At 44.8% G+C, this 244,495-nt stretch overlaps 2 protein-coding genes across 3 annotated transcripts; both read right to left on the reverse strand.

The window, feature by feature from the left end:
* Positions 1 to 17,528: 17,528 nt before the first annotated feature.
* Positions 17,529 to 21,586, reverse strand: LOC125757161 (uncharacterized). 2 transcript variants are annotated; one of them, XM_049412421.1, is made up of 5 exons: positions 21,304 to 21,586; positions 20,480 to 20,546; positions 19,956 to 20,106; positions 18,505 to 18,632; positions 17,529 to 17,684 (listed from the first exon to the last, which is right to left on the reverse strand). In XM_049412421.1, the coding sequence occupies exons 1-5, from the start codon at positions 21,580 to 21,582 to the stop codon at positions 17,629 to 17,631; spliced, it is 681 nt and encodes a 226-aa protein (XP_049268378.1). In that variant the 5' UTR covers positions 21,583 to 21,586; the 3' UTR covers positions 17,529 to 17,628. The 2 variants fall into 2 exon arrangements, with proteins under 2 accessions (XP_049268378.1, XP_049268377.1); XM_049412420.1 differs by having other exon boundaries at positions 17,529 to 17,687.
* A 196-nt stretch (positions 21,587 to 21,782) lies between these two features.
* Positions 21,783 to 147,732, reverse strand: LOC119381640 (Down syndrome cell adhesion molecule-like protein Dscam2). The gene is given in 23 exon segments (XM_049412850.1): positions 21,783 to 22,260; positions 22,762 to 23,055; positions 24,173 to 24,361; positions 26,173 to 26,271; positions 27,061 to 27,310; positions 27,773 to 27,843; positions 28,598 to 28,765; positions 30,034 to 30,165; positions 32,524 to 32,672; positions 33,461 to 33,608; positions 34,108 to 34,281; positions 34,816 to 34,935; positions 35,402 to 35,701; positions 38,035 to 38,196; positions 39,263 to 39,524; positions 42,127 to 42,272; positions 43,489 to 43,812; positions 54,407 to 54,709; positions 56,869 to 57,024; positions 58,699 to 58,860; positions 140,094 to 140,285; positions 140,288 to 140,431; positions 147,723 to 147,732. Coding segments are annotated over 23 exon segments (4,212 nt in total). The 3' UTR covers positions 21,783 to 22,003.
* Between the last annotated feature and the right edge of the window lie 96,763 nt (positions 147,733 to 244,495).

The raw sequence follows: 244,495 nt of genomic DNA on the forward strand, positions 1-244,495 counted from the left end.
AGCGGCAAAGCGCATTCATTATGGTTATTTTGCAATACCCCTTTTAACTAGCTTGGAGTGGCCCGAAGAAAACGGCAGAAGCGGCTTATTGGCCCTAGGCTCGTACGACCAGCGACCTGGTCTCGCTCAAAGAACATTCGTAAGTCAAGAAAACGCAAGGCGTTGTTTTGCGGCATTTCATGCGTGACTGCGAGCGGTTGCAGGAAACGCGTGAACAGATCAAGTACGTTTGAAGAATCATTGCCAAATTCGCCTGGACTTGATTCTAGAAAGACAACGTAGTCGTCTACATATCTAAACACCTTCTTTACATTTGTGCCTGTTACTAGAAACTAGAAACAGAGCTAACAGGCACAAATGGCACAAACAACGGCACAAACAACGCACAAACAGGCACAAACAACGCCAACGTAAGAGTCGTCCTTTCAGCACCAAACAAGCTTTATAATCTGTGCAAGGCCTCCTACAGTGGTTCTGAAAAACCCAGGTGCCAAAAAAAGCACAAAGAAAGCTTTGTTAAATGTGAGAACAACATCGTTTATGAGTTACTGCTGTCCTGTGGCAAGAAATACATAGGGCAGATGGGACGGTGTGCCAATGACAGGCTGCGTGAGCACGCAAATAACGTGCGAACTGGAGGTGTGGGACATGTGGCTTTCCACTGCCGGAAGTGTGGGTGCGATCACATGTATTCGCAGTGCACTGCGACAGGAAGGAGCCAGGCACAAACAACACGCGAGATAATTGAAGCGGCGAAGATTGCAAGTTTGGGAGACATGTGCATTAGTGCACCTTCAATTGACCTATCCAAAAAGAACTAGACTTTCTAAGCAAGGCCCACAGGGTGACTAGACGATAGTGGTAGTCAGGAATGACCGCTTGATCTCTTAAAGAAGAAAAAAATCCGGTATCAGGTTGTTTGATTGCTTATCATGCATACTTATTTGTGGTTTTACATGAAGCCTTCCTGTACAATGCACCTGCGTGCGTTGCTTTTTGTTGTCTATATATATATATGTACCACTGTAGAAAATAAAGCATATGTTGGAAGTCAGCGCTGTGTCCGCGTCGTTTTTCGTCCCTGTTCTTTTGCGCGCTCAAAAATGTCAAACACACACACACACACACACGCAGATATATATATATATATATATATATATATAAAATGCTTAACAATTGTGGTGACGTGGCTAAGGACTACGCATTATTCGCAGGATGTTGTGCCTATAGTTTAGGTGCTTACTGATAAAACAGTAGGTTGTCATTACAATGTGAACATGTATGAAATGGCATGAAGTGTTTAAAACCGATTCAAAGAATAATTTTACGAATCGCAGAAATTTCAGTTGTGTTATAGGATGAAGGCATGCAGATGTGAAAGAGAAGACACAGACAAACCAAACGCTAGCGTTTGAGCTGTCCGCATCTCTTCTGTTTCCGTGTTGCATGGCTTACTTTCTTCTAGAATCAACATTTTTTGTTGTTTTACGCGAGCGGAATTGTTCCGAGACTCATCTATATAAACTTCGAGTAGCATTTTATTTCCCCCAGAGGAATCGAATGCAGCACTGTAAAGTTGCTACAAAAACTTGTTGCGGCTGTCATGCATCCACCACAGTGTTCCTGTTTGAGTAAACCCGGTGGAAGTGCCTTGTTGAGTAACAAGAGGTAGCGGCACCAACTTTCGTCGATTGTCAGATAAAAACCCTAATGGTGTTCGCTCTGATTTGAAGTTCTTTTGAAATTCTTGATCAATCTCTATAAAACTTGTTTAGTTTATGTGTAATTTGTACGCTGATTTTGAAAATGCAAATATTTTTCTACTATTATATGTCGTGTTAAGTATATCAAACATTTCATGTGCCATGTTAGGCCTGCACGAGTTACAAAGTAAGCATATCACAATAATATGAAATGGGAACTGTATGCAACATAACCAGAATGCATGTCCTAAACCCACTTAACAATAGTCATAGTATGCTGAACATTGACCAGTAAGTTGTATGTCTAGCTGGTGATTCGCTCACGAGAGTCAATATTACGTAACTTTTAACTCAAATGGGTTTAAAACGCAAGTTCGTATGTGGGCTAGTGGGTTCATGAACATTATGCCAGAACAGCGCAGTAAACTCCTTTGCCAGAACAGCGCAGTAACTCCTTAAAACTATTGCATACAGTTTTTATCCCCTAACATAGCGATATGTCGATTTACTTTGTAACTCCAATTTTGGAAAGGCTTGCTCATCAAGACACATGAAATTTTTATGTGTAAAAACTGCGTTTTCTTCCCGATAATTGCATATTTGAAATCGCCACATAAGTAAACCTAAACTCAGCAAGTTTCATCAATATCGACCAAGAAGAAAAATAAACGCATTATTTGTTGCAGAGTGTCTCATTGAGTACCACGAAGTAGTCACACTGACTCTTGCCAGGGGAGTCATGTACACCACTGTCCTTAAGGACAACGGAGTCAAAGGAACGCTCCAGTGGGGGTCAGCGTTACCATGGCAAAGGGGTCGCCCTGACTACCTAGAGGTACTAGCGGGAAATAAAAGGTAGTCATGTAGACTCCTGCGTTGGGAGTAACGTAGACTCTCTGCTTGTGAAGAAGGGAGTCGTTGGTCTGAAGAACGAAGGGAGTCGTTTGACACCCCAAATTGTGAAGAAGGGAGTCGTTGGTCTGAAGAACGAAGGGAGTCGTTTGACACCCCAAAAGGTCATCATATGTGTAGCGAGGCGATTACCACCCAAAGGTAGTCAGTACAGACACCCTTTTTTTAAGAGTGTAGACCAACATCAGTGGATGGTGTTTGTCATATTCGTAGACCACCTGGGCGTATGTGGCCTACGTAGCCTAGTCTACAAATGGCTGTCAATCAATCTGACATTATCCTCGGTCAGCATGAAGCCATTGCATGCCCAGCGTCTTAAGGAATGAAGAGGACACTTCGTCGTTCTGGTGGACGAAGTGCACTTTACGATGCGGTGATGTGGATATCATATGTAACTTTCGTTAATGTATTCCTTCGGGGTCGAGCAATGCTTCAATATAGCTTGCTGAATGATAGGAATACAAACGTAATGTTTATTAGACTGCTATAAAAGCGGAGCCAACACTGGAACTACAGACGTCAATCTGATATGACGCCCGTATTGTAGGAGCACACATCGTAGGAGTATCATGTAGTGTTTATTGCTTTCTTGTAAAATTAGATAGCCAGCACCACAACCACAATTGACGCTGCACCGAATTACGCCTGCGTAGGCTGTTTTTCCAAACCAATTTATAGACCTGGCGTGGGTCAGTGGTAGAATACCTGATTGCCACGCAGAATGCTTGGGTTCGATTCCTGCTGGGATCCTGATTTTCATTCTTTCCATTCGCCCGGTCAACGCTGCCGGTGTTGGTTTTTCTTAAACGCTCTCGCATTTGGACTACCAATGTCTGTTCTCGCCGTTCCTGGGTAGATATAAATGTCAATCACCTGTGGCGCATACCCGTAAATCGCGGCCCGTGGTAAACGGGTATGTGCCACACGTGTCCAGTGGAAAGGGCTTGACGACGTACGCGACAGGATTTTCACGTTATCAATGTTATGACCCGACAGTCATATTCGTCAAATCCTCTTACCCTCCCATGCAAATTTTGGTCTACACCAAGTTAAGGAGGCGATTATGAGAGCACCCAGACGTAGGCGGCTAGATAGATAGATAGATAGATAGATACGTAGATAGAAACGCTCAAAGTGCCAGAGGTTCGCTAAGAAATGCTTCGCATTTAAAATCGGAACAGTAGCGAAAAAAAAATCACATGGACGGCGACAGGTAAAGACGCGACACAGCGCGATTGGGCTACTTTTCCGAGTTATGCACTACCAACTAGGCCATCAGTCTGTCCTTTTGTTTTCATTTTGCACCGAAGAGCCTTTTCTGTAAATAAACCGACGCACAATGTGCCCTTGTCTGATTCGTGCCTTCGCTAAGCTGCATTAGCGGGAAATACGATTTGCGAATGGGCTGTTTGTCTCGAGCCTGTATACAAACCGAATACTTAAGCTAACTTTCAGATAACTTAAAAGTTAATTGTTTATACCAAATACGTTATATTCATTTTCATACTGTGTTCCTTGACAATGACAGTGAAATACAGTACTCCAAGGCATAAAAGCGGCCGTGAGGTACCTCGGATTCACGATGCTCGAGAGCGACAAATATCAGTCGATCACTTCTGCACCATTTTCCCCGCAAGCCTTGAGCAACTTACCGATTCAGCACTGCTCCTTTCGAGAGACTCGGTTTCACTTTCCTCTTCTCTTTAACACCCTCTCTCGTCGTTATGAGGGCGACGGCCCCGATCAGACCAAATAAGCCCCAGCACTTCCCATTCGAAACTGCTAAAATTGTAAAGATGGCGACCGGTACTTAGTGTTCTTTACGCGCACTTTGCCCTCACGTCCGAATCATACTTTTGCGCGTTTTGTGCCTTAAAATTAAATGCATAGGTAAATGAAGCCCGATAGAGGGGGATGCACACAGGCTGAAGAGAGCGCCACAGGGTGTAATTATGTAAATCAGCGTTAATTACCACATTCAAATCTCTCTGTTCGCCCATCACTATGGATCGCTGTAGTGTGTCCATTTGTTCGTTATGTTTTGCCCCCTTTTCCTCCATTCTTTGTCTTTTAACAGTAACAGCTAAAGAGCCCCGCCCTAATTATTTTCTGCCTCATTACTGCTGTTCGTCTCGCACGCTGGTTGTGTTCCGACGCGGTGCTGAGCTTTTCGGTACTATTGATTCGTTTCAAGTGCAATTGCGGAACGCTCGAGCAGGTGTACAGACAGTAGGATTCTGCACTCTGGGCCCCTATTCTCAAAAGGCGACAATCGCAAAAGTATCGCCTTTGGTGCGCGCTGATTGGCTATTGAGCAAACCGGAAAAGTTAAGGCGCCGTCTGGTAATTCCGCCGAGGTCAATTTTGCGTCATGGTGCTCGACGGTGCTCTCGACATATTTGCAATAAACGAAGGCACCGTTAATCGTCGGTTCGTGGTGAAGTCTAGCATTTCATTGACGTAGGCGGTAGCTTCTAGTATTCAATCCTCGGTGGATATACGCAGCATTTTTTACGCTGAAGCTTTCATCGAGCATTACCTTGGGGTGTTATAAGCACTCGCTCTTTGCCAGCACGTGTTTTTTCGTGGTTTGAACGTCCCAGGAACATGAACCGTGCGTTGCTCGCGTGGCTTATCGCGAGCCGGCAACATGTTGAGATCTTGAGACGATGTCGCTGCGGCGGCACGCTACAGCTGAACTCTCCGAGTACGCCGTGTTAAACTCTCAACGAAAATACGTTTCACGCAAAGTTTCATTCTTTAAATATTATACTGTGCATTAAATAATCGAACAAAAAAACGTTGAAAGCACTTTCAACACGTCTTATACTTCAAGTAGCCACGGCCAAGCCGGCCAAGCCTGGCCACTGCGTAGAAGCAGCAGCACACGCTCGAAAACGCCGCACTCGGGTTGCTCTGCGCTCGTAGGTGCGCTCACTCCTGTGTTGTGAGACATTCGTAATACCAACGGCCAGTTGCAACAATGACGTCACAGGCAAGTGTTTTTTTTTTTTACTTACTGAACGCATCAATTTCTACGTCACCAAACGCGATACTATCGCCAGGCCTCGGAAAGTCTCAAGTTCCAGCCATCGCCGAAGGGGGGCGAAAAAATCGACCCCGTCGCAGCTAAAAAACAAACCATAGTGGCTCCGTTCAAATCTGCCCCCGGCTACGCCAAAAAATCCGCCAGAGGCGCCGTAATAAAAGCAATATTTAAGAGCAATACAGCTATCATTGCCGCATAAAAGTGTTTTTTCTTGTGTAACTGAAAATAATGTTTGAATGGTGAGTAAATTTGTTGTTTAGTGATTGAAAACATCTCTGCCTTGTCGCTCACCGCTGACGGCCGGCGCGCAGTAGCGAGCAAGCAGACCGTCGCTGTGACCAGTGACGAAGCGCAAAAAGTGCGCCGCTGCGTCTCGGGTGCCGCAGATAACGCGCAGAATATGCGCAGTTATCGTCCGATGGTTGGCAGCTGGTTTGTTGCTCCCCGTTTTCTTGCGAATTCTATCGGTAATGTTGTCTAATATACGCATGAAAGTTTTTTTAATTCACCGATGTAATCATATTGCAATTATGGTGGGCAGTCGCTGTGCTACTGTATGGTGCCGCACGAGCTGCGATACCAGCGAAGACGTCAGTTTCCACAGGTTCCTCGACGATGGCAGGTACACGTACTTTCAAGCTCAGCGTTTTTCTTTCTGCTTTATGACCTCGTTAACATATCACACTTCACTGTTCTCGCTTTTGAGTTGTATGCTAACACGTGTGGACAAAGCTGCTATTTCACTTGTACTTGCAAGGTCTGGTGGGCTCAAATGAACGAGTGAATTATGCGATGGCATGAGCACGACTTGGCCAGACTGTTGATGAAGCCTACTTTCCAGTGGCGATGTCACAATAAGAGAATGACCGGGATAGAAAATCATTTCTCCCTTCTCTGTATTTCTGCACCTCTTTGAGGCCTTGCATATATCCCATTTATGGGCTGTTTCATCGGTATCACGTGTTAAAATGCTCACATTTTCTGCCATTCTGTAGGCATCCACCAGAATGTGATTTCTTTGCGTGAACCTGCTTGGTATTCTCAACCTGACCGCAATATGTTGTAATAACAACAAACCCGGGGGTCTTCAGGCGTGCTCGTTGAAAGCAAGTACTGAAACTGTAGAAAAAAAAAATGCTGATGCTTTACGCCTGTCCTACAATACAAGTTGGTTATTGTGAGCGCTAGCTGACGGTGGAAACGGGCAACAAACGTCATCTAATTTGTTTGTCTCTTTGGAGTACCGCGAAGGCTAGTCGTTTACGAGCTCACAATGTCTGAAGAAGGGCCTTTTACCGGTTGCTCACTGTCAATAAAGATTATCGTTCTTTTTACTCACCCGTGAATTGTTCTTACCGGTGCCAGTTGCCAATGTATGCCTTTCGGTTCCATGCATGTAACCTCCGTACGCACAGGTACTGCGTTCCGAAGGGCGCTTTGGCGTGCTGCTGGGCGTATCGACGCGCTCAAAACAAGCGGGTGAAAGATAACGAGACCTCCGTAGCCCTACGCGAGTCCCGGCCTATTTCGTCCACTTATGTTTAAAAAGGATAGAATAAAAAACCAGCCGAGGCACCCGCGTATGCGCATACGCACCCGGTACGGAATAAAAAAGGCAGCCATTTGCTTTTTTCTACCTAAAAAAACAATAAATTTTGTTTTCCGCTTCCTGTTTACGCAGCGCCATCGCTTGGGTGCCTTCGGTAGTTCCATGCGCTACCGCTGCTTATCTTTCCTACCGTTGTCAAGGCTACAGTTTCCCTTCTCTAAACTGGTTCTTTATTCTATGCTATCGCCTTTTGCGATCGTTTGAGAATACGGGCCCTGCACGCGGTCTCTTACAAAGACCGTCCGGTGCTTTACCATACGATTCTTGCCTTTCTTCCTACCCCTCTTCCTCCTTTAAAGGGACACTAAAGGCAAATAACAATTTATGTCAGAGTGAAAGCTCAATGTATGACAACTTCTAAAACAGCAATATTATCAACAGCACTTACTGAGAACAACAGCCTACTTACTGAGAAATTAAGCTAAATGTATCACATGATGAGCGCCACGAGTGGGACATTTTCGAAATGATCCCAGTGACGTATGAGAGTCTGCTTACAATAAATCATTAGTAATCAAACTAGCACAATAAAAAAGAACCCTCCGTGCATCAAAATACGTAATACAATGCTATTTGTTCGTTTCCGTTTGATTCATGGAAAAAAGAACCTCTGTGGCGTTGCCATGGGGAACGGCGCGCGTGGTTCAAAGGTTCCGTTTTCGCCGAACTGCGCTTCGCCTGGCGCCCTGCTTCGCTGACGCGGTCGCGTCTCAGTGGTAGTTTCGGGATCGTGTACTGCTGCGTGTGTTTTGCGCGCTCTGAAAGTCGCAGGTCCGCCACAGATTCGTCGCCCGACACCGCACTTCTGGTTTCCTCGCTGCTTCCGGGCTCGGGCTCGGGAGAGTCGCGGCCGAGGCTGCTATCGTAGTACGCAACGACGCCGGCACTACGAGCCCTCAGCAGCATACACGTTCATCGGGGCTCAAGTCGCTGAATTGGAGCCCAGTGTCGCGAGCCAATGTCTCGTTGTCAAGTTCTCCGCACACATCCATTGCGGCGATTACGGCAAGGTTCGATGGCTTCGATGGCCGTTGTTGCTGCTGTGGGTCACGCTACTTTGGCTCTGCTGCTACTAGTGTCGGCGGCCGCGCAGTAAAGGTGGGCAATGTTGGGCACGGCAGCAGTGACGTATGAAAGTCTGATTTCAGGCGGGTGATTTGAAGTGCGCTAACGCGAATGCGGACCACTAAAACGTGATTTTATTTTAAAATAAGCACCTTCCTTGGCATAAAAGTAGCACTACGAGGTTTCTGGGCCGCTATTTCAACAACCAACGTCGACTTAATATATGCCTTTAGTGTCCCTTTAAGAACACACACAAAATGTTTACAGGCGATGCATTAGATTAAGACCATAGTTACTGTGGGTAAAGAGTGAGAGCAGAGTTGATAATGAGGAAGAGTGACGCGTGACTGGAATGAGCCTTACATTATACTACACCAACGGGCTGTAGAACAAAAAATAAATTATAGCTGATGTTTAGCTGTCGTGTGGAATGAGCATGTACGCATTATTTTCTCTATATTCAGTTTGATGTTTTCTATTTTCAGCTTTCTCTATTTAGTTTTCTCTATTTTCAGCTCTATTTTCAGTTTGATGGATCACTAGCTGCCGGTAGCTTTCAGTAGGCACAGCCTCCAGCCAAAATACATCGCAAAGTGAGGCGCACCAACGCGAAGAAGGGTGCGCTAGGAAATACCAAACATCAGTAAGTATGATCGATGAGGGCGCTGGCCCGGTAATGTTTTCAACCTATAAACTGAACGAAGCACCACGAGTGCACGTGCGCGACATGTCACGTCATTGAAATGATAATGCACCCCAGTCAATATCATTCTTGAGGGCCAACCAGTGACCATGACAAAGTAAAGTTTGAATAACAAATACTGTGTACTGCTTCAGCGCTATTCTGAGCAGAAACGGGCTGATAATTCATGCGCGCCGCGTAACTCATCATTTGGCAATTCCAGACAGATAAGATAGCAAGAGATAGCGCTGAAAGTAATGAATCCTCAAATTGTCCTCGCGCAAATATTGAAGAGTAGAATTTCCCTTGAATGTGCATAACGGTGTAAATTTATGTTATTTTAATAGGTAACCTGAACCTCACAAAGCTATAAGTCAGAGAGTGTTTAACGCAACCTCGTTTACCTGATTTCCTACAGCACCTAAAATGATTACAGCAGCCATTGATTTAAATGTGATTCAAAAGTATGGATAACACGAAATGTTATGACCCCCTACACCCCGCAATAAAAGAAAGCGATCCAAATAATCTTACTCATAACAGAACACTTATTGCTAACAACCAAAACGTGCGTCGCGTGAAATACGACCCGAAATTTTGGCTACCGTAGAAAACATAAAATATTCTAAAAGGACAGCTGCATAAATGTTGGACCCGCATGTTGGCGATTCGTAAAGGAATTGCTGTTCGGAGCTCCATCCCCGAGAGGACGTTTTCTAAATGTTCACGCAGCGTATAATCTCTTCACGGCCTATCGCACACTCGGTGTTCCAAAGGGCACAAGGGAAAGCAAAGATCTAGTCGCCTTGAACATTACCATTTGCGATGAGGGAGATATAGACAAAGTAAGTAATATAACCACTGATGAAAACGTTGAAACACAGACCCCACTATGAAACTGAGTCCTGTCCGTGCGTTGTGGCAACTTTCAATGTCTCTGATCATGGATGATAGTACAAGAACTCACGGCACTACGGTCACCTGCCACAGCAGCACTTGCAGTTATTCTTGTTCTTGCTTTTGAATTTTACTTTACTTTCGATGCTGCGGTGTTCGCCATCTCACGTTTACTATTATTATCGCCTTACTGTCTCCCCTCGAAGGCAGCTTTGTCAGCAGGAGTACATTGCGGAGATTGGTTGTTTCATTTGCTGGCATCGCTGTCTAGCTTGAAGAGCAATGCTTTCATGTCTAGTTAAGAAAATAACGTTGATGCCTTTACAAGAGCGGTTAAAACAGTCATTCCAGAACGGTGCTGTGAAGCGCTCACGTAATCCGCGAGAGAAAACAGAAAAGATGATATCTTTTTTTTTTCGATATGACGCGTCGATACGACGTCGATATGACACGACCTTTATCGTGCAGGAATTAGCGTATACGCGCATTAATAGCCCTAAATTGACGCGTTTCCTTCCGGGAACACCGTACATAAATATGCATTTTTTATAAACATTTAGACTTATCGTTTTTTATCTCTCTACGCTGCAACTATTCGAGTTTGTTAGTGCAATAGCGAGACAGGATTTCATCCAAAAGTAACATTGTGGGAGGCCGCAAGAAAATAAGTACGAAGAAGTGCATTTCAGTCATCTTTTATTCGGCGAAAAAATAAAGTATACGAGCCTACATTATCTAGCCTGGAACACAACATTGGCGTCATATCCGTCATCAGCAACGACATGTCCGCCCCCAAGGCGCTATAGGCGTTGCCTGTCTTCTCACTTCCCGCCTTTCTTTCTACTTCCATCCTGATTTCCATGCCATCCCCGGTGTGACCGTCTCACATCTCCCTAGGGCCACACAAGGCTCGACGACTGTGCCGGAAGCAAAGCAAAGCAAGCTAAAAAGGAAATCGGTAAACTAGACGAGTGAGCCAGACGATGTCAAATACTGCCGTGTAAGCGCCAGAGGCGCATGATCAGTGAAAGGCGCCACGAAGAAGAAACGAAAATAAAATGGCGTATGAATAAGGTTATCTCGGCTCCCTTCAATCTCCGCTTGTTTACGAAGAGGGAGCCAAGAGTACCGGAAGCCCGTAGTTCCCCGTTCTACTCTTTCTTTACAATATCTCCGTGTCACCACTCTTGGACAGAGCGTGCTTAGCTTTGCGATATCAGAACTAACGTGGTTATGTTTACTGAGATGCGCACCGTGTTTGTCAGAATGAAGTGACGGACGCAGTAAAATGCCAGTACAATGTCTCGCCAGAGCACTTCAGTTTTGTCGATAACATCTTTATGCCATATTGCTGGGATACTACCTCGACCATCGTGTTTCTTGGTTGCAAGAGAATCCTATAGATGTACGACTTGCACTGACTACATCTACATAGGATTGACAAAATATAATCAATACTCGAAACACGTCGCCTAAGCACACTCAATTATAGATACGAGATTCATGGTAGAATGCGGATATAAGTTGTTTGTCAAAGCATGGTCTATCGATAATCTTAGAACGTCCGTTCATTGATTGTCTACTACCATCTGTGTGGTTGAACTTTTCCTTTTAGTCTGTAGAAAAAAAAAGTCACAGTTTCGCCGCAAGGGCCAAGCAATGAATGCGATAGCAAGAAACTAAGGCTATACGAAGTGAGGCTCTCCAATGGATACTCTCAGTTTGAACAGCGCTCCTGTTGCAAAGGCGCCCGAAGCAGCGAAGGAAACTAGCGTGCTTCAGGTGTCGAGCTGTGAAACTTGATAGTTCGCGCTCATCTTCTGTTTGTTCGTTTAGCGGCGTCCCTTGAGCTCGAGTGACTTTCGTACGCTCCGTAACATGAGCGCGGACATCACGGTGAAAGCTTGAAACATTACTCTTCCCCTCACCACGAGAAAACCGCGCGAGCAGGCAGCGGAAGGGCAAGGTTCTCCCTGCGCAAGTATAAGAAGGGAGCGAGCTCGCCGACGACTTTATATGCGCCCGTCGCGCTCCTAGCGCCATCTCGCTGGTAATGAAGAAACACTTATAAGCGCCTGCCGTCTCTGAGTCCGTCCAGCGGTAAAGGGTGTGTATGTAACGCTCGTCGTTAGCCACGTGGAGGATCTGCGTTTCGTGGCGTAGTGGTTAGCGCCACTTGCTGCGCAACAAGAGGTCCCTGGTTTGATTTCGCGCTTCGGAAGCATTTTTCTGAATTATTTTTCTTTGGGGCTTTTATATATATATATATATATATATATATATATATATATATATATATATATATATATATATATATATATATATATATACATACTTATACATATACGGTGCATGACCGCGGCGACGGCAAAATTCAGCTGAGACTGTCCATATAATTGCTATCGCAATAAAAAATTACACCATCTCCCGCTAAAGGGGACCATGAGGTGATGCGAAGCCGGAGCACTTGCACGATCGCGTTCCGCTGGCGTTCGCTGGGCATGCTACCGACCTCGCGTCTTGGAACGCGTAAGAGGGACACTACGCGCGTCGTGTCTTCCCTCTAGCCTGGCCGTTAATTCTCACAGGGCGTGCGGGGAACGTCGACAGGCGCGCGAGAGAGCGGCAGCGTAGGGGAGGAGAGAGAGGAGGGGACGCGCATGCGCTGGCCCTCATCGCGGCGCTGCGCAGGAGAGAATTTCGGCATGTCGAGCCCGCATTTCAGAGGAGCCAATCGAGGGAAGCGCTGGACTGAACGCGCGCAGCGCTCTCCACTTGAAGGAGAAGAGACTAGATGAGGAGAGTAGCGTATGCACCGTGAGACCAGAAGCGAGAACGCAGGAGAAGCGCAAGCAGGTGCTGGTAGAGAAGTGGAGAGAACAACGCGCAGCTGTTGGAGAGAGGGAAGGAGGAGAGTTGCGCATGCGTAGTGTGAGTGCGGACTACCCGGCCGACGCCGAGGGACATACCCCCGAGCAAGAGATGCTCCGCATCTAAAAAAAAAAGAAATGAGCCTCACATAGTACCATTATTGGCTGCTAAGACAAGGTAAACTGCGATGACCTGTATTAACGAAATCAAATGTTTGTTCAAGAGACGCGCGAAATGAGCATTCCGGTTTGCCACAGCAATCGTCCTTATGAGAAGGACGTCAGTACTTCTATTTGATATTCATGCTCAGGCCCACATTAGCCAGCCCAGACATGAAGCACCGTCGCTATTTTTAGTCGCATATAACGCGCTATTTGTTTCAGGCTCGGCTTGATTGTTTATGCTATAATATATGATATTGCAGGCTTGCGTGACGATACGCCTACACCGAACGTATCTTTCATGCTGGTCATGTTAGAAGAACTTAGGTTAATATCGTATTCGATAGATAGATAGATAGATAGATAGATAGATAGATAGATAGATAGATAGATAGATAGATAGATAGATAGATAGATAGATAGATAGATAGATAGATAGATAGATAGATAGATAGATAGATAGATAGATAGATAGATAGATAGATGATGATGATGATGATAGATAGATAGATAGATAGATAGATAGATAGATAGATAGATAGATAGATAGAACGCTCAAAATGCCTGGTGTTCGCTAAGAAATGCTTCGCATTTAAAAAAGAAGACCAACACGATCTAGTACAGAATATTGCTTATGGACGAGCGTGCGCCATAAAAAAAATCAAAACAAAACGGCAGGAACCCTATTTACCGTTTTCAGCTTGCGTAAAAAGATTCTCATTGCCCTAGACTTCTCATCTAAATTTCCCCAGGCATCCTTATGTAGAAGTTCGCCATCCTGGTCGACGCCACGTTGCGAAATACGGTTAGTACCCACCTTTACGGCGGCAATAGCAGAAATGCTCCACGAAGCTCTGAGCTTCGACCTTTAAGACAAGTACCTCCTCAGGCCTGGCTTTTCCCGAAGCTCGGTCTGCTGAATAAAACATTTTCTCTGAAAAATACATGAAACTGCGCTGCCTGCGTTCTATTCTGGTGGATGCTGTGGTTCTCTTCGCGGCAGCACTCAGTGTAAACATGCCTACGGAAAAACATTTTTTCTTTACATTACAATTTAATGTTCATATTTCTACTTCGGTGTTCTTTCTTCCTGTTTTGATCATGCTAGCAGCAGCTTACATAATCATGTGTTCTCTTTCTAGCACACATGTAACCGAATGTAGTTAACGCGCCACAACTGCGTGCACTCACAATACTGCCACGGCAGTTTACGACTCCACAAATGAAGTATACAAAACAACGGCGATTGGCTTATGCTTCCTTCCTTCAAGAATTGTTCCTATCTTCATATATTTGAGCCCCACTTCGTCGCTAGGTATCCTTCAGGAACGTACGCCACTGCAAAATTCTGAGAGCAGGTATAAGTCATCACCTCATTTCGCCGACAAAAATAGTTGCGTGCACAGCGACGAATAAAGACAAGGAAGAGGAGTCGGCTGCTAGCGTGTATGTAGGATAATCCACACGGACCCAATCCATTGGCTTTATTTAGCGTTTTTGCGCAGGAACCACTAGAGCGATATCTCTTTTTTGGGGGGTTATTCAAGTACGTTCTGCGCTTAAATCTTACACGTTTAGAATCGTCAAACATTAACATCTGATTTCGGTTTTGCTACAGACCACCGAACGGCCCCGGCTTTTGTTTCGGGTTTTTGCTTACGGCGTACATGACAACATGCTTGCATAAGACACAAATTTTTGGCAACATTTTCTGTATAATTCCATTTTGTTTTGCTCTCGCCATGTTTCAATTGCATTTTTTATCCTCATGAGGTGACTTCGCTATTTGGAACACGTTTGCCTTATCTGATTTATTTCTTTTCCTTACACGTGATGTACCGCCTGAACTACGTAAGCTTTAACAGACGTACTTTTTTAAAGAATTATGTGCGCCAGGCCCGTAGCCAGGATTGTTTTTCGGGGGGGTGGGGGGAGGGGGCACTTGCTGAAAACCTTGTCTTTTGAGAAAAACACCTATTTTTATTATTTATTTTTGACTAAAACACCTACTTAATCAAAAATTTTGGGGGGTTGGGGGCCGGGCCCCTAGCCCCCCTCACCCCCCCCCCCTGGCTACGGGCCTGCTGTACGCCTCGCTCCAATAACACAGCCGAATGATATTGATTCCATCTAGTCGTGCGTCGGGTTTGACCTACAAATACGTTTAAACGTGGAGCGGTCATGGCAGTTCTCCGCATGATAAATTACAGGGTTTCACGTGCCAAATACACAACATAATCATGTATTGAACTTACAGTGCTGATATACAGAAGGGGAATGATCGATGACATAGAGCGGCTAAAAGCAGGCATCGAACACGTTGTACGCAGCGGTCGGTGTGGCTGTCTAAGAATAAGAACGACATTTGATTTCAAGCGCCATTAATGCTGCTTGAAATCAAGCAGCAGTGAGCACGGCGTGTTGCATGGACAGCTGCTTGTGTGGCGATGTTAACGCGCAATAAATGTCCAACCGATCATTTAGCGATCAAAAGTAACGAAAAAATTGATCGGAATGGATGCTAGAGCGCCTCTCATGTTAATTTTAAATGCAGAGCACTTTAGGGGACCGGGTTATCGTCCATCTATCTCATGTGATCACGCTCACAGCAAAACGCTCAATACAGGCCACAACAACTCGGCTTAAAATCAATGAACAAGGTCTAAAATAACATAATTAACAAAAGCAGCCGAGAAGTTGTCGCATCAATTATCTTCAAATCGCTGAAACGTTTCGGAAACATGGGGCAGACTCTAGCAGGCTGCAAGAGAGGGCGCCACCGCCTCGCCGAGAGAGCGAATGCCACTCCCCCTGCGCCGCCTCGGCGTCGGCGCTGCGCCGCTACGCGACCCAGCGCCGACGCAGAGGGGGGAAACAACCCGACGGAACTCGCTGCAGATGACGCGTATCTCAACTGCCGTAAGAAGCAGGAAGTCGATACATCTTAGCAAAAAGTAGCGCGCATGTCGCACACCGAGTTTGTGAATCCGCCTATCAAGATTCTACTCGTGTCGAGGAAACCTTATATGCTCTTCTCAAACATTGGCGTCATTGACGCTATGGTAAACGGAGCAGCAGTAATTCTACGAACGGGAATCGCTGGGTACACGTGCGACGCCCTTCCACATATTTCAGAGTGGTGGACCGCCGTACGTTTTCCTTCTACATTTCAGTACTGGCCTAGGAGCCTTTCTGAAAAACCTTTTCTCACAGCGTTATGCATAAAATGTTGAACCATATAACTCCCGATTCCAGCCTTACGAGAAATGGCTCTAAAGCAAGCTTCATAACATACTGAATACTCGAAGCGCGCCAAAAGACATACACAGTACAGGCTTAACAACTATAACCATTGGAAACAAGATAGTAAAGGCGCATCAGAAAAGACAGAGACATGAGGCGAAGTCGCATGTGCTTTTTTTATTTTAAATCTATTCCGCATAATCTCATTATATACAAATATATCTACTACCTGCTGCATTCTCTGGCAGTTTTACACAGCACTTCGCTCGCACTGAGCGCTGGGGTTAGGTGTTTCTCAATGAACTGAAACTCTAGAAGAATGAAAAAAAAAACCATGACACATCCCACCTTAACACATGGTACTTTCAAAGCCCAGAAAACGAAATATGGGATTTTGCTCTTTCCGCACAACGGAAATATCTTTGCAACAACTACGATATGCCTCAGCCACTCTGTAACTCAGCAAGAATGATTTCTTTTATTCAACTTCTTGCCATAGGTGCGTAATCGTTCCTCATTTATTTCTATAGAATGTTCGTTACTGTACAAAACATTAGTCGCCTTTGCCAGACATTTCCTGTATGCGCTGTGTGCTCCTGCAATCCAGGAACCACGGTCTCTATTTACATGTGCTTGTACACTCACCACATAGTGCACACATTGTTGATACGCTCCGTCTGTGCCGAAAGAGTACAGGCCACTGCGCTTGCACACCGTCTTCTGGCAATACCATTGCGCTGTCCTGGTTGCATGAATGCTGAATAAATGCGAGATGTTAAGTAACAGTTACTGCCTAATTGCATATGACGCACAAATAAGGAAGAAGAAATGAGGCAGTACAAATGCGCGTGTTTGTATTTCTCGTCGTTTTGCTTACGAAATTGCTTACCTCGAACCCATTCGTTCCCACGTGGGGAGTGAGGGGGTGGCTATTGTCTAGGTGGCGTCCGTATGTAGAAACCGAATACAGACAAACAAAAATAATGAAAAATATGTAGACAGTGCAACTGTAAGAGTGCGCTGGAAATCTGTCTCCATATAAATACGGCGGCCCTACGATTATCATTTATTGTTCTGCCATCTACAGCTATGCTATTTTATCAAACATGCAAAGTATTACGTCGTATGATGTACTAGCGCACTCGCTTTCCAAAGCAGTGCTTGACATTTGCGCGTACACTTCGGGAAGATATGGGCGAAATTTTGCACTCAGTGGCTTGTACTCTGACGACAAAACAAAAGCGCAGTATTTGTACAAGTATGCAGTTATCGAACGGCAATATGTCGCAGTATAAATATGTGTATTTCTTCTGCGGGTGGGCAGCATTTCTTTAGCTTGATTATCTCTCTGGTGTCAAGGCAATGGAGAAGTCACGTTGATATGAAAAAAACATTGAGGCCCCGTCGGTGGTCTTCCTGTTCATTTCGCTGCTTTTCTATTGGACAGATGCGTACAAGCTGTGCCGTTGGAGCGACGAACGATATTTCATCTCTGCTGTGGAAAGAAAAGAAACAGACAGCGGTAAGAACGTAACAATCAGCAGACAGAATAACTGATGCTTCATTCGTATCCATGGTCTTACAAAAATACAGCGTACAATTTTGACAATATTTCCTTTCTGAACACGTCAAACCGAGAAAGTGGGACAAATAAATATATACAATAATGCAACTTATGAAATCTTTTCTTTTCTTACTGCACGCGCTTACTGCACGTACTTACTGCCTTACTGCACATGATTCCCGACCCTTGGTTTCAAGGGCTCGAATGAGGCATTAGCGCTGCTTGTAAATAACCTACCTAGACTTACGAAGTAGACTTACCTTAATTATCACCTCTTGTATTTTAATGTTATAGGTACCCTCACTTAGCATTGGCATAATTTTAGTACATTCTTAACTTTTACATGCTTAGACGATCTATTTTAGGCCTCTATACAGCCTTTTACACCAACGAGCCATCTCATTGACAACTCATTCCCACTTTGTGTCTGGCAGTCTTTGGTCAAAAGTGGCCCTTGTGCCAAAAAAAAAACCTATTAATAATAAACATCATCGTTACTTAAATCGCCATCTCGTGCTACCAGGAGAAGGCGAACAGCCAGTGCGTGAAGGACACAATTATCTTTACTCGAAAAAGCATGACGTAGTTATTAACGTTAAGGTCTTGCTCTTCTTTTGTTGTTGTTACGTACGCATAACGTTCCTAAGGAGATAAAAAAGATGAATAATGCCTCTTTATTTCCCAATCAGCAAGTGTCGTCCACAATCCAGAAGTAGTGCCAAGTACAAGTTGCGCGTCATGTACCCACCCTGCTCAAGTCGCTCCAGGTCCCTGTCACACTCGGTGTCCGACATTTCATTAAACTCAGGCAAATTTCCTCCAGTACAAGGCGTGTGAAATGCGCTCAAGTGCAAGTCCCGTTCACTTAAACACCACCTGACGAAAAAGGGAAAAATAAATACAGCAATAATTTAAGCGAGAGAAAAAGTAGCATCAGGGAAGAGTACACTCTGCAAATAGATTGAACTGTACAGCAATACCACGTAGAAACGCGCGTGCTTTCGAATCCGCGTTCAGCAACTGCTGACGCACTTCTGCATCACTAACACAGGATGCATGATTCGTGCACGCGCACGGCGTGTGTGAATTGGCGCAGCACGAAAAACAGTGCAAAACGAATTAGGAATAAAGAAAAGTAAACATTACTGAATAAGCTGCTCATTGCACTTGAACAAATGGGACACCTGAGTTACTGTTTTGGCCGGTTGGTGTACACTGTGCATATGCATAGTCGTCTTACAAACACAGGCCGGTTCACGGGGATTGACCGCATGAGTTGTGCTTCAGAGAGATCTAAATGCTAATGGATGAGGCCGCAATGTACCCATCCCATCAAAGAAGTCCCGCATTTCTGAAGCGTGTCTTTTCCGTTTTCATCCCTGTTTATCAATGTATTTGCATGCTATTGAAATAAAAAAAAACGGGTAGAAAGCCGCAGCGCCAATATATGTCGCTATCACGTCTCGCCGAACGCTGTGCACGCTAACAGCAGCTATGAACTCAGACAACGAAGGACTTTTAGGAATATCGCACAAGATCTTGGAGTTGACGGTCGCATTGTTTTGCACTACAGGCCGGCTGAAAATTGCAGTATGTTATTACCCATTATTTTTAATGTGAGTTAAGGAACGGCCTTACAGAACTACCGCGATGCGCTGCAACGGTCAATTCGCCAATTGTCGATCATTATAATGTATCTAGATGTAGCTTCATGTCATCGGCAAAATATAATAATTCGCGTTAAGAAATCGATCAGAAACAAAGTTTCACCATAGCGAGCCGCGTATGTCCATCTCTTGAGTGAGCTTTTTTATAACGATAAAAAAAGCACTAACAACAAAGAGGTATCTATTGTACTCCTCAAGACTGCATTATACCCAATAGAGCTACGAATACAGCACTCGCGAAGTATTTCACAAATCTTTTTGTCAATCCTTTCGTCATAATCTTTAGTACTTTTACGTTTCTAGTCGTATATTTTATCACATTACCAAGATACAATCAACACACGACAGTGCGTACGTCAAGTCCACGCTGGAGACAACAGTCGCTCAGGAAATGCATGCAGCACAGCTGAGTGTTTGGTGAAAGCAGGAAAAAACGTGCCAGGGGACATCGATGGAGTGAAAGAGGAGGAGAAAGAGAACATGAGGGTTGGCAGACCTACCTAGCGGGGTCTACAGGAGGGCGGGTATTTACCTGTCCGGCCGGTCGGACTCGCCGGGCTCGGACCAGCGATAAGCGGTGCCCGACGAGTGATTGATGGGTTCTTGACAGCCGCTATAACCGTACGCCGACGGGCGCCCTTTACCAGCGAGCCGCTGATAGTACTGCTCCTTTTTGCACATTTCTGCAAGAAAGTGAGGAATGTGTGTTACACAACTATTCGCTATTGAAACGGCATATGCTATGACGGGTTGAAATTATTCACGCATCATAGTGGTATCTCTTTTGTGAAGTAAGGAATGCAGCCAAAATACCTTTGAAGTTATAGCTTTCGTATTTGTACTTATGATCCACATATCATCCCACTAGGAAGGCAAAACGCTTCTTATCTACACGTAAGTTCGAGAAAGCTAGCTTACTATCCACACCTATGTTAATTCTTAAATAACAGCATCAAAAATAAAACTTCAGTCTTTGTATAAAGGCTTCTGTTATTGCATTAGCATTCGCGGATATGCCACTTTCAATGCCAATCACACAGGAAGCATGGTACTCACCTATGTGGTTTTGGAGCTTGTCGTTACATAACGAGTGCTTAAGTTCGCTTTTGAATGCATGTGATTTCTGAAAAAAAAAAAAAAGACCGAATGGATGAATACATGAATTGGTCATGCACTGGCATTCTTTTTTTGTCATGTCACACCATGTTTGATTCTCCCTCTGAGGCGCGCTGCTAATTTTAATAGCGAGAAATGCTTTGTCATTGAGCGCGCATAAAGCGCTCATCTCTTGTTACAATCTTCAGCATGTCCTTCAAAGAGGTAATTATTCAATTGCCGCCGTGAGAACAAACCTAACTTCTGAAGTGCCATTTAGTATAATGTACTGGCGTCATACTGGTGCTGCGAGACAATGCTCTTGTATTTTATTAGGCCTGGTAGCATTACAACAACCAACTTATCTAAGAGTCAAGGATATCTAATGCCAATCCATATTTCTTAAGTTTTACGTATTGAGGTAAATAGTCTGGATGAATATTTTTATCATCGTCCACCGGCCAAGTCAAAGCGTCCCAGTATGTCGCCATCGCATTCATTGCTGCATTTCAAGTCTCCGCCAACCCGGTATCACGTAAAGATAATATGTTCACTGATAAGATCACTACGAACAACGTGGGGTTAGGCGTGTTGGTATTCCATTTCAGCATATATCACAGGAAACAAGGACAGACTAAAATACGATGAAGACAGGCGCTAGAGGACAATACGTAAACTCACTGTCCTTTCTTCGTCGCATTTCACTATGTCCTTGTGTAGTGCCCTGGTATATATGCTAAAATGATAAGTCATTCAATCCCCTCCTAGTTTACAAGAACCCTTACCGAGCCGTCCCGCGGGTGCTGAGGCACGTCGTACGTGTGCTCGACCATCCTAGCCGAGGCGTACGGTGACATGGAGACTCCAGCAGCGGCCATGGCGCGGGGGCAAGGCTCGTCACCGTCGTCGCCTTCGCTGCCACGTCGAGAGATGTCGGGCAGCTTAGAGGATGCGTACGGCGACGGGTAGTACTCGCGGCTGCCTGCGTCACCACCACCGCAACCTCCGTGAGGCTTTTCTAGTTCGGACATGATGAGCGAGTCCATCTTCAGGTCCTCACACATGCGCACACCTGTTGACAAAGGGAATACAAAGGAACGATCGCCGCACATTCTTTTGATATAAAACATCCGTATTAAAAGCCATAGGTTAGCGCATACAAGATGATTAGACAGTTTGCCAGTGCATGTATGCAATTATCCCGGTTCTTTCGCGTCTCAAACCAGGAATGCCTTATTTGATCCGAATTACATTCACAATAAATATATTCTATTGTTTGCGCTTGTTAAATTTTGTTCTGTCGTTTCGGTCACCGCCGTTGTCAACACATTTATTATTAAGATAGTTTTCATTTTATGTATTCTGATGGGTTCGCATTCGCATGCGTTTGGGTCCTACTTTAAAGTACAGTGAATAACTACACTTTACAACTACTACGCTGCATGCTAACCAGTTAATTATTTTAGATATGAACCATCTGGTACATCACTGTTTTCTAGCGTTTTTATGCGCGTATACGAAACGATGAACAGAACAGTAAATATGCATGCCTTCATAAGTGCTGATGGCTGATGGAGGGGTCCCAGAAGACCTCCTTCTGCAAACAAGCACCATGATGGCCACAGTGACGGCCATAAGGACAATGATGGAGCAGCAGATCGGCACGATGATGGACAAGCTGCGATACCGCGGACTGCCGCTGTCCCGTCCAGCCTCAGATATTTTGTCCGGCTCCAAGGGATCTGCAAAACATGCGCAGAAAAGGTACAACGTGTGGTTAACAAGAAGAGCGCGGATGATTTGCGCTATTTTGAACAGGCTACTACGTCTATTTCGGTCGTTTCGAATTCACATTTAACGAATAGTCTTGTTCTCATTGTCCGGGCTACCTCAGGGGCTGAAAGATCTTTAGTAACTGGCATCGCTGACTAACTTCTCTAAACGCAGAAAAGAGTACGAGACAAGATAAACTGATCTGTAAACTCAGTTGTACTCCTTGTGTAGAGTAGGCATATTAGGGCTTGCTGACCTAATACGATGATGTATATTACTTATAAATCTACCTTATTTGGGTGACCGAAGCGTCACGTACAATGCGACAATTTGTAAGGAACACCCGTCACTCTGCATTCGCATTCAACGAGGCACACTGTGACACTTGCAGCAGAGTAACATGTATTCCTAGCAACAACAACAACAAAAAATCGATATCAAGAGGAAGTGATGTGGCGCGTTCCACTCACTTCCTGCAAGCGTCAGCGTGGCGACGGTGTACTCGGCTTTGGTGGAGCCTGCGCTGTTGTAGGCGACCACGAGGACCTGGTACCAAGTTCCAGGCGCCAAGTCACCGAGGATCACAACGTCTCGGTCGGGGAGCACTCGCGACGACAGCAGCGTCCAGTCTAGTTCGTCACGTGGCCGGTACTGAACGAGGAAGTGGCTAATGGGGCAACCACCATCACGCCAGGCGGCCAGCACCAAGCCAAGACTGGTCACGTTGGGTAGTACGGCCGCCTTTGGTGAGGGAGCCTGGGGTGCTACAGGGAACGCAAGCGAGTCATACCGTAGCCGGGCACGCTGTACAGGTGCTTTGAAAGGCGTTTGTTACCACTCTTTCTGTCACTAATAAATCAACGAGATAACATATTTCGACAGCCTTTGTAAACTGTGACCATATCAAGCGTTTTCAGAATCTCGAACAGGCCTGTAGCAATGCCTCAACTTCAACGACGTGCAATCCGTTTAATTATTGGCAACATAGAGCACCAGTGCACGCCGCAGCCGCGCAGTGACTATGGCACCATGTACCGTACGTCAGACTGTCAAATAAGAGCGCTCGTAGCGTAAGCTGATGATGTAACGTGATTATGTAAATGATTTAACAGACAACGCCAGAGAAGGCAGTAATGTAAGTGTACCGCATATGCCATCTTGCAATAGAGGAGATAAATAGAGTCGCTGCATTCTCTTTGAACACTTCGACCGTAAGAATACGTTCGTTGAACAATCTGCTTTTAATAAAGAGCTTGATCACTCTCTTTCGATGACATTGCTGCCATAGCGCTCAATAAAACATCAGAATTAATAGTAATAAAAAAAGATTTGAAGATATAGCCTCAGCGAGAAGCCACAATAAAAATACTTCAATTTAAAACTCTTGCAAGGTTAACCACCTATACATTTTTATCCAACATGTCAGCGACATTTAGAAAGGAATCTAGGTATAATTCCTGTCAGCAGGCATTGAATACTTGCGCACGTGGAGCCCGACCAATAAGTATGTTGATTTTTAATATTTGCGTAAAAAATATAATTCATACAATTTCGGCGTTTAAGATGGCAAACGTTTCGCTCAAAAAATGTGTGCTTGTCTGAGATCACGTGCCACGTAATCGTTTGATACAGGCTGCACGTAAATTTGTGCGCGTACATGGATGTGCACGTACGAAACGCTTTTGCATCCTTGACAGATATTTCGCAATGGCTAGTGCAGGGTTGAAATTGCCAGGGGCTGACATAGCTCCTCAACGAGGGTGACAGCGATATGATCCATCATACCCGTACAGAATACTACACGCATCATTTTCTATGAGCGTGCAGCCAGACAGTCGCTCGAATGAGCCGCGTGAAACACTCTACTTATTTGTGACTTACCTGTTCCCTCCGTTTTGACTTGCAGCAACTCTTCGGGTTCGCTGCGTCCGTTGCGGTTGAAGCTGAGCACAGACAGTGAATAGGTGCTGCCACACTGCAAGCCTTCAAAGAGGTAGCTGCCCTTGTCGGGAGTTATAGAAACTTCGCTCCACTCGAGTCCTTCCTGTGTGCGGTAGCGGGCAACGTAGCCTGCGCAGCCACGCGAAACAAAACGTAGGTGATGCTTACGTAATAAGATATGCGACAGGTAGTGAACGTAGTTATACGAGATTTGAATTAGCACGCGCTCGCTCGGTGCATACATTAATCGCAGGGCAGATAACTAACATCTAGTAGCAGTGAAGTATATAACCTCAAAAGCTAAAATGACCCTTGTGACTTTTAGAATGTGGGTTAGCACCATTTTCTAAATATCTAACGAACCCGTTACTATATTTTCCCGTTAATCGCCGTTCGGCGACAAAGAAATCGCAGGAGTTGTATGTTCATTTTCTCTTCATCCATAACTCAATACCTCATACGGGCTGTATGACCTTAGGTCTTGTTTTTTGCGCACGTTTAGAATTGAAATCTTGAACCTATTAAACATGGAAACAAGGCTGCACCAGGCATGGATATAAATCTTCACAAAACGCATTTAGATAGCATTGTGGGGAATTACATGAAATGGAGAGATAATTAGGTAGTTTGCAAGAATTAACATATGTAGAGGCAGCAGCAGCATAAAGAGCGATTGTTTATTCTACACGCAGTCGGTCAGCCAGATCACTGCTATCCCTAGAGCTATGCTTTGTTATACGCTCCCAGACAAACCTTGGTAATTCTGTATTAACTTTTTGAAGTCAGCATTTGCCTTCTTTATTATTTTTTCTCTTCATGCAAGTGCTATTGTCTTTGGATCTATGCTTAATAACGTCGTCCTCGAATATCTGGCTACGCGGCGAACTTCCACAAACTAGTACATCGGAAGAATAGGCGTGCGTGTTTTAGCCGTGCGGCATCCAGGAATGTCTGAGCGCAGGTGCAGCACGCCCTACTGAAGGAGTCTAACGCGGAGCAACCGCTCGATATTTTCGACGCTGCGAAAACAAGGCAGCAGCGACACACACTCTGGCACCCAGCGCGTCGTATACGATGAGAAGGTTTTGACGACGCGACTCGTAGGCGAGTGTATAGTGCATAGGCTTGTTAGCCAGATGCCCCCCGCAGTTTTCGCGCTTCCAGACTTTCACTCGCCTAGGCATAATGTTTATGATATCTCGAGTAAACCGATTCAATGGGCTAAAACAACACTTCAGAGCTCTTCTATTTGCTCCGCGTAATCCCTTAAATATGTACAAATAGAAATATTTTGCGTGTTCTTTATGTGGGTGGTTCTTTTAATGGGAATACTCTCAAGATATAACGAGAGACTGCGCAATATTTCTTCAGTGGCTTACAACTGAAAGAAAAGAAAAAAAAAAGGCTCCATCTAGTGAGCTGTTGCATTGACGCTGTACCACACGATTGTCAGCGACCGCGCGCGGAATAATAGATTCTATTAGGTTTCGTTGAATGCACTAATAGGTTGCCCTCTTATGCTAAATAAATGAAACACGGAAATTCAGCACGTGAGAGCTGTATAATTAAGTATACAACATGCCAAGCTCAACTTCTGCCATGCATATATATTGTTTATTTGCCTTCATTGCTTCACTTACTGAGTCTTTTGCGCGCCTTTTAATAGAATTTGAACATTTGTGACGATACATTAAACCAAACAAATTTTGTTTGAAGTTTGGCTACATGAAGCTCTGCGGTGCAGCGAACGATTCAGGCTGAACTAATATTCAAATGAGCACATCATTACACGCTGAAAAAAACCCGAATCTTGTGTCTGAAGGATATAAATGCAAACCTCTTAAACTCAATTTTTTCCTAACTTGTCGAGTTCCAATAACTCGTGATTTTACTGTAATGCATTAGGTGCGATGTTCATCAAGCGAGTTAGCCAGACTAACCTTCGACGACTTCTTTTCCCTCGTCTTGTGGCGTCCAGGAAAGTTCGATTGAATCTTTCGATCTAGACGTCACGGTCACAAGGGGCGGTGGGGGTGGATCTGTATAAAACGATCATGTTTACCGCTCTTTTAGCAATAAGAAGAAGTTGCACGAATAGGTCTTTTAGATATTTTAAGGATTGTGAGACACCAGCCGTGATTCCGTAAATCTACAAGCACTAACGCTGTGACAGTACTTAATCGGTCATCAGCAGCAGCACTTTGAAATGTGTCGTTTTATAAATGGTAATTTTTAAACAGGAATTGTACATTAAAAACAAAAAAAAAACTCAAATTATGTGCTTCTTTATATATCTGTATTATATTTCATCGAAGAAGAAAATATATGACAAGCCATAAGTCGTTTATGTTGTGTCTTCGTTTACCTTGTTTAGCTAACTATATCGATTAGCTCTGGTAAAATATTTATTTAATCTTATGAAACAGCGTTACCGCGCTTTCGTCGATTCCATTTATCGGCTGTTACAGCAAATATTACTTGCACAACCATAGGACACACAGTCACCTACAGAATGAACGCGGGGTGAGAATATTGCGTAAGGCATGTATTTCACCAAATACATCGAAATATTACCGATAAAAATACGTCTAAACTACTGCCATGCAGTTCTGCAGGCAGTGCTTTGCGTAGCTCGGCTGACTGTATTACGCAACCATTTAGAAGATAATTCCGAACAGGACCAAAGTTAATTGAAAATATTGCGTGAAATGTGTGTCGGAACAATATACAGTGTGCATTTGAAAGTAAATAAGCGTGCGCCTAAAATACAGGAGTTACTAAAGCACAATAAATGCGTCTCTTCATCCCCTTAAAGAAGATACACTAACCTTGCTCGTGCGTCTGCACCATGATCTCGTCGGAGAGAGGACCCGCTCCTTTGTCGTTGTAGGCTTGCACCACCACGGCGTAGGCAGTGGCCCGCTGTAGGTTATCCACAACACATCGCGTGAACGGGTTGCCAGGCGAAGATGAAGATCCTGTGACAGTCTTGAAGACGTACGGCTCGGTGGAACCGTGCACACGGTAGCCCACATAATATCCTTGGATTTCACCATACTGCAGGTGCACTGGCGGCGGCTGTGGCACGTTGATTCGCAGATTGAAAAGAAGAACGAAGCGTGCGGGATTCAAAAGAAGGAATTCATTAATTGCACACTTGCTGCTTTCCTGATCAGTATATTGCCTGTCACGCGTGTTAGTGCATTTGATTAATTCTACAGACAACGTAGTTTCAACAAAATCACTAGGGTAGCACATTGAATTTCCGCACTTTCGACAAACATCGAAACAGTCAATACGGATTGCCGCGAAATGCGCAGTTACACCAAAGCAAGCGAATTATTTCTTATAATGTATATTCTCATATTTGTGGAGATGTCCTCGCGAATACACCCGGTATTTTGACATTGGAGAGCTTTACAATACTGGATACTTGTGAAGCAACAAGCAACTACGTTATTCTTGAAGGGAAGCTCCCTGTCCCTGCAATAAATTATTCTCAATGGTCCCGCGTTACATTTAGCACTCCTAGTACCTCACCTTCCATGAAACTTCTACTTTTCTTGAGCTGACTGCGGTCACCTTCACGCTTTGTGGAGGAGTTGCAGGTACTGCAAGATAGAAAGGAACACCGAAGAGGCTTTTTTTTTTATTCAGAGTTAATACGAGAATACAAGTAAATATCGGAGAAGTGTAGATGAAACAGTAAAAAAACAGAGGATATACAGACCACGACAGTGTACGTGAACATCCACACTATTTAGATTTTTAGAAACTAATGGCAAGAATCTTCCTTTTATTATCTTTTTGTCCTTAGAGTAGCACTCTGTGCATCCTACTCGCGCACCAGCTTATTTAGCGCCCATAATTATTCACGTTAACACTGAATTAGATTTACCCCTGGCTAATAGAAACTCTATTTTTTTTCTTCTGCAAATAGTTCTCAGACCTTTCGACGTTCCGTGCTTCTGCTTCGCTGAAGTCCTTGCTTTCTTGAACCACTCTCATTCTGCCAATGACTGTCTATTTCTTTGTATTTTCAACACTTATCACACTATTTTGACGCATTGTTATATTTCTAACTATGAAGTGGCAATGTAGTCCATGACTTGGTATACATGTAAGGTGGCGTTCCTGTCGTTCACCAGTATAATACTGTAACTTCCACGACCTGACGTGCCTGCTTTATAACAACTACGTAAATATAGCAGGGAAGGAATACGCCTGAAAGCTAAATTGACCTTCCAGAGGTTAGTGCTGTATTTGTGTTGTACGTCATAAAAGCGCTCCACTGAACCACCTAAAGTGATAACACGGATGTCACTAGGCGCTCCAACAGCGGATGTAACCTGCGCAGGCGCTCACCTTCTCCATCGGTGATGACGGTCAACGCCTCACTTGGTGGCCCGATACCGATGACGTTCTCAGCGAGTACTCGAAAGTTGTATTCGGTGAGTGGATGCAGATCTTGCACAGTCACCTGGCTCTGGTCTGCCTCGGCAACCATTTCGCTGAGTTGCTTCTCCCATGACTCTGTGGCAATAAATAACGAGCACGAACCATATACAGCGCGTCGCGTTGACGCTAGTGCTTGTTGTTACGCTCTTTTACCTAGAGCCAATTTGTGATTAAAGAAGTACTGTATGCAAGAGTACTCAAGTGATGTCAAATGTTCCGAAATACTGTATAATCTTTTCGGAGTCTTCGTAACATTGAAAAGAGCAAATTGCGCGAACGAGTGGCGATGAAGCGCGGTGTTTTATGTCTCTAACTGAACAAAACGGAACAACGAGTGACCCGAAAGAGTGTACCGAACTTCGTGCTATGTTTCCGGCCGTACAAAAGTAGTGCTACAAAAGAAATCAATATATGAGAAAGACAAACAATTGTGCAAGTGTATATACTTTGGAATTCTCAATTAGACCTCGCAAGAAAAATCATTAGAGAAATACGTCTAACACTATTCTGATTTATATCGATTATTCAAGTTGAGAGGAAAGCACCCGCAGGAAACAAGGACGAAAGCACGTCCTGTCACTACGTGTCACCGCCTTAGTCATTTTGCACTGGTTGTTCCCCTACCACAAGAAATGCCCCACGAGTAAAGGACGGCATTCTTTTTTCTTGCGAACAGTCACAAAGAGAAGTACAGCCACTTGACAGCTCATTGCATTTCTTTATTCCGCCTCATCACTTCCCTGCGCGGGTCCATTTACTTGCAAATTTCTCGCAACCCATTTTAAATTGAGACATAGCATTCGATGGAACAAAAAAAAAAAAACTTTCGCTTTCGCTCTCTTTTATATTGCGTCGCTCCGATGTTTAAAACGAAATGGCAGAAATCGCAAAATCTTTTTCCCGCTGCCTAAAGTCATTTAGACTTCATTCTTTTAATATCTCTCCTAGCTGATAAGCTGCTCTCGTTAACTGTTAAGTCAGTATCATTCATTTTCATCGTAAGGACATGTTTCATGTTCTGACGCCGAACTTATGGCGAATCTTCCAACGAAATTGAGGCATAGTACACAGGCACACGTCAAGCATTCAACAAGAACATGCTCTTTATTTAAAAAAAAACCCAAAGGATCGAGTTGTCCAAAAATGGTTCCAAGAGTTAATGATGTTCATAGCTCCAACGCCATAGTTCTGGCAAAGTGATAATAATAATAATAATAATAATAATAATAATAATAATAATAATAATAATAATAATAATAATAATAATAATAATAATAATAATAATAATAACAACAACAATAATAATAATAATAATAATAATAATAATAATAATAAGGACGCACCAATGCTCCTCTTGTACTGCACGATGTACTTGGTGATGGGCGAGTTCCCGTCATTAGGACTTTTCCACAAGATAGTCACAGACCGGCTGAGCACGTTCAGCGCTTCCGGTCGGGGGGGCTCATCGGGCCTGTCTTGGAGGAAAATACAAACATGACAGCTTGGTTCACAAGTCTACAGCATATGCATGTGCTGAAATTTCTTTTCTTATTACGCATAAAAAATCGTAGGGCTGCGCAATAAAATAAAAAAATTACAACACATATAAATGCGTCCAGGAAAAGGTGACACGGCAGTACATCCCAAACTTTTCAATTTAATGTGAGAAATAATTATTAGATTCCGCTCGCCTTGCATAGTAACGAGCTACTCGGCCGTAATATTTGCCCTTCTCCCCTTGACTAGGCCTTTAAATGCATCTCCGCGCCTTCCTCCTCCTACGCATCGCAGCTGGTACACTTCACAAATCAATGCACCTACAGATAAAATGCATGCAGAGGAAAACAAGCCTCGCATGTCGTCTTCAAATAGTGGAAAAGAGAGTTCGCTGTTTTCGGCGTTTAGCAACGTTCTCTTCGAGCTTCTGCCGATATCATTCAATCTCTCTCGTCAGCACCGTTACCCGCTTATCCTGCATAGCATTGTCACGTATCTTCGAATACTAACCAATCACATTCTTACTCTACTCGAAAAATGCGCAACTAACCGTTAACTATAGCTGGTTGCTTATTTGAATCAAGTACTCAAAAACTTGTCCTCCGGTGGTGCACAGCCCTCAGGCGTGTTCTTCCTATACCCCAAAGTGCTCCTCATGTGTATACAGGGACACACTCTCTTGACGTCTGGTGGGGCCGCCCCTTGCACCATTTATCACCTGAACAGCGGCGGAGCTACATTTGAAATGCACTGTGTCCAAACTGCCGCAACTACGTGTCTGTCGCGGACACCCGCCATTTATTCTGGATGTACCCTGGGAGAAAGACTACCCGCGAATTTCTGCTTAGAGGCTTCAAGTTTACAAGTGACTGACCTGAATGCTATGAACGACGGCTCACAAACAATTCGCTTTAGAAGTCGCCTTTTCAGGAACTGCACCAAACGGGCCTTCAAGTCTACACTTCACTTTATCATAAAGTTATGCTGCGATGCATGATTATCTTGCACGAGAAAAATATATGCATTTTGTTGATGCGGAGCTCCTACGTACGGTCTGTAAACGTGAACACTTCTGTAATGTAGTCAGGGTCTACGTGTGTTGCTAAATCGGTAAAAATGCAGTATTCCAGCACATACGCCTACAACCTTCTGTCTACTGGTATAAGGTATAACGGAGTTTTTCTGCTTTACAAGAAAGAAATTATTCATAAAGTGAAGCCTTATATGGGATTCTGGCAACGAAATTAACAGTGAGCAAGTTTAGCAACAGATGGCTTTTGCGATAGCGGTGGTGACTCCTGATGTGGATGAGTGAGCAGTATTAAAGTTCACAGCAAAAAAGGGGAAAATTCTATCCAATGGTAAAATAAATAACAAAAGATAACCCACGGTAAAGAAATATATAAATAGTCAATAAAGAAGTACACAATGCACGTAATGCAGCAGAAAGGTCTCCCGCAGGGCTGCCTACAATTGTCGCTGTTCCTTAAAAATTGTCACTAGCAGCACTTTGCTTTTCGAAATGCTAAGCTGAAAATATGTAAGCGTATTCCTGGTCTTAGTCTTGCTGTCTCCACCAGGCGTAGTTTTTCAAGCACCTTGCGACAGACAACGCGCGCCATTATGCACGTGCCATTCGTGAGAGACTCTGACGAAGAGCGGAGACGAAGAACCGGAACGCAGTGGAAACCCGGAGACCACGTGAACCACGGCAGGAAAGGCGAGGATCAGAGGAGGTGAAGAGCGGTAGGACTAAATGGAGACCGATCGATATACAGTTTCTTCACGTCGTGGCACGCAACTATCTGGATAGGCAGGAACGGCGAACTCTAACCTCCTAAAAAAGTGTGCAGTGGAGGCGCGGCCGTCCTGACCTCACCTCGGCTCCAAACTACTTTTTGGCTGCAGTTTTGTCAATCATGCTTGTCACTTTATTATGCGAAAGGCAGCGTAAGCTTTTCAGTCACGTAGACAATGCTCTCTCAAAGCTCATTAGGGTTTGAGCTCTAATTTTGCAATCATGCCCTATAAGTGTCTATATGCTCAAGAGCACTACAGTGAAGAGCCTTCCTCTGTTGCTGCGTATAGTAGCATTTTTAGAGAAACGTTACTGGAGCACACTATTTTGTTGAAGGAAAGCGCGCACTCCTCTTAGTTCACTGTCGCAGACGAGGTAAATGTTGCAGTGAAGATGTTTCTTCACTTACACGTCGCTGACAGGTCAGGAAGACCAGCCTCTATTCTTACAACTAAGGTGGGCATAATTTATTGCGCAGAAAAGAAAAAGAATAGCAACTCCGCACGTGGAAAAGAAACGATATTATGATGAGGCCTACCTTGTATGGAGAGGTGGGTCACCTGCTCGTCGTGTCCGTAGGCGTTTGACACCTCGCATTTGACGGTGCCTGTGTCGTTCTTCTCGGCGAGCAGTATCATCAGCTCGGACCAGGGAGACTCCTCGCGGGAGTGGTCTTTGATAGTGTACCTGCAGCCGGGACAACCCGATTGGGCACGCCATCGTACACCCGTGCTTCCAATGTATAGATGGACGATGGCCGAACGTGGACGTGGTCAGGGGGCGAGTACGCGATAACGTCGCCTCGCGAGCGATGACCGCGCCCCCAACTTTTGATCTTTTCAAATCACTTAGAGAATGACACCTTACGAAAGCCAATAGAGAGCAGCCGGCGTGTTTAGAGCGGGCTGAATGGGCTTCGACCGAGCTCTACGAGTAGGCTGCATGCGACGACGTACCCCATGGGAGTGTCATGTTATTTCAGCTCTCTAGGGTTAGTGACTGAATTATGAAACGAGACTCATTAGTACTGCACGTACATTAAGCCAGTACTGGCTTCAATATAAAAACTTGATTGCATAGTTTGGTCACTTATGTAACTTTCAAAATGCTAATTAAATGAGCCAAGGCATATGATTATGAGTTGACATAATTAAGAATGTTCTGTTCGAAGTTATTCACCAAAATATTTAATTCAAACTTCTCTGGAAGCATAGTCACCAATCCTAATGGGAGAAAAGGCGCTCAGGTTGTGCATGCGTAGTTCCTTTGCACGCATAAACGGTAAAACAAACTCCCTTGCGTTGCCTCAAGTTCGCGCTTTATTTCGTAAGAACGCAGGTGCTAAATAATACATGGCAGATTCTAATGTCACTGTATCGCATATGTCTTGGCAATAGGCAAACAGAAAACTAAAACTGCTTTAAGGTAACCAGTGAAGTAAGCCCAACAGTACGGTGACATATTCGTGTTCGTACCTGGGATTGGAGAAGGCCTTGATCGGTTTGTTGTCCTTTGACCAAAAAAAGCTGATGGGCTCATCTCCCGTGGCTTCGCAGCGCAGCTTCACCACTTGTCCTCGTCCAGCCATGTGGGACATGAAACGTTGCCTTACTTTGGCTGGGGCTGCAGGCAGATCAAAAAAAAGGAAAGCAAAAATAAGTGAACAGCAACCTAGGTGCTTCATTGAATTAAAGCAAAGACTTCTAAACATACAAACTAAGAAAAAGCTGAGAGTGGAAACGGTGTTCCCCTTGCCCATTGCTTTTCTGTGCAAATCTTTGAAGAAAACTGGCTAAGGCATCCTTTAAGTTACCATGCCGTAAGGCACAGCCGTACAAGGAGTCGTATGATCATTGGAATTACTTACATTATGAATATATTCATTTTTTATTGGCGAACTACTCTCGGGATACAAGTTACTTACGATAGCGTATCCAATTAAAGCGACAGCCATCCTGATGGTAATACTATGCTCCTTAGATACCTCGATTTTTCTCATGAAAAGCCCTTTATTTCCAATGATGGCTCATATAGGCTTTTTCTTTACATTACAGACCGCCAGCCTACTTAAACGGACTTTAATAACATTATTGTTTGTTAATTATTTTACCGGAATGCTTACCATGTACGTTAACCTGCACGACCGTGTAGAGGGGCAGGCCAACGCCGTTCGAGGCTTCGCACATATAGCCGCCTGCATCCGAGGTCTCCACTTCTTGTATCACAAGGGATCCGTTCACCAGTGCTTGCATGCGAGAGCTGCTGATAACGGTGCGGAATTCTGTGCTCTGAGGTCCTGCAAAAGGCAAGGACAGTGCGCATATGCCACGTGAAACGCAGATAAAGACGTCAAGCTTCAGAAAATAGGCATCATTAGAACAATACTAAAGTAGTTCGTAGTTCGTTCATTCGCGTTTGTACAGATGTACTCAAACTGCCTATTTTGCTGTTCCTGCTGTAATAAACCGTGTTCAATGATGGAACGATCTTAAAGTGAAGTTGTAACGTTCATGAGCGATGATTAGGAAATTTGTCTTAGCGGCATAACACGATGCTGATACTCACTCTGCCAATAAGAAGGAAAAAAAAAGAGAGCTATACACGAAGTGTGGCTCTTCAGCACACGTTTATGTACTTAGTAGACGAGTGATGAATAGGACGGACTACCAGGTGTGTTAAAGCCTGTGAAAGATGTAATCAACAGCAAATTAGGCCGGAGCGTTTGCTAAAGGTAATCGTTAACTCGGACTTGTTACTTCAGAACCAGCCATGAAACGCTCTCTAGGCAGCCGAGTGGCAAAAGAGTGGTGCGAGAGGGAAACCTTCAAACCTGCCGACTTCTTCCAACGAACCCTGGGTTCCGGGGTACCGTCGGCCTGGCAGTCCAGGATCACTCGCTCACCGGTTGTCACAGTCGTGTCCGCGGGCTCCAGTCGCCATCTTGGTGGTGCTGCCACAGAACGAGCGAGTATCGAGAGATAAAACATTAATTTAGTACTGTATGATTTGTTAAAAAGTCTATCGATATTTCAAAGAAGTGTGAAGCGTAATTGCCAGTGGTTATAGCGGCATTTAACGTCAGTAGGCTTGGCAGTCTCAAAGTTTTCCTTGTTTAGCAGTAGTCTATTGAACACAAACATCAGTTTACGAATATTCCGTACGCGAATAAATAAATACAAATGTATATAGGTATTCTGCGCGTTATATATTACGTGAATAAATCCCTTCAACTGAAAATTTGTGAAGACATTGTTTTTTTTTCCTTTTTACGGGTACACTAATATAGACGATCATTTGCAAAATGTTAGTCGCATCAAGGCGTTTGAATTACTGTTGTTGCATGCACTACTTTGAGTGGTACATTGTTTTGTATTATTTAAGCGTTACCTAAAAGGCGCTGTCCGGTTTACTCTCACCGTATACGACAAGCGGCGCAGAGTAGTTTACTGCGGCGGCTTCGTTCGCCGCCAGGCAGGTGTACACGGCCGTGTGCTCTTCGCGTAGGGATTTGAACACAAGTGTGGAGATGAAGTCGTCCACGTGACCGAAGGAGACGCCTTCCCTTCCGGTAGACGGGGACGAGTCCAAAGGCACGCCGTCGCGAAGCCACGACAGACGTATGGGTGGGTCGCCGTCGGGAACGCTGCATGTAACGCTGGCGCGGGAACCCAGCTGAGGTTTCTCCGGAAAGGAGAAGGGCGTGATCGACGGTGGAACTGTAGGAAATTTCATGCGTCGGGAGAGGAAGAAAAGGGAAAAAAAAAGGTCGATCCCTCCACTCATAGGAATCGGAATAACACGAAAGTAAAGCGTGCCCTTACAGAAGAAACTGAATGTTTACTGTACATTGATATAAGAGAGTTTGCACAATGTATATCGATGTCTGGCAGCTATAGCACCGTTTAACAGTGGATGTACCCACTTTGATGATTGGTGGTACATCTCCATCCCAATCTACTAACGTCCATGTTAAATAATTAAACAAACCCTTGTGGTAGCTGTAGTAGTTAACGGTGAAAGCGTAATCAGAGAACGAGGTGTGATAGCCAGAAGAGCTTCACATATTGGACGCAGAACTTGGTCGCCATCCGCGGCCTGTTAAAATGTGATTGAACACCACTGCCGGACTAGAGGAAAACGCTAAGCGCGTCGTGCCAGCCCCGGTAGCCCGGCCGCGGTTTTTGTCGGGGCGAGCGCGTGAGCGGGGAACGAGGCAGGCGCGCGTCGCAGAGCTATTTTTAGTTGTGATTAGCGTGATGCTATGAGCGAGGCCGACGCTTTTACGACGCTTGGACTAAGGTCGCCACCTCGCGGTTTGTTAAGGCATTGACAAAATTGAACTTCTATTTAAAATGCGACGAATGGGACGGACGTGTAACGCGTTGCAGGTGCTAATCGCGGAGGCCACAGTAATGACGAATTACTTTAATCTGCCGCTGCCAGAGGGCAACACTACCCCGCCGACCGGGAGAGTGGCTAGATATAAAAGGCGCGTTTGTAAAGCATCTAGAGTCTGTGACCGTGGCGCAGTGGATAGCGTGCCCGGCATGTGTTGTTGCGGACCGAGCGGTCGTGGGTTCAACTGCCCGTTGACGGAACTTGGTTTTCTTTGCCATCTCATCGTGTAAACTTTTTCGACGTCATTTCCATGACGGAAATACGTCGCTGAAGTCTTGGTGGACCCCGGCACGAAACACTTTCGTGTTAAAAAAAAGCAGAAAGGAGGAATGTTTCGTGCGGCGGAGGGTACAACATGTTGTACTGGTGTTCTGAATTGAGCTATTGGTTCAGGAAATGTTTGAAGACAGTAACGCAAACGATATGGCTGACAAGGGGCAGAGCAATACACAAGGTGCTCACCAAGGAGTAAACGTTTAAAAAGAACTGGGCTTTTTTTTTTAATTCTCCTTGGTGCTCACACTACTCATCGCGTGCGCTTGGCGCTCGCACATGTCATTTTGCGTGCTGTTGCGGTCAAACAAAACAGACGCAAGCACACGTACACGCACACGCCCACATACACGTACGCACACCCACATCAGTGGGACCTAGCGCAAGGAACAGAACAAGATAACTCAGGCAAGAAAACAGGTAGACGTTGTGAGGCTTGTATCATCTCTTAGATAAACAGTGATTGCACCGTAGATAACGTGTGCGTTCAATACTTAGGACTCTCAAATTCTTCCGGAATCGACTGTATAATTTGTCTAAGAAGACATGCTCTCGTAAGAGGAAGACACTTTAGGCTGAATTCCCGAAGCTTTCTCCTTCGTAAGCATTGTTTGCAATTGGGCTACTTACTACTTATATGTTTAGCGAGAGGATTGTCTTCTATACGCCTTCACTTTGATTTTATAAAACTGCGTAATCCCCCCGCTTTATATTTAGCAATAAGATGATGACACCTGTGCCTGTTCCAGGACAATCCTTCAGCCGCGATATTCTCTTCCATCAAGGACCCATTTCACATAGGGTACATGACATGCAATCCGAAGCAACTAACCATAGTTCAAAGTTTCAACTTTTTCCTTACGCGCACAAATTGTCCACAAACATTTTATGGAAGCACTGGTTCTGGCAGAGGAAACACTAAAATGAAGAGAATTAAACACCACATATTATAAGCCACAATAATGCGACCCGCGCTTGACATTCGTATTTATCAAACGACAAAATTAGCAAGTCTGTCTAACATAAGCGACAAATGTAAAAGACATCTAGAGGAGATGATGCTGTGAAGTGAGGAGGAATCACTGAATAGAAAATATCGCTGCAGGCAACTTTTCGACGAGTCGACTTGTCTGAAGACAAGCCCTCTTCTAGCACCAAATACGTGTGATGCTAATTACGGTAAGTGACTGCGCGATTGAGCACTTGTGTTTATTGTATTTCATTTTCACGGGGGAGTTGGGGGGGGAGGGGAGGGGAGACAGAGCTTAAATATTTGGAAAAGCGAATTTATGCAGTGTCACGCGTAATGAGCGGCGTACTCCTGAACCTAGATGCTTGAAGGTGAATCGATTGAAATGAATGCGACGTGCATACTCACCGAGAACCCTAAGGTAGAGGTGGTTCCGGGCTTCGCTGCCGTGTTCGTTTCGCACGGTGCAGGAGTAGTGGCCCTCGTCGTCCTTGCGGCTCACCGTCTCCAGAATGAGGGATCCGTTCTGATATGGCATCACGCGTTTGCTGCTGGGCAAGCTTTTGCCGTCTGCGGTATTACACAAGACGGAAAACTGCTTCTCCCGCGAACGATGTACTACAATATGCACGTTAAGAAAAGCAGACAGGGAATCACGCAGAATGCTCTCCCGTACACTGGATGCGTTTCGAGGTAGAAGATTGTCTATCGTCATAATCTCGCTGCTAATATCTTATGTTGGGTTACGTTTGCTATCGGAATGACATAACTTCGGCAGTGGCCACCGTAAGCTAACCAGCTCACGTGTAGCCTGAGTATACCTGTTTGCTTGTAAATGGCGATGAACCCAGGGACGCTAGGATAGTGAAGGCGTCATCGCAGTGTGAATTTATAAGGTAGCCATAATGTATATCGCGCCAATGTCAAGTAGCGCTTTTTTTACCTCGACCCTTTTAACCGCTGCACTGAAATGGAGAAGGTGGTTAGAAATATGGCACGTAAAAACAAGCAGTAGACCATGCAAACGATGAAAAGAAAACTTCCGTTCATTTTTGTCTTTTTGCGGTATCACTGGGCTATGCTTTATCTTGTGTTTAGAAGGATTCAGCATTAAGCTCGGATGTAATGTACTCCTGTTAGGATGAAATAAAAGCCCCTTATATTAGGCCGACTAGGTGTTCTGATACTTTGGCCAAATGTGGAGTCCTCTTCAACAATTTTCCTTGCACCGCTACTAGCACTGCATACGCAGCATACGTCATTTCCTTTCTTTTATTGCACACCGCGCGTACCATTGCTACTTGCTCGTTCATTGAATATATAACTCACATTCTATGTGCATCGTCACTCCTGGCGGTTTCATCGAACGACGCTAATGATCACGTCGGGCCGATCACGTCGGGCCGAAATCGGTACATCGCTTTCGTTGCGCGCTGACTGGCTGGTTCAGAAAAGGCGGGCTTGCAATCGATTCACTCATTGAACAAGCGTTATTCTATGTCACTCAAAGCGGCCTTGTTTGCGAATGTGATCGCCTCAGAATAATGACCGTGGTCACAAGAGTATTAGACCCCCATTTATATTTCTATCACATTTCCTATAGCGTTCTACCTTTTGCGCAGTTTCATGTACTCACCTTTACGCCAGATTACTCTCGTCACTGGAAATCCAGAGTAGGGGCAATGTAGCATCGCCCTCCTTCCCGCCACAACGGTGCGGTTGGGCATTGTGTGCACCGCCGGCGGACCGAGCACGTTCAGGCGACCGGAGTGCGCGTCCGAGCCGTGTTCGTTGGACGCCTCGCAGCGGTAGGCGCCGCCATCTTCGGGCCTTACCCTGGTGATATTTACGAAGCTGATCACGGACCCATCACGGCTCACGTAGTCACCGACACGGACCTGCGAAGCGCCGCCAACACCGAAGCCGAAAAGCGGTCTTGTCACGTCCATCCTTCACGTGTATTTATATACCGAGGAAACATACGCGGCGTTCTCAGCGGTATCAGCTTTTCATGCGCCGGCTTATATTCGTGCCCTCTTTTTTGACCTTATGTGTTTTCTTGCCGATTTAGTAATTGAGAACTACTCATATACAGCAGCTCGAGTACCAAATCATTCCATAGGCCCACCTAGGGCTTCACGGTCGTATTTGTTGATTGGTGTGTACCAATACTTCTTGACCGTATTTTAACAAACAACGTTTAAACAACGTTTCAATCTGAATAGACTGAGATGCTTCTATTATCTCAGAATACTTAAGAATATGTGAATGACGGCGTCCTCGATAAACAGCAGTTCATAATGTTTTTTTTTTCTTAATTTATCCATTACTACTATTTCAGTTCGCATGTGACGCAAAAGAGATAAAAACATATGAAGACTACATTGGTTTAAGGTAACTTCACTCATTGGCATGCTATGTGCTTTTATGGAGAACTTCGTGCAAAGTCAGCAATTCAGCTCTCCCAGTGGCGCTTCAAACACAACCGACAATGCATGACTCGTCGTATTTTGATGCGTCAGACCAATCGAAAGCGCTGTTTCTTCAATGAACTAAGCTTACAAAGTTCGCGCACTTTGTGACGTTCTTCGGTTTCCACAGTTTGCCAGACATGCCAGCTTTTCGGAACTGACGTAAAATTCCTAATACAGCACGATAAATTTATTTGATATTGGAAGACTGCGCCATGCTTCTCATTTCAAGACGTCATTATTATAACCAAACTTCGCTCATTAAATCAAGTATCTGTCGGTCGCAAGTCGGGCATATACTTGGATTAGGAGAGACGTTTGGGGTAATCACCATATTTTGGGCAGCAGATGCTGTTCTGCCGAATTTAAGCGTCACCCATCACTCATACTTTAAATACTGGCTGACTTTCAAAGAAAAGCAATATTTCTGCTACAATCCCGCACTAATGAATACCCGTCTCGCCCGCAATTAGCGTTATGATATTTCGAAACTACGTAGGAGCTACTTCAGGACGCTGCGTGACAGTTAAGCAAGCAGATTGCGCAGTATAAACGAGAGAACAGCCTGACATTTAAAGTACAGAAAGGTCATAGTATGGGGCAGTGACGGCGGCTGCCCTTGTAAGTGCTTCGTTAATTATCTGTGGAATTCACGTTTGTGTGCTATATTTGAGTTCAGTGATGAGAGCCGACTACGTGATACTGTTCGGTATTTAATTCTTCTTTTTCTTGGCCGCGCTTCTGGGTTCGAATCGATGCTTTCATGTATAAGAAATTGGCTCTCGCACGCCCGATTTTTAAGCAATGCCATTGCGCAGACGTGCAAGTGACAACGAATTCTCGATATTAAGCAAATGCAAAAGTACAGCCAATTCTTAGTATTAGGATATCTGTAATTCAACGAGGGTACATTCAGTTGCGAAAATAAAAGACTGGTTCCGCTCAACCTCGCATGCCTTTTGTTTTTGTTTCGTTTTGTTTTTCGTTTCTTTTCCTAACTTGCACACCACGCTTCAATGGTAAACAATGCGAGCTCACGCAAACATCTCGCTTTCCATACCTTCACTTGAGCTCTCGTGATTTACAGGGCACCAATCTTTCGGAAGCGGTGGCCGGTGCAGTACGTTGGGCCGTGTCCCTCTGCCCGGTGAATCACGACACGGCAAAAGAACGTTCGGAAAAAGCGAAGCTCGCACGCTCGCACGCGTGTATTTTCGTATACTTGTCACGTGGTTGAATAAACTCAAACTCAACCTCAAACTCTACTCCGACAACTCTTTAGTAATATCTACTACTCCCCGGAATCTTGTAATATATCAAGCTGATACTTGCCTCGATTCTGCCTTCCTGCCGAATAAGTTATGCAACCAGTAGTCGCTCTTAGAAAACGTTTGTTTTACATCACTATCTGCTTCTTGTAAAGTTCGTTCCCACAAGGTTCAATAGCTACGTAACCACAACTCAAAGCTTGCCCGCTTTACAAAGTGCTCGTGAGTATACAGGCAGAAGAATGCGTCACGAATGTGTTCCGCGATTGGGACCAAATGTTGCGTACTTGTTCAAAATTTTGGCATCTATGCATCGAGACAATGTACGCCTTTCAGTATAGAATAAATACTGCACGTTCTGTCATGCTTATGACAGTTTCATCCGCTGTGGACTGTGACAACGAGGTATGAGGGCATTTATTGAAACAGGCTATTTGATTATTTCATTGTCATGACGTTACATGCTCAGGCGTCATGCCAGGCAACGCACCAATCTTCTGACGGGATAACGTGTCATAAACAAAAGGGGCCATTAGAATGGTTCCACGTCGAGCTTGAATGGTTCTATGTAACAAATCTACTTGTCATCAACACGATCCACTACCTCAATCAAAACCCTTACGTTTATGCATTCCTCCCATAAGGAACAGATCAATGCCATTTTTTGCTCGGGCCGTTCTGTCGTAAATCTGTCATTTTATTCTGGGTAAGTGACAAGAAGCTTCCGTAAACACTGCAGCAATAAGGGAGAGGATACTTACTCGACTGGAGTCCTGCACTTGTACGTCATAAATGGACCACGTTATCTGGGGCAGCGGTGTTCCTGTGGCGGCGCATCGGAGGGACACCGGCTCGTCTCGTCGCACAACGTTATCGTCGAAGTGTGAGACCAGCACTGGTGGTTCCGCTACACAGAGCAAACGCGCATTGAAAAAAAAAAAAGGTTGTTTACGTTTTTTCATATCGCTGTCATCGAACAAATGTCTAGTTCCATATTTAATGTCATTAGTGAGTACTCAATCCAATTGATAAGCAGGCCAAGGGGCGTTTCAGCGCTTCGCTGAATAAAGAGCAAGAAACTCGGGATAGGACTGTCAACGATTACCAGGCACCGCACTGTCTCGCAGAAAATAAAAGCATTCGTATTCAGTCATTAAGCAGGGTGGAAAACGCAGTAATGAGAGCTAGAGGCGCTGGGCGGGGCGGTACCCTACATTTAGCGCAAATGATGTGGCTGTTCATTTCTCACGGCTATCTGGTGGAAAACCTACACCCATATATTACAGGTGCGGAAGCTATCTGCAGTGGGCGTCTATGGTGTTTTCTTTTTTATGGATGTTAACAGTGCATTCACATTATGAAGAAATAGACAACTGCCAAATTCGCAGTAACCCTGAATGTTGGCCAGCTATCATATAGGCTTAGATCAGACACTGCAGACATTGCTAGAGTTCCGGCGTGTACTACATAATGTGTAGACTCGGTGCGTTCTTTCCGGCCTTACCAGAAAAAGAAGCGTTACTTTGCTTTTGCAAGTAAGGTATAATTTACTAAGCTATGTTTTTAATACTGCATTTTACTATTTTTCGTCGTTACAGCATGCAGGCATCCTTTAAATGTTGTCACCATGTCACCGCTTATTTTGTAGAGCAGAAGCCAACAGCTCTCTTTTCTACGCTTGCTGTCGGTGATGCGTTCACTTTTGCGCAACGTGAAGCCTTCGGCAACACTCTACAGAAGCGACAGGCATCCAAGTGCATCGTGACGTGAGCAGCGCGAAAACCGCTAAGACAAAAGGAGAACGCAGTACGAACACAGCACTTACCCTATTCCTTCGTCTTAGTAGTTTTCGGGCTGGCCACGTGAAAATGCATTACCAACTCGCCCAGGAACCCATCTTTTTTGTTTTAGTGCAATTAAAGCAGACACAAGTACGTTCAAGAAATATGTCTTTTAGAGATGCTTTGATCGTATATGGCACCATCGTTCATTCATGTTTCATTAGGTAATCAGGGTTGTCCGATGGGAACATCGCAGAGATTGACCAAAAGGCAAGTCACCCTTACGTTGAAGCATTGAGGCTATTAAACAGTTGATATAAAACGTGTAAGACCCTCACGTACACTTGACATGGACGTAGGCATGCGCCTGCGCAGAGTCCCTCTCGTTCGCAGCGTGGCACTGGTATACGCCCGAGTCGTCGCTCTGTGCTGCCTGAATCCTCAACGCGTACCGGTTCAGCATTAGCACGCGCCGTGACAGTGCCGAAGTACTGCCGCTGCCTGCCGATGTCGATGAACCCGCGGCTGAGGGACCTACGATTGGCCGTCCATCCTTGGACCACGTGACCGACCGGACAGGAAATCCCGACACGCTGCAGTTCAGGGTGACCGAGTCGCCGGAGCGCACCTCTCGGGTTCTGGGCCACATTTGAACTTCGAGAGGTTCTGTGAGAACAGCAGGAGCAGGAGTGGGAACCAAAAAACACGCATGAATTGCACCACTGATAATGTTCAAGACGGGTCAAGGCGATTCTAGGTTTTATTGCGATGTCCTTTTTGATTTTTTTATCTTTAGTTCCACCGCGGCATATTCTTCAGAAATAGCCTTCCTATTCGTCTCGAGATCGGGCTACAGGTGGCAGCACTGTCGCCGCGCTAGTGAGGATGGGCGGTTGTCGGCGCGTATACAAACGCACACAACAGCGCTTCGTTGTGAGCGATTTGACCGGATTTTCGGCAAACAAAATGCGTTAACTGCAGCTTTCTGGTAATATGCGCGCTCTTCATTCCAGAATGAATGCACGAAGCACGCCGAACGTTACTATTACTTGTGAGAGAAGCGCATCCTGCCAAGGAGCGGATTGCTCGCCTTCGGCAACAGTCGGCTTTTTCGCAATGGATGACGTTTTCTTGTTGTTTTATTTGTACATGTTTGGCTTGTGTTCCACTTACTGCGCACTGCCGTAGTGCGACTGAATTAAATATTGACTTGTTCATCTGGATACCCCCCAACAAGAAGAAAGCCCGTATTCCTACACGATGAGTTCAAATAGCACTTTGTGCACTGCGTGCTGAAATATTCATCCTCACTGCTTGTTCAGTTCTCCATGAAATGTAGGACAGTTGATAACTTTACTGAGGAAAGCTACGTGGCTGACAGCGCTTTAGCGCCGCGGAGACGTTTAACACGCACACGTTCGTTTTTATTCCAGTAACAGTACACAAAGGTAACTGCACAGCACGGAACTTTTTTCGATTGATTACTTGCACGACAGAAGTGGAACAAAGGCCCGGTTATTTCACGGGACCAAAGTAGATTTTTGCATGCGAATGTCCGCTGCCTTCCGTCAATCTATAACAACCCAACACAAACACTCAAGGTAATGCAACGGAAAAAAGATGTGGCTTCGCGTGAAATAACTACGACATAAATGTGAAGTACGCCATGTGGATTAATTTTGACCGCCAGGGCTCTTTAACGCGTAAGTACACGGGTGTTTTTGTATAAATTTTTCCACAAGTTAAATTGCGCAAGTTTTACGATTTCCGTGTCATTCCATTTTCTGTTCTTTTTAGGGGACATTGTAAGTACCGAAGTGTCAGACGTCACTTGACAAATATTTCTCTGTAGTGGGACCAGGACCGTACACAACTAAAGCTCGTCGCGTAACCTATAAACGACAGTCCCGAAGTTATACAGCTAACCACAACGCGCAAGTGCGTTTTTTTTACGACCTTTTTTTTTTACGACCGAGCCGCTAAAAGGCTATGTTCACACGAGATCTAATACTTCTCATCTTTAGGACAACGCCAAGTGCACTTTGCAATGCGCTTGCACCACAGAGGAGCACCTACACTCGTGAACGGAGGGTACGACAACCACACGCAGCCCTCTCGCAAAGTGCATTCACTGATCATATTACAGTACATATAAAGCCGGTCAAGGCCAAATGCTTCTTTACATAGTGTTAGGCACACGTGCGTGCGGTTAAAGTTGCACTGACGCAACGAAAAAAACCGCATACAGTGAAACCTCGGTGATACGAATCTCACGGGACCAGCAAAAACATTCCTATCATCAGAAATTCGTATCACCAGAAAGCATGGAAAAATAGCATTCGACAAAAGGAAGTTGGCGTACTTCTTCATTTATTGTTTTTCAGGGCCGCAGCAACGTCAGGAAGAATCCTGAATGATTGTCAGTTAAATTTTTAGATGTCAGCAATCACACCAGCACTAGTAAATATACGGCCCGTACGCGCGTATTTAATTAATGAACCTGGTTCGTTGTGACCCGCGACAGCAGTAGCCCCTCCCAAATTTTAGTATGTTTTTTTTTTCATAACACCGGAGTACTGCAGCGAAAGTAACAAAAGCGCTTTGACGAAATGGATCAACGCCACAAAATTACAGAACCACGGTCCTGTGTTATGATTTTGTTGTCTCGGAGGGGTTGGGGATGTTTTTTGGGAGATTTACGGCCGTGCTCGCCCAAGTGCGACCTCAAAGGTCGCACATGTTGACATTGTGAGACCTGACTCCTTCGCCAAGACCGTCCTCGCCTTCTTTCAGTCCTCGTCCACCTTTCATAGGTTGTCTGCTGCACAAGGCTGCCACGTGTAAACACAGTAGAACGACAGCAGGCCGCATTGACGCGTTAGAAAAAAAATCATGGTGCTAATGTCATCTGTAATGGAAACGCGAAGGAAAACGGACGCTCATAAGAGCCTCAGAGATTCACGCACACAATATCGGAGGCTGAGAAGCGTCTTTGAAGGTTTATCACCCTAGAAAAGTGTTTTTCTTACACCGTGATTTTGATTATTTGGCGGTGCGGCGCGTATGCCCACGCTTGCGTTCCCGCGCTCGCACGTGCTTGGCGCGTCTTCCGCGACAGCGCGGACAGCACCTCTTCGTACCTGGTCGGTAGCGCACGTTCGTATCAAACGTCGCTGGGTGAAAATCGGTTCGCAACAACCGTACTCTATTACACTGCAAGCCAATGGGCCTTGGCCGGGACCAACGAAAAATTCGTCTCACCCCGAAATTCGTATGAGCTGTGATCGTATCACCGAGGTTTCACTGTATTGCGGACGTGCATGACGTACGCGCACATGCAAACACAGCGTCGATAGCAGACGACGCATGGAGCAATCCACACTAGGCGCGGTTCAGCCAGAAGCCGCCATGCGGTGACTATGCTTGATCTCGTGGCCAATAGACGCTTCTACGAGAACAATACATAGAAAGTATAAAGCAGGTAGCACGTCGCAAGATACTCGACAACATAGCGAAGAAAAGAATTGTAGCACTAGTTATTGGCTTTTCGGAGGAAACTTATAATATATGATCAGAAAGCCGCGGAAAACGTGCGCGTAATGTTGCTAAGTTATCATCTTAATAATAATAATAATAATAATAATAATAATAATAATAATAATAATAATAATAATAATAATAATAATAATAATAATAATAATAATAATAATAATAATAATAATATCTGGGGTTTAACGTCCGAAAACCACGATATGATTATTAGAGACGCCGTAGTGGAGGGTAAAGGTGTGCAAGGGCTCCGGGTAGCCCGGAAGCCCGAGCCCGACCCGGCCCGCGGGCCGGGCTCGGGCGGGCCGACGTATTTTCACCTCGGGCCCGGGCCGGGCTCGGGCTACTTGGAGTTTTATCGGGCCGGGCTCGGGCCCGGCGCAAAGCCCGACTCAAGCCCGAAATATAAAGAATGAGCGGGAATTGTTTTGCAGCACGCACGCAGAGCCTTTTCCGCGACCGCCCTTTACCGCTTTTCCTTTCCATTCGCTACAATTAACAAAAGGGGAGCAGGTAAAGCACTGCCTCTGTTGCACTCCGACAAATAGAGAAGCAACACTAACTGAGCTAGCATGGCGCCACGCGACTGTTCGCGTTAGATTTAAGGCCAAATCCCATATGAGTAAAAACGCACGCGACAGCGACGAGCGACCCGACGTAGATCGCATTCGTGCAAGCTGACGCTTGCATGGGCATACCCCATACACGTGACGGCTTTGGCGAGCGAACTCCATTGTTGCTGGCATGAGGCCGTCTACTTGTATAGCAAAAGTACCGCGAACGATCTCTATTAGAGACTGTTCGTCGTGTGTCGTTTGATCATATTTGATATGCTCAATAAAATGCCAAATTGCCGGAAAACGATGTTTCGTTTTTGCAGCGAACCTTCAAAAAGCCGGGCCGGGCCGGGCCCGGGATTGCGTTTTCGTACGTCGGGCCGGGCCGGGCGGGCTCGCAGCCCTTTGCCGTCGGGCTCGGGCGGGCCTTCGACAAAGACAGCGGGCCCGGGCCGGGCACGGGCTCGGAAATACGCCCGGTGCACAGCTCTGGTGGAGGGCTCCGGAAATTTGACCTCGTGGGATTCTTTAACGTGCACCTAAATCTAAGCACAGAGGCCTCAAACATTTTCGCCTCCATCGAAAATGCAGCCGCCGCGGCCGCGATTCGATCCCGCGACCTTCGTGTCAGCAGTCGAGCGCCATAACCACTAGACCACCGCGCCGGGGCTAAATTATCATCTGCCTCTCGTTCAACACAGCTATAAACACCGCAGCAGAGACCCAATAGAAGTGTTGTTAATTCTGGTGGTAATTGTGATACCCTCGAAAATGCTCAGGCCCAGGATCTTAGCGTTTGACTTGGATTGACGCGATGGTAGTCAACACCCGAGACCATCGCAATTACAAACGACTACCCAGCCAAGGTGCATATTATGACGGAAGTGTGATATTGCGACGAAAGCACACGTTATACACCTTGTTTGCGCTCGTGCTCATCACTTAGCGTCACGGTCAGAAGAACGGCCACTTGCCTCTTTTGTAAGGTGATCCTGTCTCATTGTGCGTACCTGCCATCAGGATACAATCCTTAGTTACAACGCCCCCCTGGTGCTTGAGTCATCCACAAGGTAGACTTGCGGTACCAGATCAGTTTACAGTGGCTCTCTATGCACTCTGTTATAATGTGAAATTATCATGTCAATGTAACTGCTCAATCTGCCCAGCAAGACGGTGTACAAGACTATCCCGTTCACATGAATAGATGTGGCAATCATGAAACGTCAGCGCGCAAGTGAAGCCATAAAATCCTATTGGAATACACCAAGTTTACGGCACATACGACTGCACCGACAAGACCCGCCTCTTCAACTTCGGCCCCAGTCCCGATTCCCTCGACTCTAGACAACGGTGCTTTGCCAACTGTGACTCGGTGTCGCTTGCACCGACTCTTTTGCCTGCCGAATCAGCATGGATAACAGTACTGCTTGCCATAAATATACGGAAGCGATGAAATTACAGAACGCGTTCTATGTCGCTGGCCACGCTACAGCGCGCACAAGATGCCGCTAGTGGCCGTATTGGTCCGCATTGACAACATGCTATTGTCGGAAGAGACAGTATTTGAACGCGGATGTAAAGTGTCGCCCCTCTGGAAATCCTTAAAGTTTTATTGAATCCTTGCGTGGCAGTGGATGGACCTATTGGATGGAGTATAACACCACCGCTCCTCAACTTTATGTTTTTTCTGCTTCTTTTTTCCTCCACCTTTTCTCTCCGCTCTACTTTCCGTCTCTCTTTCCCTTCTCGCTCGTGTAGGGTAGAAAACTAGATGTATCAATTTTGAGTAACGTCCCTGCCTTCCCTCACTTGTTTCTATCCATCACTCGCTCTCTTTCTGTCTTGATAATTTTGCTTGTTTATGTCAGGCGGTTTCATTATGTAAACAGGTAAAATTTCTTCGGGGTATCAGAAATGGAGAGTTGCACGTTACGCAGATATTTATTCAATTCGTCTCCCCCACAGCAGAATAGAAGTAGCAATGATTACATTCTAATTACTACTTATTAACATTTAGGTCAGTGGAGGAAGCTAATTAAAAAGCTTCCTCGGTATGTATTTTGTGTAATTCTTTCTTTAGCCTTCATTCGGTGGTCGGATCTATCCAGCGGGTGATATTTCTTCCCGTTAAAAATAAAGTCAACTCTGTGTTCCAGCCATTAATTTTCAACGCGACAAAATTAATTAAAACAGTCGTCGTTGTTTGCCCGCTAGCGCAGCCGCTGCCGTCAGGGCCACATCAATTTTCTCTCGAAGCCCATCGGCGCACAGCCAATTTGCAAAAAGGGCACGGTTTCTCGGTGCCTGTTTTAGAAAATGTTGCACAGTTCCGATCACCTTTACTCTGTCCAATGCTTTCACTCGGAATCCATTTCTGTCCAAACCAGGACGAACCACTTGGTCCAGAAGGTTATGTTAGAGACACGTTTTACTAAGAACGAAAGAAGAAAAACAGGCTAGGTGAATCCGAAGATAGCGTGCGCTGTAAATTTTCAGCTGGCAGAAATGGCAAACATCTCATTTTCATAAATCGAGTAGGCTTATTCTTGCCCAGTTTGCAGATAACTTTGTGATTTGGGCAACAGCATGAATCACTTGAAATCGGAAGCCTAGACCTTCGAGTGACGTAAATTTATATAGTTGGGCACTCACGCTGATCATGTAAGGACTGAATAAGCTTGAGTCGTTTGCAAAGTGCACACCTGTCTAAGATGTAATAATTCTCCACACGCGCACGCCTTGATATCAGATATAAGAGTGGCTTTGAACCTTGATACTAAATTTTGTTGAAGCGAAAAAAAAAAATTGGAGGTGACCCTCGTATTTGTCTTAGGTGTCTATTAGTGGCATTCGCACTTCAGTGATTGTGTGCCCTGGTGTAATAATTGAATTTGTGTTTTGTCATGATGACTCATTAACGAGAAAGTGTTCGTTATGTGCAAATGCGTAGCAATACCACGAGCAGAACTGTTCTCAAGCTTTCTTTCTTTCTTCGATTACCCGCCATCTATGTCTATGAACACTGTCGCAGAGTCTGTGGCGCCAGCTGCCCATTCCTATTGCCAAAATTTGACAGGAACTTCCGCCGATATGTTTGGTACTTTCTCTCTTAAAAACAAACATATTGAGACAAGTACTGAAACAAATAGAGTACAGAAATACTGCGAAGAAAAAAAAACAATAAAGAACGTTGTTTTTCTTTCTTCAATAGCCGCGTAGACGGGAAATTGAAGCTGTATCATTGTTACGTCTTGATGGGTCGCTGAGGCAGAACAAAAAAAACAAACACTGAACACATTACTGGCTTCCTCACCGCTATTCCCCCAGTATGAAGAAATAACAGAAGCCATAAAAGATAAACAAAGGCAACAAACAATTGCTTTAAGCAAATGTCTATGCACGTGTATTTTTTGTTCTAAGCTGGACATTTTTGTTTTTTGACAATCCTTACTTTCCAGCATGGCTAGAGCGTGAAATTACGAGGATATAAAGACGTTATGGGAGATATGGATGCGATGAGCGAACATAAGGCTGAATCGTCGATGTAAAGTTTGAGAGGCCATCTAAATATATACACGCGTGTATAGCCGACACCGGCTCCGTTATACGTGACGATGGGTTGTAAGCTACTTTCTCATTCCTAGACACTGCGAGTTAAAAAAAGAGAGCTCTCGTAAGGAGGCATGTTAAAGACAGAAAGTATAACAGACGTATAAACATTGCCGCGCGCACGTGCTACGGCTATCCATTATGACTTGAAAGCTGGCGAGGAAGTCTTACGAAATTGGGTTAGAAAAAATAAGGAGTTCTCACATGCGCGGTTAAACAGAATGTTGGCGTCGAATGTGTACACGGTAAACCTGAAGGAATTGTAAAAATGCATTCATATACATTGCGAGACAGGTGATAGTTAATATTGCGCTGCTCTGCATATATATATATATATATATATATATATATATATATATATATATATGTATATATATATATATATATATATATATATATATATATATATATATGTATATATATGTATATATATATATGAAGGCCCACATAGACCCAGATTCTTCATTGCTTACTTTTTTCATCGATCACGTGCCTTTGCGACGAAGGAGTTAGTCATACTATTTTAGTGATGAAATTAAATATTTGGTACCAGGTCGTGTAAACAAACGTCACAACTGAGTGAAGGGAGAAAAATGAAGCGATAAAGCTAAGAAAGAAACCAATGCGGCCTAACGCCACGCGTTTGGCTGAAGTCAGGTGGTTTTGTGGTACTAGCTGAAATTCTACGAACGTTTAGAAAAGTAGGCACCATAACCAGCAGTGGTACTATCGATTTGTTACAGTGACCGGTGGTAAAGGCAAAAGGATAAAGAGCAAACCAACACGAGAAGATAAATTGCGTACACAATTTACTTGGTAGCATGCAGTGTTGCGAAATTCTGCCATTTATTTGTTGTTGTTCACCTAATATGCCCTCAGAGTCAGAGATATTACAGAAGGCAATGGTTAAATGAGCCCAAAAGTAACCAGCAGCAGTAATATTTATTTATTTATTTATTTATTTATTTATTTATTTATTTATTTATTATTTATTTATTTATTTATTTATTTATTTATTTACGAGTGCCATACAAGGCCCTCGCGGGGCATTGGGTAAGGGGGGCAATACAGATTGTACAAAATAGGGATAAATATAGATAGGTGAAATATTGATTAGTATAGAAGGTGTAAGTGAACACACGAACGTAATAAGCGCAAAATATACTAAAAAAGCGAGGTATAGTGTGCGAAGGTGTTATACACAAGATAATATAAAAGTAACTATAGTTAAGCAGTAACAGTTAAACAAAATATAAAAACAGACGTAAGAGTTTTCGCGAATAAATGTGCACAAATGGGGAAAAGGTGAAAAAAAGAATAAAATAATGCCGGTAACAGTACTATATAAGCCCGGATGAATGTGATAATGCCGTACATGAGATTTCTGTCACATTTTTTTTTAAAGATTAGTCAAGAACTTCGCGTGGTCTCGTTCTGATGCGAGATCATCTGGTAGATCATTACGCAAGAGAAACACTCGTGAGAGAACCGATAGGTTGAAAGCGTCAGTTTCACCGTACATGCGTGTACGTCATATACGGACAAAATGCTGCGTATCTCTTGAGTGGCGAGTGTGCATGCAGTCATTGAGAAATTGGCCTTGCCACATAAGTAATATATAACAATTGTAGGTGAATATAAAACCGTAGCTACCAAAAAAAAAGCATGGTAAGACAGAGAAACAAGAAAAACGTTTAATAAAACGAGCCAGTTAAATCCCTGTACAGTATAAGCGGCTATGTTTCACAATATTAGCTAAATATTTATTTAAGATATCATTATTTATAACGCAAGCAACGCGCGCAGTCTACACTTGCAATGTGAAAAATTATTTTCGTATGGCGGAACGCCAATCTAGTTACGACAGTTCGGCCACAGTGATACGCCACAGGGAGGTAGTGTGTTCATCAGAAAAGATAGGATGTTGAAGCGTGTGGAATTGCCACAGACGAGAGACCAGTTGCGGTAAGGATGGCATGAAAGTGTGAAGTTAGATTTCGTTCATTCACAGTGACATTTAGATACTCAGTATAAAGCGGGTCGCACAGTTCTCTACAATATCTCAAGATGTTTTTTCATTGTCCATGGATATGAATCGCACACTTCTGCGGTGTACACGAATTGAAGTCGTGCTGATTTATGTAAGGCAGACTCTTTAGTGTTGAACGCGCGTGTGGGAAGTTTTGGGGAGTACGTCTGAGCGTTCGTCGAGCGTTGCTAGTTAAGTACGTAATGAGAACGTTCCCGGTGAGGTTATTTATCATGTGAACTTAGAGCAATTTTCAACGAAGAATTCGTTCTCAAGGAGTGCTCCTGGCAGCAATAAGCTTCCAACTCATGGGTGGAGCTGGTCAGACAGAGGCATAATTATTAAAGGCATTTATTAAAGGAATATTTTCATGCCCTACCTCTTGCACAAGTTCGCACTTGCGCTAAAGTACGTTTGATGATTATCCGCGTTGTTACAGTCAGATCTTTTGCAAATACAGCCATCAACGAATACGTGCGTTTGAGATGAAATGCAGTTCAAATACACGTCGTTCACATAGATGGGGTAAAGAAGCGTGCCAAGAACGGATCCTCGCATCAGGTCGGAATGGAGGGCTTAATTAGTTGTTAACGTCGCTAGAAAAAAAAATCATTTTGGACCGTTGGCGCCATAATAAAACAGCTTCACTAACGTGAAACCTGTGGAGGGGCTAAGCATGCAGTAAACGCCGGTGTTTCCCACAACAAAATCACTGCTAATGGGCAATGAGAAACAGAGTAAGGAGTAGACAAAGAAATCCGCAGTACGCTTTTAGTTAACGCGCACACTGCGAATCATTATTATTCAACTACGCACAAGAGAAATATCCAATCGACACTACATTACAGGTCAAGATGCAGTGCCTATATACACGGGGTGGCCAGTGAAGGGTTGTGCAGCGCGAGCAATCGGTTTTCTCAATCAAGAAACTCGCTCACAGACGGTGCCTGCGTCGGCATTGTCTCTCGCCGGGCGAGGGCCCGTTCTTATCCCTTGCGAGCTGGTGGTATAGCGTTCATCGCAGAAAAAGCGTTTCCATATCAACACGCGCCGTTCGCTCTCTGTCGCCACACGCCGAGCGCTGAGGCGGTGGCGCCCTTTCTTGCGCTGAAGCAAATGGACAAGACACGACGATACACACGGCGACAGGACAAGACGATGCCCGCCGACATCTTAATGTGCTTCGGCCCTCAAATAAGATGGTTATGTAGTACTTAAGAACTTAGAAACTTGAAATGCGCAGGTTTAACTCAATAAACGCTAGCCTAGGATGTTTTAATTTGATGGCAAAAAAAGAGACTCGCTGAAACCATATTTCCTCTCTGGTCCCTTAAGCAGCCCCTTGCGGTTGTGCGTCTTTCGTACTGATATGATATAAGGAGGCGCTAGAGCATGAATAAGGCACCGGCTACATCTTGGATCTTCTGCGTCTTCTTTAAGTCTGAGCGCACCAGTAATGCGTAAAACAAGATCATTCGAACGGATGCCGTCATTGTAGTGAACAGTGGTCACTCACCAGTGATGAGGACTTGTATCTCGTTCTTCTCCTCGGAACCTGCTCCGTTGCTGACTACGCACACATACGTGGCGCTGTCCTGGACCGACGCCCGACGGAACACGAGGGTGCCACCTACGAGCACGATGCCCGGATCGGTGAGAGGCAGCAGCGGTCGCAGTCTGGCACCGTACTGACGGTACCAGCGATACGAAGGCTGCGGGTGGCCCTGGGCTTCGCACGGCACGAACAGCGCTGACCCTTGCGGTCCTTCTACCTGTCGGCTCCCGTGGATAACCTTGGCAGGAATGCTGGAGTGAGGCTCTGCCGAAACACAAAGTGGGAGTCCATTGCGAACTCGCACTTGGGAGGACAGCGCGACAGTAACGTAGACAATTGCGATGGAAAACTTGTGTTACACACGTCGGTGAGTCATAATGATCTGGCGGTGGCAGTGCAGATTAGAAAAAATAAGCCAGATATACATGCCAGTATTGGCCCATTTTTCTTCATTCACCTGTTGGGAATTGTGATGTGATACATTATACTCCGTAAAATCGCAGTATAACCCACTCTTCTTTGTGTAAAGGACAACGGCGGTAAAAATATATTGGATGCAAAGTTCGACTGCAATTACCACTTAGGGAGGCCTCCTTCGACGTCAAAACAGTAAATGGAGGGCTTCTCAAACTGGTATACAGCTCTGTATATTCGCTACCGCGAAAGTGTACGCACATATATTAACTTACTGCTTATGTGATTATGCAATGCCCCATATTTTCTTCTACTACATGTGCACGTGACCTACAGAACTTTGTATTATATTCTCTTGAATCACGCACTACATGATACAAAGCTTTGGTCCATATTGGCGTCATTGCTTCATGTCCCTGCGTGGGATAAATCTAGTGCTTTGCCTAGCGCTACGCGGCCACGAGGCGATGCAGGCATGAGTCACCGTAGGCCGGACGCTGGTGCGACGCAGGAAGCGTGGCGCTATATCTCGAAAGAGACGACAAAAACCGCGCCAAAGTTGTTTTCACTGCTTGCCGGAATGTTCTCGTTGTGTTCTCGCAAAGGTGCTCGGATGCAGTAGTTTGAATGCCCGGATTTTTGGCTCAAGTCACTTGAAGATCGCCGGCAACGGGAGCTAACAGCATTTCATGCTTAAAGGGGTTTCATGAACACCCCTTAAAGGGCTTGTTGAAAAAACGACATCCTGCGGAAAGGTGACACGGCTATGAACAGCTCAGCCAAATATTGCAGTCGAGCGCGCCGCGTAAAGGCTGCAAGCGGAGCGCGAAGTTGGTATTTTCTCAGGAGCCCTCTCTTCAAACTCAGGCCGGTTCTCACTTTCGTCGGTGGGCGGAGCGCTTGCCAGTTGACGTCGCGTATCTGCTTCTCCGCGTCACAAAAGACCGTCATTGGCCGATAGCCGACATAAATCGAGAGCGGCGTTCTGATCAGCAATACGTTTTGTTGGGCTAGTTGGTTCATGACTTCTGAAGGAAAAAATTGTAGCGCAAAGCAACACACGGACAGACAGAGAGGTAGCGCCAGTCCCGTCCTCTCTGTCTGTCCGTGTGTTGCTTTGCGCTACAATTTTTCGTTCTGATCAGATGCGCTTCTTGCCACGAGGTGCCGCCACTTGCCGGTGCCGCACTCCTCAATCTGCTAAATTTACACGGTAGCCACACTCGCGCGCGCGAATCACAGCGCAGGAGAGCGATCGCGTTTCACGACACGCGCTGACGTAACTTCTTTCCCCCATGCCATGCCTCACTGTGTAGCTTCCAGTGCGCCCGTCGGGACGAGAAAAGAGTAAAAGAGCTGAGAGCGTGCGCCAAAACCCCGTCACTCCACCGTTCTTGACGGATTCGAGAAATTTTTGCGGAAATCGATTCGGGAGGCAGTCAACTCCGATAGGGAAGTCATTACATCATTACTTAGAAAAGTGCGTCATGACCCCTTTAAAGGTGCACTAAAGAAAGAAACAATTTTTCGCGTATTAGTAAATTTGTCTTTCCTAATACTGTAATCACTACCCTTGCCGCGAGTGGACGCTTGGTAAGTGAGAAAACGCGCAAAACGAAAATGCGGTTGGCAACGCCACCTCAAAATTTCCGCACCAATAGCCGTGATGTCATATATTTTGGCGGTGTCTACTGGGGCCTACATAGTTGCTAGCCGGCAAAGAAGTTGTACACTGTTCTCTGAGCAGGCCAGAGACTTAAAATACCAAGTTTCAGGATATTTCGTTAAACCATTGTTTCCAAAATATGAAAAGAGCTTTTTGAAATTCGCGATGTCAAGTGCGGAGATTTCGGCGCGATATTTAAAAATGAAAGCTTTGACCTTGAATATATATTCTATGAATAAAGCTATGGTGGTGAAATTAAGGACACTAGAGTTTTCGGAGCATAATTTATCAGTCCAAACAGAAATGTTTAAAAACTTTGCTGTAAGAGAACGCCCGCTCGTACCAGTTATCACAAGTTTTCCGGCCGTGATGCTGCTGACCACGGCACCGGTGAGCGTGTCCTTGGTCTGGCACTGGAACGAGTGGTGGCTGTCTTCAGGCCCTGCACGACGAACGTGCAGCTCGCCCGTCGTGAACGCCACGTACTTCGAATTTTCATCTGCACCGTCGCACACAAAACAAAGAGAGACACATGTTGAACAAACGTGCTGGCAAATATGACCAGTAATTGCTGCAATCAAAACAAAAAGGATTCGCATGTCACCATGCATCGTTAACGTGTACGAGCTTCGCGAGGACTAGGCCGTTTGCTACGTCAAACTAAGTATCCATTTTATGTTCCCAGAACACACCTTCCATCAACAATAACTAAAGCGGAGCAGGCTGCCTCTCTCACGCTGTTAGCCCAGCACAAAATTGATTCCAAGCATTTCACGCATTTTGTTCAAAAAGGCCACATAAAAGCTACGGTGCTTCTCTTTATTCCTTGCAAAGCAATTACAGAAATCAACTCTTACGCTTCTTCATCGAAGTGAAAACAAAGTTGCGAGTACTAGCCAAAATTGATGGGCATGAAAGCAAGCGTTGGCTAAACTCAAGCAGCTGCTCTCCTAAACGCCGCAGATAATTGTGAGGCGTCGTTCTCTGTATCCACTCGTAAGCTGCCTAGACAAATTTTAGGTGACTGTGTTTTGTTTGGAAGGCCCAGAAGAGTGCTTAGTATACCATTAATGATGTGAATTTCCCGTTTATAATATAGCAGGGGCCATAAAACGTACAAATAAGGAGAAAAGCTACTATAAAGCCTACTCTATAAGTATTGTTGCACACCGTTTCCGACTCTTTGGTAAGTTTTGAACTTTAGGGACACATTCTTATCCTGGTCAAATGATATTGCCCTAATATCGCCCAAAATTAGACAGAAACGTCATTCTTATTCCTTAATCGGCTACTCTCTTTTTTTTCTTCGTGCGTTATTTCGCGCTCGTCATTGCTTTTACAGAAAGCCTCACAGTTGCTGACCTCCGAAATATGCCGTGTGACGCAAACAGTTGCACACAAAGGTATAATTGCAGAGTAATTATCCCTCCAACTAAGCTACCTAAATATCAACTCCACTTTATGTTGCTTTAAACATTTCTTCCTGCTCCTCGCATAGGTATGAAGCGGGAAAGAAGAAATCGGACTTGAAAATGCTCGTTTTGGTTACAGCGATGCTTTAAGGCTACAATACTGGGCAACAGGTGTCCAATCGAGGAAATTGTGCAATGGTATTGACTTCTGGCATTTTTACTGCAGGTGTATGTCAGAAAAGTTACTTTCCCTGTTTCCTTATTTTTTTCTTGGTTCCCTGCATATTCACTCTGTTAGTGGAGAACTTTATGCTGGCACTAAGAAATAGGAAGTCATGGTTTGCAATCTGAAATTTATATTGAATATATTGTGTTTCGGCTCCTATTTACTGATTAAGCTTGTAAGAAATGAAGCTTGGGCTCGAGGATTCACTAAGACGGTGTTAACAGCGCATAGACGATAAGGAGAAGGACAAGATAAGTTGCGGCAAAGCGTGCTCCTTGCCTCTACTTAACCTGTCCATTTTCCTTATCATCTATGCGCGGTTAATAACTTCCTAACTGATCCGTAACGACAATTCTGACGGAATCACTGAGCATCACAGCATACTGCAACACTAGCGACGATAAAATAACCTTGATGAGCGAGTTATTGACCAGAGAGCCGATTCGTAATGAAAGTGATCTTCTACATCTCAACTGAATAAAGTAAGTCGTCGCTTTAGATAAACACTAGCGTTTCATGAGCGTTTCGCGCTTACCTGGAATGGCTTGCACAGATATGATGAAGCCGTCGCTGCGGACCCACGACGTCACGACGACGTATTCTCGGACGTAGTTTGGAACGTGGCACCGAAGCACGCCGGTGTTCATGCGGATTACGAAGTCGTCGTAGACGCGAATCTCGTACTGCTGCTGCACCACTGCGAGAATCAAACGAATGACAGGACCACCATCATTATATAATGCATGACACTTTTCTCAAGTATCCTGACCGGTATACATTATACCTGCTCTTACCACGAAAATAAATCGATTCTGTGTAATTTACTTGAATACGCATAACGCATTGAATCGATACGAAGGTATTGATTATATCACACCTCTCTGTGTTCAGGTATACTATCATCATCATCATCATCATCATCATCATCATCAGCAGCAGCAGCAGCAGCAGCAGCAGCAGCAGCAGCAGCAGCAGCAGCAGCAGCAGCAGCAGCCTGTCTACACCCACTGCAGGGCAAAGGCCTCTCCCCTGTTCCGCCAATCAACCCGGTCCTGTGCTTTCTGCTGCGACGCTATACCTACAAACTTCTTAATCTCATTTACCCACCTAATTTTCTGTCTCCCCCTAACGCGTTTGCCATCTCTTGGAATCCAGTCAGTTACCCTTAATGACCACCGGTTATCCTGCCGACGTGCTACATGCCTGGTATACTATGGGTATACTATATACACTGTTTATTGGGAGAGCAATTCAATTTGACGACCGAAACATATCTTCAAAAAAAAATACATAAAGCGCTAGCACTTGAGTACGCGTGAGAAAGAGAGAGAGAGAAGATAACGAAAGGATGCTGATGCTGATTTAATGAATGCTGATGTTGTTTTTTGCTTTGTCATACGCCTAGTGCGCCATTCTAGAGGTTTCCAGAATGGAAACATTTACGCAAACCACAGCACACAAACATGCACAAGCACACGTAATAACAAGTAACTACATGACCGAAGTCGTTGTATTTGAGACATGGGCTATGGCGCTGGTAGCGTGTTGCAGGCAACCAAGGTACTGTTTAGCTTTCACAGTGCATCGCGACTTGCACAGAGTATAGCTCATTCTTTCAGTATTGAAGATGAAAATATATAAGTTCCTGTTTCATTCCGCCGTTATAGTAATTCATACAGTTGTACTTCTGCAGAACACTTTTCTGTCACATGAACGAATGATCAGACAGAAGATATAATACAGAAGGAAATGATTATTGCTCTAGCCTGAACTGAGGACTAGGACAAAGAGACACACCAAGACGAGCGCTACTTCCAACTAGGTTTAAGTTCACAAGTTAGGACAAAATACAGCGTATATCTTGGGCGGCGAGTTTGCATGCAAACAATGATAAATGTTTAGTAAGCGCTGTCCTGTCTCCTTCTTGTAGTGTGTGTTTTTTGGTGCGCTTCAACCATGTTTTCAAAAATGGTAAATGTGCCTGTCCACACAAGAAGAAAGCGTATGCTCCGTCGGACACGCATTGTGTATGGAAATTTGTTTGCAGTGGGAATACAGTCCGATGCATTTTCGAATAAATTGTAAACGTTTAAAGCTATTTCACTGGCGAACTTTGTTAAGTGTTCTAAAACAAGGCTGCACACGTGCATTCATCGACACAACCACAACAAAATAAATAACTAAATAAAGAACAAAGAAAGAAAGAAGGAGAGAGAGAGAGAAAAGAAAGAAAGAAAGAAAGAAAGAAAGAAAGGAAGAAAGAAAGAAAGAAAGAGAGAAAGAAAGAAATAAAGAAAGAAAGAAAGAAAGAAAGAAAGAAAGAAAGAAAGAAAGAAAGAAAGAAAGAAAGAAAGAAAGAAAGAAAGAAAGAAAGAAAGGCCAACAATAAATGCATTCCTGAATGCCTCTCCTACAAAAAAAAAAATAGAATGCAGGCTCAAAGCACACGATAAATAACTGTATAGGAACAAGTATAGGAAGTGGTTAAGTAGGGATATTTAACACTCCAGCATGATTCGCTCTCACGTCCACTAAGCTCACGCTGTCAACGAGACCTGCCTGAAAAGGGGGAGCTTCAAATCGCCGCCCGCGATGACGGGTTAAAAGCTCACGCCTGCACCATATAGAGGAGTGGGGTAGTCACCTTGGCAAAATGCAACCCAATTACGTGCGCAGAAAGATGTCGAAGTCCTTGAAGCCAAAAGTGCGAAGTCAGAATCAGGGTGTCGGAACGAAATGTTTTTCGTTTCGGTTTTAGTTTCGTTCCACCGCAAAAAGTTCCGTTCCGTTTCTGTTCCGGAACGAAAAAAAAAAATGTTCCGTAACGGTTCGTAACGGCTTTTTTTTGTATGCAAAAATTTGAAGTTAAGGTAATCATTAAAAAAAAACATTGGATTTGTGATGCAGTTACTTGCCCTCCTTTTTAGAAAGCGGGACAAGGGCGAAACATGTTGTTCAGAGGAGTGGAAGTAACTGTACCACGAATTCCTACCAACCAGCACAAACCATTATTAATTTCAAAGTCGTAGTATTTATTTTCTCAAAAGACGAACATGAATTTGTTTAGTGGGCTCAATGCTTTGTGTCAAGGGAGTGAGCACGATCTCAGAAGCAGCACGTCATTGAGAGTACTCTCTGATGTGCGAGACCGCTGTTCTGATAAAAAGATCGCCAGGCCGGCGCGGAACACGCATCTCAGTCACAGTGAAAGCTGGAAGAGCCGGACTTTGTAGAGCCCGTTGTAGAGTCTGTTGGGGCAACGAATACAAGTACACATGCAATGTACACACTACGCCATAAATCATCGCAATTTTTCTGAAGTAACGAAGTTCCCGCTAGGCCATTTTCCGTCATTCTTCGGAGAATCGTGGTAACCGCTACACATCTGTAAGACATTATGTGCACTTTGGGCTGTGGCTGATGATGATGAAGAATTATGGCTGAGCAATTTGCAGTGAGTGGGAAGCAGTGTTGCGGAATGGGCGCCTCCATTCCATTCCATTCCAATTCCATTCCGGGGAATTAGAACTTGCCGCAATTCCATTCCTTTCAATTCCTCGGAATGAAAAAACTTAGCCGATTCGGACTCTGGGAATGGAATGGAAGTTCAATTTCATTCCTGCAATTCCTCAACGTAGGAAATGCATCTTGATAGTTTTATCGAGTTAAGAATGAACGCCCCATAGAGCTGATGTCATCAGATGCATTAAGAACTGCAAAAGTACGCAAAACACGTTACCAAGGTCGAGGGATAGTATAGCTTGGCGGCATATCTCGTGCAGTACAACCATCCTACTAATTCCCATAGGGACAGTTCTCCCGCTACTTATAGTATTTGCATGATGAGCATGCTCGAACGAATGGTGGTGTTTTAATATTGTTTAAGCTTCAATGTGTTAATGCTAAAATGACGACATAGCGTATTTTTATGCTGACAAAAGTAGTATTCAAGAAGACTACGCAGTTTTGTCACACGTCTAGAGCGGTCGTGAATATGGAGAAACTAAGATTTGGTTAATGGGGAGCAAAACCCTGTAGATCTGCTGGTATTAGTTGGAACAGTGCACCGCTCGGGCACCTTGTGCCTTTGTATCGAATACGGAACACTGGGCCGCACTGCTCGTCAGCACTCACGCTTGTCAAGCGCGCCTCGCAAGCATGGATGGGGTGAGCCTGTGCGCAGGTATGCAATGCCTTCCTTGTAGCAAAGGCTATTTACGCGTGTGAGGTACTAAACTGCTCGTGAGATAAAGATCAGGCTGTGCATAGAGTATTCGCCACTTTCGTGTGGGGGTATCAATGGGAACCAGCGCGCAGGGGTAATTTGTTTCTCCCTTCGATATCTGCTGGGATAATGCATTTGTTTGTACACTAACTTATGCGTCGGTTTGCAGCAGGCGCGTTGCATATAAATGTACCGTGCTTGTAATCAGCCAAGCCATTTTAGCAATTCTGCTTTATGGTTAATTTCGAGGCTCTGACTTCCTAATGTTTGAAGATTCAAAAACAGCACGTAGACCAAAACGTGCTCTATTTTCGGGAAAAGACGTAATTCCATTCCCATTCCATTCCTTCAAGCGTTGTCCCCATTTCGTTCCGGGGTCGCGAAAAAGTGGAATGATCCCGGAGTCATTCCAATTCTGGTGGGACAACTCCGCAACACTGGCGGCAAGCATTCAACTACACACTCTTCGCGCTATTAGCATTGTGTGATGACTGGTTGTTATTTTACTCTTCTGCCACGTTATATTACATAAGTTAACACGATTCACTGCCCGACATGACACCTGTATATAGTATTTTTCCGAAGGAGTTACAAGCACCAGCGTGGCACTGTGGTGGAAGACCTGACTACCACGCAGAGGGCGCGAGTTAAACTCCCATCCGATCCTAGAAATTTCTTTCTCATTTAATTTTTTCTTATATCACGCGATACTGGTCACGGACACTGGCGGCGGCGGACAACTATGGCACCAAAATTAGCTGTTGTGGTCTCATAACAGCTTTAACTGTAACAAACTTCAGCGCCGACAACGCACTCTTCACTTTGGCCTGCGTGACAGGAGCGCAAAAGCCCACTTGCGTTAATATAAATATCTCTGGTTGCCACTGTTTTCGTTTTTCGCACGATTTGAACGTATATTTGCTTTGGAATTCCTGCCTGAGGTACGCACTAATACTGTATTCAGAGATATGCTCACATTGCATGTGGTTAGTTGTTCCGAATTGGGAAGTTTTCTCGTGAACCGAAAAACGATTGAAAAAATTTCGGTTTCGCTCTGGAACAAAATAATCGATAAAGTTTCGGTTACGTTTTCGTTCCGGTCAAAAATATCGTTTTTTTCGTTTTTCGTTTTCGGTTTTCGTTCCGTTCCGACATTCTGGTCAGAATAGCTCAACAGAAAGCTACAGAAGTCATTTACGAAGGTCACAAAAAAAAAAAATCAGCTTTTGCCATCGCTACCGCAACAACATGGTCAGCAATTCCTCTCGCCGTTAACACTTTCCTCACCGCGACCCTTGTCACCTAACTCGACGTGAAGGGATCTCGGAGGCGTGCTTTCTGCAGGGGTTAATGAAAAAGGGTTCTAGCCTATCGCAGAGTTATAACGTGCACACAAGAACAACGACACAAAATAGAGGGCCATGGAGGAAGCAGGCTCGTTGGGAGAAGTAGGCCCCGGTCATTTTTCAATCGAACAACCTTATTACACCAGGCTTTGGGCCCCAGGCGTTCGTTTCGTCGCCCATGGGCTTCCCGAAATGCGATCCCAGTAGCCAGGGCCGAAGCGTGCTCTGAATCCCGAAAGCAGCCAGACGTTTGCGCTGCGAGAAGACGTCTGCGTGTCACATGTGGACGACGCGGCTTCAATTAGATTGCCGCTCTGGATTGAAGGAGGCCGAGGAAAGAGTTCTGCCCGAGAAAGCACCCAGGCAGAACGAGCGATTGTATCTCCCGCATACGGCTGAGGAAGCAGATGGAAAGATTTATTCGTAGGTGACAAGCGGATAAAAAATAAATTGCGCCAATATACCGGAGTATACAAATCAATGGGAAATAGCTAGAGATAAGGACACTTCGTAATAAAATGAAAACTCTTCTACTGTGGTGGCAATACCTCGAAAGCACTCTCTAGTAAAGAGAGATGCATATCCAAGGGAAATACAAACAGAAAAGACATTAAATATGGATGCACTCGTGATTTCAAATATAGTCCTGTAGAATCTAAGTATTAATAATAAAATGTAATGCGTATGATACAAAATAAAAAAATGCCTTTGTTGAACGTGGCTAAACTAAGGTTGTAGAGCTCGTTTGCTTGCATTAGGTCAGGACGAAACCTTTGGTTTGCGGACATTCTAACATTAACGCGTGTCTCAGTTTAGGCAAAGACAAGACTTTGTTCTCCCGAAGTGCGGGATCCTGGCGACAAGCCTCCTGGGTTGAGCTGCAGCATGTCTCGCGCGCCGCTGCACGCTGTTCCTGCCTACGGCCATGCGCGCGAATGCGCTTTTCCTTCAGCGCGACTAAGGCGTTTCGCTGGAGCTCTTTGGCCTGCGTTACGACGACACGCGATGCACGTGTAACGAAGCGAGTGATCAACTCTCCCATACGCCGGAGAAACGTCGGCGCGAACTCATCAGCGAGAACTTTTTGCCATCTCCTGGGCGATGTGTAAAAAAATTCCCTGCGGTGCTGACGCAAGTCATAGACACTAGTGAGACCTTGGTTCAGCTTGAAGGTCAGAATCACTGAAAGAGGTGTTTTCTGCGTGTATACCTGGAGTAGTAGAGCTATCGCTCAAAAATAAATGATGAGCATGGTTTCGACTGCGAACTACGATTGCCCTACATGGCACCGCAATCAAGAGAGATAGAAAGGGAGATAGGGTGAGAAACATATCTAGCGAGAGAAAAATGATATGCGGAAGGCGGGCAGGTTAACCGGAATACAAATATTCAATCTGTTACCCTGCACAGGAGAAGGAGGAAAAAGAAGCAGAAATGAAAGAAGCCTATAGAGTGATAGAGGTGTAGGCTTACAACTAAAAACACACAAACAAAAAAATCATTGGAGTGCCATAGTCGTTCATCGGGAACAACCGCGAAAAGTATCCATAACATGCTTATGCTCTGGACAGATCGCCGTAAACAACCCATTTTCACCAGACCAGCCAACCTCCAAAAAAAGCCCAGTATCCTTACCACAGAGCTCGGCGTGCACGCTGGGTGTATTACACACTACAACGCCACATGCCCTTTGCTGTATTATAGTAGCACCAGTTTACCGTTGACTGCTTTTCCTCGTTATCAGGTCACGCTTCCTCACTCGCATTGGCGGTTTTTTGCAGCTGCAACTGCGCCGCCTCATTTTATGCATACGCCGTTGCGCTGTGCGCTAAAGTGGTAGCGTGCGGTGGTGGAATCGTCTGTCAGGCCACCGTAAAAGAAGTCCCATGCTTCGGTCAGCGCAAGCGTGCGCTGCAAACCAATTAGAAATCAGCCTTGACAAGCGGCGCGACGAACCGCTCTGCTGACCCAACACCATATTTTCTCGCCACGGCAGGTCAGCAATCGGGAGGTAACAAGAGCGCGAGCTAAGATAAGGACACTGAAAGAGGACCGGACGAGCGCTGACTGACAAATTTTTATTTGACGCTGAGCGTATGCATATATATTCTACCTTGGACACGCACATCGAAGAAAGTTACACATGCACAATTTTCTAGAAACTCAGCGCTCACCCCGGCCTCTTTCTGTGCACGTGTCTATGCTCGCGTTCTTGTTCCTTCCTGAACATGCACCGACACGCCCAGCTACAAATACTGCTAACGACCAGCAATCGCCAGCCCACATTCACCAGCCGCCCACAAGCTAAACGTGCCAGTAACAAAATGAAATGAGTAACGAGGTTTAAAAAAATTGCTATTTTTCATTAATAGAAAGGCTGGCATTAAAGAAAAATGCACCGAAGCGAGGTATTGCGCTAAAATCTAGGAGAAACGTAAGAAATAAAATTGGAGAGAACTCGTGCACACGAGGTTAGGGAATTCAGCAGTCACTTTGTCCGGGCGAGTTGGTGCGACATTTGCAAAATAGAACAGCACGAAGGAGGAGACGAAAGCCACATTAACCACACGCTGTGGTTAACGTGTTTTTCGCCTCGTCCTTAGTGCTGTTCTTTTTGGCAATTAAACACGACTGCTGTTAAGCTTGCATTATGGGAAGTAGTGGGGTGGGAATCAGGGTGGCAGCGAGGAGCTGCGGGAGGGAAACACCAGATTTTCGCTGCAGTCATCGCGAACTTGTCCGTCGTAACGATGGCTGCTCTACATATTCATTTCTATCACTGCTGAGCACGCCAACCTTATCCAAATCTTGCGCACGCCTAGGCGCTGTCGGTATGGACATAACGGGAATTCGTCGGCCGCACTACAAGCAGTGAGTGCCGCCATTTCAATACAAAAACGTGGAAAAGTGGCCCGCTTGCAAGTTATTCTCGCTCCTTCCAAATAATTTTCCCTGGAGGGAAGTACGTTAAAAAAAGTCATGACATCTCCAATTTATGCTTGGCGTCATAGATTCGGAAGACTTGCACTGTCAGATAAACATTGTCACGGGGCCATGTCAGAACACAGAAGCGCTTGCAATATTTATGGTGACACAGTGAGTCGGGCCACCACAATGAGTACGGCGAACCCAGAAACGCGTCTTTACAAATTGAACGGCTCATAAGAGTAATATATAATAAAGTTGCGAAACTTTGGGAGAAGCAAAACCATTTGAAAGTAAACCTTAGAGAGTAACTGAGCCTTTCAATTTTATAATACTAAAAAACGGCAGATATGATTAGCCGTGCAAAATGTCAAGAACAAAAAAATGGTGTGGAGCGAAGCGTGTAGGGAAGGATGTTTCAGCTCCACTAACATGAAATCTGGGGAGGGGCGAAGCGTGCAGTGTGCGCCGGTGTTTCCCACAGCAAAATCTTTGCTCTTTACTGCTTTACTCGCCACGGGACCACTAACACACCATCGCTTTGCAGATATGTTTCAAGGAATGGTGTTTCAAATAGGTCACTTTACCGTAGAGATGCACGTTTCTGTCTCTGGTTTTAGATAACAAACTTGAGCGCCTCGGTAAATTTCGTGGGGAATTCTGACGCCGCTGCTAAGCCAAACATAATATTTTAGGCAGTATACGACAAACCTTTACCTCATAGTTTGCATAGTATGGACCGGTGGCGAGTAGTGGGATTCACCCAATTCATTTTGTGGCGCACATGCAGATATGTTTCAAGAAGGGTTTTTTTTTAGTAGATGACTTTCCCGTAGAGCTGCACACTTGTGTGTCTGGTTTTAGATACGAAACTTGAGCGCCTCCGTAAATTTCGTCGGGGATTCTGACACCGGTGCTAAGCCAAACAATGTTTTAGGCAGTAACGACGAACCTTTCACTACTATACCGTACTATACGCACTAACCGTACTATTGTACAGTACTATACTGTACTGTACTGTACTGTACTATACTGTATTATACTGTACTAACTGAACTATACTATACCGTACTATACACTAACCGTACTATATGCATAGTACGGACCGGTGGCGAGTAATAGGATTTACCCAATTTTTGTGGCACATACCCGTTTATGATGGACAGTGAGGACGGCACGACACGACGACGTGACAACGACGTGACGACGACATGACACACCGACAAGGCGAGACCCTAAATAGCTTCGCCCCTAATAGGTAGGACACGCCAAACCTTGTCTTCTCTTGGCGGTGATCCTACATACTGCTTCCACAAACTTCATCGCAACTGTGGCTCACGCCTTCGGCAGAAGCCAATGGTCAACGCATAAGCAAGAAAACGCAATACAGTCCACGACGGACTGAGTTTATCCAGACTCTCGACTTTGCCCCCCCCCCCCCCTCCCCACGAGGCCATTACTCTTCATTGTTCACACCCGCGCTTGTCGGTTGTCGTATACGGGTAACGGAATGCCTTGAAGAAACCAGCCGGCACCTACACTGCAAGACACGCTTTCCGTTGACTGCCTTCGCCTCTCTCACGCAGCAAACCCTGTAGAGTCGTTGGAAGCCTCATACGTGTAGTTCCTATCCGAATCGCGAGCGTCAGTGGCAGCTGGTGGACGAGAGGGTCCGGAAAGGGAAACGGGTTTGCACGTCCCTGGTGTGCCATAGCTAGAAACAAGGCCGAACCGTCGATTCTTATACGTCCCTTACGTTCTGCCGCGGGGCTGTTTAGAATGGACTCGCTTTACGACGCAGTAAATCTCGGCGACATAGGCGAAAGCGCCGGAGGCGGCGGTGCTTGCCAGACGGGACAGCAGCACCGGACAGTTGCAATAGTAAGCACCTCGGGAGCGCAGAAGTTCGGTCATGTCGCCCGGACGAAAAAGGATTAAGTTTTTTTGATGTGGTCATGTAAAATATATCGTGTGAAGAGCACAAGGACACCAAGGAAAAAGGGGCTTGTAGGTGTGAGAGTTTGCGCGGAATCAAGGTAGCTAGCACTATGAAGCGAGCGCATCAAGACAAGCGAATGAGACGAAAAAGATGAAAGTTGGCTTTCGCTTTCGAGTTATCTCAGGAAAATGCGCGAGGGACCGTGTGAAGCGCTGAAACTTGAGCTTGTTGCTACATTTCATTGTTTGCACAGTGTGAATTTTGTTCCATGTGTTGCTACGTAGAAAGTATACAAAGACAAAACGCGCAATAAGTGGTCAGCAAAGGAATCTTACGATAGTTTTCTTCTTCATTTTTAGCGGGCCAGTAGTGAGTAGTGGTATTTACCCAATTTCTGTGGCGCATGCCCCTTTGTGATTATGATAGTTTTTTTGTAGAAGGGTGGGCAAGGGACGATTTGCTAAGCAGCTTTTCTGTTAGAAATGTCGCTCAGCAATGACTTTTGCCAAAGATGAATAGCCACATTGAAAGTGTACAAGCATGCGCATGTTTATGTGGGTCATTACAAATTATTAAGAGCCCTTACAAGAATAGGGAAAGAGACAGAACAAAATGAAGTGCACTACGCTGTTTGTTATTTCTCGTTTCCTATTCTTGTATGCGCTGTTAATACTTTTTAATGGAGTTCCGTTGAACTGCACCCTCGAAGAAACTATCCGTTAACAGCTCGAGAAAATGAGTGAAGGAAGAAAAAAGGCTAAGAGCCGAGAACGAAGGGCCGGTTAAAGTGTAGGGCGTGGTTGTGGACGTGCACTCTGTAATTAACGCGCGCGTCTTTGCTTAATCGCTTCTCGCGGCGCTGAGTCTATCAAGTCGAAAGTGCGTTTCCTTGTCGGCGACGATCGTGGCTCTGCGGTGGATCCAAATTACGAGCGCAACGAGGTCATTTACGCCTGTTCCATGTTGAACTTGTATACGTCTGCCATCGCGAAAGAGCTTTGAAAAAAAAAAAGAAGTTTTGTTTGCTGCCTGGCGGTCTTCAAAGTGTATATTGGACTGTCTCCTTGGTCTTCCTTCGGATACTCCCGTTGTCGTAAAGAAAGATTACCCAAAGCTAAAACTCATACTTTTCTTTACTATGAGGGTACCTCAGCTGTTAAAATTCCCATTTCATTTACACATAATGAATATTAAGACAACTCCATTTCTATTTTGCATCCTTTGTATCAAATACGCGTCATATCATAATAGCCGCACGGAAAAGTACTGCACCAGTGGTTGCGAGTTTTCAGTTTGTTGGGAGCGCCGGCTGCCGCATATAAGAAGCGAACCAGGACGAGTTGGCGTACTCGCGGCTCGCTCTCATGGGCCGCTGACGATCAGCCGCGACCGAGCCCCTGATTAGTGAAGGCGTGTAGCTCGGCGTCTCCGTGTCGTCCCTGGAGTGTTCTGGCCTGCTGCTGGACAGGACATCTACGTGTTAAACAATGAGTTACGAGCACGCTTTAGTGAAGTCTAGTGTTTCTGATACAGATGCCACTCAAGGTCCTATCAACCACCAAACTGCCTTGTATATCTATCTCTTCTTGCTCGGTCGTACTTAAACGTACTCGCTCTTCAATCTTAGCAAAACCAACATGATTAAGAACGCGCTTTCAGGATGCGTTGTAGTATGCTCGAAGACTCTGGAAACTACAGCAGGCTTAGCTAGATTTAAGGGTTAGTGTTAGGAAGACGTTAAGTGTGCAGGCAAGTACAAATGGGAGTAAAACGGCAAAAAGGACACCGACGATCAACTAAAAGGTGGTGCAGTAGTGGCACGCGAGAAGGACTTACAATTCATGTACGTATGCTCAAGAATAGAGCGCCACCAAATGACACCCGGGACCACGCGAAAAGTAAGCGTGTGAAGGGCTCTTATTAGCGCGATTCAACTTTACGTAAGATATAAAACTGGCGACTATAGCTGAAATTGCCTCTGTAGTTAAAATGCAAAGTAGCGAAATTAAGACCCGTTTAGCTTACGCGTTCTTATGTCTGAATAAAAAAAATTGATGACGCTTGAGCTTCGCCTTCAAGAGTAGAACGCGACAGCCTAATCGGACCGTGTTCGTATTGCCTTCCCAATAGCTAGCCTGGCCTCGCTTCTCGGTGGAGGCCTCAACCGTACCACAAGGAAAGCTAACGTGCGGACGCCCTCGGGCTCCGATATCCATGCATGCGGCTCAGCGAAACACGGCCACACGGCGCCATCTCGCGGGTGATAGTCAAGCCGCTGAAGAACCTCCGCTACGTGCCGCCGTTAGTATGCTCGAGGATGTATGCGTGGTGGCCGAGCGGCTAAACTCATTGCGCCACAGAGCGAGGGGTCGCATGTTCGAATCCCCGGTCCCACTCAAACGGAAGATTTTTTTTGCGATAGCAATTATATGGACAGTCTCGGCGGGAAAACGTCCGTCCCCGTCGCCGTCATTCACCGTATATGTATAAGTATGTATATATATAAAAAAGCCAGAAATAATTCAGAAATTCTTTCCGACGCGCGGAATCGAACGGGCGACCTCTCACTTTGCAGCCCGCCGCTTTAGACGTTAGGCCACGACAGCACCGTCTTGCAGCCTGCTAACGGCGATCTATTTATATACACCATGTAACTCAGCATGCTTTCTTAGTGGCCACATAGATGGCGCGACGTGCGCGCGTGTGGCGCGCTCTAAAGATCGTCGCCCCGCTAGTGCGAACGCCGTTGCTCTTCGCTCTACAGGGCGTGGTCGCTTTCGTGCACTTATCTCGAGGAAATAATGGGCCGCCGGCGGGATGCTTCGCTTCGCTCGCTGCAGAGGCCGCGTTTGCGAAAGGAGCGCGCTGTTCAAACAGAAATAAGTAACAACTGTGACAATTAGTTCGCGCTCGTGTACCTGTTCGTTCGTTTCGTGCGTCCTGATTTATGTTTGAGCAGTGCGCTTCAAGTGTCGAGCTGTGACGCATGATAGTTCGCGCTCGTCCCATGTGCGTTATTTTCGTGCGTCCTTTGGGCTCGAGCGACGCGCGGGCAATTTCGAGCTGCTTTCCGTTCTTCGCGTTACATTACAATTTATTTATTAAAACGGCTGCTTGGGCGAGTTGGTTCATGATCAAGATAGATTTACCAGCGCAAAATAGACAGGACAGTTAGGTGTGTGTGTGTGTCCTTCCTAACTGTCCTGTCTATTTTGCGCTGGTAAATCTATCTTAATTTATTTATTACATTTTTTTATTTGCATCTACCTTATTTTCGCTCACGGACAACGCGGATTTTTCGCTTGCAACCAAAAACACGGCCGCCGACCCCGACACGGAATTTCCACGAAATAAGCTCTTTAATACTGTCACGTTAAAATGCCATTTCAACTAGCTGCGACAATGCACATAGAGGTCAGACAGCGTTAACCTGGTGAAAGACTATTTATGCTGAATTAGTCTCCTATTTATAGCATTTCTTGTCTGCCGTAGAAAGAAGGGGCCACAGTTAAAGTGTACTTGATATGCGACCCGTTCGTGACACTCTGCAAATTTATCGCTCTATTTTGCACCGCACCTACTGGACGTCCTTTTTGCTGTTCACCTGTTCTTTTCGTGTATGCATGGCGGCGCACAAGTTTCGTAACTTGTTGTCGACCACAGGCAGGCAACGTTAAACCTATGTGTTCACCTTATATTGTAAAGTTCGTGTGACATGAAGCGAATGTAAAAAGAAAATACTCTAGATACTTCTAAAGGTGGCGATCGAATACTTCTTGCCTTTTGCCAACGATGCGTCACATACCACTGAAATCAAATAACTAGCGGTACGCGTTTCTAGCCACTCCACTTTATTTCCTTGCTCAATCTACTTAATACATTGCGCCCACGCGCTGATTCTAACCACTGCCAACACTACACCTGCATTTCGCTTGCGTCACTCAAAGGAACGACTCTCAGTGCACTGCAGACGAACTTTCTGGCAGTGGCTGTTTCGCCGCACTACATTTCCAGGAACAGTGCGCCCCAAGGGAAGCCAGCTTCGACTATTTGTCCAATAATTTGCCCAGTGGTTTTTTTTTTTTCGTGAAAACAGCCCAGCTTTTGATTGTCTGCTGGTGTTCTTTCTCCCTTTTTTTTCCTCATTTGAGCAGCGCTGCTTGCGTGTGTAGTCCAGCAAAACTAATTCTGTCTATAACAACGCCGAGCACAAACACACGGTGCCACAGTGTAATGATCCAATGCATTGTCAGAAGCACCAAAACAAACACTGCCAACGAAGATAACTTCGCGCGCATACTTCACAGCGGGTGAGGCAATTCGGTTTTATGTCCATGCGGTGTATCCCACTTTGTACTTTAACAGTGTTTGCAAATACTCTCGAACATGGACGGTGCGATGATTATTTGCATTTAGAACTAGATTTATGATCCTGCTATTCGCACAGGAGGCACGAACGAAACTTAGCTTTTCTTTGTTGAAAAGAGCCAATGCGAAAACTACACTGCGCTTTTTGGCACTAACGACTGAAACATGCGCTGCCGCGGCCTGCTAAAACAAGAAAGAGAAAGAATCAATGCGGGTATCTTTTTTTTTATCAAGATATGTGCTTGTTCGTTTGCTTGCAATGTATGTATCTGTGCTGAATATTCCTTAGGCAGAGGCTGTACCTTACTTGATGGCTTAGCTTAATTAAAGACATGGTATGCCCTAAATGAAAAATTATTGCGTTTCCGACAAAAGGAGCACTAAAAGGGTCACTGTAGAAAACATTTATGCTTTATGAGCCGGAAGACTAAATAATGTGCGCCTGACCCTATAGACGATTACAACCTAAACAAAAATACAAACTCCGCCTAGTGAATTGCCACACGGCTGATATTCATATGTGCAAGAGAATCGTGTTAGGTTGTTTCCCGTTTAACCGTAAGTACTTTTTCTCTGTTAACGTCACCACTAGGCTTATTACGAGTTAAAAGGCCGACATCTCTACTTAAAGTGTTACTTTTGGCTAAGCAGTGAGGTCGATATCTTTGCTTAAATTTGTCAGAACGCTCTAGCTTTCGGCATAAAGCCGAAAGGGGGCTCTCGCAGGGCTCTCGCTGAAGGCGCTTTCATTCATCATCAGCCTGTCTACGCCCACTGCAGGGCAAAGGCCTCTCCCATGTTCCGCCAATCAACTCGGTCCTGTGCTTTCTGCTGCCACGTTATACCTGCAAACTTCTTAATCTCATCTACCCACCTAATTTTTTGTCTCCCCCTCACGCGTTTGCCATCTCTTGGAATCCAGTCAGTTACCCTTAATGACCACCGGTTATCCTGCCGACGTGCTACGTGGCCGGCCCATATCCATTTCTTCTTCTTAATTTCAACTATGATATCCTTAACCCCCGTTTGTTCCCTGACCCACTCTGCTCTCTTCCTGTCTCTTAAGGTTACACCTATCATTTTCCTTTCCATCGCTCGCTGCGTCGTCCTCAATTTAAGTTGAACCCTCTTTGTAAGTCTCCAGGTTTCTGCTCCGTAGGTAAGTACCGGTAAGATGCAGCTGTTATATACCTTCCTCTTGAGAGATAGTGGTAGACTACCATTCATGATTTGATAGTGCTTGCCGAATGAGCCCCATCCCATCCTTATTCTCCTAGTTATTTCACTCTCATGGTTCGGCTCCGCGGTTACTACCTGTCCTAAGTAGACGTACTCCTTTACAACTTCCAGCGTCTCGCCACCTATCGCAAAGCGCTGTTCTCTGCCAAGATTGTTCCACATTACTTTAGTTTTATGCATATTAATTTTCAGACCTACTCTTCTACTTTCCGTATCCAGTTCAGTAATCATGAGCTGTAATTCGTCTCCCGCGTTACTCATCAATGCAACGTCATCAGCGAATCGCAGGTTACTGAGATACTCTCCATTAACTCTTATCCCTAATTCTTCCCAATCTAGGGCCCTGAAAACCTCCTGTAAACACGCGGTGAATAGCATTGGAGAGATCGTGTCTCCCTGTCGTACGCCCTTCTTTATTGGGATTCTGTCGCTTTCTTTATGAAGGACTATAGTGGCTGTGGATGCGCTGTAGATGTCTTCCATTATGTTTATATAGGCTTCGTCGATGCCCTGATTCCGCAGTGCTTGCATGACTGCTGATGTCTCGACCGAATCAAATGCCTTCTCGTAATCTATGAAGGCTATGTATAGGGGTTGGTTGTATTCCGCGCATTTCTCTATCACCTGATTGATAGTATGAATATGGTCTATTGTTGAGAAGCCTGTACGAAATCCTGCCTGGTCCCTTGGTTGATTAAACTCTAATGTCCTATTAATTCTGTTAGCAATTACTTTTGTGAATACCTTGTAGACAACGGACAGTAAGCTGATGGGCCTGTAATTTCTCAGGTCCTTGACGTCCCCTTTCTTATGGATCAAGATGATGTTGGCATTCCTCCAAGATTCTGGTATCCTCCCTGTCGAGAGACACTTCGTATACAGGGTGGCCAGTTTCTCTAACATAATCTCTCCACCGTCTTTCAGCAGGTCTGATGTTATCTGATCCTCACCAGCGGCTTTGCCTCTTTGCATTCCCTTTAGGGCTTTCTTTACTTCTCCTGTTAATACTGGTGGGATGTCAGATTCCTCTGGGATATTACTGCTTCTTACATTATCATCCTGACTGTCTCGGCTGCTGTACAGATCTCTGTAGAACTCTTCCGCTACCTCAACTATTCTATCCATATTGGTTGTGACCTTGCCATCCTTGTCCCTTAATGCATACATCTGATTTTTGCCTATGCACAGTTTTGTCTTCGTAGCTTTGAGGCTTCTTCCGTTCTTTAGGGCATGCTCAATTCTCTCCATATTATACTTTCTTATGTCGGCTACTTTACGCCTATTGATCAACTTCGAAAGCTCCGCCAGCTCTATTTTGTCTGTTGCATTTGAGGCTTTCATAGCTTGACGTTTCTTAATGAGGTTTTTCGTCTCTTGGGATAGCTTACCAGTGTCCTGTCTAACGACTGTACCCCCGACTTCCACTGCACACTCCTTAATGATACTAGTCAGATTATCATTCATTGCGTCAACGCTAAGGTCGGTTTCCTCGGTTAAAGCCGCGTACCTATTCTGAAGTGAAACTCTGAATTCTTGTACTTTCCCTCGCAGAGCTAGTTCATTAATCGGCTTCTTCTTGCGTATCAGTTTCTGCCGTTCCTTCCTCACGTCTAGTTGAATTCTAGATCTTACCATTCTATGGTCACTGCATCGGATCTTGTTAACTACTTCCACATCCTGTATAATGCCCGGGTGGTCGCACATTATGAAGTCTGTTTCATTTTTAGTTTCGCCATTAGGACTCCTCCACGTCCACTTACGAGTAGTCCGTTTTCTGTAGAAGGCGCTTGACGCCACCTAAATGACCGAGTGTAGTTGTATAGGATATCTGTGCAAATTCTCTCTGTGTGAGGCTCTCTCACGGTGGGAGGAGCATACATTTCTTCTTGGCTTGAAACTGATTATAGCTATCGTAGCCGTGTTCTCTCTATTTTATCCGGATAATATATTTCACGTTGTTCGCAAATTCCACAAAAATAGTGTATGCAAAGCGCCGCATAGGTATCAGTTGCTAAGGCACGTTCTGCATTGCGCTTTTTTTTATGTGACCAGCGATCTTGATGGTACATGCATAGCCTAACGGAGGTAATGAGTCACGCTAAAATTTCTGAATCTAGTTCTGAAGGGTCCCGAAACCTGGTCAGAACCTAGTTCGAAGCATTTTTATCGTCCAAGGCACTATGACTGTTTCTATCTATCTATCTATCTATCTATCTATCTATCTATCTATCTATCTATCTATCTATCTATCTATCTATCTATCTATCTATCTATCTATCTATCTATCTATCTATCTATCTATCTATCTATCTATCTATCTATCTATCTATCTATCTATCTATCTATCTATCTATCTATCTATCTATCTATCTATCTATCTATCTATCTATCTATCTATACGCAACACACAATCTACAGCTTATATCGACCCAGAAACGGCAAAGATATACTTTGGAAATGTTCACACGATAGCGTGAAAGAGCCCGTGTCGCAGAAATGCTCGATAGAAGCGAAGAATACAAAGCACGGCTCCAGCCGGAATCGAACCCAGGCGTTCCGCGTGGAAGTCAAGTATCCTTCAACAAACCACTCCAGTACAGAAACTGCTGCGGAAAGAAAGACCTCATACAGTAGTAATCTCGGGGAAACATCGAGTGCGTTACAGTGGTGGTGATAACAATGTAACAAACATAATATATCTACTTCCATGACGCAGCAAGCTATGCAAGATTTCATTTTTGATTCATGGACGCCGCCATCTTGGGCTGATAAGCGATTGTTTTACCGGTTTTCCACGTCGTAATATGAAATGATCATGGTCATGACACGTTGACTGTACCGGCCCAAGCGTTTTCGTGCGTGCGAGTTCACCGTAACACTGTTTGTTTATTTGATACGGATACAAAACTGCAACGTTATCAGTCCAAGATGGCGGCGCATGAGCGCGTCCGGAAAATTGTGTATAGTCAAGCTTTGATCGACCTGGAGGAATACGCCGAAGACCGCTATTCATGATACGCACCTCATCGCACCTTAGCGTGCACTTCGTTTCGATAAAATTAACGTATGCGCTTTAACATTTGCAGCGATCTTATATCGGATCATGAGCTACCCCCCTGGCGCCAGTGAACTCGACATGCCTGGTAAGCGCTCGATATGCCCACAACTACTCAATTTACACAAAGACGGTGATGTAGCTCGTAAATAAAGCCTGGCTTAAAGAAACTAAACATGGGACATAGGCAGCTACTCGCTGACTCTTTCGCAACAAAATCAATTCCCACAATGCGTGGGATCTATCAGAACTTCTTAATCAGTTTTTTGACCAGGAGCAGGATTGGTTGCGAATTTTCGTACGAGCATTTTTAGCGCGAGATCTTTTTGTGAACAAGTACCAGAGTGCACATTTTGTGGTTTTAATAAAGAAAATGTTTGCAGTGTTTATGTGACTTCAAGACCTTTGAAAATGCAATTATTGGCACGGGAGGCCGCCATCGGACCATATACACGCTTTTTCATCTAAACGCCTCATTATGTAAGAACGCTGTCAGGTGTTTTTCATGCAGAAATGTGACATATGGTAATGCAAGTCCATGTTACGTTAATAGCTTCACTTGCATCTATTTAGTGAACGAATAAATATTCGAGAATCGAACCGAAACGGTGAATCAATATGATTGTTGTGCAAGAATCGGGTTTGTGCCAAGCTTAGGACCAGATGAGGTGATCTACCGACCTACTAAACGTTTGGAGAGTAAACATACGATATTGATTGCCCTAGTCGATGCACACATGTGGCCGTGTCGCGAATCGAATGCAGTGTCCCAGAACCTGGAAATACTTAGAATCTATACGACGGCATCGACAACCGGCCTGAGGAGTAAGCTTTGTAAACAAATAAAGAAAATAACAAGGTAATAGAGTGTTCACAGTCAAGAGCTCACCTTGTAATATAGCAGTTGTTCTATGTATAATAATAATAATTGTTGGGGGCTAACGTCCCAAAACCATGATATGATTATGGGAGACGCCGAAGTGGAGGGATCCGGAAATTTCGGCCACCTGGGGTTTTTTAGAGTGCACCAAATCTATGTGCACGGGCGTCAAGCATTTCCGCCTCCATCGGAAACGCCGCGGCCGGCGTTCGATGCCGCCACCTGTTCTACGGATAGGTCGTTTGAGAGTGCCAAATGAAAGCTATAGTTACTATTTTAGATAGATTCACAAATAAAATTCTCAATAGAAGCAGAACTCCACGACCCATAGAGACGCTGCCTCGCAGGCTTTGACTGCATGCAGCGTACGCAAATAATTTGCTGCACAAGATGCACCAATTTATCTCACCTCAGTGCTGCTGTGGTTATACAAACGAGAATCTTGCTCGCATTCTTCTGGAATGAGTAAAGTACGGAAATGAAAAAAGAACGTCACTAATGTCCGTTTCAATGTGCAGTCACTGCTACGCACACCTTGTCGTTTTACTAGACGACAAACCTTTCATAATTGGAATATTTCACAGACTAATAACGTATGCGAGGAACGTCTTTTATAGTTCACTGGTGTTAAGATCTGGAATGTCATTCCTTTCGAAATAGAAATATCATCCAATTTACTTAATATACTTGAAAAACACTATTTAAAGCGTTAGCATATCTCTTAATGTAATGTAATGTTTAGTCTGACGACGTACCGGCATCTTTAGTGTGCATGTAGGTGTTTTTATTCTTTTTTGTTCTTTCCTGTGTTATAAAGTTTTTTGTGTGTGTGTGAGGTTATTTCATGCGCTGTATGTGTTCTTTACGGAATAGTTAGTTATTCGCTAGTCGACATTATACAACTTTGTTTAGTTCTACTTTTCCGAAGTGCCATTAGAAAACTGTTACCTTCTGTGTGGACACAGACTAGTCTATGGCTATTGATCCACACAGTGTTGGCAAACATTGTGTAAAAAAGGAATAAATAAAATTCAGTTGAATGCTATTCAAAAAGAAAGAGCTAGCAATTTTGGATAAACGCCTCTTTCCATAACAAAATTACTCATACGCCACCTTCTGCAAAATGTGAACGTCTTCATAAAGGACTTGTTTGTGGATACTGAACTAGATAAGCATTTGCGACGACCAGCCATCAGCAGTCATATATGAAGTGATGTGTTATCCCGTTTGCTCTGTGTAAAACATGGACATAAATGTGTGCATGTGAACGCTCTGTTACAAACGGAATTACATAACGTAGCCTCGACCATTCCCTACAGGGTGGCATTTTAGAGTTCTCTATCCACCATAATACAGCGGCCGGAAATGGTTGTGTGTTACCATCAAGACACCTAAAATCTATAAAAAAAGGATATGTGTAACTCTTTTCAATGAGTGCTGACCTGCCACGTGTAAGACTCCTTGAAAGAGACTCTTTAATTGTTTTTTGGCGATCCAGGATTCTTTGATAAAATCATAAACATCTCCAAAGGGAGTTCACACGCCTCTTTAAAGAGAGACATATACGTGGCAAGCCAGGAGTTAAAAAACGTAGTCAAAGGACTCCCCTTTTTTTTACTTAGAATGTACTCCCATAGTCAATGAAGCTGTTAAGGAGCTATTAAGGAGATGATAGAGTGTCCCAAGGTGACGAGGAAGGTGATGCGGAAGTATTGTTTTTAAGTCAACGCCACTCGTCAACAACATCCGGTGGCCCGAGACATTGGTTACATCCACCACATGGCCACTGTGTCTGGTCACACTGTCATGTTCCAGTGGACTCCCGGACACTGCGCCATATACGGAAATGAAAAGGCGGATCTAGCTGCACGTAGAGGTATATGCTTAAGGAAAATTCGGCGAACATACTTCACTAAATCAGATGTATCAGCAATGGCAAAGAAGAACGCCCACCGAGAGAGGGATCAGTTATGGAATCTTTCGCCTCAAGACCTCTTTCTCCGCTCCATAGACCCTGACGCCTAATGAATGTATTCTTTTTGCTATACCACTCTGATGGGCGAGTTATGCTGTTGACTCATACGCCTGCTGAGGCAATTTGTGAACCACGAAACTGAATAACACGGTAATCATTTATTGCAATATTTTGCAGGCGCATTTCAACGCGTTCGTTTTCCTGCACTTTCATATTTAGGAAAAAAACAAGCATAATTACTGTTGACCTGAGGGCGCGATGCGCCTGAATGATTGCGCGAGGATTAATCTTGCGGATCACGGTGCCACACGAATGCTGTTGCACAAAAAAAGCCTTCATTCATACTCTCGCCAGACATTCGCAACTCGTTCCTATCAGTGTTGCGGAGTTGGCCACTCCGGAATTGGAATGACTCCAGAATCATTCCCCATTTTCGCGACCCCGGAATGGAATGGGGACAATGCTTGGAGGAATGGAATGGGAATAGAATTAAGCGCCTTTTGCACGGAATGGAATGGGAATGGAATTAAGACTTTTTTAGAAGATAGAGCATGTTTTCATCTACATGCTGTTTTTCAAATCTTAAACATTGGTAAGGCAGAGCCTCGAATTTAGCAATAAAGCAGTATTTTTAAATGGGCTTGATTGATTACAAGCACAGTACATTTATAAGCAACGCGCCTACTACAAATCGAGGCATAAGGTAGTGTACAAACAAATGCATAATCGCAGCAGATATTGAACGGAGAAACAAATTACCCCGGCGCGTTGGTTCCCACTGATAACCCCACACGAAAGAGGCGAATACTCTATGCACAGCCTAATCTTTATCTCACGAGCAGTTTAGTACCTGACAGACGTAAATAACCTTTGCGACAAGGAAGACATTGCATACCTGCGCACTGGCGAACACAGAAAGTTTTCCTCACCCCATCCATTCTTGCGAGGCGCGCTTGACAAGTGTGAGTGTGACGAGCAATTCTGTCCAGTATTCCGTATTCGATGCAAAGGCACAAGGTGCCCGAGAGGTGCACTGTTCTCACTAATACCAGCAGATCTAGAGGGTTTTGTTCCCCATTAACTAAACCTTAGTTTCTCCATATTCACGACCGCTTAAGACGCGTGGCAAAACTGCGGAGTTTTCTTGAATACTAGTTTTGTCAGCATAAAAATACGCTATGTCGTCATTTTAGCATTAACACATTTAAGCTTAAACAATATTAAAACATCAACATTCGTTCAAACATGCTGACCATGCAAATACTGTAGGTAGCGGGAGAAACTGCCCCAGTAGGGTGGTTCTACTGCACGACATATGTCACCAAGCTACTATCTCTCGACCTTGGTAACGTGTTTTGCGTACTTTTGCAGTTCTTAATGCATCTCATGACATCAGCTTTATGGGACGTTCATTCCTAACTCGATAAAACTACCACGATGCCTTTCCTTCGCTGAGGAATTGCAGGAATGGAATCGAACTGCTCGGCCATTCCCGGAGTGGGAATGGGCTTACTTTTCTCATTCCGAGGAATTGAAAGGAATGGAATTGCGGCAAGTTTTAATTCCCCGGAATGAAACTGGAATAGAATGGAGGCGCCCATTCCGCAACACTGGTCCCTATCACTTGCTCGTAGCAATATAAAGGCGCCGCCAGGCACACTACTATTAAAAGATCGTCAACACAGGACCACAAAGCACACCCGTTCGCATAAAAGGATAAGCTTCGTGGTTCGTTCGAGCCCTATCACACTCTAATACTCCGTAGCTGATGCAGCTGTGGAATGTCTAATCTGCTGTGTTTCTATGGAAGCGGAGAGCCTGTACGTGAGCCGCACACCAGCGCTACGGTTTGCAGCGTCCGTATTGCGAGTTCATTAATAGAGTTATACCGAGTTCGCTAATTAGCCCCAGCGCCGTCCCGCGTTGTTTTCTGCGAGTTTCTGTCTCCGTTACTTGGGTGGGTTCTACAGCAAAGCGACAGGCCAATGGCAGTGCCAACTAAAATGCAAGGAATAAACGTGAAATTGCGGAGCCCGATCATTAGTGAATTGCGTTTATGGGTTTGCCTTTGCACCGATGTTCATCAAAGTATTTTAACGTAGGAAAATTGTTAACATATATGTAAAGCCAAGAGAAGAAAAAGAAGGAGATGTGTAATGAGGATCGACACTGAGAACAACGAGCACACCGCAACTCAAAATAAACTCGTTCCTTGTAATACAAAACGACTAACAAGAGCTAATTCATACCAGCGACGCTCGAGACCGAACCTTCTGTTAGCGTGACAGCTTTTCTGTTTGCTGCGTTGTAACTGACGCGTCTTCACGCTTTCCGCTATATATTTTTATTTTTGCATGGTCAATGGTTAGTTTTATTTGTGCTTGAATATTGCAGGCGTTGAGAAAGCCCAAGCCGGACGCTCTGTTCTAAACTCTGGATGTACGTTCCGTAGATGCAGAGTTTAGAACAGAGCGTCAAAAAAACAAAAGCAACAACAAGAAGAAAAAAACGGAACATTGTTCTGTAAAATATTGAGGCAAGCTAAACGGGAAAATATGTAACAAGCAATTTCAGTACCCGCAGGCACTTGTAAACAGAAATCTTGTTCTTTTTGTGTTCTCACATTATCTTTATAATAAAAAGGCTGTTGAATGAAGTGGAATTTTAAAGCATGCGCATCTCTGTTTACTTTGTATGCAGTAAGCGAATGAACGAGACTGTCTTAATGTGAAGCATTGCGCGAATCGTCGCAGCACAAGAAGACCAGCGACATGTGCCCAGCGTCAGGCGTGCAAGGCGACAGCCTCTTTTGAAGAAGGAGCTGGAGCTGATTTTGTCGTAGGGGACAGACAAGGTCTGTCGGAAGGGCAGAGACAGAGTTACCACACGTCTTTCTTGCAACACGAATCCGAACTTCTCGAGCCCCTTGACACGCGTTCATCTGTTCATTTCCGGTCACATCTGATCAGATCTGTTCAAAATGGTTAATTTCGCTAACGAGGTTCGCAATTTGTGGCCTTACCTTCGTATCATCAAGCGATGCGTTGTGGCGAACGTGGACAACCCGTTGTAATGTGATGAACGTCTATTTGGCGTTCCCTCGAGATTGGGCTAGTCAATGGGATAGTGCTTTACTGAACTGTACTTTACTGGTGAGACCGACTTTAAGGTGGCGTGCCAACCACAAAACTAATGAAAGGAGGTAGGTAGAGGTGCGACTTAATCAGTAAATTGTACTCATTATGACATATACGCATTCGTTGCATATAGGATATTCAAATTCGGTGCTACATTTTAGTGTGCCAACGTAAAGCGAAAAGACTATATCAAGCTGCTACATTAGCCGAAAAGACTGTTACGTGTATTAGGCATTTTATGGTGTACCAAATGTCCCCCAGGAGTGCTTCACACTCAAAGCACTCCTTCGTTAATATTCAGATTTCGCAATGGGGATGTTCGTATTTGCCGACGCTCTTTATTATTAGAATCCAGCGAAGAGAGAAGGAACTGAAACTGAAAAGTGTTTTTTTTTTTCATATTTGACAATTTATCCGTGTAAACAGGATGCGGAGAATGCAAGAAAATTTATATACCTTTTTGCCCACTGCTCTCTCTCCCTCTCTGTCGATGTATAGGACTGAGACCAATAAATAAAACCATTTTTAGAAAGAAACGTCTTGTTGGAAAGTCGACATATCCGCATCAATGCCGATTAGCGAGAGAAACGCAGAAGAACCAATCATCCATAAAACTTAAAACACGCTATAGAGAACTCAGGAATATCAATCACCGGGCACACATATCTCAATTTCGTGTGGACCCCGAAATGAGCTTCCGGAGGTGGAGTATTCTGATATTTCCTCGATGATGTGAACTTGCGCTTGTTTGCCTGAATAAATATGAACCGATAATGCTAGTCGACAAATGTTGATGCTAAATAAAAAAAAGTAAATACGCACTCACGCATTCTATGAAAAAAAAGCTGGAAAAACAAACATGTAACAAATAAAAGAAGCACGGAAGTGCGTTCCTCATTACTCAGAGGGGACTGACTCACATCGCAATTTTGCTGCGTTAGTCATCTTATTTTATATAGCGAATTAGGTGTGCTGGGCATATATGAGAGGAGAAAAATATGTTAAAACCACGGCCTGAAATGAGTGAACGAAGCACGTTCATGCTGCCTGCTATAGCAAAGCAAGCAGTTGACTGTGTAAAAGCGCGGTTTTTTTAAATGCGAAGCATTTCTCAGCGAACCTTTGGCACTTTGATCCTATCTATCTATCTATCTATCTATCTATCTATCTATCTATCTATCTATCTATCTATCTATCTATCTATCTATCTATCTATCTATCTATCAAATGCGAAGCATTTCTTGGCGAACCTCAGGCACTTTGGCCGTTCCTATCTATCTATCTATCTATCTATCTATCTATCTATCTATCTATCTATCTATCTATCTATCTAGCCGCCTACGTCTGGGCGCTCTCCTGGTCGTCTCCATAGGTTGTAATATAGCGAAATTGGCATAGCAGAGGATCAATGTATGAACAACACGATTCATTGGTCATGACATGAATAACGCAAAATACCTGTCGCGTACGTCATGAAACCCTTTCTCTCAGTCACGCGTGGCACATACCCGAATACCAGAGTTCATGTTATGCGGGTATGTGCGCCAGGTGATACAGTTTCTCAATCAACACAGTAATCGCGTACATACACATTGACACGCAAAGAAAGTGCTAACCAACTTTATCCAGTGTTTAACCAGTGAACGTGGACTGACATCACAAAGCACACGGGCCTTTAACACCTCTCCTCCATCGATATGCAACCGCCGCGGCCGGGATCGAACCCGCGACCTTCGGCTCATCAACCGAGCACCGTAACCGCTACACCACCACGGCGGACGCAATGAAATTGAGAGAGCTGAAGACAAAACAGCCCTGGAAGACGCTCGACTACCATCCACTCGTTCACGTGGTCCGCAACGTGGACCTCGTGGATTGCTCAAAAACCGGTGTCAGTGCTTCCTACAATAACTCCTACAACGCCTCCTTCTTACACTTCATCGAAGATGGCTTGGATGTGAACAGGCCATCACAAGACCTCGTTGCCATGTCCAGGACAGGAGGCATCATAGAGCATTTCTTCGTGAGAGGCATCCACGATTTCTACCAGCTGTATTATACCTTGCGCTTCACTACACTTAGGCCTCTCGTAGCTGCGATCCCGAACGGATTCGATAACAAGTTCTGTCCAGGTGCTGGTACTCACTGATCACGGTGATGATTACCTTGTTCAAGAACTGTCAAAAAACCCTTCCACACATGCACACGAGTTCGTGAAACGTGCGTGCGCTGTCCGTCATAGGGGCGTGCGTACGTTGTCTGTCATAAGCATTACAACTGAAACGTAACTGTAACAACTGCAACTGTGAGTGTAATGTATACGTGCAGGGCGCCTGCGCGTGCCAATCGGCTGTGTATATATCTAGAGAAATATTTCTGAAGAAAGCTTAGTTGCGCGTAGCGGCTGTCCTGTGCATCTGTGTTCGTTCTTTGTCCTGTTCGTGTCCGTGCCATCCGATATTGAAGAATATAAGCACTACATTTCAGCTTTCCGTGTCTAGTGTTGGTAACACCCATGTTGATGTTGGCATCATTGCGCGACTGTAAACAACTGGTGCGACTCTGGTGTAAACATGTGCGACTCTTCAACATATATGTGTGTGTATCCCATTTGCGCATTTCTCTAGCGTCATTCCGTCACGTTTTGCTCAATGTGCAAAATTACGCCACAGTCACTTTCCGGCGCATGCTTCGCATAACATTGATTCCCTCGATACGTGGGATCTGCCAAATTTTTTATCTATCTATCTATCTATCTATCTATCTACGTCTGGGTGCTCTCACGATCGCCTACTTAACTTGGTGTTGATCGCCTACTTAACTTGGTGTAGATCAAGAATGGCATATCGGATTTGGCAAATATGGCTGTCAGGTCATGACACGAATAACGAGAAAATCCTGTCGCGTACGTCACCAAACCCTTTCTTCCAGACACGTGTGGCACATACCCGCTTAACACAGGCTGCGGTAAGAGGATATGCGCCACAGGGAATTCAGACTTCATATCTACCCAGGAACGGCAAGAACAGATATCGGAGATTTAAATGCGAGAGCTTTCAGAAAAACCGAAACCGGCAGCATTGAGCCGGCGAATGGAAAAGATAAAATTAGGATCCCAGCAGGAATCGAACCCAAGCATTCTACGCCGCAATCAGGTATTCTACCATAAAGCCACGTGAGGTCTGTAAACTGGTTTGGAAAAACTGCCTATGCAGCCGTGATGTCGGTGCGACTTCAATTGTGGTGGTGATGCTGGCTATCTAATTTTACAAGAAAGCAATAAACACTACATATGTACTCCTACGATACAGGCTTCATATCAGGTTAACGTCCGCGGTTCCAGTGTTGCCTCCGCTTTTATAGCAGTCTAATAAATATTACATTTGTATTCCTATGATTCAGCAAGCTATAATCCTCCGCGGTCGAGCAATGCATTAACGAAAGTTACGTATGATATTCACGTGATTGCACCATAAAGTGCACCTAGTTTCGATAATACTGACTCATGTACTCTAACGTGAGGGCTGACGTTACGTCGCACCATAAGTTAACCTTTAAACTCCAGTGTTGTCGACGTGCCTGGTAAGCCCACGATGTGTACACAGCTACTACACTTAGAAAAACACATCGATCCATCCCGTAACGCTTGGCTCAAAGCCATAAAATACAGCATAGAAGTGCTCACTGACTGCTTCGCATGAAACCGATTCCCACAACGCGTGGGATATGACAAATTGTTTTCTTAGAAATTGCACTAGCTATAAAGACCGCCTACGCAAAGCTCGCTAGCGCATGAATCCGTAAGCGACTAAAATGGCGCGAAGTCATTTTTCCGCATCTTCCTTCGGTCATCCGACGAAGGTTTAAGTACTAAGGTACTTAAGAAAAACGAACTTGCCCTAGCGGCTGTGACAGATGTCAAGTACCACACAAGCGTGAAGGACTGTGACTGCCTGTGTGTGGTGTGTTATGTGCTATCTTTCTCTCTCTTTTCTCTCCATCTTTCAATCTAACCCATCCGATTCTCATGTGTAGTGTAGCAGACCAGTTCCCCAAGACTGGCTAACCTCCATGCGTTTCCTTCTCTACTTTTTCTCCTATACTATGAAGTTGCGAAGAATAATAGGCATTCGAGGCATTTGAGGTCTGCATGGAAGAAAATGCGAGTGCAACAGCTCATGCCGCCTTTGTAATTCCAAGGATATATAAATGTGAAAATGATGTACAAGATAATCTGCAAGCAGCAAATAGTTTATGAAGAGGCATGCATTAGTTTGGGCCTTCAGTAGTTTTGAGGGAGTATGGAGAAGAAATCTAACTTAGCGCGCGGTAATTAGTACACCAGACCACTTATCAGAAGCGGTAGATGAGCGTTTCTGACAGCAAAGTTTTCTAAACTCCACCGTCTAGAGAAAGTTTGCCAATCCTACATATGTGCTAAGTACCACGAGAACAATTACTTTCTTCCCACGTCCTCATGAAATACAAAGGATTGCATTTGCTTACACTGCAATGCGCAGTTACCTGGACAGGGCCTACAGTGACATTGATTTTAGGGCATATGCCGCAAGTCCCTAGGATGAGGTTGCTTCCGACAAACATTCTGCGTATATTTCGAAGAACCACTTCGAAGTTTCTCCGTAGCAAATGTACAAATGCACGAAAAAAAAGGCACGAATGAGGTGTTCAACCAAAAGAAAGAAACTGATCTTCCATAACCATGACAACCCTCATTTCTTTCTCCATGCACTTCTCGAAGAAGCACTCAAGTTTGATAAGACCTGCAAACTGTATTTTTTTCGCTGTCTATTTCACAGCACAGCCTGTTAGTGTACGGTGAGGCGAGACTACAACGGGAAGCAGTAGAGCGTACGGAAACGCTAAAATTTACATGAACAAACGAAGAAAAGTGAGAGAGACGCAGCTCCCTGAGAGTACAATGCGGCAACTCCATCGCTCGAGCGGCAATCTTTCTAAACCGGTTGACAGAGCCTCCGCTCTATCTAGATTTTCTTTCTCTATTTCGTTTTTTTTTCTTTCCCCCGGCGAGTCAGCGTTGGATACTGCCTTCGTGTTTCCTCGGTGCATACGAACTTAGTTGACTTCTTCCACCTCGCTCTATTTTTTACTTCTTCTTCATGCTAACATTTTTTTCTGTCCCTCTCGTTTGGTCATGCCTGCCGGGCATGAAGGTAATGATTATCCGTAGTCCGCTTCACTTTCTCTTATTCCCACTGCATTTACATTTTCGTTTTTTCAGCGTGAGGCAGTTTGTGCATTTATCTTTCTTTGCTGTAAGCACACAGCTATGCAGTTCGTCACGTTGGAGAGTTCATTTTTAAAAACGGATGCTCAGGCGTGATTGAAAGTTACAATATTAGGAAAGAAAAAAGGGAGTTAAAACCAAATGAGGAACGTTAAAAGCAAAGAGAACATAATAGTAGAAGTACAAAGTGCATAGCAAGGGGCTGCCATGAACATTCAGTATATACACGAAGTCCACAAGTACTGCACCATCAAGGGCAGTTTATACATACATCCATGTCCAAACGCTCGAGGCTGAATACACTTCAGAGAATATTAGAGACTACATAGATAAGCAAGGAACGACGACAAAAAAGCCAGTCTTCTCTGTATCTTTTCACCCTTCCTGCTTTGTTTGCTTTCGCTACGCGTTTTCGTTCCAGCTTTGCCTCAGGCAGAGAGTATCCTCGGAGTCATCGATACATTGAAGATTGCCTCATGCTGGGTTCCACTGTCTTATTCAGTGTGTGACGGTAGTAATACTTTGAATTCAAGTACAACTCGCGCTGTTTGAAAACTCTGTCTTGCATTGTGTGTTTTTAGCACCAGAACTGTTTAGCACCAGAACTGTTTAGGCACCCTAACTTGAGCGGCGCGGGAGTTAGCCGCATGTTTCCGAAGCGCTTTTAGCAATTTTATGTTAATTATTGCGATTAGTTTTTGGTTACTTCGGTTATTTATATAATTTCTGGCTTTGTTTTTCTATTTTAACCTCGTTTGAGCATTGCTAGCCTTGTTTTAGGCCTGTATTGACAACTTTATTTTCAGCGGGATTACGCCACATGATGTCCATGGATGGACGACTAGCCGGGCCCTTAAAGTGCACTCCCCCTAACAAAGTTTTCTGCGCTTATCGTCATTTTGCACCGCCTCGAGTATAGAGCCGGTCGATTATTATTATTTTTTTTTCAGTCTAAGGTGCTAACCCCGGAATCCTTCCGCCGCGATTGGCCGCTGCCTTCGGCAGTCCCCGACTCGGCGAAAAACTCGGGGCGTCCAGCAGGCCCGCTGGGCACCCGAGAGTCAGGACATCGACATCCACATACGGGAGACCTAACTCAGCGAAAGCTCTGCAGGACTATCAATAAAGTTGTTATCGATTAGTGAGCCAATATTCGTTCACCACTTTAGTCATTAATCGGTGAATATTTATCGACAAAATGTCATCTACGGTGGGCGCGTAAAAAAGTAATGTTTAACTTCTGGGGTTTTGCTTACCAACACCACGACATGATTATGAGGCACGCCGTAGTGAAGGATTGCAGAAATTTCAATCACCAGGGATTCTTTAATGTGCACCTATGTTTCAGCACGCGGGCCTCTAGCATTTTCGCCTCTGTCGAAAATGTGGCCGCCGCAGACGGCCTAGAACAAGGCCATGCGGGTGAGCAGCTGAACACTACAGCGCAAAAAAAAAAAAAGAGGCTGAGAGAGTTTTCAGTCATATTAGGTTTCTACAGTTCCACTTTCCAAACAAATAGAGTCCGGGATCTGTTTATTTTTATGGAAGATGAAGCAAAGACTAAAAACACGACTGCGTGACAGTTTTAGAAATCACATTTCCTTGGTTAAGTACTAAGTATAATTGGTGATAACAGCGATAAACAACATACGAATCATGTAACTCCAAACAAAACACGAATTCAGGAAATGATGGAGACTTCAAGTGTTGAAAAAACGACGAAGATAATTGGTGGTATATAGTAAGAATGTGAATGCTCCTATGAAATGTTATGTCTTGCTTATTAGTGTTATTTGTTTCGGCACAAAATTAATTTAAACAGCGAAGCTGTTTAGCAAATCGTCCCTTGTGAGTCTATCGCAGAAAACTATCATCTTAACGGGTATGTGTCATCACTGTGCCTCTAGCTCACAACAACTACAGAGAGAGAGAGAAAAAAACATGGCTGATCCCTCTGTCATAGGAATCGGTGTAACACGAAAGTAAAACGTGTCTTCACAGACGTAGTTCAGCGTTTATTGTGCATTGTTTCGCCCCGAGGGCGAAGGACTGAATGCTATAGCGACAAGTTGTAATGTCACGCGAAGAACGGCCAGCAGCTCGAAACTTGCAACGCGCTGCTCAAGCAGAAAGGACGCACGGAACGAGCATACACAGGATGAGCGCGAACTAACAACTCGACAGTTACACAACTCGACAGTTACAGCGTGCTGGTCAAATAGAAAGGAGGACGCACGAAACGAGCGCAGAAGGATACACAGGATGAGCGCGAACTGTCACAGTTGTAACTTATTTGTTTGTGAGCAGCGCCCTCCTTTCGCAAAAGCGGCCGCTGCAGTGACCTTCGTGCTCTCTGTAACTTGCCAAACTCAGAGCGTTAGGTGTGCTCAACTCCTACCAGGAGTTGCGGGAGGCCCACCTTGTCAATCAATACACGCGGCTCGTGCAGAAGGCCCCCGGGCGCCGCCTCCTAAACCGATTACAGATACAACACGTTCGCCCTGCAGAGGAGGCGGAGCGTATTCCAGAACTGTGGCGCCATATGCTTTCGGTCTCTCCGCTTCCCAGTAACATGGATACGCACACGCACGAAAGCAGACCACAAGCGCGGGCTCGGATACTTGAAAGACAACACGGCTCTCGACCTGGTGTATTCTACGTGGATATAGCAGGGCCTTCGCCCAAGGGATTTTACACGGCCTCTGTAATTCACCAGGAAAAACACGTCAATGGGCTCTCCTTCCGAGCACAAAATTCAGAGCGAGCTGAGGAAGTAGCGATAGCGCTTGCTTCTGCGGATCCCAATTCGAAAGTCATCATCACGGACTCCCGTAAAGCATGTGCTCACTACTTGGCAGGGGAGATATACCCCTTAGCCAGCCAAATTCTAAAACGGGCATTGATCCGACCCCGAAACGAATTATATGGGCTCCTGGCCATCAGGGCTTATGAGGTAATGAGGCCGCCGATGCGGCCGCCTGAGCGCTTACCCGCCGGGCTCCTCTCCCTGGCTCATATGACTCGGAGGCCAATACACCGTCCAAAGAAATATCGCATATTATCGCGACACTCACCGCCTTTTCCCGGCTCCTGCAAAGGGGCATGAGCGAACTCTAAGGCGCCTGCAGACAGGTACTCTACTCTGCCCTGCAATATTAAAGCACTACGATCCAAACACGGATGGGCGGTGCCCACACTGTGGGGAGACCTGTGATATCTTCCACATGGTGTGGGCATGTACTAAAAATGCCGATCTGCCCCCTTGCCCTACCCCTTCACGAGAGGCATGGGAGACTGCCCTCCTGAACTGCTCCTCACTGGAGTCGCAACGGGCTCTGGTGCGATGGGAGCGAGACGGGGCCTCGTCATGCGGTGTCCCGGACTAGGGACGCCGACCATGTACCGGGGTCATGCTTTGGCCCCCAAACTCTCTTACTTTTTCTTTTATAATAAATGTTTTTTCATCATCATCTGTAACTTCAACGCAAGCTTGCTGTGAGGGCGCAAGACGTACAAGATGAGCGCCGGCTCACGGCGCACGCTCATCTCAACGCGTTGGGCGACGACCTTTAAAGCGCGCCTTTCGAGCCATTCGCGCCATCTCGCTAGTGATAACGAAAACCCGCTGATGTACCCCGATCTCTGGTACCTTAAACACTTCGCAGCGCAGGAAAAACAGACACAAAGAAGAGTTAAGACGATCAACCAACAGGCCCAATTCGCCACAACTCTGAGTACCGCCACCGGCAAATGGTGTATGTAAATAGCACGCCGTTAGTATGACGAAAAATGTGCCGTCTGTGGCGGAGTCATTTCGCGCTGCACGCTGGTGATCAAGGGTTTGTAAGTTCGACTCCCGGTGACAGAATTTTTCTTCGTTTTTCCTTTGCCATATACTAAACTTTATATTTTACAATGTCATATCCGTGACGGAAATGCGTCGGTGGAGCCATGGGGGAACCCGGCATAAAACACTTTCGTGTTAAGAAGAAAAAAAGGGAGAAATAAACAGGGAGACGGAATGAAGGATATAAAAAGAGATCAAAATTATTGCTGAAATAAAATTGTTCATGAGGCGGGACTCGAACCCGCGTACGCTCGATCCGAAGGCATGCGTCCAAACGACTCGGCTATCTTGAGACTTTTCTTCCTTAATTTTATTTATTTAAATGAGTATTAGAAATTTCAATAAAGGGCACAAATAAAATGAAACAAAAGTACAATCTCACAGCGACATAAGCGCAGAAGCGTTACTAAGGGAACACTCGACGCATAACATAAAGTGCAGTAGAACAGCGAGGCACGTTAGCAGAGCATAGCATAGTCTTGTATATTATAGTGTTACAAGGGGGTAGCAAAAGAAATTTTGGAAACAAAATACGTCCCGACTAAAGATACGACTGCTATGCACTCATTAGAGTACGGATAGTAATAAGAGATATGTTAGCGAATATTGGTCAACGACCGCCTTAGGTTGAGCTATTACACCAGACCTAGGATTAGTTGCTGGTTTCGATGGTCGTACTGGATTGCCAGTCGTATTTTTATCTGGTGGTTCAACCTAGAATACCCCGGTCAGCAACTATTCTTCGAAAAAAGCGTAACACAGAATACTTACGCCAAGTTACTGTCTTCTGTTGACTGCCTCCCCCTTCCCTCTTTCATTATTTAAGTATACTCTGTTGAAATAAACTATTTGCGGGGCACTATTGGGCCAAATACTTTGCGAATGTCGAGTGCGTGCACACACACGCAGTCACGCACATATAAGCAGGCCCATATATAACAGCATATCATCTCTGCGAGAGCCTCTCGTAGAAGGAAGTATTCGTTCATGCAAGGACTGATTTATGCCTTTCGGAACACTTGCGGAACATATGTACACTGTAGCAGGCGGAAGAGGATAACGTGACTCTCGTACGAAGCACAAATGCCTCCAAGGGCACCAAGGGACCGTGAATAATCTTAACCCAATCAACGAGGACCTCACAAAGGACAGTGAAGTCACTGGACAGGCAAACTAAGGCGACAGAGAGGAGATAAAAAAAAGCAGACCAAGTAGTAACGGATACGGAGAAGCGCACGAGTAAAGAAGAGCGATACGTTTCTGGAAGGGGCAACTAGGGTTTATCGAATAATGGGCACTCGGCCGCAGTCCATCTTGAGCAGCGCCGAGAAACGCTTTTAGGACCTTTTATTTCGTATTTCGTTCTGTTCAACTCGAAAATATGTCCTTGCACGGACCATTAAAGACGCCCTCTGCGGCTGCCCGCTCACGAGCGAACTTCGTCATTTACCGAATATAACTTCCAGTGGCAAAAATAAAAGTCTGGAGATGCAATCTTTCGCTATTTTTGTTGCTGTCGCTTTTGCACGATAAGAGCGTACAGGCACCCCCGCTTGTGCTTAAAGTGCTTAAGCATACTGCTGCCATAAAAACAAAGTGAAATTCGTACTTTGATATTTGTTTTTAAGACTATTTTTTTTGAGCGAGCGTACGTCACCTGGCAAATAAGCCACGCAGTCTTCAGATCAGCATTCGAAGAATTATAGCAGATTATATGGTATTACTCTTTATTCGACTTGCAGTGCCGCCTCATCCACTCTATAGGCAAGAACATGACCTCTATAAAGCTCCATGTTAATGCACTCTAAGCCGGCAGGAAACTACTCGACGTGTGTGGCTACTGGACTTGATACACAACACTTAGCACTTGAATGAATGAATGTTGCGTAGATGTGTAACTAGTACACAGCATTTGTTTTTGCGATCTATCCACTTAATTACTGTAACGCTACGCGCATGAGTATCTAAAATAAATTTCGATGATTTGTATCGATTCCTGTATTACGAGTACATAGCTCGGCAATGACAAATCCTATCACCACCTTACCGTCTTCATAGTTATAGATGCAGCAATAAATGACACAAATAAAAGAACCACACATGGCCGTGTTTTGCAATCATTCATTTTTTTTTTTTCGTTCAAGTCAGGCAATGCTGGAGGCGTGGGGGAATCAGAAGCACCGGTGAAGGACGCTAAAAATGAACAGTAAAATGTATGGTTACAAAATACGTTTTTTTTTTTCAGACGCCATTCATCGTACTGAGACAGCCAAGTAATTGCAAAGCGGATGTGCTGTTCTATATAAAATAAAATTTGAGAGTTTTACTTGCGAACACAATGACGTCAAATTGAGCACTCTGAAGTATTTTAACCGGCTGGGGTTCAATAACATGCGCCTAAGTCTACGCAAACATGCGCTTGTACAATTTGTATTTACTGTAATGCGGTCACCTCTGCCGTGATCCAAGCCACCAGCTTGTGAGAACTCTGCAGTGCAAGGCCATTACGACTGGAGCTACCGCGATGTCCGCCGTCACAGTTCCAAAAAACAAACACGGTAAATGAACTCCTTATGACTAAGCCGTGTGGCCCACCTTGGGGTTGCTTGATCATAGGACCTCTCAAATTCGGGTCGATACCGAAGTACTCATGGAGAATAAATTGTATCTCAACAGTCATTCTATATATACAACGCAATGAAAAGTCATTATGCACAGATCATTCGAGATAACGGTTTTTGTAAGGGCGTGCAAGAATAGGACTGGATGCATCAAGTCACCACAATTGTTTTCAGATGTCGTAAGCGAAGGCTTCCTAAACAAGAGAAAAAAATGATTCGCAGACAACTAAGTCACCGGATTAATATAAAACGAAGACAATCTGCTGTGCCACAAATAATAGCCAACACAAGCCAATATTAGGAAACTCAAGCCAGCAATTATCATAAATATCGAACACCTGCTATCACTAGCCCTTATTTAGCAACGCCATCTGACATTTGTCGACAGTCAGCCAACATGAATCACATAGCCATATTCAGACAGCATTTTCTCGTAGTACGACAGTGAACACGGTAATTGAATTCCGTCAGAAATATTAGTCGTTCCCAGTTACAAAATGTTTGTCGGCGAAATGTAAAACTAAAATAAACTATGCACCGTCGGTGCATAAACAAAAGCCAGGAATGCACTTTTGCATTCTATAAACAGGGCACCACTATAGAGTCAGCCAAGCCAGGTGCTTTTGGCGAATTCTTTGCCGACACCTGATAAGTAGCTTCTCCTGCCTCAAGCTAATGTGTGCCATCTACTTTAAGCTACGCTCGTACAAGGAACAGAGTAGGGACCGCTTCATCGCAATTACTGGCGTCGTAATTGCCTCCTTAGCAATTAGGCAAAGCGATTAAGGTATAATAACAACAACGCCCATGATGGTTTCTTTCGGCGCTGTTTACTAAGGTCCTACCGTTAAGGCAAATCAAAATGAGATGAGCAAATCTTAATTAGCTAATCATTGGGTTCTGCGTTGACAGAGTCAACAAAGAAAGCGGTTTCCATTAGTAAACAAGCTGAGGGAAATCTTTCTGGTGAAAAAGGAAGAGGTAGAGTTCGGCATGCCATGTGACGAAAATGTATTGGAATTACATAATCGGTTAAAATCGCGGGTACGGGAGTACGCACAGTATAGTACAGCAGATATCAGTGTTCAGCTAAGATATGCGATGTTTCTGATGTGACCTCAGCTGGCGTCGCACAAAGGTAATTGTAGATTTATTGGGAGACATTTATCTGGCCGCGAAGGTAAAACAGGCTACCGATAATGCTGCTCATGCACTGGATAATGACGATGCAGTTTACTGGTTCTAATACAATGTGTACACTCGCTGACGACATTATACCCAAGATAAAGATAACAAAATGTCTGCAAATTGCATTTCAGGCCTTTCGGCAGCCTATGTTCTCATCAAGTAAGGCTCATTTACGATACAAGGTATTAGAATGCAAGGTGATTAGAAAGAAAATGCAAGGTGATTGTGTTTACATTTATAAATAGCCGAGGTATTTGCTCGCAAGAGTTATTCAAACCTGCCTGTCACTGTCAAATGAGGAGGAAGTTGCCCACACACTGCCCATTGCAGCAGCTGCTATTTGGATGTTTCATTTTATTTCTACAAAAGAGAAACGGGGAATTTATTCATTGAAAACATTCATGATAATTTGTCATACCTAATTTTGTACCTGGGATTTTCTTTTGATGCTCTATAAACCTATCATCATTTTTATGCCTAGTCACTGAACTGTACACGCATGCATACTAGCCGTTCCCGTGCGTGTCTAGAGGGGCACATTGCAGTCTGGGCACCAGTAAAGCAAGTCACGTGTCGGATCAACGAAAAATATCTTGGTAGTCAGCTGGACCCGATTTATCGCATTTGCTGTTCGGTTGCACCAACCACAGCACACCATTCACTTGTTCAGGGCTTTTCCCGGCTAACAACCCCGCGAAAACTTTGTCATGCCTTCTCGCTCATTCTTTTACCGCTTTACGCCCACGTGTAAGGAAGACACTAGGCAATGTATCAGTATAACCACTCTGCCTTTCCTTCATTTCCTCCATCCATCTCCTTCTTTGCGTGACTGGGCTACAGTAGTTGAGTTAAACTACTGTAGCCGTAGTTGGTTACCTTTGGATCCTTCCAAAGGTAACCACTTTTTATCAGAAAATGCACATATGCTCACTTAGTAAAGATTACGGAATGCCTGTTGTGGAGAGGTACGATCCTATTGGGCATGAGGCCACAAGCATCGATTGGGCTGCATGATATTTATTTATTTATTTATTTATTTATTTATTTATTTATTTATTTATTTATTTAAATGCAATTAGCCGTGTTTTCTGGGTGCCTTTGGGCACTGGATGCTCAGACTGATATGTGAAATTGTCCCCCCTTTTTTTCTTACCAATAAAGATTTCTCGACAGGCATCGCCTGTTGACATCAATGCGAAAGAATTGCTTTTAAGACTTCAGTGTACTGAGCGAGCTCCATGTAAACATGGCATTACTAAGGCTATCTTTCACGTTTGATGAGCCCTTAGATGCCTCATCAAACGCGGAAATTGACCGGCGTCCCACGTCGGCGTCGAGAGTTGGCGGCGTCATCACGAGTAATGCAAAAAAAGGTCAGCATCACGTGATGACGTCCCAGATGCCAGAATTTGAGACGTAATCGTGGCGTCACCGTGACATATATAACGGGACGTCTCATAGTGACGTCATCGCATGAAATCATTGCTTGGTCAAATGAGGGCCGATCCTGGAGGCAGTGAAAAACGAAGTGACATGCAGAAATCTTACAATGCGTCCGATCCTGGAGACATTGCCAAAACCTGGTAGGCATTGCAGAAAAGAAGTTGGCTTTCGCCTTCGAGTCGACAGAGGCGGATGCATAAGAGGACCCTGCGAGCTTTTAACACCAGACTCTTTGCTGCAGGTGGTTCAACACGGGATAAAATATCTCTAGTAGGTGGTGTTCGATGTGCAATGTGAAGATGCCCATGAAAGGGAAAAAATTGGGGGACACTTAAGCTTCGCCTTTAAGAGTTGAACGCGATAGCGATATCCTGCCCCTAGTGCGCACTTCGAACACTACGAGTGTTTAACAGAATGCGTGCACTAAGGTGTGTGCCTAAGGTGTGTGCCTTATGTATTGGGTAGCATGCTTTAAACCAGGAGCAATTATGCGCGAGAAACGTTTTCAAAGTGGCGATGCACCCACTACGTGGTCTTAAGGGAATACGCGCAGTAATGTGTGTGCCTTTTGTAATGAGTGGCTGCCTTTAAACCACCAAGTCGTTATGATATTGACATGGTGTGACGGCCGATGGCAATGTACGCTTGTACCACGTAATATTACTGCGGTATTACATCTCGTACTGTGACACCTTTATACAGGACGCGTATTTTTGGGAAGCATGAAAGTTACTTTCAGTGCAGCTGAAAGCAGAGGCGTGGCTGTTGAACAATCACTGTAGCATAGTTTTATACCTTTGAATATAGTGGAACCAATGTTAGCATGGTCTAGAAGAGAAAATAGAAAGGAATGACGAACCCGATCAAACGCCTTCGCTAAATCCACTTGTAATATTGCCAGTTGGTCATACGAGTGGGAAGAATGTTCCAATACCGTGCGGGCAATGTGTATGTTCGTTTGTATTGAACGACCTTTCAGGCCGCAAGTCTGGTGAGCGCCAATAAGAATTGACATTGCAAATTGTAGTCTGTTTGATAGTATTTTTGCAAAAATTTTATAGTCAACGTTACACAGTGTAATCGGTCTGTAGCCGTCAACATGACGAAGCTTTTCTCTATCTGAGTATTTCGGAATTAGGACGGTGTGGCTTCTTGTAAAAGATTGAGGAAGGGTCCCCAGATTCAAACTCTGCGTGAAAATGTCCAGCAGTACCGGGCACAGTAAGGATTTAAAGGTTTTGTAAAATTCGCCCGACATCCCGTCGGGTCCTGGCGTTTTCGACATCGGTAACTGGTCAACGGCGAGTTCTATTTCTTTTAAAGTGATAGGCCCACTAATAGACTCACACTCTTCGTCCGATAAAGGATTGTTCAACTCGTTTGATTGTTAATGGCCACCTGTCAAAACCTGTGTCGATTCACTCTTCTGTGAAGCAAGGCTGTCCGTTATCGCCACTGCTTTTTGCCCTCTATTTGGAACCATTGTGCTTAAGCGTGATTCAATCTTGCAATGTTCATGGTTTCAGTGTTTACGGAATTGAGGTGAAAGTATTAGCGTATGCGGATGACCTGGCGTTCTTTTGTACAGACATTTCCAGTATAAAAACAGTGGTGTCCACTATTCGGAATTCGGAACCATTTCTGGTGCACGAATGAACTTTGCTAAAAGTTTAGGACTGTGGTTCGGCCCGTGGGCTTATAAACCAACGAATTTCGAGGGTATTGCATGGTCTTGTGTGCCACCGAAATACCTTGGCGTTCCATTGGATGCATATAAGTCAAGCGCGCATTATTGGAAAGAACGTGTACCCAGCCTAAAGCGTTACGCCCAGACGTTTATTCCCCATAACCTCTCAATTTTTGGCAGAGCTAAAGCATGCAATCTATTCCTGGCAACAAAATTATTCTACGTACTGCAAATACTACATTGTTCCAGGGTTTACATTCAGAAGTTTCACCGAATCTTTGCTACCTTTATTTGGTCATCAAGTTACGAGCCGATGAGGCGTGACAATGTTTTTAGACCAGTTTGTGCAGGTGGTCTTGGGTTGGTGCATCTCTTTATTAGACAATTGGTATCCCGTTTTTTCTACTTTCGGGACTGCGATCATCCGCTGCTTCGAACATTTTTACAAGTGAATCTCGTCGATGTCTTACCAAGTTTAGTGGTATCTGCTAATTATGCCTCGCCTCCCTATTTGCAAGGATTCATGCGTGAAGTGTATGAATCAGTGCGGTTTTTGACAGTAAGATTCTCTAACGACTATTTATTCTCTAGTTCACGGAAAGATCTATATAATGCCATATTAGATATGTTGTTTCCTGCACCTTTGTACCGCTCACTATATGCTGGATTACCTGGACACGACGTGCTTGTGCGTGTGAAGAAAATGCCTATTTCACCAACATCCAAGACATTCTTCTACAAAGTGCATACACAGACGCTGCCTGTGAAGACCTGGTTAAGCAGCAAAGGCATCTTTGTATCTTCAGTTAACTGTCGCCTCTGTGAAGTTCCGGAAACTATAGAACATTGCTTCATCAGCTGTAAAGACGCCATACTCTTCTGGGACGTTCTACAAAGGGCTTTTAAAAAACAACTCGATTTAAATTCGTATAGCATACGTTATCTCATGCCACCCAAAAGCCATTCTATGCCTGTTGACATGCTATTACTAATGGGTATGCACAGTTTATGGAAAACTCGCATGTTAGACAGGCATGCGGAACCCATGGTATCATCGCGGTTGCATCTCATTCAAATGGCTCTTCAGCTAAAAGACTTTTACGAACAATTAGAGTTTCAACCGGACTGGTATCCACTCTTCATGAAATGTATAGCTTTAATACCCTTTTAGGACTTCTGTGTAACGCTTGTGCGCTGGTAGAGGCCGCCTTGAGTATTTTGTTCGCTATGTATGCTAATTACACACATTTGTAATAAATACCATGAAAGAAAAAAAAAAAAAAAAAAAAGCAGAGGCGTGGCTGTGTGGTAGAACACCTGCTTGCCACGCAGACGGCCTGGGTTCGATTCTCACTCGGACCCAACATTTTTATTATTTATTTTATTTGCTGCTTTTTCGATTTTTCAGTCACGGACAACATTACGATTTTTCGCTCACAACCAACGGTGCCGACGCCGACGGCGGAATTTCTGCGATACGAGCTCTTTAACGCTATTGCGTTAAAAAGTCGCGGCTTGGACAGGACGAACAGACAACGAAAGACATGGCATTGTATCTACCAGCACGAAGTAAACGAGCACACACAAACGCTGAACTTCAACTGACGCCTATGTGTGTCCGTTTATTTTATTTTTTTTTTTTGTGTGTCCTTCCGCCCGGTGTGCACTGCCATACGCTATAATGATCAACCAACTAGCCCACTACAACTTTTTTAAGCGGGAATCATTGTCTCTTTAATGTATTTGCTTGGGATTATGCTGTTTTGACTCCTCGGGTGATTCCGTGGAAAAGACACAGATTTCCTTCGCAAAAAGTCGGAGTGTCGAGACAGCCGGATAAAAAGATCCACTGACTGACTCATTTGCTATTCTCTTGAGCGCACATGTGTTTTTTGTTTTTTAATTTCAAGTCCTATAGCAGACAGGTCATATTGGCTGAGCAGAAATTGTTCGACTAGTTCGGTTCGGGAGGTTCGGGAGATATCTCATCACGCATTTTCATAAGCTTTCCGTATAACAGTTTCTTAAAAGCATGCAGCAAAAGCAGATCGAGATACAGGAGGGCTTGCTGCAGAGCTGGTTGGTTCATTATTTGAGGAAAAACGTATGGCACTAAAAGGACGGGGACGAAGTGAAGTTGTTCGTGTCTTCACTTCGTCCCCATCCCTTTAGCGCCATACCTATTTTTCTAAGGTCGAGATGATCTTAGGTCGAGATGATTTCAATGGAAAGATTTTGGGGGACGATGTCTCGAAAGCAGAGTTATAGACGTAAGATTTTACCTAAGTAAAATTCTGTTAGGTACTGTCGGCCGGCAAAGTTTGCGGGATCTGCAGCGCGTGGCGGAGCTGCGGAAAAATGCATTGCTGCGGCACCTACCGTCACACAACGTGGTGTTGAGGCTATCGGGCGCAGCCTCGGCGATTAGCCCCGCCAACGCACCTTTGCCGGAAATAATCGCGGAGGTCTTGTCCGATAGCCTCAACGCCACGCGGTGTGACGGTGGAGGGAGGGGGGCGGACAGCAATGCAGTCTTCTGTCGCTCCGCCACGCGCTGCAGACCCCGCAAGCTTTTATGGCCGAGAGTACCTCATGCAATATTTCAGTAAAAACATTACACCATCTCCCGCTAAAGGGAACCGTGAGGCGATGCGAAGCCAGAGCACTTGCACGATCGCGTTCCGTTGGCGTTCGTTAGGCATGCTACCGACCTCGGGCATGCTACCGACCTCGCGTCGTGGAACGCGAAGAGGAACACTACGCGCGTCGTGTCTTCCCTCTAGCCTGGCCGTTAATTCTCACAGGGCGAGCAGGTGAACGCGGTCGACAGGCGCGCGAGAGGGGAGGAGCGTAGGAGAGAGAGAGGGGGAGGGGACGCGCATGCGCTGGCCCTCATCGCGGCGCTGCGTAGGAGAGAATTTCGGCATGTCGAGCCCGCATTTCAGAGGAGTCAACCAAAGCAAGCGCTGGACTGAACGCGCGCAGCGGTCTACCACTTGAAGGAGGGGAGACAAGAGGAGGAGAGTAGCGCATGCGCCGCGAGAGCAAAAGCGAGAGCGCAGGAGAAGCGCAAGCAGGTGCTGGTAGAGAAGTGGAGAGAGTAATGCGCAGCTGTTGGAGAGAGGGAAGGAGGAGAGTTGCGCATGCGTAGTGTGAGTGCGGACTACCAGGCCGACGCCGAGGGACATACCCCCGAGCAAGAGATGCTTCGCATCTAAAAAAAAAGAAATGAGCCTCACATAGTACCATTATTGGCGGCTAAGACAAGGTAAACTGCGATGACCTGTATTAACGAAATCAAATGTTTGTTCAAGAGACACGCGAAATGAGCACTTCCGGTTTGCCACAGCAATCGTGCCTTATGAGAAGGACGTCAGTACTTCTATTTGATATTCATGCTCAGGCCCACATTAGCCAGCCCAGATATGAAGCACCGTCGCTATTTTTATTCGCATATAACGCACTCTTTGTTTCAGGCTCGGCTTGAATGTTTACGCTATAGTATATGATATTGCAGGCTTGCGTGACGATACGCCTACACGGAAGGTATCTTTCATGCTGGTCATGTTAGAAGAAGTTAGGTCAATATCGTAACGACCCCACAAAACATACACGCTAAATGGTCGAATCGTAAAAGAGAAATCTCAGCATGGTTTACCTATTATGATATTATCTATATATAGACAAGCGCCTGCATGTCAATATCCGTCTTTCTTCTCACGCGAAGCTTTCTCGATATGCTAGAAAATGCGAAGCTTGTAGGCTAGTATGTCTAAATGTCTAATGTTTACGCGTGAATCCTTATCACGCATGAAGCGGATTAATTTGTACTGCATAAGGCCGGCACTAGGAATCGTTTTGTATTTGTTGCCCTCATTCGACTGTATAGACCATATATATATATATATATATATATATATATATATATATATATATATATATATATATATATATATATAGCATGCCGTGTCTGGTTAGCATTAGCGAGTGCCTCGCAAACGTTACCAACCACTGCCCGCTTTTATCCACCTTTCAAAGAATTGCCGGTTAGAACTACGAGATCGTGAGACGTGAATAAGCTTTATTGATCTTCAAGAAAGCCCTGTTAGTAATAAAAGCACACGAGACAGAGTGCGTTTTAGGGCAGATCCGGATGGCCATAATTTTCAATACAACATGAGACGGTAATATAGATGATATGTAAAAGATTGGGCCATTGAGTAATTCCATCAAAAATAAAATAAAAAGAGAAGCTCGAATTACTGTACGTAAATTCAAATATCTAGAGAAATTTTGAACGCTTAGCCTGTCTCAAGAAGCAAATATATCTTCCGCAAAGTGCCAAGTGCAGTGCTGGGATCTTTAATAAAATCGCTGCTATTTTACCACCAACAGTTGAAAAGCTGAATTATTGCCTCAAGTGAAAATATTATAATAATGAAGACAATGGAAGCAATGGTAATATTCTACGTACCACTTTTCGTTACATTCTCTACTACAGCCTAGACTGAGTGCGTAAATGAATGTCATGGGCTGGCATACTGATTCGTGGGTGTTTACGCTAAGCGCACGATTCTGACCGTGGGAGGCCTAGTACTCGGATAAGACCCTTACAAAAACACAATTCAAAGTATCCACCCGACAAAATCAAATTTTCTACAAGAGAAAAACAAGAAAAAAGCAAGACTCAGACATATCAATGGAACGTTGTATACTAAAAATAAATCGACACCTGGCGTGCGACTATGAATGGTTCCTCCATGTGAATTCATTTGCTTCTTGAGTGCGAAGTACGTTGATGAATAAATAAAGGTAAACTAAATAACTAAAAACAAGGAGATGAAAGGAGAGGGCTGTTAATGGTTCATTTTTTATATTGTTGTCTGTTTTAAAACAGAAGTGGGGCGACAAGAGCCACAGTATGAGCCTGGGCTCACGAATTCTTGCATCTATTGCAATCTAGTGCCCTACTCTACTTTACATTCTATCTCTCTTTCTTGTGATGTATTCTTGTTTTTTAATTGCGACGCAGACTTGCCCTTAAGGCATAATATTTGTTTTGTGTATTTGTATTAAATGTGCGCGGCTATAGGCAGGTGTTGTGTATGAAGTGAAGAAGTGTCTTGTGGAGTGTTTGTGTCACTGTAGCGAAGACCAGCTTGCAGGAGATGACGGGAGGGTTCCTGTCACCACGATATACCATTAGTTCATTTCAGTCAACGGCATCTTGATTACGCGTGAATCGACGACAAGAACAATAAAGACTGCGGCGTTTCGCATATAGCAGCAACCGCAGATGCAGCCCAACAAAATGGAAGAGTAAGAAACATCTCGGCACATTTATTTCAATAAATAGACGCGCGAGCTGCTACTCTGATATTCTCAAAGGTGTGTGCCTCTGTCGCGAGGAGTTTCTTTCTTCTTTTTTTTTTTTTTTTGTAGGAGCAAGAGAAACTTGGGAGCAACTCCCTGCAGAGAGCGCCCAAGTTATCGATCGTCAAGGTAAAATCGGCGAGCTATGCTCGTCGCGCGAACTGCTTTCCTGCATATGCATGCGCCCATATAGATTCTGTTTCTCGGCATTTGCTCATTACTTATTTCTGTTGCCTAAAACTTGATTACGAACAATTTCACAGCAGGAAATGGAACGCCATTCGTATTCTTATCACGCGCGTTTTTGCATTGCGTGCTGTGCTCTGCTGTTTCCGAAGGAACGCTATTCTATTATACATCTTACTCTCCCGGTAATATCCGCAGAGAGATGTTCGATCGCATGGCCCGCAATAACTAAGGCGTCCGCGTAAAATTCTCGCAACGACATTCCAATTATGCAGCCTTTGCCTTCGAACGACGAGCTCTATTTTACGAAATATGCGCACCGTTCATCGCCTTGACTTAAGTGCAGCGCTGACCAGAATTTTCAAAAAGGCACGTGCAACGTTTTGGTAATTTTTTTTCCTTTGCGAACACGAAACGTGGCGTCACCGAGTCCGGCATTTGCGAGTTCCTATGCTTTAGTTCTCGCGCTAAATTGAATCGGTCCTTATTGCCTCCGGTACTTTTTACAGCGAAAGCTGTTATGTGATCATTTCACCGGCCGTTTTTGGCGCCGTAGTTGTCCGCGGCCGCCCCCGCCGCCGCCGCCGCCGGTGTCCGTAACCAGTATCGCTCGAAATAAGAAAAAAAAAAACGAAATAAGAAAAAATTTCCAGGATGGAACGAGGTTCGAACCTGGGCCCTCTGCGTGTGAGCCCAGTATTCAACCTCTGAGCCATGCCTCTGCTTGAAACTGCTTCGCAAGAAGGTCCTATACAGGGTTCATGTCGGGAAGGAACCACATTAGCATATGCAATATAGCGTGGTAGAAGAGTAAAATAAAAACCAAGCGTCGCACAACGCGAATTCTGTAACCAGGCGTCACACAATGCGAATTGCGCAACGAGCACGTTGTTGAATGCTTCCAACCCATTACAAAAGGCTCTGCCATATTTCTTCATCATCATCAGTCACAGCATCAAGAAAGTGCGCATTATGCCTTACATGCGTTTAGCAGGTACCACGGCTCTCCGTAGAATGACGAAAAATGGCGCAGTGCCTGCTGCCCTACTTCTCAAAAATTAGAATGATTTATAGCGTAGTGATTTCCTCGCAAGTGCACTTGTATTGGTTGCCAAGGAAGCCCATAAGCGCATGATCCGTTTCCTCGGGGTCTCAGTAAAATTGTAATGATTTAGAGCGTATTGGGTTCCTGGCAAGTGCACTTGTATTGGTTGCCAAGGGAGGCCATACGCGCATGATCCATTTCCTCGGGGTCTCAGTAAAATTACAATGATTTATAGCGTAGTGGGTTCCTCGCAAGTGCACTTGTATTGGTGGCCAAGGAAGTCCATAAGCGCATGATGCATTTCCTCGGGGTCTCAGTAAGTTCTTCGCCCCCCCTCTCCCACGTCAACGTATGTTATACAGCATGACGGGAGAGGGAAATAGCGACCGGGCGTCACCCAATGCAAATTACATAACTGGTGAGCCGTTTAAAGCTTCCAACCCATTACAAAGAGCTGAGTCATAATTCTTCATCGTCATCAGTCGTCGCGTCAACAAAGTGCACATAATGCCTTACAGACGTGTAGCTGGTGCCTCGCTTCTCCGCTGAATGACGAATAATGGCTTAGTAGGTGCTTCCCAACTTCACAAAAAGTGTGATTTATGGCGTAGTGGGTACCTTTCTAGTGTACTTGTATTGTAGCCCCAAGAGAGCTTACAACGGGCTCTAGAAACGCCGCTCTTCCAGCTTTCGCTGTGACTGTGCTGCGGTTTCAGCGCAGGCCTGGCGTTTTTTGAGCTAAAGAGGACGAAAATGTACATCAATGCAATTTCACCTGCTGCGCGCATCTGTTGTCACTACAGCGCTCGTTGTCACAGACGTTAAGTCGAAGAAAAGAATTTCTGCCTCACTTCCGTATGGCGACAGTTATTGTGATTTTTTATTAATTTTGTCGATAAGAAACAAAATCTTTAGGGGAAACCACGCATTTTTTTAGCCGATGATAGATTTCAACTGGAGTGCAGCTGACTGCAGCAGTAGATGTAAAACGTCTTGTAACAAGGAAACTGGGTGGCCGTATTTAAAATCGTAATGAGCCAACATTAGGGGAGTCAGACGAAGCAAATATGTAGTGGATGTTGAGTGCGTACAGTTTCCCCTAGAGACGAGATCGCATGCGGTTTCGTAATGCAAATGCCTAACCATCACAAAATCGAAGTTTGGCAGCAAGGGCGAAGCAATAAATGCGAGATCTGCAAATTGGAACGTTTTACGAAATAAGGCTAGCAGCTAACTCTCTTAAGTCCGATCAGGCCTAACTCTAGAAAACGCTGGTTAAAGTGAATGCGGTCACTCCAGAAAGCAAAGCGGTTTTCGTGATGTTTGTCGTCTCAACACAAAACTGTGAGAGCACACCACGTGTACGAACCGTCTAGCGATGTCTATCGAGATAGCGCGAGCGCTTACGGTGAAATTTCGCTGCTGCTGCTCGAGCGACGCAGCTTCTTCTGGCCACCCCCCCCCTTCAACGGCGCCGAAAGAAGGGCGGGGCGTTTCCGCTCGACGAGCGATCGGCGCCAGGCCTAGCACGCGGGCTGACGTTATCTCACGTGCCTTCCGTGCGACGGTGGCGGCCAGCTCTTTTCATTTCTGCTTCAGCCGTAGTCGTCCCCATTGCCCACGTGCTTTTACTAGCACGTAGAACGTAGGAAGCACGCAGCGATATTATCGATGTGGGATTTATCCGGAACATCACGGCGACGGCAACGGCAACACCCCGAGGAGAGTGTCGATATAATTGCTATCGCAATGTTATAGAATTACAGAATATTGATGCGGTTGTAGATGCCAGTTCTTGCAGTTCTGTTTATGTGCACTAAAGTATGAGCCCACCGTTTGCAGTATTTCAAGAGATAATAGGTAAAACTAGAACTGAGGATAGCTGAACAAACGACGCTTCGGCAATACTGAAGTACATAATATGTAGCTCTCTTTTTTCAGCGGAACATGAGAAGTAGATCGCAATATTTTAGAAATTTATGCTTCACATATTGAAGAAGACAGAAGAATATAACAATTATCTGGCAGCTTTTGATTGTATTCTGCGTTAAACGTGGAAGTGAACAACAGACAAAGAAATTCGCTCGTTTCAGTTCCTGATATCGAGGCAGATATTGTATCTCGCTTGCATATTGCCACGTACGTTTCTTATCATTACTTTTGCTATATTCGGTTTTTCGCCCACAAAGGCTGTCAGCAACTCTCAGCGCAAACCGAGCCTCATTGTTCGAGAAGCTTCGCGGTTATTGTAGAAAATTTTGTTAAGATTGCGCGCAAGACGTGAACACTCGAGCTTATTCTAGAGAGAGAGAGAGAGAGAGCTCTTTATTGAAATGCAGAGAATTTAGCCGGCGTGTGTAAATTCGCTGACTTGCTACTCTGCGTGGGGAAGGGGATTGGGGACTGAAAGACACAAAGAGAGAGAGAGATATAGAAAAAAATATAAAAATTTAAAATAGAATAAAAAAGAGGTAAAAACACAAACTGAGTTTTTTTGTATCTTGGGCGGGGACGTGTGCTGACAGTGACATTACGTGCTCTCAAGGTGTCATTAAAGTTTGTCGAGCTGACCGATGCTCTCTAAATATCTGAAGAGTAGTTGCATCGCTTGTCTCTGTTGCGTGGCGCGGGGTAAAGCGCCCAAGACACAGTCAATTGAGAAAGTTCTTTCGGTCAGCATATGCATGCAATGTTCATAGAGCGCACGCTCTTCGGCATACGCTCGGCACTCCAACAAAATATGCTCGACAGTTTCTATAGAGCCACAGTTATTACAGTACGGACTTTCGGTTTGACCGAAGCGGTGCCGTAGACTGTTTCCATAAGCACTGTTTAGTCGAAGACGATGGTACAGAGTTTCAAGGTGTCGAGGAATTCTGCATGGGAGTCTTGTTCTTAGATGTGGGTCGATAGAATAGAGGATAGAATAGAACAAGAGGCTCTGGAACCTTATTCTAGAGATTGCGCAACAACCACCGATATCGCTAGAAAGTTCGATAGCGCCTGTATAAAAGCCGACGCGCTTGACCGCTTGTCACTTGATCGACGGTCGACGCTCTGTTCGCCGCTATCAGTGTATTGCTGTAGTTGACCTTCAATTTCCCGGCCACAAGTTCGGCCAAATAAAGAGTTTCATCTCTGACGTGCTGAGCGCTGCCCTCGTCGACGTCACGACCACGTGACACTTCTTTTAGGGGCTGCCTTGCACTACACTCATCGAAGAGATTCGCACAACGTGAATATTCTCTGTAAATAAATTTATCCTTATCTGTGATAGGTAATAAAAATAAAAAAGAAGTACAACACAGAAATGGTGTTAAAGTACGGCAAACAAAAGGACAAAACAGGGAAAGTGGGGACGTTAAGCAAGTTGTATTGTTTTGCTACCCTATAGACGGGCAGAGAGGATTTAGGAAAAAAGAAAAATGAAAAGAAAAAAAACCTAAGGCCAAGTAATTGATGCGCTAATCCTTCGCATCATAAATAGCATATTCAGATTTCATAATCTTCCAAATAATCTGCAACACTAAGCTTCCAAAAAGTGTGACAGGGAGTCTGTTTTATTATTTTGACAATTATATCGTCACGACATACAAAAGTATGACTTTCCGGTGCTCACAATGGTTATTTCAATAATCCCAATAATTTTTACTTCCGTAAAGGCTGTGTCGCCCAATGAGCCTAGATCGTCTCTCTAACTCTGCCTTTAATTTTGAGTAGAAGGGTAGCTACAACATATGTTTCCTAGGATCTAGTTGCAATCACGAAATCGGAACGAGTCACTGCGTATCAAGTAGATGCCGCTGATTTAAGCGCTTACTAAATCGACGCTCAGGCCCCCAGCGAAAAATCGAAGTAGCAAAGACATTTACTATCGGTAAATTACTTTCCACAATGAAAAAAATAAATAAATAAAGCACCCAAAGTTACAAGGTATCGGATATGCAAGCAGCTCGCTTGTTACAACACGGGTAAAAAAAAGCAAAGCAAAGCGAACAACTGAAGCCATCCTTCCGTTTGCCACGGTTAAGTGGTCTCTAGGAAACAAGGCACATCAAGCTGACTGAAGGGGGGCACCGAGACGGCTAGTATACAAGCAGCTTCTCTTCAGCATGCGGCCGCAAGCCTTCTCATTTATTATGCGCATTTCTTTCTTCGAGGAAGCAGGCGCTTCGGGGCTGCGTAGCGATTCCACTGGCAAAGCAACTATACTGAAATGGGCAAACAGCGTGAGCCTTCTCACTGCCATTCTGGTACGGAGATTCGTTATGCTGTGTGCGAGTTCCTGTCTGCCAGGACGAATCACTTCGTGCGAATAAACGTCCCAGAGCAGAACGTGCGAGCTGCATACTAGCTATTTTTTCTTGCTTCACCTCAAATCAGTCGTAGTGTATACTTTATCTGCGAGAGATCCTCAGCATGCGCTCAGTACGTCACAGCTACGCCGTACAGTGAAGCTTAAAGAAGAAAGAAACCACCGCTCTGTGTTGGATGTAAGCAGTGGCTTCATAGCAATTCATAAAGCTCAATGTTGGAATAATTTTGCGGAGAAAAACTGGCATGAAATAGCCTTCCGTTGTTCGCACGTGTGAGAAATAATCTCTGCCGTTATGATTCCATTAAAAGGTATAAGAGAGTTAACGCTTTTTTGAAGAGGTCATTTCAGCCAGTATACTCCCCACAGCACGCTTGGTGGTGGATCCGCTTAATAAGCGATGATGTTCTTCGCCATTAAATAACATTAGCGAATAAAATTTTGATGGTGCCGCTTTTGACTGGCGCGGTAATACTACAATTAAAGCATGTTCTTAAAAACGATGGAAGAAAGCGCCAGAAACAGCACACAGGCAAGAATTCTGACAGTAATTTACGACGTCTAGTTTCACGTATTAGCTTGCTGTTGCCTTGTACATTTTGTAGGGGGCAAAAACAAAAAAACTACACCCTCTCCTCGCCCCCCTTCCCTTTGCCATTTTAACGTTCCTATTTATGTGTCATAAGGCTATAGTAATTAATATATCTTGTTTAGTATTTTGAGTAATCATTGTGCTAAAACAGGCAGGTGTTTATTTATTACCCATCTTTATTGCTGACTCAAGTCACCTGTTTGGTGAACCTTTCGGGTTTTTGCGCAACACAGTGCGACGACCAGCGCAGCTGAGCTCATGGGTTGCGTCGACCACTAAGACATAAAAGTGCGGGTAGCTGTAGTTCACATAGTGATTATTCGTTAATATAGTAGTAATGAAAAAAAGAGCATTCACGCAGGTCGTTTACACAAATGCGCTTATGAAATATTGAACTGGAGGGTGGAGTGGGTAATGGGTCCCGAAAAAAACAAAAAACAGAAAGCAACGAAAAGGATGCCGAGAAAAAGGGAATGTAAGAAATCTTGTTTCTAAATTTACACACAGAGGCAATAAGCGATATGAGTATGAAAATATATAGCAGAATAAAACAGAGCTATAGAGGGATGGCTGAAATATGCTGTGAGGCTTTCAGCTGGATTCTAGTCTTTGAAAAAATTGCGTACATATTACAGAAGGCGTGAAAGTTGACAAAGCGGATGTCTGCACAATTCAATGGCCTAAATATAGTCTAAATGTTTTGAATAAGAACCATGACTATAAGTATGCGTCCAAAATATGAATGGCGTTCATTAAAGTCATGTCCAGAAGCCCGCATGGAAATGTACGAGCAAAACTTGATGCGTATGCATTACGCCCTGAACACATGTTGATGGTTCGAAATTTTATCAGAGGCCCCAAGTCACGTAGTCATTCGTCGCCTAAACTAGAATGCTGGGGAGACATGAAAACGCTGCTGCAGCTGAGTCGAGGAAAACGATATGGCGGGGATGAATCGGAGGAGGCCGAAGTCAATGACGAGGTTTAATTAAACAGCACGCTACCGTCTAAAACAATATAGGGGACTGGCCTACCCGGTCTTCATAGCGAGCCACTCTGAGGGCGTTGTTGCTGTTTCTTCGAGAAACCGAAATGAATGACAAATTGTGACTGTTCACAAACAATGTTGCTGTGTAATACTTGGACTGTGCCATAGTCATGACCTTTGTCCTGTTCTGCTGCCTAGTGTCGTCACATACTCTTCTTCTCTTTCATTCTTGTACGCCCCCTTCCCAAGTACAAGGTAGCAAACCGGATACTTCCGCTGGTTATTCTCTCTGCCTTTCCTTTATATTTCTCTCTCTGTGGGCAGCCCATTGGTGTGACACCTAAATGAGGTCAGGAACATCGCTTTGTTGTTTTTTTTTATTTTCGTTTATATTGGCAAGGTCATCCTGAACTGAGTACCTGCCCACATGAGGACGATCATCCTCGTAATGCTCCTTAAAGAATATGCTCACCTTGGCTATGCATGTTCTGTTTCGTAGTTCCCCGCAAACGGGAAAGCTGACAGTATAGATGTACGAAATCAGAAGTGAAAAATCGATTCAATCCCCGTCGTGATATGTAACTCAGAGTTACATACCCTGCAGAAACAAAAATGATCGAGAAAAGAAAAGCTAGTATGAGAGTGCCGCGTGTGTGAATAGGTTCATAAATATAAGTTTAAAGCATTCCTGTAAGAATAAAAGAACATTTCTAGTGACCTATGAGCATTTCTATGCATTGCATCCCACATCCGTCTGTGCTTGCAAAAAGAGAAAGACCACCTTCGGATCCTGCTTTTTTATCGTCTGACGAAAAGGCTGCGAGTTTTGTTTTCTTTTGATTTCTTTCAAACTCATACAATATCTCTGGCATAGTTTCCGGGTCATCTCACGTGAACTCGCACACAATGAACGCGAATAGTTAAACCCAAAGCACAAGAGCGAATGGTAACTTCAAAGGCCTCCAGCGGAACATAGCAGTGAATGAAAGGAAAAGACAAAGTGTTTTATGGTGCGTGCGTTCTGCTTCTGTTGTCTGCGAGTATGGCGTACAGCGTGGGGAATAAAGTAAGTCATGAAAACGATCGCAATGGAGCCGTCAGAATCGAGCACCAAGAGCGAAAGGCGCCTTCAATCGAGCGAGTGTCATTCTTCCGTTCTGAAAGCAGCGCGGCGTAAAGAACTCAGTCCATTCTTCGCAGCCCATCGAGGAAGACGAGAGAAAGAGTGAAGGAGAGTATGAAAGAGAGATGGTAGAATGAGAAGAATGAAAACCTATCCTCGACATGGAGTCAGGCGAGACGACTCGAAATACGGCACGTGTGTCAAACAATGCATAGTCATCAATTGCCGTTCTAACCTGATCAGTAACGACTTCCATATTCCTACGCGTGTGTTTTCTCGTTTAAACTTATTCGTTATATCTGCGGTTACGGGTATTCGTTCGCGTGATCATTTTTCGGTGCTGATGGCGTACTGAAGCGTTTATTTTTCTTCGTTTGTGTTCGAGTGTTCTATACTCTTCAGTTCTTCACTCTTTTACTCGTAATGAGTTATCCATTCAAGAATCATGAACATTGAAGAGGCGGTACTGCTCGAAGTCCATGGCTTGCTAGCTATTATAATGTCTAGATATATATCAGCCATACTGTGTACTTAACTGTATAAATCGGATATGTAAATGAGAAACGATATCTTTATTCAGCGATATCCTCGTTCAACTTCTCGCTCACTGAAAGCATTACCACTGGCTGAGAAACTTTGTAATGATTGTTCTAATATTTTTAAATCAGGATTAACGTGTGACGACACGAAAATCAGCATGCGGGCTGCTCGTCACAGGTGCAGTATTCGCGTGGAAATGTGCGCACACATTTTCCATTGTTTACGGCAGACAGCAGCGGCCATACTGTGATTACATCGTTCTTTTTATTTGTGTTATTCAACGCAATTGACAATGATTAATTTGCAAGTAGTCGGATTCGGTTAAATACGTTATGTCGAAAGTTTTCATTCTTCTCCTAGCGCTTGTCTCGCTAGCACTAGTCATTACCCTTAATATATCAAAAAGGCATGTTTCTTTTTCTGAAACCATTGGGCATCAAGGTCAACTTCAGAGAGAGAAATTAAGACGCGTTGGAACCTGCCTTAATTATTATAAATACTTCGACAGGAAAACAGTGTATCGCTCTATTTACCTTATCTTTAGTATGAGTTCAAACACGACTAGTATAATAAGGTGGTAGCCAAGATGAGATCAAATGTATTAAAATGCTCAGCTTCTTGACAACTGAATCGAGCACCCATATTTTAACCTCGACTAAGTGTTTTGAATGCTGCCTTTGGTTCGTCTTACACTAACACATCACATTTTACATTGGTGAAAAGGTTAATAATTTGGCAGAAAAGAGCATTTTAAACCGTTACTATCCAACCTGTATTTCTAACATAACACACCTCATATACTACAGTTCGTAGGGCTTTATACTATACTTATAATCTTTCAATGAAAAACAAGACCGGGGACCTTCAGGAAAGAAACTTCAGGAACCAAATATGATAACCTTAGGAAACGTTTTGCGAAGCTATAAGGAAGATGAAAGCACCAGATCAAACTTTCTTCTACCATTGGTTCTACTTTCCATTTCGCGATCTTGGCCGTCACGATTTCTTTGCAATGATGCTTTCTGCAACCGTCACAGACGAGCCACCTTTTCCTGCGTAGCAAACGGCACAGAAGCGACGACATGACATTTGTCTCGTTCGTATCCGTGACTATTGATCAATGGCAACACATAACAGGATGGGACATTTCGCAATGCAATCCGAGGGTCTCAAAGCATCAAAATCGTATAAGAGAACGGGCAGGGGTTGCAACAGCACCAGTGAAACCGAAAATCCTTCATCTTCTGCGTTATTGGATAAAGTTCTTTAGCGTACAATATATTTCTGCTGCCTCAACGTTTCTGCCAATACCAAAGAGTGTACTCTTCCATTTTTTTCGTAATGCCTGCAACGTTGTTCCTACTTTCTTGATTCGACAGTTGGCACTCGGTGATGTAGACGATTTCGCCGCGCCTAACTTATACTAGCGATATGTTCAGCCACTACCCGCCGCACGCTGTCTCCTCTGTGGCCCTATGATGTTGCTTCCAGGGACGCGTAACATTGCGATGCCGGGTGAAAAATTGTCTGCATCTGACAAAGCAGGGTATTTCTGTTCCGCTAGATCTCCTTCTTTTCTCGAACGCCAGATGGCCTCGTCTGGTCTGGCCCATGAATATGTTACTTCGTCTCTTTTACACTGCTGCTGCCGTTGTAAATGGCTTTTTTGTAGGAAATTAGACGCGAATATATTCGGGAAAAAAAGAATAAAGAAACACACGATGACACGCCCGTTCAGTCTCGCTGGACGGAGCAAGAATACCGCAGGTGCTGGTGGTGTACTGAAATTTTCATTTCCCTTGTTAAGCGCCACAGTTATAAGAAATGTTGTAAATAACAAATACTTAAAAACAGGCAGATTGTCCATAACTTCATACACCCTTCACCTATGTTTTTTCAGGTAGCACGCCTGCGTAATCAAAAAATGTATGCAGCTGCACTCAATGTGAAAGCTGTGGGAAGTGCGGAGCAGTGATTCGCCTGTCCTTCAGCGACGAACTCAAGGAGCGTTTGCTAAGGGGCTAGTTGTTAAGACATTATTATGTGAACTCTAACTGCGCTTGGGACGAGATACCAGAGTGGAAGTAGGCAGTACGAATGCATCCTGTGAGCGTCTCTGAAAGATCTGCGTTCCTTCAGCGGCGCTTTCGTTCACGGGGAAGCGCGCCCTGGCGTTGCGACCGTGAAGCCTACTAGGCCTCCCTGGCGGGAATGGAAACCTTCATTTGTGATGCAGAGGCGTCCTCTCCCCTACTCATTTCTCTCCTCCTCTCTCTCACATCCCTCCTCCTCACCCTGATTTACTTTTCCATCCAATTGCTATACTATATTATAACGGCTATGCTATGATTTCCTGTCCTCTTTGCCCTTACTTTCCTTTCCCACCCCCTTGGCTAGGCTGTACATGGTTTTGCCTGCGTGACACCAAGCGACGACATGAAATGACGACATACGATGACAGCATACTCGCTTCCTCCTTTCCTTCCTACTAACCCTCATATCCCTCTTCCGCTCCCTTCCTATACATGGCTATGCTATGGGTAGCTGTGCTATACATGGTTCTGACTACCTAGTGCCATACATACTATGCCATGTTTTACTCTCTCCCCTCCTCCTTTGCTATACATGGTTATGCTATACATGGTTTTGTCTGCGTGACGTCATACGTGCCTATGCTATGCTCCACTCTCTCCCTTCCCCTTTCCCATCCTCCTCACCCTCACAGCACTCCTCCTCACCCTCCCTTCCCTTTCCCAACCCCTTGTTATACAAGGCTATGCTATAGATTGCTTTGCCTGCGTGACGTAATACCTGACTATGCTATGCTTCACCCTCTGCCTTCCTCCTTTCCATGCTCCTCAACCTCACATCACTCGGCGTCACCCTCACTTCCCTTTTCCACCCCCTTGTTACACATGGCTATGCAGCGTTTCTCCAAATTGCGCTTGTATTCTATTGACCCGAATTCACGACTTCGTTTGACATCCGGACTCTGCCGTCAAGAGGCAACTTCGTTGTGTCGTATGTGGTTGGGTGTGGCATTTACGAGTGCATACTCTCATCTCATATGAATGGCCAACAGTGCGGCATGCAACTTATGCGGCTGTGAGGAGACAAGAGAACATATCCTATGCCACCGCCCATCCTACCAGACTCAACGACGTGTTTAAGGAGCCAAAGTCGATCGTCTTGATGCAATGCCGCTATCCGAAAGGAAGATCCTGGGACCTTGGCCCACAGTTTCGTGCATGCACGAGGCCACGAAAGCCCTACTGAACTACCTGGAGGCTGCCGGATTTCACGAACGTCTGTAAACTACCACCGCGAGTTCGTGTTGTCTGTGCTCTCACTGATTGGTCATTTACTTTCTTTCTTTCTTTCTCTTCTTTTTGCTTCTCTATCTTATCTATATTCCCCCTTCCCCCCACACCACACGTAGGCAGCCAACCGAGTGAAGCTTGGTTAAACTCCCTGCCTTTCTCTTTCGTTTCTCTCTCTCTCTTTACATGGTTTTGCCTGCGTGGCGTCATACATGGCTATGCTATGCTTTACCTTCTCCCTTACTCCTTTCCATCCTCATCCCCCTCACTTCTCACCTCACCCTCAATTCTCTTTCCCGCCCCCTTGCTATGCATGGTCATGATTTACATGGTTTTGCCTGCCTAACACCATACATGACTATGCTGTGCTTTACCCTCTCCGTTACTCTTTCCATCCTCCTCCTTTTCCTCCTCCTCATCCTTATATCGACCTCCTCAGCCTCACTTCCCTTTCCCACCCCCTTGCAATACATGGCTATGCTATAGATGGATATGCTATACGTGGTTTTGCCTGCGTTACGCCAAGCGACATGAGACGACGATAGCATACGACAGCCCGGGCCACTAAAGTGTTCTGCACTTAAAATTCACAGATGGTCATAAAGAACGCGAGTTCACACTTCCACTGAGCTCTTCGAAATTCATAATATATAAGGAATAAAGTTAAGCTGCGCCAAGGCCGAGACGCATTCCTTTCATATGCTTCGGTGGTACAAAACTTAGTTTTATAGTTAGACGTATCAGCTGAGAAATGTATCCCCTACCCGCCATGGTGGCTTAGCAGGTGACACGCTGCTCAGCACGAGGACACGGGATCGATTCCCGGCCACAGAGGCAGCATCTCAATGGGGGCGAAATGCAGCTCTCATGTACCTATAGATTTAGGTGCACATGGATGAAGCTCGGGTGGTAGAAATTACTCCGAGTTACTCCCACAATTGTGCGTCTGACTCCTTCTTAACATCAATTTAAAAAAGACAATCTTGCTGGCTTGTTTTCTTCTTGTTTGAAAAGTGGGTTTAGAATAGGTTTTGTTTTCACTCCAATACGCTGGTAATTTACTGGCCTTCAAAGCAGGAGATGTGAAGGAAGGAAGAAATAATAGAGAAGGAAAGGCAGGGAGGTTAACCAGTATGGGACAACCGGTTTGCTACCCTACACATGGGGACGGGGTGGGGGAGATTAAAGATGGAGAGGAAAGAGAGAGAGAAAGATAGAAAGATAGCACATCACACTGCACACACAGAATCAGTCGGTCACTCTTGCGTGGTACGCGACATTTCTGTCACAGCCGCTTGTCCAAGTTCGTCTCTCTTAAAAACCTCAGCAGTGCCTTCGTCGCCTTCAGCTGTGATGTCTTCTGTTGCCGGCATGCAAGAACTGTTTCAACAGACATTTGTCCACTGTCTAGGCGCGCTAGAACGGACGCCAGTGACTGTCTCTGACGCTCGTTGCGATGCCTGTCGTTGCGAGGAGACGCTACACCACGTCCTGTGCGACTGTCCGGCATATAATGTTCAGGAGATGTGAACTTCCCCACTAAACTCTGTTATGTGCTGCGCAAAGAACGTTTTAGACAAGACTCGATATGGCGGTAACGTAGATTTGGGAGCATCAGTGTAACGAAGATTACGATGAACCATCTAAAGTAATGCATGCTCGAAGCTTCAAGCACGTCTCTTGATTTCTACCATTACATTTTCTCCTGATTGGGCAGAGTCTGACCGCACTTATTTTCATGACATAGATCAGCTGATACATGAGATAAGCTTGGTCTTTCTTTCTTTCTTTCTTTCTTTCTTTCTTTCTTTCTTTCTTTCTTTCTTTCTTTCTTTCTTTCTTTCTTTCTTTCTTTCTTTCTTTATGTGCCTTCTAAGCTGAAATGCCTGTTTCTATCCAATAGCCTAAATAGAAATAATAGCAATAGCATTCATTCCCTAGGGTTCAATTCGTGCTTTTCAAAACGGCAGGAAGAGAAGACGTGATGGTTTAGAGAATTGCTCTAAAGAATTCCAGACAGTTTGAAAACACTTTTGTAGACTGAGACTAGATATGAGAACTATTGTGAACGGTCTACTGTTGTCTTGAAAACTGGGCGTTGGCGTTGAAGTTAAGAGCTTAGCCATCTATAGCATTTGGCAGTTGTGCTTCTTAATACCACAGTGAACGTGAAATAATATAACGCAGTAGTAAATTCGATGTTGTAGTAACCGTACTTCTTAACAAAAAGTCACAGTTTCGCCGCAAGGGCGAAGCAATGAATGCGATAGCAAGAAATTAATGCTATACGAAGTGAGGCTCGCCAATAGATACTCTCAGTTTGAACAGCGCTCCTGTTAGCAAAGGCGGCCGAAGCAGCGAAGGAAACTAGCGTGCTTCAAGTGTCGAGCTGTGACACTTGATAGTTCGCGCTCATCTTCTGCTTGTTCGTTTAGCGGCGTCCCTTGAGCTCGAGTGACTTTCGTACGCTCCGTAACATGAGCGCGGACGGTCACAGTGAAAGCTCGAAACATCCCTCTTCCCGTCACCACGAGAAACCGCGCGAGCAGACAGCGGAAGGGCAAGGTTCTCCCTGCGCAAATATAAGAAGAAGCGAGCGAGCGCGCCGACGACTTTTAAATCCGCCCGTCTCGCTCCTCGCGCCATCTCGCTGGTAATGAAGAAACCCTTATAAGCGCCTGCCGTCTCTCAGTCCTGCCAGCGGTAAGGGGGTGTGTATATAACGCTCGCCGTTAGCTACGTTGAGGCATCTGCGTTTCGTGGACGTAGTGCTTAGCGCCACTCGCTGCGGAGCAGGAGGTCCTGGTTCGATTCCGCGCTTCGGAAGCATTTTTCTGAGTTATCTTTTCTTTGGGACTTTGATATATATATACATACTATATACTACGGTGTATGACGACAGCGACGGCGGCGGCAAACTCCAGCCGAGACTGTCCATATAATTACTATCGCAATAAAAAAAACGCAGGTAGTACACTACGGGGAAAAAGCAGAAATGTGTCCTCGAAAGAGAAGTCAGTCGCAAATGTCCAGAGAAACTGCTCCCATGAGGATGAGAATTTTCTATTGACAATGTCGGTTGCACTCTCTACAACGGGAGCTTACTTTAAGGGACTTGCAATTTTTTTTATATTCGCGTGTTAGGACGCTACAATCAGCGCACGGAAAAATGCAAAAAATTCAATCTTTATAAATTTAAGGAGTTACAACTGTGTACATTCGTTAAGCTTTTGTTTTCTGCATGAAATTCAGTTCTCATATGTCGCCTCGAGACATTGGCACTGATGGGAACTGTATAAGGGCGGCATTAAAGTGAAATATAATTGTCTAGACGGAGTGAGAAAAACAAACAAAACTTAAGCCTTCTAAGTCTCGCTATTTTTGCAGCACCCTGTATCTTCTTACACGTGATAAGTGCTAGCACCAGTGTTCATTAGTACGTACTGTTTCATTTCATGTGGAACAAATTTTGAGTCAACATCGACGTGACTACATCAATTATTCCAGTGTGCATTCTAAAAAGCTTTTGACAGTTTTAGTACACACGTTGCGTCATACGAGTGACGTGACGCACGTCTGAGACTGTTTTAAAAAATACCGCGGGAAATATTGACGAAGCAATGTAGTTGTAGCATATGAAGGAAACTTAAGGCGAAAGCCTTAGATGCCGAATGAAACGCGAAAATTGACTGGCGTCCCGCGTTGGTCTCCCACATCGGCTGCGTCAACACGAACGACGCAAAAATCATCACGTGATGAAGCGACCATATGACGTCAAGATGACGTTACAGATCACCAGCACGTGTGACGTCATGACGACCTCACCGTTACTGCACATAACGGAACGTCAAATGGTGAAGTCATCAGATGATATCCTTGCTTGGTCAAAGGTTCATGGAGGCAGTGCAGAACCAGCCTCAAAGATCATGGAGGCAGTGCAGAACCAGCCTACGTTCCTCCAGTGGCGTAGCCAGGGGGGGGGGGGCACACCGGGGCCGCCCCCCCCCCCCCGATTTTTTTTTGCCATGGCATACAGAGCTCAAAATGACACTCGTTCACATTTGCCTGCCCGACCCCCACTTCAAATCAAGGAGGTGTACACCCCCCCCCCCCCCCCCCCCGAAAAGAATTTCTGGCAACGCCCCTGGGTGCCTCCGATCCTGGAGGCAGTGCGTAACCACGTTAGGTGCAGCAACCTTTCAGAGGGTGGCGCGGCAGGATCAACACTTCGACTGAGAAGATAAAAAAGATAGCTTTCGCCTTCGAGCCGTCTTATGTGAATGCATAGGAGACCCTATGAGTTTTTTTCGGTATACCCCAGATATACCGCGGTCTAGGTGATATGACGTCACCACAATATTTTAATGGGCAAGCACAGTGCGTGTCATGTGGAATATGCGATGCCAGCCACGGCGTGTCATTTTATTCACACAATGAGAGCGTTAAGTTAGCGCGCTCCGAACTCCAAAGGAACACGCTCGAATGCACTCGAGTGGGACGGCTTCGGAGTTTAGCTTGACGGCGATTTTCGCCGACTGCCTTTGGGGGCACGAAAGCGTTATGGCGAATGTTATGTTGCTTCCGCGGTAGGAATGAGTGGGGAAGGAGAGCGCACTTCGTCGGAGGAGAGAGTCAGAAGCACGTCATTTTTCCGGAAGCCGTAGCAGGCGCGAACTCTCGTGCACGCTGTCATGCACCGTCTCAGGGTTGGAGCTCGTAGAGCGCGCTCCGTAATCACGCACCGGAACTCGCTTTCTAACCTTTAAGTTTACAAGAGCGCAATCCACCGGCTAGAGAGCGCTCGAGCTCCTTAATTAACGCGTCCATTGTTAACAATATCGATAACAATCTTCTTTTGCAATGTATAGGAGGATGGTGATGAGCCTTAATGACATCCCTTTCATAAGAAGTAGCCGATAAGTAGCCATCTAGCTTTTCTTTCAAAATAGGTGCTTCATCTATTACATGCGAAAGTCCTGTTTCTTTTTCCGTGGCCCGAGCAACGAGTGACGCTCATGTTTCTCTTCCAAGCACTTCCGGTCGAGCACTTCTCGTTTTCCCAATGCTCGGAAAATTGTTTAAAAGAAATAAAACTCCCACAAAATCGATGTTTCAGCTACACGTCTAATCGGTGCTTTATTTTTTCTAATGTAAGAGCCAATAAAGCGTCCGGATAAATAAAGAAAATTAGTTTACTGGGTTCGTTGACAGAGTAGACGGTTTTGTTGTGAGCAGATCGCTGCTGAAACTGTCGGAGCCGATCGCAACCACCAGTTATTTTCTATGTGGCCTCTGAGATCTGCTTCGGCAGTGCGACGAAACGCATTGTATTGTAAGCACGGCGTGCGTCATCGTCATCATGGGTACATACCTATCATCATCACTGTATGGCTGGCCGGATGTTTCGTCTCCGGCGAGACTGCGCTCGACAAAATGCATCAAAGTATCATACCATATGTTGCCTTCTGGTGTCTCGCTTTTTTTTTAAAGCAGCGACGTCTTGAAATTAAAAAAAAATCCTATTCATCATAGCTAGTTTCTTGGTTAACAGTGGTTAAACAAATAAAATATCAGGCTTTAACTGACCAAAACCACGATATGATCGTGAGACACCTTCGATAACATTTGCTGGCAGGCTAGTTGGTGATGCGTAGCTTAGAGGTAAAAACAGCACAAAGGAAACGAAACACAAGGAAGGCACGAGACACACCGTAGTTGTGGAATGCGGAATAATAATGACCACCTGGCCTTCTTCAATGTACACAACGAGGGTGGCAAAATAGGCTTGTTGGTCAGTCAAAGCTGGCAGTCAGCGCTTGCCTCGTCTTCTTTGTTTCTCCTTGTGTACATGTTTTGCCGCAGCATCCGATAGCATTGCATCTTCAATGTACACCTAAGCCTAAGTACACAGGAGTTGTGATTGTACCCCCATCGACAGGACACCCTCCGTAGCTGGGAATTCAGACCGCTTCGTGGAACTTTGCATGCAGCCCGAATACCTCAGCCGCTAAGATAGGCAAAGCGTATTATAATATGGAAACAAGTAGCATTGAATATCAGTGCATAGTACGTGACAGCGTTTTGTATCCATTTTGTGTGTGTATATGCGTTCTCACGCTTGTCCTGAAAGTTTTAAAATTATTAAACCATTAATTACTGGTCGACGAAGAATTTGCTCATTATTTTCAGTGAATTAGGCATCTAAGTTCTCGTATCAACAAAACAAACTAGAGCAAGAACTTCCGCTGATGTGTTATAATGTATAAAGCACCTAACGTGAACATGCCCTTTGTGTTTTGTTTTTACTCATTTATTCCTATTTTATACTCTCGACCACTGTTCGTTCGCAACATTTTTCTGGCTACGACCCCATAAACAACGGAATGTGCTCCCCATACGCGGCGTTGTTCGCTCCTCCGCCATGCTTGCTTGTTTCGGAAATTCCCCACTTCGCGCGAAGCGCCTACTCCTCGTTACAGCCAGCTCGTTTCAATATGCAACGGCTGGTGTCGGTGAAGGAAGCGGCGGAAGCCGAAAGAGCGACTGCATGCGACGAGGAACCGTGTCGGGCCAGCGGTAGCAGCCAATGCAACCTCCTTGGACGGCAGCAGATGGCAAGGTCAACGTGCCTGGACAAGCCGTCGCTGCCTGTGTTCACGACGGCTGCTGCTATAGGAGGCAAGAACAAGATATAAAAAAAAACGAAGGAAACAGCACGAAACCGAGCGCACCGGCTGCTCTGGCAACCGCAGAGAAGATGTACGAAGAAGCGAGCCTGGCTTCGCGAAAAAGAAAAAGTACAGCGAGGAAGGACAGGAAGGCAAAAGCGAACGTTTCGGGTACACGCACGGAAGCGCCTGCCGATAATACAAAGTCGATATCCACCTCCCTCATCAAAGCACCAGCGCCATCCGTGGCATCGACCAGAGAGCCCTATATAAGAAGAGAACGCTTTTCGTTTCAGCTTGCGTGCCTGTGTCTTCAACGCCTTCATTTCGTCGCGCGCAGTATCCTATTACAGAGAGTGTTTTCACAGATTACCCTCGTCTGGTTGTCACGCACCTGCTCAATAAGCCATTTTGATGGCCGTCCCTCGATTGAATCGCTTTGGATATACACTGTCTTAATTGCGTATACGTTTTTTTATTGCTGGGCAAGCGTTCATAGCTCACCTTGTGTTTCGTACCAATGGAAAATATTTGATATACGTGGTTTTAGAACATCACGAGGGATGATGAATTCCAGAGGAGTGACACATTGCGTTTTTGTGCTCCTGGTTTCGACAAATATTGTACTAGTTCGCCGAAAGATTTCTATTTTCCTCCTACTGAATGTTTAGAAAGGCAGGGACCCACTGCTAAGTTTCCTCGACAATAAAAAAAGAAGGAAAAAAAAAAAACATTAGGTGTTTGCGAATTCATGTCCGCGATATTTGTGTAAGAAAAATACCTTGGGTGTTAGATAACCCACGTGAGCAACATTTGTGTTGCCTTTATAATATTAGCTGCTGTTCTCGGTTGTGTAGACGTAGATGGACTTGCACGAGAACATTCAAATTTTCAGTTGCGCCTTTGTGTAGAATGACTATTCTTGTAACGAGACATCACCTGTACCGTAGCGAGAAACTGCACCTTGTTTCTGCGTGGGGTAACGCGAATGAGGTGATTTGCTGCAGCAAACCTGTCCAAAGCAACTCCGTTACCCGAGAAAGCCGCGGGGAATCGAGGCGCGGAAATCCTCAAACATAGCTTTGGTGATGACGTTGTTTGTACCTCGTGAATTATTTAGATTGGTGTTGTCCTACTGTTGTATGCGCCGAACATAGCTGACAAGCAAGGCTCTTTTCGTGCCAACCCCTGGATTCCGTTGATATCCATGTTCACGCTTCGGAGTCGCCGTGAAGCGACTCCAAAGCTCTCGAGAGTGATTTGCATGTCCGCGATAGAAACTACCTCTGATTAGATAGGGTACCATCCGAAGGAAAATGCGCACGCTTATTCTGTTGCTTTCTCTGCACGCAGAAAACGACTCTGAGCAAATGTCTTTTTTTTTCGGGAGGGATGATTTAGACACGGAATGTTATTTCTGGTGGCTTTCGCAACTTGCTACTGACCGAGTGAAAGAGCCAGTGCACATCTATTTCCATTTACAATCCAATCTGCAATTTGCGCGTGCGCTGCGTCCTCCGGTCACATGACTAGACTTGCGTTTAAAAGTCTGAAGCGCATTCACCTTAATTTTGCCTATAAGAAATTATTTTATTTCTGTATCCTTTGGTTGAGTTGGCCACCATTGTACCTTGCACGCAATGCGCGGGAAGACATAACCTAGCCAAGTCGATGTTTTACCTACATTGGATTGCAAAGCACTATCCTAATGACCGCTCTGACCTTATAAAGTACCATTTCGTACGATCTAAAACACGATGCGTGTAGCTGAAGAGACTCGAAAACGGCATGGCGCTGCTGTCATATGAAAATTTATTTAAAAGACACTAGCGAGTGGAAATCTGTGGCTGCGTATTTTCTTTTTGTGTGTGTTCACATCTACTTTCCTCGTCTCTGAAAGCTGATGTATTTAGCAGTTATGTGCACTACACAGCACCTGTACTGATTTTGTGCAGTATCCAATAGAAATACTCTATCGAGAAAGTTAGAAGTGCAAATACGAGGATAAATCACATGTTCCTGAATAACATTTTCATAGCCTAGTATAACAGGTAATAACCATAAGCTACGCTGCGGATGGGCAGCAAAATGAATGCCTATATATTGCAGTTGCACTAATATTGTGAATAAAGGAAAGTTTGTGAAAATGAGGAAAATATAAGCCACTGAAAGTACTAAACTCAAACGTGTTAGCATCAATACTTATTTAGCCTACTGGTTACGTTTCTTTAAATTAAGTGAATAATTCAATAGAGGCACGCGTTCAGGTATCTTATAAATACAAAAAATCGGACTAAACCAGGGCTTTCGTAATGTTTTCTTTTTTTTCAGTCTACTCTCACATCACATCAGCACACTAGAATGCAGTTAATCTCAAAATCAGTACAGAAAGGAGCCCACGTTTATTATATTCCACTTCACATGACATGAAAAGTGTTTCAGTGCAAGCATATTCTAGAAACCATGAAAATATGAAGAGCTAATAGAGTGAGGAAATTGCCTATGGAAAACGTGCATGAAGAAATGTGATTCTTAGCCCGTCGTTCTTACAGATAGCGTCTCAGACAAATGACATTGTGGCAATGACAATGTAGATGCGAAAAGAACTGAAAAGCAGTAGCCGCGAAAGTCAAGGAGGGTGCAGAAGGAAGGAAGTTGGAAGGAACTGGAAACGGAAATGTACCTCGAAAAACCGGAAGTCTAAAGAATCGCAAAGCGGATGTTGGTTTGCTCGAGGTTCAGGATGCACGGTCCCGTCACGGAGATTATCCGATTGCTGCTGGTGAATCTTTGCTGGAGTTGTACTTCAACGTCCAAAGTATTTGTTTCTCCATTTGTTTAGGTGCTTACCGAGAGTAATGTTGTTTTGATTCTTTTTCTACGAAAGCAGTTCGCTTCTGTTATAAACGTAGCACTTCCTTTAAAATGCGCCGTTCAGACCAATAAACTTGGACCCTATTATTATCCCGTTGCTCTTCTTGTTTTCATAACATTTAGTTTTGGTTTTGACTTCTTCCTATGCGAAAAAGTGACATTTGCATCACCGCTGGTGGTATGCACATCTTCACTCGGCTAGAGACACAGACGGTGTACGGGGAAGATACTGGACTTCACGCAACAAAATGTAAGAAACAGTAACACAGTGACGTGCAGGAAAGTAATATGTAGAGCACAAAGAATCCGGGGCGCCTGCTATTTATTCGCGTGCTGTCGTGCTTGCAGCGCAAGCGAGATTAGGAATGTACAGCGTGGCTTGCTTCCCGAGCACGGTTGGCTTGAAAAGAAAAGTGTGCATTCCGTCGGGTGCGCTTTAGTTTTCAAACTCGGTTCATTTTTTTTTTCCGCGCGTGTTGTAGGCAGAGTTCCGGTGCAGTTTTCCTACAGTAAAGGGCCGGAATGACGCTAGACTGCAAGGTTTTACTACCATCCACTCGGGACCCTGCATTATTTCTGCATCACCCTCTGCCCTCGGATTTACGGACATAAACTGGGTCGAGCGAGACGCCGAGCAGCAGGGCGAGTGTAGAGAAGAAATCCCGGCATAAGAGAAATGAAAATCCAAATAATCGTGAATAAGAGAGTGCGTAACGTCGGAAATAATTTCACGTTTGCTGCTGAATCTCTTGCAGCGCTATGGAACATGCAAAGGACCTTCTTTACAGTAGCTACTCCATGTACAGTACGCGATGCAGAACTGTATATATGCACGTATCGTAGTGCTTTGTCCACTTTTTTTTATTTGTGCTCGTATGTGTATATGTGTTTGTATGTTGCGCTTCGCGTTGATGACTTTTCCAGTTTCACATAACATTCGCGCCTTTCATCAGAAGAGAAAGAGAGAAGCATGTCACCAAGATGCCTCTAAGGAAATCCCGAACTGGGAGACCTCAATATAGTGAATCCATGGCGCATGTAGCTGCATATAACAAGTGCTTGCAACGAATGATTAGGGTATGGAAATGAACCCCACATGCGTTGTACCAATAGACTCAGAGCCGCGACAAAAAGCGGAACAAATTGGGTCCTATCATTTTTATTTGCCCTCCGCGTAAAGCAAAGTTAAATTCAGAGTTTATCAGGTAAAGGTTACCGTGCCCCGTTTCTTTCTTTTATGAAAACGTGGAAACGATAGAGTATTAAAGGGGCACTGACACGAAAATTTTCAATGGTCGTTTTCTTTTGCGTCAAATGAAATGCCAAGCCCTCAAGAGCCTAGAAAATTAGTGCTAAGCGCGAGGGCATCCTGAAAAAGTAATTATAGTATGTTTTTAAACGCTAGTTTCGGTTCCTGCTGTACCCTGACGTCACGAAACGGTATGAGCTTCTCTTCACGGGCTCGCTCAATATATAGTGACGTTTCCGCGGCTGCTCAGCGCCGTGTCTTCATTGGTGACGCACAAGCAGCCATTTTGAATGTTTTAGTGACGCACAAGCCGTCATCTTGGTTAGTTTTGGCACCTGACGTCATCACAACTAGCAAGAATGCTGCGTGAAGTCACCAGCATTAGTACTCTACCATGACGTGAAGCTAGTGTCGATGTCGGTAGGTGCGCCATGTAAAAAGTGACTTTAACACCAAAATAGGAAATATCTTAGCATGTGCTGAGCTTCACACTTGCCGAGAGCCGTCTCTGCATACAGGAGATTTGTAAGGCAGATTAAACTCGATCGCCTTCAAAAAAAGGTGTCAGTACCCCTTTATTAAGGTGCAGCAGAGAATGAGGTTGTTCGTGAAGAGAAATAATAAAACTACTCAAAGACTGTTTAGACTGTACGCTCTACCTGGAGCCTACAGTGGCTGAAGGTCTTGAAGAAAATGTAATAAGCGTTTTATGAATGCACGTTAGAACTTTCGTGACCGTTGCAAAGTGGTCTTAGTACCGCGGGAACGTTTTATTGCCCAGAGAAAATAGAAGATGGCGTTATTGAAGCGCACGCAGCTGTTCGAGAGTTTTTAGAAACAGCGTAGTGCAAACTATCAAGTATCACAGGGAGTGGCAGCGTATCTATAGCCTACAAAATACCAAGGCGAAACCAAGGAAATCGTTGGCACCTGTGCCCAAAGTTTGCAAACGTAAACAAAGAGAAAAGTGTACTTGTGCTTTTACAGACCTCATAGGTAAGTATAGAACAAAGGATGTGGTGTCTAGTGACCCCTATGCGAGCGCTGGTAGCATTTTGAATATAAGTATAGATGCTGCCACTGAAGGAAGTAAACGCTGAGTCACTTGGACATGCGGTGTTAAAAAATTCAGGGAAGGGGGGGGGGGCTATTTTATGAAAAATTTGCTGTCATTCAACGAATAAAACCTATGTAATTAGATAGTACAAAATTTCAACTTACGCATGAGTTGATTCATAACTTCAAACCAAGAATGAAGAAAAACGGCAGTACGTCTCAGAAAACAATACTAACGGCAGGGCGTTGCCACAAGTTGTAATATTATCACGTTGTCTATTTTCAAAGTGCCGCCTGTATACTATGCGACTTCACGAGGCAATACCTAGACAACACACTATGCAACGAAATGTGTCGACGTTAGAGGTTAGGGAAAGGGATTGCCTCTTGCAATTGACAGTTGCAAAGGTATGGAAGGTTACCCTGTGTCAACGTTCATTATTGAAAAGTTACTATGTTTCGTGTGCGTTTGTGTGGATTTTGTGAAAATAAGGCAGGGAACACGATATGTATACTTTTGGATATGCTGTTTAAAACAAAGTTCACATTTGAGGAAACAGATCTGGCACAAACTGCATGAAGTTTGTAGTCTCTAGACGGCGCTGTGACTGTGATGTTGTACATGTATCGTATCTAGATTACCCACATCAATCGTTACATTACACGATAGTAAACTTTACTGAAGCAAATGTTTTGCTCTCATACGCAGAAAACAATGCAAACGGAAGCAATAACATCACACCCGGTTTCACCTTGCCGAGCATGGTTTGAGGTTTCGCAGACGTGGCGAGGAATGCAGTAGCATATAGACAAGTAGCTGACAGGCGCAAATATTTGTTTACTTTATAGCCCCATACATGTCGACGCACAAGTTGCTTATTTGGTTCTGCTGCTTGCGTTTTCTCGTACGAGCTGTCACAGAAATGCGCTACGAATTACTCGTAAAGAAAAAAGAATGCTATCCATATATATTCTGCCTTATGGTGAGCTTTGCCTTCAAGGATTTATTTTAGTTTTCGAGGCATGAGACGGGCCTGTACTGTGGTTTACAATCTTCCTGACATAGACTTACTCATGTGCAAATGCGATCTGACTCGGTGACGAGGAAATCCTGTCATATATCAGAATGCGATGCGAAGGCATCGCTTCTGGCTTTTGGTGAAGCGCACGTTGCTGTTTCGCTGTCTCGGTTCGTTTCTCCGCCCCGGAATTTGATGGCTTAGTTCTTCGCAGATATACTCGCTTGTATATACGTGGTTTTTTCGCCCGCTTTCCAAGTTGACTCTTTTCTGTCAGGTGCAGTATTTTTTCAAGGCTATACGCATGTTTTGTTTTATATGAGCATTTGGATTCCGAGTTTCTTCAGACATGAAAAAAATGGTTAAAGCCAGATAAAAATCATCAGATTTCTAAGAAAAAAAAATTAGCTCAGCTTGGCACTAAGTTGCGCAAGAGTGGGTCACAGCAGAGCTGGTAGGTAGGCACGTTTCAGGTTCTCTTGTTAACCATCTGTACAGAATGCTTGGGAGGTCATTGAGTGCGCTGCCGGTTCATGATGATGATAATTTCTATCTACGACACACGCCCAACCTCGATCATAGCAGCTGTGCTGTAAAACATTTGTGCGATGCTAAAAAATACGCTCAGATGAGTATATGGAAACCTGTTGCGTTAGCTTCTACAATGCATTCATGGACTGTCGATGAAGCGTGAAAGTGCATAACCACTGAATGCCACTTTTGTATGTATTGTGCTTTACGCCGACATTAGATATCCTATAAATTTAAACCAGCATTTTTCACACAATCAGTTACCTGCTTAACAATACTAAGTTATAGTCAAAACGCTGGCCTTGAACAAGTGAGTCGAAACGAAGGGATGGTAATGAAGCGATACAGCGAAAATAGAAGTAAAAAATCACCGCCCAAGCACTCCGTACATATGGTTCACCAGCGAAGCTGAAGCGTGTGGCCCCGGTGTTAAGCAGTGGGTTAATCCCGACGTTGTATTGAAGCCTTCTCATTATTGGTATGGTTTGAACGGCGAATTCCGCCGGTCTTTGAGGATGTTGAAGATGTCGTCGAAGAGCTTGTTGACGTATATCGCACACGCCTCAGGATAATTACTTTAGTGTTCGACGCGTTCGAGGAACGTCATCTCCTGCACGAACCAGCATCGCGTGTCGTCGGCGTGTAGCTTGATGCGTTCGAGCAGCTCAATTAAGCGGTCCCAATGAACTTAGGGGGCAGACAAAGCTGGAAATGCTGTTGGCTTGCCGAGTTGCGTTGTCATTGCGAACACCTTCTTGCGTCCCTGGCAGAAATGGACCGTGTTTGGGCAGACGCGGGGTCACTAGTCGTTCTTCGATGACCTTGAGTCTGGCAAATGTGAAGGAATCGGTGGGTAAAGGTAGCTGCTAACGGGGCTTAAATTTGGCATACTGTCTTTGATTAGCGATTCCTTGCATGTCCTACAGACCTGAGACTGACCGACATCGGGAGCAGATGGGGAACCACCGCATGAGTATTTCCATGGCATTGTTCCGTTGTTGTTGAGACCTGATCCCGTTGATCGTAGCCAGGTTGTTGTCGAACCACAGGCGGTCACACACGTCGCAGCCGCAGCCGAAGTGCCGCTCAAGAAACTCCCGCTGAAATCAGGCATTGGCCCCGGCGAAACGCGTTGCGCCATTGCCATGTTGACGCTACTCTGCTGGCGCTGCCGCTTCCCTAGCCGCCTGCCGCCAAGCATCCGCCCGCCATGGCGCGCATGCTTGGATCCGACGGAGAGAGGACGTGTCTGGCGGGGCAGCCAATGGCACGCGCGCTTGGGAGCGACGTAAATAACGACGTAACTAACGGCGCAGCCAATATAGACCATTATCGAAACATGTGGCGAACAGTTTTTCGTTTCGCCTTGCCATACACAGATTGCGATGTAAAACGACACTAATGAAATGTTAACGAGCTTTCAACTTGTCAGAAACTGCTAGGTAATCTTTCTGAGATGCCTGCACTCTCCGTTTGGGGGAGATAGATAGACAACGGACCCACCCTGTGTGCACGTAAGCTGTTCGACAGTGACCGGCGATAGGTCCACACCTGATCGAACGCAGCCAGGGGCAAGAGCCGGGAGACAGCGTACATACAAATAAACGTCCAATTTCACACAATGGTATAAAAACACGCGAGACCAACGGGAATACACAGCCTACACTGCCTTTCCGCGATACTCTACGTGAACCACGCGGTGGCTAACCGCCCAAAATACCTCCAACTACCCAACCACATAAAACATACACGCGACATTATGCATACGAACACACTGTCAACATATACACAATCAAAACAACTCGCGATCAGTGAACGAGCAGTGAATGTAACACGATTAAGAAAATCCCTCTGAGAGAGGAGAGGAGAAGCGTGGAACGCGCAGCTCATCTGGTGTGCGTGCCTCGTCGAAGGTCCGAGCTGGTGATCCGGGCTGCTGCTTCTCTGTCTTACGCCGCTGGTCGACGATGAGCAGGTACTCAAGTTACACGTCGCTGCCGAAGACTGCCCGAACTCGAGCCGCAGGTCCGAGTACGAAGTCAAGCTGTCGGCCACTGTTTTGCCTGACCTCCAACACCACGTCCACACGCTTCCATCGTCCAACGAACTCTGCCCCCAACTGTGGCGCTTTCGGCGCTTCCCCTCTCCCTCGTCATCTGCCTGTATTCAGCCACAAAACCGGCCTTCAGGTACACGGAAACGCGGTAGTTTATTGCCCCAGCAGCCGGCGCGCTGTGATGGGGTCCAGTTCACTCTGCCACTGTTGAACTCAGTGCGCGCATTTTCACACGCAACTCTTGAAACAATAACCATTATAAGAACATTAATGTGGTTTCTTCAAAGATGTAAGTGCTTTTTGATTGATTCAGCGTTCCATTTTCTATTATCGCTTCCTCTGCGTACACGTACGGCAGCCACTCAGATGCATGGCTACTGAGATTCTCTGGATACTTATATGCATATTGTTCCTTTCTCTACGCTTGCTATGAGAATAGAGAGGCATGAATTTTCAGATACGTATAGCAGCGATTTGTCCAAGTATTATTGGGGAAATGGCTGCGTTAGTAGCACGAGCGTACAAACAACCGCGTCGTACTAGACTTACTCTGCAGGCACGGACCTCAAGCTTCGTTACAATCCTGAAACAACGTTCCTTTGTTTCGCCAGACGCTTAAGTTTCCGGAAGGATGGCCTAAGCTAGTCATACAGGGTACGCCGACGTGCGGAAAGCGTGGTCGCATCTTGTCCCCCCCCCCCCCGGCAAAAAAAAGAAACGAAGAAAAAGAATGGAAGCATCATACTATGCACGCGAGCACTTCCCTGTCACGTTTTGCCAACGTCCGCCGACGTGCTCACAGCGGCGCTCCTACTCGGGGCCAGCTCATGCATAAAATGCAGCGGCACACTCGTTAGTCGTGTCAGTGTTCTTCCTGGCAGGTAGAACAGCCTTCACCTTGCCCATCAGAAGAAACTTTCCTTGTGCATAGAATAGAGCTATGTGAAGAGGCGTTTTTTGTAGTATTGAAACGAAAAGAATTGCACAGTCTATTAACTGTCTCTCCTTACGGAGGACACCTATTGTTGCTAAAGCAAGGGGGATTGGAGGTGGTTTAATTGAATTGTACTTCCACCCTGCCTGATAGCTAAGTGTTGCGTAAAACTGCAATCGAAACTAAGCCGAAAGTTCTCCTTATTATGTCGCTAGACCACGCTCATACAAGGCACGAGGAATCGATCAGCGCCTGTGTAATAAAAATCACATATCATCCACAGAATAAACGCAACATATGTTATGCTCATCCTAAATGACCTGTTCTGTTTAGGCATTGCATCTTATGCCCCCAAGATTAAATGTGCGGCAGATGCAGGAAGTTCATATTTTCAGCTTAAAACAAAACAAGTACAGAAATAAATACCTGACATATTCTTATTACTGTTCCGTGTTCTGTAATACACTGTGCCTATTTTTCCTTACATCGCTCACAGTTCCTTATGCACCACCTGCGTTATTGCGTGTTACTTCTAAAATTGCACGCATTGCAGCTAATATGAATAGCCCCGTAATTGCTCCTCTGTCTAGTTCCGGTATCCGTCTGCACTTTATCGCTCAGTCGAAAGAAGAATGCACAACTTACTTTGCATTTGCACTACCAGTTTGTAGATACAAGCAATCTTCCAAACCCGTTTCTTTATTTAAGTTACTCAAAAATTAAAAAAAAATGCGACGTTGGCTAGCCTCGAACACTACAAGTTAATCGAACAGACCAAAAAAGCAATTAAATGTCGCACAAATCAAAGACCAACTAAATGCGTTGTAATTATTTCTTCTTATTCTTGTTTGTTAAAGAGAACAAAGCAAGCCAGAAATTGATCTGTGAAACATACGGCACATAGCATGCTGCGACCTTTTTTCGTCGGAATGCTATGATACAATACAGAGAGTACAGACGAACGGTAACCATTTCGGCAGTGTCGTTCCACGTCATTTAATCAGAACACTTAACTGCGCAGAGGATAAAAACGAGGTAAACCACGTCCGACTACGCTCTTCTAGGAATAATGCGGCGGTGCTTTTTAACTCATACAACTCCGCATTGAAGTGGAAGTGAACGCTTTGAATTTTAGGGCTTCCAGGCTTCCAGCGCACGAACACACGCATCGTTTACGTAAGTTGTATTCCACGCGAACTGATGTCGTTGTCGGTTAGTGGCAGCTTCGGTGTTTCTTTATTTGTCGCTAGCACGACGCTTTCCAGAAGCAGGATTCCGCCTTGGCGAAATGGCATGGGGCCAGCTATTCACTGTTGCTAAGCTCGACGAAGCCACCCGAACAATACAAGATATCGCAGGCGAACCGTGAACAGGGGGACTTGGTCCTGCATAAAATGATCCAGTTTTTCCTAGTTACAGCTGAAGTTTGAAACGAACGGAAAACTGATAATCGGCCGAGTGCCCTCTCGGGCAATCCCTTAAACTCTGCTCACGCCGATGCTTTGAATTCTCTTTCACTCAGTACAACTTGTGCAACACGAAGACTATTTCCGATTTTTGTAATCAGCTATTTCTCTTTTTGTGTCTGTGGGTCTGTTATTGACGATAGCCACCCATGAATATTTCAAAGTGAGTCGCCTGTTTGAGACGCGGCGATACAATTGATAACTAGGCGCTCGAGTTAGTCTAACTAAAATCATTACTTCTGCGACACATGTATAGACGGTTTTGCTGTTTACAAACACAGGCCATGGATGGCTTCCGGTTTCGTGCACTGACGTCATTGGCGGCGAACAAAAGCCTTGGAGGGTAGCCTGCAGATATTCAACACTTCTCACACTGTGCCTAGCCAAATATTTCAAATAAATATGCTTCTAATCTATACCCAACATTATAAGCGTTAGTCCTTAACTTATGCTTCTTTCTTTTATCTTAAGGCGGAAAAGGGGTCTTTCCTTACTTTGACATAACTCAGAAACACGCTTTCCGCTTCGGTGTTAGAGAGCAGTAAATGAAGAACCGGAAGTTTCTTGTAGTACGACACGTGCTGCTACTATCGCAGTCTTGAAACCATCTATATAGCGCCGCTTTTACGCAACTGTAACACATCAGAATACGTTTCCATGATTAAACACAGATGGCAAAGTGATAGCGTCCTCAAGCACAGGAGAGGTTTTTTCAAGAAGCGTAGGACTGAGCGCAAAGTCCAAATCACCCGGCTATTATGAGGTCATTGGCTTCGGTAATAATCACTCTGATAATAAAGAACAGCGCGTGGAACCCGCGGTATTTGCATGATAGCACACGAAGTGTTGTTGATCCTATAGCCATAAAAACACTCGAAAGGCAAACTTGTCCAATATTTATATGTTGCAGTTTTTTTTTACGCGTTAGTGACATCAAGCAAGAAGCATCGCAAAATATCACTACAATATTCGTATCTCATCTCTTAGGTTGTAGGTACACATACAAGCTTCTCAATACAGCGAGGCATGTGCTGCTTGCTACTGGTCACCGCACATGTTGTCCTGGTTACACATGTTATAAAAAGCGCCGCCAGCTCCCCGCCTTCCTGTCATTTTCACTCTCGCCCTCTTATTTCTTTTTTGTTGTGCTGCTTTCGCGTTTTCTTCGCTTTCAACTCCGCTCTATAATTATTTTTCCAATCTCTGTCCTCGCTGCCACTACGGCAACAAACAGCCGCAGTATTGTTTTTTCCACTTCAATTTCTTGCAGGCAGCCAATACTGAAAGGGACGCCACGTGACGCCAACGACTAACCCATTAAATCTAACAAGCAAAGCAAGACAAGGCGCTTTAGACTAAGGTAAGTCCAGCCACCGAAATGTCGGCCACTATATATAGCACATCTTAATCTTTTTCATACAGTTTTATACAGCAGTATGCTTACATCTCTTGCCTCCCATATTTGCAGAGATAATGTTAGACTTGAAACACAACAGACGTGCAATACCATATAAAGGATCACGTCGCGCACTTTGTTTTGCCCTTCATGCACAATAAATAACCGGGCGACATTACACATCACTAACAAATATATCTTCTTAAATTACTTATAAGGTACGATACCTGCATTATTCGAGAGTGCTTTGCCCAGACAGACTACTTCTTTCATGAAAAAGAAAGAAAAGAACAGATGTCCCACTGAAATGATTTTCCTCCGCGTGGTGGTATCACGTCAAAAATACAAATTTTGCCTTGCTAACAGTCACGTAAGGAAGTTTGAGAGTAAAGTGCACACGAAAAATTGGCCATGAAAACGCAAAAATTTACCATGTTCAGTGACTGATTTCACGCAGTGTTTATGTCTCGTTCGTTCACTCTTTTGCTTCATTTTTAGTTTCCTTAGTGGGCGGTGTTCAAGCAGTGTCGTCCTGTATGCCAGTTTACTTTCATATATATGTTTTATCTGCTCCCCTTAATCCGTGTTGTTTGGCCACTGCTTTTGAACCTGTAAGCGCCTTTCGTGTTCACTGAGTGGCGGCACTACCTTTCAGACCAAGATGGAACTAGAAGTACACCTTGACACGAACATCGTGAACTGTAGCTCCAAAACAGTAAAAACAGACATCCAGGAAAAATAAAAACTGGTACACCTAACCCACTCATTTTTCTCATGACGATTGCTGCAAGTGTCGAAGTTTCCTTTCTTTTTTTTTCACTTTAGTGAGTTGTAGATACTGTATACGTAGTCAGCCAAAAACAGCCCGCCTAGAACAGCATGCCCAGCTACCGTTGTAAACGTTTGTGCCTTCTTTCACGTTCAACGTGTCCCGTGTCACATTTATTATCATTTTTTTCTTCCTTCTGAAACTGCAGATATAGGCTTCGTCTATCAGAGACGGCAACGCCTTCTAACTCGAGTTGCCGGGCGTGCACGAAAAAAAGAAAAAAAAAACCAGCCCGGTGCAGCATTTGCGATGGTCAGTGCCGTAGCATGGGCGTTGTCTACGAACGTGACCGCTTCCACTCAGCCGAAACGGAACAGATCCCACAGCAGCGGCTAGCAGTGGAAATCGCACCGCTCGCCAAAAGGAACATTCCCGCTCTTCGCGTGCCCTCGTCTGCAGCTAGCACGATACCTGTTATATCGCATTTCTTCCTCACCTTGTTTTTTTATTCTTTTATTTTTGTGAATGTTGATGGACATTTTGTTCACCTTGGTATTGTGACTTTTCTTCTTCAAACGAATGATATCTTCCGGGCATATTCCTGTCTCATTGTTTTTTTTTATTTTTAATCGTGCAAGACTTCGCTCCAACGCGGGTTTATGGCTGCCAAAACGAAAGTGGGTCGACGCGTGTCAGAGTAATTAAGATAATTAAGCTGACAACAAAGGCGCTGCTACGCTGCCTCTAAGCGCGTCGGAGCGTTGGGTCACAACGCAGTGTTTTATCCCTTAACTCGTAGGTTGCTATAATGTTGTAATAATTTCATCTCTTATTTATGGTCCGCAGTTGTATTTTCTTTTTTTCGTTCTTTTTCGAATATACCCGCCCCCTATGTAATAACCTCGTCAGGGTGCCCTTAGGGGTATTTTGAATAAAATAAATTCAGCTACATACGAAGTAGCGCCTGAAGCCGCCCGCATAGGAAATGAAATGTCTGCAATAATGTGTCGCTTCTTACTTTCTTTTTTTTTGCCATGAACTTACACTGCAATAGTTGCATACTCATCCAAAGGCAGCATCGCCGTCGAATGACGCAACTTATGCGAGAAAGCGAAACTCGCTCAAGCCTCCTAATAGACGATTTATATTTCTCTTGCTTAAGAAATGGAGAATATTGATCTTGTATCGCCCCCTTTCATATTGAATAACATATTTTGCGCTGTAGATAGTACTGTTTGAGTTGAGTGCTCCTTATTCAAAGGCGGCCTTGGATAAGTTTCATTCATAATGTTCATTCACTTTGCAATTGCAAGAAAGAATTCAGTGTTCTGTTTTAGGATATATTTACCCACAGCAGCCTCATATGGTACAACAAACGGCTCTCAGGTGGTGTATTAGAAATTGCACTCCATTCATATGGTACTGTGAGTTTTGTTGTTTGACAAGGATTTCACTGGCGAACTTGTGCAGTCGCTAAATGGTTTTGAGGGCAGCAAATGTCGTTGTGTACGAGCACAGTAAAGCGCGCAGGCGCCATGCTGCAGCATGGTTTTAAAGTGGCTAAGCAGCCAACAAAGCTACGTTCTTCATATGTTGAAGCTCTTCCGCGATTTTAAGAGACAATTTTGAAGCAGTATGTAACGCTAAACTTCGCATTATTTACTATGAAATGTCATGCACATTTGACGAGTTATCCCAAATTTATGCTTGTTGAATATTTCACACTACATCAGTTCGCTGGCTCTTCGTTCTTTGCGTCTACTGGGGCACCGAGACAGTGCTTCCTGAATATGTTAATAATTTTTTTTTCACGCTTACAAATGTAATAAAAAAATAAACAGCCCGACTCTAGGTGTAGAAAGTGTATCTCGTGTGCGCAGCTGACCACGCCTTTCAAGAAAGAGTAGGTGGATATTCTTATTAAGAGAGCACTTCATTCGGCTTGCAACTTAAATGGCATGTGTTTACGGTTACATCCTGGAATGAAACAACCCAAAAGAACTGAAGTTAATAAAAAAACTCGCAGGGGTCCCTCATGCGTTTACCTCAGATGACTCAAAGGCGAAAGCCATCTTCTTTTGTTTTCTCACTCAGTGTACTAATCCTCCCCCCCCCCCCCACCCACCCACCCCGAAAGCTCTCAGCAACTAACGTACTTTTGCCTGCCCCCAGAATTGCAGAGATTGTAAGCTTTATGCACTTCGCCTGGTATTGCACTGCCTCCGGCTCCGGCCGCCATTGGCCAAGCAACGATGCAGTGTGATGATGCTAACATGTGATTTCACGTAGCTGGCTTTACAGTGACGTCATGATGACGTCACACGGTGACGGCATGACGCGATTATTTTTTTTAGACACCAACGGTCAAATTTCGCGTTTGACGAGGCAGCTAAGGCTTTCGCCTTAATAAGCGATTGACGTGAGCTTTTGGGCGAGTTCATAATTCATCGTCAAGAAAAATTTCAACATCGCGGAAACAACCCGAACGGACAAAAAGGAGGCGACACGGACTAGCGCTGACTTCCAACTGATTTTTATTTCGGAAAAGACACAAATATGTAGTGAAAAAAAATTGCTGCGCACAAGAACGTGAGACAAGCACGCGCATAAAGGCTGACGAGTGAGAAAGTGTAAGCTAATGACTTCCGCTAGCAGACGGAAATCGTTAGCTGCCAGATCAAGCACAGAGACTTGTTTGTACCATGTGTTGACCCATGTGTTGACAACGTGGTGTATGTCATCTCGGTGCCATGCGGCGAGAAATACTTCGGCGAAACTTCAATATGACTCAACATACGCTTGCGTGAACACGGCTGGAAATGTGCTGAGTGGCAACTCTGGACATTAGAGCGCGGATTGCAAGGGGTTTCGTTGCATTCCATGCTTACAATCAAAGCGAGGTGCTTTTCAAAAGTAGAAACATGCTTACTAGGGAGATTGTAGAAGCGGCCCAGATTGCCCGTTTAGGGGAAGCATGCATCAGCATGCCTTCCATAGACTTGCACAAGAAGGAAGTTGATTATCTTTTATATGCGGATGCATTGTAAGATGCTGTGTTTAACTTTCTAACTTTGTCGCCTGTTAGCGCTGATGTGCGGTGCTTGTCTGATGTTCTTTTGCGCAGTTTGGCAATTCTCCACTACTATATTGTCTTTTCTGATTTAAACATGAGTTGGAAGTCAGCGCTAGTGCGCGTTTCCTCCCTTATGTCCATTCGTGGTTTTTCCACGCTGTTGACATTTTTAGTGGCCTTAATAAGCACTACTCAATAAGTGGCGTAACCACTTACCAGCTTTGACGTGGACACTTCGGCTGAACACAGAACCGAGAGTGTTTGAGGCCCTGCAGCGGTACCGAGATGCATGAACCTCCTGGCGGTAGTCCTCTCCGCGGAATGGGAAAAACTCCAGCGTGCCGTCCGGCCTAGCACGGCGCAGACCGGGAATATGTTCGACAGGTGAGCCACTCTCGTTGGTCCACCGATAACGGGTCGGGGTTGGCCTGACGCCGAGCAAGAGACCAGAGCCCCGGTCGTGTTGGAGAACACGACCTGCACCGGTGGCTCGTGAAGGAAGGCCGGTGCGGCCACACCCCCGGACGTGGGCGGTGGGAGGTCGGCTTGCCCACCTGCAAATGCAGATTCTTTTTTTATTTTCGAAAGTCTGCCCTTAGGCATAATAATACAGATAAACATAGCAAGAATCCAAGCCAGCCCCTACGCAAATTGTGGCATATTGCATAAAAAGCTGCGTCGTATTTTTCACTTCTAAGTATTTGTTTTTGTATTCTTGGTGTGTTTCTACTTCTTCGTTTTTGTATTTTAATCATTTTGCTTCGTTTTGTTTGTCTGTTTTTAGGTAGCGATGTTTTATTGCTTGATTTTTTGTTTCTTTCGCTCTTCCGAGCTAACCCGTTTTAGCTTAAAACACCAATATATCATTCAGATAGACGCATAGTTTATGTCAAAGACAGATTTCCTGCGGAAATGGCTATATAATGCTTATGTATTAAAAATCAAACAAACCTCAGGTAGCTATATGTATTAGGCTGTGACGCTCATGACTAAGAGTCTCATAAACAGTTGAAGAAAAGAGAGAAGCACGTCAATCAAAGAGTGCTTTTACGCTTTTACAATGTCTTACGTACTCGCAGGGAGCTAGACAGAAGCAGGCGGTACAATGTATTCTAATGGTGCCGCCCTAAAGGAGACGCTTGAATTTGACGAGTTGCCAGTAGTTGGCACGTAACGATGCCAGCGACGCTGACCATATGTTTATAGTTCAAAAAAGATATATGAGCAAAACTTCATCAGCTTTCCTTTTTAAAACATAGTCCGTTTTTTGTGGCAAAAGGTACGGACCTGTTTCACATACAGCTAAGAACTAATCATTCAGTCCAATTGACAAGGTGTTACAAAAGAGCAGGCTACTACTACGCTTTCAGAAACTCGGTATTTTCGCATTGCTATTAATATGCCTGAAAAATAGTTCAAATTATGATTACACAGCACCAATCATCCCAGTCAAAATTCTTGCTTTGGTAACTTTGGTAGCATCCCCTATACTTTCCTTGGCATTATTGTCGGTTAGTGCTCATTATTAAAGAAAGAAAAACGAGCCCTTAAAATTAACACTTCTTGCCTTCATTGAGAGCCAGGGTCTCGTTCTGGCATACTTGATGCGTTCAGGTAGTATGCGAGGGATAATTGGTCAGCTGCCAGCTCGTAATAAGTTCACGTGCTACGTGGCGCCAACAGGCAGAAAAAAAAAGTGTTCCACACTCGCCGTTATGGCTACTGGCGGCACTGACTGACGCTCCCACGTTTAAATGTACACATATACCCTATAAAGTGGACGGGGGGATGGCCGCCGCGGTAGCGCAGTTAGTAGAGCATCGGACGCGTTATTCGAAGGTCGCAGGTTCGGTCCCTGCCCGCGGCAAGCTATCTTTTCGTTCACTTTTCTTTCTTCACATTTACCTTACATTTACTACTAATAACATCCCCTATACTTTCCTTGGCGTTATGGTCTGTTAGTGCTCATTAACTAAAGAAAAGAAAAGATGGTTGATCCCTCGTTCAGTAGGAATCGGAATAACACGAAAGTAATAGCGTGCACTTACAGAAGTAACTGAATGTTTACAGAAGCAACTGAATTGATATCAGAGAGCTTGCACAATGTATATTGATGTCTGGCAGCTATAGCACCGTTTACCGTGTACTTAGCTTTAGGTGCACGTTAGAGATTCCCAGGTGGTCGAAATTTCCGGAGCCCTCCACTACGGCGTCCCTCATAATCACATCGTGGTTTTGGGACGTTAAACACCTGATATTATTATTATAGCACCGTTTAACGTGGATGCACCCACTTTGATATTGGTGGTACATCTCCATCCCGACGACTAACGTCCATGTTAAATGATTAAACAAACCCTTGTGGTAGCTGTAGTACTTAACGGTGAAAGCGTAATCAGACAACGAGGTGTGATAGCCAGAAGAGCGTCGCATATTGGACGCAGAACTTGGTCGCCATCCCGCGGCATGTTAAAATGTCATTGAACACCACGGCCGGACTAGAGGGAAACACAAAGAGCGTCGTGCCGCCCCGGTAGCCCGGCCGCAATTTTTATCGGGGCGAGCGCGTCAGCGGTGAACGCGGTGTTACAGCCAGGTGAGGTAGGTGCGCGTCGCAGAGCTATTTTTGATTTGGATTAGCGTGGTGCTATGAGCGAGGCCGACGCTTTTACGACGCTTGGTCTAAGTACCTGGGTGGATGTTTGTACACCTGGGTGGATGTTTGTGCTAAGTCGCCACCTCGCGGTGTGTTAAGGCATCGAAAAATTGAACTTCTATTGAAAAAGCACCGTATGGGACGGACGTGTAACGCGTTGCAGGTGCTAATCGCGGAGGCCTGAGTAATGACGAATTACTTTACTTTACTTTACCGCTCCCAGAGGGCAACACCACCCCGCCGACCGGGAGAGTGGTAGATATAAAAGGCGCGTTTGTAAAGCCTCTGGCGTCTGTGACCGTGACGCAGTGGATGGCCGGCATCTGTTGTTGCCGACCGAGCAGTCGTGGGTTCGATTACCGTTGACGGAAGTTTTTTCTTTACCATCTGATCATGTAAATTTTTTCAACGTCATTTCCGTGAGGGAAATACGTCACTAAAGGCTTGGTGGACCCCGGCATAAAACACTTTCGTGTTAGAAACGAGCACTTAAATTAACACTTCTTTCCTTCATGTAGAAATTGAGCGTTTCTTTACCATCCCCAGAAGACGTTTGTTTGCGGCATCATAAGCGCTGAGAAGTCTTCGCTTGAGGCTTATGTGAACGTATATTTCCTGATCCTATATTATTGTCCCAATACACATAACGTCGGTTATATACTACTCAGCGCCTGCAGAATTTTTAAGTAAGCTTCTTTTTTTTTGCTTTTATCATTTAAGATCAGCACATGCCGAGTGTCTAATGCTCAGTGACGCCCAGCAGTTCACATGGCACCGGGTGCTGCAGCCATTAAGCCAGGCATCCCCGTGTTTCGTGGCAATGGTTAGGACACGCGAAAAAAAAAACAGTGAGTGCATACAATAATAATACTAATCTCGGTATTGTAAGCAAAGCCTTAATATTATAAACAGGCTATCTCGTTATTTATTTCTCCGCTAGGAACCGCACACCACTCGAAGTCTTCATCGTCATTGTGATTATCACGCAGCTAAATTAGCTTAACTGTATTAAGAAGTATGAAGTCAATTCTTCGGAGAAGAACACAGCATATGCTAAATATATTGGCTCTGTAAGATAGTTCAGTCTGTTTTGAAAATTATTCGGCTACTTATATCGCGCACGGTTCTTCTGAAAGTTTGCAAAAAAAGAAATAGTGCGCACATACTATTGCACGCTGTCTCAAAGCGCTAAATACTAAACTACTGCGTAATTTCTATACAAAACAAGCGGCAGGCATTGTTCGTGTGGCCTCCGTAGTTCGGCAGGGAAGGAAATGAGTTCGAAAATTAGTCGCGGTTTTGCGTGTCTCCAAACCTCCGCGGAAGTGCGGAGGTTTGGACGACGGCACAAACTGCGGAGGCAAATTCGAAAGTAGGTTAATTAGATCCAGCACCGCAGTAATAATTCACGGCTTCGTAATGAACGTGGAACACGCTGAGCGTATTGCATGCAAATATGAAAGGTGACTGGGACATTAGGAGCGCTCTCAAAGACAGTTAAGGAAAATGAGGCTCTAGGGAATGACTCACTACATATATTTGAGACAGGACAAAACGAAGTTGGAAGTCGGCAAAATATTAGGAATAGCTGCATGAGCACAGTTAGGTTTGACCTAGCATAGCCATTAGGCTACAAAGATAAATCTGTGCCTGTCAATACGACCGCTATGTCGCTCGGGCTAATCAATTTTTATTGCACTCAAGTTTCAAGATTTCATCCTCCTTGTACAAGATATCGTATTACGCTACCAAGAATGAAGACCAATGCCAGTTTTATTTTCTTTTGTTCTTTTGCCGTTTCATTTTAATTCAATGGCTCACCGTAGACAGTCGTCTAGATAAATATGATTATTATTCAGGGTGTATGACAACAATAGGTAAAAGGTCATACGGAGCGAAAGAAATGTTAGAAAAAAACAATAAATATAAACGCCAGGCATGCGCGGAAAGCGCAGCACAGTCACAGCGAAAGCTCGAAGAGTGGCATTTCTAGAGCCCATTATACACTCTCTTGTGGCTACTAAAACAATACACTAGCAACGTATCCACTACGCCACAAATCATAATTTTTGTGAAGTTGGGAAGCACCAACCACGACATTACTCGTCATTCTGCGGAGAAGCGAGGTACCATCTGTAAGGCATTATGAGCACTTTCTTGATGCGATGGCTGATGACGATGAAGAATTACGACTGAGCTTTTGTAATGGGTCGGAAGCTTTAAAGGACCCACTAGTTTCTTATTTAGCACTGTGTGACGCCCGGTCGTTATGTCAATCTCCCACCACGCTTTATAACATACGCTAACTTGAAAAGAGATAGAGAGAGGGAATTAACTTTATTGAGACCCTGAGGAAGTGGATCATGGGAGCCTTATGGGCTTCCTTGGCAACCAATAGAAGTGAACTTGCGCGGAATCCACTACGCTGAAAATCATAATTTTTGTGAAGTAAGAAAGCAGCCACTACGCAATTTTTCGTCATTCTGCGCAGAACCGTGGTACCTGCGAAACACCTGTAAGGCATTATGTGCACTTTGTTGATGCTGCGGCTGACGACGATGAAGAATTATGGCAGAGCCCTTTGTAATGGGTTGGAAGCATTCAACAATCTACGCGTTGCGCAATTCGCATTGTGTGACGCCAGTTTACAGAATTCGCGTTGTTTGACGCTTGCTTGTTGTTTCACTCTTCTACCGCGCTACATTACATATGTTAATGTGGTTCCTTCCCGACATGAAGGAGTATAGGGTGTTTTTGCAAAGCAGTTTCAAGCACCGGCATGGCTCTGAGGTAGGACACTGGGCTCCCACGCTGATGGCCCAGGTTCGAACTTCGTTCCATTCTGGAAATGTTTTTCTTATTTCCTTTTCTTTCTTATTTCGAGCGATAGTGGTTACGGACATCGGCGGCGGCGGCGGACAACTACGGCGCCAAAAACGGCCCTTGTTGTGATCTCATAACAGCTTTCGCTGTAATAATTGACGTTTAGACTACCTTCAGTTATGGTATACACAAGTGATGAAACTGACAGACAATTAACCCAAGGTCCTTAGCTTAATCGTCTGTCGGTTTCATTAGCTTTGTATAATACAGAAAACGATCTCTTTGAACAATTCCCATCTTTGGTACATTCGGCTACGGTGTTACATTTTAAGTGGATGTATTTCCGCTAACCTCACAAGGCGCTGCGGCCCTAGGTTTGAAATGGTGTCCAGGGTTAGGAGCCCAGCACTGCCAAGGACATTTATTTAATTTCGTACAGTCATATCATTACAGCGATGCGTCTTACGTGACAGAGGTACCAACTGACCCATCAATGAACACACTTTTTTTTTTCATTGAGTCGACATACAAATACTTGTGCATTTATTCTGGTCGAAACTGCGCAATAGGACGGGACACGAAGAAAGGCAAGACAAATGAGCGCAGACTAACAATTGAGTTTATTGAACGATGAAACCAGCCTTTTTTAACAGCCTCATCGTTCAATAAACTCAGTTGTTAGTTTGCGCCCGTATGTCTTGCCTTTCTTCGTGTACCGTCCTATTGCGCAGTTTCGACCAGAATGAACTCGTACCAACTCGCCCAACTCTCCACGCTGCTTACTTGTGCATTTAACAGCATAACCATGCTTGCAAAGCATTCATCAAGATTCATGTTCCCATTTCGAAGTGAAATGAGGTAGATTCAGGGAAATGCATCCAACTATTTCGCGACATAGCAATTTAGGTTATTGATTCACGATCGTGTATATGCTTGGTTCCCCCTCCTCTTGCGATTAAGAACGCCCACCTATTGAGAACGCAGATTTATGAGCAGCACCACTGCCTCCCTAAAGAACTTATTGCTAATATTTTCGCTTAATTAAAATTGTGAATTGTGCTGTACGCGAATGAGTCAACGCAGCGCCGACTCTTTTGTTTCAGTGTTCTTCATGCCACTTTATTGTTTTTCAATTCACTGAGGAGCTCGTCCCGCCGGTATTCGCACCCCTCAACCAATACCACTTAGGCGCGAAAATGTCGTTAAGCAAAGGCATCATTGATGCAGGCACGGCCGAAACACCACCGCGCTCTTGAGAACCAGAGCGTCGCTAAGGCACTACTACACACTGATGGTTGGACGGCGAAACATTTGTGAGGGGGGTGATGTGTAATTAAGCAAATCACTGCGCATTACGAGATTTAAACTGACTTATGTTTCGCTGTAGCGGAGGTTACTGTGCTGTAAATTTAGATTTGGCTTTTTACATGTGAACAGCGTGAAACTGCTTCTACTACGTTAACACATCTTGTAATTGTTTTCTTTCTTTCTTGTCATATTCCCTCAGCGTCGACCTTCATTTCATGTGATCCTGTCGCTTACAAATGCTGACTAATAAAACAATGGTTGGACTAGTATTTGCAGATAATGTCTTCATGAGCAGCATTCTTCACAGCCGCGTTCGTCGCATTCCAAATACAGGTTAGAATGCGGCTGCGCCTTCTGAGATGCATTGTAGCTCATCAAGCCTTTATTAAAATGGCGCTGCATATGTGTGGCGTTTGCTTGATTATAAGCGCTACAATATATGACGTTCTTTATCACACGCGTGGTTTCTCTCAGGTCACGCATGAGGGCTTTTTGTCTACCTTGAACTTTGTAGACTTTTATTTTGTCTCTTTTTTGTGTGTGTGTTGGCCTTAAGATTTCAATGACCAGCCAAGTAAAATAACTGCGATAAAAGCAGGGCAGGAAGGGTCTTAAGTTTCCGAAAGAAATGAAGATAACTAATACTTTGGAAATAGCGCAAGCTCGAGCACTCTGGCACTACATTTTGCTGCTTAGCACGTAAAATTCAGGATTATAGCATTAGTCCACGTCTACATACGGGCTCTGTGTATTGCCACATGTTCAACATCCCTCGTAAAGTTTTGATCTCGCAAGATGTTCTCCATCTTCTTCGCTTCCCTGCATCTTTGTCATTCTTCTTTCTGGCATCGCGATTTCTACCGGCGTACTCCTCTCTGACGCTTACAAATTAACAACAAAATGTGGTGGCCGTTGCAAAGATCCTTAAAGAGAGCGCCAATTTCACTATCCTACGAGCGTTTCCACGTCTCGCCAGAAGCCGCGACCGCTCCCATCCACGAAGAGCACGGGCGGCTTCGGAATATGACCTTTGGAAACTGTTATTAAATTCTACCCACCGTCTGACATTTTGACGGGTCTGCGTATGAACCGCCAAAATTACCCGTTCTCTCTGCAAGCCTTTTCTCTTACAAGATCAGAACCTCTATAATCTCAACGTGTCTTCGGCTTCCTCTGGCAACTTCCTTTTTTTCTATTGCGGTTTTTCATGCTGTAAAGAGCACCGCCTACCTTTCGCTGGCAGCATAATTGACGCGTTTCACGCATTGCGCGCATTTGCGCCTGTACGCCGTTGATGGCCTCTCTTCCCTACGGTCTTCAACGATGAAAGTGAGACGCAACCACTACTTCCGTGCAAGTCAGCATCGTCCTTAGGGATTTCATGTTTTCCCTTGCGAGTGGTTACTGCTCTTTGAACATCACCTCCCCCCCCCCCTTTCTTCCTAATTACGGTTAAAGAGAACTCATTCTTGTCGTCTGGGGCAGCAGATGCTTCCGTGACATGCAGCTAAGTAATGAGCTTGCGTAATTTGTGTGATGGCGAAGCTAAAGAGCAAATGTGTTACTGACGTTCTTTCTTCCGCGCAGTAACAAGGCACGCTGCGCTTCTTTTGTGTAGCTTTTATTTTTGTCGCGATTAGCGCTTATTTAAAACAGGCTGACACAGCTCTGGGCGTATGTAACTGCACGACGTGATTAGAAATCTGCGTGGCGGCAAAGATAAACAAGAGTTTGTCTGGTGCTTTTTTTATTTTCGTAAGTACGCTGCGTATGCCACGACAGGTTCGCTAAGCGCATCGGCATCAGCGAATGTAGTACACTGGCACGATGCTCTTTTATGGTGCGTCGATGCGTCGTTAACAAGCGTCCGTATATTGCGAGGGAAAGCCCGTTACAAGCTCCAGACTTCCGAATTGAAGACTCTTTATAATTTTTTCAAGTGCATGGTTGCAGCTGAAATCCACGATGCGGAGGGGTAATTATTATGTCGACATTTTCAGAGAGGCGTCCAGTAAATTTTAGCATGGTATTGCCTTTACTTTGTTATAAACTCTCCAAGAACTGAATTCCAGTTATGGCATTCGCGTTCATCTGGATACCGCCAATTACTATACCTAAGGCACGCTTTCGAAACAATAATAAAAAAGAGAAAACTTCTGGATTCGCTCACATGACAAATTAAAAAATACTAATTGAAATCGAGAATGTACAAGCATTTTTATTGCCCCTCTGGTACTCTGTATTTGGAGAAAGAATTTGCTTATTCTTTATTAATTTGATTTTTAGAGTCCGTATCTATTTTTTAGCTACATACGGAACGTTAACTCCCGTTTACGCTTAGTCCGACCTAGTGCATCGGCTGTTCTTCATCGGCAGCGCAAGTGCTAGAAAGGCTGCACATTTATTTTATAATTTGATGTACTGCAATGAAGACACCAACCTGCTAGAGCAAAAGATGTTAATGTCCCGTATCCCGCAGAAACCGTGTAAGACGAGACATTGCCGCAAAGCCCAGGCCGAAGTTAGCCCGAATTCCCATTTGACGAAAGTACTCAAGAAAAATTGTTTGTTTTGTTTTTCTACTCCAACACGCAAAGAAAGTTGTTGTAAATGCGTTTTAGAGTGAACTGTTCGCAGCATCAGTTCCGCAGTTTCATGTAAATACCACCTGAGCTTTGCAGTTTCTCTTGCCTAAGAGGACTCGCGAGCAATTGGTGTATGAAATAAGACATTTTCACGATCAATCTCGAGCAAAATGATATAATATTATTATGTGTCAGTGGCTGGCAGGACACACCAGAATTACTGGTAAGCAAATAGCCGACGACGCAGCCCGACCGCTCCATGAAGCAACTCAAATGATTCCGATACCTTCATCAGACTAATGCGGCAAGACAACTGTCTTTGCTGTCTTTGAATCTTACACGTACTCTTTGTTCGTATCGTAGCTTCCTAAAGTGTCATCTGCATCAAGTATATCCTTCGTTAATGCTACAACTACGATCGCGAACTTCCCCCAACAATGCGACGCTATTATACCACCTTTGGTTGGGTGTCGCATTCACAAAGGCGTACTCGTTTCACATAGGATTGGCGGACGCCTCTACATTTGAATCCTGGTGAACCGAAGAGACAATTAAGCACGTCCTGTGCAAGTGCGCCCGTTATGACACCCAGCGATAGCCGCTCCGGGTGTTTTCAAAGGCGAAGGATTTCGTAGCGAACCTTTGACACTTTGATGGTATCTATCTATCTACCTATCTATCTATCTATCTATCTATCTATCTATCTATCTATCTATCTATCTATCTATCTATCTATCTATCTATCTATCTATCTATCTATCTATCTATCTATCTATCTATCTATCTATCTATCTATCTATCTATCTATCTATCTTATCTATCTATCTATCTATCTATCTATCTATCTATCTATCTATCTATCTATCTATCTATCTATCTATCTATCTATCTATCTATCTATCTAGCCGCCTACGCCCGGGTGCTCTCATGATCGCCTCCTTAACTTGGTGTAGACCAAGATTGGCATGGGAACGTAGGAGGATTTGACGGAGATCACTGTAGGCTCATGACATGAATAACGTGAAAATCCTGTCGCGTACGTCGACAAGCCACAGGTGATTGACAGTTTATATCTACCCAGGAACGGCGAGAACACACATTCGTAATTTAAATGCGAGGGCGTAAAGAAAAACCGACATCGGCAGCGTTGACCCAAAGAATGGAAAGTAGGATCCCAGCAGGAATCGAACCCAAGCATTCTGCCTGGAAATCAGTAATTCTACCACAGAGCCACGCCAGGTCTATAAAGTGGTTTGGAAAAACAGCCTATGCAGGCGTAATGTCGGTGCAACGTCAGTTGTGGTTGTGGTGCTGGCTATCTAATTTTAGCACAAAGCAATAAGCATATATACTCCTACGATACAGACATCATATCAGATTAATGTGTACGGTTCTAGTGTAGACTCCACTTTTATAACCGTATAATAAACATTACATTTGTATTCCTATGATTCAGCAAGCTATACTGAAGCATTGCTTGACACCGGAGATATACATTAACGAAAGTTACGTATCATATTCACATGATCGCACCATAAAGTGCACTTAGTTTCGATAATTCTGACGTATGTACTCTAACGGGGGAGCTGACGTTACGTCGCAGCATAAGTTACCCCTTAAACGCCAGTGTTGTCGACGTGCCTTGTAAGCCCACGATGTGCATACAGCAACTACACTTACAAAAACATGTTGATCCACCTCGTAACGCTTCGCTCAAAGCCATAAAATACAGCATAGAAATACTCGCTGACTGCTTCGAATGAAACCGATTCCCGCAACGTGTTGGATCTGCCGAATGTTTTAACCACTTGGACTCAAACCCACTTTCTGCAGCCAATATTCTTGGACCATGGACTCAAGTCTCAATGGCGCTGAAGGCAACGAAGGCGTTACTGGAGTATATAAAGTCGACAGGCGAACTCATCCGCTAGAATAACTTTGCGCCATCTCACAGGCAGCGTGTAACGAAATTTCTGCGGCGCTGACGTAGCTCAGAGACGCTGGCATGACCTCGGCTGAGCCTCAAGGTTAGATTCACGAAACTCGACGTTATCTGGGTTTCTACTAGGAGGAGAAGAGCTATTACTCTAAAACTGAGCGCCCTCACTTGGTATACCTTATTGAAGAGCGCATCTACAAAGCATAGGACGTCCTGTTTTCTACTCCAACAAGTTTTATTGCTGACAAAAGCTACAGCTTTCCCAGCGAAGTCCGCCATGGGGACTGAAGGGTGTGTTCGTTGCTGAGATCTACGGCGCCTGGTATATCACTACACTATTTTGCATTGTTAGCTCAGAAAAGTTATCGTACGCTGATTCCCAAAGTATGTGAGTTCTACACAAATTTTTCGTGCCCCTCTAAAAGACAGCGAGTATAAACATACATCAAGGAGGCATTTTAAGAGGAGCATTTGCCTTTCACGGTTATTTTTATTTACGAGAGCATGCTGTGCTCAGTAATGAACGACCTTAAGTTGGGGCAATCACATTTCTAGTTTTCTTTCTTTTTTGTTCTAAGGAAGTTTTCTATAGACACTTCATGGAAACACGAATCTACTGCATGTATTTTTCATTTGGAAACGTTGCATAATATACTGGGCTTCAGATCATAATTGAGCCCTGGAAATTATACAAGGTCAAGCAATGCCATCTGGAAAGACAAAAAAGGAATTTGAAAGTCGCATATACTATATAAAAATTCCGTCCAAAATTGAGGCTCAAAACCTCAATCCAAGGTAGCGAAAAAAAAAAGCGCACACAGTTTCAGTTGCTTGCCATGAAAGAAGTTAGCGCGAATATATATTCGAACATCTTAATTGACACTGTTTTTAGATAATAGTCCATTACCCAGCGGCAGCGTAATAAATAAATAACAGGGAACCCCTCCCATGATTAGTTTCGGTAATGAACCTTGATAAAATCAAAAGAATGCTTTTTGGAAAAAATCTGGGAAGCTGACATTCAGAGATTACGGAAATATTGCATAGCTCGGTAGGATAAAAACGTCAGCTATAGTTTGTCACCTATGATTTGAAAACTACAGCTTAGAAGCTAAAAATGTCGTTGAAAAATGTTCAGCATATTTCGTCATATCATTTTTGAAAGTATAAGGAACATTGTTTTTTTATTTAGATGCCACTTTTCCTGGAGCTTGGTGCAGTAACAGCGCGCTTCCCCAGCGTTGCGCTGGCGTTATCGAAGTGTACCTTCCTTACTGGAAAAAAAAAAAACAAATTGCCTGCTCGATTTCTATCCAATATGTATTCCTATTCTCGCGCAGAACCGACCACCACTAGCGGAGTCACACAAGGTAGACCGGCTTATAACAGCGGCTGGCTTTGTCATGATCGATTACGCAAGCGTGCACTGAAAGTAATATGCTGGACAAAAAGGCCTAGCCACCGCTTACGCATGGCCACTTTCTTGCCACAGACACAAAAGCGCGCTTGGGTTCCTAGCTCTACACCTGTTTTCCAAGTTTTCAAATAAAGATCAGCTCACACGAGAAGAAGAAAAAAAAAGAAAAAATGCCCATTAGCACTCGTTGACTTCAGCGGAAAAGCAAAGGCAAAGAAACATCCATGCATTTTCGAGATTTTTATTTTCGTTTACCTGAGCTTCTTTCCAGCAAACCGGCTTGATTTAAAAAGAAGCGCGACCGCTCGTTTTTAGCGTAAAACCAAACAAATAAAGCTGGAAACAAATGCGCAATAAACTGAAACGGTAATAAAGAAAGATAACTCATATTGTTTTCATAAAAGGCTGCGTACCTGCCATTATTCATCTTTTTTTTTAACGTCGAACGTATGCGAGAGAGTGATTATTCTGGGCTTATACTATACGTGCTTTATAGAAAGACCTTGAGCGAGCTGCTCTAAAGTAAAAGCTACGCCGAAGCGAAAGCATGACGGGAACCTTAAGCTAAGCCCCTTTCGTACCTTTCACAACCGTGCGGTGTGCTCCTAAGATACGCGAAAAGGCTTGAGCCCGTGACGTCAGATATGCTAGACAAACAATGGCCCAGGCGGACTTGAGCCACGACAACGTTAAAGGGAAAAAGAAGCCAATATAGTGGTTCCATACGTCTATCCTGCAACACACCGTTCCCGAGGGTGAAGGGTAAAGGTGCGCTGCAGGCCGGGGCTGGTTTCAAGCGATGAAAGAAATAAATTCAAAGAAAGTCAAAAAGAACTTTCAGTACATCGGCGTCGTTTTTGTCTTATATTATTTCTTTCCGAATGCCTTTTCTTCGGCTTCTACTCGACGCTCTTTGCAGAAAACGGCACGAAAAAGCATTGAAGGGTCGGGAATTGCGTGTGAGCTTTCATTCTTGCGTTCGTTTTCTTTTTCTCTCAAATACTGTATTCTCTCTTCTTTTCTCTGTTATTTTGTCCCTTGTTTTCGATATCTTTCGTTTGTTTTTTTGTTTTTTTTTCAGCGTAACACGGCTGTAGAAAAGAGCCGTTGCGACGACCGCCGCTTCGCCCGGTAGTTTCAACTGCCGCCAAGCGTCGAATGCTCTCTCGACGCCATCGCCGCTGCCACCTTCCTCCGTGCTTTGCTTTCAGAGGTGCGTGCGAACCCCACCCCACTATCGCGTTTCGGCAGAGTTCAACAATTTAGGTCGCGCGATTTCTTCACCCCTAGGTGAATTCCCCTTTTACCTGAAAAAAAAAAAGCATTTTTTTCGTCGCTGTGTTTTTTTAAAACACGCAGTCGCCGTTTTAGTCTTTGCTCATGATTCTCCACCGTCACTGCCTGCACTGTTCGTTCCTTGCGAGCAAGAGCGCGCTGTATACGGATATCGCCTTCTACGAGGTGGGAAAGGTGCCAAATTGCACATTTCAAAGAAAGTTATTTTTGCGCATTTGAACATATTTTTGTAAGACTTTGTTCTGAATGTCATGTTTTCCCGCTCTTTGCAAAAATGACTAAGAGAGGGATATGAATGAACGTGTCTAGAAGACGCGCAGCAATTCACACCGAAACTTTTGCGTTCACTTTCTTCAAGGAGAATAGCTGACGCCTCATGCAATCGTTGCATTTAAACGTTTTTTTTTTTTCGTGTTAGAAAGGCCACCGGATATGCATTACATCACGCTGATTTGGGTTAGCTCAGCGATGGTCAATGACGTGCCATAATGTTGAGAATGACAGCTCTTTATTTTAATAGCTCTCATTACCCTGCTTTGCTTAGTGTTTTCGTTTACTGGCGCGCTAAGTGCGGCCTCTCACATCCAACGCCACATTATTCTGAAGGCTCGACTCCTCCGTAATTAAATTCCTTTCGACTCTTCCGAATGGCAAGAGTTGATTTGCACTCTTAGCGCAGGTTGAGCTGATATATTTCATTCTGTCAACAATAGTAACTGAAGCGCTTTACCTGTAGCTTCGTACATACTTTTGCGCTTGCATAATTAGCAAACAGAAGCTCAAAACGTATTTTTGAGACTTTAAGGCGGCACAAATATTTTACGTAACACACGTTTTCGCGCACCAAGAATGAAGCTTCATGACTAGCCATTTCTGCTGCATTTTCTTGTCTTTAGTTCCTCGTCCCTACTGATGTTAAATTTAACACATTCTCAATTCTCGCTTCGTCAAAAATCTATCGTATATGTGAGGAAAAAAAAGGTTTACCATTGGCCCTGAACAGGAACATTGTTCGATTGTACTATGGTGGAAGCGTGCTTGGCCGGCCAATAATGTGCAGTAACTTCGGTAACCTTATTATAACTAACGCACATATAATAAGAGTACAGAAGACTGTGCATGTCATGTGGAACTCGACTAGGCAAAGGAAGGCACAGAATTTAGGCCAATTTTGTTCCCTGGGTTGTCAAGCAACGTCGACAAATGCACGATAGCTGCGTGGGTCGAAAGTAACGAACGTATGATACGATTAGGAGATATATTTAGTTATTGTGATCTGAAACATTTGTAAAGATGACCACTACTGGTGTCCACTACTCGTGGTGGAAATGTCCGGCCCCGTTGTGATATAGTGGTAATATTCAGAAACGCGCCCTATTGTACTTTCCCGTGTTTAACATAACTGGGGCATTTCCCATGAAAGAATAAACGAGAACGAACAGCAAGAAGCCTCCTTGATCGAAGAAAGAAGGACACGCACAAGCGGCGTAAATCTCGTGTAATAGCCTCTACGGTCATAGAAAGGAACAAGGGAAGAGTGACGAGACAATAGCGCTCCGGCGAGACCGGGCTTTTATTTTTGCACGGTGGCAACTTCCTCTCGGCTGTGCACAATGTAGAAGGCATGTCATTCGTGTTTATCTTGCCGCCGCATTAAATGTGCCGTTTGTTCTCGCCAGCGACCGCACATTCTGGCGGCAGCCGCCTTTCCCGTGCCGCGAGATTGGGATGCACCCGACTGAGTTATTGTCCACGCTCCAGCGATCGCTATCTCGCTTTCCGGAAATGGCTCATGTTACCTTTTATTTTTTGTTCCTTGGCTTCTGCCGAGCATTTCCGCGAGCACGCAAGGCCTTGCCTGCAGTCTTTTGTTTCTTTCTTTTTATTGTATCTGTTTTCTGCACATGCGTCCATGCAGTGCTCGCAGCCGGTTGATGTTTCCTGAACTTCTCTTGAACGTTTTAGATTAGTATAGAATATGTTCCAAAATATTTAGATAACGGGATTCGATTTCTGTTCTGCATTTACGTATCAAGGGACATTGCCGCTCCGAAGCATACTATCGTTGATGCAGGCTCCATTTAACTTGCGGCTACGGAGAACCGCAATTCTCCGACGTTTATTCTATCTATAGATTGTCCAGTAACCCTCCCTATGTCGTGTGCAAAGTATAAAATACGTATACGGCTGAAACAGCAGCCAGCACGGCTGGGAGTGGTGTTGCCTTAAACATCCTCAAACACAAAACGTAATCGCACAGATATGTACGCCAGAAACTTGACTGAAGGAGGAGCAGGAGGAGAACAAGGATAAAAGGAATGCAGGACTGTTAACCAAGGCTAACCTTCGTTGGCTTAAGCTGCGCTGGGCAGGGGAAAGCAAAGCTAAAGAGGAGAAAAGTAAGAACGCTGTTGTTGCTGCCGACGTAGTAACAGTTCCGTGAAATAGAGGTTACAAGCGATGAGTCAGTCCGGTAGCCTCAAGAAACTGTAGCAGCGACTTCATTGCTTTTCATAACTTTGTCGCGTATCCCCATGGTCCCACAATCTTGTCCATGGTGAAGGCGTTCCCATTTAGGTGATCTTTCAAAGGCGCCTTTCATTAAAAATAGACAAGCAGTAGCAAAAGAGTCCACGTCCCGCATGTAATTTTGCATTGGCTGATGTCTTGTTGTCAACGCCATAGCAATATTTATCTTGCTTGTTCATACTAACAAGGAAGAGCAGCTGCTAACGCCATAGCTCCTCATGCCTGAATTCCATGTGCGCTTGCGGTGGTCGTAAAAAATAAAATAAAAAAATTGTAGTTTCGCTCCAAGGGCAAAGCAATGAATGTAATAGAAACAAATTTGAATGTTATACAAAGTAAGACTAGCAGCTAACTCTTTTGGATCCAATGTAGCATAACGCAACAAAACTCTAGTTTAGGCGTATACGCCCGCTCCAGTGGTCGAAGCGGATTTCATGCTGTCTATAGGCTCAACTCCAAGTAAGCGGCAAGAGCAGAGCACGTATACACGAGCCGTTTACTGATGTCGGTCGAGATAGCGCGTGCGCAAGCTCTCGCGACCGTGCCCTTATGTATAAAGTTCGCAGTTTCTGCTCGAACGACTCTTTTTATACCAACTGTACGATATAATTGCTCAGTGGGGTAACTGCAATCTCTTGTGGGCCATCTTTCGCTCCCTCTGCTGCAGTCTCCTTGGCAGTTTAGTGTTCCGTTATCTTTGTGATCGGCCTATTAGTTGTTACGCCACCGCGTGGGGCGCATTCACGGGTCTCTACGAGAAGTATTCCTAATATGCTTATGCATTAAAATACATCACCACATAATTGCAAGAACTCAGCAATAACGTCAACTTTTAGCTCTTGTATACGTGGGAACTGTGTGTTTAGGAAAATGGCGGGCGATTTAGGGTACCACTACTAAAGGTGTACGGTAAGCTGTTCCTAGAAAATTCATTAGAAACTTAAAACCAATTTAAAATTTTGAATTGTGTTAAAAAAAGAACAGTTTCGCCACAAGGGCGAAGCACTTAATGCGATAGCAATAAATTGGAATGTAACGCGAAGAACGGAAAGCAGCTCGGAATCGCCAGAGCGTCGCTCGAGCTCAAAGGACGCACGAAAAGAACGCACACAGGACGAGCGCGAACTAATGCGTCACAGCTCGACACTTGAAGCGCACTGCTCAAACATAAAGCAGGACGCACGAAACGAACGAACAGGTACACGCAAGACGAGCGCGAACTAATTGTCACAGTTGTTACTTATTTCTGTTTGAACAGCGCGCTCCTTTCGCAAACGTGGCCGCTGCAGCGAGCGAAGCGAAGCACCCCACCTGCCGCTCCTTCTTTCCTCGAGATAAGCGCACGAAAGCGACCACGCCCTGCAGGGCGAAGAGCAACGGCGTTCACAGGAGTGGGGCGACAATCTTTAAAGCGCGCCACACGCGCGCACATCACGCCATATATGTGGCCACTAAGAAAGCATGCTGAAGTACATGGTGTATATAAATAGCTCGCCGTTAGCAGGTTGAAAGACGGTGATGTCGTGGCCTAACGTCTTACGCGGCGGGCTGCAAAGCGAGAGGTTGCCCGTTCGATTTCGCACGTCGGAAAGTATTTCTGAATAATTTTTCTTTGTGGCTTTTCTATATATATATACATACTTATACATATACGGTGAATGACGGCGGCGACGGGGAGGGACATTTTCCAGCCGAGACTGTCCATATAATTGCTATCGCAATAAAAATGGAAGTGAGCCTAATCCTTTACTTAGCTGTCTCGTAGGGGCACTGCCATACAGCACTGCCAGAGAGTCGCACTTCGGCGTTCGCGTGCCCTGGAGTAGAGCACTGCACGGGCCCGGGCCGGCTCGAAAGCCCGGGCCTGGCCCGGCCCGCGGGCCGGGCCGTCCGAAGCGTTTTTCGGCGGGCCCGGGCTGGGCCCAGGCTTGAAGCCGTGCGGGCCCGGGTGCGGGCCCGTGCCGGGCCCAGGCTTGAAGCCGCGGGCCTGAGCCGGGCCCGGGCTTGAGGCTGCGGGCCGGGCCGGACTCGGTAAGTCGGGCCTTCGAACACACGCGAATGTTATGCATTGCATCGTCTAAGGTATACTGTGCCAAGCTAAAGTGACATGTGCAAAGAGCTTCTTAGTAAAGCTTAGCAATAAAAATAGAAAAACAGTTGAAGTGCTATGTTTTTTCACAAGTATAGATATAGATTGGCACTGTATATTTTCACTAAAGTTTCGTCTGCTGGACCAGACTTTGTCAAAGTAACAAGTACATCGTGGTGGGTTTCCTCATAAACACGCCAGATCACGTGTATATATATATATATATATATATATATATATATATATATATATATATGTATATATATATTAAGAGCACTAATAACGGGCCAGACCACGGTTGTTCCCATGGGAGGAATAAAGATTTCGGTCTTTTATTCTAGGTGGACACATACGATACGTTTCATTTATATTCCTTGGTAATACGTGCCAAACCACGATATGATCACGAGGCACGCCGTGTGGCACCGGATTAATTTCGACCACCTTGAGTTCTCTAACGTGCACCTAAAGATAACTATATAGACGAGTGTTCTTACATTTCGCCCCCATCAAATTGCGGCCGCCGTGGCTGCGGGAATCGCATCCCAGGACTTAACAGCGAAACAGATTAACCGCTGAGCTACCACCGCAGGCAAAGCAACATTTCGATGCACGTACACACCGGAGTTTCCGTCCGATCGCCCGCTACAAAGCGCACAGCATCATTAATAATCATCAACAACTAATATCCTCTAGCGGGCCCGAGTCGGGTCTGGTCATGAACAAGCGCGCCCGGGATTAGTTTAGTAATGCGCGCCTGGGCCCGGGCCCGGGCTTGGAACAACGGGCCCGGGCCGGGCTCGGGCTGGGTACGGTCAAGTACGCCCGGGCCCGGGCTTGGAACCACGGGCCGGGCTCGGGCTGGGTTCGGTCATGTACGCCCGGGCCCGGGCCGGGCCCGCGCTTGGAACCACGGGTCCGGGCTGGGCTCGGGCTTCATAAAGCGGGCCCGGGCCGGGCCCGGGCCGTACAATCCGGCCCGTGCAGTGCTCTACTCTGGAGTACTCTATGGGTTAACTTAGTGTGGCCTCTGAGATCCGCTGCCGAAGCGGATCTTAGAGGACACGTAGAAAGAAGCACGTACTTTTGATTTACTTCTCCAGGTGGCGCAGCAATCTCACCTGCTCACAAGAAAACTTGCGGCTCTTTCAGTGAACTGAATCCAAATATCTTTTTTTCAATAAATAAACTATAAGTTAGGTGAGCCTTTATCTTACGTAAAGTTATGCTCCGATATGTGTATGTAACGCAACTAACTCTTATCTTGAACCACAAGCCGTAGATTTCGTACCATTTTTGCTTTTTACAAGACTTTTTCTGAATATTCAAAAAACCGCAAGTAAGTGCTCGACCGGAAGTGTTTGGAAAAGAAACGAGAGTGTCCCTTGTTTGCTGCGCCACTAGCAATCTGTTCAGAGTTAAGCGCTAGCCTGTTCACTTCACAGTGTCCGTGCGGTTGGTGCGCTCAGAAATTTCGCCATGAATAATAATAACCAGCTAGCCCAACTTTCAGCAGTTCTAGCGCCGAGACACCGAAGTTCCGCGTGAGGGTGATAAAGGCTAAACTAGAATAAAGCCATTGAGATAGTAATTCTCGGCGTCAATTTAGTCCTCCGCTTATTTAGTCAGGGAAGCACGCTTGATAGTTCGACGAGAGCATATTACAACGGCGCCTGATTTCACGTTACGTGCTCACACCCGTTCAGCGTTGAACGCAACGTCGCCCCCAAATAGGTGCACTGGGGGCGGCCGATTGTATCTCGTGCTCTGAATACCAAGTGACTACATGCGTTGCGAACCTACCGGATCGACCCGCATAGTTATTAAATATCGTTTCCATTCACGGCTGCGCTGCGTGGAACTAGTCTCAAGGCGGCTGTTGTTTCTTGCTGCGTTTCCACTGAGTTTCAGTGTCGCAACTATGCTTTTAGTGGCCCTTTTTCGTTTATTTATATAATCCCGCTTTCAATAAAGCGCAGTTTTTATGGCACTAATTGTGCCATCCGGTCTCTTGCCTATCGTCTGCGTGCTTTTCTTCGCGCTTGCTTCCTGAGGCACGGACATCTACCAACATACCCAACATTTCGGTACTGCTTAAAATATATTCAAAATTACGCACATAATTATAAAGTACAGCTAAAGTAGCACAAAGCTATAATGTACACCAATATATGAACATCAGCCACCGCACCGACAACTACTAGACCAAATTTATCAGTGCGCTTATGTTGAAATTAAAATTACCAACAGTTAATTTTTTTTGCTCGTACTTTTGTTGTAATACCTGTATAAGTATGTCTAGTTTCTATGACACACCATTTGCGAATGTCGCATAGAACAGACAAATGGTGCAGAAATTCACTCGAAGATCCCATGTGGCGGTGAAACGTCCTCATATAAAAAACACACTGCTTAAAACTTAGACTCAATTCTCTCGCTCCGTTCGCCCATGCGCTTGTGTGTGTGACACGAACTTGAACCTACTTCTTACGTTCTCCCGACCAGTCTTCTTTCGCTGCAACGATTCAAGTGGTTTTCGAGATAAGAAACATTTCTCTCTGAAAAGGACCATTCTCAAAACACCATTAAAGCCAGGCTTCGCTTCGGTGCCCGTCCTTGCCTTCAGAAAAAGGTTACGGTTACGCTCTTGTGACAAATCTTCGCTCATTTCGCCTGAAGGAGCAGTAACCGAGCTGGCCTATTTGACCTTATGTGGATCTAGATAAACTGAAAGGAAGTACAAAAACTCTGGAGGATATTTCTTTCTTTCCAAACCAACAAACACAAAAAAAGTAAGTACCACTATCACAAACTTCGAGTGCCACAGCGAGTGCTCTATCTGGTACCTATTTTGTGTTTGTCATTGTTGGCCTATAGCAAAGCCTCTTGCAGTACGCTTTTCGTGAAAATCGACACAACAAGCATAAATGATTGTGGGATAAAAAGAAAACAAATATTTACGTTGAAAGTTACGCTCACAGCCTGAAAGTCGGGATTGAACGAAAAGAAAATGTTTGAGTTTCTTGAGTGTAACGAAAATGAAAATAATGCAAAGCGTAAAAAACATAAACATTGAGGGAACATAAAAAAATCAAGACGTGACTGAGAAGATTCTCTAGCAAAGCGGTAGGGAAATATATTTATAGCTGTGACGCTCAAAAGTGCTGGAAGTTCAAGGTGTTCAAAAACAGTTATATTATGGAGAAATCTTTTACGTCTTTCACTCGTCTTTTACATCTTTTATACATACGCCGATAACATTCTGATGTGCCTTTTTTCGCGCTTTACCGTCGCGTCACTTTTCATTCCTCCGTTTGCTTCCATTCAATTCTCGGATTCTTTCGCGAGTGGCTCCGCGTGTGAGAGATACAGGGTCTCTGTCAAGGTGATCTCCATTAAGCGGCACGAACTGTCACGCCCAGACTTTCAAACAATCTGTCTCCATCTTCCCAGAGAAAAGAGCTGCGCCGTCTCATGCTCCCTTGGCACCTTTTGGAAGAAAAGCGCCTGCGCAGTGGCTTTCCGGCACTTCTCACTGTTTAGAGCTTTCTTGAATCTGCTGTTGCCGGTTTGTGCGTCTTGGCCTCATTAGCTCTCAAGGTAGACCTAGAAAGATTGATTGTGCTGTTTCGCTTGGAGAGTTATAGTTCCCAGGTCCCATCCCTGAAATTTGGCTGGCCGTTTTTTTTAATGTAAAAGTCCCCTCCGGGGAGGTCTGTTTACTTTTTTATGTTTTCTTCTTGTCGTATGAACCAGTATACATCGGTGTATTTCACCTCTGTATTCATTAACTTACACTTATGAGAATGTGTAACGCTTTCATAAAAGTAGGATGCGCTACTATAAAAAACTACCGCTTTCGTCAAGAGAGGTAAACATTGAATGCGAGATATAGGGCGAAACGGTGCTGCCCTTCTTTTTTTTTAACATCTAAAATTTATTGGTGTAATGACTAAGTGATTGCAATGTAGAAAGTTGGACAAGTCTATAACTATTCCAAGGAAGTTGAGCAAAACTGAACCATCAGCAAATAGACCATAAAACCCAAATCTACACAAAGAAGAACGTTGGTATTGATTCAGCGAGGCACTCGGCGCGGATGTGATAAAGAGAGGCACCAGTTATCTACGCCTTGATGCTTATTTAGCCAAAATATTGAAAATACCTTTATTGGTATAATATATTACTTATACTTTGTGGTCTTTTCAGTTTTTATGTTATGTGAATAATACAAAGGACGAAAAGCCTCACAGGAAGAAACAGTGCAAAATATATCGATGCTGATATGCGGAACACTTACATGATCTTGAAAGAGTTGAAGCCTAGGCAGGCCGGTGTAGATCTATTAGAAAGCATTGCAGCGCTCTTCGGCTGCTTATTCTGTCCCGTTTCTGAATATTATATGCTCAGTACTACTTCTAATGAATACTTACATTAACTCTGTGTAAGAATTGGATCTCTGAATCTGTTGCTAAATGCTGTTAAGTTCGTGACGGACAACCAACACCTCGTCAAAGCTAGATGAAATCACTATAGGCATGTATGTACAAATGCAAAAACCTTAGCTGCAGTTACTTTGAAAAGTTACCTTCGACAAATTGTGTTCACAGTATCAATTCAAGAACGCCTCATTTACTTCGTTGCTAAACATTATGCTTAAAAGCATAATGAAAAAAAAAATGCAAAAATAAAAAAAAGACACTACATGTTCGATGTTCGGTTTTTTAACAGTCATGTCCTGGTTACCTCTTCTGTTTTGTAGTTCCTATCACGTCGCTGTTCAATATTTGCTCTGCCAAGCCCGAACTGAGCGGATTGGTTCACATTCATATTTGGTCAGCAGCGCTGCAGAATGCGCGCGCATTCACACTGCGTCATTTTCATTCCCGTGATTCTGTGAGTCTATTTGCCAAATATGCTTTGTTGACGCTTGTACTTTGAATAGTTTGATAACTTGATAAGGTATTTCGTCCCGCTCCGGTCATGGAGATTGCTCCCTTAAAGAAGAAAAGCGATGTCTCTTGCAAGGTGTAGGAAAAAAAGGTAAATAAAAATGTTCAATACAATTCCTTTTTCTTTGAGATCTCAGAAGCACCAAACTCTTTATGATGACAGGCACAGTTCTTTTCGAAATTGACAAGAAAAGTTAATCTAATATAAAAGCTCGAAATCACCAGCAAAGCATGAAAGGAACACTCGGCAATGCGTCCATCTACCATTACGGCACCTGAAAGAAAACAATTCTGAGATGCACTTCTCCGGTTACCCGCCGGAACTTAGCGTTTCTTGCTGTTCTTGTCGCAGAATTGCACGTAGAGATAACAAAGCGATATTGTAAAAGAAGTACGACGTCTCAGAGATTGCTTTTCTGGAGTTTATTTCGAATTCTAGAAAATGCAGTCTAACGTTCCTCACTACGAGCGCCGGTGCCTTCGCTCGTTTTTTATTCTTAGCACAAAAAAAGAATTTTGGTAGGCGAGCGATGCTCGATTCTTACTCGCTTTGCATTGCGTACATGAACCGCTGAGAAAACTTAAAAAAAACGGCTATGAAAAATGCAGCGCAGCTTTTGAATGCACTCCGGGCATTATGACACGCACCAAATCGTTTCACCATTACCGCTGCTCTATCTCGTTTTTGTTATTCAGTCCCTACAGTTTCCGGCAAACACTACAGCTCCTTTCTGATGCGAGCACGTATACATAAAAAAAGAAAAAAAAAAAACTTCATAAAGTCGGTCTCTGTGTCCATGCCATTAACTTCATCCCGGGAGTGAGCGCTTTGTGTCCGCCCTCTCAAAAAGCGCATTGGTATTCTAAAAAAAATAAATTTCGACCTTGCTTAAATCTAGCTACCCTGTCTTCAATTTAGATTCCTTGCAAATGTGGCGAACCTGTTCTGCGCCAAAACAAAAATGATTTCTTTGTAATAGCTGCGAGCACCTAAGACGCTCATTTGCTTAGGCTCTCTAACATTCCTTGGTTCTCTCTCTTGATCTCTCTATCTCTGAATAATATTGAAATAAATATTGAAACTATGGCTATATGCTAACCAATTAGAATTTCGTTGTCGTTACGGCAATATAGACGCAAAACTTATACATGATCAGAGATTTTCCTGTCTCCTTCGGCACCGTCGCCCCTTTTCATGACAAAGAATATAGCATTGGAAGTCACTGGTGCTCTGAATAACGAAGTTAGTACTCTTTCAGAAGAGTTGGTGGTTTTTCACAGCGATAGGAAGCGATTCATTTTGAAGTAATACGAAAAAGCCCCTTCAACGCATTACTTCGTGCTTCACACTTTACCGCACAACTGAAGTAGTTTACCAGAACTTGCTGTACGACAGAGATCGGAGATTAAATAAACGAAAACGTACGTCTTTATCTGTGGAACAATGATTGGGTAGTTAAGATAACAATCAGATAAATAAATTACCTCACTCTACCCGCTTTACTGATGGACTTCGGATAGTATTCGACAAATGGTCAAACTAGTGAATTGGTCAAATAATTGAGGACCTCCATTTGAAGCGGTGTTGTAATTCTAAAAAAAAAACTGGTGTACTGCAATTCACTGAACTATAGCCATGAAAATCTACACAAAGGCAAAATATTCTGATTGCTAGAGGTTTTCATATCTATATAGGAAATATAGCTACAGCGAATTTAATGAAGAAGGACAAAATAAAACAGGGAATAATAACGTACGCATTGTCATTGTGACGGGTGTAGTTCTTTTGAAAGATATACACAAGTAGGCGTCAATGGGCAGTGTCCGTTGTTGTCGTTTTTAGGATGTGGCACTCAACGTCATATTGTGCCACTATTTTTCTCTTTTTCACTTTCGCTAAGCCTCTGTGCCTTTACAAATTAATATTATGCCAGTCACTTAAAATTTTGCTGCGCGTCTACCATACGTTTAGGTTGTTCGGAACAATCTGATTTCCGAGTTATTAACACTGCCAATTAGTCCGTATTTTCCTTACATTTTAGTGTTGGCAAAGGCATGTTGTTGCGTGTTTTATTAATCAAAAAAAAAAAGATGTCATGGTTCTTCATCTACCCATATTTCGCCGAGATATAATTTTTTCGCTGCTTTTGATGGCCTCGGTGTCTCGATCGCTCGGGCCTCAGTGAAACTCCGCAATCTTCCCTGCACGTCTTTTTTTTGTACACCATAACCTGCGAACTCCATTCCTGCAAAGCACTTTCATGTACACTATTTCTTTTAACCCTTACCGCTACACTTAATTCCTCCATGTACTTCTCATTACGTTCCCCCTCTTGTACATTTCATCCCTTTCTGTACACCTTTGTGCTCACACCTTTTTTTTTCATATTTAACCTTTTGTTCAATAGCACGAGATATGCCAGCTTTGCTCAGACTGGTACAGATTGCTGCAGTACTTTATTCTGCACATTTCTTCATCTGTTCCTCTCGTACCGACGCTGTCGGCGCAGCCACACCGACCATGATACACGCAGTCATTTGCGCCGTCAGGCACGGTAGCAGGGCACCAAGAAGGCCTGCCTGCCTAACGTTCCGAACTAGCCCGTAGGCTCCGGAACAGGATATGTGTGCGAACTTGGGAACGAAAGAAAAAAAGGAACTAAACGAAAACAAGTGTTCGCGTTCACAAATAGAATAGAAGTAGATGTAGAAAAACGGAGCGAAAGTGAAGGCAACCAAGCCTAGCGACAAGGGCAGCCGCGTGGTAGAGGGCGTTAGGAAGAACCGTGGCACCGTGGTTCCATCCCACTACGTGCTCCCCGGAAACCATTAATGAACGACCAAGCCGATGCGACCGCAGCCGCCGTCGGCGATGATGAACGTTAGGAGGAAAAACGGAGGCCGAGCAGAAGAGTTGAGAGGGAGCGTAAAAAGAAAGCAGTCAAAGTACAGTAGTGAAGGCGTTTTCTTTCCTTTTAGTCCTTTTTTATTTACTTCAGGTTGACTTCCGTCGCTGTAGTGTGTGCATAATGACGCGAATCGTGATAGAAAAACGAGCGTGAGGGGAAATATACATGGAGAAAAGTGTTGCAAGGAGATGAGATGGCAAGCGTAATCACGCGGACGTCTTTCGGGAAGTAACGCGGCGCCGATGAAGTCAACCAGCACGATGGCTTCGCAAGACGGCGGAAAGTAGGGCGTGCTTCCGGGTAAATGCGGTATCATGGTAGTGAGCACAGGGAAGCCGGCTTTATAATTATTTTAAACTGGAATTTAAACATCTGATACCCGAAGATATTCTGTCGGGTTAATTCTGAAGGGCCCAGATTTCTCGGCCTTATCCAGCCACCACAGAAAGACGGAAAGGCCTATTTCCTACCAAATTGTATGCGGTGTGAATAAAGAACATTCTTGGGCAGGATGCTCTTTATTCACCTTACATAGCCGAGTTGAGTAACGAATGTAAAGTGTACCGATTTGAAGAAATAAGCGGAAGTATTATAAATGTTTAGTGCAGTTAAACTGTTTTCTGCAGGAGCGTTCATGCTCGAGTTGAATTTTCAAAAGGTGGCATTCAATATTTTGAAAGAACTAAATATGCAACTTAGTTTGCATGCAGCGTCAATTCCATAATAGAGCTGTCGATCTCATTTCTTTACAATTCACTCACCAAATAAGTACTTACCCTCACAAGTACATTAAAATGAAAGTCTTACAGACTCATTCACACCTGTAACTGGCACCAGTCGCACGACCAAGTTTGCCGCAAAGCTACTGGTCACAGATCGCCGCATTCATTGAAAAGCGACTACTTTCGCTCAGTCCCTTGCTACTCAATTTGTCAGTAGCGCGACTGCAGTCGCAAACCACTGAGCCAGTCAGATGCGCAGGCATAGGGCTTCAGCCTCTTTTACGGAGCAATGGCAATGCGAATTGGATGTGGTGACAAGTTAAGTCGCACGCAGGTGAGATTATGGGTGATAATGAGTCGCTTTTTGTTCGCATGCGAAAAATGGTGGCGCGATCGCTGCTGGTTGCTGCTGCGAATGAGCCTTAATGGGGCCTTGCAATGCTTTCCTAACGTGCTAAAAAAATGCCGCCGATCAGTTGTCGAGGCTCCTGCGAACATGTGAGCCAAACTTTGAAGCGCAGCACGCGGCATGGAATTTAGAATCAAGTTTCGAAGTCAGCTAGGAATTGCTTGCTCTTCTCTCGACAAATGATTTCAAAAGCTCAGTTTGGCTCATGACATCAGTTGCCATTGGCTGATTTGATCATCCTGAGCTTCATAGTTACCACTGCCTGCTAATAAAGCACAGTACTAGTTAATAAAACCCACATGAGTAGATAACGTAAAAGCGCTGATCAGAACTTCGCTCGCCATAAGCTCCTCCGCGAAACACACACACGCACACACACACACACACACACACACACACACACACACACACACACACACACACACACACACACACACACACACACACACACACACACACACACACACACACACACACACACACACACACACACACACACACACACACACACACACACACACACATACACACACACACACACATATATATATATATATATATATATATGCACGTGTAGTTACAAATAGTTTCACATGCTATGAAAGTAGGCTGCATGTGCTATATAAATACAAATGTAGGTTATCCGGATTACCTCGCGCATTTATAAAATGGCACTGTAGATTTCCTTTTGTCACCTAAACCTAAACTAAACAGGAAACTTAGCAATTTAGGTGGAACAAGCCAATACAAGAAAAAACAGAAGTGAGCTCATCTTCACGAAGCTCATGATTCGTGTAAAGAAAAGCTAAATGAGTTTCTCAGGGCCATCGAAGGACCTACGGAAAGCAGAAACGGTGCGTGGTGTCCTTAATTCTTAAGTGCAGGGTATATCGAAAACGCGCGCGCTGCCTCAAGTCATCATCTCCGGCTAGGCGGACACGACAACACCCCCCCCCCCCCCCCCCCCTCCACCTTCGCATTTCCTCTCAACCCCTATCCTATATACTCGCACTTTCGCTCATCGCGAAAGTCTTTCAGCGCGACCGTGCGCCCTCTACGATTAGGCAGCCTCCCACCAACAGCCGCTCGCATCATGCCAAATCTATTTGCCTTCGTGCATATTCGTTGCCCATAGGCACGTATGCGAGGCTGGAGACGAGCGCTGCAACGCCGCGCAGCGTCTTCAGATGTGGTGTGCGATGCACCTTCCACTTCTCATCCTGCTTGTGCAGCTCTCCAGCGGCGGCCACCGGAAGCAATTTAGGTGGGACCCCTAATTTCAATCTCCGGCGGGGCCCCCTCTCTGGTGCCATCACCTCCACACCACTCGCCGCGCCATCATCATTATCCTTACCGCGGGCGCAGCCGCGGGCCCGCACAGCTCGCGGTGCGGCAGGCGCTCGGCACAACGACCGGAAAGGTTCCTCGTACTGAAGGAAGCCCTGGGGCCCTATCTGTTGGCTGCTGCCTGCCGGCGGCTAAATCAGGACCAAGAGCACTGATATGCCAGCCTAGCCGAGCTGCGCGTGCTTAATGAACGGTATCATTCATGTGCTTTGAAACATGTACTAATGATGCTTTGCCCAAGATTCGTCTCGAAATTGTAGCAATTTACGTTTGCGGAAATATAAACGAACTAAAAGGACATTCTTCCTCTTGAAAAAAAAAAATATAGCGAGCTGAAAAGTAACTATACGCTTGATGCACGCAAATTACAGTCTGGCTACTTGAAAGGGCATGGGGAATCCCTGCATGTATTCTTGCGTGTGCCATAACAAAAAGAAAAAAATTGATCATGCGTCCGAGTATATCACGTATTCAATACGTAATATGTAATATATGCGAAATTAGCTTGTGATCTCACAGCATTTTCCTGTGGAATGTTCACTCACTATGTGACCCAAATTGAAACTTAAGGCAATGTCCATCGAATATTCTTTGCGTCTGGTGAAACATATAGAAAATAAGGCATGTTGACTCTGACCAAAAAGAATGCCGAATAAACTATCGGCTCAAATTCTAGCCATGCTGGTATTGAGTAGAAAAATAAAAGTGCGACTGAATCGAATACCCTACGTCTACTGCCGGTCTTGGTCAGTGCAAGAAAACTTGGTGACCTGAATTGAATACTGCGTGGCAAGGCAGGCTGATGCTAGGTTTTATAAATAAAAAAAATCAATGGAGCTTTTTTCGACAGGTGTGTTATTGATTCAGGACGCCACGTGCGGTCAAGAGTGGACACTATAGAAAAAAAAGTAAAGGCGCCAGACTTTCTAGAGTACACAGAGCATAGAAAATGCACCGCACCGTGAGTATAGTTCGAGAAAAAAATATTTAGTCCAACAACCCCGTAAAGAAACCAACCAAACAACACCAAATACAAAATGAAAAGCTGATCGAACGCGTGAAGCGACAGCTGCAGCGCTTCTCCGCCTAGGTGATGTGTCCAAAATGTTCAAGCAGCGTATAATCTCTTCAGGGCCCATCGAACACTTCACCTTCGATGCGGCAGAAAAGTGTTAAAAAAAAGGTGCGATTATAAGAGCAAAGCCAGTTAGCCTCAAAGGGGGCAAATAATTCTGGAGTATAAAAACACTGCGAGAGACTCCACCCTGGCAACCGACTCGGTCCGCGGACTAAAGAGGACGTACAAGAAAAGCCAGAGCCGGCGCGGTCACTTTTGACACCTGCTATGTTATTTCTCTATCGATTCTTGATATTCTTGGGCATTTCAGCATTTTCTTAGTTTTCAATCACCCTGTCCACATTCGCATCTTGTGTGTTTGGTTCTGGCGTACTTGTTTATGCTTTTGGAGTCATTTTCAAACAGTGACATTGCCAATGCAATGTTAAACTTTAACGGAAAAGATCATTTCTTGGTTCACTGCAGTCACAAGCACCCACACGAGGCCTCTAAGTTTCTATGCAGCGCGCTGTTCTTAACAGTTTTCAGACTGGAGCTTTGGCCCTGAATTAAAAAAAAAGCAAATACAATATTTAAACGGCCTTGCCTATTAAGATTAATAATTACTCCCAACGAATGATCTTGAGGATACAGCAGGGCTTAAAAAACGTGAATGATCCCCCCGCCATAGGAATCGGAATAACACGAAAGTAAAGCGTGCCCTTACAGAAGTAACTGAATGTTCACTGCACATTGATATAAGAGAGTTTGCACAAAGTATATTGATGTCTGGTAGCTATGGCACCGTTTAACGTGTATGCACCCACTTTGATGATCGGTAGTACATCTCCATCCCGACGACTAACGTCCTTGTTAAATGTGAAAACAAACCCTTCTGGTAGCTGTAGTAGTGAATGTTAACAGCGTAATCAGAGAACGAGGTGTGATACCCAGAAGAGCGTCGCATATTGGACGCAGAACTAGGTCGCCATCCCGCGCCATGTTAAAATGTGATTGAACACCACGGCCGGACTAGAGGGATACGCAAAGCGCGTCGTGCCGCCCGCTAGACCGGCCGTGATTTATATCGGGGCCAGCGCGTGAGCGGGGAACGCGGTGCACAGCCAGGTGAGGCAGCGGCGCGTCGCAGAGCCATTTTTGGTTTGGATTAGCGTGATACTATGAGCGAGGTCGACGCTTTCACGGCGCTTGGGTTAAGGTTGCCACCTCCCGGTGTGTTAAGGCACTGACAAAATTGAACTTCTATTGAAAACGCGCCGAATGGGACGGACGTGTAACGCGTTGCAGGTGCTCATCGCGAAGGCCACACTAATGACGAATTACTTTACTTTACCGCTCCCAAAGGGCAACAACAACCCGCCGATCGTGAGAGTGGTAGATATAAAATGCGCGTTTGTAAAGCCTCTGGAGTCTGTGAGCGTGACGCAGTGGATAGCGTGGCCGGCAGCTGTTGTTGCGGATCGAGCGGTCGTGTGTTCAATGCCCGTTGACGGAGTTTTTTTCATTGCCATCTGATTGTGTAAATTTTTTCGACGTCATTTCCGTGACGGAAATACGTCACTAAAGTCTTGGTGGACCGCGGCATAAAACACTTTCGTGTTAAAAACAGACACTTTAGGTCTCATGTTTATATATTTTACCCTCCTTTAGCAGATACCTTAGTATTAGCACAAGCACCCTGCTGAGGTATAGCAACGAATTCGATTCTAAAGAAGTGCTTATTATTCTGCTTTCCGGAGTGCTTAACTATGAAAATTCAATATTGTAAATCACAACAGCCTGCATACCATACGTTTTCTTTCAAATGCGAAGCATTTCGGAGCGAACCTCAGGCACTTTGGCCGTTTCTATCTATCTATCTATCTATCTATCTATCTATCTATCTATCTATCTATCTATCTATCTATCTATCTATCTATCTATCTATCTATCTATCTATCTATCTATCTATCTATCTATCTATCTGTTGTCTCCATAACTTGCAATATACAAAAATTGGCCTATCATGGGATCAGTGTATGACGAACACGATTTACTGGGCCTGATATGAATAACTCAAAACGCCTGTCGCGTGCGTCATGAAACCCTTTCCATCAGTCACGTGTGACACATATCCGCGTACCACAGTTTATGTTATGCGGTGATTTGCCACGGGTGATTCGCAGTCTCAATCAACACGGTAACCCCGAACATACGCATTGAAACGCAAGGCAAGGGAGGGAGCCAAAGGCAGAACTCCCCTGGAAGATGCTCGAGTGCCATCAACTCGTACGGCGTACGGCTATACACAGCATTGCAGACGCCGACCGCTACAACGCGCGTTGTCTCAACGCTGCGGACAACACATTATGTCATCCTGCATTCTATAACATAACTGGCCATAAGAACCAGCAGATACACTGCGATACCCTGACCAAGGTGGCCAACATGAACGCAAGCGACATGGGTGGCCTGGCAGCCTCAATTTGTCTGAGCATCTGCAAGCCGTACATGATCGGTGCCAACATCGACGTAAAGGACGGCCTCGCTAATTGAAACATGGGCACCTTGTGGTGCACCGAGCGTGACGAACACGGTAACATCGTGCAAACGTGGCTTGAATTTCCAACGTCCACGGTAAGCATTGTCGTCCCAGCCAGGACGAAGCACATCACTGCCGCACACCCCTCGATAGAACTGAAACGGGTGCCCGTGGTAATGCGAACCACCACAACCACGATATACGGCAAAAAAGATATCGTGTAAGAGGACACAGCTACCCCTTGCGAAAGCAAACCCTATAAGTATATATTAGTCACCTAGTATCACATACGCTCAGGTAGTCTACGGATACGATAAGTGCCGACCACTGAAGTTGGTCTACGTAGCACTTTCCAGGGCTACCAGCCTCGACGGCCTATACTTCACCAATGCAATAGGTGACTTCAGGTCCCGACATGTCGCCGGCTCTATCGACAGACAGTCTGTCGACGACACGATCCGGCTAGCAAACAGACCTCTAGACATTGTCTTGGAGCGGGCTACCGCCTTCATTCGATGCCCCAACCACAACAATCACCTCAGGCTCGCCGCTGTCAACGTACAGTCTGTGCACGCGCACTGGCACGACTATGGAAAAAAGTCTCTGCTCACACAAAATGGTGCGATTGCACTTTCTGAAACCTTGAGCGATGAGCCTACTGGGTCATCTACAGCAAGCGGCCTCATTGCAGACGTGGAGGCTTGGGCACATATAAGAACCTGGCGATGCGCAACTGCAATGTAGGCCGCATCCCACTTCACCGACCGCCAGACGCAGAACACACACAGACAAGCGGCGGAATCGGCGAAGTCTGCGTTGCGCACATCATTTACAATAACAAAGACATTCCGCTCGCCGCCATCTACCTGAGAACTCTTAAGAACCTCTTCTACACATGCGCACGGGTTCGTAAAGCGTGCGTGTGTTCTCCAATCATAACGGACAAGTATGAGTACTACATATCAACTTGCCGCGTCTGGTGCTGTTAATACCCATGTTGCTGTTGGTATCGTTACCTAACTCTAAACAACAGGTTATATAACGCACGTAGGACTCTTCAATGTGTCGTGCGTGTACTGTTTGCACATACATTTAGCGTCATTTCATAACGTTTCGCTCAATGTAAAAAATTTCCCCACAGTCCCCTTCCCACCGCATGGTTCGCATAATATCGATGGCCACGGCACGTGGGATCTGCCATTTTTTATTTCTAAGAAATCACGGGAATAGGAGAGAACATACACTAATTACTCCCACTTGTTCCAACGCATCTCTCTGCCACTGCCCCCACCTAAAAAAAATCTAAACCACACACGAAACATTTACTGAGGAATATTAAGAATTCTAAAACAATTATTTCAGAAACGCTCTTTTTCTTTTGGGATATACTGCTTACTAACTGCTGTACAAGCGCAACGCCTACTTGAATCCAATTCTCACGTAAATTTGTGGATTCAACTAATAAATATCAAGCATCAATTGCAGCAATTTATGCAGCTCAAAGAACGCGAATTGTCTGTCATCCATACTGGAAGGTCTCTACGCAGGAAAACAATTCTGCATGCAGAGGTGGAGCAAACTTTCTGGGACACGTTCAAGTTTATGTATTTCTCCGACTTAGCCTGAATTATAATGTATATAAGATTTATTAGAATTTATTAGGGAAAATGAATTGTTTTTTACATCATCATCAGCCTGTCTACGCCCACTGCAGGGCAAAGGCCTCTCCCATGTTCCGCCAATCAACCCGGTCCTGTGCTTTCTGCTGCCACGTAATACCTGCAAACTTCTTAATCTCATCTACCCACCTAATTTTCTGTCTCCCCCTCGCGCGTTTGCCATCTCTTGGAATCCAGTCAGTTACCCTTAATGACCACCGGTTATCCTGCCGACGTGCTACGTGCCCGGCCCATATCCGTTTCTTCTTCTTGATTTCAACTATGATGTCCTTAACGCCCGTTTGTTCCCTGACCCACTCTGCTCTCTTCCTGTCTCTTAAGGTTACACCTATCATTTTCCTTTCCATCGCTCGCTGCGTCGTCCTCAATTTAAGTTGAACCCTCTTTGTAAGTCTCCAGGTTTCTGCTCCGTAGGTAAGTACCGGTAAGATGCAGCTGTTATATACCTTCCTCTTGAGGGATAGTGGTAGATTACCATTCATGATTTGATAATGCTTGCCGAATGAGCCCCAACCCATCCTTATTCTTCTAGTTATTTCACTCTCATGGTTCGGCTCCGCGGTTACTACCTGTCCTAAGTAGACGTACTCCTTTACAACTTCCAGTGTCTCGCCACCTATCGTAAAGCGCTGTTCTCTACCAAGATTGTTCCACATTACTTTAGTTTTATGCATATTAATTTTCAGACCTACTCTTCTACTTTCCGTATCCAGTTCAGTAATCATGAGCTGCAATTCGTCTCCCGCGTTACTCATCAATGCAATGTCATCAGCGAATCGTAGGTTACTGAGATACTCTCTATTAACTCTTATCCCTAGCTCTTCCCAATCTAGGGCCCTGAAAACCTCCTGTAAACACGCGGTGAATAACATTGGAGAGATCGTGTCTCCCTGCCGTACGCCCTTCTTTATTGGGATTCTGTCGCTTTCTTTATGGAGGACTATAGTGGCTGTGGATCCGCTGTAGATTTCTTCCATTATGTTTATATAGGCTTCGTCGATGCCTTGATTCCGCAGTGCCTGCATGACTGCTGATGTCTCCACCGAATCAAATGCCTTCTCGTAATCTATGAAGGCTATGTATAGGGGTTGGTTGTATTCCGCGCATTTCTCTATCACCTGATTGATAGTATGAATATGGTCTATTGTTGAGAATCCTGTACGAAATCCTGCCTGGTCCCTTGGTTGATTGAACTCTAATGTTGTATTAATTCTGTTAGCAATTACTTTTGTAAATAGCTTGTAGACAACGGACAGTAAGCTTATGGGCCTGTAATTTTTCAGGTCTTTGACGTCCCCTTTCTTATGGATCAAGATGATGTTGGCATTCTTCCAAGATTCTGGTATCCTCCCCGTCGAGAGGCACTTCGTATAAAGGGTGGCCAGTTTCTCTAATATAATCTCTCCACCGTCTTTCAACAGGTCTGATGTTACCTGATCCTCACCAGCTGCTTTGCCTCTTTGCATTCCCTTTAGGGCTCTCTTTACTTCTCCTGTCAATACTGGTGGGATGTCAGATTCCTCTGCGCTATTACTCCTTCTTACGTTATCATCCTGAATGGCTCGGCTGCTATACAGATCTCTGTAGAACTCTTCCACTACCTCAACTATTCTATCCATATTGTTTGTGACCTTGCCTTCCTTATCCCTTAATGCATACATCTGATTTTTGCCTATGCACAGTTTTGTCTTCATAGCTTTGAGGCTTCTTCCGTTCTTTAGAGCATGCTCAATTCTCTCCATATTATACTTTATTATGTCGGCTACTTTACGCCTATTGATTAACTTCGAAAGCTCCGCCAGCTCTATTTTGTCTGTTGCATTTGAGGCTTTCATAGCTTGACGTTTCTTAATGAGGTTTTTCGTCTCTTGGGATAGCTTACCAGTGTCCTGTCTAACGACTGTACCCCCGACTTCCACTGCACACTCCTTGATGATACTAGTCAGATTATCATTCATTGCGTCAACGCTAAGGTCGGTTTCCTCGGTTAAAGCCGCGTACCTATTCTGAAGTGAAACTCTGAATTCCTCAACTTTCCCTCTCAGAGCTAGTTCATTAATCGGCTTCCTGCGTATCAGTTTCTGCCGTTCCTTCCTCACGTCAAGTTGAATTCTAGATCTTACCATTCTATGGTCACTGCCTCGGATCTTGCTAACTACTTCCACATCCTGTACAATGCCCGGGTGGCCGCACATTATGAAGTCTATTTCATTTTTAGTTTCGCCATTAGGACTCCTCCACGTCCACTTACGAGTAGCCCGTTTTCTGTAGAAGGTATTCAAGATGCGTAAATTATTGCGTTCTGCAAACTCTACTAGTAACTCCCCTCTGGCGTTTCTAGAGCCGATGCCATATTCCCCAACTGCATGATCTCCAGCCTGCTTCTTGCCTACCTTTGCATTAAAGTCGCCCATCGGTACAGTATACTGTGTCTTTACCTTACTCATTGCTGCTTCTACGTCTTCGTAGAAGCGTTCAACCATTTGATCATCATGGCTGGATGTAGGCGCGTAGGCCTGTACCACCTTCATCTTGTACCTCTTATTAAACTTAATTACGATACATATCACCCTCTCATTAATGCTATAGTATTCCTCTATATTGCCAGCTATATCTTTATGAATAAGGAACCCCACTCCTAGTTCTCTTCTGTCAGCTAAGCCACGATAGCATAGGACGTGTCCGTTCTTCAGCACTGTATAAGCCTCCTGTGGCCTCCTAACCTCACTGAGCCCTATTACATCCCATTTAACACCCTCCAATTCCTCGAATAGTACAGCTAGACTGAGACACCCATCATGAAATCCTCTGTCGCTGCAATGGGAACACAGGCTCCCAAAGCTTCGGTTTATTCGTACAGCCATAAATCGCCCCGCGTGAAAGCTCAGTAAACATTTTTGCCCTTAGGATAAAATTCACTTGGCTATATTGCTTACTAGGCTCTTATTTTTTTATCTCAGCGCAGTGGAAAATGTTCGTTAGAAATTTGAAAGCTGAATTCAAGTACAAAAAAAATTTTCAGCACTGTGCTTATGTAGGAAGCTCAACAAAAGACACATGTGCCTGTAGTTTGTGGTGCATGTTTCGCGACTTATCTACAAGTAATAGCCGGCGTACGGTGTAGAAAAATATGCATACAGAGCCTGTTTCACGTTAAGGGAAACAGTGTAAATTCCAACGTGTTTGCAATCACCAATAAAATGAAAAAAAAATCTCTTCGCTCTACTACAAGCCGTCGGTGCTGCAAGGCCAAAAGTTTAAAAACACACTTACCAAAAAAATAAAAGGACTGCGCATCAATTCTGTAAACTCAAGTTCTATTTCCAATCAAACCAAAGAAACAAAATTAAATGAATGATAATCGAGGAGATCTGGAAAGGTTGAAAACTACAGAAGCAACACTGCTAGGACAAACGAGGGCACATTCAGCGAGCTAAGATAGCAGGAACTAAGCCTCAATCTTTTATTCCTGTGTTGCTCTGTACCTACAATGCATGGCATTTGAAGCGATTTCTTGACGAGCGTTCTGTGCCGGCCCTGCAGCAAGAGCAAAATGAGATCGAGATACAGATATATATTTACATTAGGAAACGCTGCAGTCGTAACGACAGAAGAGGAAGCAGTATAGCAAAACACTAGGCCGCATCGAGGACCGTAGCTAAGCGCGCAGAAAAGAAGGAATCTAAAGGAGTCTTTGCTGCGAGGCGGAGGCTGACCGAGTATCAGCGCTAAAGCATTCCAGACGGAGAGCGGCCGGCGATCACAAGAGGGATCTGAGTACTCCGTCGTGCTTTGATTAGCGCTCCGAACGGGCAGAATGAAAACGAAAGGATACGAGGCAGAGCGAAAAGGAAAGCAAGCGATCGTACTCCCTGCCTCTGCCCTCTCGGATCTTTGGCACAGACAGCCATCGAAGCCGGCTGGCAGAGCAAGAACCTGCTGGATCGGCAAGCTGCCGTAAAAGTAAAGGGACTGCGACCCATCTCAACGAGGTCTTCTCGTCTCTCCCTGCGACTGAGTACCTGCCGCCTGCTCTGAGGGAGGTACTGCAAGATGGGCGCAATCAAAACCTATGGTCCTTACCGCCGTCGTGTTTGTGTTAGTGTGTCTATATATAACGGGCACAAGTACATACTCGGAATTCGGTATGCCGGGAAATGGGATAAAGCTGTCGTCGCCACCTGGTGGTGTGACTTAGAGAACGAACTTTACAGTGAAACAGCCATTCAGCTACGTTATTCGACGTCTTCAGAACTAGCTTAAAAACACACCCCGAAACATAACGGCGGCGTTTGATGTATTGGTTATATCAATGTATGGAAAGAGCCTTTCTTTTATTTGTGCGTGGAGAGAGGGAGAAAGAAAGAAACGAAGGAGAAAGGCAGGGAGGTTAACGAAGCACGTGCTCGGTTGGCTACCCTACGCGTAGGGAAGGGAAAGCAGCAGTAACACTTAAGATAGAGAAAAAAAGGAAGAGCAATAAGATACAGAGAGAAAGGTAAAGGAGAGAAAGGGAGGTTAGCCGGAGAAAATGTGCTGTTGGCTACCCTGTACTTCCGAAGAGTCAAGAGGGTGTGAAAGAATAAAAGAGGAGAAGCAAGTCTGTAGTAAAACTAGAAAGTCACTACAGTAGTGCTGCACAGAAGACAGAGATGAACATAATCAGTGAACGGCTCCAACATGTCGTTTAGTCCTGTTTTTCTGAGATACCGCCGTAGTTCCTTCATAGCGGATTCCGTTGAAGTCCATTAGGCGGGTTTCCCAGAATATTGTGTTCTGTCAGAAGGCAATTGTCAGCTGGCATAGTGCGGCTTATGGGGCTGCTCTTTCGGAGTCACAGTGAGTGAGCTGGTAGGGAAGGTGCGCGATTGCTCCGCTGCACCCGCAAATTCCACACAATGGGCTATCAGCCGTTCCAAGAGTATATGAATACCAGGAATAGAAATAACAAATGAAATATTAGTGTGTGCACATAGGACACGAACACAAGCTAGTAGTTCGTGAATGTTCGTGAAGGCCAGTCGACTTAAAGAAGCGCAAATCGTACGAAGACCTACCATGGTAGCCTAACAAGCGAAATGTCGCAATACTAAGCCCGAGGATGAGGGTTCGATTCCCTCCATGGCGACCGCATTTTGATGGAATGAAATGCAAGGAAACCGGTGTGTTTTATGTTAGGGACATGCAAATGAACCCAAGCTGGATAAATTTGATCCGGAGTCCCCGACAACGGCATGCCTCGTGTTGGTATCGTTGGTTCGGCCCATAAAACCCGGAAATAATGAGTAATTTGTGCGTGCATGTACGAAAGTAGACGGTATACTTTGTCATAAATGGTTCAAACTTATTTAACTACAGTTGCGAGCCAGAGAAGTAGAACATGACAGCATGTGATAAGCCGAAAATGGCTTAAGAAAGGAAGTACCTTAGAAGCAGGCCTCTGATAGCTTTTAAATTACTCCGTCAAGGAAACTTGCGTGCTAGTGACAATCTGGTCATTTAGGTCGCCTAACACTATTTTAAGGGCCGCTAGAGGCGCAGAAGAACTTGTACAAGAGGGACCCAGGTTTCTCACCTATAGCGTCAATAATAGTCTGCACCCAGTCAGTACCACAACACAGGAGAGCGCATGTTGTGCGCTTACTATGTTATGTACTCAGGTTGAGCAGGCGAAGATAGCGAGGTCATATGGCTAACAAACATTACAATTATGTTGTTACGTCAAGTTAGAAACAAAAGCAATGTTTATAAAAATGTGCTCGCGCCATTTTCTTCGAATCACTTGTGCGATATTAATAATAGCAGTAACTGAGCACCAAGGACTTATACCGCAGTAGGTTACTTTAATTCATTCTTTATAGCATCTGAAACAGACAATCTTTTACAAATTGACGCCTCACTCAAGGCCCTAGAACACGTAAAGGGCCCTCAGGCAAAAATATACAGAAAAATAGATGAATATTTGCGTCTAACACAATCTCTCGTTGTGTCTTTGCGTCTATCTAAGAAGCGAGCCCCTCGAAATTCCTCTTCTGTCGTTCAGTCAAACACTACTTTGTTTTTACCGAGCAAGTCACAGAATATGCCCTGTTTATATGCATTATTTCAAACACTTCACAGAATGATGATACTCTACTTCATAGCTGAGTTACATGGATAGATTCGTATTTTGCAATTATGCAGAAAAATAAGAAAACCTAATATATGAATAACAACGTTCTGCTTGAGGTCACTACAATACGAAACACTAGTTTTTATTGAATCAGATCTCTTCACTATAATTGGTGTGTTTTCTCAAAAAAAAATTCCGTTCCCATGTTTTGAGGCAGCGGTTATTCGCCATACACAGCTTTCTCTTAAGTGTATATCTTAGGTATTATCATTGCATGTCGCTCGCTTTCACGTACTCCTCTGTACGTCGCACCGAATAACAAAAGCTGAACCGGGACGCTGCAAATAACGCGCTCGGGTAACCGTGCACCATGCCCGCCGGGTTTCGCGTTAGTGCGGTCACCCAATTACGGTAATTCTGTTGCCGCTTCGTAGTCGCAGTATCTGCCGCCTCCTTTTATCTCTTCCTTTCTGCCATATACTTGTTCTCTCGTTTTCCTGCTGCCAGCGGCAACCTGAGATTCTTTCAGGAAAGCGAACGACGTAAGGAAAAAGAGGATCCCTCCACAGAATATTACCTTTGCCTCAGACTTAGGGCGATCATAAGCAGGCGCACGCTAAGGGCGAAAGGACCCAGTAAGGCAGAAACTCAGCACCGTCATCGTATCACTCACGAGGAAGGACGAGTCAGCTAGACGCAGCTGCCCGGCCATCTCTCTCTCTCCCTCCGCTCCCCCTCTCTCTCTCTGTCATAGTTTATTTCTGTGTTCTTGCATTTTGTCTACCTATCCGATGTTTGTATTGTTTCCCATCTCTACGACTCGTCATTCGTGGCCCCCACAGTGTCGACCGGAGAAACAGAAGGAAACATTGAGGCAAACTAAGCCGACGACCGACGAAACGCTCGTGCGATATCGCGAGGTCTGGCAACTGCGACAGTACACCGGAGCGGTATTGCTTGTCTCTGCCCATACCCAACGAGATCTGCAGAACTAAGATAAGACCACGTAATAAAGGTCTTCTCGCCCCCATTTGTTCCTGGTCATTTTTTCTCTATTGTTTATTTTTCTCATCTGAGAGCTTCGTCACACCGTCATCTGCTACAGAAGGCTACGCGTTTTTATATGGTTGCAGAGGGATAATGGGATAACCGGCCCAAGTTTTGACCCGTGTACACATTTCTTGCAACAGAAGTAACACCGAAGCCAACAAGGGACAGAGGGACAGAGAGAGAGTGAGCGGGTGAAAGGCGATCTAATTCTCCGGTTCATCTCCGAAGAGAATAGGTTTGGCTAGCCACAGGCAGCTTCATCCTCCCTGCTTCGTTGCACCCAGCTTGATCTTCACCAATTTTCTGTGGAACACGGTGAGTCTGTCTTGGGTTGCGCTTGTTTGCTCTGCCCTACAGAAGACGCGCCGCTGCAGCCAACGCGGTTTTCGTTACAACACGTTTCCTGTTGTTGGCGGAGTAAATGATGGCACCGGGAGACGCGAGAATGGGAGTGGCGAGGGCAAGCGAAAACAGGGGTGAAGCTACAGGCCACCCGAATGACAGGAAAATTGGATTTTTTGGTATAGCCATGGTCAAGACAAAGACAAGATGATGGTTACGAGGATGCTTGAAGGCGGCGGGAAAACACCCGGGTATAGAATCGGCTGTGTGGAGAAAATGAGCCAGAAGATGAGATGTCAAGAAAACGCCCATGTGTTTGTGCAAGGGCAAGAACTCATCCACACTAAATCCTCTTAAGAACCCTTTCTTATATATCAGGCAGCAAGATACCAAGCCTAACAAGCTAAATGCTGACGGGTGTTATGACAATAAGTAATCCCGCGAGATGGCGCAGAGTGAAAGCGCAAGCCGCTCAAGATAGCTGATCCGTATAATGGTTTGAACATGGATTTAGCACTGAACTATACTGCAACTTATGTTTGTCGGAATAGCAACAGCTGCACTAAAGTCGGAGTTTATCATCAAATTATCGTGATTTCAATGGTCATTCTGTGTGTGTGTGTGTGTGTGTGTGTGTGTGTGTGTGTGTGTGTGTGTGTGTGTGTGTGTGTGTGTGTGTGTGTGTGTGTGTGTGTGTGTGTGTGTGTGTGTGTGTGTGTGTGTGTGTGTGTGTGTGTGTGTGTGTGTGTGTGTGTGTGTGTGTGTGTGTGTGCGTGTGCCTGTGTGTGCCCGTGCGAGCGTTTGTGTTTGTCTGTTTGCGTGTTAGTGTGTGTGCGTTGAAGTGTCCCCTTTACTGACACTGCTGCAAACATAGTCTAGTGTTTTCGAATTCGGCAGACAATTGTCTCGATTTATTACAGACGGTTACCAGTTCCAAATTAGACTACAACTCAGAAATCTTTTTTGATCGGCGTACAGCTCACAACAACCTAATACCTGGCAGTGATAAGAGAGCGTGGTGACCTGTGAGCCTACGCAATCCTGTAGTCTAGGTAGCGTTTAACAAAAACCGCAGGAGGAGGTCTGATTACATTTATTGGGGGTAGGTCTGAGTTAACTCAAAGATGCAGTTTGTCAAAGGGAACATCATCTTTGTTGTCGCCAGAGATTTGAAAAAATCTATTTAGCTTTGAAACAGTACTTCGATACTGTGTCCTATAGTATTCAAACACCCAATACGTTAGAAACTCATACAAATGTCTCAATGCTAACATTAAGGTTCGATCAGGTAGCATAAACAGTGTGATGGTGAACTTAACAGACATTCGACATTTGTCTGAAAAATCACTCTCTTTGTTTATTGCCGTGCATGTGTCGATGTGCTGCTTAACAACGGATCCGGGCTGAATCATAGTAAAAAATTAACTTTGTTTTTGAAAATTAAGAAGAAACGGTTGATCGCTGTAATATACTAATAATAATCTCAGATGAGAAAAGAAAAAGTTTCCTGGCCTGTGTTTTTCTGTAGACAACTGTACCTTCCAAATGTTAGCCACTATGTACGATATTGCTGAGCGACATTCAACTGTTCGAACTTTCTTGCGAAAACAATTTTCAGTACTTTAGGATTTGCTTTAATTGCAGCAGGTGTTCAGATAATTCAGGTGAAACGCAAAAATTATACCCGTTTACCTCTTGAGCTATGCCCTTGCTAGTGCGCGCAATTTATGCAATAGTTCCTTTTTTTAAGTGAGAGCCTACGGCGTCGTTTTCGAAACACGTACCGCGGTCAACACGTCCTCGGAATAAATATTTGTCAGTATCATCTTTTATCTCTCGCATATTCACATCAGTAAAAGGACAAACACCAAGGCCCTAAGTGTCGTTGCTCTGCTTTATTTGTACGTTTTCTTGCGCATTAATGTCTGCTGGAGTCGCCAAGCGCGTTTCTGCGTTTCCATCAGCACGCAATGAAATTCCAGGGAAAGCCAGCAGCGCGTGATTGCTTTCCTGGCGATGTAAAAACATGAAATATTACAGCGACACCTATGAGTGCTATAACTTTAAAGCCTTCATGCGAGTTTTTGTCCTCCCCCTGCAGCTTTTGAGCTCTTGTTCCTTGCCATACAACGACGTGGGTTTGCATGCGCTTGATTACTCCCGTCGTTATACGACCCGTAAACGAGCACGCAGGGGTTCTGCCTCGTTGCCATGACAACGAACTCGTTAAAGGTGCAACACCTGCGCGTTGAATTCGCCGCTACCTGCAGCATTGCTTTCATGCACCCAGGCTTTAGGCATATGACCGCTCTTTTTTAGAAAAGTTAAGAAACGTACATTTTTTGGGGCGCATTCACCGCACAATATCCCCTTATTGTATGTCTGCTGCGGTAAATACGCGTTTCGTTATGTCTTACAACACTCGTTTTGAAAACCTCATATAACAGCTAAGGAGTGCGCTTTCCTCTATCAGAAGCGACGGCCTTGTCGCCATATATTCCCAAGCTTCGCTTTTAGAAGACAGGTGGATTGGGCTTGTTTATTTGCTGTGTGGAATGTTGCCTCCCGACAACCAAGAATGAGATCTAGCTGTTACTGTTATCGTGCTAGCTCGTGTATTTTGGTACAAGTAGTTGTTTTCTGGCTCGTGTTGTGCTCTTAAATATCAAAGTCTTACATTAGTCAACTTGATGGCAACTCGTATATCATCCTCCTTTTTCTTTTCACGAGTCAGCATTCTCCTGAGCTCTTCTCTTCCTCATCATCTGAAGTCTCTTTGCAACCAGCCCTTCGCTACACCTTTTAGAGAGTTTTAATAGGTTAACCGACGCTTGTAAAGTAACCGCTACCAGTAGACTTTTGAATTTGCTCGCGGAGCATGCTGCTTATATCAGCATCAATAGGGCTGATTTAAAAAAAAACGACTAAAAATATATTTATCGCGGAACCAAATCACAATCTTATATACGTACTTAAGGGTTCTTGAAAAAGACTCTGTTAATAACGAGTTCAGGCAAAAGAACAAGAGGGAGGCGTATTACACAATTCTTATGTTTCCTCATCATTTAGTAGTTTCAAACACAGTTGAGGGATATATATATTGAACGTGGGACTATATCATGAAAGTGGGCTGCTCGGGCTGCTCGGGTAGCAGTAAAAGACGATGAAGGATTGTCAATTGCTGCATCGAGCATCTTGAAGAAAGCGCTGCGAGTTCAATGGAGGGCACAGACAATGTCAACGGTGAACGGACTGCGGCGTGCTGCTGTGGCGCACCCTCTTGGACGCGGTGAACAGACGTGCGCTGATGCTGCATTGTGTTAACTCGGATGCTATTGTTCTCCGCTTTCCTCCTCGACTTCAACTGTGCCAACCAAAACGTTCCCCCTCTCGCTGTGTTCGCTACAACTGCTACTCCCCATCTGCAGTGCTCTCTCACTTTCATCCTCTCCTGGGCGCATAGATTGTTCACTTGGCGGCGCCGACAACTGCAACACCTATGGCGCCGCGAAATAGGCAGCGTGGTCACTTTCAAACGCTCCGAACTATCACCCTTCCATTACTTGGCTCATCATTTGTATCACATGGCTATCCCTCGTCATTTGTATTGCATTTACATACGAGAAAGGCGCCAGATTTGTTTAATGACATATTAAACTTCATTACACCTGTAAAGCGTGCTTTGCCTGTTAGGCAACTGGGTTATGTGGCGAAGTGTAACTACACGAAACAGCTGTTTGAATGTATTGGCCAAGTAAACACGGTTACATGTTTATGTATTAAACATCTGATATGTCATACGAAATTGAAATGTCGAGCTAATGCTCCTTGAATGAAAATACTGGTAATTATTTTTGACATGTACATTCTAAATGTTATATACCAGTTGTAGCGCTTCTGGAACGCTACTTTCTGAGTTCTCTAAAATTTATTTGCAACATTTTCATTTTTACACTTACAAAACGAAGCTTTTAACAATTGGAAACACGATATTTGAGATTAGGCCCTTAAGGCTAGGGGCCAATTATTTCTGCAATACGGGTCGCACCAGTCGACAACAGCTTTAGGTGTAGGAGCACATAAAGAGACAAATAAAATATGGCTAGAACGCGTCGCAAAGCGGAAACCAGTAACCTGAGCACGAAAACATTTTCCAGGAGACTGCTTACAAAATACAAGAAGAAAAGTAAGAGAAAGATTAGCCGTGTTTTTGATTACTCGATGTGATCGCCATCAGCGTCGGGTATGTAGTTTAATGGCATTCTCTCGAAATGAGCAGTGTACAGTTTCCAAAAGACCAATGCCCGCCTGTTGGAAGTGACGCTGGCAAGACAAGAAACATAATAGCGCTATCGAGACGCCAGCAAACGAGCGCAGGTGAAAAGTAAAAGAAAGTAAAAGGACTGCTCCACCGGAGACAAATTATAATGGTGAAAGCCATTAGACTCGTGGCACCAACGCCGTATCATATGTTCTCCTCAAGCTTACGGCTTTACTTTTGGCTTTGGCTCTTGCCTAGTAATTTCTATCTTTGGCTGCATGATGCTGCGTCATGTTCGTAATAAAAGCACAAAACTTAGCACAAGTTCTCTCGAAGAGAAAACTTCTCTCGTAATTGTCGACGATCAGGTTACATCAAATATCGCAGCTATAATAAATCGCTAATATTTCAAAAAAAAAAAACCAAAGCTTCGCAAGCATCGCCGTTCATTTCAAAGGCGGGACAACATCTGGTGGTCGCAAATATAATGACTTAGAAATTTTGTAACCACGAGTCGAAGATTTTCGTTGCCGTTAGACGCCTACGCGCATCTATACTGCGCGTTCTTTTTTAAACGAACCTTGTACAACTCGCCGATTTCGGCGGTGGAGTTGCACGCGCAAAACCCTTGTGGCGGCAAGCCTACATAAGTTCGGCCTTCGAAGGTGCGTCGTTTACATGCGTATTTGTATGCGCCGTTTTCGAATAAGTGATGCTGCCTCGATCGTGGGCTTCTCGGCATTCCGCCATTTCTGATTTGGCCGGTGTGGCGTTTTATCGGAGTGACTTGTAATCTCAGGCCGCCACATTTCACTGTTGCTTGGATAAGAACGGGTGACCATCGTTGTTGCCTGTAGCAACTGAAGTGTAGCCCTGCTAAGCCTATGGATGAAAGTCCAATTCCGGGCATGGAGGAAGAAAACAGTTAAGGGGGAGCATTGCGCTATGCGAAAGAAGGAAAGAGAAAACAAGAAAGATGGAAAAATAAGAAAGAAAAGTAGTAAGTCTGGCACGCAGACTTAAAGCTTCATTTACCCCTATTTTCCCGATCGGACAAAGGCTCCTGAATTTTGTACAATAACGCCATATTCGCGCCTGCTGTTTATTCGCACCTGTGCTTGCCTGACTAGTAACAGTCCAGTTACACAGTCACGCTTAAGGAGCCGCATTGTGTGTGCGAACAATATCGTATATAATCAATCTTTATCTGTAGAAACCCCGGGGTGAAACGCAAGTTTTTATTGCGTCGTTCTAACTCATTTTTTTTACAAAATGAGTTAAAGTCGATTCCAATTTCGCAAAATCACCGCACACACGCATCTTGTCATAGAGATAAAATAGTGCGAGTCACAAGATAAGCGCATGCCCTCCTTTGCAGAAACATTTCTTCTTGTCAAGCACGGAGAAGATACGACAACGGAGGTCATTGAAGCCCACGAAATTATCAAAACGGGAAAGGGGCGTGTCATTCAATCTGCGTCAGCGGTTCATGATAATGAAGGGGCTTTTATTGACGCGACTTAAACACGTGGCAGACATCTTGGGCATTAACACAAAATAAGGTTCTTGCAGTTTGTTTTTTTTTCTTTTTTCTAATATTTAACTGCATTTCGGTGACATAAGGTATGTCGTGTTATAAGGGTTTCTAACTTTCAGAATTAACGGTCAGTTGTTAGTAGGGTGTTGTGGTGTCAATTCCGTTCTTTGCTTGTGTCCCTTTTTGGTTGGCGCTCCCTCTCTTGACTATCAAGCACTACCCGCTCACAATATCCTCTTGAGTGCAAATTTCTTTTTTTAGCACGAAATTGTTTTATGGCGGTGTCGCCCACGGCTCCACTGACATATTTGAGTCACGGATATGACGTTGTAAAATGTACACTAACAGATGGAAAATAAAAACTAGAAGAAAAAGTTCCGTTGCCGGGAGTCGAACCAACGACTCCTTGCTCCGCAGCGCGCGGCGCGAAACGGCTCGGCCACAGAGGGTACGTTCGTCAGCTTACTAACGGTGATCTTTTTATGTACACCATTTACCGTTGGCCGCATTCAAAGCTCGGTAGCTTCAGCGTGCTCTTGTTATCACTAGTGAGATGGCGCGACGGGCGCGGAGGGCGTGCTTTAAAGGTCGTCGCCCCGCGCATTGCGATGCGAGCACGCCTCTACAGTGGCTGTCTCTCGGGCATGCGCGCTTATCTCGTGATGGGGGCGGTTTGTACGTCCTGTGCTTTCACCGCAAGTTTCCGTTGACGTTACAGAGAGCACGAAGGTCACTTCGCTCACTGCAGCGGCCGCGTTTCCTAAAGGAGTGCGCTGCTCACACACAAAAAAGTAAGAATGGCGAGAGTTGTTAGTTCGCCCTCGTCCTGTGTATGTTCTTTTCGTGCGTACTTTCTGCCTTGTAGCGCGCTGCGAGTTTCGAACTGCTTGCCGTTGTTCGCGTGACATCATAATTTGTTGCTATAGCATTCATTCCTTCGCGCTTGTGGCGAAACAATGCACTATAAACGCTCATCTACCCCTGTGAAGACACGTTTCACTTTCGTGCTATACCGATTCCCATCAAAGAGGGATCAAGCTTTTTTAAAATTTTATTTACTCATCTCTCATCAATGTCAGCACAATAAAAATCAAAATTCAACTCATAGAGGCAATTTGACAATACGGCGCTAGAAGAAGTTTCGCTGGACTCTGTGCAGGAGGAATAAATAAGTGCCTGCTTATGTCACTGCTATCTGTGTGTATGCGCATATATACAAACAAACAGACAGCTGCGGCGGCTGCGTTTTCAATAGAGGTGAAAAAGTAGATGCCCGTGTGTTTAGATTTAGGTGCACGTTAAAGAAGCCTTGGTGGTAAAAATTTCCAGTGTTCTCCACTGCGGCATCCCTCGTAATCATATTGTGGTTTTGCGAAGTTAAACCCAAACAATTACAGTACAAACAGATAGCAGTAACAGCTGGAATATTCATAGACTCTTTCGCGTGCTCGGAGTGCAGGGCAAAGGATGAAAGGATAAAAGGGCAAAGGATGCAAAGGATAAAAAGCGGATGCAGTTCACGGGACAAAAAGGCCACCGCAACGCAGCGCCACTCACTCTTCTCCATAGGCTGTTCTGTCGATAGATAAATCTGCCATTCACAGGCGCGCTAGAAAAGACGCTGACCTGACACCTTTCACCGTGCCTACAGATCCCAGCTATTCGGTAGTCACGTGCTGACTTTGCTCAACACATAAAAAACACACTACGCAACCGCCTTTGTTGCGCCTGCAAACCACTTTTCTTATGTTCGCCCTATTCTTGTGTCTCTTGCTGCCCTACTGTCAGCTGTTGCTTTGAGCCATCGCTCTCAGTTGCATTACTTAACTTCGACCACTTTGTTTGTTTTTTTTCTGCTTTGTCTTTTTTGTTTCCGACCTGCGGTAACATTTACTCCAAGTGATCAGTGTGCGTTGAGTAGCCCACATATATCCAATCTAAGAATGTTACTCGGGAAAAGCCAGAAGAATCGACGGGTAGTCTGCCGCTATAAGATATATAAGCTTGGATTATTGAGCGAGCCAGTCCTTGATGGTGGTAAGCAGCCCTTAATCCAAGAGCTTTACGTTCATCTCGACCTGGAGAACAGATTCTCTTCTCGCATCTTTTTTTCTTATGAAGGCTATCCGCGCTACTTGCTGGTCACAGGCAGCTTTACGCCGTATCGGTCGTGATCACCTGTAGTCTTTCTGTTGCAGAACACCATACACACGGGCTCGACGGTTTCTTCCAGCCTCTGTGAAACAAGCCTAGCATTTAAGTAGTGGAGTGCTGAGAAGCCTTCACAGTAAATGGAAAGGTTTCAGGAGGATTGTTTACAAAACACACATTTTCATTTCTTCTAGATATTCCTGTGTCTTTCTTTCCAAAGTAGGAAAACCATGGAATGCAACAGCACAAATAGTCCTGGAACTTTAGAATGGGCTAGCTGGATTTGGTTCATGAGAAAGAGCATAACACAGTACTAACACAGGGGCAATAAAAGAAACGCACAGCACTCATGTCGTCCGTTTTTTTATTCATGTATGTGCGTTGTGTTACACTTTTTACCTCAACAAGGAATATCTGTAAACAGGTGGAGATGGGCTGGATCACCTGAATGAGAATATGATCGACAATGGTTACCCTCTGGTTTTCTTTATTTTTTTTTCTGTTATTGCCGCCGGGGCGGTATAGTTACAGTGCTTGGCTGTTTAAGGGAAAGATGTGGGTTCGATACCGGCCACAGCGGTCCCATTTCGATGGATGTCATATGCTAGAGGACCCGTGTGCTGTGCAATTTCAGTGCACGATAAATAACGCTAGGTGGTCTAAGTTATCTGGAGACCTCCACTACGGCGTATCTCAAAGCCTGAGTAACTTTGAGACGTTAAACCCCATAAACCGGAGTTTGACGCTTTAAAATTACGACAACACATGGACCGCAAGAAATTACGTCACCAGTGCCGTGTCTTCTTCAAAAGCATGCGGTCTGTCGAATTGGGTCCCATATTCAGCTGTCATATCAAATTACCTAAATCAAGAACGGTAACAAAAGGAGTGGCTACGAGCTCTACTATATCCGAATCTGTTTCCCGCAGAGTTACAAATACCTGCAAAATACAAAAATTACGAGCTTTAATATATCGAACCAGGGTTTCGTACTCTTTAACGCATTAAACAAGCTCCGCTGGTACGCTGGGTTACTTAGAAACTGTAAGAAGCTGTAGCGCTTTTTAACTGTTTTATTCTGCACTAATTTTTCATACGTCTCCTAATAGGACATTGAAGCGTTGTAATGTACATAGATTGAATTGGTACCCAACTTTTTTTTTTGACGCACTACAAAGAGAACTGTACCACGGCCGCTACATTTGTGTAGCGGCCGTGACTGTACTCTTTAAATACTGAAGTGGCAGCGCCCTTACATTTCCTCGCCTGTATTTTTAGTGTTGTTATTTAGGCTTATAACACGACCTGCGTCTAGTACCTCTGGACGTTTAAAGCTTTGTCCGATTAGAAAATAACAGAAAGATCCGACAAGACAACAAACTTGAAACAGCAAAGCAGCTAATGTGTAACAAATGAAGTATCCCGAAAAACCAGATCCAGGACGGAGTTCGGCATTTCTCATTCAACATTGTATCACGCAAGTGTGCACTTCGTAACTCTCTCCGTGAGGCTCGTTCCTTCCGGGTTACTCTATAATCGATGGTCACGCTACGTAGCGTGATTGTGCGCGAGGTGCGAAGGTTTGACGCACGAAACTTTCGTGTTTACAGCGCGGTTATGAAACGAACCATCTGCCACATTTGTAAATGGCAAAAACAGCGCAATAAAAAAGACGAAGCACTAGCGAAGAAACACACAGGACGAGCGCGTTCATTCGCGTCTACTACGTCTCTTATTGCGCTGTTTTCCTAATTTACAAACGTGTAAAAAACTAGTCCAACCAACAACGCTTCTGTGTCTGCCACTTACACGATTCAAACAATACTATAAGTTGCGCTTGTCAGTGCTTCTTTCTGAAGTGAATGATAGCGCGTACGACATGGACGAAGTGACAACGACACGACGAGCGCTGACTAAAAACAATTTTCCTGTATTGCACCTAGGCAATATATGCGTAAGATTGACAGCGGCATGCGTATACCAGACATTCAAAGGTTAACAAAGATGATGAGGGGCATATTTTTTTAGTCCTAGTAAAAGCTTTTTCGCATACAGGCTACAGAAGCGCATTCTAAGTACAAGATTTTCGTTTTGCCTAAAGATATAGACAACGTACTGACACATCGAGTACTCTTTTGTGAATTGCGTGAGCTTCCACTATCAATCGCACGTTAACTTGGCGGTTTCTGCCCAGCACCTTACATGCACGAAAGCCGGGAGAGCATACGCGGCCTAGGCAATAAGAGTCAAATTACTCCCCTACTTCTGGCAAAGATTGTTGTCGCGTTCCCTGAGACGATTGTTGAGGCAGTGACCAGTCCGGCCTGCGTACGTTTTCCTACAGGACAACGGAATCACGTACACAACTCCCACAGGACACGCAGCAAATTTACACGCAATTTTTTTAATGAGTCTTGTGGGATTAATGTGACCTCGCATTTAACTCGCCACGTTTATCTGATAATTACTGTTTCCTGATCAAAATTCCACAATCGGCTGACTTCTATGGTTTGGACTTCCTCGGATCGTAACCCACAGTTTTCAGAGCAGCAGGTGGTCATATGTTATATATAAACGTCCTTTGTCATAAATTCATATCTTTCATTTTGAAGAAAACAGCGAAGCAAAAAGCGTAGCAGCCTTTTGTGCGCGGTTTTTCTTAAAAAATTAATACGCACCAACTCGGCCAAGTTGCCATTTTTTTCACATCTATAGGGCATTATTTGCTGAAGGACTGTAGGCTTCCGTGTATATGTCTTGGTAAAATTTCTGCTTTTCTTAGAATAAGTAAAGATTTTATTGATATCCTTGTTGCATAACCGCCGGAATATGGTGTCCAGTGGCTTTAAACTATTAGTTGGTAACAGCAATATTTTTCATGTGGTAAGAAACAATGGCGTCGAAAATAAGCATGCCGAATCACGCAGGACCTTTCAGATTCGATAAAATTGAAGTGTGTGATACTCACACGCACAAAAAAGAAACAAAAAACGATGCTCCACAGGAAATAAGCTTACACAATTAAGGCAAGGTAAATCTTAACTAGAAAATATATCGAGCTAAAAAGAGCGACATATTTCTCACTGGAAATGCAAGTCGTCAAAGTATGTAAAGTTTTCCAAATAAGAGCACAAAACTCTGAATCTTAGTGGCCCAATACGCTTGGTCACCTGTGCTGTTTGCGGCTTACTTCTCTTTAGTATTTCTTAATTAGTTTACGCAGGCACGCACGTACATACATTCACACGCGGGCGCAGGCAGACAGGTAAATACAAAAAGAAAAAATCAAACACGCGCGCGCTTTGTGATAAGAATACGCCTGCACTTATCGCCGCCGCTCCAACTACAGTTAGCTTCGCCACGAAGGTTGTGTGAGAAAACGGCCAGCCTGCGCTCCCAGACACGTATGTATTCATACGATTGATAATTTTCATACTTTACGGACTTTTTCTAGCAAGAGGAAGATACGAACAAACACTGTACACGTAGCTAGAAGCAGACCAGTTGGACGATATCACAGTTTACATACTTCGTAATTGATATATTAAAAGTCTAACGACATTTTCAACTTAGTTGATAACGTATGAATAACTAATACTATGCTTGAAATAAGAAATTGCACAGGTGTCATACGATGTGGAAATCGGTGTGCACATGGCTTACATGTGTCAGCAAGACCAGATAGCGTATTACGAAGAGGCTTTCTATAGAGGCTGGTGACAAACGCTTCCCTCAGCCACTATCCTTGCAGACTAAGTGTAACATTTATTCACCAATAAATTCCTAGGAATTACAATGCACGGCGTCATTCGCCCCGCGTAACTGCGCCAAAGCATCACGTATACGATCAGATGCAAATAGCAAATTTCAGTGACGAACGCGCTCCAAGTTGTACTTTTATATCTGCTATAAAATATGCCCGCTCACATTGCCATGCGACGTACAAAAACAAACGCGACTGAAAGCGCAGGCGCGTAAAAGGGAATTTCGAAATGGGTATTTACTGCGCTTTTTCAGGTACGCGTCAGCTGCCTAATGGTTGTACCATCAATGGGCTTTTGCGGGAGAAGCGGTTCTGAAGTGAACCACAGCCAATGTAACTTATGTATGCGCGTGTAAAGGTCACTTTTAAGGTTACACATTAAGAAGTTAAGTTCTGGAGCAACGTTAGGTGCGAAAACCACGATGTAGTTTTCAGGCACGCCCTAGTGGGGAAATTCGGATGATCTTTGACCACGTGGAATTATTTAACGGGCACCTAAATCTATGCAAACGGGCGCTTTCGATCACGCCTGGATTCAAATGCGGCTGCGATGGCCGGGAATCAAACCCGCGTCCTCGACTTTATCAGCGCAACAACTTAGCCATTAAACTACCATGGCAGGTGGTGTGAGATATAAGCACAAATAGAGCTATGGTCGTGCAGGCTAAAAAACAAAAGGAAAACATAATTCATGTACCACTTTACATGTTCTGGCGTTCTCTTAGCCTAACAGCAAAAGATGCGTCTTTTATGCGCTCCTGTGAAACGGCCCCTTATTATTAAAGCTACACAATTACTGTTGCGTCATGCACCTATATGCGACAATATTGAAAAAAAAAAACTGTTTTGTACAAATTCGTTGTTTTAACAAGAATTTTATAAGTCATGGACAGACTACGGAGTTGCGCAGGCGTTCCTTGAACTCCCGCGCGCCTCTCCAGTCTGGCCGTGGACAATTAAGTAAGACGTTGTAAAAATATCCAGGCTGTAAAACTTTCTTAGGTCATCCACTTTTTTTTTTGCTGTTCTGACGCCTTTGCCTGGCGAGAAGGGGATGCTCACTTCAATTTTCTCTCTCACTCTCTCTTTCAAAGCGCTCTTCTCCGCACGGTAAGTCTCATCACCTCCAAAACCCGTTTAATGCAAAGAACTCGCTTATTCGCTTTCCACGGCTTCTCAAACTAACTCTACGCTGGCGTTCCTGATCCTTTGGCTCAAACTAGCTAACCAGATGAAGCAAGCCCAGCGTTGTCAACTTCAAGCACGGCAGGCGAAAGCCGGCCTTTTGGAGGTTTTTAAAATCTCTTCGGGGCCGCCAACGTGTGTCACAGGCTGTAGCCTCCAAGACGGAGATTAAGGTTGACTCGCTAGGCGCTTCGGAAAAAGGGATTCCGCGTACATTAAACTAGCCTTTTCCTACGCTGATAAGACGAGGCAGCTTCAGCTCACGGGATGAGGCTAGAAAGACAACGAGAAGACGATCCGCACGCTGGGACGAAGACCCAGCTGGGCAATCTCAGCTTCTTCATGCGCGCTATAACACCGTCTCTTCCGCTTCTTCTCCGCACAAAGTAATCGTCGCCGGCGAAGAATAGTGCGACGCGGCGCGAGCCGGCTCCTGCTCTAGAGCTCGCTTAATTAAAAATGGGACCCGCCAGGGCAAGCCCGGCTTTTCCCGAGCAGCCGAGAGCCGCGGGGTTCTGTCGGCCAGCTTTCCCCCACCTCTTCGTTTCACGCGAGCGCTTGCGGTATGGAGGTGCGCGAAATGACACAGCTCTGCTCCGAAGGCCACATCTTTATTACAGCGCGACCTCGAATTGTTGTGTGTTTTATGCTGCCAGTTTATTTGTTCTGCTGCCTGAATCCTCGAATGTTTGGTTTCGTACGCGCGTGTGTCTTTCGTTCGCTCTGTGGAACTCATCCCCATTCGTATCACGTATCCTTTGGTATGTCAACGACTGTGGGGTTTCGTGTGTAAAAGGCAGTGTTCTCGTGAGAGCACTATGCCGTCTGACAGAATCATGCTAAAAAAACGATTTAAGACTAAAAGATAGAAACAGTCTTTGCAAAACATCTAGGTACCTCCTGTGTGTGTTTGTTCTTTCTAGCATTCCATTATGAAAATTTCAGTGAGCAGTCCGGATGACAACGATTATGCACCGTTACAACTCGCCTTCAATAACATTAAGATTTTCTCCTTCGACGAGCTCTTGAGAACAGTATTGCTTCATACCAAATTTACAGCGAAACGCAATGGCTGTATCACAAAAACACAACGCTAAATTAAGCAAGGACAGGGATACGTGCCACGAGGACAGGTTAGGTATACATCACACGAGAACGGGCACTGGCCTCGTGTGGTGTATGCCTATTCATGTTTAAGTTAGCGCTGTGTTTTCATGATGGATCCGTACCAACGAGGTCGCATCCAAGCACTTCAAAGGCAATGGTTGTATCCACCGTGCTTGTTGATATGTTCGCCACAAGGCGGACGAATAGCGAGCTAAAATTATGCACCATGAGACATAACACCTAACTGGTTGCCTCTAACCTCGATGCAGAAACATATGCGCCTAATGAAACAGAGCGAAGGGTGACGAAAACGATGAAAAGCTTGAAAAGAAGACAAGCTCTGTGTCAAGCCTTCTATGTCGTATTTGGCGCTGTGCCATTACGCACATGCACAGAACTAGCCCATATTTCTTCACAGAAACCTTGCGTTCAGATAAGCGCAAACAAGGAATCATCATGTATCAATGATAAGAACCCCAAGCTCTGAAAAAAATTGATTAACTGAAGCCTTCCTCAAAAATGTTTCGAATGGGCTATATAATTTGGAACCAGTGTGTCCAGAATATGTGTCACTTGATCGACATTGCTTGTAGAAAAATACTCAACCACTGGTACTCAACCAATTGTACATGAAATTCTCTCTGCCTATACAAATCGATTCGTAATATGCCGAATATATAGTTGAAAATTGCCGCCCCTAGGCGGCACCAACGTTTTTCGTTTTGGTCTGTATTCTTCTTTCTGTCGGCAAAACGTGTCCACTATAGAAAATTCGAGCCAGGCCTAGAAAGAGTTCTTCGAAAAGAGCCGGAACACCGAAATGATAACACCCTGAAAACTAGCAACCGTTTTTCAAAAGGGCTCCAAGGGCTTCAAAGCGAACGGCCTCTGCGTCATCAATATATGTGGAATGCTGTCGCTGCTCTGGCCGTCATAGAGTATAGCCGTCGGAAAACGCTCGAGCGGCGCTTCAAGTGGCACAGCTTCATCCTACAGCATAGAGGAAAGCGGTGAAACGATGGGCACGCCAGGAGAAAATCGCCGGCAAATCCGGCCTCGCTTCTCTTCCGCCTCTATTCCTGAGCGTCTTCTCGTTCACTTTTATTCGAGACATTTTTTTTATATTTTTATAACTGCTTCGTGTTGTTCTTTCTCTGACGCTCTGCCTCAAATCTTTTTCTCCACCCTAAACCTCCTCCCCCTCACTCTTCTTCTCCTTATTTTTTCTCCTCGGTTACACGTGACTCTGAGTACTTCGATGTCGTCGTCGCCATCTGGCGGCCTGCTTTCATCCCCACTCTAGCTTCTGAAGCTGCATCCGCATCGCGACCGGCGACAGCCATCCTCCTAATCCCCTCTGGACAACTTGTGATCTCTAGAGACCTTCAAAGGATACACGAACACACAAAACAAACGCGAGCATGGACAAGCCCACTCACAAAAAAAAGGAAACACGCTTGGACACACACACACACACACGCACGCACGCACACGTGCGCGTGCATTGAGGCACGCACAAACACACATCCTCCTATTTCTGCCGGTAGAGCACAGCGAGTCCGCGACCCGAAACAAGAAAGATGCTTCGGATCGGGAGCTTCACGGTACCCGCCTACTGCACTTTGGAGCCACGCAGGCACACGGTCCACCACTCTCCAACCGACTGCTCTCTCTCTCCCAGAGAGAGATACGAGTACACACGAATTCTCGGTGCGCGCATAAGGATATGTAAATATTCGGGACCGACTCTCGCAAACAATGGACGCCTGGCTTGTGGGAGAAAGAGAAGTATTGTGCCGTCTAACTTCGGGAGAGGTTGGTTGGTGGTCTCGTAGAGAAGAAAAGAAGAGAAACGCGGCGTAGAGTTCAGGCCGATTTCCAATCCTGCGTTGTATTATGCTGATTCGGTCATAAACTTCGCCTAAACTGCATCGCACAGACCGGCGAATTGCGTATACCGTAGCGGATGGAGCGCCTATGGAGGATGGCAGGGGGTACGTGAGCGAACGACGGCCTTCTTCCACGTTGTGTGTGTGTGTGTGTGTGTGTGTGTGTGTGTGTGTGTGTGTGTGTGTGTGTGTGTGTGTGTGTGTGTGTGTGTGTGTGTGTGTGTGTGTGTGTGTGTGTGTGTGTGTGTGTGTGTGTGTGTGTGTGTGTGTGTGTGTGTGTGTGTGTGTGTGTGTGTGTGTACGCACATCTGTATGTGGGAGGTCGCGCGGTCGCACATGCGCACTCGAACACAGCATAAAGCGCAAAAGGTTTGGTGTTTCACCATCAATATATAAGCAGTAAAGATGAACCTGTCCGTGATTCAGAGATTGCGTGCGCATGTCCAACGGGTTTCTGAAGACGTCGTCGTTCATGCAAATTCAAAGTATTGAATGGCGTGACGGGTTTAGTTCTCCCTTTACGGTCAGAACATAAAAAAGTACTGCATCTATATTTTTTATTAGCGTGGTAGCTGTAAACAGAGACATCATGTAGTTTAATCGATACCAAAAACAAAATTAGGTACCAATGTCTGTTGCGTACGGTAGCTGTGCGAAAAGACTCGTTCTGCTCTAGTGCCGTCTGTGCCAGAGGAAAATATAGCGGCTCCCTTCTCAGAAAAAGGTAGATAAGATCAATGTAGGTTTTCATTGAACCCAGGCAGAGTTAACCGCGTAACTTGGTGCCGTTTATAATTAGCATTGTGTATGAGCATTGCTAAATGACACTGGGTTTGGTTAAGTACCTGCTATTTTTTCTATGGAGAAAGTTCTCTTTTTCTGCGCCACTGATGCCGCACTATTTTCCTATCCTCTACATAACATGAATGATCTCTTTCTCGCGTGTACAAATGCAACTTGACATTAATCTTCTGCTGCGAAGGTTCTTCTTAAGTGCTCAATGACTTGGCAGGAAACAACGTGCTTTTTCTATTTCGAAAACTTGCCATGAGGTATAAAATGTGTAGTGCGTGTAAGTCATATGAACATGTATAATTCTCTGGCGTTTCTTATTCGACATTACTTGGCAAGAAACACCCAGATTTGTTTATCTGTAAGGCGACATCTGCATTTTCTTTAAAGAAATATCGGACGAACAGAAGTAAGCGCTACATCACGCTCGAGGATGTGCCTGTTTACATGGCTTTCCGCTTTTTTATCTGATTGCTGGACACTTTTGTGCACTGAGAGTTGAAGGGGTGGGAAATACGTTGTTGCTACAAATGGTATTAGGCTGGCAGATCTCTCCGCCAATTGCTTTGCCTGACATCGACAGTCGCAAATAAGTATCACTACTACCGCAGCAGATATGAGTGAATTTCGCTTACCTATAGGAAATACAAGGGCAACGAGTGCTGCGGTTACGAAGAGAAGACGGCAAGCACACGGCATCTGCAACCGGTAGCAGGAGCCGTAGTGAACGCTCGTCGCAACACTGACACTGAGGTGAGCACAGTTTGAGTCTGCTTCCATGGCTTGTCACTTTCGTTGGTGTTTCCTGCTGAGTGATGCTACGCCTGATGCTTGCTCCAACACCATGAAAGCAGCTAGGACCACTCTGGGGTACGATTGGCTACACTGTAAGAAAGAAAAGCAATTTGCGTCGTCAAAATTCAAACAAAAAGCTTAAGAGATAGGACAAGCATTGATACACAACACAAAACGTCATTTCAAAAGAAAAGAAAAGAAACTATGCGAAAGTGTAAGGTCGTCCAGGCACGAAATAATAAATTATTTTCGTTTAGTTGTAGACAACTCATACACAGCCCATTGAACCGCTATGTTTGACGAACCTGCTGGAAGATAATGCATCAAAAGTATGTCTTTTTTTTACGTTTTGCACTTAAGTGTTATATTCGTTGGGGAGTTTAGAGTGACAGTTTTATATTATTAGAAAGTGACGTAATCGGGGACACACGGAGATTTACATTAAGAAACAAACCAAAAGGCAAGCTTTTAGGGGCGTGGCTCCTCTTAGTCTAACCTTGTCACGCCTCCGTTGTCCGGCGTAAACGGATCTCCCGTATGATGCAATAGAAGGCGCTGTCTCATAGAAGTAAATACAAACTGCAGTTCAGGGACGATATTCTAGATGGCGCTGTACACAATCTGTGTCGTCATCACCATTTCTCGTCTCATTTCCTAGATGGCGTTGGTCCAATAGAATTGTGTGCAATATGGCGCTTGTGTGAATCGACACTAGATGGCGCTGGAAGCGCCGCTGCTATCCGATTGGCTGCTGCGCGGGCGGCGCGGGGATGCGCGGGGAGTGAGCGCTTCTCTCATTCTCCTGGATCGTCGCCGTACGTGTCGGATCGTTGGCGGAGCATGGACGATGCGCAGCGGCGGGCGCTCCCTTGGCGGCAGTCAGGCGGATCCCGTGACGGTGTGCGCCAAGGACGCCGCTGCGAAACGGGCTCAACGAGAAGCGAATCCCCGAGACCATGATTGCTTCAGGAGCTTCGCCCAAGCTCTTCATCATTCACCCGTGGATATGCTGTAATTTATTTGGAGTTTGCTTTGTATACAACAGTGTGCGACCTATTTACTTCGCTACAAAGCAACCTACTAAATTTCCACGTTGCCTATGAATTAGTCCACCATATTGAGTTTTTGGTTTTCTTGTATAACCAGCTGAGGATTCAGCGAATATCTGACAGCCAGCGAACAGAATCCGCGCGCGTTGATACGAAATTGTCATAGGTGCAAGCGACGTTAGAGTGCAAAAGTAATTATCGGACTGCCGCTTTCGTGAGCTTCAATACTTCGTATGAGTTCATGTAGGCTTAACAACTTGAGCAAGCACGCCGAGACATCATCGCAAATCAGCTAAACTGAACGTTACGATCCTTGGATAAAGAATATAACTACAGAAAACTTCCACTAAAACGAGGTTAACGTAAAAAAAGGTATTCATTAGCTCCAAAGGGAAGAGTCACAACGATAGACCCTGACAGGTGGCCATCGCTTTTTCAGGAATGTGTTATTGTACACTTCACACTAAGAAATGCTAAAATACGTTTGGTTGCAGTTAGATATTAAGGCAATATGGCATATTGAAGTGCGTAATGCTTTTTGTTAGTTTCTTTCTTATTCCTAGTGCCTAAAGAAATAGCGAGAACATATAATTCATACTAGTCAGTGAACGCCGACATTCCTAATTGCACTAAAGCATATTAACTTGTCATCTGTACTTTATCCCCCTGTTTTGGACCCTTTCACCTGCCTTGAAGATGAGTGGAAGGCTCAAGATACGCTCTTCCGTTAACTTATCTCCCTTTCATTTAATGGAGCACATTTTCTCATACCCTTTCCAAGTCCTCGCACATGAGATCATCATCCACACTGTCAACAAACGAGCCGAACCATCTAGTACGAAAGACGGCAGCCGCTCTCTGCATACGCATATCCGCGCGAGACTGTGTACACTGGTTCAGCCTAAAGTTCTGACATTTCAAGTACACCCGCTTTCAAAAAATGCGGGAAAAAACTGCATTTAAAGGAGGGAGTAAGTCCTAAGAATCGTCGAACCCGGCGCCTCTCTCCTTTCGACTACCACTCGTGCAGCCACTTCATTCGGGTCGCACTAACCCGCCGGGCTCCTTCAATATTGCAGGGCACGCGCTCCTCGTGGCCCCGTTCTCCGACGCTTCCATCAGCGCATGGCTTATTCATGGGAGATTCAAAAAACTTTCCCGCTCCTGCCCGCATTCTCCGGGCTACGCGCGCGTCGTCGGTGAAAGCGCTGCTTCATATTCATAGTCTGCTTCGCTCCGATGCCAGAGACAAGTCTTCGTTCTGTGCATCGCCGCTTCCATCGATTTTGCAGGAAGGACTCGAGGCACGACTTTTCGAGCCCTCCGCGTAATCGATTGCGGTGTACGCGTTAAGTCGAGCACGCGAGCGCTGGATTTCGCGCCTCGCCATTCGCGAAACCCGACACCCCCCGGAGTAGGTTCCCCTGCATTGCTGCTTGCCTCGTTGAACGCGGAGCTGTTATGCCCGATGTGCCAGTCGGTAGCCGGAACAAAGGAACACGAATGACGCGAAAATGACTTAGGCGAAATGCAATTTCGGGAGACACGCGCTTCGAAATCTTGCTAATCTAGGTGCGCACGCTTACTACGCGCTATTGGAGTTCGGTAGACGTGAATAATAATGCCTGTAATGTATTCGCACCTTCAGAAGTTAGTATACTAGCCCACGTTTGACACAAAATACACACGCACAGAGACACACAGTCCCAGAGAGAGAGAGAGGAGAAACCATTTACAGACGAGGGCTTCGGAACATTGATAATTGCATCAAAAAAAGTGTGTGATAAGATTTTCATTCATAAGGAATGAACACGTAATTCGCGACGCAGTACGGGAAGAACAGGGACGATAAACGAAGCAAGCAAATGTACAATAACATGCGACAGTTCAATTTCACTTTCAGGGACGTATTTATGGGTTACTTAGTGTACAGTTCATTACTCGTTATTAGCAATATATAAGATGCTGATTGTACTTGTGTACTTATTCGAACGACTACATGATAATGCTGTATATAATGAAAGAGTAGGCAAGAAGCAGGCTGGAGATCATGCAGTTGGGGAATATAGCATCGGCTCTAGAAATAACAACTACAGTAGTGTCTTTTTATAAAACTGAGCAGGCCGTTATGAGTTGGCAGATTGTTTGCCATGCACATTTTTTAACAAAAAGTGCATAGCGAGGTCAACATTTTCATGTTCAAGATGCCACAACTTTTATACAGGAAAAAACATTTCAGGAGCTTTTCATCTATTGGGAAAATGGGGGCAAGTGAGGCCTGAGATGTGCGTGCCTCACCTGCTACTTTCTTTCTTTCTTTCTTTCTTTCTTTCTTTCTTTCCTTCTTTCTTTCTTTCTTTCTTTCTTTCTATCTATCTATCTATCTATCTATCTATCTATCTATCTATCTATCTATCTATCTATCTATCTATCTATCTATCTATCTATCTATCTATCTATCTATCTATCTATCTATCTATCTATCTATCTATCTATCTATCTATCTATCTATCTATCTATCTATCCATCTATCTATCTATCTATCTATCTATCTATCTATAGCGATGCGCAATGCTCCCTCCTAACTCTTTCCTTCCTCCATGCCGGGAATTGGAGCTTCATTCAGGCGTTTAGCAGCGCTACACTTCAGTTGATACTGGCAACAACGACGGTCATGGGTCCATATCCAGGCAACGATGAAATGTGGCAACGTGAAATGACAAGCCACGTCGACAAAATATGGAATTGCCATGTCAGAAGCGGTTAATCGCCGACTAGCCCACGATCGAGAGAGCGTTCATTATTGAAAATTGCGCATAGAAATGCGCATGTGACGAGCGCACCCTCGAGGGCCGCATTTCGCTACGCTCGCCGACGCCCGGTTTTTCGTGTACCGAAATCTGTGAATCATAACAAGCTTCAATTGAAAAAGAACGAATATTTCGAAAGTAAGCTTCCTTTTTCATTACACTGGGGTGGAGTTTATAAGTGCAGCACACACTAGTAGAAAATGTAGTAAGAGCAACAATTTATGACTACATAAAATTCAATTAATCAAGTTAGCAGAGAAACGTTACTTGTCACAGTACCTCGGCTATTTTGAAAACGGTTTGTCGCGCAAAATAGCCGCTAACGTCCAGCATGCCTCTGGCAAAGCTTGACTGCTACATGCGGCCTATGATATCGTTGTTTCTAGTGCATATACGGAGGCTGCGTTTATCGAGCAGTGCAATCATTCATTTATGCTAAAGGCGGTGATCAGAGTACGCACCTAACGCGATGTTTAACGATTCGGGTATGAACGCGACTGTGTGTGTTTCAGAATGTCCGTCTAGTGCATAACGATCTGCAGTAATATGATGCCCGGTGTGTGCTGTCAATATGATGTCCGCCTGTGCTGAACTGTCCTAATGTTAGTTGTAAGCCATCTTATTAGTGAGGCGATTTATTTGTCACAACTCTGTGGTTTAACCTTGTCTCTAGGTTCGCGCAGTATATTTACATATATTGCGCAAAGCGTCATAAGCACTCATGAATAAGTAGACTTTAAAAGCAACACTGAAAAACAATATTTGAATGCACTGAATTATTAATTGTTATCTTTCTTTCACGCGATCCCAATTTTCACTAATAACAATTGCTCGCATCTCTCCTGCTAAAAACCATGATATGATTATGAGGCACGCCGTAGCGAGGGACTCCGCATTAACTTTGAGCACCTGGGGTTGTTTAACGGGCACCTAAATCTATGTACACGGGTGTTCCTGTAGCTTCGCTACCGTCAAAATGTTCCGCTGTGGTCGCGAATTCAACGCGCGCCCTCGATCTTGATAGCGCGACACCTTACATGCTAAGCTGCAACGCGGGTTGATACTAATGGCCTTCAAGTCTCCTCCAAATTAAGACTGTGCCAATGTATACTAGAGCATGCCCTGCACTGTCGTAGATGCACGCAAAGAGGTGTAGTTTAAAAATTCACCTTTCGCGATTTCCAGGAACGGGAACACGGCAGACCAGTTAATGCTTGTTTTGTCACTGCACAACTGTATCGCCGAGTCACATCTGTATAAGAAAGAACTTAAATTTTATAGGAAGGTAACCCTAAGGAACATCTGGCGCGTTTAAGCCGCATCACTTTCTCACATGCATGAAGTAGTACACATAATTGTAACATTAGGAACAATAAGAGGTAGTAATGTATGGAAATGTTGAATGGAGCAAGGCATCGTTCAGCTTGCAGCATTCGCACATATTGCTCGATATCTTTTGGGCCGAACCATGTGGCTTCATAACGATACTACGAGATGAACTCTACCTGACTACCGTTTGCAAGTAATATACTGGATGTTTTGTATTCTTGTTTTGCATCGTGGTTAGACGGCATTATCTGCCGTTCTGAATGAATATTTTAGGTTCACATGGCCTAAATATACATTAATCTATTATTTTATGCCAACATATGTTGCCGTATACTGTATCTACTGCTACAGTAAGAAAGAAAAAGCTTCTTCAAGACGATCTGATACAAAATCGCCAATTGAACATCGCCATGACATCTACCTCGTTTTTGAAGGCAATTGCTGCGGAGCCGGCTGCACGTGTGTTGGTAGTTTTCATGTCTCAGGAGTTAGAACGTGCGAACATCGTTCCCGTAATCATAGTGAAGCGACACGGTGAAGCTAGCTATTAAAATGTGTCAATCTCGCTTCATTTGATTTTCATAAACAAATGATGCCGCCAGTTGTAGGTTTAATGTATATCGCGCAGAAGTGCACTTGAGTAAACATGTGCACGACTGGTGCATCATTTGCTAGCCACGGCAGAAATGTTTTCGCGGTCAAGAAGGACGGCGATTTTTGATGTGAATTAATAGCTTATTGAAACGAACTAGAAGTTATTGTAATCATAACGTACAATTCTCTGCAGCAAATAAATACCAGAAGTAATGAAACAATACAACTAGCAAGCGGGCATGTGTCGGAACGCGGAATAGCATTTCTTGCCAATTATTTTATTCAAATTCTAGCAGATTGACCTTCAGCAGATGGTTCTCACGAATTCAAAGACCATCCATCCTGAGCGGATGGATGGTCTTTGAACTCGTGAGGTCACGCGCTCCGGTGTTGCAAGTCATACTGAGCGCGACTGTACACATGCAAGGTAGCCACTACACCATAAATCATCATAATTTTTGTGAAGTAGGAAAGCACCCACGATGCCATTATTCGTCTTTCTGCGGAGAAGCGAGGTGCCCGCTACACATTTGTAACGCATTATGCGCACTTGGTTGATGCTGTGGGATCTGTGAAAAATTATGACTGTGCCCTTTGCAAAGGGTTGGCAGCTTTAAACGAACCGCTCGTAGCGCGATTCGCATTGTGGGACACCTAACTGTTATATTACTCTTCTACCCCCCTATATTTCATATGTTAACGTGATTGCTTGCCCGACATGGCACTTGTATTGGGTCTTTTTTGCGAAGGAGTTTCAAGCACAGGCGTAGCTCAGTGGTAAAATACTCAACTGCCACACAGAGGGTCCGGGTTTAAATCTCATCTGATCCTAGATATTTCTTTCTCATTTTGCGCTCTAGCTGCTATGGACACCGGTGGCGGCGACGGGCATGAACGCCACCAAAATCGACTGTTAGGATCTGATAACAGCTTTCGCTTTAAAAAGACTAGTGGTCCTCGTCTGTATGTTCTATCTGGCTTGCCAGATACTCTTGCCACTTTGTGCACTACTTTATTGGTATTTGCAGCCCGCTTGCTCACTTCTTCATTTTTACTAGACCAGTGGTGAGTAATGCGGTTTGCACCATTTCAGTGGCACATAATCTCGCTAGAAATTTTTTTTCGCGCACACAGACACAGCCTAGCCACGTACATCATCATCATCATCAGCTTGTTTGCACCCACTGCAGCGCAAAAGCCCCTACCATGTTTCGCCAATAAACCCGGTCCCCTGCCTGCTGCGGCCCCATTATCCTCGCAGACTTCTTAATCTCATCTGCTTACCTAACTTTCTGCCTCCCCCACCCACGCTTGCCTTCTCTTGGAATCCAGTCTAATACTCTCAATGAACAGCGGTTGTCTTGCCTCCGACCTACATGCCCTGCACATGCCCATAAACAGCTTCGCTCTAAAAAGCCTAAATGCTGATAATCTGTAATGCTAGTGAGCATCGTGAAATGCTCCAGCAAATATTGAGGCATATTAAGGGAATGCCATTTAACCCGCCTAATAATTCTTTCAGTACATAAGCAGAGTTACATCGCGGCTACGAGTTCTTCGTGGAGTGATTACTGCAATAGTTTTACAGGGAATGAGTGCTACTCCTTCTAACATCGGTCCCTGCCGGCCGCAAGTTATGTTTTCGTCCACTTTACTTTCTTCACATTTATATTCTAGTTACTACAAATAACATCCCCTGTACTTTCCTTGGCATTATTATCTGTTAGTTCAGATTATTATTGTGCTTAACAAAGAAAACCGAGCCCTTAGAAGTCACCTTCTTTCCTTTATTCATAGCGAGGGTCTCGTTCTGGCAGGCTTGATGCGTTTAGGTAGTATGCGAGGGATTATTGGTCAGCTGCCAGCTCGCAAAAAGATCACGTGCTCCACACTCGCGGTCATGACTGCGATCGGCACTGGCTAACACTCCTAGGTTTAAAAGCACATATATACCCCATAAAGTGGACGAGACGATGACCGCCGCCGTAGCTCAGTGGTGGAGCATCGGACGCGTTATTCGAAGGTCGCAGGTTCGGTCCCTGCCGGGGGCAAGTTATCTTTTCGCCCACTTGACTTTCCTCACATTTATATTATAATTACTACAAATAACACCCCTTATATTTTCCTTGACATTATTGTCTGTTAGTTCTAATTAATATTGTCCTAACAGCGGCAGTTCTGCAACACTGATACAAATGGTATACAAGTGGCGTTAGCACACGCGATATATCCACCACGGTGGTTCAGTGGTTATGGCGCTTTTGTTGTGACCCGAAGTTTGCGGGATCGAATCCCGGCCTCGGCTACTGCATTTCGATGGGCGCACGTTAAAGAACGCTGCTAGTTAAATAATACCAGGTGTTCGAAAGTTCGGGAGCCCTCCCATGCGGCGCCTCTCATATTCATAACGTGTTTTGGGACGTGAAAACTCGGACAGTTATTATTAGTGTTCGAGATACAATCAAGTTGTGTGCACATGTCCCTCTTGCTTATCCTTCTGAACCTCTTTACCCTTCGCGAATGCGCGGTGTCCAAGAGAAGGCTTTTTTGTTGATGTTGCTGCCTTTCGCATCTTATCTGTCTTTTTTGTTGCGTGACAAGTATTTGACCATGTCTTATACCTCAACGTGCCATATATTCCTCGCAAATTAACTGTGGTTTTATTCTGAGTTCATTCGTGTATTTCTCTTTCCGAACGTGTTTAGGTATGCCCCAAGTGTGCGCGATGTCGCATACTTTGGTTTTTTTCCCTTTACTGATTCTCAGACGGAGGTTTCTATTATATTACTTCGATAAAAATTTTATAAGGGAACAAGATACTCATGCCGTGTGAAAGTTCTTGCTTTTAATATTTTTGTACGCTCTTTTGGTTAATCCGCCTTCACTTTCTTCGTCAAATGATTACCGGTGTCGGTGTTAGTCCTTAAAAGTTTCGTACTTGCATGCGGACAAAAAAAAAAAACATGTCAGGAATACTACGCCTCATATGCGCTTTTGTCAGTGTTGCGAAAGATCATAATTTCCTTGTGAAACCAACTGATAGGACTAGTCTGTCGTGTCTTTTTTTAAAGCATTTCTATGTTTAAAAGAAGTTTTGTCAACCTTCTAGTTAAGCGGTCACCACCCAAAAGCGACGGCAAGATAGTGTCGCCTACTAACAAGACGATTAACATTATAAAAAAAATTCCTCGATGGTCGTCAACCTAATACTGAATGATCGTTGTTATTTATCTTCAGAGGTGCTATGCAGCGAATGCTGCCAAACCACAACCGCCACTTGAATGTGCGAAAAGGACCAAAAACAGCGATGAATACCGCAAAATGAATTAAAGCGCAACTAGCGTGCGTGCCGCAAACGATGGTTCGGTAGGCGCTTATTTGGTGATTCAGAAGTTTACAGTAACGAGAAAGGTAACGTCCGTGTACGGGTTAGAAAAGAGTGCGCGGCATAGAAGAGCCGGTGCGATCACCGATGCGCGACATCTAACGGTCTAAGAAAAGTTTTGATAACAATCTTTTAACACCTGAAAATGTTGAATTCCAGCTAGTCTTATAGCATGATTACTGTACACTAAGCGCGTAATATTGACATGCTTTACTCGTCAAAACTTCGCAGTTGCTCAGGTTTCGAGGTGAAATCATTAGTAGTTTTGGTTGTGGTAGCATTATTTTGCAGCACTACATCGAGTGACCCTGTTAGTGCCAGTATGCTCCAAGATGGGTGACAACAGCAGTGTTCAAAATTGTAGGCAACTGAGATGCTGAACCATTCTTTGTTCTACATATCTTATTTACCACAGCGAGAGCCCACAATATATTAGTTTACAGCGTTTAGTTATTTCGTGAGGTATACTAACTTACGCGACTTTCTTTAAATGAGGAGCTTGAGTTAAAAATGGGAAATGTGCCTCTTGCGGCACCGTGCAAGTACTCACCAATGTTTGGTAAGAGTCCGTCCAACGAGGCGTCACTACACCGAAAACGGCAATAGTTTCACTCAAAAAGTAAGAAAAAGAGAAGGTAGCAGGTGAGCTCGTTGTCTCACTAGCACAGCATGGCGACGGCACGTAAGCGTGCCGAGCGTTAGTAACAAAAGCTGATCGTAAAACCACCTTTCCTGTCCGGTAGATAAAGAACGGCCATCAAAAACACTCTCATTTAGGTCCACGCAAGTGTAAGTGCACGTGTTGTGGCATCCACTTCGCATGAACGGATTCCTTTTTTTGCAGTTCAGTGTTTGGCTGTGTCTTGTTGCTCCGCCGATGTCTGATGACCTGTCCTTTTTTATGGAACAATTCAAGGGATAGAAAAGCTACAGTAATAGCAGACACTCTTTAGCATGGATTGCCATCGTGATGTCTGATGTCGTCGTAAGAAAAGCGAGCGTAGCATTTCAATGCCTCTTTTCAGTCCCAAAAATGTTGCGCTGTGTGACAAGATTCCACAGAGATCACAAGAAAGGTTGCCGCGCTTTTGAACACGTTATATGCTAGAAGACGACGCTTGTTGCTTCTTGATTCTTAGGAAGTGTTAGTTGGTCCTCGCTTATCCGTGTAAGACAAACAGCTACTCCTTCAATTGAATGCTGTAAGGGGCACGTTCACTTGTCACAAGCAGAGGCGACCCTGCAGGTTGGGTCACTTCGACATGAAAAGTTAGAATTTTTTGAAGCTCTCAGTGGCATGTCGAACTATCCAGCTTCGGTGATGTAAAGCACACTGTTATCCCCTCCAAGCAAGTGGCCGGTTCACTCGAGATCACGCATGTCAAATCCAGCTGGTGCGATCCGCTGAGACGATGCCAAAGAAGCGCACCGACCATCCGAAGTGGAACGTCTCAACTCAAGTTAAACTGCGGGTACGGACGACGGAATCGGCGCGCAATGCTGCAGCTCACTTGCGGTGTAACGTGGTCACCGAAGGGAGAGACGACGTTACATGCAGCGCTCACCGCGGTGAGCTCGGAGCGCGTCTGCTGAGTGCGCGCGGGAGCCGTGGGGATCGAAGACCCTTCGCTCCCGCCGCTCCAAGCGCCACGGACGCGCTAGCGTTCGTCGAAAGCCATCCAGGTGGCGCCACAGTCCCGCGCTAACGCTGGGGAGAGAAAATCAAGCGCACTCTCAACGACAGTTCTCTCTGAGTCTCCGACGTAAGCGGATCGGTTTGCGTTCACGAATTTCAGCATCCATCACACAACGCAAGGCACGGACAGAGTGGAAGCAGATCTAGACAGGCACTAAATTTTGACATATTTGTTTTTAGGGCGTCACACTCGTATATATGGGGATGAGTAAAAGCCCAAGCAAACGTATTTGTACCACACTACATCGCATAGAATGATCGGTGCATGGCAAAAGCCGAGTAAAAACTATAACATATAAAACCTTTCGGGCCGATGCACCTTTTCCCGCTCGCCGTCGGTGGTGCACCGAATAAACTTTCTCTGTGCTTTCTCCTACAACCAGCACTTCTAGCTTCTCGGTGGCTGGCTTTGCGCAGACATGAAAGCCTTTTTGGCGCGGGAGAAAAACGACATTGACTTTGGCTGTTTTCCCAATCATCCTGAGCACCTGCGATACATCATGGAGTGCGTATGATTACAGCGCGGTCTTCGATTTCCCGCTCCTTTTGTGACGCAACTTTGCGTCACAAAAGGTATTGTCCGGGCTGCCACGCAGAATGACGCTCTTCTATTACTGTATGCCATTTTGCCGCTTGTAAAATCTGTTATTATTATGAACTCAAAAGAATCTGCGTTTCAAAAGTATCTTTTTATGGCGATAGCAATTACATGGACACTCTCGGCTGGTTTTTGTCGTCGCCGCCACCGTCATGCCTCGGTTATGTATATGTATGTATGAAAGCTGCAAAAAAATTAAATCAGAAGGAAAAAAATTGGCCGCGTATCTGCGTGCTTCGCTGCAAATGTCGTCCAAAGACGATAGAGGAGCGCTGCGTCAGAGCACGGTGTAAGAAAAATAATTTAGGTGTGGACACTCCGCCCGACGGCGCGTCCACATAATGTTCGCCTCTTTCCTCCTCTCGGCCCCCATGTCGCAGCGCCTCCCACGCAACCGCGGCCGGCGCATGTACTATAGAAGACGAGCTGCGTGCGTAGCGTCCGTAACGGCGTTGAGCACGTGAGAAGTCAGCGAGCAGAAATACTGCTCACGCGCTCTAAGCAAGACGCCGCGCTTTTACGTACGCAACGCTGTTAGGGACGCTATGTGCGTCGGGTGCGCCGTTTACACCGTGGCCGTATGAAAACTCGCCGTGAAAAAATGCAATGAGGTGAAAAAAAATGAAGAAAAACGCGCGTTCGCCTCGTCGCAATATGTTTCTTAAGCCCCCATGTCGCAGCGCCCCCCACGAAACTGCGGCCGGCGCATGTATTAAAGGCGAACATTATCTGGACGCGCTCTCCTTCGCGGCGGGCGGAGAGTGTCCACACCTAAATTATTTTTCTTACACCGTGGTCAGAGTTACTGTATATGCTACCTTTGGGTAGCGGAGTTGCGCATAGGTCTGGCTAGCAACCATCGCTATGTCGCGAAGACTCACTCCGTTTCTGCAGGCGACGTGCCTACCGGGTCACCGGTCGACATGTTTGGTGTGTCGAAGACCGGCGATTTACCTTAATGTGAATGACTAGTGTCAATCCAGTTCGCTGCAGCGGCGCAATCGAGAAATACAAAACTTGGCCCCAGCGTCAGCTTCTCCGCAACGCATGGTTGCTAGCGGCGTTTGGAAGACAGATGCGCAACTCTGCTACCTAAAGGCTCGTTCACACCGGCGACTAGCAACGGTCGTGCGACTAATTTAGTCGCAAAGCGACTGGTCGCAAACGGTCGCAAATGGCCGTTTTGGTAGCAAAGCGACTGCTTTGGCTCAGTCGCTCGCTGCTCAATTTTTCAGTCGCGCGACTGCAGTCGCAAACCTCTGAACCAATCAGATGCGAAGAAACAGGACGTCCGCCTATTTTACGGGGCAACGGCAATGCAACCTGTATACGAGCAGACGTGAATTCTATATGGCGATGGTTATAAGTCGCACGCAGGTGTGAACATCGGTCGCTTTGAGTCGCTTTTTGACTTCCAGTCGCAAACGGTCGCGCGGCCATTGCTAGTCGCCGGTTTGAATGAGCCTTAAAGGTAGCGTATGCAGTAACTCTACGCTCTACATCGGGAAACGAGCTTGTGCAGAGGGCACGGAGAAGAAGGTTCTTTCCTTCCTCCGTGGCAGAGGGCTTTCGTCGGCGCGTCGCGTATTCAGCGCATCCACATTTTCAGCGCAGCTTAAGAAACTAGGGTCGTTAGAATTACGTATCTATGTATTTTCTAATAAAGGAACACACCATCTAATACTTGCCTAGTGATGTTGCGCCTCAGATATGCGTAATATTTAAGTTTTGATCGACAACGTTAACAAGTATGAACACCCGTACCAGTTCAAGCTGGGTGGGCGGTAAGCAAGTGGTTCAACTTTGGCCGGGAGGCTGAATCGAGTGACGTGCCGACAAACAGAAAGGCAGACAGACCAAAATTTCTTCGTTTAAGTATCCCAAGAAAGACTATCGTCTTTAAAAATTCCCAAGCGCGCCAGCCGGATCCGAACATGCGATCTCTCGATCCGCACGTCCGCGCTTTAAACAACTCGGCCACACGACACCGGCTGTTTAGTATAACAATCGCGAGCTATTTATATACACCATTTAACGCTAACGGCACGCAGAGCTTAAAGGTACTTCAGCGTGTGCAGTATCACCCGCGAGATTGCCCGAAGGGTGCACATTAAAGCAACGGCTCCTACATTTTTCCTTCAGTTTGAAAGCTGCCCTTGAGAAGCGCACTAAAAAGGTGGCCCATTTCTGTAGCTACTGACGATGTGTAACGCCGAGTAAAGAATGTGTCGGACGCCACCACGCGGCAGGAGAAGCAGAGGGATCACTCCACGCGCCACAGCTTCCAAGAAAAAAGATCTAAGAGCGTTGTGTTGTAGCGCGCTGCTCAAACACGAAGAAGTAACAACCGTAGCAGTCGTTAGTTCGCGCTCGTACTGTGTATCCGTGTGTGTTGTTTTCGAGTGTCCGTCCTTGTGTTTGAGCAACGCGCTGCAAGCATCGAGCTGTGACCGTTGTTAGTTTGCAGGCCTCCTGTGTGTAATCTTTTCGTGAGTCCTTTGCGTTCGAGCGGCGCGCTGTAAGTATCGAGCTGCCTGCCGTTCTTAGTGTGACATTCTAATTTGTTGTTATCGCATTCATTGCTTCGCCGTTGCGGTGAAACTGCGACTTCTTTTCTTATTGACCAAATTGTTTTTAACGCAAAACCGGGGAAAACATTCAGTGCTTAGTTTCCTTCATGTTTTCGCTCAATGTATGGCACATGCACATAGCAAAAAAAAAAAAGGCGTAACGCTTCTCTTGCAATCTTCTGTCCTGCCCGTTGTGTATTTAGATTTAGGCGCACGTTATAAAACCCCCGGTGGTCGAAATTTCCGGAGCCCTCCACTACAGCGTCCCTCATAAGCATGTCGTGGTTTTGGGACGTTAAACCCTAATAATAATTATTATTTTTATGATTTTATTTTCTACCCTTTATTTTGTTTCGAGATGCTTCTTAAACGATGCCTTAATTTTTTTCGCGTAAAAGTCACTGTCCCAACGCGGCAGGTTCTTCGAAGTGCTCCTTTTGTCCTCCTTCCAACACCTTTGTGCAAGTGCCATCACAAATTCCTTGCCACGCTTTTTTATGCAAGCTGCCTTAGGCTTCAAAGTTCGACAACAGAATAGAAGAATGAGGTTACGCCATAGTTAAATATTCAGCAGAAACAGCAGATGCTTTTCTGCGGTTATTCGCAGGCGCTATGCAATAAAGAGAGATTTGAACATTTTTTTACATAAAACTCAAGATGTTAGCTTAAAGAAGAGACGTGATTAGGAAAGGAAACGATTTTTTAAAAATATTTCTCAACATTGAGGCAATGTGATGCACTGTAGTAACGTTTAGAGAAAAGAAAAAGACAGCAACCATATAATCAAGGACGTTAAATTAAGGTGCTTGTTAATGTAATCCATGGTAGTCACTTTGCCGCCCCATTGCTGCGTGGTTATGCGATAGGCGAACTTTAAAATTTAAAACTTCATTTGTGATACCATAGGTCGTTATGAATAGCTCATTGTGACCTATTGGTGATTTAATCAGTCTTGGCAAGAATAAATATGGCCCTTGTGGCAAAAAGTTATTTTAACTATACAAAAATTGAGCCTTGATGGCATGGAAGCTGTTTATGTAGAAGATGGAAGCATTCCTATTGATACTCCGTTGGAACACTGGCGTTGTTTTCATTATGAATCACTTTAGAAAGATGCGATTTATCTTCTTAGTGAGACGATCCACGGGAAAGAATTGTGGGATATATCAAAGAACTCTTGCATTAGCGCAGCTTTCTACGAGAAACGAACACCATTTTCTTCAACCCTTTTTGAGCTTTGCGCCCTTAGATGTTGTTGCATATAGTGGTAAAAAATTTACGGCGGTGTTACTTTTATTGCGATAGCAAATAAACGAACAGTCTCGACGGGTTTTTGCCGGTGCCGTCGCCGTCATGTCTCGTATAAAGTCGAAATGGATAAGATCCCCCCGGGCATCGTGTGTTCTACCGTGGGTAAGTGCGCGCGAGCGGAGGCGACAAACACGACCGAAACAGAGATCAAACGAGCCGGGACCATTTCTGTCAGGTCGGAGGACGCATGCGAAACATTATCCGCTCGGGAGGCCTGGCTATCGAAGCAGACAGGAAACGCCCCGCCCGTCTTGAACAAGTATGAAAAGACGCGAAGGGGGGGGGTTGTCGCGCGAGCAGCAACTTTGAACTTTGATTCTAAGGGCGCGGTCGCGATCGCTGGCGCGCGCGCCATCTCGGGAGCCATCAGCAGGCGGCTCGTATATCCCCTTCTACGTGCTGCGCTCTCAAAGCGAAGTGACTATGCGGAAAGAGCATCTCTCTCTGGAGCGGCCGTATTGTCTTACACCAGCGTTTTGTAGATACGCGAGATCGAATACAAAAGAGTTAGCTGCCAGCCTCACTTCGTATAACACTACAATTTGTTGCTATCGCATTCATTGCTTCGCCCTTGCGGTGAAACTGACTTTTTGTAGCCGCACTCACGAGGAACATATAGAAATTTGGCGAATTCCCCAAGTAGTAACCATCGAAATTATTACATGTGCAGAAGAACCGACATTTGGGCGAGTTGGACTGCGTTAAACATGATGAGTGGTTTTCAGCGCAAACGACGAATACACAGAGAAGAAAGAACACGGACACCAGCGCTGGTGTCCGTGTTCTTTCTTCTTTGTGTATTCGTCGTTTGCGCTGAAAACCACTCATCATGTTTAATACATGTGTCGTGAAGAGGAGTAGAGTACATAGTAATTCCAGATTGCTACAAGAACCCTTCGTCTTTCAATGCAAATAACAAAAGGCTGATGATGAGGAAAACAGTGCAATGGTTATGAAGGCGACAGTCGCTGTGAGCTCAACGCCTCCTTCGTCTACGCCCTCTTTATGGCCATGGAGAGAACCCCGCTCTCTAAAGATGCTCTCGTTAAAGACTCGTTAGCACCTCTTTCACTGAGAGTGGCATCGACAATTTGTTGGCTGTAATCGTTCCTGGTTCCCAAGAAAGGCCCGTTCGTTACGGAGTACTGATGATAGTACGGGCCACAATGCTATTCGTCGTTGTGTTTGAGGGCCAATTCCCATTTAACAACGTCTGTTTGTTTGCCAGTACTACCGAAGTGTGTTACAATCTAATCACGCTCGCCGGTATCATTCTTGTCAACTACGCTTAGTACATAACCCGTTAGGGACGTCTGGTGGTACGAAATAACTTCGCTGGTACTACGTTCAAACATTCGTGTCACTAGGCCTAATTTATCAAGGCGAAAGCCTTATCTACCTCAAGCAAGCGCGGCTTCAACAAGAACTTTCGCGACTGCACTAAGCGGTCCAAAAAACATTACAACACGTGAGCGGTGCGCTCACTTTGTCTAAACCGAGGCGATAAAAATAAGATAAAGAAAATGATTCCCTGGCGGAGTAGTCGTCATGGAAAGCTTCAGCATTTTAACGCCGGCTGCTTGGAGAACAAAACTCAAAGGGTCCCTCATGCATTCACTGAAGACTATTCGCAGGTGAAAGCCAACGTCTCCTTCTTGTAACATTGTAACACTGTCCATAAACAACTTTTAGACAGTGAACCTTTTCAGAGCATGTTTCTTTCTCGGAAAATAAAATGATTTCATTTTCTCTTTTCTTCTCACTCGATGTACTGATCCTCCCCGCACCTATCCGAGATATTCTATATGCGAAGCAGCTTTTGCGCTGGGCTTTGTCCGTAGTTTCCATTGGCGACAGTCCGCTTTCTAAAACCTACCATAGCCATCTGTAACATATTGTCACGTGGTCGTGACGTCGACGAACACAGCAGTCGGCGTTTGTAGGATGAAACTGTTTATTTGGCCGAACTTGTGGCCGGAAAATGAGAACTAGAACTGCAGCAATGCACGCTGTACAATGATAGCGGCGAACAGGGCGTCGTCCGTCGATCAACTGACAAGCGATCAAGCGCGTCGGCTTTTATACAGGCACTATCGAACTTTCCAGCAATATCGCTGGTGGCGGCGTTATCTCTAGACAAAACTGGAACATTCGCGTGCGGGGCGCAATCTTAACAAACCGATCTACTACAATCGCGACGCTTCTAGAACACTACTTCGCGGACAGCGTCGAGCGTTGATAACCGTCCCTGCCGGTCAAACCCGAATACATCAAAACAAGACAAGAAGTGGGCGTGGCAATATTGAGCGCGCGTTCGCGCCAAGGAGAAGTCTTCTTTGTCTTGTTATTCGACCGCTGATTATGATACGTGCAGATCACTTTAGGGGCCCAGGCTTCCGTATGCTGTCCTAGCTTGCCGTAACGCAGACAAAACCACGTGTGCTGGCACGCGCTAGCGCGTTCGGGCCTGTGTAAGGGGCTGGGTAAGACGCTGTGGCCTCTCTCCCTTACACTCTCTCAGCAATCACGTGATGGCGTCGGGGAACGAGATTCTGCAGACGCGTGATGAACCCGCGTGGCGTGCTCCAACAAGAGTTCGGGACGAGTAACAGCAACAGCAACTACAGGGAATTCATGGTGTGCTCCACATGCAAGGACGGGTTAACATCGCGCAAGGTGTCCGTGATGAATGGAACTTTAAAGGGACACTAAAGGCAAATAACAATTTATGTCAGAGTGAAAGTCCAATGTATGACAACTTCTAAAACGGCAATATTATCAACAGCAGTGCCCTACTTACCGAGAAATTAAGCTAAATGTGTCACATGATGAGCGCCACGTGTGGGACATTTTCGAAGTGATCCCGATGACGTATGGAAGTCGGCCTACAATAAATGACTAGTAATCAAACTAGCAGCAGTAAAAAAAGAACCTTCCGAGCATCAAAAGACGTAACAAAATGCTGTTTGTTCGTTTCCGCTTGATTCATGAAAAAAAAAAAACATCCGTGGCGTTGCCATGGGGAACGGCGCGCGTGGTTCAAAGGTTTCATTTTCGCCGAACTGCGCCTCGCCCGTCTCAGTGGTAGTTTCGGGATCGCGTACTGCCCGCGTGTGTTTTGCGCGCTCGTGAAAGTCGCTCTGACAGAAAGTTCGACAAAATGCCGCATGAGCTTCGTCGCCCGGCACCGCACTGCTGGTTTCCTCGCTGCTTTCGGGCTCGGGCTCGGGAGAGTCGCTGCCAAGGCTGCTATCGTAGTACGCAACGACGCCGGCACTACGAGCCCTCAGCAGCATACCGCGTTCATCGGGGCTCAAGCCGCTGAATTGGAGCCCAGCGTCGCGAGCCAATGTCTCGTAGTCAAGTTCTCCGTCCACATCCATTGCGGCGATTGCGGCAAGCTTCGATGGCTTCGATGGCCGTTGTTGTTACTGTGGGTCCCGCTACTTCCGCTCTGCTGCTAGTGTCGGCGGCCGCGCAGTAAAAGCGGGCAACGCTGGGCACGGCAGCAGTGACGTATGAGAGTCGTATTTTCAGGCGGGAGATTTGAAGCGCGCTAACGCGATGCGGACCACTAAAAACGTGATTTTATTTCAAAATAAGCACTTCCTTGGCACAAAAGCAGCACTACGAGGTTTCTGGATCGCTATTTCAACAATCAACGTCGACTTAATATTTGCCTTTAGTGTCCCTTTAAAGGGCTCATGAAGCACCCCTTGGGCTTGTTGAAAAAACACATCCTGTGGAAAGCTGACACGGCAATGAACTGCTCTGCCAAATATTACAGTCGTTCGCGCCGCGTAAAGGCCACAAGCGGAGCGCGAAGTTGCCGTTTCCCCAGGCACCCTCTTTTCAGAGGCCGGTTCTCACTCTCATCGGTGGGTGGGGCGTCTGCACGTTGACGTCGCGGATCTGCCAGTTTACGTTGCAAGAGACATAGCATGCTTATTGGCCGATAACCGACGTAAATCGAGAGCGGCGTTCGGATCATATGCGCTTCTTGCCACGGGGTGCCGCCACTTGCCGGCGCCGCACTCCTCAATACACGGTAGCCGCACTCGCGCACGCGAATCACAGCGGGAGAGCGATCGCGTTTCAAGGCGCGCGCTGAAGTAACTTCTTTCCCCCGTGCCATCCCTCTCTGTGTAGCTTCCAGTGCGCTCGTCGGCACCAGAAAAGAGAGAAAGCGCTGAGAGCGTGCGCCAAACCCCCGTAACTACGCTCATTCTTGACGGATTCGAGAAATTTTTGCAGCAATCGATTCGGGAGGCAGTAAACTCCGATACTGAGGTCATTAGATCTTTACTTGGAAAAGTGGTTCATGACCGCTTTAAGTCGACCCATGCGCTCCTTCGCATCCCCAGATGGTTCCCTTTAGTGGGAGATGGTGAAATTTTTTTTTCATCAAACATGGTTTCCAACTGTCTCAGGATATGAGGCATTGCAAGCTTCCTGCACGTCACCTGCTTCGGCACTGCCTCAGCGATCGGCCCACCTTTGGCCGAGCGACGATATCCTGTGATGACGTCATCGTCTCACGTCACGTTACATGAGGTCTGTGACGTCAGGATGGTGACGTCAACACGTGATGATGATTTCTTCAATCAGTCGTGTTGACTCCAACGCCGACGCCAACAACTGTCAAATTTTGCGTTTGATGAGTCATCTGCGGTTTTCGCTTTAAACATCAGCGTTAGCCTACTGCGGTGCCGGGCTACTTACGGCCACCGCCACCAGTAGGTGTCCTACTGACGACTCTGGATTAACGCCGAAAGGTGCGCAATGAAAGGCGCTGAGTCAGGGCCTAGTGGATTTCATGGCAGGCCCAATAAGTGCCAAATATGCGCCCATCGTCCTGTTTCTTTTGTTCGTCCCGTATTCGCGCTTGTAATTGATTCTTTGATAAATGTACCAATCAACCCGCTTTCGCCTTTTGTTCGACGAAGTACCTAACGCCATATTATGCTCGAAAAGCCCGAAATGACGCATGACGTAGCAAACGGCTCGTCGCATTCTGACGGGATGGTTCAGTCTCTAATACATCGGAATTCAGGCTTTCGCCTTCGAGTTTTCTTAGCGATACTGTAAGAGACCCTCGAAATTTTCGCACAACGATTCGTAATCTAAAAATTGTGATGCGCATTGCGCTGATACAGAGATTTTAGGTGGTGGTGGTGGTGGTTGTTGTGATGTTGCAGCAGACGGGGTTAGCCTGGCCTACATGGCCTGCAACTGTTCCGCCTGAGAATCTCCAGAATTGTAGAGATCTGTCACCACACGGTAAAGAGCCCAGGATCTTTCAGGAACGCCATCAAACTTCGTTGCACACTTCTCATCGTCGCCGCGGGTCCTTCCGGGAAAATAGCGTCTTCAAATGTCCAGTGCTTGAGACAACCCATTTGCAAGCTGTACTAATCATAAAGGAAACCGTTGTTTTTTCAGTCGCTTAATCCACATGCCTAATTGGTACACCTTTAAGATGTTGTCGATATATCCCTCTGCGATAACCAGTAAATAAGAAACAAGTAACACACCTACTTTGTCACAGAAACGTAATTTTGAGTTTCTGGCTTCAAATATGACTAAGCGATTTACAGAGTGACTAAATCGATTTACTTATGAGGCGAAGAGCAAAAACTTGGGACTTCCTGAAGTAATAGTATTATTCAAATTGGTACAAAGCACCTTTGCTAGCAAGACGTGTCGAGGTGCCATACGAAAATACGACGTCATCAGAAGCATCTTTACATTTAGCACAGGATGAAGACCCTTCTTCGCTTAGGAGTACGGCTTAGAAGCGAACTGAGAAATTGGTTGCTTTTATTCATTGTGTAAGAAGGTTGAAGAACAGATACTTATACGAGTTCGTAATGATGCATGATGGTACTTGGAAGGGCAAGACAAGTACCATCAGGTCAGTACTATATTGCGCTTCAAATACCATCAAGGTCAAACAAACAGATACAAAGAAGCTTCAAAGGAGAAGTGCTTACGAAAACTACTTCATTCGAAGTACGAATAAATCTGACGGAGAAAGGCGAAACAGATGTAGCGGCAATATAATAGTTTTGGGGGTTTTACGTGCCAAAACCTCGATTTTAATATGGTACGCGCCGTAGTAGAGGTATCCGGAAATTTCTGAACGCGCACCTAAATCTTGGTACACGAGTCTCTAAGCATGCCGCCTCAACCGAAATACGACAGCCGCGTCTTACGGAGCAGCAGCCGAGCACCATAACCACTAAACCACCACGACGGCTCAGTGGAGGGAAAGAACGTAGCAAGTATGACGATTATCACAGGCGCGCGGGCAGGTGTACGTTCTGAGCGTAAGAACATCAGCTGGAGGGCCTCGGGAAGAGCCGAGTGGGGGAGGGTCGCAGGTAAAGTTCTGCCCCCTCTTAATGGACAACCCTGTGCCCACCTATGACAATGATCACTAGCCGTATCACGTGCCTATCACGCGAGCCATTTTGATCTGAGACTATAAATCCTTCTTTTTCACAGCTTTTGTTTCCCTCTAGTTTCTTGCTCGGAATCACCTTGAAGCAGTAGCCCACACTCCTGACTAACAACAACGGCCTTTTTGTAGCATTCAATTTATTGTACACTGGTCTCGTTACGCCACTGCAAATATGCATAAACGTACGCAAAACTTGCTCAATGTTTTGTCCTTCCGTTATTGTCAATACAACGCTGCTACATGTGCCATCAGATGCATACCTAGCCTAGAAATACTGCAATTTTTCTTAGACGCTTTTTCAGTTTGTGTCATGTCATTGAGCTGTACAACGCTTTTTCTATGTCTTCGTTCACACGCAAAACTTAGCCCATCGGCACACATTTATATCAGACCATACAGCGGCTCGGCACTCGCTTTAATGATAGTTGTGCGGACACAGAATCACGTCTCCACGTCCACCGAATAGCATGCGAGCGCGTTGCGTAAAAGGCAGAGCAGCCTTGTGCAAACAAATAAATTGACACGCCGACAAAGAACAGCAGGACGTGTTTTTAGCTAAGTGCCGTCCACAACAGCAGATAATACGACAGAAAAGTAGCGGAGCTGCCGTATATGCCTCGCGCTCGGATCGAATTTTGATAATAATGTCTGGGGTTTAACGTCCCAAAACCACGATATGATTGAGAGATGCCGTATTGGAGGGCGCCGGAAATTTCGATCATCTGTGGTGCTTTCACGTGACTTAAATCTAAGTACACAGGCCTCATGCATCTTCGCCTCTATCAAAAAAGCGGCCGCCGCGGCAGGGATTCGATCCCGTGACCTGCGAGTCAGCAGTCGAGCGCTATAATCACTAGACCGCCGCGGCGGCTACTGCGATTGAAGTTTTTTTTGGCTTTCAGCAAGGTATCGACTACGCCATAAGTCATAATTTTTGGGAAGTAGAACAGCACCCAAGCCATTATTCCTCTTCCTTGAGGTAAGCGAGGTACTTGCTACACATATGTGAGGTATTATGTGCATTTTCTTGATGCTGCATGTGGCTGATGACGATGAAGAATTATAGATGAGCACTTAGCAGTGGGTGGGAAGCATTAAACCACACACCCGTTGCGCAATTGGGATTGTGTGATGACTGGTTGTTATTTTACTATTCTGTCACGATATGTTACATAAGATAATGCGATTCCTTGGTCGACATGACGCCTGTATAGGGTCTTTTTGAAAAATATTCGAATGCCACGCAGATGGCCCTGGGTTCAAATCCCATTGACTCGTGGGTGTTTTTTTTTTTCTCATCGCATTTTATTTTTGCATGTCTGTCGGTTACACCACCGACGGTAAAAGCGAGGGCAACGGCGACGGTGACGCCGCTCAACGCAGGGACGGACGCCTAAGAACTTCGCTCTAAAACATTGCTCCTAGGACAGAGAGAGTGAGAAAAATGTTTATTTGAGCATGTAGCTCAGGAAAGGCGTCCTTAGTTCAGGAAGCTTTGAGCTCGGTAGCGTCCTGGGCTCTGGCGCCCAGTCTTAGCTGATGATCGAGGTTGGAGTCGGCTAAGGTTCCGTCTCAAAGCTCGTTGGTGTGGTAATGGTTAAGCGGTTTCAGTGGCGATATTGTGCAGCCTGCTACGATATTCTTGGAGAGACCCGGATTCTGTGCAGAAACGACATTGTGGAGATAATTGTGTAGGGGCTATGTGGTGATTTCCGATTGGGTATGAGAATGCGTTGACATGTGAGCACGGAGTAACCCATACGGCTCTCTAGGTAGCGACTTGTGTGTGGGAGGGTATGCTCTATGTCTTTCATTTTGCGTGATGCCATGGTACGCAACTAGAAGATGCATGCGCTCGAGCTCGGCTTCCTAGGCGTCACACAGAATACGTCAAGTAATAAAACTTGGTTAAGAGAGCTGCGCAAATGGCCGCTCAGAACGTTAAGTAAAGTAGAATTTATGCTTTATACCCAGACTAAAAGAAAAAGATGGACTCAGACATGGTTAAGAAGACTCACCAAATCACTTAAGATCCCCAATCACGTCTTGAAAGTTTCAGGGAAACAGAGGCAATAAATCCTCCCAACCCCCAATGAAGTTCCTAAAGTGAAGCAATATTTTCAGTGCAATGAGTTGTGTGGATCTGCCATTCAGCTTTTTCTTTCCTTTTCCTCAATTTGGCATTACAATGTCAACCTATTTCGATCGCTTTCACATGCTAGCGCGTTAGCGTTGTTAAAGAGGGAAAGCGTTTTGTTTTTATTTCTATCATAGTCATTTAAGTTCGTCTTTTGTTTTGTAAAATTATTACCGTGCGTTATGTTGAAGATTTCTCAAAAAACTATTCTATTTTAGGAAACCGCAGCCATTTTCGATAGACAGTTGAATAAAAAAAAAGCTGATAGCGAGTGATGTGTAGAAGTCCTTTTACGTCCTTTTAATGACTACTTAACTGCTAACGCAGGCACTGTGGACTCGTTGCGTTCGTTTGCCTTTAACTGGAGCGCCTTAAACAGGTGTACGTTAAGAACATGGACGTTAAATTACAGAAGTTCGGCAGAGACATGATTCTTTTTTTCGGACTGGGAATATTGATTGTGTCTTGCATGATTTATTTTCTTACCCAAAACCCAATACCCAATTTTCTTTTGCACGACATCAAAAGTGCAGTTTTTGGTTCTAACCAGACGATCACGCAGTGGTACTTCAGAGACGCTTCGTTCTTGCTTAAGGAAAAAAATATTGCAATACCCTATCGACGCTAACCTCGTTAAGTTTTCTTGCAAAAAAAAAAAAATTAACACCATCTTCCTAAAGGGAGCCCTGATGGGATGCGAAGCAGCAGCGTTGCGCACGGGTGGCGTGACGGGTTGAACGGCGCTAACGCGGGTGCTGCGGTGAGCGCTGGAAGATTCGTTTGAAGCGATGGCTGGCGTAGGTCTTGTCGTTTCTTCAGAGTGGACACGGGCGCTAACCGGAGCTGGCGCGCGTTTCGCCTTGACTACCACGGCCTTGTGATCGGTGAAGTGCACGCTGAGAGGTTCCTGCAGACATTTGACGTCGAAGTTGGCAAAGACCAGATCGATGCACGTTCCCCTTAACGTGGTGGGCAGTTTCCGTTCCGCCGACACGCACTTCAGTGAGTGCACGTCACGCATGTAATCGACGAGCCATTCTCCTCCTCCTCCGCTGACTTCAAGGTTGAAGTCTCCCGCGACTATACGAGGCGCGCGTCGACACGCCTCGCCGCAATCAGTCAGCGTCTCCTCCAGACAGCGCTGAACCTGGTCCTTCGGCAGGTTGGGAGCGAGGTACAGCGCGATGATCACGACGTCGCCGACGCGCACGGCAACGCACTCGGAGCAGGAGCGTCTTCGAGAGGTTCCGGATCGTTCTTCAAGGTCGACGTTAAACGCGCGTAGCGCACGCCGACTCCGAGCGTAAACGGCGACTCCTCCCGCCGCCAAACGTTCCGGTAGCGTTCCGGTAGCAGCAGGTGTTGCGGGCGAACGGACGAGGCGGCAGCTGCAGGCGCTGCGGCGAGCGCGCGGCAGGGGAGGGAGAGAGTGACGTCAGCGCGCACAGCGAGGGGAGCGTGACGTCATCGCCCAGCTGCTCCGTGACCTACTTGGCAGCGCTCCAACACCTGCGGCGAGGGGAGCGCGTTGCGGCGCGTTCGTACGGACGCACTGAGGGACAGCGTTACACAGGCTAGTCAAAGAGCTGCATCGCATCTAATAAATGTTTGTCCTCTCTCAAGAGGAAGATATTTATTAGCTCATTTGTCTATTAATTTCAGAGTGATTTACGCGATACACAAAGCACCATATTGCAAGGCATCACATTTTGTTTTCATATTGTGCCTACTGGCCGCGAAGACGATGAAGTGAATAGATGAAAGAATAACACAATATAAGGCAAAAATAAATGTTTTCGCTGAGTACTATTGTCAAAGAAGCAAGATTATTCAAACTATCTACCCTATCTTGCATGACAACAATAGGGAGCATCGAGGGAACCGAGCTTGAGCAGCAACCGTACGAAGCGACATACGATTAAGTCGAATGCGCGTTTATTAGGCACATCGTTCTCCAGCTATGTTCATCATAATGTGGTGTTCTTCGTTATCGATTTTGGGGGTTCCTCTTGATATATTAAAACCGAAAAAAATGTCAGCGCGGATAAATCGGAAAGTTGAAGTCATGCTTTTTTTAGATAAATATTTCTGCAAACACTTGGTGAAAGTCAGCAAAGCGAATTTCGCTTTTTTTAGATAAATATTTCTGCAAACACTTGGTGAAAGTCAGCAAAGCGAATTTCGAGTCTTACGCAATCGCTAAGATGACTGTACGGTGAAAGCCTAAGTGCCGACGAAAATTCCCGTTCGAATCCGACAAGACATTTGGCATGTCATGCTACATTTCGTGCTGGTCGAGCCTCTTCTGGCATTGCATACTTCCAGGCATATTCCACTAGGCCCTGACTCAGCGTCTTCCATTGCGCGCTCTTTACACGTTATACCATAGCCCATAGTAGGCCAAGTCACATGAACGCTGAACAGAGTAAGAATATATGAGAGAATAAAAAAAAGAAAAACTTCGGGGCCGCTATATTCAGTGATGGAAAAATTTGAGATAGAGATATCACGCGGACAATTATTTATGAAAAAACATTGAAAAAAATTCGGCAGTGCCCCCGCATTCTCGTAATCGGTTTCACGCGAAGCAGTCGCAGAGTACTTCTATGCTGTGTTTTATGGCTTTGAGTCAAGCGTTACGTGGTGGATCGACGTGTTTTTGTAAGCACAGTAGCTGTGGGCACATTGTGGGCCTACCAGTCACGTCCACAACACTGGTGTTCAAAGGGTAACTTATGGTGTGACGTAACGTCAGCCCTCACGTTAGAGTACACACGTGAGCATTATCGAAACTAAGTGTACTCTATGGTGCAGTCATGTGAATATTATGCGTAACTTTCGTAAATATATTCCTCCAGGGTCGAGCAATGCTTCAATATCGCTTGCTGATTCATAGGAATGGAAATGTGATGTTTATTTCCTGCTACAAAAGCGGAGCCAACACTTCAACCACAGACGTTAATCCGATATGACGCCTGTATCAGAGGAGTGCATATGTAGTGTTTATCTCTTTCTTGTAAAATCAGATAGCCAGCACCACAACCACGATTGACGTTGCACCAACATTACGCTTGCGTAGGCTCTTTTTCAGCAAAATGCCTAGCTTCGGTTCCTGCTGGGATCCTAATTTTTATTCTTTGCATTCGTCGGATCAATGCTGCCGATGTCAGTTTTTCTTAACACTCTCGCATTTACATTACCAATGTGTGTTCTCGACGTTCCTGGGTAGATATAAGCTGTCAATTACCTGTGGCTCATATCCATACACCACGGCAAGCGGTAAACGACTAAATGCCACACGTGCCTGGAGAAAAGGGTTTGACGATGTACGCGACAGGATTTTCACGTTATTCATGTCATGACCCGACAGTCTAATTCGTCAAATCCTCTTGCCCCCCCATGCCAATTTTGGTCTACACAAAGTTAAGGAGGCGATCAAGAGAGCACCCAGACGTAGGCGGCTAGATAGATAGATAGATAGATAGATAGATAGATAGATAGATAGATAGATAGATAGATAGATAGATAGATAGATAGATAGATAGATAGATAGATAGATAGATAGATAGATAGATAGATAGATAGATAGATAGATAGATAGATAGATAGATAGATACGCTCAAAGTGACAAAGGTTCGCTAAGAAATGCTTAAATCGCATTTAAAAACAAAATAAGTTCAGGACTGAGAATGTAAGCCACGTCTTGCCTAGGGTATAGGCGAAACCATATTCGCTTGAATAGGAACGGCAACGCATGTGCAATGTCCCCCCATTAGGATAAGATTGGGCTAGCTAAAAGCGTATGCAGCTCTGTCTGTAGCCATTTCACTTGAAATATGAGACGCTATATTGCCGTTCCTGGAGCGCAATCCCTGAACATCGCTGCATAAAGCTTTTAGGAAGGGTTTTCTCGCTCACGTTGAAAAAATATACGAACTGCCTTCGTTGTGTTTCCCTTTGTGCGTGGTTATCTATTTGCGAGATAATGTAGACAAGGTAATGGCTATGGGCAGGAGCTGGAGCTCGTGCTGAAATGATTGTTGCCTCATATTTTGCAGCTAACGTATGACTGTGCACAAGAAAGGCTAAATAAGTAGGTGACTGCGGTTCTACTGTACTCACAATACATAAATTTATGTTAATTATAATGCTGCAATCGGCTAGCTTCTATCTATAGGTAGTAGTAGTATTCGCATGATGCTATTTATTAGAGGTAGTTACTGTTACGCAGTATTATTGGCGCGACACACTAGTTGAGGAATGAGGGTCTAACAGCGAAACTTTTTTTCAGATTTCTGTTGTATGGCAATGGGGAATAGAGCGACATTTGTGACTTTAACTTTTCTGCAATTGCAAATTTCACAACCTATTACTCACTACATATGTATTTCTATATGTATTTCAACATTAGGTTAGACATACGTGAGTGGTCTTCCATCACATTGTTTTCTTAAAATATATTACGCGAAAGTTAATTGCAAAGTACTTTATTTCAGTACACTTCATGCCAGAAGGTCAGAACTATTTTACTTTTTCTATCCCCAAAGCCATCTCCTGGTTTGACAACCTTTGTTCCTGGTTAAAGCGACTGATGGAAAGGGAAACGGCTTAGACATCCAGAGTTATGAAAGGAGTGTACATACGACGTACCTATAATACTTTCCAACTCGCGTTCAGGGCTGTTTTACCGCAGCACTAAGGTCATGGCCCTTAGTCGGCGCTAACACTAACAAGGAAAGTACCTGGTAAGTCTAGACAAGCTTGTTCCGAATCAATCACCGTTTTTCAACTTCATATTATTGCGATAGCAATAATATGGACAGTCTCGGCTGGAAAATGTCCGTCCCCGTCACCGTCGTTCAACGTATATGTTTAAGTATGTATATATATAGAAAAGCCATAAAGAAAAGTAATTCAGAACTACTTTCCGACGCGCGGAATCGAACGGGCGACCTCTCGCTTTGCAGCCTGCCGCGTTAGACGTTAGGCCACGACAGCACCGTCTTTCAGCCTGCTAACGGCGAGCTATTTATATACACCATGTAATACAGCATGCTTTCTTAGTGGCCACATAGATGGCGCGACGTGCGCGCGTGTGGCGCGCTTTAAAGATCGTCGCCCCGCTCCTGCGAACGCCGTTGCTGTTCGCCCTACAGGGCGTGGTCGCTTTCGTGCGCTTATCTCGAGGAAAGAAGGGGCCGGCCGGTGGGGTGCTTCGCTTCTCTCGCCGCAGCGGCCGCGTTTGCGAAAGGAGCGCGCTGTTCAAACAGAAATAAGTAACAACTGTGACAATTAGTTCGCGCTCGTCTTGTGTGTACCTGTTCGTTCGTTTCGTGCGCCCTGCTTTATGTTTGAGCAGTGCGCTTCAAGTGTCGAGCTGTGACGCATTAGTTCGCGCTCGTCTTGTGTGCGTTCTTTTCGTGCGTCCTTTGGGCTCGAGCGACGCGCTGGCAATTTCGAGCTGCTTTCCGTTCTTCGCGTTATATTACAATTTATTGCTATCGCATTCATTGCTTCGCCGTTGCGGCGAAACTGTGACTTTTTTTTATAACGACTATTTGACGTTCCATGTATATGTGTTAATTCGAGTCAAACTGCATAGCATTTCATTGTTGGCAAGATGATGACATGATCAAAAAGAAATATCAAAGTGGTGGCAACGATATAGCGCTTGCTCCACATGCGTTTTCACGTTTCTTTGAACTATGATAGGAAAAGAAACCTTTCGACGTATTGCAAAAAAATGTGCTTAGAATGAGCCATCGGCCACTACACCAGTGGACATCATACGGGCTTCCTAATCAGTGTTTCCGATAGGACGTTGCGATAATATTCTTGTTTCTCACTACGTTTTTCATGTCGCTTTTCCCCGGTAAGGCACAAAGCTGCTACATCATAGGTGAAAGGAATGACTACGGTAGTGTGAGACTCACAAGCAAAAAAAAAATAAAAATAAAAGGCAAACATCTGAATGACAGCATAGTGTAGCCGCAGCCACGTAACTCGATGAGACGTCCGTGCTACCAAACAGAATCTGCTTCTCCCGGCAGTAGAGACAGATTTTTCCTTTGCTTTATGTTCCCTAGAATCGTTGCGGCCATAGACCCTTCCGCATGAACGAATCGCCCATGCTAGCTCTGTATTGAGGCAAGTCGTGTTACCTGTTTTGCCCGGTAACGTTAACGGATTCCAGCGGATTCCTGATTTTGTGTGTGTGTGTGTCATTTCTCTTACTTTGACATTTTCTTGCTAGTACTGTACAATTTTACCACATTCACTATTTGCATTTTGTGATTTACTTGTTTTTACGTTTCACTTTTGTTGCGATTCATTGAGTATAGATGTTATTTGCTTTAGTCTTGTTCATGTATAAAATAGCACGTTTTGTTTTGTTGTTTTGTATTTTTCATGTTGTAACCCGTTCCCCTCTGTAAAGCTTCGGCGATTGAGGGTAACAAAATAAATAAATAAATAAATAAATAAATAAATAAATAAATAAATAAATAAATAAATAAATAAATAAATAAAAACGTTTATGCCACTATTGCCTACAACGGCGAGGCGAAGATTACGAGAATGGGAAGAATAGACGACACCTGTCATCATCAACAAATAGAAAAGGTGACAGGTATCTGCACTGTGCGTTTTATTTTCCCTGCTGTGCTGACGGCTGTTTATTAGATCGTTCGCACGGTGCTCTACATAGAAAGACTCGTCAATACTGCAGTATCATTACATGTTATCTAGTACGTGTTTTGCCTTTGTAGACTGCTCATTGGGGCGGTCCAAGAACAAACGTATCAACAAGGATTCAATGGGGGCTAGTTGGTACTGCATCGTCTGTGTGCGCACGTCTGTGTTCCCATGTCGTCCCCCTGTTCCATTTCTAGCGCAGAACAAGAACGAACAAACGTATGCAGAGGTTGTGGACAATGTGCAAGGTATAAGGAAGGGAATCCTTGATGTATAGCAAGAGAATATGGGCACGCAGGCATTGCGAGGTGTACTGTGTTATGATGAATATCGCTTCTGAGCGTTGTGCCAACGATTGCTGGATCTGCCGGCAACGACGTATTTACATTGAAGTAACCATCACTCAGTGTCACCTAATGCACTTGTACCAGTGACTTGTTTCTACGCAGTCTTTTCTCACACAATGTGTGAGAAAAGTTGTACATCAACATCCAATCTTTTCATCCAAGTCCCCAGCATACCGAGTGTTATCCCTTGTTTTGGTTCTTAAAGACCTCCGCCAAACTTTGTAACGTTGCCACCTAATAATTTCCCCATAATTTTTTGGTAAATGCCACCAGGAGAACAAGGAATTTTTAAGCTCACTGCAGCGCATGCAGTACATTATTATGCAAGAGCGTTTTCTCTCAGAAGCCCATTATTATGTGTTCGCAGACCTCACAGAGACTACTCTGAGAGCTCTGGCACACCAGAGCATCCGCAAAACAAATGTTTTGCTGTGCAGTGATAGTGTGATTATATGGTTGCTTTTTTTGCATTGGCAAAACTTGAGTAAGAGCGACCAACCACCCTACGACGTTTGAGTGTTTTTAAATGCAAAACCTTGTGAATTCAATTCCACAATGATAGCATTGCAAGCTTTTATTTTTTCTTCCTGAATCGTTTGTACATACTGCTTAAAGTGCAAAATGACATTTATGCTTTGAAAAAAGATTCTATTGAGAAATATTACCCTGCAAACAAGCTTATTTAACGTGTTTCTGAAGATAACAGTTCTTTTTTACAAGCAAGGCTTGCACAATTCAAAAAGTATAGTACTCTTTAAGTTTTATAATGCTTACTATGTATATCGCCACAACTACAACATTCACGTTGTAGTCGTGGTGCAAAATACCTATACATAACATGAATGGAACGTGGTTAATGAACGGTCCATGTGAAAATGAGTTGTTTACTGTTCTTTTCTCATTACGGGTTTGTCTCGCCACCCATGCGCATACAAAGGATTTCATTGGCGATCGGAAACAATCTGGTAGTTCACGAGGAGGCGCGACAAAGTTATACGATTACACAGACCTAAAGCACGACCTTCTTGCAATTAAGGCTAACCTTTTGTACTATTTTTTTTTCATTTTCCCTGGAACATCCTGCTCTTCTTTTCCCGGCACAATACTCGCCGTTGCCAGACTTTGCTATATGACAAAATGACACACTGAAACGTCACATTAAGACAGCGACAACCAAGTTTTAGTAAAAGATATTGGGAAAGCTTATCGCGCAAAAGTATGGAGAAATCGTCTCATATTTTGTGTTTCTCAGGTCACCGGCAGCATTATTTCCATGTTTGCGCTGACTTCTGAGTTGTCCTCGTGGCATTGTGCTTATCGGGTTATTTCGCAAGTCGAGAAATGAGTTCGAACTTCCAACTGTCTGCTTTCCCGATTTCAAGACTGCGGTTGAAAGCACTCTTAGACTAGACCTGCCCCGCTGAACTGACATGTTGATTAAGATTTTTTTTTTCATTTACTACTTTCTGTACAGCACAGTAATAGATGAAAGGTGCGAGTGAGTAACATTTTTAGCAGCAGCGGCCTTCAAACACAATGGCTCAAAGCGAAGTCAGACCTAATGCGTTGAGTTAACGTCAATAGATATAAGGATGGCACGCGAGCAGGTACCTGTCATATTATTGCGAAAAACTGCGCCCGACACCTCCATTTACAAAGGTGGCACTTTCGTGGAAGGCTTTTGATGCACTAAGTGCCCGTTTTGAAAATGCAATGGTGCCAATGACAGGTTGCGCAGGTACACATGCACAAAGCTTAGGTGGGTTGCACAACGCACAAAACACAAGGCATGTCTAAAACTCTTGGTAAGAGTAAATCGTGAGCGTAACGCTTACTGGCAGCCTGTACCGCCGTTGGAGGTGGTTGGCAGGCATTCAGCGGTATCTGTGTCTGAGAAAACAAAACAGGACTGACATTCTCTGCGTAGCACGTTTTCGACGCTCGGGCAGCGCTTCGAGCCGCCTCCACACGTTCATACGAAATGAGGGTTAAGAAGGGCAGTAAAATAAACGGAGCAGTCTTTTTTACGAAATGCAGGAGCGATGTCATAGAGAAGATGTACTTCGCGAAACATTGAACATAAACTGGCATATTGCATGGCCGAATAAAAGAGCAAAATTTAGAAATAAATAGAACGTACTAGTGGGAACGCCGAAGGAGCGTGATATGGATAACGCAAATATTTCAAACGTGGCAAGGCGGGACACTGTAAGCAGTGCGGCACAGCAGGAGCTCGTAGCAGTGCTTTATGAGCGATGGATCTGGGTCTGCACTCGACTCGCAAGCCACGAAATGTAGGAAGGGGTGTGGTGGGTAGAGACGTCGCTCGTTTGTCATTGTCACCCACAGTGTTCAGCATTATTCCCTGTGGAAAAGTCATACCGATTCTCTGTCCGAGAGAAAGAAAACTGAAAATTTTAGAAGTGAAAGGGTTGCAGTTGCAGGAAAAGAAAGTTTCAGGTAGTGTGATAACCGAAATTTTTACGGGAGAAGATCCAGCTATATATATTTTATGCCGCTTCCGGCACACTATCTTAGGAGGAAATAAAGTTCGGTTTATTTTCCATGGCCGGCGTTTAAAGTTACGCGTGCGCGTGTTCGGCCAGACAGGTCTTGAACGTCACTGACTACAGCAAACGTGTTTTGTTCTTAATCCGATACGCAGAGCGCAATGCCGCCCCTGCAAACACGCCGAGAAAAAACAAACAAACAAACGTGGGCTTCACAACGTGAATATGACTCGCTCCGTCGCCTTTAGGAATTGGGAATGCGCAGCCTTTGCGAATGCCAGCCGAGACAAAGAGAGAGATATATCAAGACGGTGTCTTCTTCGGCAGTGTCTTCACCTTCTGAAAGCCTGGTACGAGCAGTTCTGGCATGGTATGTACAATTTCATTTCACATCCACATTGATGCACAGATTTGACAAGTTATTAGGCCAAAATGAACTAATTACTACGGTAAGGTGAACCGACTTTCGGTAAAATGCTTCCCAGACGGTGCGACCTAGTACTGTCCGATTATTAAGCGAAATGTGAATTCGGTTCTCATGAGAGGCCCGTCAAAGGAACTCCACACGATCCTCCGGGACGATTATCCCGCATTGAGCGCAGTTATTGCAAGAATAATCAAGAACAATGTGCTTGCTGGCTTCCTCTCTCTCTCTCTCTATATATATATATATATATATATATAGTAAAACCTCGGTGATACGAATCTCGCGGGGTTACCAAAATATTCGTATCATCAGAAATTCGTATCACCAGAAAACATGGAAAATTAGTATGCGACAAAAGGATGTTGGCATACGTTTTCATTTAGCGTTTCTCAGGGTCGTAGCGACATATCCAACAGCTCTGAATGATTGCCAATAAACTTTTTAGACGTCAACAATCATACTTGTACTCGTAAATACTATACGGTGCGTGCGCGCGTGCGTAATTAATGAACCAGATGTGACGCATGACCGCTAGTAACCCCTTCCTAATCGTACTACGCTTTCCTGCACGACAACAAAGTACTGCGGCTAAAGTAACTCAAGAAGTGCTTTGCACGCGATAGATGAAGGCCAGAAAATTTTAGAAGCGCTGTCCTTTGTTGCTGTTATTTTCTTATCGCGGTGGTGTTGGGGGTGCTCTTCGGGAGATTTACGGCCGTGCCCGCACAATCGGTAGGTTTGCTCAAAATTCGGTAGTCTCCCGTGCAAATCGGAGTGTTGGCAGGTGTGCGCGTACGTTGCGAGGCCTAGCTCCTTCGCCAAGACCGTTCGCTTCGTCTCTAGGTGTCTTCGTCCACCTTTCATGGCACTTCGTGATGTACCCGCAGCCCAAGTTTCAGGCTCGTTTCAAAGAACGTCTGATTGCGAGGACATGGCTTGCATCGACGTGGCAGGCACGTGTTAACGCAGTACAAAGACGCTGCTGCCTCGAGCACAGAAGCACGCGTGAACACGTTGGAAAAAAAAAAAGAAAGAAACGCGTCGTCAGCGCCATCTGTAAACTACTAAACGCGAAGACGCATAATGGTGTCCAAGATTCGGGCGCACAATCTCGGAGGCAAGTTGATGGTCGCAAAGTACGCATGCCCGCGACAGCGCAGGACTGCGGCCACTTCCGCGACAGCGCGGGCAGCGCCTGTTCGCACCTGTGCGCTAGCGTACGTTCGTATCAAACGTCGCGGGGTGAAAATCGGTTCGCAACAACCGCACTCCAATACATTGCAGGCTAATGCGCCTTGGCGGGGACGACAGAAAAATTCGTACCACCCCGAAATTCGTACGAGCCATGATCGTATCACTGAGGTTTTACTGTATATATATATATATATATATATATATATATATATATATATATATATATATATATATATATATATGTGTGTGTGTGTGTGTGTGTGTGTGTGTGTGTGTGTGTGTGTGTGTGTTTGTGTGTGTGTGTTTGTGTGTGTGTGTGTGTGTGTGTGTGTGTGTGTGTGTGTGTGTGTGTGTGTGTGTGTGTGTGTGTGTGTGTGTGTGTGGAGAGAGGGTGCCATCGCAGCAGCACATGTGTCTATAAATTAATTTATGCACTGATTTATTTATTGATTTAGCAAGACTTAGGGCTAAGCGGCATTATAGAATACAGTGGTTTTGAATTAGTATAGAAAGGAGAATAGAAACAGAAGCATTAAATAAAATGAAGTAATGTTACTTGCATGGCTACATTGCACAATGTTCGCTAAACGGTTTTTGCAGTTCTCTTTGACAACTGAGAGAGCACATGTGTGCAGGGACGCTATTTTTACTGTGGGAATATTCGTGGTATAAGTGAGTCAAAGAAAGCATTACTTCACGAGTTATTATTACATCCTTCAGACAACGATCTTCCCGAAATCACGGAACTGACACACAAGGAGAAGCGAAAATCTGTTTGTGCCGCGGTGAAGGATCGTGAGAAGTACGATGAAAAAGCAGCACATCAAGCCACGCAATGCATAATTTGACAGTCATAGTGTCAAAAAAAAGCTAATAGAGAAGACGTGCAAAACAGAGCCATTTATAGACGTGCGTGGTAGAGCGCAGAAGCAATGGCGAACAAAACCGGTGGGCATGACGCACGCTTTCTCGGAAGTGCACACATTATGGATGGCTGCTCACAAAGCATAATGTGATGCTGATATATGCTTCCGACGCTTTTAAAAATAAGTAAATGAAATAAAAAAATTGCTCCCACTCATCTTTCCTGGTCCTTATCATAACACGAATTGTATAAGGAAAGCTATTTCGGAGGCACGCGAGGAATGGAGAGGAACTGAAAATTCCGAAGAGCCAACCATCACTCTTGAATGCGAGTGCATTATATAAGGCACTGCGCAGGAGGCGCAATCCTCTGCTGCGATGCTCAGTTGCATAATGCGCTTGGAAAATGGTTTAGGCCCCGGGCGGTGTGCTGGATTGCCATGCGCGGAGGTATACGAAGAAGAAATGCGAAGCGAAGATTCGTTTTTTGTTTTAAGTGCCTCCACACGTTCATCTTCCTTCTTTTAGGGTCATTCTTCAAAGAGGCGCTCCGAGCAATTCTACACAAAATTGTTACAAGCATAACGTATACTTTAACACGGTGCTGCTTTGCTATTTTCTCCCGCAGCATCGCGTGATTCCTTGGTGCTGTTTTTTTTTAATTTGCAGTGGAGGTTTAATGAAAAAGAAGCTATTTATAAGTAACGAACATCGTCATATATTCATTCAATGAAAACAATGTGCAATACCGGAGTATTGCCATTCACATTTTCAGCCTGCCCAGCGCTCTAATACATACACATAAGTGATGCCGTTACTATTTTTGCTTTACTATCAATGCCATTGGAAAATGTAATTAGTTTTGATTTCTTTCTAATGTAGAAGCTTATCAGCTAAGCTTAAGGGCAGTTGCTAGCTTCAATGACGTAATCAAGATATCTGTAAACTAACGTAGTAAAAAAATTCTAGTATACGTATTCTTAAACTTGGGCTCATTCATTCCGGTACTTACAGGTCTCTCTATTTGGTTAAGTTACTCGACTACTCTTTCCGATACTGCAAAGTATACCATGTGTATAAACTTCTCAATAAATTTCTACGGTATTGCATAAGCTCAGTATGGGTGACCTTAGAAAGAACTTGAAATATGGAGAGAACGCATCTAAGCTCGCCACAGCGTGCCGCTCACTTTCGTGACGTCATATAGCCCGTGTTCTAAATTCCCGTTCGTCTACGCGCCCTCTTGTAGCTGCGTAACAAATTTGCGGGCAGTTTGCACTAAGTCGCTCAAAGTTTGGCACAGCGAGGCACGGGCCCGTCACCGCTAGTACTCCCCGTCGACCGGCACGTCTAGCTTCTAGATGCGCGGCTTGAACCTCGGGAACACGCAGCCAAGCTATGCACTAAAGAGAGGACGTTGCGCGCGATGTCTCCGTTGGCGGGCGAGGCTTAGCTACTGCGCATGCGCAGCTTGACCAGGTGGTGCGGTATCTGGTCGCTAAGCGACGCCGTAATTGCTTCCTCTATCATTTTTTTTGCTGTCTCTCTACTTCTTTTTTTCACTTTCGTTGATGTTCTCTCTCTCTCTCTTTCTTTTTCTTTCTGCATTTCTTTCTCTCTACTTCTCTCTTGCTCATCCTTTCTGTGCTATACTTTACTCTCTCCCCTCTGTTTCCTCCTCCTCAACATTACATCTCTCCATCTCACGCTCACTTCCCTTTCCCACCCCATTGCTACACTACACTATACAAGGCTAAGTTATGCTATGATAGCGTGCTTAGATAGCCGAGTGGTTGGGACGCTCGTCTTCTGATCGAGATACGCGGGTTCGAAATCAGCCTCGTGAAGTCTTTTTTTAGGCAAGAATTTTTCTTTTCCTCTTTCTTTATATCTTTCTTTTCGTCTCTCTGTTTGTTTCTCTTTCTTTCTTTTTTATTTATTTATATACTTCTTTTTTTCTATCTTTCTTTTTCATTTATTTCCTTCTTTAAATTTTTCTTTCTCTCTCTCTCCATCTCTCTCTCTATATGTACTCGTTCTCAGGGTTATTACAGGCCAAGCCGTTGCGGCGAGTAGTGGGAACTACCCAAATTCTGTGGCATATACGCGCTCATGATGATAGTTTTCGGGCACGGTCACACACTACACGCCGATCTAGAACAGCTTCGTGGTTAACTTTTGTTGATGTTCAAGCAAACACAAAATGAGCAAACGCATAAGCCAGAGAGCTCGTTCCTTACACCGCCGACACAAGCTTCGCAGACCTCGTGGCACATCGGACTGCTCTGCGCAGCGTCACCATGAGGCAAGATTGTTATGTCAAACTGGTTCCAGTAATGGTGACGCATTGCCATCCAGTTCGCCCCATAAAGATAGGTTTCTTTAGAAAGGAGACTGAGCTCAGCACAATATTGAAGCATGTGGATCCGGAATCTGTGCCAGTATTTTCTATTTCCTTGTTTCTTGTACAGTCGAGAGGCGAATAGTGGCTTCAGCAGGTTTCCTTATCGTCCCAATGACGTGGCAATATGGAAAACTTGATTCGCGCAGCTTTCCGGCTACAAAATTATAATTACAAATCGGCTTTCAGACCTCTGTGATAAATAATGAAAAATTCGACCGAATTCCTTGCACCTTCACAGGCTGCTCCAAATAAATGCACTTCAACGCTGTCCAGCATCTCATCAAATAGAAGAAACGATATCTGTCCTCAGGTGGAACACTGATTGCGCGAGTCTGAATCTTCATCAGTGGTTCGCAACAACAAAGGGTTTCTGTGGGAGGTACACTCTTAGCAAACGACCGCTTAAAACAGCGCATATAAAGCGGAAAGTAGGTCAAATTTTCGACGCTTATAAATGGCTCTCTAAGCGGCCTACTTATACGGCTCATTTATGCGGCCCTCCTTCATGCGGCCTCTGGCTAAGCGGCTCTTTCTTATGCGGCCTAAGTTTATGCGGCTCTTCCATATCCGAGGCCATCTCGTTGCCAGAAGGCCGTTTAAAGTGACCGCTTAAAGTAACGCATACCGTCCGATTTGGTTTAAGCGATATTTCAGGTCAATCTGTCCGGCTTATATACGGCTCAATATGCGGTCGAATATTATGTGGTACTTTTCGCAATATTTTTAGAAAAAAAAGATTCTACATTTTGTTTGATCGTGCAGTGTTCCTCTTTTTTTCTCTTTTGTTCTTTTCAGCCTTCCAACTCATGAATGTGTATTTTCACATCACAAGAACACTGCACAGAGTCATAAACCATGTATCAACACACACACTCCGCCACGGTGATTTGAACCTAGGCCAACCGCGTGACAAGCAGACACTGTAACCACTACGTCACCGCACCACACGACGCGGCTTTATATATGCACTTCACGTTATCTTGGACGATTTTATAAGCGTCCAAGATAACGTGAATTATATATGTGAATTATATATGTGAACGAATTATATATGTGACATGCATCGTTCGCGTATATATGCGCGTGTATACGTGTACACGACCTTAAGCGAACCCTCGCGGGCAGTCACAGTCAGTTTGTGTGTGGAATTATGTTCTTCGTCCGACGGCTTGCGCATCCTGCACGGAGACAGAAGTGAACCATGAACGACGCGTTTCCGAGTGCATTTCCATTTGCCGGCATCATACAGCAGCCGAACGTGCCCTGATGTGCAACCAGCCGCCAAAGAAAAGTTTTCTGCGCTGTTTGACGCAGTACAGGCGGTGGAAGTCAGCTGATCTCATCTCTACTTGGCGAAGTACCAGTCTCCCACGTCCTTCGCGGGCATCGCGTTGATGTCGGTGCGTTTACGGACAGTATTGTGCAGAGGTTCATCTCAGGGAATCGGATTAAAAACACATAATCGCTTATTCGCGCAACAGATGGGTTGGTGTAGTGCAGCGGGTAGGGAGCGACGGACCAGCTTTCAGGACGGGCGCGCTCATTTCTCCCCGAGTATAGTATAGACGATAAGGAAACGTTGTTGTTGAGTCGAAAGAACAACGAACCTTCGCAGAGAAAAAGAATGTAGTCACCCGAGCTCGAGGCTGAGGGCGCGACGAGCGATGCCGTGGAATTGTCATGCTGGGGAGGACGGAGGGTCTGAGGTTGTTCGTTCTCGTGGTTCGTTCGTTGTTGACAGTTAAAAGTGATGCTCCCCTTGGCTTCCACAAACGATGAAACGTAGTGCATGACTGGCGCGGAAAGACCACGCAATGAAATCGCTTGCATCACCCGTTAGAGCATACGTTTCCTGCCAAGCGTCGCATCAAAAGAAGCTAGAATGCTTCAAATCGAATGAAGTCACAATATGATCCAGCTTCAAGGATAAACAATGCCTATTTCTTCAAAAGTCAGAAGTGTCCTGAAGGATTCGGAAGGATCATGTGAACAATTATACTGAATAATGCAAATATTCACTTGAAACATTCTAATATTTAATGGGCGCTGTTGAATCTAATTAACAACCCCAAATTAAATATGCACTTGTTTTTGCAAGCTTGAAGGTTCATGAACGTTAAGCTCTACAACATGCCTCGTTGACCGCATATCAGCGCCGAAGAGCGATCTGGTGGAGGCCCTGTGTTGGGGAACATGGCAGGTTGAAGGTTGTTTTCGTATTCCACCTGTTGTCGACGAGTGAAAGTGATTGTTTCCTTGGCTACGAGATGTGAAATCAGGCGACAAGAGCCCGTATTACCTTAACACACGTGATCCAGTCGAGTATGCTTTGAGCTTAACGACGCTTTAATGTATAAACTAGCAAAATGCTAAAAGTGGCTAAACTCGGGCAGTAATCTTGACTTACTAGGAATAAGTAATCGCCTGTCTTAAAAATGTGCAGTCAGTAGCATCCTGCTTGATTCGGATCACGGGACGCGACATGTAAACGTATAATACTAAATAGTACATATAGAGGAACAATTCTTATACTCAATACGTGTCATAATTGCAAGTAACAGCTGCAAATAAAAAGCACGCTTTCACACAAATAGCACACCCATAAATCCTGAGCTTTACGTGTGCCAGTCAACCTCCCTTATGTTCAATAACAGGGCGTAGCCAGAAATCTTTTTCGGGGGAGGAGGTTCAACCATACTTTATGTATGTTCGTGCATGTGTTTGTATGCGTGCGTGTATATATATGCAAGCAAATTGAAAACTTTTCTGGGGAGGGGGGTTCAAACCCCCCCATCACCTGAAAAATCACCCTGGCTAAGCCCCTGTTCCATACCATGTAGCTTTGCGTGCACTTTTATTTAAATATCAACTGTCATGCAACATCCTTAGCTTTGGCTAGTACAGCAGCTAATACAAACTGTGCTTGAGAATTCAACATTTATTGCCAGTATTTAGTGCATTAATTGAATGAAGGAACATGTTATGCTGCTGCGCTGCTGCACACTGAGCAGAACAATGAGATGCAGAGCCATGAGAGAAAAAATAGAGAATATTGTCACGGTACAACGCCAACACAACAGTGAGAAGTTCTACAAGAGTAGGAGGACAGCTTGTTGACACAAAAAAAATAGCAGGCACAAACATGTCTAACAAGACTGAAACTTGGGCTAGTTGGTTGTCCTTCATGTTGAATCGGCAGCATAACCATACACGGACAGAGGAAAGGTACACGAAACACAGCACTGTGTTGTGTACCTTCTTTCCTATGTCCGTGTGTGGCTGCACTGCCGATTCACCATGAATGACAAACATGATGTCTTCGACAAAATCCCGAAGACCCACCAGACGTTGATGTCCACTGATGTCCCCATTGTCTTTCTCGCCTGCAGAGCACACGCGTCTATACATATACATAGGATGCATCGTAGGGTTCTTCACCTATATTCTCTATTGTTGGAGTAATGGGGCATTGTGTCAACTAAATAATCTATGTAATAATAAAATCACACTAAAATATATGCCATAATCCTTATTGCTCAATTCTCAACCTTCGCGTATTCCACTTCAGCACCTTTGAACATAATGGCCCCCTAAAGGATCTCGGCAGTAGTTTCTCTGAAGTGGTTTTCAAAGCTGTTATTTGATCAGATTAAGCTAACTGAATCTCATGAACGTATCCTTTCAAAGCAAATAAGGGGCAGTCCACTTGTTATTTTCTAGTAAGATACTTAGCATTTGGCCTTGAATTAATGACCACAATTGCTATGCGACTCTCGGTACCATCATATGCATGCATGCATTGATGCATTATGCAATGCTTTAACCTGCATCTTATCACTGGCTCTGTGATCTCACAAGTCACCTGTGTCCTTCTCTAGACAGTAACAGCTATAATATTTTGCATACTTAACTAGTTTTTTTCCAAACAGCATGACTTACCTCTATTTGCACAGTCAGTAAGCCTGAACACACAGTGCACACTTTTGTAGTTTGACATATTTTATTTTCAATTACAAACAAAACTGAGCAACAATGTATACACCATACAGCGTTTGTAAACTAATAAGTGAATCTTACACTTTTGCAGAAACAAGTAAAAAAAACAACTGCGAAAGAGGTGATCAATAATTGAACAGAACGATTGTTGTTTTTCTATGCTTTAGGGGTTTCAGGCCTTCTCATCTGACTAGAATTGATAATGACCTAGCTTGAGTTTCAGCACGCCTATACGTAGAAAAAAACTCTACTTTCTTGCAGAGTGCAGGTCAATACATACATAGAAAAATGCACCACATAAATGGCAGAAGCTACCTAAATGCCTTCAATTATAATAACTTTACTTAAACACAATAAGATACACAGAATTGACTAGAGTAACAAAGAACTATTGAAAGTAAGTGGGCTTTGATCGACGTCATATATGTAGCTTTGGAAAAAGACGAAGGGCTTGAGGTGTGCTTCCTGCCTGTTTCTGGCACTTATTTGCAATATGAGTAGAATGCACAGTGAAAAAAATTCTGTTCTATATCATGAGCTGTGTAATGCACGTAGGTACTATGATTTATCACAAATGTATGACTAAAACTAGATACCCTCTATATTAGTAGGCCTGAAGTTTGAGGACGCAGCTTTTCTGTAGGTAGTGGCTAATAAATTTCAAAGCATGGGTATCAGCTGGCATGAACGACAAGTGATATGCTCATATAATGCCCTAATAAATGGGACTTTTCATAGTACATGCATCAGAAATAATGATGATGTGTATCTTATACTTTGGGGAAAACTACAAAATGAACAATGAATATGTTATATGACACACACACACATACGCACACACACATACAGTTATTATTGCACATGATGTCTGCCACAGATTCCAATGCTAGTGTACCTGCTACTCAGGTATCCTCAAAAGAAAGAGCATTGAAAAGTGCATGGACATAAAACAAACTTAAGTGTCCCTAAAGTTTGTAAAAATTCAGCTAGCCAGCAGCCTTATCTACCCAGCCTAACAATGTAACAAAAAACACACAAACGAAATAAAACTGCACAAAAAAGAACATAAGTTAGGCGTTGTCCTTGAGCTTGTCGAGAATCTTCAGCAGTTTACTGCTTGCCCAGCAACGTGGAAACTGTTCCTTATGGAGCAAACTTTGAATTAGTCCCAATGTTTGGGCGAAAGCAGACGGTAGGTAACATTCTTTATGTAATGTACGGTCAAACACAAGAAAAGTGCCTTCTCAAGCGTGCAGTCATCTTTCAGGGTAACACGCTCGTCCTCATCACAAAAATAAGCTTTGTTGCCGAGCTCCAAACAATCATGGGCCCTGGCAACCCATGGACATCTGCAAGATACTGGGAAAATAATAAAAACTAATATATGTTTATGTTCTGCACAGCACATCTTTATACAAAAGCTAACAATTCAGAGGTAGTGGATGGATGAATGCCAGCACTAAAATATTGCAAGCTTTTATATGCAAAACCGTGCATAAATTGAGATTCTTATGGGCGTGGTTTATGCCACAGTAAATAAGGCAGTTCAGCAACCCGATAGACAGCTATAGGTCCACTGCTTGAAATTTTGCCAATGCATTTAAAGCAGCCACATGTACAATGTCAGATCTCACAAGTGTATAAGCAAGCGTTACTTTGTGTTTCGCACGCAATGTTCATATCATATATCTGTTCCATGAAAATTGGTAAAAACAGCAGCCAAATGAGTGTACTGAGACCATAAGCTGTGGAAAGCAGAGCCTTGGCTTGCTTCAATAGTAGGCTGAAGCCACCTCTCAGTGATGACATATCATAGGTGGCGACAGATGGCATGTGTGTTTGGCATGTCCTTTGCACTAACTTGAGTGCTGTAGTGTCACGCTCACAGGGCAAACCTGGAAATACCTGGTCTCTGTTTCTGTTGGCAATGGAAGAACCACAGGACAATCAAAAAAGGCCCGAATGGATTGCCTACATTGACTTACATGATTGCTTATGTGTGTACGCCTTTGTGCATACAGATGTACTTGAAATATCTTAACCTATTTGAAACAAAGGAATTGACTGGACCCTATTCAATGGCAGAAAGGAACTCTGCCACAAACAAGGTGGACGTAGCGACAGAGTCCACATTGAAAAAACTAAAGGCCATGTCCACACTAGGATACACAGCATTTCCCAGTCATCCAGTCATCATGTAAGGTGGCTACGCATAGGCTAATGTCAATATTCTTTGCAGCACCAAGGAAACAAACCTCAATCTACATGGATGTTCTAATACTGAAATTTGACATGTAATCTTTCGTTGAGTGAATGATACAAATTACATCAATGTCAATGTCAGAGTACTTTAGCAGACTCAAAGGCCCACTTTGTGTACACAGATGCATGCAGTGAATGGTGCTGTTTATATAGACTCATATCACAACTATGAAGCTCCTTTTGGCTGTCAATGCACACGTCTGAGAGTGGTGCAACCACCTGCTTATTGAATATTGTCTTTCTTTCATTGAATCAAAGCTCTTTTGTAGAAAAATTCTTGCATTCAAAAGTATTTTGTGTTTGAATACAGCATAATTGGGCGTAAAATTACCCTGAATATCTCCTTTCCACGTGGTCTTGACAAACATATGTATTTGTCGTCTGCTCAGACATAAAATAGCTTTTTTTTTTAATTTCATATGCTGCGCCGAAATTGCTGCATAATTGTGACAAATTGTCGTGCGAAAGAAAATTCTTCAAAGGAATGAGCTAGATATAGACTTAATTGTAATTTATCAACTCTCCACAGATACAAATATCTAAGTCATATCTGTTGCAGTACCTAAACGCAGATAAATAGTTACATTGTTTACGAACGTTTTACGATAGTCATGCAAGTACAATACTGATTCCGTTTTTGAGCAATATATGAGAGATAGATCCGCTTCAGGTGCACAATTGCAGATGCTGCTTCATATCGTTCTTGATTCGCGAACCACATAAAGTGCGCACCAGG

Source organism: Rhipicephalus sanguineus, chromosome 2 (assembly GCF_013339695.2).
Source record: "Rhipicephalus sanguineus isolate Rsan-2018 chromosome 2, BIME_Rsan_1.4, whole genome shotgun sequence".
Classification (NCBI taxonomy): Eukaryota; Metazoa; Arthropoda; class Arachnida; order Ixodida; family Ixodidae; genus Rhipicephalus; species Rhipicephalus sanguineus.

Coding starts and splice junctions, on each gene's coding strand:
- LOC125757161 (XM_049412420.1), bottom strand. CDS start 21,582: ATGTGTGAGGACCTGAAGATGGACTCGCTCATCATGTCCGAACTAGAA. Junction 18,633..19,955: donor GAGTCCGACCGGCCGGACAG/GTAAATACCCGC, acceptor CTTTTTCGTCAG/GTGGTGTTTAAGTGAACGGG. Junction 17,688..18,504: donor CCTGGAGCGACTTGAGCAGG/GTGGGTACATGA, acceptor TTCTTTCCACAG/CAGAGATGAAATATCGTTCG.